The sequence below is a fragment of the Crinia signifera genome, chromosome 4 (assembly GCF_055691185.1).
Source record: "Crinia signifera chromosome 4, ASM5569118v1, whole genome shotgun sequence".
Lineage (NCBI taxonomy): Eukaryota > Metazoa > Chordata > Amphibia > Anura > Myobatrachidae > Crinia > Crinia signifera.
The window spans coordinates 108,552,623-108,840,980 of NC_139220.1; the positions used below are offsets into that span (position 1 = coordinate 108,552,623).

General features: G+C 44.7%; 3 protein-coding genes, 1 long non-coding RNA gene and 1 pseudogene across 11 annotated transcripts; 4 read left to right on the plus strand and 1 right to left on the minus strand.

The window, feature by feature from the left end:
* Positions 1-64,778: 64,778 nt before the first annotated feature.
* CDC25C (cell division cycle 25C) lies at positions 64,779-113,955 on the minus strand. The gene is made up of 16 exons (XM_083182171.1): positions 113,454-113,955; positions 109,062-109,292; positions 108,291-108,373; positions 105,396-105,441; positions 96,856-96,889; positions 94,911-94,985; positions 94,496-94,591; positions 91,513-91,650; positions 90,298-90,387; positions 78,622-78,804; positions 76,081-76,182; positions 75,065-75,127; positions 73,064-73,162; positions 69,741-69,874; positions 67,790-67,901; positions 64,779-65,921 (listed from the first exon to the last, which is right to left on the minus strand). Exons 2-16 carry the CDS (start codon positions 109,253-109,255, stop codon positions 65,781-65,783), a joined length of 1,590 nt encoding a protein of 529 aa, XP_083038297.1. The 5' UTR covers positions 109,256-109,292; positions 113,454-113,955; the 3' UTR covers positions 64,779-65,780.
* LOC146076297 (U2 spliceosomal RNA) lies at positions 68,636-68,771 on the plus strand (annotated as a pseudogene).
* Positions 113,956-114,045: 90 nt separating the features above from the next.
* LOC146074268 (oocyte-specific histone RNA stem-loop-binding protein 2-like) lies at positions 114,046-202,637 on the plus strand. 3 transcript variants are annotated; one of them, XM_083182174.1, is made up of 8 exons: positions 114,046-114,097; positions 141,026-141,160; positions 145,980-146,069; positions 146,142-146,231; positions 162,803-162,931; positions 167,054-167,188; positions 170,482-170,578; positions 202,257-202,637. In XM_083182174.1, exons 1-8 carry the CDS (start codon positions 114,090-114,092, stop codon positions 202,374-202,376), a joined length of 804 nt encoding a protein of 267 aa, XP_083038300.1. In that variant the 5' UTR covers positions 114,046-114,089; the 3' UTR covers positions 202,377-202,637. The 3 variants fall into 3 exon arrangements, with proteins under 3 accessions (XP_083038300.1, XP_083038299.1, XP_083038298.1); XM_083182173.1 differs by having other exon boundaries at positions 145,968-146,069; positions 162,806-162,931; positions 202,257-202,635; XM_083182172.1 differs by having other exon boundaries at positions 145,968-146,069; positions 202,257-202,634.
* LOC146072383 (uncharacterized) lies at positions 123,212-138,439 on the plus strand. Its single transcript, XR_014473102.1, has 4 exons — positions 123,212-123,581; positions 123,677-123,850; positions 123,934-124,028; positions 138,363-138,439. It is a non-coding gene; the product is annotated as an uncharacterized LOC146072383 (long non-coding RNA).
* Positions 202,638-247,572: 44,935 nt separating the features above from the next.
* Positions 247,573-263,685, plus strand: FAM53C (family with sequence similarity 53 member C). 6 transcript variants are annotated; one of them, XM_083182177.1, is made up of 5 exons: positions 247,573-247,741; positions 249,024-249,224; positions 251,415-251,472; positions 258,642-259,399; positions 261,269-263,685. In XM_083182177.1, the coding sequence occupies exons 2-5, from the start codon at positions 249,147-249,149 to the stop codon at positions 261,494-261,496; spliced, it is 1,122 nt and encodes a 373-aa protein (XP_083038303.1). In that variant the 5' UTR covers positions 247,573-247,741; positions 249,024-249,146; the 3' UTR covers positions 261,497-263,685. The 6 variants fall into 6 exon arrangements, with proteins under 6 accessions (XP_083038303.1, XP_083038305.1, XP_083038306.1 ...); XM_083182179.1 differs by lacking the exon at positions 247,573-247,741 and adding an exon at positions 247,817-247,938; XM_083182180.1 differs by lacking the exon at positions 247,573-247,741 and adding an exon at positions 247,825-247,897.
* The last annotated feature ends 24,673 nt before the right edge of the window (positions 263,686-288,358 follow it).

Genomic DNA, 288,358 nt, shown 5'->3' on the forward strand with positions numbered 1-288,358 from the left:
GCCAGCACCTAATAGCGGGGTGTCAGGCCGTCTGTATACACAGTGCAGAAGAGCAAGCACCCAACAGAGGGGTGTCAGGCTGTCTGTAAACACCATGCAGGAGAGCCAGCCCCTAATAGCGGGATGTCAGGTCGTCTGTATACACTGTGCAGGAGAGCCAGCACCCAATACCGGGGTGTCAAGCTGTCTCTATACACAGTGCAGGAGAGCCAGCACCCAATACCGGGTTGTCAGGCCGGCTATAACAATACTGTACAAACGACAGTCTTTAGCAAACATACAGATTTAATAAATATGCATGTGTGCCAGGAAGATATTATCGCGCGTCATTACCTGTTGTGGGTCAGCTGCTATTGCCGTCCCATCTTCAGTATATGCTGTAGTAAAAATGACCTCACAGAAGCCCAGAGATGTAGTTGGCTTGTCTGGTGACATCGCAATTCATTTGTGGAGAAGGCCCACCTGATAAAAGAAGAATGAGGCGCGATAATATGATCATGACATATATGCATATTTATTATTACTGGGTGCAGGAGAGCAGGCACCTTATATAATGGGTGTAAGGCCGTCTGTATACACAGTGCAGAAGAGCCAGCACCCAACAGAGGGGTGTCAGGCCGTCTGTAAACACCGTGCAGGAGAGCCAGCACCTAATAGCAGGGTGTAAGGCCGTCTGTATACACAGTGCAGAAGAGCCAGCACCCAACAGAGGGGTGTCAGGCCATCTGTAAACACCATGCAGGAGAGCCAGCTCCTAATAGCGGGGTGTCAGGCCGTCTGTATACACAGTGCAGAAAAGCAAGCACCCAACAGAGGGGTATCAGGCCGTCTGTAAACACCATGCAGGAGAGCCAGCACCTAATATCAGGGCGTAAGGCCGTCTGTATACACAGTGCAGAAGAGCCAGCACCCAACAGAGGGGTGTCAGGCCGTCTGTAAACACCATGCAGGAGAGCCAGCACCTAATACCGGGGTGTCAGGCCGTTTGTATACACAGTGCAGAAGAGCAAGCACCCAACAGAGGGGTGTCAGGCCGTCTGTAAACACCATGCAGGAGAGCCAGCACCTAATAGCGGGGAGTCAGGCCGTCTGTATACACAGTGCAGAAGAGCAAGCACCCAACAGAGGGGTGTCAGGCTGTCTGTAAACACCATGCAGGAGAGCCAGCCCCTAATAGCGGGATGTCAGGCCGTCTGTATACACTGTGCAGGAGAGCCAGCACCCAATACCGGGGTGTCAAGCTGTCTCTATACACAGTGCAGGAGAGCCAGCACCCAATACCGGGTTGTCAGGCCGGCTATAACAATACTGTACAAACGACAGTCTTTAGCAAACATACAGATTTAATAAATATGCATGTGTGCCAGGAAGATATTATCGCGCGTCATTACCTGTTGTGGGTCAGCTGCTATTGCCGTCCCATCTTCAGTATATGCTGTAGTAAAAATGACCTCACAGAAGCCCAGAGATGTAGTTGGCTTGTCTGATGACATCGCAATTCATTTGTGGAGAAGGCCCACTTGATAAAAGAAGAATGAGGCGCGATAATATGATCATGACATATATGCATATTTATTATTACTGGGTGCAGGAGAGCAGGCACCTTATATAATGGGTGTAAGGCCGTCTGTATACACAGTGCAGAAGAGCCAGCACCCAACAGAGGGGTGTCAGGCCGTCTGTAAACACCGTGCAGGAGAGCCAGCACCTAATAGCAGGGTGTAAGGCCGTCTGTATACACAGTGCAGAAGAGCAAGCACCCAAAAGAGGGGTGTCAGGCCGTCTGTAAACACCATGCAGGAGAGCCAGCACCTAATATCATGGTGTAAGGCCGTCTGTATACACAGTGCAGAAGAGCCAGCACCCAACAGAGGGGTGTCAGGCCGTCTGTAAACACCATGCAGGAGAGCCAGCACCTAATAGCGGGGTGTCAGGCCGTCTGTATACACAGTGCAGAAGAGCAAGCACCCAACAGAGGGGTGTCAGGCCGTCTGTAAACACCATGCAGGAGAGCCAGCACCTAATAGCGGGGTGTCAGGCCGTCTGTATCCACAGTGCAAAAGAGCCAGCACCCAACAGAGGGGTGTCAGGCCGTCTGTAAACACCATGCAGGAGAGCCAGCACCTAATAGCGGGGTGTCAGGCCGTCTGTATACACAGTGCAGAAGAGCAAGCACCCAACAGAGGGGTGTCATGCCGTCTGTAAACACCATGCAGGAGAGCCAGCACCTAATAGCGGGGTGTCAGGCCGTCTGTATACACAGTGCAGAAGAGCAAGCACCCAACAGAGGGGTGTCAGGCCGTCTGTAAACACCATGCAGGAGAGCCAGCACCTAATAGCGGGGTGTCAGGCCGTCTGTATACACAGTGCAGAAGAGCAAGCACCCAACAGAGGGGTGTCAGGCTGTCTGTAAACAATAAATATGCATGTGTGCCAGGAAGATATTATTGCGCGTCATTACCTGTTGTGGATCAGCGGCTATTGCCGTCCCGTCTTCAGTATATGCTGTAGTAAAAATGACCTCACAGAAGCCCAGAGATGTAGTTGGCCTGTCTGATGACATCGCAATTCATTTGTGGAGAAGGCCCACCTGATAAAAGAAGAATGAGGCGCGATAATATGATCATGACATATATGCATATTTATTATTACTGGGTGCAGGAGAGCAGGCACCTTATATAATGGGTGTTAGGCCGTCTGTATACACAGTGCAGAAGAGCCAGCACCCAACAGAGGGGTGTCAGGCCGTCTGTAAACACCGTGCAGGAGAGCCAGCACCTAATAGCAGGGTGTAAGGCCGTCTGTATACACAGTGCAGAAGAGCAAGCACCCAAAAGAGGGGTGTCAGGCCGTCTGTAAACACCATGCAGGAGAGCCAGCACCTAATATCATGGTGTAAGGCCGTCTGTATACACAGTGCAGAAGAGCCAGCACCCAACAGAGGGGTGTCAGGCCGTCTGTAAACACCATGCAGGAGAGCCAGCACCTAATAGCGGGTGTCAGGCCATCTGTATACAAAGTGCAGAAGAGCCAGCACCCAACAGAGGGGTGTCAGGCCGTCTGTAAACACCATGCAGGAGAGCCAGCACCTAATAGCGGGGTGTCAGGCCGTCTGTATACACAGTGCAGAAGAGCAAGCACCCAACAGAGGGGTGTCAGGCCGTCTGTAAACACCATGCAGGAGAGCCAACCCCTAATAGCGGGATGTCAGGCCGTCTGTATACACTGTGCAGGAGAGCCAGCACCCAATACCGGGGTGTCAAGCTGTCTCTATACACAGTGCAGGAGAGCCAGCACCCAATACCGGGTTGTCAGGCCGGCTATAACAATACTGTACAAACGACAGTCTTTAGCAAACATACAGATTTAATAAATATGCATGTGTGCCAGGAAGATATTATCGTGCGTCATTACCTGTTGTGGGTCAGCTGCTATTGCCGTCCCATCTTCAGTATATGCTGTAGTAAAAATGACCTCACAGAAGCCCAGAGATGTAGTTGGCTTGTCTGGTGACATCGCAATTCATTTGTGGAGAAGGCCCACCTGATAAAAGAAGAATGAGGCGCGATAATATGATCATGACATATATGCATATTTATTATTACTGGGAGCAGGAGAGCAGGCACCTTATATAATGGGTGTAAGGCCGTCTGTATACACAGTGCAGAAGAGCCAGCACCCAACAGAGGGGTGTCAGGCCGTCTGTAAACACCGTGCAGGAGAGCCAGCACCTAATAGCAGGGTGTAAGGCCGTCTGTATACACAGTGCAGAAGAGCCAGCACCCAACAGAGGGGTGTCAGGCCGTCTGTAAACACCATGCAGGAGAGCCAGCACCTAATAGCGGGGTGTCAGGCCGTCTGTATACACAGTGCAGAAGAGCAAGCACCCAACAGAGGGGTATCAGGCTGTCTGTAAACACCATGCAGGAGAGCCAGCACCTAATATCAGGGTGTAAGGCCGTCTGTATACACAGTGCAGAAGAGCAAGCACCCAACAGAGGGGTGTCAGGCTGTCTGTAAACACCATGCAGGAGAGCCAGCCCCTAATAGCGGGATGTCAGGCCGTCTGTATACACTGTGCAGGAGAGCCAGCACCCAATACCGGGGTGTCAAGCTGTCTCTATACACAGTGCAGGAGAGCCAGCACCCAATACCGGGTTGTCAGGCCGGCTATAACAATACTGTACAAACGACAGTCTTTAGCAAACATACAGATTAAATAAATATGCATGTGTGCCAGGAAGATATTATCGCGCGTCATTACCTGTTGTGGGTCAGCTGCTATTGCCGTCCCATCTTCAGTATATGCTGTAGTAAAAATGACCTCACAGAAGCCCAGAGATGTAGTTGGCTTGTCTGATGACATCGCAATTCATTTGTGGAGAAGGCCCACCTGATAAAAGAAGAATGAGGCGCGATAATATGATCATGACATATATGCATATTTATTATTACTGGGTGCAGGAGAGCAGGCACCTTATATAATGGGTGTAAGGCCATCTGTATACACAGTGCAGAAGAGCCAGCACCCAACAGTGGGGTGTCAGGCCGTCTGTAAACACCATGCAGGAGGGCCAGCACCTAATAGCGGGGTGTAAGGCCGTCTGTGTACACAGTGCAGAAGAGCCAGCACCCAACAGAGTGGTGTCAGGCCGTCTATAAACACCATGCAGGAGAGCCAGCACCTAATAGCGGGGTGTCAGGCCGTCTGTATACACAGTGCAGAAGAGCAAGCACCCAAAAGAGGGGTGTCAGGCCATCTGTAAACACCATGCAGGAGAGCCAGCACCTAATATCATGGTGTAAGGCCGTCTGTATACACAGTGCAGAAGAGCCAGCACCCAACAGAGGGGTGTCAGGCCGTCTGTAAACACCATGCAGGAGAGCCAGCACCTAATAGCGGGGTGTCAGGCCGTCTGTATACACAGTGCAGAAGAGCAAGCACCCAACAGAGGGGTGTCAGGCCGTCTGTAAACACCATGCAGGAGAGCCAGCACCTAATAGCGGGGTGTCAGGCCGTCTGTATACACAGTGCAGAAGAGCAAGCACCCAACAGAGGGGTGTCAGGCTGTCTGTAAACACCATGCAGGAGAGCCAGCCCCTAATAGCGGGATGTCAGGCCGTCTGTATACACTGTGCAGGAGAGCCAGCACCCAATACCGGGGTGTCAAGCTGTCTCTATACACAGTGCAGGAGATCCAGCACCCAATACCGGGTTGTCAGGCCGGCTATAACAATACTGTACAAACGACAGTCTTTAGCAAACATACAGATTTAATAAATATGCATGTGTGCCAGGAAGATATTATCACGCGTCATTACCTGTTGTGGGTCAGCTGCTATTGCCGTCCCATCTTCAGTATATGCTGTAGTAAAAATGACCTCACAGAAGCCCAGAGATGTAGTTGGCTTGTCTGGTGACATCGCAATTCATTTGTGGAGAAGGCCCACCTGATAAAATAAGAATGAGGCGCGATAATATGATCATGACATATATGCATATTTATTATTACTGGGTGCAGGAGAGCAGGCACCTTATATAATAGGTGTAAGGCCGTCTGTATACACAGTGCAGAAGAGCCAGCACCCAACAGAGGGGTGTCAGGCCATCTGTAAACACCGTGCAGGAGAGCCAGCACCTAATAGCAGGGTGTAAGGCCGTCTGTATACACAGTGCAGAAGAGCCAGCACCCAACAGAGGGGTGTCAGGCCGTCTGTAAACACCATGCAGGAGAGCCAGCACCTAATATCGGGGTGTAAGGCCGTCTGTATACACAGTGCAGAAGAGCCAGCACCCAACAGAGGGGTGTCAGGCCGTCTGTAAACACCATGCAGGAGAGCCAGCACCTAGTAGCGGGGTGTCAGGCCGTCTGTATACACAGTGCAGAAGAGCAAGCACCCAACAGAGGGGTGTCAGGCCGTCTGTAAACACCATGCAGGAGAGCCAGCACCTAATATCAGGGTGTAAGGCCGTCTGTATACACAGTGCAGAAGAGCCAGCACCCAACAAAGGGGTGACAGGCCGTCTGTAAACACCATGCAGGAGAGCCAGCACCTAATAGCGGGGTGTCAGGCCGTCTGTATACACAGTGCAGAAGAGCAAGCACCCAACAGAGGGGTGTCAGGCCGTCTGTAAACACCATGCAGGAGAGCCAGCACCTAATAGCGGGGTGTCAGGCCGTCTGTATACACAGTGCAGAAGAGCAAGCACCCAACAGAGGGGTGTCAGGCTGTCTGTAAACACCATGCAGGAGAGCCAGCCCCTAATAGCGGGATGTCAGGCCGTCTGTATACACTGTGCAGGAGAGCCAGCACCCAATACCGGGGTGTCAAGCTGTCTCTATACACAGTGCAGGAGAGCCAGCACCCAATACCGGGTTGTCAGGCCGGCTATAACAATACTGTACAAACAACAGTCTTTAGCAAACATACAGATTTAATAAATATGCATGTGTGCCAGGAAGATATTATCGCACGTCATTACCTGTTGTGGGTCAGCGGCTATTGCCGTCCCATCTTCAGTATATGCTGTAGTAAAAATGACCTCACAGAAGCCCAGAGATGTAGTTGGCCTGTCTGATGACATCGCAATTCATTTGTGGAGAAGGCCCACCTGATAAAAGAAGAATGAGGCGCGATAATATGATCATGACATATATGCATATTTATTATTACTGGGTGCAGGAGAGCAGGCACCTTATATAATGGGTGTAAGGCCGTCTGTATACACAGTGCAGAAGAGCCAGCACCCAACAGAGGGGTGTCAGGCCGTCTGTAAACACCGTGCAGGAGAGCCAGCACCTAATAGCAGGGTGTAAGGCCGTCTGTATACACAGTGCAGAAGAGCCAGCACCCAACAGAGGGGTGTCAGGCCGTCTGTAAACACCATGCAGGAGAGCCAGCACCTAATAGCGGGGAGTCAGGCCGTCTGTATACACAGTGCAAAAGAGCAAGCACCCAACAGAGGGGTGTCAGGCTGTCTGTAAACACCATGCAGGAGAGCCAGCCCCTAATAGCGGGATATCAGGCCGTCTGTATACACTGTGCAGGAGAGCCAGCACCCAATACCGGGGTGTCAAGCTGTCTCTATACACAGTGCAGGAGAGCCAGCACCCAATACCGGGTTGTCAGGCCGGCTATAACAATACTGTACAAACGACAGTCTTTAGCAAACATACAGAATTAATAAATATGCATGTGTGCCAGGAAGATATTATCGCGCGTCATTACCTGTTGTGGGTCAGCTGCTATTGCCGTCCCATCTTCAGTATATGCTGTAGTAAAAATGACCTCACAGAAGCCCAGAGATGTAGTTGGCTTGTCTGATGACATCGCAATTCATTTGTGGAGAAGGCCCACCTGATAAAAGAAGAATGAGGCGCGATAATATGATCATGACATATATGCATATTTATTATTACTGGGTGCAGGAGAGCAGGCACCTTATATAATGGGTGTAAGGCCGTCTGTATACACAGTGCAGAAGAGCCAGCACCCAACAGAGGGGTGTCAGGCCGTCTGTAAACACCGTGCAGGAGAGCCAGCACCTAATAGCAGGGTGTAAGGCCGTCTGTATACACAGTGCAGAAGAGCAAGCACCCAAAAGAGGGGTGTCAGGCCGTCTGTAAACACCATGCAGGAGAGCCAGCACCTAATAGCGGGGAGTCAGGCCGTCTGTATACACAGTGCAGAAGAGCCAGCACCCAACAGAGGGGTGTCAGGCCGTCTGTAAACACCGTGCAGGAGAGCCAGCACCTAATAGCAGGGTGTAAGGCCGTCTGTATACACAGTGCAGAAGAGCAAGCACCCAAAAGAGGGGTGTCAGGCCGTCTGTAAACACCATGCAGGAGAGCCAGCACCTAATAGCGGGGTGTCAGGCCGTCTGTATACACAGTGCAGAAGAGCAAGCACCCAACAGAGGGGTGTCAGGCCGTCTGTAAACACCATGCAGGAGAGCCAGCACCTAATAGCGGGGTGTCAGGCCGTCTGTATACACAGTGCAGAAGAGCAAGCACCCAACAGAGGGGTGTCAGGCTGTCTGTAAACACCATGCAGGAGAGCCAGCCCCTAATAGCGGGATGTCAGGTCGTCTGTATACACTGTGCAGGAGAGCCAGCACCCAATACCGGGGTGTCAAGCTGTCTCTATACACAGTGCAGGAGAGCCAGCACCCAATACCGGGTTGTCAGGCCGGCTATAACAATACTGTACAAACGACAGTCTTTAGCAAACATACAGATTTAATAAATATGCATGTGTGCCAGGAAGATATTATCGCGCGTCATTACCTGTTGTGGGTCAGCTGCTATTGCCGTCCCATCTTCAGTATATGCTGTAGTAAAAATGACCTCACAGAAGCCCAGAGATGTAGTTGGCTTGTCTGGTGACATCGCAATTCATTTGTGGAGAAGGCCCACCTGATAAAAGAAGAATGAGGCGCGATAATATGATCATGACATATATGCATATTTATTATTACTGGGTGCAGGAGAGCAGGCACCTTATATAATGGGTGTAAGGCCGTCTGTATACACAGTGCAGAAGAGCCAGCACCCAACAGAGGGGTGTCAGGCCGTCTGTAAACACCGTGCAGGAGAGCCAGCACCTAATAGCAGGGTGTAAGGCCGTCTGTATACACAGTGCAGAAGAGCCAGCACCCAACAGAGGGGTGTCAGGCCATCTGTAAACACCATGCAGGAGAGCCAGCTCCTAATAGCGGGGTGTCAGGCCGTCTGTATACACAGTGCAGAAAAGCAAGCACCCAACAGAGGGGTATCAGGCCGTCTGTAAACACCATGCAGGAGAGCCAGCACCTAATATCAGGGCGTAAGGCCGTCTGTATACACAGTGCAGAAGAGCCAGCACCCAACAGAGGGGTGTCAGGCCGTCTGTAAACACCATGCAGGAGAGCCAGCACCTAATACCGGGGTGTCAGGCCGTTTGTATACACAGTGCAGAAGAGCAAGCACCCAACAGAGGGGTGTCAGGCCGTCTGTAAACACCATGCAGGAGAGCCAGCACCTAATAGCGGGGAGTCAGGCCGTCTGTATACACAGTGCAGAAGAGCAAGCACCCAACAGAGGGGTGTCAGGCTGTCTGTAAACACCATGCAGGAGAGCCAGCCCCTAATAGCGGGATGTCAGGCCGTCTGTATACACTGTGCAGGAGAGCCAGCACCCAATACCGGGGTGTCAAGCTGTCTCTATACACAGTGCAGGAGAGCCAGCACCCAATACCGGGTTGTCAGGCCGGCTATAACAATACTGTACAAACGACAGTCTTTAGCAAACATACAGATTTAATAAATATGCATGTGTGCCAGGAAGATATTATCGCGCGTCATTACCTGTTGTGGGTCAGCTGCTATTGCCGTCCCATCTTCAGTATATGCTGTAGTAAAAATGACCTCACAGAAGCCCAGAGATGTAGTTGGCTTGTCTGATGACATCGCAATTCATTTGTGGAGAAGGCCCACTTGATAAAAGAAGAATGAGGCGCGATAATATGATCATGACATATATGCATATTTATTATTACTGGGTGCAGGAGAGCAGGCACCTTATATAATGGGTGTAAGGCCGTCTGTATACACAGTGCAGAAGAGCCAGCACCCAACAGAGGGGTGTCAGGCCGTCTGTAAACACCGTGCAGGAGAGCCAGCACCTAATAGCAGGGTGTAAGGCCGTCTGTATACACAGTGCAGAAGAGCAAGCACCCAAAAGAGGGGTGTCAGGCCGTCTGTAAACACCATGCAGGAGAGCCAGCACCTAATATCATGGTGTAAGGCCGTCTGTATACACAGTGCAGAAGAGCCAGCACCCAACAGAGGGGTGTCAGGCCGTCTGTAAACACCATGCAGGAGAGCCAGCACCTAATAGCGGGGTGTCAGGCCGTCTGTATACACAGTGCAGAAGAGCAAGCACCCAACAGAGGGGTGTCAGGCCGTCTGTAAACACCATGCAGGAGAGCCAGCACCTAATAGCGGGGTGTCAGGCCGTCTGTATCCACAGTGCAAAAGAGCCAGCACCCAACAGAGGGGTGTCAGGCCGTCTGTAAACACCATGCAGGAGAGCCAGCACCTAATAGCGGGGTGTCAGGCCGTCTGTATACACAGTGCAGAAGAGCAAGCACCCAACAGAGGGGTGTCATGCCGTCTGTAAACACCATGCAGGAGAGCCAGCACCTAATAGCGGGGTGTCAGGCCGTCTGTATACACAGTGCAGAAGAGCAAGCACCCAACAGAGGGGTGTCAGGCCGTCTGTAAACACCATGCAGGAGAGCCAGCACCTAATAGCGGGGTGTCAGGCCGTCTGTATACACAGTGCAGAAGAGCAAGCACCCAACAGAGGGGTGTCAGGCTGTCTGTAAACAATAAATATGCATGTGTGCCAGGAAGATATTATTGCGCGTCATTACCTGTTGTGGATCAGCGGCTATTGCCGTCCCGTCTTCAGTATATGCTGTAGTAAAAATGACCTCACAGAAGCCCAGAGATGTAGTTGGCCTGTCTGATGACATCGCAATTCATTTGTGGAGAAGGCCCACCTGATAAAAGAAGAATGAGGCGCGATAATATGATCATGACATATATGCATATTTATTATTACTGGGTGCAGGAGAGCAGGCACCTTATATAATGGGTGTTAGGCCGTCTGTATACACAGTGCAGAAGAGCCAGCACCCAACAGAGGGGTGTCAGGCCGTCTGTAAACACCGTGCAGGAGAGCCAGCACCTAATAGCAGGGTGTAAGGCCGTCTGTATACACAGTGCAGAAGAGCAAGCACCCAAAAGAGGGGTGTCAGGCCGTCTGTAAACACCATGCAGGAGAGCCAGCACCTAATATCATGGTGTAAGGCCGTCTGTATACACAGTGCAGAAGAGCCAGCACCCAACAGAGGGGTGTCAGGCCGTCTGTAAACACCATGCAGGAGAGCCAGCACCTAATAGCGGGTGTCAGGCCATCTGTATACAAAGTGCAGAAGAGCCAGCACCCAACAGAGGGGTGTCAGGCCGTCTGTAAACACCATGCAGGAGAGCCAGCACCTAATAGCGGGGTGTCAGGCCGTCTGTATACACAGTGCAGAAGAGCAAGCACCCAACAGAGGGGTGTCAGGCCGTCTGTAAACACCATGCAGGAGAGCCAACCCCTAATAGCGGGATGTCAGGCCGTCTGTATACACTGTGCAGGAGAGCCAGCACCCAATACCGGGGTGTCAAGCTGTCTCTATACACAGTGCAGGAGAGCCAGCACCCAATACCGGGTTGTCAGGCCGGCTATAACAATACTGTACAAACGACAGTCTTTAGCAAACATACAGATTTAATAAATATGCATGTGTGCCAGGAAGATATTATCGTGCGTCATTACCTGTTGTGGGTCAGCTGCTATTGCCGTCCCATCTTCAGTATATGCTGTAGTAAAAATGACCTCACAGAAGCCCAGAGATGTAGTTGGCTTGTCTGGTGACATCGCAATTCATTTGTGGAGAAGGCCCACCTGATAAAAGAAGAATGAGGCGCGATAATATGATCATGACATATATGCATATTTATTATTACTGGGAGCAGGAGAGCAGGCACCTTATATAATGGGTGTAAGGCCGTCTGTATACACAGTGCAGAAGAGCCAGCACCCAACAGAGGGGTGTCAGGCCGTCTGTAAACACCGTGCAGGAGAGCCAGCACCTAATAGCAGGGTGTAAGGCCGTCTGTATACACAGTGCAGAAGAGCCAGCACCCAACAGAGGGGTGTCAGGCCGTCTGTAAACACCATGCAGGAGAGCCAGCACCTAATAGCGGGGTGTCAGGCCGTCTGTATACACAGTGCAGAAGAGCAAGCACCCAACAGAGGGGTATCAGGCTGTCTGTAAACACCATGCAGGAGAGCCAGCACCTAATATCAGGGTGTAAGGCCGTCTGTATACACAGTGCAGAAGAGCAAGCACCCAACAGAGGGGTGTCAGGCTGTCTGTAAACACCATGCAGGAGAGCCAGCCCCTAATAGCGGGATGTCAGGCCGTCTGTATACACTGTGCAGGAGAGCCAGCACCCAATACCGGGGTGTCAAGCTGTCTCTATACACAGTGCAGGAGAGCCAGCACCCAATACCGGGTTGTCAGGCCGGCTATAACAATACTGTACAAACGACAGTCTTTAGCAAACATACAGATTAAATAAATATGCATGTGTGCCAGGAAGATATTATCGCGCGTCATTACCTGTTGTGGGTCAGCTGCTATTGCCGTCCCATCTTCAGTATATGCTGTAGTAAAAATGACCTCACAGAAGCCCAGAGATGTAGTTGGCTTGTCTGATGACATCGCAATTCATTTGTGGAGAAGGCCCACCTGATAAAAGAAGAATGAGGCGCGATAATATGATCATGACATATATGCATATTTATTATTACTGGGAGCAGGAGAGCAGGCACCTTATATAATGGGTGTAAGGCCGTCTGTATACACAGTGCAGAAGAGCCAGCACCCAACAGAGGGGTGTCAGGCCGTCTGTAAACACCGTGCAGGAGAGCCAGCACCTAATAGCGGGGTGTAAGGCCGTCTGTGTACACAGTGCAGAAGAGCCAGCACCCAACAGAGTGGTGTCAGGCCGTCTATAAACACCATGCAGGAGAGCCAGCACCTAATAGCGGGGTGTCAGGCCGTCTGTATACACAGTGCAGAAGAGCAAGCACCCAAAAGAGGGGTGTCAGGCCATCTGTAAACACCATGCAGGAGAGCCAGCACCTAATATCATGGTGTAAGGCCGTCTGTATACACAGTGCAGAAGAGCCAGCACCCAACAGAGGGGTGTCAGGCCGTCTGTAAACACCATGCAGGAGAGCCAGCACCTAATAGCGGGGTGTCAGGCCGTCTGTATACACAGTGCAGAAGAGCAAGCACCCAACAGAGGGGTGTCAGGCCGTCTGTAAACACCATGCAGGAGAGCCAGCACCTAATAGCGGGGTGTCAGGCCGTCTGTATACACAGTGCAGAAGAGCAAGCACCCAACAGAGGGGTGTCAGGCTGTCTGTAAACACCATGCAGGAGAGCCAGCCCCTAATAGCGGGATGTCAGGCCGTCTGTATACACTGTGCAGGAGAGCCAGCACCCAATACCGGGGTGTCAAGCTGTCTCTATACACAGTGCAGGAGATCCAGCACCCAATACCGGGTTGTCAGGCCGGCTATAACAATACTGTACAAACGACAGTCTTTAGCAAACATACAGATTTAATAAATATGCATGTGTGCCAGGAAGATATTATCACGCGTCATTACCTGTTGTGGGTCAGCTGCTATTGCCGTCCCATCTTCAGTATATGCTGTAGTAAAAATGACCTCACAGAAGCCCAGAGATGTAGTTGGCTTGTCTGGTGACATCGCAATTCATTTGTGGAGAAGGCCCACCTGATAAAATAAGAATGAGGCGCGATAATATGATCATGACATATATGCATATTTATTATTACTGGGTGCAGGAGAGCAGGCACCTTATATAATAGGTGTAAGGCCGTCTGTATACACAGTGCAGAAGAGCCAGCACCCAACAGAGGGGTGTCAGGCCATCTGTAAACACCGTGCAGGAGAGCCAGCACCTAATAGCAGGGTGTAAGGCCGTCTGTATACACAGTGCAGAAGAGCCAGCACCCAACAGAGGGGTGTCAGGCCGTCTGTAAACACCATGCAGGAGAGCCAGCACCTAATATCGGGGTGTAAGGCCGTCTGTATACACAGTGCAGAAGAGCCAGCACCCAACAGAGGGGTGTCAGGCCGTCTGTAAACACCATGCAGGAGAGCCAGCACCTAGTAGCGGGGTGTCAGGCCGTCTGTATACACAGTGCAGAAGAGCAAGCACCCAACAGAGGGGTGTCAGGCCGTCTGTAAACACCATGCAGGAGAGCCAGCACCTAATATCAGGGTGTAAGGCCGTCTGTATACACAGTGCAGAAGAGCCAGCACCCAACAAAGGGGTGACAGGCCGTCTGTAAACACCATGCAGGAGAGCCAGCACCTAATAGCGGGGTGTCAGGCCGTCTGTATACACAGTGCAGAAGAGCAAGCACCCAACAGAGGGGTGTCAGGCCGTCTGTAAACACCATGCAGGAGAGCCAGCACCTAATAGCGGGGTGTCAGGCCGTCTGTATACACAGTGCAGAAGAGCAAGCACCCAACAGAGGGGTGTCAGGCTGTCTGTAAACACCATGCAGGAGAGCCAGCCCCTAATAGCGGGATGTCAGGCCGTCTGTATACACTGTGCAGGAGAGCCAGCACCCAATACCGGGGTGTCAAGCTGTCTCTATACACAGTGCAGGAGAGCCAGCACCCAATACCGGGTTGTCAGGCCGGCTATAACAATACTGTACAAACAACAGTCTTTAGCAAACATACAGATTTAATAAATATGCATGTGTGCCAGGAAGATATTATCGCACGTCATTACCTGTTGTGGGTCAGCGGCTATTGCCGTCCCATCTTCAGTATATGCTGTAGTAAAAATGACCTCACAGAAGCCCAGAGATGTAGTTGGCCTGTCTGATGACATCGCAATTCATTTGTGGAGAAGGCCCACCTGATAAAAGAAGAATGAGGCGCGATAATATGATCATGACATATATGCATATTTATTATTACTGGGTGCAGGAGAGCAGGCACCTTATATAATGGGTGTAAGGCCGTCTGTATACACAGTGCAGAAGAGCCAGCACCCAACAGAGGGGTGTCAGGCCGTCTGTAAACACCGTGCAGGAGAGCCAGCACCTAATAGCAGGGTGTAAGGCCGTCTGTATACACAGTGCAGAAGAGCCAGCACCCAACAGAGGGGTGTCAGGCCGTCTGTAAACACCATGCAGGAGAGCCAGCACCTAATAGCGGGGAGTCAGGCCGTCTGTATACACAGTGCAAAAGAGCAAGCACCCAACAGAGGGGTGTCAGGCTGTCTGTAAACACCATGCAGGAGAGCCAGCCCCTAATAGCGGGATATCAGGCCGTCTGTATACACTGTGCAGGAGAGCCAGCACCCAATACCGGGGTGTCAAGCTGTCTCTATACACAGTGCAGGAGAGCCAGCACCCAATACCGGGTTGTCAGGCCGGCTATAACAATACTGTACAAACGACAGTCTTTAGCAAACATACAGAATTAATAAATATGCATGTGTGCCAGGAAGATATTATCGCGCGTCATTACCTGTTGTGGGTCAGCTGCTATTGCCGTCCCATCTTCAGTATATGCTGTAGTAAAAATGACCTCACAGAAGCCCAGAGATGTAGTTGGCTTGTCTGATGACATCGCAATTCATTTGTGGAGAAGGCCCACCTGATAAAAGAAGAATGAGGCGCGATAATATGATCATGACATATATGCATATTTATTATTACTGGGTGCAGGAGAGCAGGCACCTTATATAATGGGTGTAAGGCCGTCTGTATACACAGTGCAGAAGAGCCAGCACCCAACAGAGGGGTGTCAGGCCGTCTGTAAACACCGTGCAGGAGAGCCAGCACCTAATAGCAGGGTGTAAGGCCGTCTGTATACACAGTGCAGAAGAGCAAGCACCCAAAAGAGGGGTGTCAGGCCGTCTGTAAACACCATGCAGGAGAGCCAGCACCTAATAGCGGGGAGTCAGGCCGTCTGTATACACAGTGCAGAAGAGCCAGCACCCAACAGAGGGGTGTCAGGCCGTCTGTAAACACCGTGCAGGAGAGCCAGCACCTAATAGCAGGGTGTAAGGCCGTCTGTATACACAGTGCAGAAGAGCAAGCACCCAAAAGAGGGGTGTCAGGCCGTCTGTAAACACCATGCAGGAGAGCCAGCACCTAATAGCAGGGTGTAAGGCCGTCTGTATACACAGTGCAGAAGAGCCAGCACCCAACAAAGGGGTGTCAGGCCGTCTGTAAACACCATGCAGGAGAGCCAGCACCTAATAGCGGGGAGTCAGGCCGTCTGTATACACAGTGCAGAAGAGCCAGCACCCAACAGAGGGGTGTCAGGCCGTCTGTAAACACCATGCAGGAGAGCCAGCACCTAATAGCGGGGTGTCAGGCCGTCTGTATACACAGTGCAGAAGAGCAAGCACCCAACAGAGGGGTGTCAGGCCGTCTGTAAACACCATGCAGGAGAGCCAGCACCTAATAGCGGGGTGTCAGGCTGTCTGTATACACAGTGCAGAAGAGCAAGCACCCAACAGAGGGGTGTCAGGCCGTCTGTAAACACCATGCAGGAGAGCCAGCACCTAATAGCGGGGTGTCAGGCCGTCTGTATACACAGTGCAGAAGAGCAAGCACCCAAAAGAGGGGTGTCAGGCCGTCTGTAAACACCATGCAGGAGAGCCAGCACCTAATAGCGGGGTGTCAGGCCGTCTGTATACACAGTGCAGAAGAGCAAGCACCCAACAGAGGGGTGTCAGGCTGTCTGTAAACACCATGCAGGAGAGCCAGCCCCTAATAGCGGGATGTCAGGCCGTCTGTATACACTGTGCAGGAGAGCCAGCACCCAATACCGGGGTGTCAAGCTGTCTCTATACACAGTGCAGGAGAGCCAGCACCCAATACCGGGTTGTCAGGCCGGCTATAACAATACTGTACAAACGACAGTCTTTAGCAAACATACAGATTTAATAAATATGCATGTGTGCCAGGAAGATATTATCGCGCGTCATTACCTGTTGTGGGTCAGCTGCTATTGCCGTCCCATCTTCAGTATATGCTGTAGTAAAAATGACCTCACAGAAGCCCAGAGATGTAGTTGGCTTGTCTGGTGACATCGTAATTCATTTGTGGAGAAGGCCCACCTGATAAAATAAGAATGAGGCGCGATAATATGATCATGACATATATGCATATTTATTATTACTGGGTGCAGGAGAGCAGGCACCTTATATAATAGGTGTAAGGCCGTCTGTATACACAGTGCAGAAGAGCCAGCACCCAACAGAGGGGTGTCAGGCCATCTGTAAACACCGTGCAGGAGAGCCAGCACCTAATAGCAGGGTGTAAGGCCGTCTGTATACACAGTGCAGAAGAGCCAGCACCCAACAGAGGGGTGTCAGGCCGTCTGTAAACACCATGCAGGAGAGCCAGCACCTAATATCGGGGTGTAAGGCCGTCTGTATACACAGTGCAGAAGAGCCAGCACCCAACAGAGGGGTGTCAGGCCGTCTGTAAACACCATGCAGGAGAGCCAGCACCTAATAGCGGGGTGTCAGGCCGTCTGTATACACAGTGCAGAAGAGCAAGCACCCAACAGAGGGGTGTCAGGCCGTCTGTAAACACCATGCAGGAGAGCCAGCACCTAATATCAGGGTGTAAGGCCGTCTGTATACACAGTGCAGAAGAGCCAGCACCCAACAAAGGGGTGACAGGCCGTCTGTAAACACCATGCAGGAGAGCCAGCACCTAATAGCGGGGTGTCAGGCCGTCTGTATACACAGTGCAGAAGAGCAAGCACCCAAAAGAGGGGTGTCAGGCCGTCTGTAAACACCATGCAGGAGAGCCAGCAACTAATAGCGGGGTGTCAGGCCGTCTGTATACACAGTGCAGAAGAGCAAGCACCCAACAGAGGGGTGTCAGGCTGTCTGTAAACACCATGCAGGAGAGCCAGCCCCTAATAGCGGGATGTCAGGCCGTCTGTATACACTGTGCAGGAGAGCCAGCACCCAATACCGGGGTGTCAAGCTGTCTCTATACACAGTGCAGGAGAGCCAGCACCCAATACCGGGTTGTCAGGCCGGCTATAACAATACTGTACAAACGACAGTCTTTAGCAAACATACAGATTTAATAAATATGCATGTGTGCCAGGAAGATATTATCGCGCGTCATTACCTGTTGTGGGTCAGCTGCTATTGCCGTCCCATCTTCAGTATATGCTGTAGTAAAAATGAACTCACAGAAGCCCAGAGATGTAGTTGGCTTGTCTGGTGACATCGTAATTCATTTGTGGAGAAGGCCCACCTGATAAAATAAGAATGAGGCGCGATAATATGATCATGACATATATGCATATTTATTATTACTGGGTGCAGGAGAGCAGGCACCTTATATAATAGGTGTAAGGCCGTCTGTATACACAGTGCAGAAGAGCCAGCACCCAACAGAGGGGTGTCAGGCCATCTGTAAACACCGTGCAGGAGAGCCAGCACCTAATAGCAGGGTGTAAGGCCGTCTGTATACACACTGCAGAAGAGCCAGCACCCAACAGAGGGGTGTCAGGCCGTCTGTAAACACCATGCAGGAGAGCCAGCACCTAATATCGGGGTGTAAGGCCGTCTGTATACACAGTGCAGAAGAGCCAGCACCCAACAGAGGGGTGTCAGGCCGTCTGTAAACACCATGCAGGAGAGCCAGCACCTTATAGCGGGGTGTCAGGCCGTCTGTATACACAGTGCAGAAGAGCAAGCACCCAAAAGAGGGGTGTCAGGCCGTCTGTAAACACCATGCAGGAGAGCCAGCACCTAATATCAGGGTGTAAGGCCGTCTGTATACACAGTGCAGAAGAGCCAGCACCCAACAAAGGGGTGACAGGCCGTCTGTAAACACCATGCAGGAGAGCCAGCACCTAATAGCGGGGTGTCAGGCCGTCTGTATACACAGTGCAGAAGAGCAAGCACCCAACAGAGGGGTGTCAGGCCGTCTGTAAACACCATGCAGGAGAGCCAGCACCTAATAGCGGGGTGTCAGGCCGTCTGTATACACAGTGCAGAAGAGCAAGCACCCAACAGAGGGGTGTCAGGCTGTCTGTAAACACCATGCAGGAGAGCCAGCCCCTAATAGCGGGATGTCAGGCCGTCTGTATACACTGTGCAGGAGAGCCAGCACCCAATACCGGGGGTGTCATGCTGTCTCTATACACAGTGCAGGAGAGCCAGCACCCAATACCGGGTTGTCAGGCCGGCTATAACAATACTGTACAAACAACAGTCTTTAGCAAACATACAGATTTAATAAATATGCATGTGTGCCAGGAAGATATTATCGCGCGTCATTACCTGTTGTGGGTCAGCGGCTATTGCCGTCCCATCTTCAGTATATGCTGTAGTAAAAATGACCTCACAGAAGCCCAGAGATGTAGTTGGCCTGTCTGATGACATCGCAATTCATTTGTGGAGAAGGCCCACCTGATAAAATAAGAATGAGGCGCGATAATATGATCATGACATATATGCATATTTATTATTACTGGGTGCAGGAGAGCAGGCACCTTATATAATAGGTGTAAGGCCGTCTGTATACACAGTGCAGAAGAGCCAGCACCCAACAGAGGGGTGTCAGGCCATCTGTAAACACCGTGCAGGAGAGCCAGCACCTAATAGCAGGGTGTAAGGCCGTCTGTATACACAGTGCAGAAGAGCCAGCACCCAACAGAGGGGTGTCAGGCCGTCTGTAAACACCATGCAGGAGAGCCAGCACCTAATATCGGGGTGTAAGGCCGTCTGTATACACAGTGCAGAAGAGCCAGCACCCAACAGAGGGGTGTCAGGCCGTCTGTAAACACCATGCAGGAGAGCCAGCACCTAATAGCGGGGTGTCAGGCCGTCTGTATACACAGTGCAGAAGAGCAAGCACCCAACAGAGGGGTGTCAGGCCGTCTGTAAACACCATGCAGGAGAGCCAGCACCTAATAGCGGGGTGTCAGGCCGTCTGTATACACAGTGCAGAAGAGCAAGCACCCAACAGAGGGGTGTCAGGCTGTCTGTAAACACCATGCAGGAGAGCCAGCCCCTAATAGCGGGATGTCAGGCCGTCTGTATACACTGTGCAGGAGAGCCAGCACCCAATACCGGGGTGTCAAGCTGTCTCTATACACAGTGCAGGAGAGCCAGCACCCAATACCGGGTTGTCAGGCCGGCTATAACAATACTGTACAAACGACAGTCTTTAGCAAACATACAGATTTAATAAATATGCATGTGTGCCAGGAAGATATTATCGCGCGTCATTACCTGTTGTGGGTCAGCTGCTATTGCCGTCCCATCTTCAGTATATGCTGTAGTAAAAATGACCTCACAGAAGCCCAGAGATGTAGTTGGCTTGTCTGGTGACATCGTAATTCATTTGTGGAGAAGGCCCACCTGATAAAATAAGAATGAGGCGCGATAATATGATCATGACATATATGCATATTTATTATTACTGGGTGCAGGAGAGCAGGCACCTTATATAATAGGTGTAAGGCCGTCTGTATACACAGTGCAGAAGAGCCAGCACCCAACAGAGGGGTGTCAGGCCATCTGTAAACACCGTGCAGGAGAGCAAGCACCTAATAGCAGGGTGTAAGGCCGTCTGTATACACACTGCAGAAGAGCCAGCACCCAACAGAGGGGTGTCAGGCCGTCTGTAAACACCATGCAGGAGAGCCAGCACCTAATATCGGGGTGTAAGGCCGTCTGTATACACAGTGCAGAAGAGCCAGCACCCAACAGAGGGGTGTCAGGCCGTCTGTAAACACCATGCAGGAGAGCCAGCACCTAATAGCGGGGTGTCAGGCCGTCTGTATACACAGTGCAGAAGAGCAAGCACCCAACAGAGGGGTGTCAGGCCGTCTGTAAACACCATGCAGGAGAGCCAGCACCTAATATCAGGGTGTAAGGCCGTCTGTATACACAGTGCAGAAGAGCCAGCACCCAACAAAGGGGTGACAGGCCGTCTGTAAACACCATGCAGGAGAGCCAGCACCTAATAGCGGGGTGTCAGGCCGTCTGTATACACAGTGCAGAAGAGCAAGCACCCAACAGAGGGGTGTCAGGCCGTCTGTAAACACCATGCAGGAGAGCCAGCACCTAATAGCGGGGTGTCAGGCCGTCTGTATACACAGTGCAGAAGAGCCAGCACCCAACAGAGGGGTGTCAGGCCGTCTGTAAACACTGTGCAGGAGAGCCAGCACCTAATAGCAGGGTGTAAGGCCGTCTGTATACACAGTGCAGAAGAGCTAGCACCCAACAGAGGGGTGTCAAGCCGTCTGTAAACACCATGCAGGAGAGCCAGCACCTAATATCGGGGTGTAAGGCCGTCTGTATACACAGTGCAGAAGAGCCAGCACCCAACAGAGGGGTGTCAGGCCGTCTGTAAACACCATGCAGGAGAGCCAGCACCTAATAGCGGGGTGTCAGGCCGTCTGCATACACAGTGCAGAAGAGCAAGCACCCAACAGAGGGGTGTCAGGCCGTCTGTAAACACCATGCAGGAGAGCCAGCACCTAATATCAGGGTGTAAGGCCGTCTGTATACACAGTGCAGAAGAGCCAGCACCCAACAGAGGGGTGTCAGGCCGTCTGTAAACACCATGCAGGAGAGCCAGCACCTAATAGCAGGGTGTAAGGCCGTCTGTATACACAGTGCAGAAGAGCCAGCACCCAACAGAGGGGTGTCAGGCCGTCTGTAAACACCATGCAGGAGAGCCAGCACCTAATAGCGGGGAGTCAGGCCATCTGTATACACAGTGCAGAAGAGCAAGCACCCAACAGAGGGGTGTCAGGCTGTCTGTAAACACCATGCAGGAAAGCCAGCCCCTAATAGCGGGATATCAGGCCGTCTGTATACACTGTGCAGGAGAGCCAGCACCCAATACCGGGGTGTCAAGCTGTCTCTATACACAGTGCAGGAGAGCCAGCACCCAATACCAGGTTGTCAGGCCGGCTATAACAATACTGTACAAACGACAGTCTTTAGCAAACATACAGAATTAATAAATATGCATGTGTGCCAGGAAGATATTATCGCGCGTCATTACCTGTTGTGGGTCAGCTGCTATTGCCGTCCCATCTTCAGTATATGCTGTAGTAAAAATGACCTCACAGAAGCCCAGAGATGTAGTTGGCTTGTCTGATGACATCGCAATTCATTTGTGGAGAAGGCCCACCTGATAAAAGAAGAATGAGGCGCGATAATATGATCATGACATATATGCATATTTATTATTACTGGGTGCAGCAGAGCAGGCACCTTATATAATGGGTGTAAGGCCGTCTGTATACACAGTGCAGAAGAGCCAGCACCCAACAGAGGGGTGTCAGGCCGTCTGTAAACACCGTGCAGGAGAGCCAGCACCTAATAGCAGGGTGTAAGGCCGTCTGTATACACAGTGCAGAAGAGCAAGCACCCAAAAGAGGGGTGTCAGGCCGTCTGTAAACACCATGCAGGAGAGCCAGCACCTAATATCATGGTGTAAGGCCGTCTGTATACACAGTGCAGAAGAGCCAGCACCCAACAGAGGGGTGTCAGGCCGTCTGTAAACACCATGCAGGAGAGCCAGCACCTAATAGCGGGGTGTCAGGCCGTCTGTATACACAGTGCAGAAGAGCAAGCACCCAACAGAGGGGTGTCAGGCCGTCTGTAAACACCATGCAGGAGAGCCAGCACCTAATAGCGGGGTGTCAGGCCGTCTGTATACACAGTGCAGAAGAGCAAGCACCCAACAGAGGGGTGTCAGGCCGTCTGTAAACACTATGCAGGAGAGCCAGCACCTAATAGCGGGGTGTCAGGCCGTCTGTATACACAGTGCAGAAGAGCAAGCACCCAACAGAGGGGTGTCAGGCTGTCTGTAAACACCATGCAGGAGAGCCAGCCCCTAATAGCGGGATGTCAGGCCGTCTGTATACACTGTGCAGGAGAGCCAGCACCCAATACCGGGGTGTCAAGCTGTCTCTATACACAGTGCAGGAGAGCCAGTACCCAATACCGGGTTGTCAGGCCGGCTATAACAATACTGTACAAACGACAGTCTTTAGCAAACATACAGATTTAATAAATATGCATGTGTGCCAGGAAGATATTATCGCGCGTCATTACCTGTTGTGGGTCAGCTGCTATTGCCGTCCCATCTTCAGTATATGCTGTAGTAAAAACGACCTCACAGAAGCCCAGAGATGTAGTTGGCTTGTCTGGTGACATCGCAATTCATTTGTGGAGAAGGCCCACCTGATAAAAGAAGAATGAGGCGCGATAATATGATCATGACATATATGCATATTTATTATTACTGGGTGCAGGAGAGCAGGCACCTTATATAATAGGTGTAAGGCCGTCTGTATACATAGTGCAGAAGAGCCAGCACCCAACAGAGGGGTGTCAGGCCGTCTGTAAACACCGTGCAGGAGAGCCAGCACCTAATAGCGGGGTGTAAGGCCGTCTGTATACACAGTGCAGAAGAGCCAGCACCCAACAGAGGGGTGGTCAGGCCGTCTGTAAACACCATGCAGGAGAGCCAGCACCTAATATCGGGGTGTAAGGCCGTCTGTATACACAGTGCAGAAGAGCCAGCACCCAACAGAGGGGTGTCAGGCCGTCTATAAACACCATGCAGGAGAGCCAGCACCTAATAGCGGGGTGTCAGGCCGTCTGTATACACAGTGCAGAAGAGCAAGCACCCAACAGAGGGGTGTCAGGCCGTCTATAAACACCATGCAGGAGAGCCAGCACCTAATATCAGGGTGTAAGGCCGTCTGTATACACAGTGCAGAAGAGCCAGCACCCAACAGAGGGGTGACAGGCCGTCTGTAAACACCATGCAGGAGAGCCAGCACCTAATAGCGGGGTGTCAGGCCGTCTGTATACACAGTGCAGAAGAGCAAGCACCCAACAGAGGGGTGTCAGGCCGTCTGTAGACACCATGCAGGAGAGCCAGCACCTAATAGCGGGGTGTCAGGCCGTCTGTATACACAGTGCAGAAGAGCAAGCACCCAACAGAGGGGTGTCAGGCTGTCTGTAAACACCATACAGGAGAGCCAGCCCCTAATAGCGGGATGTCAGGCCGTCTGTATACACTGTGCAGGAGAGCCAGCACCCAATACCGGGGTGTCAAGCTGTCTCTATACACAGTGCAGGAGAGCCAGCACCCAATACCGGGTTGTCAGGCCGGCTATAACAATACTGTACAAACAACAGTCTTTAGCAAACATACAGATTTAATAAATATGCATGTGTGCCAGGAAGATATTATCGCGCGTCATTACCTGTTGTGGGTCAGCGGCTATTGCCGTCCCATCTTCAGTATATGCTGTAGTAAAAATGACCTCACAGAAGCCCAGAGATGTAGTTGGCCTGTCTGATGACATCGCAATTCATTTGTGGAGAAGGCCCACCTGATAAAAGAAGAATGAGGCGCGATAATATGATCATGACATATATGCATATTTATTATTACTGGGTGCAGGAGAGCAGGCACCTTATATAATGGGTGTAAGGCCGTCTGTATACACAGTGCAGAAGTGTCAGCACCCAACAGAGGGGTGTCAGGCCGTCTGTAAACACCGTGCAGGAGAGCCAGCACCTAATAGCAGGGTGTAAGGCCGTCTGTATACACAGTGCAGAAGAGCCAGCACCCAACAGAGGGGTGTCAGGCCATCTGTAAACACCATGCAGGAGAGCCAGCACCTAATAGCGGGGAGTAAGGCCGTCTGTATACACAGTGCAGAAGAGCGAGCACCCAACAGAGGGGTGTCAGGCCGTCTGTAAACACCGTGCAGGAGAGCCAGCACCTAAAACCCGGGTGTAAGGCCGTCTGTATACACAGTGCAGAAGAGCCAGCACCCAACAGAGGGGTGTCAGGCCGTCTATAAACACCATGCAGGAGAGCCAGCACCTAACAGCGGGGTGTCAGGCCGTCTGTATACACAGTGCAGAAGAGCAAGCACCCAAAAGAGGGGTGTCAGGCCGTCTGTAAACACCATGCAGGAGAGCCAGCACCTAATATCATGGTGTAAGGCCGTCTGAATACACAGTGCAGAAGAGCCAGCACCCAACAGAGGGGTGTCAGGCCGTCTGTAAACACCATGCAGGAGAGCTAGCACCTAATAGCGGGTGTCAGGCCGTCTGTATACAAAGTGCAGAAGAGCCAGCACCCAACAGAGGGGTGTCAGGCCGTCTGTAAACACCATGCAGGAGAGCCAGCACCTAATAGCGGGGTGTCAGGCCGTCTGTATACACAGTGCAGAAGAGCAAGCACCCAACAGAGGGGTGTCAGGCCGTCTGTAAACACCATGCAGGAGAGCCAGCCCCTAATAGCGGGATGTCAGGCCGTCTGTATACACTGTGCAGAAGAGCAAGCACCCAACAGAGGGGTGTCAGGCTGTCTGTAAACACCATGCAGGAGAGCCAGCCCCTAATAGTGGGATGTCAGGCCGTCTGTATACACTGTGCAGGAGAGCCAGCACCCAATACCGGGGTGTCAAGCTGTCTCTATGCACAGTGCAGGAGAGCCAGCACCCAATACCGGGTTGTCAGGCCGGCTATAACAATACTGTACAAACGACAGTCTTTAGCAAACATACAGATTTAATAAATATGCATGTGTGCCAGGAAGATATTATCGCGCGTCATTACCTGTTGTGGGTCAGCTGCTATTGCCGTCCCATCTTCAGTATATGCTGTAGTAAAAATGACCTCACAGAAGCCCAGAGATGTAGTTGGCTTGTCTGGTGACATCGCAATTCATTTGTGGAGAAGGCCCACCTGATAAAAGAAGAATGAGGCGCGATAATATGATCATGACATATATGCATATTTATTATTATTGGGTGCAGGAGAGCAGGCACCTTATATAATAGGTGTAAGGCCGTTTGTATACACAGTGCAGAAGAGCCAGCACCCAACAGAGGGGTGTCAGGCCGTCTGTAAACACCGTGCAGGAGAGCCAGCACCTAATAGCAGGGTGTTAGGCCGTCTGTATACACAGTGCAGAAGAGCCAGCACCCAACAGAGGGGTGTCAGGCCGTCTGTAAACACCATGCAGGAGAGCCAGCACCTAATATCGGGGTGTAAGGCCGTCTGTATACACAGTGCAGAAGAGCCAGCACCCAACAGAGGGGTGTCAGGCCGTCTGTAAACACCATGCAGGAGAGCCAGCACCTAATAGCGGGGTGTCAGGCCGTCTGTATACACAGTGCAGAAGATCCAGCACCCAACAGAGGGGTGTCAGGCCGTCTGTAAACACCATGCAGGAGAGCCAGCACCTAATATCAGGGTGTAAGGCCGTCTGTATACACAGTGCAGAAGAGCCAGCACCCAACAAAGGGGTGACAGGCCGTCTGTAAACACCATGCAGGAGAGCCAGCACCTAATAGCGGGGTGTCAGGCCGTCTGTATACACAGTGCAGAAGAGCAAGCACCCAACAGAGGGGTGTCAGGCCGTCTGTAAACACCATGCAGGAGAGCCAGCACCTAATAGCGGGGAGTCAGGCCGTCTGTATACACAGTGCAGAAGAGCAAGCACCCAACAGAGGGGTGTCAGGCTGTCTGTAAACACCATGCAGGAGAGCCAGCCCCTAATAGCGGGATGTCAGGCCGTCTGTATACACTGTGCAGGAGAGCCAGCACCCAATACCGGGGTGTCAAGCTGTCTCTATACACAGTGCAGGAGAGCCAGCACCCAATACCGGGTTGTCAGGCCGGCTATAACAATACTGTACAAATGACAGTCTTTAGCAAACATACAGATTTAATAAATATGCATGTGTGCCAGGAAGATATTATCGCGCGTCATTACCTGTTGTGGGTCAGCTGCTATTGCCGTCCCATCTTCAGTATATGCTGTAGTAAAAATGACCTCACAGAAGCCCAGAGATGTAGTTGGCTTGTCTGGTGACATTGCAATTCATTTGTGGAGAAGGCCCACCTGATAAAAGAAGAATGAGGCGCGATAATATGATCATGACATATATGCATATTTATTATTACTGGGTGCAGGAGAGCAGGCACCTTATATAATGGGTGTAAGGCCGTCTGTATACACAGTGCAGAAGAGCCAGCACCCAACAGAGGGGTGTCAGGCCGTCTGTAAACACCATGCAGGAGAGCCAGCACCTAATAGCAGGGTGTAAGGCCGTCTGTATACACAGTGCAGAAGAGCCAGCACCCAACAGAGGGGTGTCAGGCCGTCTGTAAACACCATGCAGGAGAGCCAGCACCTAATAGCGGGGAGTCAGGCCGTCTGTATACACAGTGCAGAAGAGCAAGCACCCAACAGAGGGGTGTCAGGCTGTCTGTAAACACCATGCAGGAGAGCCAGCACCTAATAGCGGGATATCAGGCCGTCTGTATACACTGTGCAGGAGAGCCAGCACCCAATACCGGGGTGTCAAGCTGTCTCTATACACAGTGCAGGAGAGCCAGCACCCAATACCGGGTTGTCAGGCCGGCTATAACAATACTGTACAAACGACAGTCTTTAGCAAACATACAGAATTAATAAATATGCATGTGTGCCAGGAAGATATTATCGCGCGTCATTACCTGTTGTGGGTCAGCTGCTATTGCCGTCCCATCTTCAGTATATGCTGTAGTAAAAATGACCTCACAGAAGCCCAGAGATGTAGTTGGCTTGTCTGATGACATCGCAATTCATTTGTGGAGAAGGCCTACCTGATAAAAGAAGAATGAGGCGCGATAATATGATCATGACATATATGCATATTTATTATTACTGGGTGCAGTAGAGCAGGCACCTTATATAATGGGTGTAAGGCCGTCTGTATACACAGTGCAGAAAAGCCAGCACCCAACAGAGGGGTGTCAGGCCGTCTGTAAACACCGTGCAGGAGAGCCAGCACCTAATAGCAGGGTGTAAGGCCATCTGTATACACAGTGCAGAAGAGCAAGCACCCAAAAGAGGGGTGTCAGGCCGTCTGTAAACACCATGCAGGAGAGCCAGCACCTAATATCATGGTGTAAGGCCGTCTGTATACACAGTGCAGAAGAGCCAGCACCCAACAGAGGGGTGTCAGGCCGTCTGTAAACACCATGCAGGAGAGCCAGCACCTAATAGCGGGGTGTAAGGCCGTCTGTATACACAGTGCAGAAGAGCCAGCACCCAACAGAGGGGTGTCAGGCCGTCTATAAACACCATGCAGGAGAGCCAGCACCTAATAGCGGGGTGTCAGGCCGTCTGTATACACAGTGCAGAAGAGCAAGCACCCAACAGAGGGGTGTCAGGCCGTCTGTAAACACCATGCAGGAGAGCCAGCACCTAATATCAGGGTGTAAGGCCGTCTGTATACACAGTGCAGAAGAGCCAGCACCCAACAGAGGGGTGACAGGCCGTCTGTAAACACCATGCAGGAGAGCCAGCACCTAATAGCGGGGTGTCAGGCCGTCTGTATACACAGTGCAGAAGAGCAAGCACCCAACAGAGGGGTGTCAGGCTGTCTGTAAACACCATGCAGGAGAGCCAGCCCCTAATAGTGGGATGTCAGGCCGTCTGTATACACTGTGCAGGAGAGCCAGCACCCAATACCGGGGTGTCAAGCTGTTTCTATACACAGTGCAGGAGAGCCAGCACCCAATACCGGGTTGTCAGGCCGGCTATAACAATACTGTACAAACGACAGTCTTTAGCAAACATAAAGATTTAATAAATATGCATGTGTGCCAGGAAGATATTATCGCGCGTCATTACCTGTTGTGGGTCAGCTGCTATTGCCGTCCCATCTTCAGTATATGCTGTAGTAAAAATGACCTCACAGAAGCCCAGAGATGTAGTTGGCTTGTCTGGTGACATCGCAATTCAGGGTGTAAGGCCGTCTGTATACACAGTGCAGAAGAGCCAGCACCCAACAAAGGGGTGACAGGCCGTCTGTAAACACCATGCAGGAGAGCCAGCACCTAATAGCGGGGTGTCAGGCCGTCTGTATACACAGTGCAGAAGAGCAAGCACCCAACAGAGGGGTGTCAGGCCGTCTGTAAACACCATGCAGGAGAGCCAGCACCTAATAGCGGGGTGTCAGGCCGTCTGTATACACAGTGCAGAAGAGCAAGCACCCAACAGAGGGGTGTCAGGCCATCTGTAAACACCATGCAGGAGAGCCAGCACCTAAAAGCGGGGTGTCAGGCCGTCTGTATACACAGTGCAGAAGAGCCAGCACCCAACAGAGGGGTGTCAGGCCGTCTGTAAACACCATGCAGGAGAGCCAGCACCTAACAGCGGGGTGTCAGGCCGTCTGTATACACAGTGCAGAAGAGCAAGCACCCAACAGAGGGGTGTCAGGCCGTCTGTAAACACCATGCAGGAGAGCCAGCACCTAATAGCGGGGTATCAGGCCGTCTGTATACACAGTGCAGAAGAGCAAGCACCCAACAGAGGGGTGTCATGCCGTCTGTAAACACCATGCAGGAGAGCCAGCACCTAATAGCGGGATGTCAGGCCGTCTCTATACACAGTGCAGGAGAGCCAGCACCCAATACCGGGTTGTCAGGCCGGCTATAACAATACTGTACAAACGACAGTCTTTAGCAAACATACAGATTTAATAAATATGCATGTGTGCCAGGAAGATATTATCGCGCATCATTACCTGTTGTGGGTCAGCTGCTATTGCCGTCCCATCTTCAGTATATGCTGTAGTAAAAATGACCTCACAGAAGCCCAGAGATGTAGTTGGCTTGTCTGGTGACATCGCAATTCATTTGTGGAGAAGGCCCACCTGATAAAAGAAGAATGAGGCGCGATAATATGATCATGACATATATGCATATTTATTATGACTGGGTGCAGGAGAGCAGGCACCTTATATAATAGGTGTAAGGCCGTCTGTATACACAGTGCAGAAGAGCCAGCACCCAACAGAGGGGTGTCAGGCCGTCTGTAAACACCGTGCAGGAGAGCCAGCACCTAATAGCAGGGTGTAAGGCCGTCTGTATACACAGTGCAGAAGAGCCAGCACCCAACAGAGGGGTGTCAGGCCGTCTGTAAACACCATGCAGGAGAGCCAGCACCTAATAGCGTGGTGTCAGGCTGTCTTTATACACAGTGCAGAAGAGCAAGCACCCAACAGAGGGGTGTCAGGCTGTCTGTAAACACCATGCAGGAGAGCCAGCCCCTAATAGCGGGATGTCAGGCCGTCTGTATACACTGTGCAGGAGAGCCAGCACCCAATACCGGGGTGTCAAGCTGTCTCTATACACAGTGCAGGAGAGCCAGCAACCAATACCGGGTTGTCAGGCCGGCTATAACAATACTGTACAAACAACAATCTTTAGCAAACATACAGATTTAATAAATATGCATGTGTGCCAGGAAGATATTATCGCGCGTCATTACCTGTTGTGGGTCAGCGGCTATTGCCGTCCCATCTTCAGTATATGCTGTAGTAAAAATGACCTCACAGAAGCCCAGAGATGTAGTTGGCCTGTCTGATGACATCGCAATTCATTTGTGGAGAAGGCCCACCTGATAAAAGAAGAATGAGGCGCGATAATATGATCATGACATATATGCATATTTCTTATTACTGGGTGCAGGAGAGCAGGCACCTTATATAATGGGTGTAAGGCCATCTGTATACACAGTGCAGAAGAGCCAGCACCCAACAGAGGGGTGTCAGGCCGTCTGTAAACACCATGCAGGAGAGCCAGCACCTAATAGCGGGGTGTAAGGCCATCTGTATACACAGTGCAGAAGAGCCAGCACCCAACAGAGGGGTGTCAGGCCGTCTGTAAACACCGTGCAGGAGAGCCAGCACCTAATAGCAGGGTGTAAGGCCGTCTGTATACACAGTGCAGAAGAGCCAGCACCCAACAGAGGGGTGTCAGGCCGTCTGTAAACACCATGCAGGAGAGCCAGCACCTAATAGCGGGGTGTCAGGCCGTCTGTATACACAGTGCAGAAGAGCAAGCACCCAAAGGAGGGGTGTCAGGCCGTCTGTAAACACCATGCAGGAGAGCCAGCACCTAATATCATGGTGTAAGGCCGTCTGTATACACAGTGCAGAAGAGCCAGCAACCAACAGAGGGGTGTCAGGCCGTCTGTAAACACCATGCAGGAGAGCCAGCACCTAATAGTGGGGTGCCAGGCCGTCTGTATACATAGTGCAGAAGAGCCAGCACCCAACAGAGGGGTGTCAGGCCGTCTGTAAACACCATGCAGGAGAGCCAGCACCTAATAGCGGGGTGTCAGGCTGTCTGTATACACAGTGCAGAAGAGCAAGCACCCAACAGAGGGGTGTCAGGCCGTCTGTAAACACCATGCAGGAGAGCCAGCACCTAATAGCGGGGTGTCAGGCCGTCTGTATACACAGTGCAGAAGAGCAAGCACCCAACAGAGGGGTGTCAGGCCGTCTGTAAACACCATGCAGGAGAGCCAGCATCTAATAGCGGGGTGTCAGGCTGTCTGTATACACAGTGCAGAAGAGCAAGCACCCAACAGAGGGGTGTCAGGCTGTCTGTAAACACCATGCAGGAGAGCCAGCCCCTAATAGCGGGATGTCAGGCCGTCTGTATACACTGTGCAGGAGAGCCAGCACCCAATACCGGGGTGTCAGGCTGTCTCTATACACAGTGCAGGAGAGCCAGCACCCAATACCGGGTTGTCAGGCCGGCTATAACAATACTGTACAAACAACAGTCTTTAGCAAACATACAGATTTAATAAATATGCATGGGTCATAGCAACATTACATGTGAAAAATAATACACATCTTAGTAAATTTCCTCTACAGAGTGTAGAAGACAGAATGTGGGTACATAAATGTATAAGGAGATTGTGGTTCAGGTAGTGCTCATCCAGAGGAAGGTCACGTGATCAGGGTGTTGATCACGATATGGGCTCTGCTGTGTCTCAGTTGGCATCAGGCCTCCTACTCTGCTGTACCTGGCACAGAAGAGTTCTGAGGAGACCCTGAAGAGCAGTGAGAGATCCAACAGTATGCAACGCAAAGTCCTTCCTGAGGGGGTTGCCGATGTCACTTACAGTATGTCACCCTCTGGTAAATGCAGCAGCAGCAATCAACACTGGTGGCTCCTGTACCTGCCACTTATTTTCCATTGCACCCATTAGCAGCTGAGAGCCCATCTAGCACACTGAACAAGTACACGTTCCACCCCACTCCCCCTTGGCACCTGTGGTCATTGGTTGCTGGACTCTAAAGAAAAATGTATTTTTCAGAGACATCCTTCATCTCCGGAGCAGCATCAACGGGCCACCACTGCGGTTCCTGTCTCCCATAAGGGGATACATATGCATGACTGGTGATGGGGATGCCGGTTAGTATACTGGCTCTGGCAACCCAATAGGGATTCAGTATGAAATCCCAGCGGTCGAAATACCGACGCTGCTCTCGGCACGCAGTGGGCCCGGTGCCTCGCTACGCTCGGCACACTATTTCAATCTCCCTCTATGGTGTTATGGACATTCATAGAGGGACAAAGTGCCAGCATTGCGGACCGCCGGGATTTTGACCGCATCCCTCCGATAGAGGGAATCCCAACAGCAGTCGGGTAAGTATACTTACTCTTCCCCCTGCACCCCTGCCCTAAACCTACCTCCACACCACCTAACCCTCCCCCACAGAGTAACTCTACCCATTAGTGCCTAACTTTCCTACCAGATAGCCTAACTTTCCTGCCCCTGCAACCTAACCCCCACCCCCTTCTAAGTGCCTAAACTTCTCACTCCTAGAAGCCTATCCCTAACCTTCAACCCTCCCCTGTAGCCTAACCTTAATAGTCTGTACACACCTTACAATATGCCTCCCGATGTTGACGATATAGTCAATATCGTGTCGGCATCGCATGCAGATCGATATCCTACCGTGTGTACACACCATAAGTCCCCAGCTAGTGCCTAAATTAAAACCCCATCTACCCAGGCATAGTTCTAACCCAGTCCACATACTTATACTTGGGATATATATATTCAGGTTGAGTATTCCTTATCCAAATATCCGTTATCCAAATTATTCCCAAAACCAGTTTCCAGGATGTAATTTTAAAAAATATTTTTTTTCTTCTAAAAGCACTACTTTTATAACTGGCACTACTGAGGCCATGATATGTAACTGGCACTACTGGGGACATGATATGTAACTGGCACTACTGGAGACATGATATGTAACTGGCACTACTGGGGACATGATATGTAACTGGCACAACTGAGGGCATGATATGTAACTGCCACTACTGGGGACATGATATGTAACTAGCGCTACTGAGGGCATGATATGATTTACCCTTCAGCAGGTCAGACCCGGGTCAGAGGCGGTGTAAATCCGACACGCCGTGTCCCTTTACACGGGACTTCTACCCAGGTCCTGACCTGGGTAGAACACGGCCAGGACCTGGGTAGAGGGCGGTGTAAATGGGTACGCCGGGTCATCCGATCCGGCTCCCATTTACATCAATGGCGGACGTCCAACCTGCGAACCGCAGCGTCCGCAGGTTGGACGGGGGGGGGGGGACACACTGCCTGTGCTGCTGTCTATTGTACTCTGCAGACAGCAGCGGCGGCAGGGGAGGAGGTGAATGGATGCCTGTGTGCGGCATCCATTCACCTCCCGGACGGCGGCTGGGGGGTGTATGGCGACTGGGGGCAGCCCAGCAGATTACCTTAGTGCTGTTTCCACAAGAAAAAAGATTTCTTGCAGACCGTGAAGTTGTAAGTGGACCAAATCACAGTCAGCAAGGACCCCAGCGCTAAAAATTTAGAAAGAGTTTGGTTTTTAAATATAACCAATAGGGGGCAGCTGCTGCAAATCACACCTGTGGGTTTGCCTGTACCCACAAAAGTAAAATAGTAAAAAGAGGGGGAAGGGGGGTTGGTGTGTATTGCGCTGCTGAACACAATTTTTAGAATATAATCTCCACAATGGAGGAATGACCAACGTGCAGTATCATTCTCTGCACGTTGGTCATTCCTCCATTCTGGAGATTATATTCTAAAAATTGTGTTCAGCAGCGCAATACACACCAACCCCCCTTCCCCCTACCTTAGTGCTGGGCTTGCCCCCAGCGCAGCGGTACGGGTCCCGGCGGCGGCGATGGGCGCTTGGAGATGATGTCATCTCCAAGCGCCGGCGGGAGGGGGCGCCGGTGTAAAATCAAAACGCTGGGTCGCACCCGGCTTGATCCTGGGTCTAAAAAGCCGGGTGCGACCCGGCGTTTTGGTGTAAAAGGGGTATAACTGGCACTACGGGAGACATGATATGTAACTGACACTACTGGGGACATGATATGTAACTGGCACTACTGGGGCCATGATATGTAACTGGCACTACCGGAGACATGATATGTAACTGACACTAAATATGTGCAAGAAAATGATTGCATGGCATTCAAATCCAGTATTTTGCAAGGAAAAACAAAGATTGTTTTGTTGGGGCACTCTTGGTTTACTTTAGAGCAGGGCTTAACAATTTTTTTTTTTAATCTAGGAGCCAGGATGAAATTGGAGGAGCCAGATAAACTAAGGGTGCCCATACACGGTGCGATGCTCTACAGCAGCCTGCGTTTTGAACTACTTCAAAAAGTACATGCTGCACATACTTTTTGTACCATGCGATGCAAAGGAGCGTGCATTATATGATAAGTGGGCCCATTTATCATATAATATTTGCAGCTATATCCCCAAAAACAGGTTAGCCTCAAACTTAATAGTATCACCCAAATGTATCAGGAGGGACCGCAGCAGGAATCTTCGATCCCTCCTGTCCTGGCGCCAGCCGCATCTCCCCTAGGTTTCTAAGGGAAAGCGATGCGGCCTGATGTTTCAAATCCAGGTCTCTGGGCTGCCACATGCCCTCTTGCATCTTAGTGTCACCCTTTGCCTTCTTCGTCGTAGTCTTCCCCGTGCCCTCTTGCGGCTTTCTCTCACCCATGCCCTCTTGTGTACTAGTGTTGCCCATGTCCCTTTGGGGGAAATTTACTAAGATGTGTATTCTACTTCACATGTGATGTTGCTATGGGCAACCAATCAGAATCTAGTGTTCCCGCTAGGCTGTTTTAGCAGGGCGCTGCGCCCTGCCCGATATTTTAAATGCAAAATGCGCCCTGACCCTCTGGCAGCGAACTATTAAAACAGCCTGCCTCTGTCCCCTCTGGTGTGACCAGGGAAACGCCGCTGTAGATAGCGATGCCCAGCACTTCCCTGGCAGTGTAGAGCCTTTGCTGTGGCCGAGCCAGCCCCATTCAGTGACGTTGGCGGCCAGGCCCACCCTTTTTTTTGATGGCGGCAGCCGGGCCCGCCCCTTTTCGTCATGGCGCGGCCGGGCACGCCCCTTTTGTGATGTTGGCGGCCTGGGACCGCCCAAAACAGTGACATCGGCAGGCCCGGTCCGCCCCCCCTTAGCTGCCCCCATGCAGCGGCGCCCTGCCTGCCCTAGTACCTAAAAGGAACACTAATAATCTACTTCTTATTTATTTAGCACCCTCTAGAAGACAGTAGACAGGATCTGATTGGTTGCCCATAGCAACATCACATGTGAAGTAGAATACGCATCTTAGTAAATTTCCCCCTTTATGTCACCCATGCCATATTGTGTTCTACTGTTACCCATACACTTATGTCCTAGTGTGTTTTTTGAGCAAGTGTAGTACATGCTCTCTTGCATCCTATTTATAGCCAATGCCCTGTTGTGTGTCTTAGTGTCAACTGTGCCCCCTTGTGCCTAGTGTCACCTGTGCCCCCTTGTGTCCTAGTGTCACCTGTGCCCCATGCCTTGATAAAGAGCCACAGCTCGAAACGCGTTGGAAGGAGGAAGGTGCCTTTCCATCTGAAAGTGTTTATGAGGTGATGGTTGGAGAGAAGGTAAGATCCCACTTCTGACATCTTGGTGTATTCCGGTATTACATCTCCTTACCTCCCTCACTACACCTCAGTAGTGAAAGACACACATTTTAGTTTAAAGATTTTTAGAATTTTTTTATTTTTTTTACTTAGGAGTGTGTTTAAAATTAAAATATATTTTTTTTATTATAAAAGAATTGCATACATTTTTATTCACCAAAGGAGGATATTTGAAAGAAACCTTTTGAGGAGTGTCACCATCTAATTCGCCGTGATTACGGGTACGCACACATCATCTAAAAGATACCATTATATGTGTCCTTTATGAAATTCTATTGTAAGTAAGGTACACCCCCTTGCTGACACTGGATGTTCTTATAATCATTTCGCGAAGAAATAGATCATTATATCGTTCTAATTTCCACATCTTATCTTTTCCTGTACCTACCTCTCTTGAGACAAACAATCAAGCAAAGAGTACCATCAACTAAAAGGATTTTCATGAAAAGATAAGTACAGACATACTCTTCTTTCAGCGCCATTTTTTCCGAAAACCCAACCCCCCTTCTTCCCCCACTGTCACCTGTGCCCCCTTGAGCCCTAGTGTAGCCTGTGCACCCTAGTGTCGCCTGTGCCCCCTTGTGTCACCTGTGTCCTCTTGTGTCTGGATCCCGGGCATCGGGCTGGAAGCTGTGCAGCCCCCGCTCATCCAGCAGCAAGGAAAAGACCCGCATCCCGACAAAGGAGTTCTGGCAGGGATGTTGGGGACGCTTGCTAAGCCCCTTATTTTGCTGCACTAAAGTGAGTATTTTGCAATCACTTCCAGGCGTCAGGGACTGCTGCCACTGGACTTCCCACGACCAGATTCTGCTTCCTCTGATCTGGTCGCCAGGAAGCAGAATCTGGTCGCCATGGCAACCTGGCACCCGGGATTTGTCGAGCCCTAGTTTAGGGTTCACAAATTTATCATGTTAAATTGCTCCTGTAATAGCGTTCAAAATATAACCTGTATGCTGTTTTCAGACCGCATAACTGGCTTTGACCCTGTATTTGAAAACATTTCCAAAAACGGATCTGTCAGGTAAAACCCCTTTCACACAGCATCTCTTAAACGGTATATTACCGTTTAAGTGCCGTTTTTTTGACACTGGCAGACCCATTTTTGGAAACTTTCCACATACAGGGTCAAAACCAGTGCGGTCTTCAGGGTTAACTTCCCTCCCCCCCATAGGGCTAACACACACACACCCACCCCAATGTGTTTAAGAAAACCCCCGTGCAGCCGGTACCTCCTGCGTTGCGGATCCCGGCTCCTGCTGCTTAGAAAAAAAGTGACTTTAGGAAAATGGCTGCCCCCATACGAAAAGTCACTTTTTTTTCATAAGCAGCAGGTACCGGCCGAATGGGGGGGGGGGGGGAGTTAGCCCTACGGGGGGTGTTTAGTGTAAAACACTGCCACATAGCGCAGGGTCCCTTTGGGGAATGTGAAATGAGCGGCGGGGTCCATGCGGCGCTAGTTCCCATCCGCCAAAGGGACCCCACCGCTCATTTCACATTCCCCAAAGGGACCCTGCGCTGTGTGGCAGCGGGGGCCACCTGCAGCCCCACCCCCGGACCGGACTTCCAAGGGACCCCCCTCCCCTGGTACCTTGGCAGCTCGGTCCCCCCCGACCAGTGTGGGGTCCTAAATACCGTTTCAGACCGCAAAAAAAAACGGGTCTGAAACGGGTAGGACTCTGCTTTTTACCGTTTCTAAAAACATTTTTTTAGGAAGGGTGAAATCACTCTGCACCTTTCAGACCACACAGATTACCGGTTAAAAATCGGCAAAATGCTCCGTGTCCCGGCACTTTGAAACAAAAACCCACAAAACATCGGTTTTGCTGTGCCATCGATGGAGAGAAACCATCTGGTTCTCCCCCATCCATGGCAAAAGTATTTGACATCGGCCATAAACCATCGATGATTTTAAATCATTGATGGTAGGGAGGCCATCGACTATCGTGATTCAAAATCATTGATGGTTTATGGCCAACATCAAATACTTTTGCCACCGAGCCACCGATGGGGGAGAACCAGATGTTTTACTTTCATCGATGGCACAGCAAAACTACCTTTTGCTTTTTTCCCCCAAACATGGTGGCGCCCCGCCCACATGTTCTGATTGGCCCACGGACCAATCAGTCAAACACAATGGATGACCATGAATACGTAAAAGTATCGATGGTCATCTATTGCATAGTTTAGCACTATCGATGGCCAGTTGCATTATTGCAATCGATTGTAACCATCGATGGCCATCCCTAATTGATGGTCGATGGCCATCTTCATCAGTAACTTCTATACATTTCAAACAAGTTTCTCGAAAAGCTCATCAGACACACTGAAAGTCAAGTATTAATTCAATAGAATTCCTGTATTCGTCTCACAATGGAGACATTTTCAATCTTTACAGCAAGGTTCAAGTACAGATAAGAGTAATAGCATAATAATAAGAACACACATAATAAGATCCAAACAATATAACTCAATTTATGCCCACCCTGCAAGTTATTATGCTCATTAGAGGAATTAAAATGAATTCGTTATAGACAAAATGTATTGGTATTATACAGACATCACACAAAATGTTTCTTTTTCTTAAACAGTAGAAAGAGCGCACAATATCCTTTCGTCTCGCCAGAGCTGTGGTGACATTAAGCCCACTCCTAGCACAGCCATCTGACATAACAATCGCAGGGTTGCCTACCCTCCCGGCCCCCAAAAAGGTGGACAACCCTCCGCTCCTCCTCCCTCCCCCCGGCGTTTAAATACCTTTTCTGCCGATCTCCGGAGGGGGCGAGGCTAAAGTGGCATCATTATGACGTTTAGCCCCGCCCCATCCGAGGAGATCGGCAAATTAAGGCACTTTCCTTCATGGGGGCAGGGCTTAATGATGTCACGTTTAAGCTCTGCCCCCCGAACTCCTGCTGAAAGTCTCCTCTCCGGGCTTCTCCCGGAGAGGAGCTTTCTAAAGTCGGCAACCCTGCATGACAAGCAAGCACAGTCAGATTTTAGTTGTTTCAGTACCTCTTCTTGTAGAGGTGAAGGACCAGGGCACCGTATTCTACTCTGCTCAGGGATCGCACTGTCAGTACTGCTAGGCTGCTGCTGCAGACTTTCTCTCTGCGCGCGGCTGTAACGGCTGTGTGTGTCACGTGCGGGAGCAGCCTGTGCGGCACAGAGAGTAGAGGATTTTTTTTTTTTTTGCATATTCTGTATGTTTTTGTGCGTCCCTCCCCCCTCCCGTGTGTGGCATGATAGTGACCTCAGGGGAGTAGGTCCCTGGTGCCGGTGTCTCATACCCTTTCCATAACACAAACCCCTGCTATAACCCTGCTTATATTAGTTTATAGGACAGGAGCATCAATAGGACAAGAAAAAAAATCCTCACATATATGTAGTCCAGACGGGCATGATGGTATTTGCAGTGCACCTCAGGATGCTTGTAGCTGGACAGAGGTGACGTGCTTGCAGGACAAGTATTACCTGTCAAATCCAATACGCAGTGTGTATGGAGATTCATGAATGAGGTGCCCCTGCCCCATCCACACGGAGCCTCCCTGCAATTCAAAACCGGAAGCTTCCATTACGTCACAATGGCCAGCAGAGAAAGGTAGAGAGCAAATCCCGGAAGCCTGCATTTCGACACAGCGGCCAGCAGAGGGCGATAGAGAGCTGCTTTCTCCTAATCTGCCCCTGCTCTCCCGGATGGGAGCGTGCACACTAGCTCCACAGTCAATGGTATCAGAGTTCGCTGCAAGTAGCCGTTCTGGTCCATATATAGGCCCTTATTCAGATCTGTGCGGCCGGAGCCGCACACGGTGCTCCGGCCGCACAAACCAATCCCCGCCCACGATACGGATCGCCACGGCCGTCCGTACACGGACGGCTGGCGATCCGCAAGAAAATGGTGGGGCGTACGCCTCCACCATGGTGGGAGCTGCCCCCTGCATTCGATGGTCGGCGACCATCGAAGGCAGGGCCGCACGCCCCACCAGGTCCCGCAAGCTGAGACCACACGGACAATCGTCCGTGTGATAGCTTGTATGGGGGCTGAGAGCTGACATCCGGCGACGTCAGCTTCCCGCCCCCATCACTGGCGTCATACCCTCATTAGCATGCATACGCCCCGCGTTTGCATGGGAACGCCCATGAAACGCGGGGCGTATGCATAGGGAAATGAGGGTATGAAGCCCCTCACGCCCCTATACGCCCCCTTTGCGGCGGACGAACTACGTCTGCGGCGAATTGGGCTGCACATGCGCAGATTGACCTCTGCGCATGTGCAGACTGAAAACATCGGCGGTATGGCCGCACGCGGGCCGTACCGCACGATTCAGAATAAGGGCCATAGAGAGATGGCTGGAGAGGTTGCATATAATTTATTGCAAATATGTTTGACATTTATTTTTGTTGACATGAAAAGTTCAACACAATTGCATACCTCCCAACTTTTACGTGGCGAAGCAGCACGAGCGCCCGAAAAGGGCGTGGCTTATGCAAATTAGGCCTCGATTTAAGCAAATGAGGGCCGCGCCCCCATTTTCGCCCACTGAGCCTCTGAATAAATGCGCACAGCATCTATTCTATTCTGTCAGATTGGGGGTAGGGGGGGTACTCCCATCTGCCCCCCCCAATCTGACAAGTGACACTGCTGGCCGCGGGAACGTCCCCAAAAAACGGGACGTTCCCACATTCAACATGGACAGTGCTGGAAAGATAGGGTGATGGTACTGTGGTCTGGATCAGGGCCGTCTTATCAGCAGCATTGGCCCCTAGGCAAAATGACTCTCTGGGCCCCCCGCCTTATAGCCAGCAGATTCAGAGGGCGGACGCGATACCGGGTGAGCATGGGGAGTGGGGTGTTTGCACAGGGAGCATTGATGAGCTAAAATGCAGACGGGGAAGGCAATGCAGTTAATGACCCCTACAACAGTACAGCCCAGCGGCAAGTTACTGCCTCACGGAGTTCCACACCTGGCTCAGAGCACAGGTAGCTCCATTCTCCCTCCACCTGGTCCCGACAGTTCCTTCTGCCCACCACATGGCATAGCTCCCTGCATCGGCAGCGCTGACCCCCTTCTAGCCAGCTCCCGGTGGTGGTAGCCTACTTCCCCTGACCCAGTAGCTCCATCCCAAACTCACCAGGCAGCTCTGTGAAGCTTGAGGTGTGTGAGGGCAGCTGGGGCTAGCGCTGCAGCGCTACATGCAGGGAACCTCTGGAGGTGATTGACAGCTTCCCCCTGCCGGGTAGAAGTCCAGGGACTGGGACCACCCACAAGCAGGACTGGATAGGGGGTGCATAGGGACTGTGGGCTGCGGCGACAGGTGCGGAGTGCACCACATTAATAGGGCCCTTGGAATCCTGGGGCCCTTGGGCAACTGCTCTTTGAGCCCAATGGAAAAGGGTGGGGGAGCTACATGGACTTTGCTGGGGGCGAAGCTACATGGACATGCTATCTTTGAAAACCCATGCAGTTCCTCTTCCCTGCCTGGGGTGTCCCTGTCTGCTGTAGTGCTTCTAGCACAGTGTGGTCTGTAAATCAGCACTGATATGCAAACCAGACCTGTGCTAGAAACACCACAGCAGACAGCGACACCCCAGGCAGGGAACAGGAACTGCATGGGTTTTCAAAGATAGCGGGTGCTAGAATGAACACTAGACTACTAATCTATTTATCTATTTATCTATCTCTGTGTCTCTGTCTACCTAGCTATGTGTCTGTTCAACTATCTATCTATCTATCTATCTATCTATCTATCTATCTATCTCTGTGTCTCTGTCTACCTAGCTATGTGTCTGTTCAACTATCTATCTATCTCTGTATCTCTGTCTACCTAGCTAAGTGTCTGTTCAACTATCTATCTATCTATCTCTGTGTCTCTGTCTACCTAGCTATGTGTCTGTTCAACTATCTATCTATCTCTGTGTCTCTGTCTACCTAGCTATGTGTCTGTTCAACTATCTATCTATCTATCTATCTATCTATCTGTGTCTCTGTCTACCTAGCTATGTGTCTGTTCAACTATCTATCTCTGTGTCTCTGTCTACCTAGCTATGTGTCTGTTCAACTATCTATCTATCTCTGTGTCTCTGTCTACCTAGCTATGTGTCTGTTCAACTATCTATCTATCTCTGTGTCTCTGTCTACCTAGCTATGTGTCTGTTCAACTATCTATCTATCTCTGTGTCTCTGTCTACCTAGCTATGTGTCTGTTCAACTATCTATCTCTGTGTCTCTGTCTACCTAGCTATGTGTCTGTTCAACTATCTATCTATCTCTGTGTCTCTGTCTACCTAGCTATGTGTCTGTTCAACTATCTATCTCTGTGTCTCTGTCTACCTAGCTATGTGTCTGTTCAACTATCTATCTATCTATCTGTGTCTCTGTCTACCTAGCTATGTGTCTGTTCAACTATCTATCTCTGTGTCTCTGTCTACCTAGCTATGTGTCTGTTCAACTATCTATCTATCTCTGTGTCTCTGTCTACCTAGCTATGTGTCTGTTCAACTATCTATCTATCTCTGTGTCTCTGTCTACCTAGCTATGTGTCTGTTCAACTATCTATCTATCTCTGTGTCTCTGTCTACCTAGCTATGTGTCTGTTCAACTATCTATCTATCTCTGTGTCTCTGTCTACCTAGCTATGTGTCTGTTCAACTACCTTCTGTCTTGTGTCTGCCTAGATAGATATAGATATAGAGATAGATAGAGATATATAGATAGATAGATAGATAGATAGATAGATAGATAGATAGATAGATAGATGGATATATAGATATATATATATATATATATATATAGATCTATATATATCTATCTATATAGAGAGATATATATATATATATATATATATATATATATATATATAGATATAGGTAAATCAGGCGTCACTCGGAGTCTTGAAGTAAATAAAGTGCTTTATTGCATATCAGGTGACCTACACCAGTGTTTCGAGCCCAGTGCTCGTCCTCAGGGTACCCTATATATATATATATATATATATAAACAGAGATTGGCTGGCACTCCTCCTCCAAATGATGATATTACCCCTGGTGCCCTTCCAAAAACAGCAAGATAGCAAGCGTGTTCGATACAGACCAGAGCCGGATGGCACTCAGTGGGATTTGCGTCGGAAATAAAAGACCACACTTTGGGTTAACTTCTGCCAACGTTTCAAATCTAATTTGATAGATTTTTCGTCAGGGACCTGACGAAAAATCTATCAAATTAGATTTGAAGCGTTGGCAGAAGTTAACCCAAAGTGTGGTCTTTTATTTCCGACGCAAATCCTACTGAGTGCCATCCGGCTCTGGTCTGTATATATATCTATATATCTATATAGATATATAGATATAGATATATATATACAGGTCCAGAATAACCCACCGTAGCGGGAATAAACGGCACTCACGGAGACTTGGTTAAATGCAAAAAAGTGTAATGAAAAAACACAGGTATGTGGGGGACGTTTCGGGGTATCAGCCCCGTCCTCAGCCCCAAACCTACAGCAATTAAATGCAGTGCAGACATACATTATATACTCCTATAGGGCCTTGAAAAAGCTGTTTTTGTATCAGCGAAACACTAGTGTCGGCTTGTAATGCCTGTCTGTAATGTTTGCTAGCCTAAAAATGTATATAATTACGATGTTGGTCTAATAGGGTGTCACTAAACCAACTGGGTGTTGATATATGACACCAAAGGTGAAGCAGGTAGCAAACACCTTATAGGTGTGTTTGGGCTGTTATATCAAACAATAAGGGGATAATTCAAATCCCGTTTAGCAGCAAAATATATCTACCTGGTGCGCCCACATTATAATCAGTCAAACCCCAGATACTATATATCTCCTATCTTCTGAGGTGGTTTTGTTTCTCCTCCTATTGTTCTACACTAAAATCTCAAAACACTTTTTCTCCTCCTCTGTGACTCCCAATACAATTAAAGACAAACTGCAATAAAGCAAGTCCAACCCAATATTCCTAACCACCAGCAGGTGGCACCAAAGGATAACCTATTAGAAATTTACATTGGGATAATACCCTGAGAACTGTTATAACACCATTTATATTGTATCTAGGGCACAGTTAGTTTGAGTGAGATAAGTGTTGTATATATTAGAGACAGTAGAAGCCACCTCAGGGGGTATATATATTTTTCTGATCTTAACACCACATCGTTTGGCTATTACCCAGCAAACATTTTTTCAGACAGGATTCAAGTGTAATTTTAACAACACTTTATTTCTTGTCTTTCTGAGCACATTGTGTGTATATGTTGGTATGTCCTAATTTTAACCTCTTTATTTTTCGCTGCATCCCCATATAAACCAGTTGTGGGATTATTAATAATAAAGAATTAAAAGTTATATTTTATGAATCTATTTTCTTAGTGCGTTCCCCCCAAAGCAGTCCCTTTTCTCTTTCTGTCCCAAAAATGCTACATGCCTGACTGCTGGGAACAGCACCCCCTTCAGTCTATATAAGAAAATTGGGGTTCCTTTCTCTAAAAAGATATTATAATTATTTGGTGTGCAGGCGTGCAACAGGCTTCCTGGTGGAGCCACAACGCCACACACATTATATACTCACCTGGACCCGGGACCCACGCCGACGCGCCCTCGACCTGCCTCCGTCCACCGGAAGTGACGCGCACTCAGCTTCCTGTCTGCGGCGCAAGTTACCGGTTGCCAGGCAACTGTCAGCTGTCCCGGATCCAATGTTCTCCGTGGCGCACATCAGCACCACCCCGAGATCTGGTTGCCAAAGGACCGGTCGACATGTCAGAGTGTCGACATGGCATTGGCGTCAGGGCATCATGAGCCAGCCAAAAGTGGCGTGTCTGAAAAACTAAAAACATGACATTACAATATAATAAAAACTAACACAAATACATGCATACAGAGAAATAAGATAACTGTACAGACCATAGAAGTAAAAAATACAACAATAAGAAGAGAAAGGCTTCAACCTAGAGAATTCCAATTGATCTTCTCATTGAGACCATTAGGAGAAATGGTGCCCAATCTGAAGATCCACTCTGACTCACGTAATAGTAATTTCTTGGACCTATTATCACCCCGTAAGGACTCACAGATATGGTCAATCATAAAATATTTAAGGTCAGAGATGGAATGACCACACTTCTTGAAATGGCGGGCCACCGGCTGGTCAACATCTCTGCCACGTAGTGACAGATTGATGGCCGACCGGTGGGCAGCCATTCTTTCCCTGAAAGTATGGTAAGTTTGTCCAACGTAGTAAAGCCCACAGGGACAAACGATGATATAAACCACGTGAGACATCCTACAGGTAAGAACCTGTCTGATGTCAAACATTTTAGACCTGTGAGGATGTTTGAAGCGTTTGCATACAATGAGATGCTTGCAGGTTTCACACGAAATGCAGCTATAGCAACCTAGTGCTTTTGTGTAGGTGTTAGGAGGTCTTGGGATGCCTCTGCCAGTGATGTCAGCCTTGACTAAGCGATCCCTCAGGTTTGGACCCCTACGGAACGCTGCAAGGGGTCTGACAGTTTTTAATCCAGATAAATCTGGGTCAGTTTTTACTATAGGCCAGAGAGCATTTGTGGCATGTCTGATCACTGCACTGGATGTAGAGAATGAACTCGACCAGGGCAAATCATTTCTGGACATTTGAAGGACCTCATGTTTTTGAGCTAACAGCATATCAAGATTGTACCCCCGAGCCAAGAATTTGGAAATAAGAAGATCCAACCGTGGTTCAACATCAGAATGATCACTGATGATACGGGCCACCCGCATCATTTGTGATCGTGGCAGACCACGCATAAGGGCTGGTGGATGGTGACTTGCCCCCAACAAAAATGTGTTCCTGTCTACATCTTTGAAAAAAGAGGATTTTGGTACTTACCGATAAATCCATTTCTCTGAGATCAGCAGGGACCACTGGAATCACATCGGGTATTAGAGCTGGGAATGCTGGGAGCTAGGCACTTCTTAATAATAATTAGGGGATACTGGCTCCTCCCCTCTAAGACCCACAATCCCCCAGTGAGGAAATTGGCCCACCAGAGGAAAGGGTTACAGAAAAACCATAACAACATAACCATACATACAACACGCATGTATCGGACCGGGCTGCAACAGCAACCACAACAGGCAGAATCCTACAGCCGGGCGGGTGTCCAGTGGTCCCTGCTGATCTCAGAGAAATGGATTTATCGGTAAGTACCAAAATCCTCTTTTCTCTGACATGCAGCAGGGACCACTGGAATCACATCGGGGAGGTTCCAAAGACCAAGCCCCGGGAGGGAGAGTGCTGGGGATTCTGTAGAACCAGACGACCAAAAGTTGAAGCCGAAGCTGCAAAAGTATCGAACTGGTAAAACTTGACAAACGTGTTCTGAGACGACCAAGTGGCCGCTCTGCATAGCTGAGAGATAGAAGCCCCTCTCTCAGCGGCCCACGACGTACTCACCGATCTGGTAGAGTGAGCCGTTAAGGAGACAGGAGGCACCTGTCCCGCATGAAGATAAGCACTACGGATCGTCCACTTGATCCATCGTGCAATTGTCTGTTTTGACGCAGGCCACCCCCTGCGGAATGCGTCATAGAGAACAAATAAGGAATCCGATTTGCGTATAGACCTGGTTCTCTTGACGTAAATCCGAAGCGCCCTGACCACGTCCAAGGAGGATTGCTCCGGCGATTCTCCTTGAAAGGCCGGAACCACGATAGGCTGGTTAATGTGGTATGAGGATACCACCTTCGGAAGGAACCCAGCCTGGGTACGCAGTTCTGCTCTGTCCTCGTGGAAAATTAGATACGGAGGCTTACAGGACAGAGCACTCAGCTCCGAAACCCGGCGAGCTGAGGCCAGGGCCAGTAAAAGTACTGTCTTCCAGCACAAGAACTTCAGATCCACCCTGTTCAGTGGCTCAAAGGTCTCAGACCTCAAGAAGGCTAGTACCAAGTCCAGATCCCAAGGGGCTGTGGGAGGCACGAAGGGAGGCTGTACTCGAAGAACCCCTTGAAAAAATGTCTGGACCTCAGGAATGAGGGCCAATCTTCTCTGAAAGAGAACAGACAAGGCTGAGACCTGGACCTTAAGAGAACCCAGTCTCAGACCCCCATCCAACCCCCTTTGTAAGAACAACAGAAGGCGGGACAATTTGAATACTCGGAATGGCCAGCCCCTAGACTCGCACCAACCCGCATATAAGCGCCATATTCTGTGATAATGCGCTGCTGAGGAGGGCTTCCGGGCCCTTAACATCGTAGGGATTACAGCTCTTGGAATTCCCCTCTCCCGCAAGACCTCGGTCTCAACAGCCACGCCGTCAAATGTAGCTGTGGTAGATTCTAATGAAAGAAGGGTCCTTGTAGGAGCAGATCTGGTCTGAGGGGCAACCGAACTGGCTCGTCTGCCAGTAACATCTGGATGTCTGAGAACCACGTCCTGCGAGGCCACCAGGGTGCTATGAGAATGGCCTGCACTGGATCCCTCTTGAGTCTCTTCAGTACCTGGCCCAGAAGTGGAAGTGGCGGGAACAGGTATACAAAGCTGAACTCCCACGGAGTTGACAGAGCGTCTGCCGCTATGGCCTGAGGGTCTCTTGTACGAGCCACGTATGCAGGTAGCTGGTGGTTCTTCCGAGACGCCATCAGGTCCACCTCGGGAACTCCCCACCTGTCGGTGAGCTCCCGAAACACCTCGGGGTTGAGAGACCACTCGCCTGGGTGAAGGTCCTCCCTGCTGAGGAAATCGGCCTCTAGATTTTCCCGACCTGGAAGGAACACTGCTAGCAGAACTACTCCTGACCGTTCTGCCCACTGAAGAACCTTCTTTACCTCCTTCATGGCCATGCTGCTCCTCGTGCCGCCCTGCCTGTTCACATAGGCGACTGCCGTGGCATTGTCCGACCTTATCTTTATGTGTTGACCCTGAAGGAACTCCTGAGCCTCCAACAGAGCGTTGTAAATGGCTCTGATCTCCAATACATTGATGGACAAGCGGCTCTCCTGCAGGTCCCACCTGCCCTGGAGGCAGAGATGAAGCACTACGGCACCCCAGCCGCGGAGACTTGCGTCCGTTGTCAACACAATCCAGTCCTGGACTGCAAACCGACGACCCTCTATTAGGTTCCTTCTGTGTCTCCACCACAGTAGTGAATGTCTTGCCTCGGCCGACAAGTGGATCCTTTTGTGCAGATTCAGGTGCGAGCCCGCACCCTTTCTGAGAAGGTCCAACTGAAACGGTCTTGAGTGGAAACGTCCCCACGTCAGAGCTGGGAAGGCTGCCACCATCTTCCCTAGCAGCTGAGTGCACAGATGGAGACTGATCCTCTGTGGAAGTAAGATCCTCTGCACTAGGTGCAAGATAGCCTGGATCTTGTCTTCCGGCAGGAAGATTCTCAGAGACTCCGTGTCTAGCCAAAGGCCTAGGAACAAGATCCTCCTGGATGGAATTAAAGAGGATTTCTTGAAATTCATTATCCACCCCAGGCTGGTGAGCGTCTGAGTAGTTAACCTGGCCTGACTCTCCAGTAACTCCCTCGTTGGAGCCTTGATTAGGAGATCGTCGAGATAGGGGATTATTGTCACCCCCTGACATCTGAGGTATGCGACGGCTACTGATAGAGTCTTGGTGAATACTCTGGGCGCTGACGATAATCCGAAGGGCAGAGCCCTGAACTGAAAATGATCCCGACCGATGGCAAAACGAAGAAAGGCCTGGTGAGAGATCCAAATCGGGATGTGTAGGTAAGCATCCTTGATATCCAATGATATCATGTACTCCCCTGGTTCCAAAGAAGCAATCACTGAGTGGATTGATTCCATCTTGAATGGCTGATAAGAGACTAACAGATTCAAAGGCTTCAGGTTGAGAATGGGCCTGACTGACCCATCCGGCTTGGGGACTACAAAGAGGGTTGAGTAGAACCCTGTGTTCCTCTGAGCTGCTGGGACCGGCATGATGACCTGAGCCTCCAGCAAGATCCGAATGGCCTCTAGCAGGCTCGTTCTCTTTTCCTGAGATGTTGGCAGAGCCGTTGTGAAGAACCGTACTGGAGGAGTGGAATCGAACTGAATTCGGTACCCCTCTGAAACCACCCTGCGAACCCAAGGATCCTCCGAAAGGGAGAACCATTGGGTTCCGAAGGCCAACAGGCGGGCACCTACCGGTAAACTGTTGACGGAAGCTGGTAAACCGTCATGCCACCGCCTTCTGCTGGGGTTTAGGTTCCTGGACTCTTGGAGCAGCCTGAGGACGGGCTCTGGCTCTGGAACCTCTGGAGGACTGGAAACCTCTTCCTCTGCCCCGAAAGGGGCGCTGAGTCTGAAAGGACTGAAAAGACGGACCTGTGAACTGTCTTCTAGGAGGAGGAGGAGCTGCCGACGGTAAAAATGCCGAATTCCCTCCCGTCGCCTGTGAGATCCATTTATCTAATTCAGGCCCGAAAAGGATGTCCCCGGAAAAGGGAAGACCCTCCACAGCCCTTTTAGATTCCGCGTCCGCCTGCCAAGAGCGAAGCCAAAGGGCCCGCCGTGCAGAAATGGCGCTAGCTGAAATTCTAGAAGAGATCAAGGATACATCCTTAGCCGCCTCTCCTAAGAACATAGCAGACTCCTTAACATGTTCAGCCAAGCAGCGAATCTCATCTATAGGCATACCTGTTTCCAATCCTTCAATGATTAGCTCCGCCCATTTAACATTTGCCCTATTTACCCAGGCCGAGACTATAGCCGGTCTGAGTTGAGTCCCTGCTGCTACATAAATGGCCTTGAGAGTAGCCTCCATCTTTCTATCTGAGGGATCTTTCAAGGCCGAAGCCCCCGGGACTGGCAGAGTTGTCTTCTTGGATAGACGGGAAACTGAGGTGTCCACCGGAGGTGGAGTCTCCCACTTGCTTAGGGCGGCTGGCTCAAAGGGATACAGAGAAGGAAAACGTTTGGGAATCTGAAACCGTTTGTCCGGATTCCTCCATGCAGCCAGAAGCTGATCCTGATTTGGACAAGGAAAGACCACTGATGTCTTCTGAATCCCGCCAAACAGATCAAACTCCTGCGGTTCTGGTCTGGGATCCTCCGGTAACCGAAGCACTTCCTTAACCGCCATAATAAGAGCCTCTATCCCTAAAGGAGTAGGCTCTCCCTCAGGAATGGCATCCTGAACCTCCTCCCATTCACCATCCTCCATTTCATGAAATGGGTCCTGTTCCTCCTCTAAATCATCCTCCACAATAATAGCCTGATAAGGTCGCTTATTGCTGGATGCAGAAGGCCTCTCTGGTCTGGTCATGGAGTTAGCTAACCCCTCCACCGACCTTGCTAAAGCTGTAGCCCAAGATGGCTCCGCTCTGCGAGCCAGCGCCAATTCAGAAGTGAGTTTTGACATAGAACCCACTAAGGTTGTGGCCCACTGGGGCGCCTGAGACCCCGCCAGTGATGCAGATTCAGCACCTGAACATGACTGACAGACGGTGGCATTACCTTCAGCTGTGTATTGAGAAAACTTTGCTGTACAGACAGTACAAGCGAAAACCTTCTGAGAGGCTTTGGACTTGCCCGTCATGATCCCTGCTCGCCCGGTCCAATACAGCGCGCGATACAGGATCTTGCAAACACACACACACTGAGTACAGATACACCTCTCACAAGCCAAAAACCCCCGGGTTCCGTGAGACCTGGAGGAGAATGAGCCCTATTACACCAATACCAATACAGCGCAAAACACTGTGTCAGTAATAAAACTTTCAGAGCCTTCTAAGCTGCAGTCACCTGTGAACAGGAAAGAGTCAGCCTTACTGTGTATCTGCGTAATGGCCGCGCCATGCCCACCTCCGTTTTACAGCGTGTCCCCTCTCCCTCCTAACTAGCCAGCCTGTGGCGTCCTGACAGCGTCCAGCGGCACCCGCTTGCTAGCGCTCACTCTGTGCAATACCCCCGGCACTTAGTTCTGTCGCGTGGCATAGAACACAGGTACGCGCCGTTTGCAAGATGGCGGCGCCTCACTCGCTGCCGAGACCCGCGCACAGCGCGGCTGACAGGGAAGCAGGGGACGGCGTGTGGAAAGTGCGCTCAGCGCCTTACTCACCACCGGAGGCTTCTCCTTCGTGACTGGCGTCCCCTTTGCTGGAGGGGCGGCAGGAGCACGGAACCCGTGCAGGCAGGCACCTTTAGCGAGGTCCTGACTGACGACCTGGAACTCCAGGGGCGCTGAATGCCCGGACCCACACCTTTCAATAGGTGGGGAAGGGATTCTATCAAGTGAAAAATGTAAAATCTATTATATAGCCAAAGCTAGAAAAAAATGTGCAGGAGCAGAAAAAACTGTGACCTAACTCCCTGGCACAATTTTCTCACTGGGGGATTGTGGGTCTTAGAGGGGAGGAGCCAGTATCCCCTAATTATTATTAAGAAGTGCCTAGCTCCCAGCATTCCCAGCTCTAATACCCGATGTGATTCCAGTGGTCCCTGCTGCATGTCAGAGAAAGACATCTGTTTTAATTTTGTTATTGGTGATAGACACCGCAACATCCAAAAAATGTGCCGTGACATCACTGTAAGTGGCCGTATACTTAATGGTGGAGGAGCCAAGGTTGATGTCATGTAGCAAATGCACAAGAGCCTCCTCTCCACCCGTCCACAGGATGAAAATATCATCGATGTAACGGGTGAACAGGAGTAGGTGGTCTCTAATCGCAGGATTAGAGAAAAACCTGACCTCTTCCTCAAAAAACATGAAAATTTTAGCATAAGAGGGGGCCACAGGGGATCCCATGGCACACCCTCTTAGCTGTAGGTAGTACCCACCATCGAACAAAAAATAATTTCTCTGTAAAGTAAGAGACAGTAACTCAACAAAAAGCTTGTGATCAAAGATCGAAGGATCCAAGAATTGACTGATGAATCTTTGTACTGCCTCCAACCCACCACTATGTGGGATGGAGGTGTACAAACTGCATACATCAAGGCATACCATAATGGTACCCTCGGGTACCTCATCCACCTGCCCCAATAGCTGTAAAAAAGTGGTGGTGTCTTTAAGAAAGGATGGTTTGAGATGTAGCAGTGGTTGTAATAAGTGATCCAGTAGTTGAGATACAGTCTGATACAGAGTCACGGGCCGATATAATGGGCCTTCCTGGTGTCACTAAAGGGTCCTTGTGCACTTTAGGCAAGGAGTAAAGCACAGGAACGACTGGGTGCTCCCTGTACAACACTGATTTAAGTTTAGAGGAAATAATCCCATTGGTAACGGCTTTCGACAGAATGTACAAAAGTTCCTGTTGGTATTGTGCGGTTGGATTTGAATGCAATTTCTTATAAACCAAAGCATCAGATAATTGATTCTGTAATTCTTGACGATACCTGCAATTTATACTCAGTTTTTGCACTACCTCTATCCAAGTACAATTATCTGCAAGTTACTGAGTTGATTATTGGCATTATGGAACCTCAGAATCCCACATCCAGTGTATATATAGATACAGAAGTACCAACACACTCGCCATTCCTAGGAATGGGGTGCAAACAGCACCCACATCCCAGGGTGGGGTGCGGTGGCCTGTGACCACACACTCTAGTAAATACAAACACAGGGGGCCCAGCACTCACTACAACAAACTAACTCACCTTAACATTCAAATAATCAATAAATAAATAATGGGGTTTTAGTTCATGAATTGATCAATGCATTTAAGCTTGCAGCCCATCGCCAAGGGACCCCATTTCACTGCAAGTCCTACACTAGCAACTGGTTTTCTTGGGAACCTGGTACCTGCTTACACATCATAGCTATATATATATAGATATATATATATAGATATAGATCAGAGTTTGTGCGGCACGTATGGAGAAAGTTTGGCAATATGCCCTGGTGCCTTCCTTGTGGAAGATATATATTTTCAGAAAATCCCAGTTGCAGTGATACCACTAGCGGTGATGTCACTCTTGGAATAAAGCAGGCGGCACTCAGGAGTCTGTGTCCAGTCAAAGATATATTGAAAATTGCATAATGTGACAACATTTCAAGGCCCCATCTGGCCTTTTCATCAGGTCATATACATAGCAGTGTAGACAAAATTTCACGTTATTATTTTTGTCTACACTGCTATGTATATATAAAAAAAATATATATATATATATATATATATATATATATATATATGGCGGTATTCAATGAGGGTGATTCGCCGGGTTTTTATGGCGATTTTGTGCTGTAAGGCGAATTTCTGACTAAAACGGTGAATCACCCTATTCAATGTCCAGATGGCGAATACATTTCAAGGTTTTTTTCGCCATGATTCACCGAGTAGCAATCGCTATCTTTTTATGGTGAAGTGGAAAGTGAACTTTTAAAATAAAGTGTTTTGTTTTTTGGTGTAAAAAAATCAGGAATTGTATTCTGAGATGGGGCATGCTATTTTATTCATGTGCTGTAAGCACATGAATATATATTTAATTTTTAAAAAGTAGTTATTTATTTTTTACACAGACCAGCCAGCAGGGGGCCGGAGCCGAGCCGCTCATTAGATATTCATATATTCACTTCACCCGATCATTACATATGCATGATCGGGTGTAGTGAATATATCCAGTCCCCTGCTGGCACCCCCGGGGGGCAGCCTGTGCTGCCTGGCACCCGGGGAGCCCACCTCCCCCCCACAAACATTCTGGGGCAGGCAGGGAGACTTCCATCTCCCTGCCTGCCACCGTCCTCAGGCTCCCTGCGGCGTCCGCCGCAGGAGCTCAAATTCGCCGGTCAGGGGCAGCGAGCCCCTGACTCGTTGAATACCGGAGCCGGCGAGGTTCCGGAACGAAGCGAGCAGTAGCGAATGTGCAGCGAATCCTAAACAGGATTCGCTGCACATCGCCAGTATTCACATTGAATACTGCCCATAGTCTAAGCTGCGGTGGTTCAGGCCCCCCTTGTCTATATTAGCCAGCTCAAAATGGGGCAGCCAGTCCGATGGCGGAGGAGAAGTAGAGCTCCAGAAGACCAAGTCCCAGGAAGCAGTGCCCATGCAAAAGAAGAACACAGATGAAGAGGCTAAAGTCCTGGGAAGTAGCAGCCATGCAAAAGAGCTTAAAAGGCAGCTGCCCCAGGTGAAAACTCTGCAGAAGCCCCTTTATTTGGGGGGGGGGTCCCCCACCTGGTCTCACTAGTTAGAGTGGGTAATGCTTTGGCCACGGCACCCCATCAAGTAGGTCCCCTGGCTATGGCATTACACACCCTACTAGTAGAGCCTGGTGATGCTCCCCAAAATACGGGGGACACATATTCCTTTTGTCACCCGTATTTTGGAAACCAGGACCAGTCCAAGAGCCCACATTATTACATTTTTATTTTACAGACAAAGAAAATGACACTCCCCCAGGCTTTATTCCAACCCATTATTTCCATTTGAAGACTTTTTTTATTCCCACTGTGAGATTTGAAATCTCTAATGCTGAATCTCCCATTATGAATCTCTGGGACAAATCTCTCAGTGTGTAGTGCCCTTAAGGGAAGCAGTATGAAATCCCGGCGGTTGGGATCCCGGCGTTCAAAATCCCGACGCCGGAATCCCGACCGCCGAAATCCCGGCAAGGGGGGAATGTGAATCGTCCCCCCTTGCGGGATCGCTGCGCTCGCCACGCAGTGGGCCCGGTGCCTCGCTACGCTCGGCACACTAATTTATTCTCCCTCCAGGGGTGTCGTGGACACCCACGGAGGGAGAAAGTGTCGGGATTTCAGCGGTCGGGATTCTGAACGCCAGTAAGGTAATGCCACAGCCAGGGGACACATATCAGTCCCTGTGGCTGTAGCATTTACCCCCTAAACTAGTCATCCCTGGATTCGGTGCCTGGGGCAGTGGGACATCCTCAATATAGGGGGTCCCCCTTCCCTCCGGGGAACCCTGGGGCCAGTGGGTAGCTGTTTTGCTTCAAAATGTGGTTGTTTAACCCTGGATGCCTTACTAACTAGCGTGTCCCGTGCTAGTTTTAAAAACCACACGGGACCTTTACATATTTTGTCCCCCATATTTTACAGCGCCAGGGAGAGGGAGCCCTGTGATGTCAGACATCCGGAGCAGGAGACCCAGCACCGGAGAGAGAGCGTGCCCGGAAATGCAGATGGAGGAAATCTTACTATGCCAGAGAGAAGGAGCAGAAGGCTTGGGGCCCTGCAATGCAGGCGGTACATAATCCACTTGCATTGCGAGGGACAGAGCCCCCACTTTAATAATATTCTGTGTTAATGCAAGTTTATGCAGGAATTAAATCATGTCACCTGAAATGAGATAACCCAAAATATGCATTTAAGCGTCACATATACATAAAGCAAAAGAGGGATGCAAAAATAAATGTAACCAATGTCAAAATTCACATAATTTAACATTCATTCATTATATGCCATATCCATGCGGCGCTAGTTCCCATCCGCCAAAGGGACCCCGCCGCTCATTTCACATTCCCCAAAGGGACCCTGCGCTGTGTGGCAGCTGGGGACACCTGCAGCCCCACGTCTGAACCGGACCGAGCTGCCAAGGGACCCACCTCCCCTAGTACCTTGGCAGCTCGGTCCCCCCGACCAGTATGGGGTCCTAAATACCGTTTCAGACCGCAAAAATAAACGGGTCTGAAACGGGTAGGACTCTGCTTTTTACCGATTCCAAAAACCTTTTTTAAGAAATGGTGAAATCACTCTGCACCTTTCAGACCGCACAGATTACCATTTTAAAACAGTTAAAAATCTGCAAAATAATTATTTTTTTTAGTGTGGTCTGAAAGGGACATTACTTACATCAATTTAAAAATGAAACACTTAATTAAGCATGTATCTATATAGACAAACAAACATAAAATAGACAATAGACCAGTGGTTCCCAAACTTTTTGAATCATGGCACCCTAAAGTATCAGAATATTTTTCACGGCACCCCTTGGCCAAAAGTTGGTTACTAATTTCAGGAAATATATTAAATTAGTTGTGATTTAAATGTTTTCCTTAGGTCCATTTATGTGGTGAGAAACATGATTCACATATTCTTAACTGGAAGCCACAAGCACTGATTTTGCCTATTTCATTGGCCATAAATAACTTGAATTGGTTCTGGACCACCAACCTGAGGCACCCCTGCAAGTGCTCCATGGCACCCCAGGGAGCCTAGGCACACAGTTTGGGAACCACTGCAATAGACAAAATAAACAGGCAGCCATCCAGTTGGACAATTGTAATGGTTCTGCTCAAGTCTTAATTTTTTTTATTTATATATATATATATATATATTTATATATATATATATATATATATATATATATATATATATATATATACATATACACATATGGATAGAATTAAATTACTTTGGCTCGTTTTGGCTGGAATTGCCCGAGAACCTGCCTTTGACATTATCAGTAGGGATGGCCATCGTTGCCATTGCCATCGTTGGTTGCCATCGATGGCAACAGTGCAACTCGCCATCGATAGTGTTAAACTATGCAATGGATGTTCATCAATAGTTTTTCCCATCAAGGGTCAACCAAATTTTTGATTGATTGCCCAACACAGGGGCGGGTCTTTACCGGTGTCAGAGGGCGGAGATATGCTCCGTGTCCCGGCACTTTGAAACAAAAACCCACAAAACATCGGTTTTGCTGTGCCATCGATGGAGAGAAACCATCTGGTTCTCCCCCATCCATGGCAAAAGTATTTGACATCGGCCATAAACCATCGATGATTTTAAATCATTGATGGTAGGGAGGCCATTGACTATCGTGATTCAAAATCATTGATGGTTTATGGCCAACATCAAATACTTTTGCCACCGATGGGGGAGAACCAGATGGTTTCCCTTCATCGATGGCACAGCAAAATTACCTTTTGCATTTTTCCCCCAAAGTGTCGGGGCACAGAGCATAGCCCCGCCCCTAACATGGTGGCGCCCCGCCCACATGTTCTGATTGGCCCACGGACCAATCAGTCAAACACAATGGATGACCATGAATACGTAAAAGTATCGATGGTCATCTATTGCATAGTTTAGCACTATCGATGGCAACCATCGATGGCCATCCCTAATTGATGGTCGTTGGCCATCTTCATCAGTAACTTCTATACATTTCAAACAAGTTTCTCAAAAAGCTCATCAGACACACTGAAAGTCAAGTATTAATTCAATAGAATTCCTTTATTCGTCTCACAATGGAGACATTTTCAATCTTTACAGCAAGGTTCAAGTACAGATAAGAGTAACAGCATAATAATAAGAACACACATAATAAGATAAGATCCAAACAATATAACTCAATTTCTGCCCACCCTGCAAGTTATTATGCTCATTAGAGGAATTAAAATGAATTCGTTATAGACAAAATGTATTGGTATTATACAGACATCACACGAAATGTTTCTTTTTCTTAAACAGTAGAAAGAGCGCACAATATCCTTTCGTCTCGCCAGAGCTGTGGTGACATTAAGCCCACTCCTAGCACAGCCATCTGACATAACAATCGCAGGGTTGCCTACCCTCCCGGCCCCCAGAAAGGTGGACAACCCTCCGCTCCTCCTCCCTCCCCCCGGCGTTTAAATACCTTTTCTGCCGATCTCCGGAGGGGGCGAGGCTAAAGTGGCATCATCATGTCGTTTAGCCCCGCCCCATCCGAGGAGATCGGCAAATTAGTTAAGGCACTTTCCTTCATGGGGGCAGGGCTTAATGATGTCACGTTTAAGCTCTGCCCCCCGAACTCCTGCTGAAAGTCTCAGCTTTCTAAAGTCGGCAACCCTGCATAACAAGCAAGCACAGTCAGATTTTAGTTGTTTCAGTACCTCTTCTTGTAGAGGTGAAGGACCAGGGCACCGTATTCTACTCTGCTCAGGGATCGCACTGTCAGTACTGCTAGGCTGCTGCTGCTGCAGACTTTCTCTCTGCGCGCGGCTGTAACGGCTGTTTGTGTCACGTGGGGGAGCAGCCTGTGCGGCACAGAGAGTAGAGGATTTTTTTTTTTTGCATATTCTGTATGTTTTTGTGCGTGCGTCCCTCCCCCCTCCCGTGTGTGGCATGATGGTGACCTCATGGAGTGTGACCTCAGGGGAGTAGGCGCCTGGTGCCGGTGTCTCATACCCTTTCCATAACACAAACCCCTGCTATAACCCTGCTTATATTAGTTTATAGGACAAGAAAAAATCCTCACATATATGTAGTCCAGACGGGCATGATGGTATTTGCAGTGTACCTCAGGATGCTTGTAGCTGGACAGAGGTGACGTGCTTGCAGGACAAGTATTACCTGTCAAATCCAATACGCAGTGTGTATGGAGATTCATGAATGATGTGCCCCTGCCCCATCCACACGGAGCCTCCCTGCAATTCAAAACCGGAAGCTTCCATTACGTCACAATGGCCAGCAGACGAAGGTAGAGAGCAAATCCCGGAAGCCTGCATTTCGACACAGCGGCCAGCAGAGGGCGATAGAGAGCTGCTTTCTCCTAATCTGCCCCTGCTCTCCCGGATGGGAGCGTGCATGCACACTAGCTCCACAGTCAATGGTATCAGAGTTCGCTGCAAGTAGCCGTTCTGGTCCATATATAGAGAGATGGCTGGAGAGGTTGCATATAATTGATTGCAAATTTGTTTGACATTTATTTTTGTTGACATGAGAAGTTCAACACAATTGCATACCTCCCAACTTTTAGGCCGGTTTCACACACTCCGGCTCCTGCCGGACGGTGAACTCCCGCACGGCCAGGGAGCCGTGCCGCACACATTAGTAGTGATTGGACACTATTGTGTCCATTCACACGGGACGGCCACGGCCCGGCCGCACGGCAGCAGCCGGATCCCGCCACTGGAAGGGACGGCTGCCGGGCTGTGGCCATCCCCTCCATGATAAACTGTGTGCGGCACGGCTCCCAGGCTGTGCGGGATTTCACCGTCCGGCAGGAGCCGGAGTGTGTGAAACCTGCCTTACGTGGCGAAGCCGCACGTGCTCCCCGAAAAGGGCGTGGGTTATGCAAATTAGGGCTTGAATTAAGCAAACGAGGGCCGCGCCCCCGTTTTCGGCCACTGAGCCTCTGAATAGATGCACACAGCATGTATTCTGTCAGATTGGGGGTAGGGGGTACTCCCAACTGCCCCCCGAATCTGACAAGTGACACTGCTGGCTGCGGGAACGTCCCCAAAAACTGCGACATTCCCGCATTCATCATGGGCAGTGCTGGAAAGATAGCGTGATGTTACTGTGGTCTGGATCAGGGCCGTCTTATCAGCAGCATAGGCCCCTAGGCAAAATGACTCTCTGGGCCCCCTGCCTTCTAGCCAGCAGGTCCAGAGGGCGGACACGATACCGGGTGAGCATGGGGAGTGGGGTGTTTGCACAGGGAGCATTGATGAGCTAAAATGCAGACGGGGAAGGCAATGCAGTTAATGACCCCCACAACAGTACAGTACAGCCCAGCGGCAAGTGACTGCCTCACGGAGTTCCGCACCTGGCTCCGAGCACAGGTAGCTCCATTCTTCCTCCACCCGGTCCCGACAGTTCCTTCTGCCCACCACATGGTATGGCTCCCTGCATCGGCAGCACTGAGCCCCTTCTAGCCAGCTCCCGTTGGTGGTAGCCTACTTCCCCTGACCCAGTAGCTCCATCCCAAACTCACCAGGCAGCTCTGTGAAGCTTGAGGTGTGTGAGGGCAGCTGGGGCTAGCGCTGCAGCGCTACATGCAGGGAACCTCTGGAGGTGATTGACAGCTTCCCCCTGCCGGGTAGAAGTCCAGGGGCTGAGACCACCCACAAGCAGGACTGAGTAGGGGGTGCATAGGGACTGTGGGCTGCGGCGACAGGTGCGGAGTGCACCACATTAATAGGGCCCTTGGAATCCTGGGGCCCTTGGGCAACTGCTCTTTGAGCCCAATGGAAAAGGGTGGGGGAGCTACATGGACTTTGCTGGGGGCGAAGCTACATGGATATGTAGTGTTTAGTCTAGCACCTGCTATCTTTGAAAACCCATGCAGTTCCTCTTCCCTGCCTGGGGTGTCCCTGTCTGCTGTAGTGCTTCTAGCACAGTGTGGTCTGTAAATCAGCACTGATATGCAAACCAGACCTGTGCTAGAAACACCACAGCAGACAGCGACCCCCCAGGCAGGGAACAGGAACTGCATGGGTTTTCAAAGATAGCGGGTGCTAGAATGAACACTAGACTACTAATCTATTTATCTATCTCAGTCTACCTAGCTATGTGTCTGTTCAACTATCTTCTATCTATGTGTCTGTCGTGTCTGTCGTGTCTGTCGTGTCTGTCGTGTCTGTCGTGTCTGTCGTGTCTGTCGTGTCTGTCGTGTCTGTCGTGTCTGTCGTGTCTGTCGTGTCTGTCGTGTCTGTCGTGTCTGTCGTGTCTGTCGTGTCTGTCGTGTCTGTCGTGTCTGTCGTGTCTGTCGTGTCTGTCGTGTCTGTCGTGTCTGTCGTGTCTGTCGTGTGTGTGTGTGTGTGTGGATAGATAGATAGATAGATCAGAGTTTGTGCGGCACGTATGGAGAAAGTTTGGCAATATGCCCTGGTGCATTCCTTGTGGAAGATATATATTTTCAGAAAATCCCAGTTGCAGTGATACCACTAGCGGTGATGGATTCAGTATGAAATCCCGGCGATCAAAATCCCGACGCCGGAATCCCGACAAGGGGGGGGGGGACATGGATCGCCCCCCCTTGCGGGCCCGGTGGCTCGCTACGCTAATTTATTCTCCCTCCAGGGGTGTCGTGGACACCCACAGAGGGAGAAAGTGTCGGGATTTCGGCGGTCGGGATTCTGAACGTCGGGATCCCGACCGCCGGGATTTAAACTGCATCCAGTGGTGATGTCACTCTTGGAATAAAGCAGGCGGTACTCAGGAGTCTGTGTTCAGTCAAAGATATATTGAAAATTGCATAATGTGACAACGTTTCAAGGCCCCATCTGGCCTTTTCATCAGGTCATATACATAGCAGTGTAGACAAAATTTAATGTTATTATTTTTGTCTACACTGCTATGTATATGACCTGATGAAAAGGCCAGATGGGGCCTTGAAATGTTGTCACATTATGCAATTTTCAATATATCTTTGACTGAACACAGACTCCTGAGTGCTGCCTGCTTTATTGCAAGAGTGACATCACCGCTAGTGGTATCACTGCAACTGGGATTTTCTGAAGAAAAAATACATTTTTGTGTGTGTGTGTGTGTGTGTGTGTGTGTGTGTGTGTGTGTGTGTGTGTGTGTGTGGTCTCAGCTGCGGTGGTTCCGGTCCCCCTTGTCCATTGGCGCAGCGGAGAAAAAATAAAAATGGCCATTGCCAGCCAATCACGACTTGCCACGTCATTGCCCCACCCCCTAGAGCTGGCTATATTAGCCAGCTCAAAACGGGGCAGCCAGTCCGATGGCGGAGGAGAAGTAGAGCTCCAGAAGACCAAGTCCCAGGAAGCAGTGGCCATGCAAAAGAGCTGAAAGGCCATCACCACCAGGTGAAGAACACAGATGAAGAGGCTAAAGTCCTGGGAAGCAGCAGCCATGCAAAAGAGCTTAAAAGGCAGCTGCCCCAGGTGAAAACTCTGCAGAAGCCCCTTTATTTGGGGGGGGGGTGTCCCCCTCCTGGTCTGACTAGTTAGTGGGCAATGCTTTGGCCACGGGACCCCATCAAGTAGGTCCCCTGGCTATGGCATTACACACCCTACTAGTAGAGCCTGGTGCTGCTCCCCAAAATACGGGGGACCCATATTCCTTTTGCCACCCGTATTTTGGAAACCAGGACCAGTCCCAGAATCCACATGATTACATTTTTATTTTACAGACAAAGAAGATGACACTCCCCCAGGCTTTATTCCAACCCATTATTTCCATTTGAAGACTTTTTTTATTCCCACTGTGAGATTTGAAATCTCTCATGCTGAATCTCCCATTATGAATCTCTGGGAAAAAAATCTCTCAGTGTGTAGGGCCCTTAAGGGGATTGGGTTTTTGGATTCCGGACAAGGTAAAGCCCGTCAATGGTGGGGAAAGTCAAGTGAGGACTTCCCCACTGTGTGGTGGGATTCAGCCTGAGTAGCCCGATACCAACTATCTTAACAATGAATCCCCAGTATGGGAAACAGATTTAAAGGTTGGTGGTGCTCACAAGTCCAGTGTAAACACATAAAACAAAGGGAGAGAAACGAAGACTCTTTTTTGTGGGGCACTCTTTAGGTCCATACACAATATGCGACTAAGGACAGGGATGATCACCATCATCGCTTGGGGGAAGGCCGCTCAGTGCATACACCTTAAGTGGCTTTCCCCCTGCCCGGGGCCACCAGCGGGGAGAGGACGGCTTTGCATAGCTCAGCGCTATGCAAAGCCATCATCAAAGCCGCTCATCTGCTTGTATTAACAGCAGATGGACAGCTTTCTTGGCGATGCTGCTGGAGTGTGCAGCAACGCTTATCGCCAGCGCATACACACTGGGCGGCTTCGAGCTCAAAGATGCTGTTTTGCGCGACTTTCAGCTAAAAGTCACCCAGTGTGTATGGGCATTTAATGATTTAATGTAAGACAATACAGCAAAATACATTTTTAAACCAAGTTTAAAATCCAGTATTGCAGTGAGCCTGTTTATACCCAATAAAACATGAGGGTAACAATTACTTTGAATAGTAAATATTTATTTGCATATTCTGTTGCCAAACATTATCTTAAGCCCCATACACAGATGGAGCCACCTGCCATTCCTCTCCATCTGAACGGGGCCCACGCACGTCAGAGACGCTCGCATGCCCCATTCTCAACAATGGTCGCGTGAGAGTCTATGTTCGCCAGCGCTACCCATTCACCAGATATGAGCAGACGGCACACTGAACAATATCGCTCAAAAAAGGGACTTTTGATCAATATCTTTCACAATAGCACCTAGTGTTTACACTAAATAACATTAATGCGTCACGCCAATGACAATTTTGCTTTACAGTCACATAACCTGTTTGTTCAGCGGCTCCCAGTGACATCACTGAATGATAGAGGCAGCAGATATCAAACATTGTTTACGCGTAATATCGCAGCCAATATTGTAAATTATATCGGCTGTGGCCCCCGTCATTTAGTGTGTATGGGGCTTTAGATGAATTTACTTATTTTGTCCAATCAACAGTTTCCTAAATGTTTAAGCTGTCATACAAACACATTAGCGGAGAGTTTAGGCATTATGGGGCAAAGAATTGCAGTACTTTGCAAGGCACTCTATTAACAGTAGATTTTAAAAATACCCTGCAACAACTATAGTACTGCAGAAATCTATAAGGGCCACAGGACTGATAACCAGGGCACTTCAGGGTCCTGGAGATTCTGATATGTAGGAAGCTTGCAGGTGAAACAAGCAGCCAGCAGCCCAGTACTCTAAAGGCAAAATTTACTAAGATCGGATGGGTACAAATGAGGCAATCTCGGCCAGAAAATCGTGGATGAACACACAAGTACGAAGCAATAGACCATCAGCCAAACTCTGCAGGACTTTCCATAGGCACAAGGACAACATGGACATTTCCAATCATTTGTTTGAGCAAATTCTGCAATAATTTGGCTCAAAATACATGTCATCTAGACCAGTGGTTCCCAACTTCAGTCCTCAAGTACCCTCGACATTTCAAATTTTTCAGGTCTCCACACACACTCACATATGAAATAATTAGCTCCACCTTTGATCTTTTAAAATGTGTCAGTGAATAATGAGTGCACATGCCAGGTGACATGGAAAACGTGCACTGTTGAGAGTACTTGAGGACCGAGGTTGGTAACCAATGATCTAGACCACCTTTTGGCAGGCGAGTTTGCAGAAGCATGCACAGCTCAGTCAGATCTGTATGTTAAAATAAAAGAAAGTGTTGGGGGAGGAACCAACAACATAAACTGTGTGGTCGTCCCTCCTAAGCATAAGCAGTCCCAGGTGCTGGTTCCAAAAATAGAGGGGAGAAAAAGGCATAGGGATTTCCCATATTTAAAGAACCAGCACCTGCTCTTGGACCAGTCCTGGTTCCACAAATATGGGAGAAACAAAAAAAATAAATAAATAGGAGTCCCTCCATATTATTGAAAATGGCACCAGGCTCCACTAGCCACTAAGGTAATGCCACAGCCAGGGGACACATATCAGTCCCTGTGGCTGTAGCATTTACCCCCTAAACTAGTCATCCCTGGCTGCGGTGCCTGGGGCAGTGGGACATCCTCAATATAGGGGGTCCCCCTTCCCTCCGGGGAACCCTGGGGCCAGTGGGTAGCTGTTTTGCTTCAAAATGTGGTTGTTAAACCCTGGATGTCTTACTAACTAGCGTGTCCCGTGCTAGTTTTAAAAACCACACGGGACCTTTACATATTTTGTCCCCCATATTTTACAGCGCCAGGGAGAGGGAGCCCTGTGATGTCAGACATCCGGAGCAGGAGACCCAGCACCGGAGAGAGAGCGTGCCAAGAAATGCAGATGGAGGAAATCTTACTATGCCAGAGAGAAGGAGCAGAAGGCTTGGGGCCCTGCAATGCAGGCAGTACATAATCCACTTGCATCGCGAGGGATAGAGCCCCCACATTAATAATATTCTGTGTTAATGCAAGTTTATACAGGAATTAAATCATGTCACCTGAAATGAGATAACCCAAAATATGCATTTAAGTGTCACATATACATAAAGCAAAAGAGGGATGCAAAAATAAATGTAACCAATGTCAAAATTCACATAATTTAACATTCATTCATTATATGCCATATCCATTGTCATGCCGCCCCAAATAGCCCATGTAGATATTTTCAAGACAGGAGAATATTTGGGGAAATGCTCTGAGATTATACTTCTAATTATTTAGTTAGTCTCTTGTCTGGATTTTATTACAAAATATATATATATATATATATATATATATATATATATATATATATATATATATATATATATATATATATATATTCTTACAAAAATATATACTGTAAAATAAAAATCATGCTACATCTTTAAAAAAATAAAAATAAAAAAAGATTCACAATGTTGCCGGAAATTTTTTTTTATATATATATATATATATATATATATATATATATATATATATATATATATATATATATATATATATATATATATATATATATATATATATATATATATATATATATATATATATATATATATATATATATATATGCGGCGGCACTCGTAAATAAAACACAGCAGGCAATTTGTTTCTGACGTTTCGAGACCTCTAGGTCCCTTTATAACAGGGACCTTGAGGTCTCGAAACGTCAGGAACAAATTGCCTGCTGTGTTTTATTTCCGAGTGCCGCCGCTCCCACATCCGTCTGTATATCTGACAGCCTGTCAGCTTGGAGGGCACCGGATTGATTGTTGACTCCCTAGGTGGGAGCATTGTTGCTGCAATTGGTGTGGAGTGCCGTCCCAGGACATTCTATATGTATATAGAGATATCAAAATAGTGTTCATTAAGCTTTAGCATGTAATATTTTCTAAAGTACGTAGTCATTCAATCTACAGCGTCTAGGTTGACAGTCAATTGGTTGACACAGTCAAAAGGTCATTTTTACAGTCATATGTCAACAGGCGGTATTCCATACCCTACCATCCACTGCAGCGTGGTGGGAGAATATAATAGTGTGCCGGGCGCAGCGAGGTACTGTGCCAGAAGCATGGCAAGCATAGCGTGCCATGCAGTACACTTAGACAGTGTCTATTTCCTAACCTATGTTGACATAGACACCAAAAAAACATGAAACACTCATGTCAACCTTTTCCAAGTCGGACCTTTGACTGTAAGACCTAGACATTGTAGATATAAAATACCATAACGGTTTTCTAAATATTCTAACCCACGTGATGCAATACAGCCAATTGTCAGCCCTCTTATTTCTGAATGGAAATTCACTTCATTAATTTCCTATAAGTATGCAATATTAAAGGTTGTAGTCTGCGTATAAGCTCCTTATGATTTCAAATACCACTTGCAGGCCTCCAGCACAAGGCTTGTACCAAACGCATTTCATACACAAAATGTATTCAGTTTCTGATCAAGGATATGGTCAATTCATGAACCAACACGAACCACACATATGCATTCTCCATACTTTTTTTTTGTCTTTCGTTCATAGTTCATTCAACTGAAATTATTTCACAGTGACAAACAATATATATGTGGCAGTCCTCCTGGTTGCATTGTAAACTAATGTACACACTGCAGGAGGTTCATGTCCAAATCATTATTCGGTTCAGATATCAGCCAAATGCCACACTACAGCTTCATTAGCCTGGCAATCTGATCCCTTCTCTTGCGATCTCCTGCCCACGATTTGCTCTTTGTGCGACATTTCAGTAGTTCTTCACGGTAATCCTGGTGATGCATTGGACAGTAGCTCTGAGGCTCACACAACCCCTGCAAGAGAGCATATATCAGATGCAAGAATATAAAGAAAGGTATTGTGGGCAGGATAAATGATGCTAAATGAGTGCATTTTCTCCATATATTAGATGACGCATGGCACGTCCAGCTGCAAAGTATCCCTGTTCACAATGGCTTTGGCAATCCTGTCCCTAATGGAATAGCTCTAGACCAGTGGTTCCCAAACTGTGTGCCTAGCCACCCTGGGGTACCACCTCGGGCTGGTGGTCCAGAACCAATTATAATTAATTATGGTCAAAATAATGGGAACAACCAGGTTCTGGTGGCTGCCAATCATAATATATGTGGTCAAACAGAAGTGAATCCTGTCACTCACCACATAATTATATTTAAGTATCAATTAACTTGATATTTTTTACATTTCTCAATAAAGAAACATTTGGCCTAGCAGTTCAAAAAAGTTTGGGAACCACTGCTCTAGGCTTTAAATCTATCATTTTTGGGGTGCTATATATTTGAATCATTTCAATATAATTGCAGAAAAGAAAAATGCAATACACCAATGTAATCCATACTATGGACCTAATTCAGACATGATCGCAAAGCAGATTTTTTTTCTCAAATGGACAAAGCCATACTGCACTGCAGGTGGGGCAGATGTAACATGTGCAGAGTGTATTAGATTTGGGTGCGTTTCAAACAGAAATCTAAATTGCAGTGCAAGAAGCCAGTATTTGTTCTCATCTCTCATCTGCCCCACCTGCAGTGCACATGGCTTTATGATCAAGTCTGAATTAGGCCCAATATATTAACAACATAATCTGTTTAATGTTTTGTCTCAGGTTACACAACCTGTTCGAGAGACTGAATAGACCTGCACAACTTCATACTCCTGAAATTAAATGTTGACCAAACTCAGATGTGTTCTCATCAATGTTCCCTCTAATTTTACGAAGGCTGTGTGCGGCTAAAGATTTTGTCTGTGCAACTTTGGAATGAAATTTACATTTTTGTGCATCACATATATAACTGGAAAATGACGTTCAGCATTTGTGTTAACTTTACTTCAAAATGACATTAAACATTTAAACATTCAAACATTCAAAACACAGCACACAATGTAGTTAATGAGTGAAACACATTAATTTAGTCCACAACTGCAACAAGGGACCACTGCTGCTTTGTGCGCTCAGTTGTAATGTCTGTGCGCACACTCGTCAAGGTGTGTGTGAGCGCACGTGCGCACAGCTTAGAGGGAACACTGGTTCTCATGCATCTTTGCTACAGTCACACCAAACCGCTGCTCTTGGCACCAAAATTGTGAGAACTTTCTTGCGTGGGGCATCATTCTTACAATGCAATTATGATACACGCAATTGTTTGATATGGACACTTTTATATCTGTGAAACGGAGCAGCAGCTGTCTTCCAGTTCAAGTTCTGTTCACTACACAAACTCAGACACCCACAATATACAAATGTCATATCAATTTAATCAGCACAGTCTCAGGGGGATATTCAATCCCCCCCAGCCATTCCCAAAGGGGAGATGGCTGCGGGGCCCTATTCAATGCTGTCTTCCTCGACAGCAATGAGCAGGGGATTTCGGCAGAACGGGCTCAACTTCAAGCAGTCGGGCTCGTTCTGCCGACAACGGCTGGGAATTGATGAACTCCCAGCCGCTTCTTGTGGCCACACCCCCTTCTCGACCTGCGACAGGCGGGACATTGAATCCCGCTTTCAAAATCTCAGTCGAACAGACCGAGAACGGGACATTGAATATCCTCCTCAGGATGCATCCTATTTAAAATATTGCATACAAAGACGTCAGACATTAGCAGAGCTCGTACTGCATGGTTTATTGAGCACACAGCTGTAACCCCGAGATATCTGCATCCTTACTCTGTATTCCGGGAAAAAGTCTTTATATCCCCCTTTGAGTATGTACATTTCTGGGTAATAAAGGCTTGGATATTCATTCCTGGCTCGATCTTCCTCTCTTAAGCAACGACACCTTTAATGTAAGATACAAAAGCCCAAAACAAAAACACATGTAACAAATTGTAGAAACTATATAAAAGTGTGTGTTCTGGTCTTTGTCGGTCATTACACAAAATAAGCTAGGGATACAGATACCACAATATAGAACACACACATTTAATAAAGCACAATACAAAAGTACACTCAAGATTTTGATTAAAAATTGACCCCTTAGTTGCCAAGAACAAGCAGGACTTTAGCACTGCAGGGGGTTCCAATGCGGGTCAGGGACTTAAGTACCGCCCCATTCTCCTGGACCTGTAAGGGGTCAGTTGCTTGATTTTTCAAACTTTAAAAAGTTCTCCATCTCCCCCCATAGGTGAAATATTGGTAATGGTCTGGTGATCAGCATACACTATCAATCTGTACTGCAGAAATACTAGTCAAGGTGGCAAACAGGGAGGATATTAACATGCAGAAAGACATCCATTGTGATACTTGCTCACTATTACACCAATATCTGAGAAATGTGAGTCTCCTCTTAAATGCTGTTCCCCCTTTTGTAGGTATTGTTTGCTGACCATCAGACACTACCACCTTATACAAACTCATCTTGGCAAATTAACAAAATAAAAAAAGCTATGTTTCTCATTCTGAATGAGGTGGTTTCAGCACAGATACCAATAAAACAAATGTTGTGTAGAAAAAAAAAAAAAAGAAAACTGTGAAGTCCATTATAAAATGGGATTTGGTATGTATCCCAACATCACCGCTTCTTGGCCTTTTGGCTAAGATCAAGTGTAGTATCTGTTCTCATCAGTGGGTATGGACTAGCCCCTGGCGGAAGAATAAAGAAAGGCTGGACTGAGTAACTGCTCTAATGGGTAGAGGTGTGGGACCCCCTCATGCCTGGGAGCAGGGAAAAGTCTGGCTGAGTACCTTCACCCCTGCCAGATGGTGGGACAGATCTAGCGCCGTAATTCCACTGAAAATTGAAGGGGAGAAACACTGGGCCCAGTAGGTGGCTCTCCTGATGGGGTTTGTAGCCCCTGAAGGATGGAGACAGCGAAAGGCTCAGTTTAGTATCCATTCCCAAGGAGCAAAGAAACGCTGGGACTGAGAAGATAGTTCCCATTCCAGAGGTTCATAGCCTCGGTAAGAACGGAGAAACTGACTGGCTGGTTGCCTGGAGCCTGAGAATGCACTGGGCCCACATGGAAACTCAGGGGCGCCTGAACTTGTACACCATGCACTAGTATGGCACTTGCACTGCACACTCTCCCTTTAGGTTAGCACTTCACATCCCTTACCCTGGGCCTTTTGGATGGGGTAGGACAATATTTCACACCCCCACCCCAGCCTTCTGGCTGGGGTCTCTTATTTATTTCTCTTCCTTCTTCACGTTCGTCAATTTCCATGTTTTCTGTAGTGTCACTTTTTTTGGGCTGTGTGTATGACCCTTGTGGGCTATCCACTCCCCAATGTACCAACGCTTCCATCCTTTTGGGGAGAGCTGCGGTCCCCCGAGGGCAACTCCGAGCCGCAAGGCGGAGGAAAGCCTACCGAGTGTCTCTCCAAACTTCGGTGCGGAGCAGCCACCATCCTAACCCTTCTAGTGGTTGAGGAAAGTGGGTCTCTCTAAGCTTCAGCGAAGAGGACCCACCGATCCCTTTTTTCCCCTCTTCGGTCTTATGGCTGAGAGGGGTTAGGGGAGTAACGGGCCCTTCTCCTTTCGGAGAGGGTCCGTAAGTACTATGGCCCCCTATGCACGATTTAGGTCACTGCACTGGGGTGTTGAGAGCACACATTAAAAAAAAAAAGTGTCCAAACATCACATATTAACTTAAGAAATACAGAGAAAGCTTGTACTTACATCTTTGGTCCTCTTTCAGAGGAGAATTCACAGTGAAACACCAATACAATACGTTTTTGCTCTACTGAAGGAACCAAAGGAGACTTAAGAAAAAAAGCCAACACCTCTTCTGGCCGATCAAGGTTTAATGCACCCTGTGGAGGATTACAACAACCATTAAATACATAACAACTTGTAGGTTTATTAAATCAATAAATACATACAATACAAAAAAAAAAAAAACACAGCATTGTAACTACTCCCATAATTAATCTCTCTCTATTTCTATCTCGAGTCTCTGCATTCTGTCATCACAAGTTTACCTGTCCTATTAGAAGCAATGAACCTAACAATTACCTCTTTAGTTACCTCCAATGTTTATAATCACCGAATGTGCTTTTCTCTAAGCATATGCTATAATGTACCAACTATTTTGACAAAGATCATAATTTTAGCCAGAAAAGATCACTTAAACTAGGGGCATCCTAACTATGGCCCAAAGTACATGCGATAGCCGCCTCTGTGCAAACTGCTCAATGCACACAGAGTGGCACACTGAACGTAGCTCTGGCAAAGGGTTGTTCTTGGGGACAGGGCATCTTTCATCATTGGTCCTCAATTCCCAGCATGCTCTGCAATTTTAGATGGACTCTCCCTCAGATAGGAGTCAGCACAATTCCACAGCTTCTATCTGCAGTCAGCATCTCACAATAACCTGGTTTCAATGAGAAAACAGCTGTGCAGCATATATTGAATTAGGGGCACTGATGTCTGGCCTACAGATAAATCCACGTACATCTAGGCTCTTATGTTAAACAGCACATCTAGTTGACTAGCAATGGGCATCTATTTTTCGACTTTTTCTTTAACATGCTGCAAAACTGAGCAAAGAGGATGCAGGAGCAGCTTCTGCCTATTACTATGATATTCAGCATGCCTATATTCTGTGAGCACGTAGGGCTGTATCTGCATAACATATGCTAAGTTACAGTGTTTAACTGGAAAACACTAACATTACAATTTCTTATACAGATGGCGTCATATGCTGCATGCCCGCATTCAGTGTATCAGAAGAAGCTTCCTGTGCATTCTATTTGCACAGCACTACAGGGACGCATCATTTATAATGCGACTTGCATTACATGGAGGATAGATGTATGTAAACCCATATGAATTCATTGGTTGTGATGCTGTAGGGAAGCATATTAATTCGGAGCCCATATACAGTATATGACCTATACTGAATGATGTCCCTACTGTCTCCCCCATTCTAAATTTGGTGCACAGGTATTTGACAACTCCATTATTCACATTAAGGGCCTGATTCAGAGTTGGCTGGAAGAGGCACAAAACAAATCTGGATGCAGTAAGCATGGAGTGTTGCGGACAGTGGCCGTGCCCAGAAATGCACAGCCACTCACACAGGGCCAGCAACAGAATTTTTGGAGGCCCATACACTGATATCTGGCCCCCCCCCACACCCCCACACCCTCAAACGCTATCAACCCCCTTTATGTTGGAACATAAACTGGACGCACTGCGGCCTGCGTTTTTTTTACCACTGACCCCCTGGGCTTGGGCTCTATCACACTGGCACACTCCCTTACCCTGCGACCTGCGCTCTGTACTGTAACACCAATGCGCTCCCTTACCCTGTGCTCTCACACCCATGCACTCCCTTACCCTGTGGCCTGCGTTCTATCACACTGATGTGCTCCCTCAGCCCGTGGACTGTGTTCTATCATACTGATGCACTCTCTCAGCACCCAGCCCACGCTCTATCACACTAACACACTCCCTCACCATGCAGCATGTGTTCTATAACACACTGATGCACTCTTACCCTGTGGCCTTCGCTCTACCACACTAATGCGCTCCCTCAGCCCATGGCCTGCACTCCATCACCCTGCGCTCTATTACACTGATGCGCTCCCTCAGCCCATGGCCTGTGCTCTATCACACCGATCCCGGGATTGGCCACCCTAGATATGACTGGATGGAGCACCATCTACAGATGTAGCGCCGCTCGTTCAGTGCTGGGGCGCGCCAGACCACCCCCACAGGCAAGCTGACGCGTCCTAGTTTCCTGTTGGCGGGGGACGGGACCCTGTCCGTCTCTGCATCAAGGCAGCAGGGACCCGGGGGAGCTCCCAGACACACGCACATCCCCTTCTGGCAGCTGGTGAACCCAGCAGTTGTTAATGGCCATGGTTTAAAATGCTCCTAAGCCGTGCAAATCTCCCCCTGCGCTTTTTGTACAACACAACCTGGACAAGTGAATTTGTGTAAGAAACGCATTAACCTTGAGAGAAGCACAGTGGAAGGAGGGCTGCGAGTATTTTTGATGTGGGGGGGTGGACTCACATCATTGCCCTCTCCCAGCTCTCCATAGAATTGTGACTACACTAGCAGCACACTGCCATGCCTGGCTCTCTCTGCAGAGAGATGAGCTCCAAGCATCTCCTTGCCTAGTCTTTCCCTCCTTACCTATACCATTGAGGATCCAGGGGGGGGCTTTTACACATAAGTTGGGGACTCTTCTCCAACTGTGCAGTAGAATCACAGCAGCCAGCAGGGCAGGACTTGGAGGCAGCACAGTGCGGAACACAGAGCGTGGTGGATGCCGCACATGTGCAGTAAGGTCCGTGCAGTGCAGCCAGGAGACCGCCGACTCAGCCTGCAAGTGCTAAGTGGCTGTCCTGCAGCTGTACGCAGCGGACACTGAGTGGTGACCGACATCAGCCAGAGAGACCCGGGGGCAGTGCACACAGAAGTGAGTCGGATGGATGCAGGCAGCCAGCACACAGACACAGGCTACAGACTGCCGTGGAAGCAGGGGTAACGCAGACGGGCCCTGGCCGGGGTCTGGGGCCATTCTGATTGCTGGGGCCCGTCAGACATGTCCCCCTTGACACACTTTGTCACCGGCCCTACTCACACAAGAGTCTATGCTGCGCCCAGAGATGCACAGCCACTCTCCATGTTCAGGTGGAGAAACTGCTTCCGCCATAGGGTGCTGGTGCAAGTTTCCATGGGGTGTCCAAGACTGATTTGCAATAAAGAAAATGGCCACAGTATTAGAGCAGTGGTTCCCAATCCTGGTCCTCAAGTACCCCCAACAGTGCACGTTTTCCAGCTCTCCACACAGAATCACAGGTGACATAATTAGCTCCACCCGTGGATCTTTTAAAATGTGTCTGAATAATGAATGCACCTGCTGGGTGACTTGGAAAATGTGCACTGTTGGGGGTACATGAGGACCAGGGTTGGGAACCACTGCATTAGAGTAAAACAAAACACCAAACCAACTGCAGACAGGCAATATCTGACCTACAGCCCCTCACCTTGATGTGGCCTCCATCATACTCATAAGGATAGCGGCAGTCGATGATGTAAAATTTCTCCACAAGACTATTGAACTCGCCATGAATTAGAGCAGCCAGCTGAGGTCAAAACAAATAAACATTACACTGGAGACCATACCTAAAGCAGTCACAGATCCCATACACTGGTAGCGCTAGTGGTGCATGTACACTAGACCATGTGTGCTGTGAAAAATATTGGTGACTAATTTCCCTTGAACTTCCCAGGGCAAACTATATTGTGCATACACACTGAACAGCATGATGACCGACAAACAATCTAACTAGAGTCTATAGCTTTTTGTGAAAGACATCCAAAATTGAACTGCATGCAAAGACGACAAGAAACCTCGATGAGCGCACAACGTTTGTTTGCTCATTCATGCACAATGGCCGATATTTTTAAAGATTTCATGCAGAGGGCCCAAAATGTATGATATATATCTCAAAATATCGCCCAGTGTGAATGCACCTTAACTCATGCTTGTACAAGCATGCATCTGTCCCTATAAGGCAGAAATGCAGGCCATACATCTCAAGCCCGATTCCCCATTCTGCCAATATCTGATTAGTCAGGGAAGTGTCAAAAACACAGCATGTTATAAATCCCAGGTTTGACAATCCTGATTATTGATTAGATTTTTATTTCAGGCATCAGGAGAATGGGGAAATGACCTAACACTCCCCTAATGTATTGCAAAAGATCCAGGGGTAGAAACTTGCAAAAATATAGAGAAACGCACCAATGAGCAAAATATAAACACTTTTACTTGTTTTATGCTCACATACATAGGGGTTTAAGATCATATGCTTGCCAGCCACATGAAAATTCCGATCTCTGCACAAGATAATCCACGGCACATGCAGGAAAGGAAGCCGCTCAGCCGCCATCCAAGGACCACAGACTCAGCGCTCACCACTCACTGGACACCGGTGAATCCTCCACGTGGAGGATTCACCGGTGGACAAAGGACGTCTCCACGTCGGACCAAGTAAGCCATGCCCAATGCGTTTCGTCACTGGGAAGGACCCACCCCTGACTAAGTCCTTCCCAGTGACGAAAGGCGCTGGGCTGGGCGTGGCTTACTTGGTCCGACGTGGAGACGTCCTTTGTCCACCGGTGAATCCTGCACGTGCGGCTGTGTCCGGTGAGCGCTGAGTCCGTGGTCCTTGGTCGGCGGCTGAGCGGCTTCCTTTCCTGCATGTGCAGTGGATCATCTTGTGCAGAGATCGGAATTTTCATGTGGCTGGCAAGCATATGATTTTAAACCCCTATGTATGTGAGCATAAATCAAGTAAAAGTGTTGTTTATATTTGGCTCATTGGTGCGTTTCTCTCTATCTTTTTGCAAGTGTCTACACCTGTAGCTGTTTTGAAAAAAGCCTATAAATGCTGAAACGTCAACATACGCCAGCAGTCGTTTGTCTGATTTTTTTTCTAACTCCCAAGTGCCACAGATTACGAAGAGCGCACACACATTAATTATACACACATACATACACTCAGGACCAAGGCACAGAAGCAGAGGAGAATGGAGACTCTTTTCCATATTTTAAAGGTTAACTTTAATGTTCAATTCTTAAAATAAGGAATTTATTTTACATCTTACTGTAAGTCAGTAGGAAAGTATTAATCATGTTATCGATAAGCATTTTTAAAATATAGTCAAAAAAGTCCTGTGGCAGGTTTTGCTTCTGGAATGGGAACACATTGAAGTGGCCAAAATGGATTGGATTTCAAAATCCTAGTGAATGGCCAATGCAGCAGGTTCTTGTTGGACTTCTAAGGGGCTTTCTAGTGTTGAAGAATGACACACGCACTAAGAAAGAATCCCATCTACACTATAAGCATTTTAATGGCTCCACTTATTGGGCTAGTCATGGCCTTCTACTCAGCCACATTAATGTAACAGTTATTAAAGTTTTATCTACTGGAGGCGCGCGCACACACACCCAACCCATTTTTTGTAAAGAGTGTACTTACAGTCTCAGCTGTAATGTAGCGGAGATCTTGATGGCGTCCAGTCACAGTAGGCAAAGCATAAATCTGCAGGAGAAAAAGTGTCACAGTAACTGTAAAGGAAAACATTTTCACCCACTATCAAACTCAGAGTTGAATAAGCACCTGCATGCCGGGTGTATCATGCGTGTTAAAGTTCCAGAGACAAGTAAAGGCTTAACAGAAAAAGGATGCATAGGAGCATATTACATACATCTGCACTATATATGTGTGTGTGTATATATATACATACATACATATACACACACACATACATATATATATATATATACACATACACACACACACACACACACACACACATATATACACACACACACACACACACACACACACACTTGACAGAAGATGGAAGGAGATAAACAAAGACTAGGAATCAATGTTATATACGTGGAACAGTACAACCACATACTGCAACATGACTGTAAGACAAGCAGTTACATTATATATACAGCTAACAATATTGCTGTAATTGGAGACAGCAAACAGTTATACCCCTTTTTCACTGCCGCAATAACCCGGGTTATTACCGGGTTAACCAGGGTAATGGGCTCTGTAGAAAAAGGCCTCAAATATAAGTTATCCAGGTCCAGGGACCCAGGGAATCCAACCCAGGTAGCTAGAATGGTTAGACCTAGGAAGGACTGTGGTAAGCCTGCAATGTAATCGGGTGACCCAGGCATGATATATGTATAGGGAGAGCCAGCACCTCCAAATGCAAGCAGAGGGACGAGGACTGCACGTGTGTACAGTATAAATGGTGCCAACCCAGGAATAAGTGTAAACTGGGTCAGAACCGGTACACAGTTGGAAAATTTGTTATAAATGTAAGCTAAAATAAAATACACCAGCACAGAGCATCCAATGTGTATTACTGCACCATTGTCAGGGTCTTTACTTAACATCTTTTAAATAAAACTGCTGTTTAATGCAAACTTAGCTTTCTCTATAGATACAGAAACATAGACATAAAGACTCACCTTTGTAAAGTCCCCGATTAGCTGTCTGTGACTATAATCCTCATCCAGAGCTTTAGTAATATCCACATCACATAAGGAAAGGGTCTTCTTCAGAGTAGTACACTATAGCAGGTAGCAAAAATGAATGGGAAATTAGGAATAACAAAGCTAAAACTGACAGTAGGTATGAAAAAATTGAAGCAAATAAACCACTGAAATCCATTTCTTAGAGCTGAATGCAAACTGTGCACTGTACAATTCAGTCCAGTACAATGTGAGCGGATTCGGCATTTAGAGTAACCGGCACAAGTGGACCCTATGCCTGGATAGGTGCAATAGGATCTAGCAAGCACAAGCGGAAAACCCTCAAAGGTAGATTGACTGAAGCTTCTACAAAAATTAGTGGTGATGCTGTCGCCCACAATAACCAATAAGATGCTAGCTAAAAATGTGTCTACTGCATCCTAGAAAAGTATAGACACACCTGATTGGTTGCTATGGGCAATGCCACTGCTTTTAATTCGGGAAGCTTTAGTAAATCTACTCCTATGTGTGCGCATATGCAAGTGCATTACACCTGCTGTAGACATGGCTGCAAAGCCCAATAAGCATTCTCACTTCTCCTTGCGTCTCGGTGTATTAATGATGTGAGGGTAATAAAGTGCTATGGCCATACGTATTACTACTCCTACTGTACGTCAGGGGTCAGGGTGTTATCCCAGTGTAACTGTGGCAGCCAGGATCAGACAGGGCCCCGTCACACTACTATTAGGGATGTCTACAGTGTTTTTTTTAGGCATCATACCCCCTTGGGAATTCTGCCCCTGCACACCTGGAATAAAGTTGTATATTGTACCACCACACTGCCTGTACTCCCATTCTATAAGCTCCGGCGTTATCATTATATGGCCACATATCTAGACTGTGTTTTTCCAGTTAAATTAAGTTTCTAATGACGGAGAAAGGAAAATCAACTCAAAATTCCATCTAAAAACTGTAGTGGATTTAGATCATACATGCAAATCGTCACTGATATAGAAAACTCCCTGATATACCGTAAAAAAGACCGATTCATTAACATCAAGGTCAACAACCTTCTGCATACCTTTGGGTCTCTTTGCCGTCTTAAAAAATTAATGTGATTATTAGAGCGAATGCCACTAACCAATGGTCCCAGCTTACGATGAAGAGAGCTTGAAGGAAATGGTTAGAGGGAATAAACCTCTGTGTCATCACTGCTCCTGCGACCAGCTAATTACCTCTGCGGCACCGCAAGCAGAGGTTTCGTTTCATCAGCGACCATCTCTGGTCGCTGATGAAGAGGAGACACTGGGCAATATACTGCTAGCAATATATTGCTGAGCAATATATCTCCCCCCGTGTGTACGGGGCTCAAGAGACAGAAACCATTACTCCAGTTACTCAATTATATACATGGTCAATGTTTCTGCCCCTATCAGTGTTGCTTATATAGTTTAAACATAGGTTAAAATCCCCAAACCATCTTGCAAGTGCTATTTCCTGCATCCCCCACAAACATGCATTTACGATTTCCATCCATGCGAGAATTGACATAACTGCAGCATTGCAAATGCTTTTGCTCCATTACTGGCTAATATAACTCATCATTGGTGGGTAGTGGTGCCAGTAATATATACATGTATATATTACTGGCTAATAACTAGAACATTAGTGGCCAATGTATGCTCCGTGTGGAGCAAAGAGGGAACAGGGTGCACGCTGGCTTTGTGGCCAGGCGGGTGAGCAGGAGTATGGAGTAAGGGGAGCAGTGCGGGCGAGTGGGGCGGTTGGCCAGCGTGGTGAGTATGATCTGGAGCAGTGGGAGGGAGATGGGTGGTCAGCCGGGCTAAAAGTGTCTGGTCTCTCGTCTCATGCTGCATACACACCTAGTGACGATGACTAAAAAAAAAAAAAGCCATCATCACTAGATGTACTAGTAAAACTAGTCGTCGGCACACCTCACTGGCGATGATGCGGAAGCGTGCATTGTAGTTAGCCGGCCATAGCATACACACTAGGCGACTTTCAGTTGAAAAATCGGGCAAAACTGTTATTTTGAGAGATTTTCAGCTGAAAAGATTCTAGTGTGTATGGGCCTCTAGTCACATTGCATTAGGACTTAAGGGGTGTACACACGGGGAGATTTTGACTAATGGACAGTTTTGACTAAACAATTTTGGGAGAGATTTTGGCTAGATGCACTGAAGATTTTGACTAAGCGATTTTGTCTAAGTAATGATAGTCTATGATCTAGTCAAAATTTACTTGCCTGCACAGTCAATTTATGCTATGCAATTTCTGCTAGACAATATTGACTAAGCAGGAAAAAAATAGGGAGATTTTGACTAGCCTTCTAGGAGATTTTGACTATTTAGTAAAAATCTCCTGTTAAAAGTTCTCCGTGTGTACACCCCTTTTCAGCAAAAAAAAAAAAAGATGCCCAAAGCTAGGTTTTATCAAAGTGGGTAACAGAGTGGGGCAGATGTGCTATACCAGAGAGAAAAAGTAACATATGCACAGAGTTAATGAATATTAACTCACCCGTCTTCTTGGCTGACTGTTCTCTCCTGCATGAGGCTGGAAGGGGCTAGTTGTACTGCGCCTTCTTTTCACTCTAACAGGAGTGTCTTCATTTTGGGGCCTTACTGGTCTCTTCAACATGGGCCGGTCAAGCTTCTCTGGCATAGACGGTGATCGGTATAAGCGACTTCGGTTCATAGACACCTACACAAGGGAAGGGTAAAAAAGAAAAAGAGGATATATATATATTTTTACACACCTAGAAACCTATATAATTTAGTATTTTGTCAGTCATTTGCCAGGTCAATAGCTATTGTGCTTACCACCCCACCACCAACCTCTGTTCACATTCATTCCTCCCTTTCCCAATACACATCATGCTTTACACATTTCCAGCTTTCTCACCACAGAACTAAAGCCTATCTTTCAGGGTAAACCCATGGACAGTCTGACAGTCCTGATATATGTGCGAGAATGGTAGACGGGGGCTGTCTCTCTGCTGGAGTCTGCTGCCATAGAGTAAGTGCCATACGCCTGCTCTGCAACTATCAGTTTGTCTTAAAATGGCATTTTCTGTATCCGATCAGGCAGCTCTTTTGCAGCAGTGTATGTATTATGGCTGTGCATTTGCAATAATATAGGCATGCTGGCCTCAGTTAGCCCTCATTAGAGCTTCAGATAAGATGGACTATTAACATTTTCATGAACATGCACCCTTGCCGTTTGATCTATATCCATGGTTCTCAAACTCTGTCCTCAGGACCCCACACAGTTTACGTTTTCCAGGTCACCCGACAGGTGCACTCATTACTGACTGACATTTTAAAAGATCCACAGGTGGAGCTAATTATTTCACTTGATTCTTTGAAGAGACCTGCAAAACATGCCGTGTGGGGTCCTGAGGAACCTGTGATCTATGTAATGTGTTTAAGGAAGAGGGGAAAGACTCTCTCTTTGTCGGGGCACTCTTTTTCAAAAAATTAATTTCTTTAAGACAGTTCAAGACAGTATTACGGGTTTAACATCAGGAAGACACAAAGGATCCCAAGAAAATGTTAATTGTTAGAAAGGTTTTTAGTGATACATTACTTGCGTGTGTATGTGACAAGATTTAAAAGAATTGCTTTAATGGTTATTCATTAAAAATAAGCACTAGACATAGACAAAAGAGTGACACAACCAAAAACAGATACATATAACATATAACATAAAATGATAGCTGAGCTCGTATTGGAAAAGACACTCAGGTAAATGGGGCCAATAGCGGTATGTTCCTCGTGGAACAGTTGGTCCCAAAAGTGGGAAATATCAAAAGTTCCCACGGGGGTCTCGGTCCCCAAATGGAATGCTCTTCCAAGTTTATCGACTCAAGTATCGGTGGTTTTGATAGGGATCAGAAATAATCGCTAGAAGAAATCAATCAATACACCAATATACAATTTCTCAGATGTGAGGTAGCAGTATATTTTATCTATCCAGGTATTACGCCCTCCGAATATCTGCAGTGACGACACACTGCACAGTTATAGGTAACCTGTGTCGACTCTGCTCTGGCACATTGTATGGATATCACTAATTGCGTGCAAAACCAAAAAACTGCTGCGTTAGATCCCTATCACTTGTCATTCAACATACATCTGTATGGTATAGAGATAATGTACTTTTGTAAATGATGCAGGTAATTACGTCAAATAGTACAGTAAAAATCAATCACACATTTGATAGAAAAAAGCGAAAATATAGCTTATATATGCAAAGGTAGCACTGTCTCCTCTCCCCCTAAGAAGTGAGTTGTAGAAGAAAGATGGAATAAAAAGAGTAGGGAAAGGAGAAAGTAGGGAGTCGAAAAGTATGGAAAAAGCTGGAAAAGATGAAAAAGAGAAAGAAGGCTAGAGAGGATGAGAAGGGGTCTTGGTACCTCAGAGGTGACAATTCACCAACTTTATATACCTATAGCAGGCTAGAGATGATGAGTTCTCGCAGTGAGGTCTCCCTCATCTGTTACTTGTCACCACTCTGCATGCCAGCTGCCATCCATGATAGATGGGCCTTCTAGGTATTGTGGAAAGTCAAGGACCTGCGCTCTCTGATATAATCCCACAGGACTGCTGCTGCCCAGCTCTATATACCTATGGCCAAAAGGGGGTCCACCGGTTTCCTCAGTAGGGTCTCCCCCCTCTGTGTACTCAGGTTATACCTCAGATTGGTCGGCTTCCTGTAGCATGTGTTGCCACGGGGCTTTTGAGGTATTGCGGGTGAGCGAGTCCTGGTTATAGGGATTGCAGGGAGAGAGGACCAATGGGAGAGAGAATGAGGGTAGGAGAGAAGGGTGAAAATTGAGAGTAAGGGGAAGCTGCTGTCACAGGTAAATAATTTCTTATCCCCAAGGGTGGGTGCTTCCCTGGAGAGCAGTTGTGGTGCCCAGGGCTGAATAGCGCTGCTATTCCCCAATTATGGATAATTATATCGCAGAGTGACAGGCAGCCTCTTGTATTTGCTGTTTGTCGTTTTGGAAATAAATATATAATAAACGTGAGTGCAGGGGACCTGAGAAGGAAAAAAAAAGACAAGAGGAAAAAAGAGAAAGAAAAAGAAAAAGCAAGTGGGAGAAAGAAGGAGTGAGGGAGACAGCGAATACCTCTGATTTCACCCCGGGGATCAAGTCCTTGATCTCCACCGGGTTTGCCGCTGTATGAGGCGGTGCGCAATCCCTGCTGTCTCTTCCGCTTGGCGTATGTGTGTCTCACGGAGCCGCCGTCAATCAGCGTCTGTGGTGTATGCTCCGGACCTGCCGTCGGTCGGAGACTGTCAGCCGGGGAAGCCCTCAGCAGGGTGCATGAGTGTGCAGTTGACAGGAGGCACTGAAAGGGTGTACCGAAGTTTCCTATGTCCTGTCAGGCAGCCTGTTTCTCGCATCAGCGGAGCCTACGGATATGGGTGACAGGAGTATCTTAAGCAGACGATCGTTTCGCCACGGAGGCTCTCACACACATTGAGAAAGCCTCCGTGGCGAAACGATCGTCTGCTAAAGATACGCTGATTTACAGCAATTAGGAGACACTGGCTGACCTTCCCAGTGACTCCTGTCACCCATATCCGTAGGCTCCGCTGATGCGAGAAACAGGCTGCCTGACAGGACATAGGAAACTTCGGTACACCCTTTCAGTGCCTCCTGTCAACTGCACACTCATGCACCCTGCTGAGGGCTTCCCCGGCTGACAGTCTCCGACCGACGGCAGGTCCGGAGCATACACCACAGACGCTGATTGACGGCGGCTCCGTGAGACACACATACGCCAAGCGGAAGAGACAGCAGGGATTGCGCACCGCCTCATACAGCGGCAAACCCGGTGGAGATCAAGGACTTGATCCCCGGGGTGAAATCAGAGGTATTCGCTGTCTCCCTCACTCCTTCTTTCTCCCACTTGCTTTTTCTTTTTCTTTCTCTTTTTTCCTCTTGTCTTTTTTTTTCCTTCTCAGGTCCCCTGCACTCACGTTTATTATATATTTATTTCCAAAACGACAAACAGCAAATACAAGAGGCTGCCTGTCACTCTGCGATATAATTATCCATAATTGGGGAATAGCAGCGCTATTCAGCCCTGGGCACCACAACTGCTCTCCAGGGAAGCACCCACCCTTGGGGATAAGAAATTATTTACCTGTGACAGCAGCTTCCCCTTACTCTCAATTTTCACCCTTCTCTCCTACCCTCATTCTCTCTCCCATTGGTCCGCTCTCCCTGCAATCCCTATAACCAGGACTCGCTCACCCGCAATACCTCAAAAGCCCCGTGGCAACACATGCTACAGGAAGCCGACCAATCTGAGGTATAACCTGAGTACACAGAGGGGGGAGACCCTACTGAGGAAACCGGTGGACCCCCTTTTGGCCATAGGTATATAGAGCTGGGCAGCAGCAGTCCTGTGGGATTATATCAGAGAGCGCAGGTCCTTGACTTCCCACAATACCTAGAAGGCCCATCTATCATGGATGGCAGCTGGCATGCAGAGTGGTGACAAGTAACAGATGAGGGAGACCTCACTGCGAGAACTCATCATCTCTAGCCTGCTATAGGTATATAAAGTTGGTGAATTGTCACCTCTGAGGTACCAAGACCCCTTCTCATCCTCTCTAGCCTTCTTTCTCTTTTTCATCTTTTCCAGCTTTTTTCATACTTTTCGACTCCCTACTTTCTCCTTTCCCTACTCTTTTTATTCCATCTTTCTTCTACAACTCACTTCTTAGGGGGAGAGGAGACAGTGCTACCTTTGCATATATAAGCTATATTTTCGCTTTTTTCTATCAAATGTGTGATTGATTTTTACTGTACTATTTGACGTAATTACCTGCATCATTTACAAAAGTACATTATCTCTATACCATACAGATGTATGTTGAATGACAAGTGATAGGGATCTAACGCAGCAGTTTTTTGGTTTTGCACGCAATTAGTGATATCCATACAATGTGCCAGAGCAGAGTCGACACAGGTTACCTATAACTGTGCAGTGTGTCGTCACTGCAGATATTCGGAGGGCGTAATACCTGGATAGATAAAATATACTGCTACCTCACATCTGAGAAATTGTATATTGGTGTATTGATTGATTTCTTCTAGCGATTATTTCTGATCCCTATCAAAACCACCGATACTTGAGTCGATAAACTTGGAAGAGCATTCCATTTGGGGACCGAGACCCCCGTGGGAACTTTTGGTATTTCCCACTTTTGGGACCAACTGTTCCACGAGGAACATACCGCTATTGGCCCCATTTACCTGAGTGTCTTTTCCAATACGAGCTCAGCTATCATTTTATGTTATATGTTATATGTATCTGTTTTTGGTTGTGTCACTCTTTTGTCTATGTCTAGTGCTTATTTTTAATGAATAACCATTAAAGCAATTCTTTTAAATCTTGTCACATACACACACAAGTAATGTATCACTAAAAACCTTTCTAACAATTAACATTTTCTTGGGATCCTTTGTGTCTTCCTGATGTTAAACCCGTAATACTGTCTTGAACTGTCTTAAAGAAATTAATTTTTTGAAAAAGAGTGCCCCGACAAAGAGAGAGTCTTTCCCCTCTTCCTTAAACATACTTCTCATACTCTCTAGGGAGCACCTCCACAATCTCTATTTTGTGAAAGGACGCTAGAACTACTAGCCCTAAATACTATATCTTTACTGTGGATACCTGATACCTTTTGCTAGAATTTTCTCTACATTAACCTGTGCACTGGTCCATACCCACGCATCCCCCTCCCCTAAAAAAAGGGATTTTTGTAAGAACTTACCGTTCGAATCCCTTTCTCTGATATGGTCCTGGTGACACAGCTCAACACTGGGATGTAGGAGGGTCCGAAGGAGCCAGGCACCTATCCTAAAGCTTTAGAGGGTAGGCTCCTCCCCTACTGCATCCCTGGACTCTTCAGTTCAACTTTCAAAGCCACTGGAATACATTAACTCAGTACAAACACCTGCACATTATCTGCACATTTTATAACAGAAACTGTTAACTTCTAACCATTTTAACATGAACATCATGAAATTCTGGCATACTTACTGAGCGTAAGGGAGGGATCGCTGTGTCACCAGGACCATATCAGAGAAAGGGATTCGAACGGTAAGTTCTTACAAAAATCCCTTTTTCTCTTTCAATGGTCCTGGTGACACAGCTCAACACTGGGACGTTCCAGAGCCGGTCCTTTGGGAGGGTACGCTCAGGTCTGCAGCTCTCAGCACTGCTCGCCCGAATGATGCGTCCTCCGACGCGAACTCATGGAATCTATAGAATTTGGCAAATGTGTGAACAGATGACCAAGTGGCAGCTCTGCAAACCTGCTCTGCTGTGGCCCCATGTCGAACCGCCCAAGAGGTGGCAACTGACCTGGTGGTATGCGCATTTATTTTGGCCGGTACTGGTCTACCCACTTTGGTGTAAGCAAAGGCTATCATAGACCGCAACCACCTAGCAATAGTCTGCTTAGATGCAGGCCAACCAATTTTGTGTACGTCATACAATACCAACAATGTGTCAGTCTTCCTGACACTCTTCACTCTGTCCACATATATGCGTAAGGCACGCACAACATCCAAAGTTCTCAATTTGTCCCTTTTCTTAGAACCCTCTGGGGGTTGAAACACAGGTAGAACAATCTCCTGATTTAAATGGAAGGTAGATACCACCTTCGGTAAAAACTGAGGCACTGTTCTTAAAACAGCCCTGTCATCATGAAAAATTAAGAAGGGAGATTTACATGATAAAGCTCCCAACTCTGAAACTCTTTTAGCAGATGCTACTGCTAACAAAAATACTAGCTTCCACGTAAGAAACTTAAAGTCAGCCGACCTTAAAGGTTCAAAAGGTGCCTTTTGAAGGCATTCCAAAACCAGTGATAGATCCCAAGGAGCTACTGGTTGCTTGTATGGAGGCTTCAACCTGGATACTCCTTGTAAAAAAGTTTGAATTTCCGGCAAAATGGCTATCTTTTTCTGGAAATAGATGGACAAGGCCGAGATCTGCACCTTCAGTGACTGAAGGCTTAGGCCCGATGAAAAACCATCTTGTAAGAATTCCATCATTCTTGATAGCTTAAAATGAGATGTATGAGCCTTTCTTCTCTCACACCATCGAATGTAAGTCTTCCAGACTCTATAATAATTTGCCGAAGATACAGCTTTTCTGGCCTTTATCATCGTCTGTACTACTGCGTCAGAAAACCCTTTTCTTTTTAAAATGATGGTTTCAATAGCCAGGCCGTCAAAATCAATCGATCTGAATCCAGGTGATTGAATGGGCCTTGTCTTAGAAGGTCTGGTCTCAGAGGTAGACGCCATGAGTCCACAGACAACCTCTGAAGCCTCGAGTACCAGGATCTCCTTGGCCAATCTGGGGCCACTAAGATCACTGGAACCTTCTGCCCTTGTATTTTCTTTAGAAGTCTCGGTAACATTGGTACAGGTGGGAATGCATAAAGGAGATCTCCCTGCCAGTGAATAGTCATGGCATCCACTGCCTCCGCTAGTGGATCCCTTGTTCTGGCATAGAACCTGGGCACTTGACGGTTGATCCTGGATGCCATCAGGTCCACATCCGGAGTTCCCCACCTCGAAGTGATTTGGTGAAACACCTGAGGGTGTAAGCTCCATTCCCCTTCCTTGAGCTCCTCCCTGCTCAGGAAGTCGGCTTCTATATTCTCTATCCCCGGGATGAATATAGCCGATACAGCTGGAACATTCTGTTCCGCCCATAGGAAGATTCTGGACACCTCCCACATGGCCAATCTGCTGCGTGTACCTCCCTGGTGATTCAGATACGCCACAGCTGTGGCATTGTCGGTCTGAATCCTCAAAGGGAGGTTCTGTAACCTGTCTCCCGCCAAGGAAATCACTTTCCAGACAGCTCTCAGCTCCAAGATGTTGATTGGTAACGCTGATTCCTCTGCCGTCCACAGGCCCTGAAGCCTGAGATCCAGGACTACTGCCCCCCAGCCCCTGAGACTGGCGTCGGTAGTTACTATCAACCAGTCCCAGGTCTGTAATGACCGACCCCACTGAAGTGAATCTATTTCTGTCCACCACTTCAAGGATTCTCGGGTGTCCGAAGACAGCACTATCATCTCGGATTTCATGGTCAAAGAGTTTCCTGACCAGGCTGACAAGATGTTCCATTGGAACCTCCGAGAGTGGAACCTGGCAAATTGAAGCGTCTCGAATGACGCCACCATCTTCCCCAGAAGCTTGAGGCACCTCCATACTGAAATGCTCTGAGCCCTGAGAATCTCCTGGACTAGGGTGACCAGATCCCTGGCCTTTACCTCCGTGAGGAATACCCGATGAAGATGGGTGTCTAGTATGACTCCCAGGAATTGGAGCCTTTGCGACGGTACCAACTGAGATTTTTGCAAATTTAAAATCCAGCCGTGAGCCTGCAAAAAACTGATGGCCTCTGCCAAATGACTCTGCAGCAAGACTGCTGACTCTGCTTTGAACAGGAGATCGTCCAAATAGGGTATGACTGTGATTCCCCTGAGCCTCAGCACCGCCGCCATTACTGACATTATCTTTGTGAATACCCTTGGCGCGGTTGCTAGCCCAAAGGGTAACGCCCGGAATTGTAAATGCAGGTCTCCTATGGCAAACCTCAATAAGGTCTGATGCTCCGGGTGTATAGGAACGTGCAAATATGCGTCCTGGACATCCATGGACGCCAAAAATTCTCCCTGGTCCAGACTCAGGAGTACTGACCGTAGGGACTCCATTTTGAAATGGTCTACCCATAAATGAACATTTAGGGATTTCAAATTTAGTATTGGTCTGAAAGACCCGTCTGGTTTGGGCACCAGGAACAGCGTGGAGTAAAAGCCTTTCTTCCACTCTGCCCTGGGGACTGGTGTAACCACCCCTTTCTCCAAAAGGGAGTGAGCTGCTCTCACAAGAGCTGTACGAAGCCGTGCCTCCTTTGGTAAGGATGTGGGGATGAACCTCTTCGGAGGCGGCCCTCTGTAAGGGATTTTGTAACCCTGTGTTATAATATCTAACACCCAGGCATCCTGGCCTAAAGCAGTCCAAGCGTCCCTGAAGAGTGTGAGACGCCCCCCCACTTTTGTCACTGTCGGGCGAAGCCCCTGACAGTCATGCAGAGGGTTTATCCTCTCCCTTTGTGGCTGGCTTCTTGTGAAAAGAGCCAAATTTTGACTTCTGTGTCTTGCCTCTAGAGGACTGAAACCTTCCCCTGAAAGACTGTCCTCGAAAGGACGCACCACCTCTAGGGGAGGGCCGAAAGGACGGCTTAAAAGCAGAAAATCTTGACATCTGCTTTGCTGAGGAGGCCGGCAGGAATGTACTTTTGCCGCCCGTGGCCTGTTTTATAATCTCCTCTAGCTCGGTACCAAAGAGTACCTTTCCTTTGAAGGCTAATGTTTCCAGAGCCTTCTTGGACTCATTGTCTGCTTCCCAGGCTTTAAGCCAAAGCACTCTCCTGGCATTAATGGAGACTGTGGACACTCTGGTAGCCATTTTAATAGCTTCCTCCTCTGCTTCCACTGCATATTCTGCTGCTGCCTTAATCTTTTCTGCAAGCAGTAATGCACCAGGGTCAGCCTGCAGCACGGTGCATAATTCACCAGCCCACTCTATCATGGCCTTAGAGACCCAGGCTGAAGCAATAAGGGGCCGTAAGGTAAACCCCACCCCTTCAAAGAAAGCTTTGAGGTTTCCCTCCAGCTTTTTATCCACAGAATCTTTGAAAGCTGCACCGCCCTGTACTGGTAATACAGTAGCCTTGGACAAACGTGCCACTGAAGCATCCACCACTGGGACCTTTTCCCAGAGCTCCGCATGAGACTCTGGCATGGGGTACAGACTAAGGAATCGCTTAGGCATCTGAAGCCTCTTATCAGGAGTTTTCCAAGCTCCTTCTAATAATTCCTGTAACCCCTCATCTGAAGGAAAAGTAACAGCCTCCTTCCGCTGTCGCTTAAAAACACCCTTAACAGGAGTCTTATCCTCCACAGTCAGCTTTAAAGCCTGCTTCACAGCTACAATGAGATCCTCTATACCAGCAGCAGAGTTCTCTTCCAAATCATCACCCTGATCCCAGGGGATGTCATTATACTCTCCTTCCTCTTCATCTACCACAGTAGTTAAAGCATAAGACCTTCTAGGGGTCCCTGCCACATCATCCATTTTGTCCAGCATTTCACTGAACCTGTTAATCCCTTTTGCAGTATCCTGCATCACCTGAATCAGTGCAGGATCTGCCTGGGTAAGAGGCAAGGAGCCAGACGACTGCTGAGATGATGGCATAGGTCTCTGTGATTCTACCAGCCCATCACTCTGCCTGTCCAAAAGCTGCACCAAAGCGTTTACTGACCTGCCTAGGGCCCTGGCCCACGCAGGTTCCATATGCTCTGCCCTATGGGGATCGCTGCCCATGGGTCTCACATCAGCGCAAGTAATACATAAGCCCCCCTTGGCCATCTGCTCAGGGACAAACTTTTGTGTGCAAACATTGCACGCGCTCAGTGCATTAAGGGCTCCCTCCCCCAAAACCACAGCCTGATGCTCAGACATGATGCAAGTGATAATTGTATATCTAACAGTATACACAGTGCAAACAATTGTACAAGCGCTTATACAAAGTCAATGCACCCAGTCACTTAGCTGTCTGTAGGTTTCTCTGCGGGGAAGCGATGCCCAGGAAATCCAAGTCACTCTGCCAGGATCAATTCGCCAGCTCAGCTCCGCTGCAAGCGTTCTGAAAGGCGCCAAAGTCAGAGTGAAGGAAGAGACCAAAGTCCCTGCTGCTGCGGGGTCCGTGACCTTTTGGCGCCAACCACCCCCAGCTAGCCGCTCCTTAGGTAGGATTTCCTTGTTCCAGTGTCTCCCCCTCAAATGGGGACCACTTGGAACATGCCTGTCACAGCGCTGCTGTCCTCTCAGTCAGGAGCTCAGCGTGTAAGCTCCGCATAAAATGGCCGCCGCCATCACGGAGCGCCTGTCCCCCATGATCCCCACCTAACTGTGGAGCCGGTTTCAGGCAGCTCCGGAGCCCAGGCAGCCTCTTAATAGAGGCTATGAGCGCAGCACAGGGAGACCAGACAGCGTCTACCCTGTGCACAGATAGCTGACAGGACGCGCTTCTGTCAGCTCCTGCTGCGCTAGCAGTGTGAGGATTCACTATGAAAATCCTCACACTGTGCCTACCTAGCTAGGGTAATAGTTAATAAAATAATAAAAATCCCCTAACTGCTCTAATTCTTCGGCTGCTCCTGCAGCCCTTTAGAATAGCACCCACTCCAGTGGGCACCTAACACGAACTGAAGAGTCCAGGGATGCAGTAGGGGAGGAGCCTACCCTCTAAAGCTTTAGGATAGGTGCCTGGCTCCTTCGGACCCTCCTACATCCCAGTGTTGAGCTGTGTCACCAGGACCATTGAAAGAGAAAAGTGATCTATGTAATGTATCTTCATGAACATAAGAACAGAAAGGAAATAAGGGGGTGGTCCTCATTACTATACACACACACACGTATGTCTCTTGCAGCATCTTGACAATTATATTGCCTTGCATCCAATGGACCTTATTCTGGTCCACACGCAACGCTGGGAATTTCTCAGCGTTGCATGTGGACCAAACTCCACCTGCAGTGCCCCCCCCTCCAGGGAGAAATCATTCGATGGTAGGCGACCATCAAATGATTTCTCCAGCGCTCGCAGATTATAGACAGCACTATGGGGTCTACGATCTGCGAGCACCCTGTGCAGGAAGCAGGCAGGCAGCTGAGAACTGCACCCGCATCACCGGCCAATTACCGTGGGAACGCCCATGAAACACTGGGCGTTCTCATGGGCTCTGCCAGGTGCGAGCGGTACGGTGAAAATGTAGTTCACCGTGCCTGCTTGCACCCTGCATCTGCACATGTGCAGAAATGTGCCTGAACAGACATAAAATATTGGTCTCCCATGCCAACGCGCGGGAGACCGAAACAATTAGAATAAGTGCCAATAACATAGTTTCAAAAAAAATTATTGTAAAATGAACAAACGGGTTATTAAACAACTCACAATTAAATTACACACAGTATATTAACAAACATTCTTTAATATACGTAACAATGTATCTTTTAGTAATGAGATAACACAGAAACCAGTTGTGGGGGAAGATAGAGAGGACACTTGTTTTACTTACATTACTGGCCTCCACCTCTTGATTCAGAAAAGGTCCAGACAGTAAGGCAGCCATAGAGGAGGACAAATTAGCAGCTGCTGTGGATGTATTCTAGAAAGCAAATATGAATTTTGTTAAAACATAGCATTTCATTATAAAAGGACACTTTTGAAGAACATCTGAAACTAAACACTTTCAAGGCTGAAGCATGAATAGAAGATGCACCATGAATATGAAATGCAAGATTCAATATGGCCCTCTACTGTGCAGCAGTTCCTTCTCTGGTCAGCAAAAACAGCCAACATTGTATTTGAAGGTTATCACATAACTGCAAGTGGATTAAAGATAGAAATATTGATATTAGTTTAAGTTAATTGGGATTGAGAGACAAGTATCTAGATTGAATGAGTTTCCTAGAAATACTGATCGGTGTAAGACAGTCAGGAGTTCTCTGCACAATACGGGCCTGACCAATTTTGGATGTCTTTTATACAAAAGACCTCCTGCAACATTTGACTATCTTTATATGGTCATTCTGTACAAAGACGCAATAGTAGAGACATGTGTAAAAAAAAAAAAACATAATAATTATATATATATTTTATTATTATTATTATTTTAACTATGGAATGTGTCTGCAGAGGTTGACTGACCAGAAGCTGGCATTTGCGGCTGGACATGGGCTGGTTATTTGAGAGAGTGTCTGAAAAAACGCATGCGTGCCCAGGTGTTTTATGGGAGGGTCTGAAGTCAGCCTGAGCAGTGCCTCAGACTTACATTTGCACACTGAGAAATCAGAGGATTCGCAAATTGCGTATGAATTTGCAGGTGAATAGTGACCGGCAATAATTTTGCAATTCATTCGCAGACTTAAACTGGGTGGTTCTCCTGTCTGTCTGGGCGTCAGCTATCTACCCGCAGTCATCAGCAATTTTGCAGATGACTAATAAGGTTTGAATCAGGCCCTAAGTAAGATTATATTGTCAGCAGACGAAGCAGGTGCATCTATACTGGTAAATACAAAAAATTGCAGTGTAGATTGGTAGCTCTGAAAGCCGGAGTCTCCATAAATGTTAATAAGAATAACAGTCTGGGCCAATTTATCAAGTTACGTGTGCATTAGTTAAGTCAGGTTAGAACATGTGATAGTCTTAGCAATCAGTTACTGTAGACTCTTAGCTGGGATGGCCTCTTATCCACCATTATAAATAGATCCCAAAGTCTCCTCATCCTTACCTCTTCTTCATCCATAGTGAAAAATTCAGTGAACCCATCAAGGTTTCCCATTTTGTCCTCATCAACACAACCTGGACCAGTGGTTATAGGGGAACCTAGGATATGAATTTCTGAGTCTTCCTCTGTAGCAGGGTCACCCTGCCAAAAAAAAAAATCATCTTGCTCAGCTTCCAGTCACACCTACATCTCGCATCAATAGCTTTAAAGGGGTGTACACATAGTTCGATTTTGATTCAATTTTGCTTATAGAAGCAAAATCTAATGGTTTTCAAGATGCATTCCTGTTTCCTTTATATCGAAGAGAAAGAGAGACTGTGCAGGCAAGGAAATATCGAATTCGATCCAGTGAATCAAGTGTGTACACTGCCTTGAATGCACATCGAATTGGGGAAATCTAATCAAAAGTAAAAAAAAAAAAAAAAAAAAAATATCGATGCATGCATGTGTACACACCTTAGATATCTCCAGTTAATTTAGTGAGTGCAGAGCCCCTACAATTTATATTTAAACAATGTGGTCACAAGCCATAGGGCACCCCAAAATTAGCAAAGGTGAGCGCCGATGTTTAATAGGCTTGCAAGACCCTTCGCCAATGGAACTAGGCATTCAGTTGTTCTACTGTTCTATCAGTGCCCATTGGTGCATCCAACACTAGTGGAACCCAGGAAGTCCTCCAACCACGTACAACTGGGTGAAGGATATAGGTCTCCTAGAATCCCAGTGATTGCTAACCAGCGACTCCTGGTATCTGCTCTGCGTAGGATGTGAGCATTAACAGGTTTCATTCCATACAGCAGGAACTTTAAGACTATGGACCTGAATCTGACTTGGGAATAAGTAAGAAAAAGCAAGTAACTACCTGGACAAACCATGTTGCAATGCAACGGGTGCAATTAAACACTTTTGCATGTAACCCACAAATGCTGGATAATTTTATTTTTACACAGCAGTTTTGATTTGAGTTAAGAGACTCCCCTCTCACATTACATGTGCCCACCTGCAATGCAGCAGGGTTTTACAATTGTGCAGTTACCTGCTCTTAATCAGGCCATATTTACACACAATATGCATATATTTTATTTTACTCCATCACAGTGAGCGCCTTATGGAAGAAACTACACTTTTAAAGCTGCATACGTAATATAATATTCAACACATTATGTAGCAAACTAGTATCAGTATTAGGCTACACAATGGCAAGCAAAAAAGTTTGGTTAAATTTATCTGGCTAAGGTGTTCGCTAAGGCAGTTTGTGACCAAAACTATTGTACAGATTATCCAAAAAGCTCGGAATGAGAAGAATTTTGGATAACGGATTATTCCGTATGTTGGAATATTTTTATATTTCAATGAGGTATCTTGCATTTATGTTGTACAAACACATCAAATACACACAAATATATTATTTGTGCATGAAACAAAAGTTCGTGTCCTATCTCAGGCACTGAATTTGATTGCTAAGCAACAATTTACTGTCACATATTTAGTGCCAGATACAGATGTCCCCCAGTAGTGCCAGATACAGATGTCCCCCAGTAGTGCTTTCACCCCCCTCCAAAAAAAAATAAAAAAATATTGCATTCTGGAAACCATGGATAAGGGTAACAAAACCTGTATTACATATACACCAAATATTCCCAACCTCAGTCCACAATTCACATTAACACAATGCACATTTTATCCCAGATATCCCAGCCTCATGATTAAGGGGGGTATTCAATCACCGGCGACCATCTCTCCACGGGGGGAGATGGCTGCCGGGCCCTATTCAATGCGGTCTTCCTCGACAGCTTTGAGCAGGGTATCTCGGCAGAACGAGCCCGACTTCACAAGCTGTCTCGTTCTGTCGAGAACGGCCGGGAAGTGATGAGCTGCCGGCTGCAGCTCGCCTCTTCCCGGCCGCAACTCGCAGCCACGCCCCCTTTTTGTCCCACTGCAGGTGGGACATTGAATCCCGCCTGCATGTTCTCGGTCAAGCTGACCACGACAGTCGTGACCTCCAGATTGAATACCCCCCTAAGTGAACTGCGCTCAAACACTAATTTACTAATGAATGTTGGATGAATCAGTAACATTCATGACCGAACTTAGGGAATTTTAAGCTTTGAGACTAAATATATTTAAATGTATCCATAATTGTTTGCAGAGAACAGTCAACCTATGAACAATATCTATATTTGTCAATATCTATTTAATATGTTTTTGTTCTAATTTACCAGCCAGTAATTATATGTGTATAGTTTGGAGAAATATCCACTTTCTTTTTTATGGAATAATAAAAAAAAAAAAAAAAAAAAAAAAAAGGGATGGTCTTCTAATTTTGACTGGCTCAAATTAGGTTAATTTTATGCAGCACTCATAGCGCAGTCTATACTTCTTGTTCCCGTGCTCAGACATGGCTAGCACTAAAACCTGGACTGCTATACCCCTTTCACATCAAATACTGGGTCGCACCGAGGATTTGGACACAGGTCCATCCGAGTAGCGACCTGGCATTTGAAAGAGGAAGCTCCCTGCAGCAACCTAGCAATAAGAATGACTGCTGATGTCATCGGATGCTGCCTCCTCCCTATAGATCACAGCAACCTGGGTCTGACCTCAACTCGTTTTTTAACCTGGGATGGTTTGCCGGGTTGATGGACCCTGGATTTTTCAAAATACCCTTTGACACTGCACAGTGAGCCAGTAACAACCTGGGTGGGACCCGGATTATTTGTGCGGTGTAAAAATAAAAAGGGGTATTCGTGTGCCTTGGGGACTGAGGTTGGAAATGCCTGACATATAGATCAGGGTAATCAAAGGTATTCTCCAATGAAAATATGTCCTCTTCTGTCTGCACTGCTCAATTCTACTTAAAAAGAAAAAAAAAAGCCACATATCACAACAAAAGACTATGAAAACAGTTAAAATATCCTAATCTCAGATGTGGAACAAATTCTAAATAGCTTTCATTCCAGGAAAGTTTTAATTCCGTTACACTCACCTTGGCTCCAAATGTTGGAGAATATTGTAGATCAGCCAATTCCTGGAGAAGCAGCATAGAGCATGGAGTACCAGAATTCCTAACTTGACCATTTTCCTGTGACAAAAAAATATATTTTAAATTGAGTAGTACTTTTATGAAGCACTTGCTACCAAACTTGTTTGGAAGGACTATTCAAATGCTCTTGCATATGATGTATAGCTTGAACAATGATCATACTTGATCCGAAAAAAAATTGATAGGTTTATTGAAATACCCTGGTACCACATCCATCCTTGAAAAATAAAATAAATATAAAAAAAAAAAAAAAAAAAGAAGGACACAAAGACTTGGTGTAAAAAAGCATTTTACACCAGGTCACTAGTGTGTAAAAGTTCCAGATGATTCCAGATCATAAAATAATGAATATACTCACATTCTCCTTATTACTAGTTTTGTTGGGACCTGCAGAATACTTCTTAAAACTTGGTGTGCTGCAGAGAAGCAGTGGCTAAATATACAAAGAGAGGAGATACAGGTCCTGAGTAGAAAATCATACTGAGATGTCCATCGGTACATGGCTGCCAGTTTAATTGCATCATTGACCTCAGTAAACAATGTTGCTAGTTAGACGAGGACGAAGTTACTGGTCAAGACACGGCCATGTCTGTCTAGCCACACAGCTACCTTCCTGTAATACCCACTTAAAAGTCACTTCCCTGCTCCAAAGTATTTGGATCCCATGTGTTATTGCAGCTGAGGGCTGCTTATGAGAGATTATGATGCATGTGAAGCATAAACTGGTGAGTCCATTATCTGATGTAGAAAGTGGTAAGTGGATATTTACTAAAGCTTCTAAAAATGAAAAAAAGTGATGTTGCCAATAGCAACCAGACGGTATATCATTTTCTAGGATGCAATAGATAAATGACCTATTGGTTACTATGGACAACATCACCTCATTTCATTTTAGAAGCTTTAGTAAATTAATCCCCTAATCTTTAAAGTTAACAGAACTTGTAAAAAAAAAAAAAAAAACTGAAAAAGCTATTTGAAAATACACATATTTGAATAAAAGTATTTTTTTTTTATTTTAGGAGCCATTTTTCCTTGTCAATAAGTTTTTTTTCCCTAAAGTTAAAAACACAGTACTACTGCCAGTGATAGCTTTTTATGCTCTGTGTGCCAACATCTTTGGGAGATATATCTGCTAAAAATGCCAGTGTCACTCACATTTGTTATAGAACTTCAAATAAAAAATGTTACGCAAAAGAAGATTATATCTCCTATATAAAGGTAAACACTACAGGTCATTATGATGAATAAAAATGCAGCGATAAATTGCCGTGTGCGCGCCACCTTGTTCAGCCTCCTAATGGTCCCAGGAATATGCTACTGCGACCAGTTGTTTCCCTCTGTGGCTCCCCTGGCAGAGTCCCCTTTTCATCAGCGACCATCTCTGGTCGCTGTTGAAAAGGAGACACTGAGCAATATATTGCACCGTGTGTACACAGCTTAAGGATTTTAACAGTTTAATCTAATAAATTCATAAAATATTTACATTTTTTTATATTTATTTTGGTACTTGTTTCCTAGCACGGCGCCCATCGCATTGTAGACCATAAGCCATACAATTTTATAATCGTATACCATCGCATTGTATGCCATATACAATGGTATACGATTTAAAATTGTATAAACACCCTAATGGGTGTTTTCAATGTTAAATGGGTCCCCTATAAGATTATTAATTGTATAAGCACTGTAACGGGTGCTTACAATGTTAAAAGCACCCCCACTATCAACACCAACCCAAAGCGTGGCCAGCGAAGCGAGCCGGCGGTACACGTCCTCTGACCTTTTCATACCCCCACCATCCACATCGGCGTGGAACTGATTGTAGATAGTGTGGTGAGCGCAGCGAGCCCGAAGCGTGGCGAGCTCAGCGAGGGGACGCGGAATACATGTAAAGTAATACTCGTCCGCTCGCCACACTTCGGGCTCCGTGGCTCGCTGCATTCACCACACTATACAGAATAAACTCCACGCCGACATGGATAGTGGGGGTATGAAAAGGTTGGAGGACGTGTACCACCGCCACTCGCCATGCTTCAGGTTGGCGTTGATAGTGGGGGTGGCGTGGGGGTGCATTTAACATTGTAAGCACCCATTAGGGTGCTTATACAATTAAAAAAATCATATAGGGTGCTTAAATCGCATCGCATGCGGCTATATGGCATGCAATGCGATACAATGCATACGATGCCATACGACAGAAAATCGGGGGTGCCGTGCTAGGAAACAAGTACCTTTATTTTATCCCATTATACAGCAAGACCGCCTGCTATATCGTTTCTACAAAATATTAAAGGCACACTAACCAGTACAGGATGTCTCTTTTCTTTAGGACACTTTCTGTTAGAAAAAAAAAAGAAACAGTACTGTATAATCAAAAGGTCACCTGGTAAGCACATGCACCATACAAAATGAGTAAATAATTTTTGCCATACTCAAAGGCCACACAATGACAAAGGCAAGGTGTATAAAGTGTTACATACTGAGAAGTTGCAGAAGGGTTTTCACATTTACAGTATAGTACAATTATCTTTCCAGTATATATATTTTTTTGGTACTTGTTTCCTAGCACGGCACCCACGATATTAAGTCGTACGACATATAATCGCATCACATGCCATACACCTGATGCGATTTAAAATTGTATAAGCCCCCTAATGGGGCTTACAATGTTAAATGCACCCCTACTATGAACGCCAACCCGAAGCGTGGCAAGCGCAGCGAGCCCGCGAGGGGCGGTGGTACACATCCTCCGACCTTTTCATACCCCCACTATCCACGTTGGGGTGGAGTTGATTTTATATAGTTTGGCGAGCACAGCGAGCCCGAAGCGTGGCGAGCGCACGCGTATTACTTTACATGTATTTCGCGTGCGGGCTCAGGGCTCAGTGGCTCGCTGCACTCGCCACAATATATAAACCCAGCTCCACACAGACGTGGATAGCGGGGGTATGAAAAGGTCGGATGACACGTACCGCTGTGCTCGCCACGCTTCGGGTTGGCGTTGATAGTGGGGGTGCTTTTAACATATAGGGGGCACATTTAACATTGAAAACACCCACTAGGGTGCTTATACAATTTTAAAATCGCATACCATTGTATATGCAATACAATGCGATGGTATACAATTTAAAACTGTATACCATCGGCTGCCATCGCGTAATATCGCATATCGTCGTATGCCTTGTGGTCTGTGATGCGATGGGCGCCGTGCTAGGAAACAAGTAACTTTTTGTTTTTTAATTGATGGACTGCATTTTTCAATAAAAAAAAAATAAATAAAATATATATATATATATATATCAGAGTGCGCCCCTAATGTAAATTCCACCACCAGAAAACAACTAGAGTATCAATGATAATTCTAGCACAAAAATCACAGTTTTTGATTTAATACAATATTTATTAAAAACTTGTAGTTTTCATCCGTGCAGTATAATTCATACAGAAACATGGAAATACACCCAACGCGTTTCGTCGATACGACTTCCTCAGGGGTAAAATTTCCGTATGTTGGTGGGTAGTGAGAATAATCACTCCCGGTATGTAAACCTTCTATAAAAAATGGATCCTATGCGGATAGTTAATAATGCTCGGCTGCATCCAAATTCAGTCAGATAACGTTTAAGGGTCCTAGGAGATGAAAAATGAGGACTCCTCTGGGCAAGAGACACAGCGCTCCAATAATGAACCAGCTGCATTATTGGAGCGCTGTGTCTCTTGCCCAGAGGAGTCCTCATTTTTCATCTCCTAGGACCCTTAAACGTTATCTGACTGAATTTGGATGCAGCCGAGCATTATTAACTATCCGCATAGGATCCATTTTTTATAGAAGGTTTACATACCGGGAGTGATTATTCTCACTACCCACCAACATACGGAAATTTTACCCCTGAGGAAGTCGTATCGACGAAACGCGTTGGGTGTATTTCCATGTTCCATGTTTCTGTATGAATTATACTGCACGGATGAAAACTACAAGTTTTTAATAAATATTGTATTAAATCAAAAACTGTGATTTTTGTGCTAGAATTATCATTGATACTCTAGTTGTTTTCTGGTGGTGGAATTTACATTAGGGGCGCACTCTGTTTCTTCTTTTTCTCCATTTCTTCCACTTCCCCCACTAACAGGGGGGACTAAGAGCTGCTGCCCCGACAGATTAATCCTAGCGCATTGAAAGGGTATTACTTCTTTTTCTATATATATATATATATATATCTATATATATATATATATATCTATATATATCTATATATATATATATATCTATATATCTATATATATATCTATATATATCTATATATATATATATATATCTATATATATATCTATATATATCTATATATATATATATATATATATATATATATCTATATCTATATATATATATATATATATATATATATATATATATATATATATATATATATATATATATATATATATATATATATATATATATATACATATACACATACAAGTCTGGTTGTCCGGCACTCTCGTCGAAAGGTTAGTGCGTTGGTGCCTTCCTCAGTGGGGTTTATATAGCGTTATTCCCTGGGTACTGCTACTCCAAAGAATCAGGCGGCACTCGGTTTAGTAGTAAATCAAAGTAGATATATTGTGCAAAGTTCACATATTAAGCCATCAACGTTTCAAGACCGGATCGGTCTTTTCATCAGGATGCGTGAAATAAAGTGCTGTAGTGCTAGGAAAGAAACAAAGAAAGAACAGAGCTGTGAGCTCTCTTACCTATAAGTAGCTGCGTGTTGAACTGTCTAAGGGAGCCGGCGTGTGTGAGGTCTGCTTAGGAGAGCTCACAGCTCTGTTCTTTCTTTGTTTCTTTCCTAGCACTACAGCACTTTATTTCACGCATCCTGATGAAAAGACCGATCCGGTCTTGAAACGTTGATGGCTTAATATGTGAACTTTGCACAATATATCTACTTTGATTTACTACTAAACCGAGTGCCGCCTGATTCTTTGGAGTAGCAGTACCCAGGGAATAACGCTATATATATATATATATATATATATATATATATATATATATATATATATATATATATATATATATATATATATATATATATATATATATATATATATATATAGTGTTTGTGGGAACGCACACTTATCAGACCACCAGATGAGTGCAAAATCAAAAAAAATTCAATATAATCTGATACTGCAGACACCCATTCAGATGTCCCCAATAGGACCAGCACCTCTTTCAAAAATGAGCAAGTTCATTCAAAATGACAATTCCATTTATTGGGAAATAAAAATCAGCCAGTATACTCATCCACAGACGGGCAGCAGATCGACATGTATCATGGATCAAAGCAGCAACATATTAGCTGTGGACAGATCAGTCCCCTGACGGACCGTTTCGGCACCAATGCGCCTTTCTCAAAGGGTATCACTTTATCAAAGTACATACAGGCTATATATCAGAAATGGATGTAGCCATAACTTTCCCAAACAGAGGGGTGCGCTGGACGCCAGGCTCAGGTGTACGGACGCCGCATCCCGATCTCACTTCCGCCCAATGTTACAGCGTCACTTCCGGCACAGACGCTCCGGAGTGGAACTGAATACAGAGGGTTTGGAGGAGCGGGGAGCGGTTGCACCGCTACACCTGTTGCCGGCATTGTTTTAGACGCGGCACCATCACTATGGGAACAGTATAGGTCACGTGACAGAATATACCAAATATACGAATAATGCACAAAAATGTAAATCAAATAAACGGATGTCACTAAGGTATAGGAACAGCGATACCACCTCATACATGAACTATGTATTTATAATAAGTATTAATAGGTACAAGACACATTATGCAGCAAGTATGTCTATATAAGCCTAATGGTGGATACAGAGATCACTTCATTCCTATACCAAGCGACATCGTAAAGAAAACATACAGAAAATTAAAAGAATAAAAGGAAACCTATACAGAAAACACAACTAAGCACCAAGAGATACACACAATATAAGTGTTCATGTAAATGTGAAAATTACATATAAATATATCAGGCCATAATGGTCCAAAATAAGGACCCAATAACTCCACCAGATCCACACCACACAATAATATCATATAAAGATAGACATATTAAATTCCTCATTGAGTCCCTGAGGGGCAAGAGACTGTAAATCATAAATCCATTGGCTCTCACGTTGTAGGAGCCTTTTATGTCGATCCCCCCCTCTCCTCAGCGGGGGAATGTGATCAATCGGCATAAATTTAAATTCATTCATCCGATGGCCACAATTCGCATAGTGTCTGGCAACAGGGGGGGTGGTCTTATCCACTTTCACTAAGGCTTTCTTCACTGAGGAACGGTGGGCCCCAATTCTCTCTTTCAGTGTTCGCACCGTTTTGCCCACATATACTTTGTGGCATGGGCATACCACAATATATACAACATACTTCGTGTCGCAATCCATGCGGTGTTTTAAAGTATATGTACGTCCATTAAGTTGGTGCTGCCAGCTGCTGCCCGTCATAATGTACTGGCAATTTACGCATCCAGAGCATCTGAATGATCCTTTCTTAGTACTTAGCCAAGTACTTGCTCTGTCCAATCCAGGACTAATGTCAGAGTAGACAACATGCTGCTTAATATTTTGACTTCGTTTATAGCAGAACAGGGGCGGTCTACAACATGAGTCCTTTAGTACTGGGTCAGTACTCAAGATATGCCAGTGGGTCATAATGGCAGAACGTACTTTTCCAGACGTAATAGAATACGTATTTGAGAAAACCAATCTGTCCATTTTTCCATCCTTACTGGACACCTTTTTCAACAATTCCTCCCTGTTTAAGGCCAGACACTTAGATTTAGCATCTTGGATCTCTTTATTTCCATATCCCCTTTCGGAGAAACATTTGCTCATTCCCTCAAGGGTACCCTCCAGCTCCTCACGCTGAGAGGTAATTCTTACTGCCCTCAATAACTGGGCATAAGGAAGTCCTTTTTTCAAAGGTTGGGGGTGAAAACTCGTCGCTAGAAGCAAACTGTTCTTATCCGTAGGCTTCTTAAACAGTTTTGTAACAAATTTCCCCTCCATAATAGATACTGCAACGTCTAAAAAATTAATAGTCTCACGACTAAATGTGTGTGTGAACCTGATGGAGCCCGGGAGGGAATTGAGCAGCAAGACAAAGTCATCAAGGAGAGCCTCACCACCCGTCCAAACAAAAAACAAATCATCGATGTAACGAACGTACATCGAAATAAAGCGTGAAAAATTAGGATCCGACATAATGAACTTTTCCTCAAAATCATACATAAACAGGTTCGCATACGATGGGGCCATGTTTGACCCCATCGCAGTCCCCTTAAGCTGTAAATAAAAACCATTATCAAAAAGAAAATAATTTTTATGTAAAATGATATCAATGAGTAAAAGCAAAAATTCCACAGCCGGACCGGAGTAGTGAGGACTCCCACAGACGACCCGTCTCACTGCTGCAACCCCCTCCTCATGGCCAATGTTGGTATATAAACTGGTGACGTCCATCGTCACCAGTATACTACCAGAGAGTGGTCCACCAAATTCTGAGAGTTTGTTCAAGAAGTGAGTGGTATCCCGCAACCAGTATGGGGTATTTTGGACTACTGATTGGAGGTGGTAATCCACAAACTGCGAAATGGGTTGACAGAGTGAGCCTATGGAGGAGATTATGGGTCTCCCAGGGGGCGACACCATAGATTTGTGAATCTTTGGTAGAATATAGATGAGGGGTATCATTATGTCGGATCCTAATTTTTCACGCTTTATTTCGATGTACGTTCGTTACATCGATGATTTGTTTTTTGTTTGGACGGGTGGTGAGGCTCTCCTTGATGACTTTGTCTTGCTGCTCAATTCCCTCCCGGGCTCCATCAGGTTCACACACACATTTAGTCGTGAGACTATTAATTTTTTAGACGTTGCAGTATCTATTATGGAGGGGAAATTTGTTACAAAACTGTTTAAGAAGCCTACGGATAAGAACAGTTTGCTTCTAGCGACGAGTTTTCACCCCCAACCTTTGAAAAAAGGACTTCCTTATGCCCAGTTATTGAGGGCAGTAAGAATTACCTCTCAGCGTGAGGAGCTGGAGGGTACCCTTGAGGGAATGAGCAAATGTTTCTCCGAAAGGGGATATGGAAATAAAGAGATCCAAGATGCTAAATCTAAGTGTCTGGCCTTAAACAGGGAGGAATTGTTGAAAAAGGTGTCCAGTAAGGATGGAAAAATGGACAGATTGGTTTTCTCAAATACGTATTCTATTACGTCTGGAAAAGTACGTTCTGCCATTATGACCCACTGGCATATCTTGAGTACTGACCCAGTACTAAAGGACTCATGTTGTAGACCGCCCCTGTTCTGCTATAAACGAAGTCAAAATATTAAGCAGCATGTTGTCTACTCTGACATTAGTCCTGGATTGGACAGAGCAAGTACTTGGCTAAGTACTAAGAAAGGATCATTCAGATGCTCTGGATGCGTAAATTGCCAGTACATTATGACGGGCAGCAGCTGGCAGCACCAACTTAATGGACGTACATATACTTTAAAACACCGCATGGATTGCGACACGAAGTATGTTGTATATATTGTGGTATGCCCATGCCACAAAGTATATGTGGGCAAAACGGTGCGAACACTGAAAGAGAGAATTGGGGCCCACCGTTCCTCAGTGAAGAAAGCCTTAGTGAAAGTGGATAAGACCACCCCCCCTGTTGCCAGACACTATGCGAATTGTGGCCATCGGATGAATGAATTTAAATTTATGCCGATTGATCACAACCCCCCGCTGAGGAGAGGGGGGGATCGACATAAAAGGCTCCTACAACGTGAGAGCCAATGGATTTATGATTTACAGTCTCTTGCCCCTCAGGGACTCAATGAGGAATTTAATATGTCTATCTTTATATGATATTATTGTGTGGTGTGGATCTGGTGGAGTTATTGGGTCCTTATTTTGGACCATTATGGCCTGATATATTTATATGTAATTTTCACATTTACATGAACACTTATATTGTGTGTATCTCTTGGTGCTTAGTTGTGTTTTCTGTATAGGTTTCCTTTTATTCTTTTAATTTTCTGTATGTTTTCTTTACGATGTCGCTTGGTATAGGAATGAAGTGATCTCTGTATCCACCATTAGGCTTATATAGACATACTTGCTGCATAATGTGTCTTGTACCTATTAATACTTATTATAAATACATAGTTCATGTATGAGGTGGTATCGCTGTTCCTATACCTTAGTGACATCCGTTTATTTGATTTACATTTTTGTGCATTATTCGTATATTTGGTATATTCTGTCACGTGACCTATACTGTTCCCATAGTGATGGTGCCGCGTCTGAGACAATGCCGGCAACAGGTGTAGCGGTGCAACCGCTCCCCGCTCCTCCAAACCCTCTGTATTCAGTTCCACTCCGGAGCGTCTGTGCCGGAAGTGACGCTGTAACATTGGGCGGAAGTGAGATCGGGATGCGGCGTCCGTACACCTGAGCCTGGCGTCCAGCGCACCCCTCTGTTTGGGTAAGTTATGGCTACATCCATTTCTGATATATAGCCTGTATGTACTTTGATAAAGTGATACCCTTTGAGAAAGGCGCATTGGCGCCGAAACGGTCCGTCAGGGGACTGATCTGTCCACAGCTAATATGTTGCTGCTTTGATCCATGATACATGTCGATCTGCTGCCCGTCTGTGGATGAGTATACTGGCTGATTTTTATTTCCCAATAAATGGAATTGTCATTTTGAATGAACTTGCTCATTTTTGAAAGAGGTGCTGGTCCTATTGGGGACATCTGAATGGGTGTCTGCAGTATCAGATATATATATATATATATATATATATATATATATATATATATATATATATATATATATATATATATATATATATATATATATATATATATATATATATAATTATTCATACACACACTCTTTTGGGAAAGACTCCTTCTGAATATCTGAATGAGATTCGGAAGCTGTCAAAGGCCAAATATAGTATTATATCAGGGGTTCTCAAACTATTTTGGTCTGGTACCCTATCAGACAATACCAATAATTATAGGACCCCAGAAAGCTACCGCAGATTAGCCACCACACGTGTGGTAGCATTGCGGAGGCACAAAATAGAAGTGAAGTGACCACTAATTCAATCAGCAGGGCTGCTGTGCCAATGCTTCAGTGACTTGCATAGTCGCCGTGGCATTGACACGGGGGGGTGGCAGGAGGAGTTTGCATGGAGACAGTGGAAACAAAGTGTTTCCAACCCACGAAAACGCAAATGCATCCACCCCGTTCTCGTACCCGGACGATGCAAATATAGGTCAGTCAAGACTTATATTGGTGAACAGGGGAAAAATAATTCAGTGGTCGGTGACCATCGAATCATTTCGCACGCGTACACTACCCCCTGTGAATGTATGTTTATGCATTCGCAAAGCCGCAGGGATGTTCAGACAGAGGTGGGCGGCGTTAGATGGCTTTTTTTGCTGGTTAGCGAGTCAACCAGAATCACCCCCCAGATACACTCCGCAAACTGTAATTAGGGTACTTGTTTAGTTTCACGGCAGCAGCATGGCCGTGCGTCTGAGTCAACTTGCTACGCTATCTAAAATCAACTCCATGCCAACGTGGATAGTGGAGGTATGAACTATCCACGTTGGCATGGAGTTTATTTAGTTTATTTTAGAAAGTTTGAAGGAACGCCAAACCCGGAAGTAGCGCGCAGCCATGCTGCTGCTGTGAAACTAAACAAGTACCGTAATAAATTAAACACAGCAATAGCCCTAAAGTTGTGTCACTACTTACAAGTCATCATGCTGGACACACTCTGATTTTGGGGAGACCACATTACCTGCATAAAAAAATAAAAATACATGTAAATATATAACAGGAAATTTAAGTTAAAAAAGGGAAAGGCTATTTAGACAGTCAGTTTAAATATAAGATCCCCAAGTAGAATGGGTAATCCATCAAAATATTAGTTCTCCATAAATTAGAATGAAAAATATATTACAGTTGGCGTATCCCTTATAAAAAATGCTTGGGACCGGAAGCATTTTTTAAAACATGAATTATTTCATGTTTCGATATATCTTTATATTTCTTTGAGGTATTTTGAGGACGGGACCCGTGTGTGAAACTAAGAAATACACAAATATATTGTATTTGTGCATGAAATAATGTTTGTGTACTATCTGGTCCTCCAACTCCTTGCCTCATGCCCTGATCATCTCTGCCTGCTTACATACTGCTATCAAGCCACTTGCTTGCACCTCCTGTAATCTGTCTGTCTGTCTGTCTTCCCTTCCTACTAGATTGTAAGATACTCAGAGAAGTGCCCTCTTCCCTCCTGTTGTCAAAGCCCTCTTACTCTTCACATTTCACTTACAGCTCTCCCATACTCAAACACTTCGTCCACATACTCATCTCCATCTTTGGCCACCAGCCCCTAGTAGTACACTGATCACGTCTTCACTACTTATAGCCAAGCTGTAAGGTGTATTGAATTGTGGTGCTCTTTTTACCTGTACTCTATTTTTGTTATTTGTTAAGCTTTGCCTCCATGTACTATTCCTTTGTACAGTGCTGTAAAATACTTGTGGTACCATATAAATAATAATAATAATAATAAATAATAATGCCAGTCATTTGCACCGTCAGGGGAGGGAAGGGGGCTGGTGTAAGGGAACACCCAAAGTTTTATGGGCATCCCCATTCAAATGTTGGGAGTTCCCCTTGCGAACACAGGTGGGTCGATGCCTGCTCAGGTGGGCATCTGCAGTCACATGACGTCAGCGCCCACCCTGAATTTGCCCATCTTCATCGGAAATAAAAGTCAGTTACGGATGGGGGGGGGGGGGGTGGAATCATTAGACGGTCTGCAACTATCAAATGCTTTTTCACCCGTGTAGCCACATGTGAGAGGATGTGCAAGCATACACATCACCTTGCATGCAAATGCAGAGGTTCGTTTGTCATTCACCTGTTCACTAGGCTGCAAACATACGCAGCCTAGCGAAAAGGTCTGAACAAGGCCCTATGTTTGCAGGGGTAGAAAAAAATGTAATGCTGCAATTTACAATCACAAGCTTTACCATGGTTGCTGGCAGTTTGCAATGTAATGGTCTATTCTGTAAAATTCCAGAGTACTGTATATACTGTATCTTGTGCTCTTTTTCTCATTAGTTCTGTATGAGTTACAATTTCTTTCAGCTTATCATGTGTAAGCCATCCTGAGGTCCTTAGTTCAGGAAATACTGGACCACATCAATATCTAATACTATCTCAGGAGTGTGACTAAGGGGATTATTCTGGTCAATCCACCAGACCCAGCCCACCCCTCGCACCACGGTTTTGTCCTTCTGCCTGCGAGTGGATGTTTAACAATCATCCATTTGCAAGATATGGGGAACCACCCACATCATCAAATGATGTCAAAGGTGCAAGCATATAAGTGACTCATAATAAAATATAGTATGTGGGGGGGGGTCACTTATGGACATCCTTTTCCAAGAACAGAGTCAGGGCCATGTCAACAGGATGCGGTCATTTGGTCTACAGCATGATGGTAGACAGTCATTAGGTCGACATGGGAAAATGTCGAAAGGTCATTAGTTCGACAGTCAAAAGGTCGACATGGGGGTTTTTCACTGTTTCTTGTGCTCTTCGATCCCAACCCATTTTAACGTATGGACACACTGGGCTGTTACCCTGGGCACCTCTCTGATTGTCTGAATGGCTGCCTACATGACATCTGTAAGTTAACATTCAGTGTCATTTATGTTTTCTTATTAGATACACTCCCCAGCAATGTGACCCCACAATATTACTGTGTGCACGTCCCTGAGAATTATTGTAAGCCACCTATATGGTATGTGTGAGGAAAATATGTGAGGATGGTGGCTGCAAGGTGTCAGTATTGCAACGGTTTCCCCGGCACTTCGCAGCCATCACTGTGAAAGGAGCTGCTGCATAGGAGGTTAGAGCCAGGTCCAAGCTTCCCTTGTAGTTGATTAACCGGTACTTATGTAGTATCTGGGCTGCCGATTTCTAAATCGGGTCGGATCGGGAGATCGCATCGCATCGCATGCGACCATGCGATTCGATGCGATGACCCGATTTTTCCATAGGAATCAATGTTAAAATGGACTGAGTCCATTTTAACATGGAATTCAATGGGAAAAATGGGTCCTTTTCATACCCCTACTATCCAAGTGGGCATGGAGTTGGATATAAACCTGTGGCGAGCGTAGCGAGCCACCGAGCCCGAAGCGTGGCGAGCGAAGCGAGCCCCGCGAGGGGACGAATACCGTCCCCTCGCGGGGCTCGCTTCGCTCGCCTCGCTACGCTCGCCACAGGTTTATATCCAACTCCATGCCCACTTGGATAGTAGGGGTATGAAAAGGACCCATTTTTCCATAGGAATCATTTTAACATTGATTCCTATGGAAAAATCGGGTCATCGCATCCGATATCGGATGCGATGCGATGCGATATCGCATCGCATCGCATCTGATTGTATGCCTTAACTTAAGGCATACAATCAAAAAATCGGCAGCCCAGATACTACATAAGTACCGATTAACCTTATCAATGGCCTAACTTCCCCTACTGTACGTAAACGTGAGAGCTTTAGAGAAGCATTACAACAATTAAAAAAGGTTTTGTTTTACTAGTCTTACATGTGTAGATTCAATTTACCTGCTAAAGGAGACACAAAAGCTTGCAATCCAGCTTCATCCTCACTCAAATTGGATAAATCCAAGCAACGTTTAGGGGTCTCACTGCATTAAATAAAGGTAAAAGAATGGACAACCAAGGGTCAATATTCAAAATTAGAATATGCAATTACAATTGTTTCAGGTATTACTTATGCAATAAGTGACAAGAGTTATCTTACTAATCCCAGTAAGGACAATAAAGATAGCACAAATGAATAATGACAACTTTTTTTTTTTTTTTTACACGTGCATCAAACTTTCCCAATAACCCATAAAACAAAGAAAAAAGGTTCAGAGCATAACTTTAAAGATTGCCAAGTATGCCAGATTTCTTGTGTTCATGTAGATATACTGCTCAAATGTCATAGCTGCTGGCAATCCGTGTTCAACCATACAATTATTTTAAAAATAATGGGAAAAAACCCCAGGACTGCATTACATTCATCTATTGGCTAAAATAGAGGGTGAATCCAAAGTCGCAGTACACCCTTTTGTTTCAAAAGTTGTGCAGGAAATGGGAAAACTTGAATACTTCAGTAAGGTATGGGTGAAGCATGCTATCTTTTAGGGTATGTACCGAACATGGGCGCCATTTCAGTTTTCCCATTTCCTGCAGTTTTTGAAACATAAGGGTGTACTGCTACTTTTGAATCACCCTGTATTATGAAATATATTACGGAATCTCAGATCCAGTTTTTAAATAATCTCTGCAATAAAAAATTGCATATGTAAACAATTCTTGCATATTTACCCATTGAACGTGCATAGGTTACTAAAGCCCATAGCGAGGTCAGTTACTGGAGTTAACGGTTGATCTGGTGAGAAAATAACAGAAGCATCTCGATCCCTCAGTAGGTTAAGCACCATTCGACAGTTTGTACGGAAGTTAAGATTTGAAGAGGATTTTGGTGGGACATCTGATGACTTGGAATGACTCTCTGCCATTTCTTCTATCTTCAACACGTTCCCGTGACTTGGAAGGCTAGAGAACAAAGATTTCCACATGGTGGTCAAAACATACATCAGTCATCTATGATATACACACACAAAAAAATCTCAGGAGACTGCTGGACAAATTTACTACCAACATTAAATATTCTGGTAACTCAGGTTTACCTTACATGGGTGCAGATTTCTTTCTTAATTTTGGGAAAAGTCAGAAAACCAAAATGAACAGCTGCTGCTTTGTGATCATGTGATACACATGGCCAAAATTGCAGAGTCTCGGATGGGGACGGACACGGGACTGGAGCAGGGGGAACACCCAGCGGCTTATGGGTGTCCCCATGAAAACAATGGGCTTTCCCCTGGGAGCGCAGGCTGTCTGATGCCTGCTTGGGGCAGGGCAGCTGGCGTCACATGACATCAGCGCCCGCCCACTTGTCTTCCATCTCAGTCTGAAATACAAAATTCCTTTTTACCTTCAAAGAAACGGCTAAGGTGCATTAAGTCAAGGACATCACGCATGATAAACTGTTTCTTCCCAGTGGCAATTATCGATTTTAATCAAAATTGTTAATTTGTGCTTTTCTGTGACTCAGAATGTAATTTCGTTGTTTTACAATTTTTATGTTGTGTCACAATAACAAACTATTATCTAATCTTAAATAAAAGTTCAGACTGACTTATTTCCAAAGAGGAGAAAAATTCTTCGATGGTCGGCGACCAACAAATGATTTCTCTCCCCTTTGGCCGCATGCGAGGAGACGAGTTCTAGTACACATCCCAACAGTCTGAATCCAGGGCTGCTTTTTCCCTGCTCCACAGTAATTCGACAGGAAGATTTCCAAGTTCTGCCTGTCCACTGTCGAAAATGAGGTATGTTGGAGAAAATGGCCATGGATTCGACAATCCACGGCCATTTTTGACAAAACAGACCTGATGGGTTTAAAGTCAGATGTTTTGTCGGGTTCTTGGAAACGGCAGCATTGAACAGACGGCAGCATTGAACAGACGGCCGCCGCCATTTCCCGTCATAAATAGCACAAGGGATTGCATATACCCCACAATATACGCCAACAAATGTGGGATCTCTGCTGACAGGGGCTTGTCCAATCAGCAAAGACCTGATGCATGCCAGCAGAGATTCCATGTGTGCTGGCATGCATCAGGTCCCTCATCCAATCAGCTGATACCGGACATGTGGGATCTCTGCTGACAGGGGCTGACCCAATCAGCCAAGACCTGATCTACACCAACACAGCAGACCTTGTCCCATTCACTCAGTTGATCTACACCACAGGTCTTCAACCTGTGGCCCTCCAGATGTTGTGGAACTACATTTCCCAGCATGCCCTGACAGTTTTGGCATGCTCTTATAGGAAAAAATGTGGCAATGCATGCTGGAACATGTAGTTTCACAACATCTGGAGGGCCATAGGTTGAAGACCCATGATCTACACCTAGACAATAGGTCAGATCTCAGCGGATAATGACTTGTCCGATAATAGATAGATAGATAGATAGATAGATAGATAGATAGATAGATAGATAGATAGATAGATAGATAGATAGATAGATAGATAGATAGATAGATATATATATATCAATCAGCGGCTGGGTGCCCTCCACAATAGTATATAGCAGCAAGTTTCCCAAATAAATGAGGAACAGGAGGCGGCACTCTCAGTAAAGTGCAAAAAAAGTTTGTATTCAACACAACAAATAGAAAAAAAATACACAAAACTAGTGCATACAAACTTCAGCCTAAGATATAGATATAGATATAGATATAGATATATATATAAAATCTCTCAACAAAGCGGACTATGGTTATTACAAACAGCAGTGACCTGATGGCTATAAACATAAATCACTGGTGATTAGATTTCCCCTGGACAGCAAAGACCTGAGATACGTGAGTATATTTTTAATAAGGAGTGGGATTGCAAAGATCATCATGGGCTTTGGCGGTCACTTTATACGGCATTAGGAATAATGGCTGCCTTTGTCTTGATTGATATTTATTCATTTTTCTTATTGTCTGGCCGCTCAGAGGGGTAATAGAGGTGGGGGGGGGGGGGGGAAGTAATGGTCCTAACTTTTCACACAAATGATTACATGGGGGGGGGGGTACTAAGATGTGAATTAGAGTTCACATGTGATGTTGCTATGGGCAACCAATCAGATCCTGTCTACTATCTGCTAGACTCGGGTGCTAAATAAATAAGAATTAGATTCTGATTGGTTACCCATAACAACATCACATGTGAAGTCTAATTCACATTTTAGTACATTTCCCCCAGGGAGACTAATCTGAATGTCTCTCACAACTCAGTAAAACACTCCTCTCTAGTTAAGGGCTCGCTTGGCACAATCTCAGGATTTGCTGAGCTACGTGCATCTCAAGAAATGTTATTTCTTCAAATAAACAGACTTAAGCAGATCAGAAAACCAACTAACTTGAATATCCCCTTAACTGGTAAATCAGTTTAAGCCGTTCCCAGTGAAATCGACCATTATTATTTTCAGACAGGAATGTATGTAGGCCTCCTCTGAACTGATAATTACAGCATCATTGTAGAACACGCAGATGTATTTTACAAGCATCCATACACATAAAAAATAAGTTTAAAAGAAAAAAAGAATTCTTGTTGCTCAATTCATATAAAATTTTCTGTTATTATGTAATCCACATCTCTAATACCCCTTTCACATCGCACTTTTAAAACGGTAAATTGCCGTTTTTTTCCCTTTTTAAAACGTTTAAGCCTGCACTGTGAATGCACCACAGCCGATTTACCGTTTAAAGTTAACTGGCATTTAGAACCGTGTAAAAAGCAGAGTCCTACACGATTCCTTGCCGTTTTTTGTGCAATGTGAATGTGTACAATGCAATGCATTCACAGTGCAGGCTTAAACGTTTTAAAAAAGGGAAAAAAAAAACGGCAATTTACCGTTTTAAAAGTGCGATGTGAAAGGGGTATAAACCGGTATTTAAAACGGTAATCTGCGGCAATGTTAAGGCTCTGACCCGTTTTAATTACCGTTTTAAATACCGGTTTTTAAAACGTGTCGGCGATGTGAAAGTGGTATAATACTAGATATTGTAAAAAATGTTGTTTGTTTTATGTTGTTTTTGAAATACAATTAAAAAAAAATCCCACTTTTTTTTAATGCAAGTGAAAGTCACTCACATTGCGACTGGGTGCGATTACCACCATGGCCCTAACTGTGCGGAGTTTGTATATTCTCCCTGTACTTGCGTGGGTTTCCTCCAAGTACTCCGGTTTCACCCCACAATCCAAAAATATACTGGTAGACTAACTGGCTTCCAACAAATGAACCCTAAAACGTCTGTGTGTGTGTGTGTGTACACATGTGGTAGGAAATATAGATTGTAAGCTCCACTGGGGCAGGGACTGATGTGAACATTCAAATATTCCCTGTAAAGAGCTGCGGAATATGTGTGTGCTATATAATTTGCTAAGAACTAATTTTTTTTTTTTACTAAAATGCGAGCTCTATTGAAGATCTGATGTTGCTATCTATTATCTTCTAGGTGTATCCGATTGGTTGCTTTTGACATCATCCCATCTTCACTAAAACTCCCTTCTTATTAAATAAACCCCTAAAAGCAGTAGTTCAAACTTTTTTGAATCCCAGCACCCTGGAGTATCAGTTTTTTCACAACACCCAATGGCCAAAAATTTACAAAATAATAAATGCACCCTTATACAAGGTTTCTATTCCCTGCAAATAACTTTTAAATACACAACTTAAGGTACATACAGGGGGCAATTTCAGCCCCTTTTCTAAGCATTCTGACTAGAGCACTTACAAAAAAGAAGCACGGAACGCTCTATGTGTAGTCAATACCAATGCGCAGTCCCACTTTCCCTATCGCGGAGCTTTGCCTATTCTAAAAATAGGCAAAGCACCACTCAGCATAAACAATCAGCGGGTGAACTGTGATGTGTGCTGAGCATTTGTGCTGCAGCATATCATTAAACTAAAAGCTGGGGTCGCCCCAGGGTTTTACTTTACCTTTAGAACACTACTAGGACATAGACTTCAGACTAAGGAAAAAGCCTGCAGTAACCTACTAAAGACTGTATTGGATGCTGCTACATTTCTATAGAATTGATTGGGAACTGCAAATAACAAGTATTAGATTAATACATTAATTTGTTCTTATACATACCTAGGAATGTCTCAACACAAGGCATAAGGCAATGTATCCCACGTCAGACGAAAAGGAACAGGATCAGTCTTCTAAGAGTAACATAGGGGTAGGGAAGTAACGCATATTAATAAATAGTATTGTTCTTAAGTGTGGGCATGGTCCCCTCCTAACCCAGGAAGATGACCCTGACCTCCCATGGGCAAGGTGCAGCTCAGCATGTACTAGAGCACACACCACATACACTGGCAGCAGCCGCAAGCGCAGCTCCCAGCAAACTCAATGAGCATAGCAGAAGGAAGGAAGACGGAACATAGTCATACAGGAATTGAATCCTCCGCCCTTGTTACTGACCAATGACAGGTCAGCATCCGGGTCAAACCACTGTCGTTGGCCAATGGAGTTAAACATTAAAGAAAAGACTTGTCCAGATTCGATAACATTTTAAAACGACCTCTCCGTTAACGCTCCGTCTAATAGCCAGCGCCGCCTGTGATTGGCTCTGGATTTGCACGCACGTCGCTTGTCTCTGGCCGTAACCACATCCCCTCACCACGTTGTTGTACGAGCAGGCCACGCCCAGGGGATCACCGGCGGGGATTTTAAAGAGCGGGGAGGGGGCGGGTGGGAACCGTGGGATCAGCTGTTCTTTGCGCCATGCAGCGGTAATGAGGGAATGGCTGGGGCGGCACAATTGTCTGTAGTTGTCCCAGCAGTTAACAAAGTACTCTTGGCTAGAAGTCTATGTATCAATCATAAGAACTATCCAATCTGTTTGTCTTTTTAGAGTTTGCCAGTTAATACTTACTGCATACCTCCCAACATGAGCCTCTCCAGGAGGGACACATTGCTCTGCTCCTGGACTTCCCTCTTAATGCATGATTACCTTCATCTGTGTTGAACATGTTAATTTGTTTGAAAGTTTGTTGTACAAAGGTGCTGGCAATCACACATTAACAGGGAAGTACAGGAACAGAGCAATGTGTCCCTCCTGGAGAGGCTCATGTTGGGAGGTATGCTTACTGGCTGCTATGGGAAAACACCTATTTATTTTTCTAGAGAAGTCTTGTAAAACATTTGCTCTCCTGCTTTTGTAAAACTACACCTCCCGGTATGCCCTTCCACAGTTTTAGCGTTCCCTATAAACTAAGTTATGGTAGGGCATGCTGAGATTTGTGGTTCACTTCAGTTTCTGAGCTGCAGAAACCAGGCCTGCTCTAGGGCTGTGGATCATAGGTTTGTGTTGAAAACATATCTTCGGTATAAGCAGGATCTGAAATCTTTCTAGTTTTTGTGGGTATAGAGGGATGCAATACTTGTCATATGGCTGAGATTGTGTGTTCTAATTATGCCTGCATGTGTTTTAATGAATATATCTTCTTATCGTCATTTTGCCCGTTGTGTATCCTGGTCTGCTCCTGCTTATTTAAATGGTGTTTAATGGTTTGCACAACCCTTTTTGATACGATACTACTCTTCATATATGTCTTTCTTGTGGTGTTTTTTTTTTTTTTTTTTTTTTTTTACTGTAAGCTCAGCAATCCTCATCCTGTGTGCTGCTGCACAAGTATAACAGTAGTAACGTGACCAGTGGTAAAAGCTCTGTGCTCACTGGGCGGTATGGCCACATATCGCCCAATGTGTATGCTGCACATTATCCCTAGCGATACCATACATGTTAATGAGGACACAACAGTGTCCAATACGTCCTTTAACATTATGCCAGTGTGTACGGGTTACCTGAATGATGGGGATGTCTGATTTCCTGTTGCTTTAGTGTGTACCCGTCTTAAGGCCATTTATGTGTACTCCCAGTTGCAAATGGGCATTTATCCGTGTTGTGCTAGTAAGGTGTACCATGAAGCACAGTACGCCATACTGAACATTTTACAGCCATTGACTACACTCAAGTGATGTGCATTGCACCTTATTTTTGCCTTGCTCTTATCATGGGGGTTTGGATCAGTTGGTCACCAGCAAGTTGTTAGACAGTCATTAGGTCAATATTGGTAAGGTTAACAGTAAAAAAAAAAAAAAATCAACATGGGTTTTTTTTTCCCCCTTATGTCCACAGTCAACATAAACACTAAAATGTACCACCGCGTCCCCTCGCATGGCTCGCTGCGTTTGCCATATTTCGGGCACTATTCTATTCTCCCACCACGCCCTAGTGGATGGTAGGGCATGAAATGTCCCATGTTGACCTACTTGGTGTTGACCCAATGACCGTATCACCATCATTGTACCTGCCTTGGCCCAAAGAGGAGACTGCTTTTCACTTTTTATGTGGTGATCTTGGCTGGTCTCATCAGAAGCTCTGGGCACAACTTACAGAGCCTTTCAGTCTGCTGTTAGGTTTTTAGGCAATTTTTGCAGCTTGGCTTGCCTTTTATGTAAGTAGAGCATTAGTCCAATATTAAGTAAGTCAGATCATCAATCCGATTAAATAGCGTTTATCATTCACCTTTAAATCTACACCTAGTGCATTATCGCTGCTATGTAGGTTACGTATAGCTGCAACAAGGTTTATTTTTTTGTTTCTTTTATCATCTAATTGGTTTATCTCTTCATAAAGAATCTCTCCCTGGAGCCCACACTGGCCTTAGCAATTACAGATGCCAGATGGATCGTAAACAATCCCAGTAGGTGTTTTCCATCTAAAAGTTAATTTAGGTGCTTCAAGCCCTGGTGTATAGAGCACTTAGGGCCTTATTTTGGTTCATTCTTTCTGACAAAATCCTTCTTAGATGGACAAAACCATGTGCACTGCAGGGGGGGGCAGATGTAACATGTGCAGAGAGAATTAGATTTGGGTGAGTAATTTTGTTTCTGTGCAGGGAAAATACTGGCTGCTTTATTTTTACACTGCAATATAGATCTCACTTTGAAGTAAAACCCCACCCAAATCTAATTCTCTCTGCACAAGTAACACCTGCCCCACCTGCAGTGCACATGGTTTTGCCCATCTAAGAAGGATTTTGTCAAAGAATGAACCAAAATAAGGCCCTTAGAGCCCTTAATAATTGCGTGAGCAGGCTCCTTCGATTATGGCTAAATATTGTTGGTGCACGATGCACTTTGCACCAGCGATTTCTAGTCAAAAGAGAATAGAGGTTTTAATTAAAAATAAAAATAAATGTAAAGACTGAATTGTTTGCAATTTTCAGTCAAAATCATTGGTTGCTGATGAAAACGAATGCTGAGAAATATATTGCTGAGCGATATTATGCCAACATTGCTGAGCAACCAAATTGCACCATCTTTACACACCTTTAGAGGTGGCGAGTATGGTAAGAGGATGTGGTCACTATGTATGGTTTTGTTTTGTGAGCTTGCATTCCAGAAAAGTGATTTCATAAACCTTCATACATACATACATACGTAAACAATTGGATATTGATGTGCTTTTGCTCCATTGTACGTACGTGTGTGTGTGTGACTATCAACACCGCATTGTTGATCATTATTCACACAACCGCGCAAAAAGTGCAGAGCACAGCCCTATCCAATTGTTTGCTCATATTAACCAATACCATCGAACCGGTTCTCCTGATAAACACAGCTACCGGCTCAGTGCGCAGATAACTACCCTCCACTCTTTGCTTCATTCATAAAACCTGTAATAGACTGTCACCCGTATATCGCTAGTTAAAAAAGCATTAACTGAGCATATAATGTCCATTTCTTTCTTCTACGATCCCATGGCAGCCTTCACATTGGGATTTCATCCCTCTTCCTTGTAATTAGACAGGTTACTTTTTTCCCAGGGACCTCCCCTTCCTGTATAAATCCCTGCTCCTCCCAGACCCTGGTGTCTTTTTTTTCCTGTCTCCTTGTGTAGTTAGAGGCAGGAGAGGTTACTTTATTTTTGGGCTCACTTCATAGATACAGGGATCACTTGGGGAATAGCAGCATGGAAGTGTGGCTCTTGTTAGAGTACTGTCCATGTGATCTATACGGGAGCACGAGGTTTTGGTAAGTGACCTTAAAAGATACCTGGCGGCTGCAGGATGCGGCGTTCTGTTAGCTGCGGTGTGTGTAAGGACTACACTGACGAGGATTCATAGCGCCGGAGGTTATTTCCATCCGGCGCGAGGTATCAGAGCCCAAACAGTGACGCGCTTCCATTTGTACATGGCAAAACACTATGTGTACAGCCTAAGGAAGATACTAGAGCAAGCAGTGACGGTCACACTAAGATGCTAAAAGACTCGATGGACTGGATGAAACAGTCCTTTGTTTCAAAAAAGGAATATATGGAACAGCAGGGGTCTAAAAGGTCTAGAGACCAGGCAGGACTTTCATATGATGATCCTAATACCTCTAATGACCCAGACCAAATACAGGTTTCCTCTGCTGAGCCTGGTGAAATTAAAGAGGATACTAGAGTATTTAATTTTGATACAGTTGAGGTCATTTTGAAGAATATATATAAAACCATGAATTCTAAGGATCCAGTGACACCCGTAGAAGGTGCGGATGTGTTTGAGGATAGATCGAAGAAAAGCAGATCTTTACCTGTGCACCATGTTATTAAAGACGTCATTAATAAGGAGTGGACAAATGTAGAGAAGAAACAGGGTAAATTGTTCCGAGTGGATCGGATGTATGCCATTAAAGATGATGAGTTTGTTAAATGGTGTGGCTTACCAAGAATAGATGCAGCTGTGGCGGAAGTTACATCACGTACCACCTTACCTTTGGAGGACGGGGCCTCCTTTAAAGATCCAATGGATCGGAGAATGGAGAATTCACTAAGGAAATTGCATTTCTCCACAGCAGTATCTCTGAAAGCTGGAGTATCAATGGCGTCAGTGTCTAGAGCTCTAAGAATGTGGTGCACTACACTTCATAATGATATTGAAGAGAAGATCTCTAGACAATACCTGTTTAAAAATTTAGAGATTATTCAAAAGTCGGTTGAGTTCTTATGTGAGGCCTCATTGGACGTTACAACGTTTGCAGCCAGAGCAATGTCAGCAGGTGTAGCCACAAGAAGAGCGCTGTGGCTAAGGCCCTGGTCCGCTGACTCCAATTCAAAGAACCGATTGGTATCATTACCATTTGAAGGAGCCTTTTTATTTGGAACCAAATTAGATGCTCTAATTCATAGATTTACTGGAGGCAAATCCCTGAAGTTACCCCAGGATAAGAAGAATCGCTTTCAATATCCTGCAAGCTCCAGACAAGCATTCAGAGAAGCTAAATCGTATAGGCCGGGTAGGCCATATAATCAAAGAGGGACATTTGCCTCCTCGCGTCAGTCCTTTAGACAAAACTTTCGAAGAAGTGGTAGACAATGACGTTCAGCCGTTTCCCCCAGTAGGAGTCCGTCTATTGCAGTTCTCCAGCAGATGGGGGAATTCAGTTCAGGACGAATGGGTACAGAACATAGTTGCTGAAGGTTATCGACTGGAGTTTGTTCAAATACCTATCAGAGACTATTTTATGGAGTCAAGAGATCCAAAGTCGATATTAGAAAACAAAGAGCTGAAGAAAATCATAGTCAATCTACTACTAATCAAGGCGATAGAACCTGTCCCATCAAATCAAAGGACGGAGGGGGTTTTATTCCAATCTTTTTCTTGTGAGCGAGTACGGGTGGCTTCAGGACAATAATGGACCTGAGGCGTCTGAATCCGTTGCTGGAGGTAAGAAAGTTCCGCATGGAAACTATGAAAACAATTACAGCAGGAAGAAGAGGAGACTTTATGGTGTCTCTGGACTTGAAAGACGCCTATTATCATGTTCCAATTCACCACAAGTACAGAAGATTTCTCAGGTTTTCAATAAAAGGAAAGCACTACCAATTCACGTGCCTGCCTTTCGGATTAGCCTCATCCCTGAGAGTATTCACAAAGGTATTGATAACAGTGGTGGCGAATCTCAGGAAAAAGGGGATTCATTTATGGCCTTATTCTTATAGCGGCCTCATCCAAGCAGACTCTGAAGGAACATCTCCAGATAGTTATGGAATATCTGCAGTCTCACGGTTGGCTAGTGAACCTAGGAAAGAGCCAGTTAAATCCAACACAAAGAATAAAGTTTCTTGGAGTGATGATAGACTCTATGAAGTTCAACATTTCACTGTCAGAGGAGAGATGTATGAAGATAAAAGACCTAGCCATCTCATTGTCAAGAAGAAAAGTGGTGATTCTGAGAGATTGGGTGAAACTTCTGGGAATGATGTCATCCACGATTGGGATAGTTCCATGGGCCCAATGGAATATGAGAGAATTGCAGTGGGCAGTTCTTCTGTACCTAAAAAGAAGATGGGCAAAGACGGAAAAGATATCTCTTTCAGACAAAGCAAAGAAGTCTGTCATGGTGAATCAAGCCAACCTTAAGGGACAGGGTGACATCATTACAGGTCCCCTGGTTCTTAGTCATCACAACCGACGCAAGTCAGTCGGGTTGGGGAACTCACTGCGAAGGAGAGACGGTACAAGGTCTGTGGACAAAGAAAGAGTCTAAATTCGTCCAATTGGCGGGAGGCCGAGGCAGTCTGGAGAGAAATCTGAGCTTTGTCTCCAAGAATCAAGAAATCAGATTTAAGAATCTTTTCGGACAATACTTCAGTCGTGGCGTACCTAAATCATGAGGGGGGTACGAAGAGCAAGTCCCTCATGACTGTAGTCTCAAGGATACTATCATGGGCAGAAGAGAAATTCCCTAACAGCCATATTCATGCCAGGGAAACAGAATATTCTGGCAGATTTCCTCAGTCGCAATCAAATCCTTCCAGGCGAGTGGGAATTGAATGGAGAAGTCTTCAGGGAACTGACCAGTCGTTTTGGGGTTCCAGAAGTAGACCTTATGGCAATCCACTTGAACAAAAAGGTAGAGAAATTCTTCTCTAGATATTATCTTCCCCAGACATCAGCGGCAGATGCCTTCAGTCCAATGGACATTTCATCTAGGGTATGTTTTTCCTCCAGTCCCACTTATTTACAAGGTCTTGAAGAAGATAATAGAAGTAATAATAATTCTTCCCTTTTGGCCTTGAAGAGCTTGGTTTACAACAATTCAGAGATTGGCCGTTCAAGGTCCTTGGACCCTACCAATAATACCGACTCTATTGAAGCAAGATCAAGTATTCCACCCAGACCCAGCTACACTAGCTTTGACGGCCTGGAAATTGAGAGGAACTCCTTGAAACAAAACGAGTTTACTACAGCGTATGGCGCGCCTTTATCAATTGGAGGGGAATATCAGAGTCAATGCATATGGTATCAACGGCAGAGGTGTTAGTTTCTTTGTAAGGGGTTCTCCGATGGTCTGGCCAATTCTACATTTGAAGGTGCAGATTTCAGCCTTAAGCGTTTTGTTGGAAAGGAAACTCTCAGAAGAACAACTGATAATAAGATTCTGTAATGTAATCAAGAGATTGAGACCTCCAATTAGATCATTAGTAGCTTCATGGGATTTGAATTTAGTTCTTACAGCCTTGATGAAATCCCCCTTTGAGCCTTTGTCAGAGACTTCGCTAAAGTATTTAACCTGGAAGACAGTGTTTTTAGTTGCAATAACATCGGCAAGAAGAGTCAGTGAATTACAAGCCCTTTGGCCTGAAGAACCCTACTTGAAAATACTTCCAAGTAGAATAATTTTGAGAACAAATCCACATTTCATTCCCAAGGTCATTTCTGAATTTCACCTCAATCAAGAGATTTCGTTACCCTCATTTTATCCTGATCCAAAAGATGAAGAGGAAGAGTCATTACACAAGTTGGATGTGGTAAGAGGTATTACCATTTATCTACAGAGAATGGAAGAGGTCAGAAAATCGAAAAGCCTATTCATCATTCCAGAAGGAGCTAGAAAAGGGCTTAAACCTACCAAGCAGACCATTGCAAGGTGGTTAAGGGAAGTTCTATCATTTACGTATAAATTGGAAGGAAGAGAAGTTCCGGCAATCGTTACGGCACACTCCACTAGGGCTACTGCAATGTCTTGGGCCTTGAAGGCGAAGGCATCAATCAAAGAGCTGTGTGATGCTGCCACTTGGTCCTCAATTCATACCTTTTTCAAGGCATTATGAGCTAGATCTATCCAGAACCCAGTTTGGGCGTCAAGTTCTGCAGAGTGTGTTTGAGAATTAAATCTTACAGAGCATGCATTGTGTCCCTCCCTTACTTATTATGGCTTTGGTATTTCCCAATGTGAAGGCTGCCATGGGATCGTAGAAGAAAATGTTGTTTTATACTCACAGATAATTCCTTTTCTTCTTAGAGACCATGGCAGCCATTATTTGCCCTCCCTTTTGTGTTTTTTTCCCAGGTTTATGGAAGGAGACACTCGAAAAGACACCAGGGTCTGGGAGGAGCAGGGATTTATACAGGAAGGGGAGGTCCTTGTGAAAAAAGTAACCTGTCTAATTACAAGGAAGAGGGATGAAATCCCAATGTGAAGGCTGCCATGTTCTCTAAGAAGAAAAGGAATTATCGGTGAGTATAATCCGACATTTTTTCTTGAATTTTCTTGCTCAAGCTGCCATTGAGTAACATACTGCGAGAAACATAGAAATGTTATATTCAAATTGACATCACTTGATGGCAGATACAAACTCTAGTTTAACTTATGCATTAATAATTGGAATGACTGCCATGGACTATTGGATAATTAAGTTTCCCTTTTTATGTTAGATTAAATGAAAGATCACCACTTGGATGGTTTATAATGCAGATTTCCTCTAGTGCTGTACGAAGGGTCTAAAATATGATTCTGGATGCACAAAAACTGTTCTAGTTACAAAGTGAACATTAATTGTTTTTCTAAGTATTCGCCAAAAAAGTCTGCAAACTTGCATGTGCACAAACCACTTGTTAAAGCAGCTGGAACAGTCTGAAATAGGTATGTATTCTAAATGTTGTATTAGCTAATGGTGATCAGACGTCTTGCACTTGATTTGTGGGGACATGAAGTTGCTGGGTCTGAACTGTATTGTAGATGACCGAGCTCCTAGATGCATTTAAGGGCCATAAAAGCCACAACCTGGGCCTGTGGGCAGGTATATTGTCATGATTTTGAATTCACTAACAAATGTTAGTATTTGGATGGTGCCTAGAAATGGCTTGCAACACTAGTTACAAGCATTAGTCCCCAGTGTGTGGTGCATTAGGTCGACGTTGGGTTTTTAACTTTTGGGTCCAGAATGCCGACACAGTTGACATGGACACTATTGCTGCGCTCGCCATGTTTCAGGCTTGGTGCCTCGCAACACTCTGCACACTATTATATTCTCCCACCACACCCTAGTGGATGGTAGAGCATGAAATACCACCTCTTGGCTCAAAAATAAAATAAAAACCCATGTCGACCTAATGACCCTGTCGACTTTCAGTGGTCGATCTAAATGCACAGCGACCTAGTGACCATATACTGTTCCCAATGACAGTGCACTGTTGTACAGTAGCTACATGACCAGTCTTGGCCACCAAACAGCCACCATCTGCATGGTCATGCTGCACCCACATCAGAACTTCAGTTGCGTTCCACCTCGAACTGGGGTATACTTGTTGACCATTTAGTTTTGTGGTTGAAACTGTAGATGCAGAATTCATCGGCGCTGATTATTTCAGACCGTTTGAGCAACTGTATGTTGTGACACCAAGTCACCTGAGCCTTTCATCCAATGGGGAACCTGGTGTGTAGAAACCTAACCCTTACCGAGCTTTTCTTGTAGTATCAAGTGAAGGGATTACAAGATGCTGTTCTCCTTCTATAACTGGGCCTTGGCACTGTGGAGTCCACCTCGATTCTGGCCAGCAATGTCATCTGTGATGGTGGACTAACTCACTGAAATTCTGCAGACCACTAAAACACAATGGTTGAGATTGGTGCAACCTCAACAAAAGCAGCTCTCATTTGTCCAACTGTCCTTGTAGTCGTAGAAGATCATGGATCTGAGCTCCAAAACAAGTTTGTAAAGGATGTGAACCTTTGACTTTTTTACTGGTTGAAATTTCTGCATATATATGGTTCTCTTAGTGGCCCCATCAGTAACATTAAGGTGGTGATAAAAAATCAGAAAAACACCAATGTTCTAATAAGATGTTATTTACATTATTTATAGAAATTGAGCTGTTTGTAGAAATTTATTTTGCGGATACCCACACGCACCGTACCCATTCTTCAGCTGAACATCTGGTATGTAACCCTTGTAGTGCTATAATTAGGGATATATATTTTGGTGATACATATCCAGTATATATGATACAACATACTTGTGGCCCACTTTTTAGATACTGTGAATCAGACTTGGTGGATCAGGCCATCTTCATTGCACATATCTCGACGACAGTTCTTTATTAATGGAATGATCCCTTAAATTCAGGATTTCATGTGCCTGCACCCTTAATAAGGGCATAAAGAAGGATATATCGTGTACTTTTTGACCCCAATTGGGGAAGCTTTGGGTACGTAACTAATTGATTGTATATATTTTTTTAATTTTTATACAATATGTTAAAGGATCATATATCACGTGGTTCCTCTATAGATACTTGGAATTTGCCCCACTGAGGGGAAGGTTATTACAGCCTGCAAACCCTGATGGTGTTACACGCGAGTTTAAGCGTTTGAAATCACACCTAGGTATGTGTCTTACACTCCTCCGACTATATACAATTGTTGTAACCAAATCTTTCTACAATGTTTTTGTATGACACTGTATAATATCATTCATATAAAAAAAAATTTGTTTCATCCATGCATTTTCTGAATTTCTGTCTTTTCTTATGTGCTCATCCTCTTTTCCTTTGTATGGACAAACATGTCCGATTGCCAATAATGGTTTTTAGAACAAAATACCTTTTTTATAAAATATTATAGGTTTTTTAATTCTATGTACTTTTCTTAAAATAAGATATGTCAATATCAGTATGTAATATGCTATTATTGTCTTTACCACGAACAGTGTAAACCCCTGATGAAGTCTTTTTCAAGACGAAATGCGTCGGGTTATTGATTTCGTTTTTCCGAAAAGGATACAATGTCCAGATGTGGTCTTTGAAACAAAAATAAAGCATTCTGGTTTTATGATTATACATTGTATTGGGTTATTGTACTGTATATGATTACAAACTGGTGGAAGTTCCATTTGGTGGTATAAGCGCTCTCTCTATATTTTCTGTTTTCCATATATGGTTCTGTGCCTGACCTTTTCACAAGGCAGAGATTACAGTCCTGATTGTGTCTACTCCTACCTATGCAATGCACATCTGAAAATGTATTGCACACCCCTTAGTTTTTTGTTTTTTTTTGGTATTTAATATCAGTAAAAACCTGTTCTGTGTTTTCTACTGTAAAGCAGTTTTCTATTTAGGCTTAGTGATGTTCTATGTAATGCTACAGGCTGCAAAGAGGGCTAAGGCTGGCCATCTGGAGAACACCTGTCTACTACCTTTGCAAGCAGATGTGGTTGTAAAAATCCAATGCATGTAGTCTGTAGTAGGGACTTCAAACCCATTGTGTAACACCGTAGTTTGGACATAGTCATTTAGGAAAGCAAGATGAAGTCCAAACCCCAAAAGAGAGATGCTTGCGGTAAGTCCTTAAGTAACACACCCACACACCCTCTTCGCTTAGAAAATGAATCTACATTGCTCTGTTTGTGGTGGCCATAGCCATGCGCAGGCGATTAAGATCCTGCATGCAGGATAAATCTAGTCAGATCGCTAGTCATGGCTAGTGTTCTCACCGGAGAATGCTGGTCCTGACAGATCGCTCAGCACAATCGCCCTGTGTGTAGGCCCCATTAGAATTGAGAGGGAAAGTTCAAATTCAGAGTAGATTAAGGAACTAATTGATTGGTTTCAAATTACTCTTATGCAAAAAAGATTTATTTTGAAACCGGTTACTTCACAAACCTGCTTATAGAAGATAGATGTTGGAAACGGGTTGATATTCAAGGGAGAATATCAGGAAAGAAACTCCCGGGTGGGGCACTGCCTTCTATAATATAAACGTATCAGTCTAAAATATCAACTTTATTAATACTAAAATTGATCCTGTTAATGGATCAAGAGACGAACATGAGACGAGGACATACAGATAACATGAATAGAAAAAATTGAGAAAAGATCGTGAAAATATGATATCTGGGTCTGAAAATGGGCTAAATGCCTCTGTTCAATATGGCTGTAATATCAGCGTATTCCTGTAAAGGATTATTTCAGACTAAGCACGTCTTCAATCAACCATATTGGTTATCATAAGCACATATCTAATAAATGCGTAACAAATGGCACACTGTCTGGCAGTACAACTTATTGTTATCTTAATTACTTTCTAATGGTCGAAAACTGTGTATAATCTCACTCTAATTGGACTGCAAGATCCAAGAGAAATTGAGAATTGTGGTGAAGTACCTGGGTTGAAAATGCTCGCCTAGTGGCTGCTGCCTGTGCATATGATGGCAACCGGACAACTGCACAGTTGAGCGGACTCTGCGAGCGTCACAGGTACAGGAGTTAAGACAAAAAGGAGGTTTCTGCTGTCTCCAGGGGTGACCAACCTGGCCCTGTTATACAGTGACAGCGCAGAGTCAGGTAATGGGTCCCCTGGGGATGAGAGAACCCCGACTATGGGAGATGCCAGAAAAGAAGAGCAATTTCACTTTAATCCCAGGTATACGCTACTGTCCAGTGTGTACGCATGTAGACGTAGTGAACAATGGTTGAGCGGTATATCTGGGTAGTGAATTGCAGAAGGAAGCACAGGGTGCACTCTGGTATTGTTCCTAGTGGGTCGCTGCTATACCGTGCAAAGGTAGTAAAAAAGGAGGAGATTTCAGAAAATGCACAATCTGTACTTCACATAAGACTGAATATCTTGCTCTAATTGGCCGCAAGCCCAAGAAAGAAATGGGCTAACAAAAATTGATACAACTCCCAGTCAGATGGATATCTATGATAGAATATACACAATGGTTTAGAATGCAGTCCTGGTCTGTAGTCTTGTGTCGGCACACACTATGTGTCGACCTTACCCAAATACACTATATTCAATGTTGAAATTTTTGATGAATGGAGGGAACAAGTCCCACGTATGTGACAGGGTGAGAATATATATGAAGGAAAGAATCCCCTATAAATACGGAGTCACACTTTAAAACCTTAAGTCAATCAATACATTCAAATATAGCATAAACTGGTATAGGCAGGGTGACAGGGTGGGGTAATTGGAGAGAGAAATCCTCCATGCAATACAGGTTCACAATTTAGTGCATACAACTCCCAATCAGATGGATATCTATGATGGAATATACACAATGGTTTAGATTGCAGTCCTGGTCTGTAGTCTTGTGTCGGCACACACTGTGTCGACCTTACCCAAATACACTATATTCAATGTTGAAATTTTTTTAAATGGAGGGAACAAGTCCCACGTGTGTGACAGGGTGAAAATATATATATGAAGGAAAGAATCCCCTATAAATACGGAGTCACACTTTAAAACCTAAGGTCAATCAATACATTTAAATATAGCATCAGCTGGTATAGGCAGGGTGACAGGGTGTGGTAATTGGAGAGAGAAATCCTCCATGCAATACAGGTTCACAATTTAGTGCATACAACTCCCAGTCAGATGGATATCTATGATGGAATATACACAATAGTTTAGAATGAAGTCCTGGTCTGTAGTCTTGTGTTGGCACACACTATGTGTCGACCTTACCCAAATACACTATGTTCAATGTTGACATTTTTTAAATGGAGGGAACAAGTCCCACGTATGTGACAGGGTGAAAATATATATGAAGGAAAGAATCCCCTATAAATACGGAGTCACACTTTAAAACCTAAGGTAGATCAATACATTTAAATATGGCATCAACTGGTATAGGCAGGGTGACAGGGTGAGGTAATTGCAGAAAGAAATCCTCCATGCAATACGGGTTCACAATTTAGTGCCTAGGTGAATCAACATGTGATATCAATAAATATAGGTAGGGGGTTGTATTGCCATAACCCTGTAATTCCAACCATTAAAAAGCAGATAATGACAGTATTGCCCTGAGGGCTGTTGGTAACTCACGGACACCGGTTCCCGGGTGCAGCGCTGGGAATATCGCGCTGTCAGGGCAGTAGTAGTAGCCAAGTAGATATGTGTGAAGCGTGCAGGGTCCCGCTTGTACACAGCGGGGTCCTAGGACACCGAGACGTACGTTTCACGTAGGAAGCTTTCTCACCGATTGAGAAAGCTTCCTACGTGAAACGTACGTCTCGGTGTCCTAGGACCCCGCTGTGTACAAGCGGGACCCTGCACGCTTCACACATATCTACTTGGCTACTACTACTGCCCTGACAGCGCGATATTCCCAGCGCTGCACCCGGGAACCGGTGTCCGTGAGTTACCAACAGCCCTCAGGGCAATACTGTCATTATCTGCTTTTTAATGGTTGGAATTACAGGGTTATGGCAATACAACCCCCTACCTATATTTATTGATATCACATGTTGATTCACCTAGGCACTAAATTGTGAACCCGTATTGCATGGAGGATTTCTTTCTGCAATTACCTCACCCTGTCACCCTGCCTATACCAGTTGATGCCATATTTAAATGTATTGATCTACCTTAGGTTTTAAAGTGTGACTCCGTATTTATAGGGGATTCTTTCCTTCATATATATATTTTCACCCTGTCACACACGTGGGACTTGTTCCCTCCATTTAAAAAAATTTCAACATTGAATATAGTGTATTTGGGTAAGGTCGACACATAGTGTGTGCCGACACAAGACTACAGACCAGGACTGCAATCTAAACCATTGTGTATATTCCATCATAGATATCCATCTGATTGGGAGTTGTATGCACTAAATTGTGAACCTGTATTGCATGGAGGATTTCTCTCTCCAATTACCCCACCCTGTCACCCTGCCTATACCAGTTGATGCTATATTTGAATGTATTGATTGACCTTAGGTTTTAAAGTGTGACTCCGTATTTATAGGGGATTTTTTCCTTCATATATATTTTTTCCTTCATATATATTTTCACCCTGTCACATACGTGGGACTTGTTCCCTCCACTCATCAAAAATTTTCAACATTGAATATAGTGTATTTGGGTAAGGTCGACACATAGTGTGTGCCGACACAAGACTACAGACCAGGACTGCACTCTAAACCATAGTGTATATTCCACCATACATATCCATCTGACTGGGAGTTGCATGCACTAAATTGTGAACCTGTATTGCATGGAGGATTTCTCTCTCCAATTACCCCACCCTGTCACCCTGCCTATACCAGTTTATGCTATATTTGAATGTATTGATTGACTTAAGGTTTTAAAGTGTGACTCCGTATTTATAGGGGATTCTTTCCTTCATATATATTCTCACCCTGTCACATACGTGGGACTTGTTCCCTCCATTCATCAAAAATTTCAACATTGAATATAGTGTATTTGGGTAAGGTCGACACATAGTGTGTGCCGACACAAGACTACAGACCAGGACTGCATTCTAAACCATTGTGTATATTCTATCATAGATATCCATCTGACTGGGAGTTGTATCAATTTTTGTTAGCCCATTTCTTTCTTGGGCTTGCGGCCAATTAGAGCAAGATATTCAGTCTTATGTGAAGTACAGATTGTGCATTTTCTGAAATCTCCTCCTTTTTTACTACCTTTGCACGGTATAGCAGCGACCCACTAGGAACAATACCAGAGTGCACCCTGTGCTTCCTTCTGCAATTCACTACCCAGATATACCGCTCAACCATTGTTCACTACGTCTACATGCGTACACACTGGACAGTAGCGTATACCTGGGATTAAAGTGAAATTGCTCTTCTTTTCTGGCATCTCCCATAGTCGGGGTTCTCTCATCCCCAGGGGACCCATTACCTGACTCTGCGCTGTCACTGTATAACAGGGCCAGGTTGGTCACCCCTGGAGACAGCAGAAACCTCCTTTTTGTCTTAACTCCTGTACCTGTGACGCTCGCAGAGTCCGCTCAACTGTGCAGTTGTCCGGTTGCCATCATATGCACAGGCAGCAGCCACTAGGCGAGCATTTTCAACCCAGGTACTTCACCACAATTCTCAATTTCTCTTGGATCTTGCAGTCCAATTAGAGTGAGATTATACACAGTTTTCGACCATTAGAAAGTAATTAAGATAACAATAAGTTGTACTGCCAGACAGTGTGCCATTTGTTACGCATTTATTAGATATGTGCTTATGATAACCAATATGGTTGATTGAAGACGTGCTTAGTCTGAAATAATCCTTTACAGGAATACGCTGATATTACAGCCATATTGAACAGAGGCATTTAGCCCATTTTCAGACCCAGATATCATATTTTCACGATCTTTTCTCAATTTTTTCTATTCATGTTATCTGTATGTCCTCGTCTCATGTTCGTCTCTTGATCCATTAACAGGATCAATTTTAGTATTAATAAAGTTGATATTTTAGACTGATACGTTTATATTATAGAAGGCAGTGCCCCACCCGGGAGTTTCTTTCCTGATATTCTCCCTTGAATATCAACCCGTTTCCAATTGTACTTACCATACTCCCCGGGAGCACCTCCACAACGAGATTATAACATAATTTACTCACTCACATGTTGACTGGAGTTTAACCTTCTTACCTGCTAGCAAATTAGTCCTGTGCACCTGGCCCCCATCCCCTCCCCCTTTCCCCATTTTTCCAGAAGATAGATGTTCTCATTCAGAATGGGTTTAGTTGGTACTTGTGTATTTGCAGGGCGCCCAATTTACATACGTACGGCGCCATAGGAAAATTGCATTGCATGCAGTTTTGCAGTGCAATGCGATTATTTTTTTTTTTTTTTTTTCATTGTATAAGCACCGATGTGATGGTACTTCATTTGAAAAGCACCCATGCACACCATGGCGAGTGGACATGGTTCTGTGTCCTCCCGACCTTTTCATACCCCCACTATCCACGCCGGCATGGAGTTTATTTTATAAATTGTGGCGAGCGCAGCGGAATACATGTAAAGTAATCGGCGTTCCCTCGCTGCACTTGCCACGCGGCTCGCTATGTTCACCACACTTTATAAAATCAACTCCACGCCGACATGGCTAGTGGGGGTATGAATAGGACGAGAGAATGCGTAACCGCATACGCTCGCCACGATTCGAGGTGCCGTGGATAGTTAGGGTGTGCTAAATCGTATGCTACTTTGCATGTGATCCGCGGCCAGGGTGCAGTGAATAAACTAGTGAGATCGCACGGAAAACACGTGCGATGCGATTTCACTTCCCAGAATAGTCCACTAAGCAAATGGCTTAGTGGGCGCCTTGCTAATACACAGGTACAGTTTATTTTTTTTTTAACAATCCTGTTTTTATTGAGAATCTTAGAAATGCACAAATATTGGCCCATAATAGTGCAAATTAAAAAATAGCAATAAAATAGAAAAATACTGAAGATATACAGTTCAGGTTCGTGCAGAACAATAATCAAGGGTCTTTCATATGTAATTTAATATATCATGAGCAAATAAAATGAGTAGTAAAAGAGTAATGAAGTAGATAAGAAATGGTGAGGGGAGGGCCTAGAAGGGAAGGAGATCACTGTGTGTGTGTATATACACTACTATAAAGATAAAGATGATGTATGTGATCGATAATCAGGTGTCTCTTTACTCCATCTGGCAGAGCTGGCTAACCTGTAAAGTCAAATGAGGGTGATTTCATGAATGAAGCCAGGTCTTCTATTAACATATAATTATTTATCCTGTGAAACCACCGAGAGACAGGAGGGCAAATTGTCTATTGATAAAAGACCATCTAGAATTACATCGAAGGGATTTTATCGTTGTGGCCAATGTACCATGTGTAAATCTTGTACCACTGTTAATAAGGTCTCTGAGTATAAGTCAAATGTCACCAACAAATCATATGCTATCAGAGACTTTATCACATGTGGGTCTGTTAATGTTATATATTTATTGGAATGTAACTGTGGATACCAATATGTTGGCCGTACAGGCCGGATGTTGAAAGAAAGATTAGGAGAGCATGTTCGTAATGTAAAAAAGGGATACGAACTGCACAGTGTTTCTATGCATTTTAAAGAAAAGCACTCCTGTAACATCAAACAGTTAAAATCCTTCTGCGGCATTAAGTTATGCAATAAAAATTGGAGAAAACGTAATGCAGAAAGTGACCTTGCCAAATTAGAGATGAGAACCATTTTTGAGCTTAAAACTTTAACACCGAGAGGCTTAAACCTTGATTTTGAATACAAATGGTTTTTATAGATATATATATAAATTTGTATTAATTATGTTTTTTATCTCCTCTTCTCTTTTATGCCTGTCTTTTTAATGCATATGCATTTTATGAGATGATTTTAGCATTTATACCAATATTTGTATTTTTATATTTATGTATCATATTTATTTATTGATGTACAGGTTGAGTATCCCTTATCCAAAATGCTCGGGACCAGGAGAATTTTGGATAACGGATTATTCCGTATTTCGGAATATTTTAATATTTCAATGATGTATTTTGAAGTATCTTGCATTTATGCTGTATAAACACATAATATACACACAAATATATTTTATTACCACATAAAATACACACAAATATATTTTAATTGTTCAAAAAACAAGGTTTCAAAACGTGAAACAAAATGTGTGTACTATCTCAGATATTGAATTTGAATGCCAAGCAATCATTGTCTTGCACATATATAGTGCCAGTTACATATCATGTCCTCAGTGATGCTGTTACAAATGTCCCCAGTGAGTTTTTAGCAAAAAAAAAAAAAAAATTTCACTTTCTGGAATGTCCGTATTTCGGAATAATTCGGATACGGGATACTCGACCTGTATAATTATACCCACACTGGATGTATGACATTCTTTTAAAATATTCTGTACCTCTAGCTTGCAACATTGTAACATAGGGAGTACTAAATTGTATCAGCATACATTGCGTTAATTGAAGCCAGGCTTTAGGTTTTCTCGCATTGGACAGAAGGGAGCCATGTGAGAGTGAAATCTCCTATAATAAGAGGCCCAGGAGATACAACGGCAGATCTTGAAGAAGGAACACCAGTTCCGAAACGCGTTGATTGATTGCCGGGGCTGACCTTTTCACTGAAGTCAGTCAGCACGTAAGGAGGACGGGAGACTCGCTTCTGGATCAGCGTGACAGCGGGTGCGTCTGCAGCGCTACACTGCCGGAAGATCTACACTATCCTGAAGCTCCGTGTCCTGTCTGTTTACCTTACTTTTACAAGTGTCTGTGAAGTTTTATCGTCTGTGAAATAAATTGCTGTTGGAAGCACCAGAGTCCTTTCCTGACGAGGCTAAAGAACCTGCTTAGTGAACGCGTGACTGAACGCATAAGTAAGTGTCAGTGTCTCTGATTGATGTGTGCTGTTGAATTCTGCTGAGGGGGATAAAGAAACCGTTATGTGCAAGCGAGACAGAACTTTGAAGTAAGTGTCTGTCCACTTGCAAGATTACAGTGGCTGGTTTTGGACTGTCCCTCCGCATGTCCATAGGATTACTGTAGGTGACTGGGCACCCACACCTAGTTATCCAAAGGAAACCCATTTCATCCCTAAAAGCGCCAGTGGCTTCCCCTCCTTTTGTTGTTTCTATATGTCTATTTCTGGAGTGTGATGGTCTCCGGGGGATCCACAGGCTGCAGATTATTATATTAATCACCTTGATCTTGCGCCAGTTTGCATTAACTTTGTTGTTTAGATACAAATTGTCTATCGCCAATAGCAGTGTATAGTCGCTCTTGCAGCATTCATCAAACAGCGAAGACATTGAATGCACCTGTGAAGTCTGGTCTGGATAATTCTGAAAATATTGCTTAAACTTTCATTTGAAGTCACTGGGGATGATTGAAGAAACATCCATGTACGCACCAGAAATCCATTTGCCTAACAAAGCTGTAATAACACTGTAACTGCATCAGAACACAAGCGAATATCATTTGTTTTAGAACGCATATGTTCACTTACAAATATAGAAATGCAGTTTGGTTCATAAAGTTAATACTGCCATAGCTAGACTCTGCTAGGACTACAATTGCACTTAAAGGGTGTCCTTCTGGTGATCTGTCAGGATATCAGACTTAGGGGCCCATTTATCAAACCATATTTGCGGCTAAAACCCGTTTTTGGGGTTTAGCTGCAAATATTAAGTATCCCCCAAATGTATCAAAGGGGGATCAGAGATTTCTGCTGCGATCCCCCCCTGCACTGCCGCCGGACGCAACCCCCATAGGTTTCTATGGGTGATGCGAAGCTGCCCGATGTATTAACATCGGGCAGCATGGCTTCGCATCCCTGGGCTATCGCCATTCTGGGATGGCGATAGCCCATTGTAGCCTATGGCTGCGGGATTGCACTGCCGAGCGGGGCAGAGGGGTCAGCGCATGAGCAGACCCCCCGGCTTCTGGGTCAGGGCTACGCAGGGACAGGCTCCTTTCGGAGCTTTGTCCCTGCGTCCTTATGATACATCCAGGCGGTATTTAACAATACCGCAATGCGATGTCACCGCGCCGGCATCGCTCTATGTTGATAAATGCGCCCCCTAGAGTAAAACTGTAATTATGGTATTTTATTATGTGATCAGGACTTTGTTCCTTCTATTTACCCTTCCTTGTGCCTTCCTGAACTCTAACCGGCATTGCGGAGCCTGACACAGCAGGTGGGCAGCAGGGCATTGACCGCTGTAGAATGGAGTGCTAGACCTGATGCTTGTACCCACCAGTCAGGAAGCTGGGCAAACTCCACTGATGTTTCAAGCACCGTGGGAATTCAGAAGGTCTTAAAATCACTTGCACTGGCCAGCTCCTCATGTTGGTCACTGTCCTGGGCTAAGAGGTCATACTCAGCCTAGGTATCTTGTGGAACGCATCATCTGCCCTTGGTGGGCCCAACTATACTCCTGTGTGGAGTGTCCGGTGCTGTGTGGACTTTATACAGGTTGCCTGCACTATCATGGCTGTGTGAAATACGTGATAGGGTTGCGGTGGGAATCCCTGTGGAATTCGGAGGACTAATCTGCTGTGTGGATAAGCGATAGTTTTGCTCTGTGGAATTGGTTTGGCACTGTGACGCGACTGCCTGGATATTGTTTCTATGCTACATTTTGCCTCTTGTTTCTGTTTATTATCTATTTGTGTGTGCTGTGGACAATAAACCGTTATTCTGGTTTCATCTGCTGAGTCTCTGAATGATTGGGGAACCCGGTATCCTCACAATCTCATAGGACGATAAGGGATGTATATGGAAGGAATCTCAACATATACATATAGGAGGGAATCTCAACAGTGTCAGATAAATATACTTGCCCTCCTGTAGATGCTTTCAAAAAGCATTTCTTCAGGAACCACACTTTAATGTAGTCATGACCTCTGTAGCCAGAGCTACGAACATCCACTGCAAGTCTTATCAAGACTAATGTATTGTACTTGGCTGGGTGAAAAACATATTTTATTTTTTGTACACCATTGCAGCATCAGCGAAGCCTATGACATTACTTGTAGTACTAGAATAGACTTCTGGTGATGCCCAGTTTAAATATACCATGGCTAATCTTCCATTTGAATGCCTACAGGTATTTTACTTGAAGAGAAATGAGACTGCATGACACTGAAGTCTTCCATTTATACCAAAGGGCTAACAGACTTTACATAAGTAGTTGAAAGAGACAATAAGTGGTACTTGTTTCCTAGCACGGCCACAACGATCATGATCGTGGGCATCGTTAGGAAAAATCAGGGGCATCGCGGCCATCGCATGCACTAAAAAATCGGGTGCGATGGTACCGATGCGATGCCTGCGATTTCCCCATAGGGAACAATGTTAAATGCCTCAATTTAGCCGCGATGCCCCCGATTTCCCATAGGAATCAATGTTAAATGGCTCAATTTACCCAAATCATCATAGGGAACAATGGTAAATGGGCCAGAAAGCCCAATAAACACCCCTGAACAGTGAAATGTCCCCCCAAAAGTAGTTGACGCCACCCCACGATCAACGCGAACCCGAAGCGTGGCGAGCGGCGGTGGTACGCGTCCTCCGACCTTTTCATACCCCCACTATCCACGTCGGCGTGGAGTATAGAATAGTGTGGCGAGCGCAGCGAGCCACCGAGCCCGAAGCGTGGCGAGCGCACGCGGATACCTGTGAAGCCCGCGAAGGGACGCGTTTACCTGTGAAGGTATCTGCGTCCCCTCGCGGGGCTCGCCACGCTTCGGGTTCGGTGGCTCGCTGCGCTCGCCACACTATTCTATTCTCAACTCCACGCCGATGTGGATAGTGGGGGTATGGAAAGGTCGGAGGATGCATACCGCCGCCCCTCGCGGGCTCGCTGCGCTCGCCACGCTTCGGGTTCGCGTTGATCGTGGGGTGGCGTCAACTACTTTTGTGGGGACATTTCACTGTTCAGGGGTGTTTTGGGGGGTTTCTGGCCCATTTACCATTGTTCCCTATGATGATTTTGTGAAATTGAGGCATTTAACATTGTTTCCTATGGGAAATCGAGGGCATCGCGGCTAAATTGAGGCATTTAACATTGTTCCCTATGGGGAAATCGGGGGCATCGCGTCTGGACCATTTAAGCCTTTTTTAGCCGCATACGACGCGACCGACGTGATTTTGACTTTTTTTAATGCATTTCAATGGGAAAATCGGGGGCGTCGGTCGCGTCGCAGACCACTAAAAATGACACCCGATGGCCGCGATTGTGGCCGTGCTAGGAAACAAGTACCCAATAAGCTATTAAGATGGAAGACTGTCACAATTCTTCTTTTTTGTAAGCCTTTGAGATTCAAGAGGAAAGCCATAATCTAAAGCTATGTACACACACTTCGTTTTGCTTTTAAATTCGATTTTTCTATTAGATCTTTCCATTCGATTTGGCATTAGATCTGTACTTTTGCATTCGATATCGAATTCAATATACATTCATGGTACATTGTACACATTCGATTTACTAAATCAAATTCGATATTTCTTTGGCTGCACAGTAGATTTTTCTGTTCAATTTTGTGAAACCGGAAGTGTGCATCGAATGTAGATCGAAAGTGACACAAAAACCATTTGATTTTGTTTAGGATTCGATTCGATTTTGCTTCTATGCACAAACTTGAATTGAAAATCGGGAAAAACCGATGCATGTGTACAGGGCTTTACTCTCGCTCTAAAATTGTCAATCCTCTGTATACCAATAGGACTGGAGGAAGAAACGTGTTATCTAACATGAATGAGATTTGGAAATAATAAAGGTTATGGGATAAAAGTTCATCCAATTTCTAAAGGAAATTACTTTGTAGAGTTAGGAGTCCATTTGGTTCGACAGGATTTGAAACCTTTTTTTTTTTTTTTTTTTTTTACACAAGTTCCCTTTATAGATCAGGGCAAGCAGTTTTTGTTCTAGACTATTACTTCCCTCCTTTCTCATGAATTTTTTGTAAATGTAAGGTGGCTTCACATGCAACTGATGAATTGCATGCTTTCCTATACTTACTAGTACTATAGAGCTCATGAGTTGCTGGCTTTGGTACTTCACACCCGCCACCAGTTGCATAGCAATAACAATGGCTTTTGTTTGTACATTTAGTGGTTACATGACCTTATTGTCAACTGAACACTTATCTGTAGAAATGTATTTCTATTGGGCCCTGTGAATCTAAAAGTAAGGAGGGATTAGACTCCTTGCCAGAGATGGCTTCACCACCTGTGCTCCTGTGTTTTTTTTTATCAGTGTATTAAAATGTCTGTTCTTTCTATGGGTGAAACTTATCAAGCTTTGAGGAGAACTAATGTACCAGCCAGTTCAATCTGCCATTTTACAGGCTGTGTTTTGAAAAAGGACAAATAGATTGGAACTTTCTCTCTCCATCTTTTTCTTGTGTTTTGGGTTTTTGTTTTGTATTTTTACATTTGACTCTGTGCCTTTGCCCTGACTCTTGGCAAATGTATGGAGGTACTGGTTTCCTAGCAGGGCGCCCACTAAGCTATTTGCTTAGTGGGCTATTCTGCATAGTGAAATCGCATCACATGGCTTTTTGTGCCTTGCGATGCGATCTCAGTAGTTAATTTATTCACTGCACCCTGAGTGAAATCGCATCGCATGGCCCTTTTTTGTGGCGTGAGATGTGATCTCAGTAGTTCATATGGTAGAACACCACCACTCTCCACGTCACTCCGAAGCGTGGCGAGCGCAGCAGAACGCGTCCTCTGAACTATCCACGTCGGTATGGAGTTGATTTTATATAGTGTGGCGAGCGTACGCGGATTACTTTACATGTATTCTGCGTCCCCTCGCGGGGCTCACCGCGCTTCCGGCTCGGCGGCTCGCTATGCTCGCCACACTATATAAAATCAACTCCACACCGACGTGGATAGTGGGGGTATGAAAAGGTCAGAGGACACTCAAACGCTTCGGGGTGACGTGGAGGGTGGTGGGGTTTTACCATATTAACTACTGAGATCGCATCTTACGCCACAAAAAGCCATGTGATACGATGTGCGGTGCAATTTCACTACGTTAGCGTACGTAGGAAATCTGGGCGCCCTGCTAGGAAACGAGTACAGTATGGATTTTTCTGTTAACTTATTATGTCGTTTCTAATGGAACTGTTAAGTTCATTTAACGTGCTTTTATAGGCATAATCTCCTGCTGCTGAACCTCCTGTCTGAGTAATTTGTGTTCTTTGTTATGATGTATTCTGGGTATATGCTGGTAAAAATCTCACTTAAGGAACTTGAATGGAGAGAGCGCTAAATTACCAGCCAATAGAATGTCACTTTTCAGGCTAAGGGGGGGAAGGGGGGCACTAAAGTCTGGGCTGATATGGAGATGGTGTGTTTACAGGTAGTATGCTTTGAGAATCTTTTTATACTTCTATGTTTGGAAGGGAACCTAAACTATTTTTTTTTTTTTTTTACAGCTTGCTAAAGATAAATTGACATTTCATAACAACCATCTTTTCTAAATTAATGGCAATATAAATTTTCAGACTTCCCAACCACAATTCAAAAGATTTTTTAGAGGAAAAATGGAAGATACTCAGAACTACAGTGGAAAAATAGCCGTTCCTTACATTAAGTCAGGGGACATGGCCTTCTATGTACCTTGGTTTCTAATGATTAACATTGAATATACTGGTTTTACTATAGAGACTAATGAAGTACTGTATTGACCAGCAAAAGCTAATGTTTAGTATGATGTATGAAGCATCTGTGGATGCCTGTGACCAGTAAACCCAGGAGGTTGCCACGTTATTGTGAAATGTACTGGTCTCCTGTTATCACAGGGCAAATACATCTACAGAATTTTGCCACCATCCTAGCGCTTTGCAATCACACACTATCCAATATTCGTTTTTGAATGTCATTACAGCTTATATAATATTGGCTTCTGGGATTGTAGCTTTCCAGATATTAATTTATGTGTAATATTCCCTCATAACTTGGTTTATCATGTCTTTCTGCTTCTGAGATTTCCCCATTCCATGCTACAAGGGTGTGTATTTATTTATTTATTTATTTATTTATTTATTTATTTATTTATTGTGCATGAGCTTTAAAAAAGAACACTAAAGAATCTTGGTTGGAGAAATAGGACAATATCAGGTTGCACTTCCTCATTGCTGGCTCTTAATACGAAGTGTAATAGTGCCAAGTGTTTATAACATAACCTTTTAAAGCTACTTTAAACAAGAATCCAGGACTTGTTCACAGTACCACTGTTTCTTAAATAAAATTCCTAAAGTGCCACAAAAGCAGTTTGTTCATCAAAGGGCTGGAAAGTGGTACAATAAGTTTCAGGCAACAGTGAAGCAAGTTTAAGGCTCCATTTCAGAAAATGGAGTTGAGGCATTTGGTCACATTAATGGTGTTCTCCATGCTGAGAAATACAGGCAGGTACTTATCAATCACGCAAAACTATCATGGAGGTGTTTGGACCCAAATGTATTCTGCAGCAGGACAATGACCCCGAAGCATAAGTCAATGTCGTTAAGAACTAACTTTAACCTAAAGAACGAGTCCTGGAAGTGATGCTATGGCCCCCACAGAGCCCTGATCTCAATATTATCGAGTCTGTCTGGGATTGCATGAAAAACAGGACCTTGCAACAGCATCTGCCACTGGAAGTTGTAGTGCAGGTCCCTGTCCAGGGGGTCGCTATAACCACTCTTGAATGGCCGCTATTGCCAGGGAGGCAAACTATGCAAAGTTATTGTGGAAATATGGCTACCTCATATCCCCCTTAGAATTGGGGAATAGAGGGATCACTATCCCTAAGCAATACACTTCAACAGTCTTCACCGCATATCTCCTTAATCTAAAAACACATGACATTTACTGTGTTTTTCCTACCTCTGGTTGTAGTGAATGGTTTTCAGGAGAGCACCTCCTTGTCCTGGTGAGCACTTCTAATGAAAGCAATGCCAAACCCATCGTGACCCAAACAACAGCCAGACCCCAGTTTGTGTGTGTGGTTTTGATTTTTGTGTCCATTTAAAAAAATAGGCTGCTTCCCCCAATTAGTGTCCCGTGCTCTGTCATGGCTCGCCATGCTTCGGTTCAGGTGCCTCACTGCGCCTGGCAAAATTTCACTGTTACCAATCAAAGTCTGTGTGGATGGTAAAATATAAAGTATAATGTCTAGGTCAACAGTCACTCGCTTGACCATTAATGGTCAACAGTGACTAGGTCGGCACCCAAGAATGGTTGACATGCCCTAGGTCCACATTGACAAAAGGTTGACAGAAGCTTAAGGTGGATATAGTCGACATGAGTAAGGTTGACATGAGTTTTTCACTCAAAGATGGTTTTTCATACTTTTACTATCCAAGTAGGCATAGATGACTTTATTCTAGTTCACTCTTTCTGACAAAATCCTTCTTAGATGGACAAAACCATGTGCACTGCAGGTGGGGCAGATGTAAAATGTGCAGAGAGAATTAGATTTGTGTGAGTTATTTTGTTTCTGTGCAGGGAAAATACTGGCTGCTTTATTTTTACACTGCAATATAGGTCTCCCTTTTAAGTAAAACCCCCACCCAAATCTAATGATCTGTGCACAAGTAACATCTGCCCCACCTGCAGTGCACATGGTTTTGTCCATCTAAGAAGTAATTTGACAGAAAGAGTGAACCAAAATAATCCCCAGAGTGAAAATATAATAGTGTGCAGTGAGGCACTGTGCCCACAGCATGGCTAACCTTGCAGTACACCTTTTTACGGGGTCCATGTTGACGGAGACCAAAAAAAGTGACTCGTGTTGACCTAGGGTATGTCTACCATTAGTGGTAGACCATTATACTGTCAACCTAGACATTGTCTATCATCTATACCGTAACCTTGAATAATGGGCTATTTTACCCATAGCACAGGAAACTGTTGTGTGATGTCCATGCTTCAATGATCAATAATATCAATATCCCACTGTGGGTCTGTCTATCTTGCATAGGATGAATGTTTTTGCACTTGCCTAATACTGAGCTTAATAAAAGACCTTCATTCTAATGGAATTATTGTATTGCACTGGTGATCATAGTATGATCTGTAGGGTTTAAGTATAATGTTTGTTTGTTCTTATTTATAGGCTAGATTCTCATCTTACAGTATGTATGCCACCTGTGACCCATCATGACCCAAAACTGCATGAGCTAACCATGTCTTCTCTTCCTGAACCATGGATGTTAATAAATAATATCACTTCCATGCAAGACTTATTTGGGTAAGTATGTTTTGAAATTAATAACATTTAAAAAATGTGGCTTGACGATATTGTACAACTGTGTTTGAACAGAATTCTTTATCTTAAGGTGTGTACACACACACTACAACAATTTCTGCCAATATTGGTCGGATGTGCACTCCCAAGGATCTTTTGCTAAATCTTCTGATCTTAAGGTGCCCACACACTAGAACGATTTTTGGGCCGATTGGCCGATTTTCGATAAATCGGCCGATTTATCGGCCGATATGTACCGATAATCGGTCGAAAATCGGCCGATGCTCGCTCCCGTGGATCTTTTGCTAAATCTTCTGATCTTACGTGCTGCACAAAAGATCAGAAGATTTAACAAAAGATCCATAGGAACGCACACGGGATCTTAAGAAAAATCTTTGGTAAAGATGTGCACTTGCCTGAAATCTTTTGTACAGATCAGACAAAAGATTTGAAGGCTAATTTATGCGCACATCTTATGATCGCAGATCTTTCTAGTGTGTGGGCACCTTTACATGCTGAATGAAAGATGAGAATATTTAGCAAAAGATCCATAGAAATGCACATGGGATCTTAAGAGAAATCTTTGGTAAAGATCTGCGCTTGCCTTCCAAAAAAGTTATGTGGACTGTATAGAGGTGATATATAAGGGGGTTGAATAGCTTATGGAAGTTATGTGGGAAATATGTTAACTCACTTCTTCAGGCAAGCTTTTTCAAGGAAATCCTCATGGTTTGTGGACTCGTGGAAAGTCCTAACTGCATGGAGAGCATTTCAGTCTGTGCAGTCTAAAAACAATTCTGTAACCGTGTATGAGTGCAAGTAAAAAGTGTAGATGAGAGCATATAAGTAAAGCTGGGAGGTATTTTGAGATAAGCAAATATATGTATGTGGATAGCTTGTAGAATTGTTCTATATTTCAGTAAAATACAGGTGACCAAGTGGCAGAGCAGAGAAGCAGGTGTTGAGTGTTTTACAAGGAAGATCAGCCACGTAGCTGCACTCCAAAATAGATTGTAGGGGAAAAGTGTTTTTTTGTGGGGAAGACCAGTGAAGAGACTACTGCAATACTCCATGCAGCACATAGGCCCTTATTCAGATCTGATTGCAGTACAAATTTGTTCTCAAAATGGGCAAAACCATGTGCACTGCAGGTGGGGCAGATGTAACCTGTGCAGAGAGAGTTAGATTTGTGTGAGTTATTTTGTTTCTGTGCAGGGTAAATACTTACTGCATTATGTTTTGACTGCAATTTAGCTTTCAGTTCCAACACACTCCACCCAAATTTAGCTCTCTGCACATGTTACATCTGCCCCACCTGCAGTGCACATGGTTTTGCTCATTTTGAGAACAAATTTGTACTGCGATCAGATCTGAATAAGGGCCATAATGTGTATTAATTTGATTATTATGAGGGCATATTTTCAATTTTTTTTTTTTTTTTTTAGATGTAGTAACCTGGCTTTAGAAGTTTAGATAAACTTTCATATATTTTTATTTGTTTTGCTTCTGTACTTGGGTTTGACAGGCATAAAGCTCACGAATGAGTTTTAAATATTGCCAATCATTTCCCACACTAACTGAAATTCTCATCTTGCCTGTATGAGGTAACTTGTGGGACTAGGCTTATATTATTTATTGTGGGACTAGGCTTATATTATTTTGCCTGCACAGCACCTGCTGGTCAGCCCAAGGACAGCCTTTTGTGTTGGCTGAGTGTACCCAATACTTCTGATAATTTGGAATCCCTTAAGTAAGTGATATTCATAATTGACAAAAGCCAGGGCATTTATTGCAGGAATACAGTTTTAACAGAAGTTTTTTTAGCCATGGCACACTAAGGCAGGTATTCAATGCTTGCTCTGGGGAGCTGCAGCGAATCCTGTGTAGGATTCGCTGCACTTTCTCCCCACTTCTCCCTGTAGGGAGATTTGCCGGGCAGCCGCCCGTTCTCCCAATTCAACGCCTCAGGGGCTCTCTGCCCCTGGCGGCGAATTTTAACCCCCCCGGCGAATGCCGCCGGGGAGCTGGGGGACGGCTGCAGGCAGGGAGATGGAAGCCTCCCTGCCTGCGCCGGACACCGGGGGTGAAGGAGGGCTGTGGGGGACAGAGGGAGAGCCCCCAGAGCTGGCAGGGGGCTGTGTTAGGGAGCCGCTACACACTGGTCCCGATCTTGCATGTGTAATGATCGGGACGAGTGTGCAGTGAATATATGAATATTAATGAGTGGCTCCCGGCTTGGCCCCCTGCTGGTGAATGTGTAAAAAATATATATATATATATATATATATATATATACAGATATAGATTTTTTTTACACCAAAATAAAAATAAAAAAAAGCTTTATTTTCAAAGATCACATTCCAGTTCTCCAGAAAAAGATGACGAATGTAAAATGGAGAATCCGGGGAAAATCACTGGAGAAAGCAGTTCTCCACTTGAGCATTGAATATACTCTCGGCAAATTCCACTAAAAACCCCATTGAAAACCACTGGCGAATCGCGGAGAATCACAAACAGAGAATCGCCAGACATTCGCTCTTCATTTACGGAGAATTGTGTCCATTGAATAGGGCGAATTGTTTTTCCAGTGAGAAAATTCCCTGTAAACCCGGGGAATTGACTGATTCCCCAGAAAATATGAAGAATCAGAGGCATTGAATACTGGCCTAAGTGGGGATACCATGCAGGCAACACTCCTATTTTTAAACTGCACCCAGATTTTGCCACAGAAGCGCATAGTGATAATGTCGGTATACAGTAGGTCATACCTTTAAACAATTAACCAGCGTTTGATTCCACACAAGATTTTCCCTCAGAGTTTATCAGCCATAAAAGGACTGAAAAACAATAAGAGATATGATTTTGTGCTTACAACAAGTCTTAATCAAATGGAATCCATATATTTAGAAAGCAGTAATAATTGGTTGGCGGTCAGACACATTACGGCTTCCATCAAACAAAAAGACTTTGCTAGGGGCACTCTTATTCCTTTATGGCCACATATATTTGAAACATAATTGTATTGCTATATAATCCTGGTGAAAGGTAATTCTAATATTTCGACAGACTTTATCACCTGTCAGACAAGGGTGTAACTAGAACTTTGAGTCCTATCAATTAATGTTGAATGGGCCATAACCCCTCCTGTCTTGTCCTTTTAATCCAGTCAGAGGCGTAACTAGATATTCGTGGGCCCCATAGCAAAAGTTTGTAAGGGCCCCTATATATCAACTGATGGTGATAAATGTATGCAAAACATATTAGTTTGACAGCAAAGATGGGCCCCCTTCAGCTCTGGGCCCCATAGCAGCTGCACCCCTTGCACCTATGGTAGTTACGCCCCTGAATCCAGTGGTTCTCAACCTCTGTCCTCACGTACCCCAACAGTGTGTGTGTTTTCCATGCCTCCACACAGAATCACAAGTGAAATAACATAATTAGCTCCACATGTGGATCTTTTAAAAATGTCAGTGAGCAATCTGCTGGGTGACCTGGAAAACCTGAACTGTTGGGGGTACCTGAGGACCAAGGTTGAGAACCACTGCCTTAATCTATCTATTCTGTGATGGCCTTGATTTACTGCTCAGTGTCAAATTCCCCCAAAACCACACACGGAACTGCTGGATTGCACACCCTGTACATTGCCGTGGGATTGTCTGCTGCACCTTGGGCAAGGCTCTATAGCAGTTGCATCCATTGCACACTCTATAGCAGGAGTGTGGGATCTTCGGCCCTCTAGCTGTTTAACTCCATCCTAGCATGCCCTGCAACAGTTTTTGGAGTATTTAATCTGGGATTCCGACTGTTGAGCAGAATGAAAACGGCCTATGTTCCAACTGTCTGGTGTCAGTCTGAGGTTTGTCAGAAACTGCCTTCAATGCTGCTAGAAATGGCAGCATTGACTAGGCAGGGGATGCGATTTTCCCTGTCGGAAATTACAGCCGGCATTGAATACCCCCCATAGCATGGGCAAATATCCCAGTATGCCCTGCTACAGTTTTGATGTCTAGTTCAACAGCTGGGGGACAAAAGGTTCCTCATCCCTGCTCTCTTTCTGTTACTGTCAGACATCTATTTTAATATCTTAGAATTACCTTTCACCAGGTCAAAATGGCAATACAGTTTTATATTTAATTTCAGATATTTGGGGTATATGTATGAATGTATGAATGTATTAGAAACCATCCTAATTCTATTGGAGATAATACTAAAGCTTGTTAAAATGAAAAGAGATTATGTTGTTGCCCTTATCAACCAATTCGGTTTTAGTACATTTATCCTTGGCCACAGGTTAATTAGGGGTTCAGTCCAATTTAATTTAACAATCTGTGCTTAGCTTTATTTGTATTCGAAAATACACACCTTTCCTGGGGTTTTAAACACAGAGCACCGAAACCTAGGGCAAATATATCTGCCCTCAATCATGATTGCAGAGCTTTTAATACACTGATGCGGGTCTGTGGACCGTACTGATTCTGGAGCAATTCTGACAGCTTAACATTTATGAATTGCCTTTCCTAACCCTTACCTGAGAGATCTAGGGGCCTTAAACTTAACTAAAATGATTGGTTAATAAAGAACTTCATGTGACTTTGGGTTATAACTAAGGTCTATGCACAAGGGTTGTATATACACTTACCACAAAAATTAGAACTGATTAAGTTGTTGGTTTAGCAAAATAGTACAGTGTTTCTGTTTTTTTCTGAACGTACGACTCCATGTGCTTGTAGATTTGTCTATTTTGCCTTTGGCTGTGGTATCTTGGTGCAATACATGTGTCCTATTGATTAAATTGTTTACAATAAATCAGTATTTCACCCAGAATCCCTTCAAGATCTCGCTTCCTTAGTGCGCCTGGGTTGCTATTGGAAGATGATGTATATCAAGATGCAATTTCCTCACAAACCACAAGGTAAGTAATATATGAATAGGGACCTAAACTCTAAGTAACAATCAGTAATACATATTTTGTTAAATATTGTAGGCTCATGTTCCCGGATTGCACCAATCCTCCGCAGCAGAGCTGTTCTGTGACTGGGGTCAGTGTGGGGGTTAATACAAATTTGGATTTCAGGTTTGTATCCCTGGACTCCCATTTAAATGTTGGTTTAAAATAAAGTAGGTACAGTATATTATACATTTTGACTTTTATAGAGTGGCTTATTGGCTATTATAGAGTGTAGAGGTGTCAATTAGGGGATAATGGGGCAGATGTTTTAAGCCTGGTGAAGAGATAAAGTGGAAGGAGATAATGCACCAGCCAATCAACTGTGTTTGAAATATGACAGTTGGAAGTTGATTGGCTGTTGCGTTATCTCCTTCCACTTTATCTCCATTTTATCTCTTCACCAGGCTTAATACATCTGCCCCAATGTGTATTACTTAATGCAAAATGGCTAACTTATTGCAATCAAACATTTATGTTCTCTTCCTCTGACCATAACTTTAGCTAGCTATTTGGTTTGGATTCTATTGAGCAATGACTGTGTATGTGAGGTTGTGTGTAGATATCCCCTCCCCCTCTTTCTTTCAGGGGAAAATGTTTACATTTCAGTGAGCCTCCCCAAAAATGTGTTTGCCATATTGAAAAAGAATTGTTTATCTATTGTTCAACAATAGAAGTCTTACATTTGCATTGGTGGTATTTTTAGGCTTTCCACTCCTGTGCAGGCTATCTTAATTTCTTCCCTTGTACTTTGAAATCAAATCTCAGCAAAATCAAAATACTAATGGTGAAGTTTATATAATTCGGGAGTGAGATTCAATGAGTTTGCGTTACGTTTTTTTCCCCCCTGTACAGCAGCTGTATACAGCAGGGTTTACCACCTTCTCACCTGGCACACAAGTCATGGCCTCCTCACACAGGAGTTTGTTTAAAATGCCAGAACGCCTAAGGACATGGCAGACCCCTGCCAAGTTGCCTGTAACCTTTAAAGATAAACCACATTGACATGGAATTGGAAAATATTAAGAATATAAATTGGGGGTTCTCCAGGCAATAATGGTACAGAGAATAAAGGATCTGGAGAAGAAAGAATCGGAGAGTCCAGGTAAAGGAGACCAAACTGAATTGGATGGTTGCCCTGTAAAACTCCCAGCAGCCTATTGGGAGAACAAAACAGAAGAATAAAAATGGAAGTTCCACAGAAGCAAAAGTCTCTACCAATTCCCTCACACTCCCATTCCAGACATTTTATAGCTATGCTTGTATTTAAATTGTAAAAAACATGCTTTATATCTGAATTGTATCTACTGTAAAACCTCCTCGAAGACCAGTAACATCACACTGCCAAGATGTCAGAGCTTTTTGTAAAGTATTTGATGCTTGTTTATTCCTGATTGTCTACTACAATTAATAGATTCTAACTTTTTTTTTCTAACGGTCATCTCCCCTTGCGGTCTTGCTGCGCTTAGTGTACTGGTCCCCCCTATTCATTCTACAGGGCACCTGCAGTGTTTACTATAGTGCTAGTTACCATGACGTTACAACATAACAGTAATGTCTACTCTGGCATCTGTGTGTGCCCAATTGGACCAATTTTTATTAAAGAGAGAAAAGGGTAGGACATACAATGATATCTAACACAGCTTGTCAGTCGGGAGCAGGATTGTACAAAATAGGTAGAAGGTAAAAACTGATACGTTTCCAGACTCTAGCATGCGGTCTTGCAGATCTTCCACTTCGAAGCCGTTAGAGCTGGGAGTTAAGTCCTGCTCTATTACATAACCATGCCCTAATAACTCAACAGCAAAATACTATCAATTGGTAGAAGAAAAGAGAGAACACAGATATAATTACAATTAAGGAAAAATAGGAAATAAAAAAAAAAAAATTTGGAGGAATAGGACAAAACAGACACAATAGGGGAGTGTACATACGTGGGGGGACATATAACAGGGGGTTAATCCGAGTATCGGGTCCCTAATCTTCACAGAGACTAGGTCCGTTTTTAAGATATATATATACTAGTTATGGTGAGTTTAGGTAGGACAAATCCACTTGGTCACTGAGACCTAAGGGTTGACCGCTCTTTTCCCGAAATTCTCCCCATCGGAACCATTTCATGTGCACGGAGGAAGGGGAAGAGGAGTATTTACAACCTGCAGTTTCAAAAACGTAGTGTTTATGTACTGCATTAGTGATATTTTGTATCGTGGGCACCAAGGGGGATTTCCACATTCGTCCGATAGCCGCTTTAGTTGCTATTAGAATGTGTCCCAATATATATCTATCACAACTAGGCACTGGGAATGGGAGCTGATGTAATAAAGCAGCCAGGGGGTCTTCCGGGATAGAGACACCCAAGACTTCGTCTATCAGGGAAAATACCTCTCTCCACAGTGATCTTAAGTTCGCACATCCCCAGAAGATATGTACTAGCGATCCAACACATCCACAACCCCTCCAGCAAAGATTAGATACGGAAGGCCAGATGGCATTGAGTCGGCTGGGGGTAAAATACGCTCTGCTACATAGTTTATAGTACATTTCACAATGATGCGCGCATTTAGAGATTTTAAAACAGGTCCTGTAGATGCCATCCCAGACTGATTCAGGGAGTTCACGAGCTAAGTCTTTTTCCCAGCCAATCTGTGACCCCAACTTCCCTCCCCTGCCCAGGAGTACTGTGTATTTGTACCATCTGGAGATACCTCCCTTGTGGTTGGGAGACGATAGGAGGAGGGACAGAGCAGGTGGAAAGCGAGGGGCTTGTCTCCCCGTATATTCCGACAACCAGTGTCGTATCTGCAAGTATTTAAAAAAGTCGTGCTTAGGGACGTTGAATTGCGTCTGTACTTGGGAGAAGGAGAAGAGGGCGTTTATGTCGTAGATGTCTTTCAAGCACTTAATTCCTCCCTCCGTCCAAGTCTCCAGTCGAAGGTCAGGGATCAGGTTGCTAAACGAGCTAATGGGGAGACAGGGGGCTGGTAACAATATATCTGGGTCAATCTCAACAACCTCTTGCCAGGCGCGCAAAGTGGCTCTAATCGATATCCCCGGGCCTGTCCATGAGGGGATCGCCTTGGCTGGTAGGAAGAAGAGCTCGGGGAGTGTGAAGTTCTTCAGGAAGGCTCTTTCAATACAGACCCATGGCTTGGGACTAGATTCAACAAACCAGTCGCGAGCCTGACTCAGAATACAGGCCGCTTGGTATCGCTCAAGATCTGGGTACGCAACACCACCTGTGTCCTTTGGTAGCACCAATGTGCGCCTGGCAATCCGAGGCCTTGCTCCCTTCCAGATGAAACTAGAGAATAATCTATTGATCCTAAGGGTTAGTTTCCTAGGGGTAGGTCTAGGTATGGCTCTAAACAAATATAAAAGCTTGGGAAGCAGCGTCATTTTGGCTGCCGCTACCCTGCCTAGCCAGGAAATTTCATGTAGTAGCCAGTCCTTTGTAAGCTTCTCTAGCGAGCTTAGAAGAGGGGTGTAATTGCATTCGATGATGTCGGATTCCCTGGCTAACTGAACACCAAGGTATTTAATAGCTTGTGTTTGCCAGGCGTATCTATACTCGTCTTTAAGCCGCGCTAAAATCTCAAGAGGGATATGTATCGGGAAAGCTTCAGTCTTGGTCGTGTTAAGTTTGTAGTACGAAATTTTTGTGTAGTGGTCCAAGATGTTATGCAGGACAGGGAGGGAGGATGTGGGGTTCGTGATGCATAACAAGATGTCGTCCGCGAATAGGCTGATTTTATGGGAAAGTCCCCCAATTGTCGGTCCCTCTACTCCCTGGTTCCTCCTGATTGTCTCAGCCAGGGGTTCTATTGCTAAAGCGAAGATAAGGGGCGACAGGGGGCAGCCCTGCCTAGTCCCGTTTGAGATATCAAAAGGTGCCGAGAGGGTGCCATTGGTGAATACCCTTGCCGCTGGATTAGAGTAAAGAGACATAATGGAGCCCAGAAACCTTCCCTGAAATCCAAATGAGTCTAGGACTGAGTTGAGGTATCCCCAGTGTAGCCTGTCAAAGGCTTTTTCTGCGTCCAGGGACAGCACCAACAGGGGCTGTCCCTGGTAGTCACAGTGTTCCATAACATTAAATACCCTGCGGGTATTGTCTGGCGCCTGCCTCCCTGGGACAAACCCCACCTGATCTGCCGCTATTAGTGAGGGGAGTAAGGGACATAGGCGATTAGCTATTAATTTGGCATAGATTTTTAAATCAACATTTAGGAGCGCAATCGGGCGATAGTTAGCTACTAGGGCCGGTGACTTACCCGGTTTGGGAATGGTGACGATTTGTGCCTCCAACATCTCCCTGGGAAAGGCATGGGAGGATGATGCCTCGTTGAAGACCCGTAGTAGTACCGGGGCTAGCTCGGGCTTATATTTTTTATAGAAGTTGGAGGGGTAACCATCAGGGCCCGGGGCTTTATCTTGAGGGAGATCCTCAATTACTTTCTCTATCTCCCGGAGGGACCAGGGGGCATCCAGGAGGAGACATGTATCAGGACTCAATTTAGGTAAGTTCAATGTATTCAGAAAGGCCTGAATATCAGACTCCGCTGGTTGGGGAGTTTCAGCATCCAATTTTAAATTATATAGCTGAGTGTAATACTCGGCAAATAGGTTGGCTATCTCGCTCGGGTCGGAAACCCTGGCCCCTCCAGGAGCCGAGAGGTACTGGATCCGGGCCTTCGCCCTTTTCCCTCTCAGTTTACGGGCTAAGAGTCTTCCTGCTTTATTACTAAAGACGTAGAATCTTTGATTTAGGCGAGCTAGGTTGCGCTGCACTTCCTGAAGATAAAAACCGTTCACCTCCTCTCTAGCTGATAATAGCTGTTTATAAATTGATTTATTAAGAGGACTTAGCTTATGTTCCTCCTCTAGTCCCGCCAGTTTCCTCTCAGCTGTGTCTAGATTAATTTTATGAGCTCTTTTAATCCTGGCAGCTGCTTGGATTATTGAGCCTCGGATTACAGCTTTTAACGAGCACCAGTGGTTGAACGTGTTGGTGTCATCAGGGGAATTGTTGTCCAGGTAAGATGTGATATCTTGCTGGATTGAGTGGTAAACCCCTGGCTGAGACAAGATGAACCTACCCATCCTCCAGGGGCCGGGAATCGGATTACGTGCGTCTATGTCCCAGTCAATAAGGAGCGGGGAGTGGTCAGACCAAGACATGGGCAGAATCCTGATGTCTGATATTGATGCTAGCGTCAGTCTGTCCGTCAGTAGCAAGTCAATCCTAGAATATGAGGCGTGGGGGTGGGAATAGAAGGTGTAGTCTCTCTCCCTCGGGTGTTTGACCCGCCATGCGTCGTAAAGATCAAATTCTCCCAATATCTGTCCAAGGCCCGTAGGGGACCTGACACTGGGAAGTCTTGGTCTGCCAGGGGAGATTCTAGGTACATTGGATCTGTCGACTACCGGGTCAACCACTAAATTAAAGTCGCCTAGCATCAGGATGGCGCCCTTTGCGTTTCGTTGGACAGCTGCGCAGACTTTCCTGCAGAATTGTAGTTGTCTGGAGTTAGGGGCGTAGCATGACACCAAGGTGACGTCCTTACCCTCCAAAGACCCCACTAGAATAAGGAACCTTCCCTCTGGGTCAGAGATTTGAGACTTTAAGATGAATGGGCAGGACTGTGAAAATAAAATAGCTACTCCAGCCTTTTTGGTCTGGGCATTCGCCATATAGCAAGAGGGGTAGCGGCTATCAGAGAATCGGGGGGGGTCAGAACTCTTGAAGTGGGTTTCTTGAATGGCCACTATACTCGCCCTCTTTTTATGGAAGAAGGATAGAGCTACTCTGCGCTTTTGGGGGGAGTTTAGGCCCTTTACATTTAATGTAATAATTTTAACCATAACTCACAGAGAGATATAGCGTAACGACCAGATTAGGGATGTCGAAGAAGGGCGTTGTTTTGGATACCCAGATTGGACAATGTAAGGGGGGTGGGCCAGAGACAGGGGGGGGACACACACAAGGAGAATCTAAGGAACAGAAATAAGACATAGACAACTGAAATAAAGAGGCTCTCAAGAGAGCCCAAGTGAGGCGCCAAAGTAGTAACACCTCACGCATGTGGGAAGGGGGGTAGCAACAAGCTGCCCCCGCTCCCCTCAGGGGGATTTATCTATAGGTATATGTCTAACATTGTGAATATTCAAGGCTAACAAATTTGCAGTGCTAGAGGGATCCCGCGCGGCCAGACCTGTGACCCGAGCAGCATACAGTACTAGCTGACAGGGGCATGGGGCTGGTATCCTATGGCCTGATTCGCTTAGCCCGCTTAATCACGGGGTGAGCAAAACAGGCATGTGGTCCGCCGCCGGGGATCCCCCCGGGCCCAAGGTACAACCTAACCTCTAAACAATTAGAGTGTATAAGCAAGAGGAAGAGAGAGGTTAAAGGAAGAGAAAAGATAACACTACATTTCAACTTTTATACAAGAACCTGGAACTGTAGTACAAAGTCCACTGCTGGACCACCATCTGGAGTTCTAGTTGTGTTTCTCGGCCACCGACCAGTCCGGCTGGAGTCGGTGGGAAGGAGAAGGGGCATTGGGACAATCTGAAATATTCCATCTCGCAAGCAGTTTCTGGCCCTCCTCCACACTCGAGATGACAATTGTAGAGCCTTCTCTGGACACAAGGAGTTTAGTCGGAAATCCCCATCTGTATGGGACAGAGGCCCTACGCAGGGCTGATGTGATCGGAAGGAGGGAGCGTCTCTTAGCCAATGTGAACTGGGAGAGGTCTCCAAATAGTTGTAGGGATCCTAGGGTAACAGCGGTATCCGAAGAGGGTCTGGCCGCCTTTAAGAGGGCCTCCTTGATGTGGTAGAAGTGGACCCTCAACAATATGTCCCTTGGGGCACCCTCCGGGGCGGATCTGGATCTTGGCAGACGATGAATTCGGTCTAATAGCAGATCTTGAGAGGAGGCAGAAGGAAGTAATTTTTTGAATATGTCAATTGCGAAGTCGTGGAGGCTGCTGTTGGAGATGGACTCCGGGACCCCCCTCAATTTTAAGTTGTTTCTGCGGGAGCGATCTTCCAAATCTGCGACCTTCTCCCTCAGGGCTGACACCTCCTCCTCCATGGTATCATGAGAGACGATTAGGGCGTTGTGGGATTCAACCATCTCTCCCATCTTGGTTTCTAGATGACCAGTGCGTTCGCCCAAGTCGTCAATGGATTTTTGGCACGTCTGAAACATGGAGCGAAATTCGGAGGCAACCTCATCCTTAAATTGGTGGAACAGAAGTCTCAGTGTGCCCACCGTCAAGGCCTCTGAGTCGTCTAACCGCGGTTGGGTAGAGAGCAGTTGTGGTGGGGAGGGGTCCGGAAGGGCCACCCGTTGGGGCGTCTCGGTTGCGGACTGAGACTGTGGGGCCAGCAAGTCTCCTCCAGAGGGGCGTTTGGGGGAGGGTTTGAAGAAAGGGACCTGGGGGACTGATCCCACCGCCTTATGTTTTTTAGGAGGCATGGTGCTGAGAGGCGCTTAGATATGAGTAATGTCAGTTAGGGGGGCTCGTTGTAGATAGATGTTTAGGTTGTTAGCGGAGCACTCATAGAGTGTCAGACAAGGGGTGCATTGAATTCCCAAGGGGAGCAGGGGGATGCCAGACGTGTCACATTAGGCCTGGCGGTTACATATTATTCGGGTAGAATGAGAAGGAGTTCTGGGGGCTCCAAATCAGGCCCGGCCGGGCCACTCCTCTGTTTATTTATTTGCTAATTTGTGGATGACTTCCCCAAGGGGTGATGGAGGGGGGGGGGGGCAGGTGAGAAGGCCCCTGCTGTGATGTGTTCGGCAGGTGGAGGGGCTCTAAGGGCCAGGTGGTAAGGCTCTGGGAGCCTGAGGCTCAGTAACGGCACCGCGCTGCTGCAGCAGCTTCCGGCGCACTATCAGTCCCAGCGAGTCCTCCGACCGTCGGGGCCCCTCGCTGGGGAGGAATCTGAGCAGGTGAGGTAAGAGTGCTGAGAGTATGAGGGGGACGCCGTTGTCCAGCCCTCCTCTCGTCGGGACCCCCGCTCTGCCGCCGCGCCGCGCAGCTAGCGGCCGCCGGCGCATTATCGCGCCCAGCACTCCCCCGACCCGCCTTGCGTGTATCGTGGCCGGGGCACTCACCGGGGTGTTCCTGGATTCAGGCGGCGAGACTGCGAGTTGGGGTTGGTTCCTCTCTTCCGCCGGCGTCCCCTCCGTGCAGCTCCAAGGGGCTCTCTCGCTATGGAGCTTTTCGTCCGGCTCAGCTCCAAACTCAAGGTCCTGGTTCAGGTAAGGACCCAAGGCCGCAATCTGCAAAAGCCGTTATAACGGCTTCCCGACTCCGCGGCCTCAGGGGATGGGTATGGGGTGGTTCAGGTGGGGCTGGGGAACCAGGGGGGGTGATTTATTAGTTGGACTGTCGATGCCTTTAAAGGAATTTGGGGAAAACGGCCCGGAGCTCAGTGAAGGTGCTTCTAGCTCAAATGGCCGCCAAGCCACGCCTGCTGGACCAATTTTTGAATTGCCGCCATAAAGGTTTGGGACCACATTAGCCTTACTCTATATTAGCGAAGTCAGTCATAATTTGTTATGGTTAAAGGCCAAACCAAAGCTCTTGGTTGCTAATGATAACTTTTAACTATCAGTAGCCCAACGCTATACTACTAGTTAACTAAGAAAGAGGCTTCTGGAAGCCTGTGGTCAATAAATTCAATGTATAGTGGATAATAGCTTATCTAGAAAAGCTGGAGACCGGCAGCTTATGAACACACCAGTATCCCTGTTGGATAAGTGCCAGCCCTTTTTTCCCAAGACTAGTTAACTAAAACCAAGTATGACTGGTAGGCGCAACAACCCTTTTTTATTTTTTTTTCCAATGTATACATATTTTTTTTTATTTTTATTTTTTTTAAGACCTGTGGGTGTCGTGAAAAAAAAAAAATCTTAATCTTTAGGGCAAGGGGATTTGAAAAAGTTTGGTAACCACTTGAATATTTAAAAATGTCAGTTTCCTGTTGAATTTAGTTTGTAAGCTTGTGAGCAGGGCCCTCCTACCTCCAGCTTGACAATTCCCAGCCGTTCTCTGCAGAATGTGCCCGACTGCTTGAAATGTCGGGCACATTCTGCCGAGATCCCTGTTCAATGCTGTCAGGAAAGACAGCATTGAATAGGGCCTCACTGCTATTTCCCCCATTGGGAATAGCGGTGTGAGATTGAATACCCCCTTAGTCTGTCATAAATCATATTGCAACTGTATTTCTCGGAATTTGTTTTCTTTTTCTACAAGTTTTAAATGATTTTTATTTATATGGGACAATGGGCTGATGGTTAAGGTGAAAAAATAGATCTCCATGACTATGGACACACCCACACAGCACTTGTCACAGCTCCAACCCTTCTCAGTATGGGCCCTTTTGAAATGTTCTGCACCAGGCCCAAAAGGCCTTTATTCCGGCCCTTCTAAAACCTGGTATTTGTGGGAGACACGTCTGCACCCAGTGCTAACCAACCAATCCTTTTTGGGTGTGGTATGGGGCTCCAACAGTAAGGATCCCAACCTTGGGATACCAACGACGACCTTTGGGTGCAAGGTAGTCGGAACATCATCCGGCACTCTCCTTTTCATATTTAAATAAGTTAATAAGCAGCTGCGTCAATATTTTATGTTTTCAGAAATTAGTTTAATAGGGTGAACTCAGTGAGGGGATGTTTTCTATAAAGAATGTCTTCTCCCAAGCATTAATACAGTAATCTAGATGAATTGCTATAGCAGCCGTAATTTACGTTTTACAATGCAATGGATGTTTCTAATACATGGAGACCGATGTAATGAAGTCCAAGTTTGGCTGTGTCGGGTGCTGGATAAACTTGGATTTTGTTTTTACTTTTTTTTTTTATTAAAGGGACAGTCCTTTACAAGGCAAAACCATGCCATGTATGATATACCCTTTTATTTAAAAAAAAAAAAAAAATAAGTATGCTGGTATCCCGCATAGACATAGCAGTGTGACTTCATTACATCCATCCCAAACTGTAGTTCTTTTTGTTTTTACACACCATAGGACTTAAAGGTGCATACACACTGTCTATATTCTGAACCGTATCGCTCAGAATAGCCAAAACTATTTTGTTCATATTGCTCAGTTGGTATGCTATGCACAATGCCAGTCATTACCGTACTAAAACACCCAACCCCTGTAGGAAAACATGGTTAGCGGGAGCTGTGTTACTCATCACCACCAGCATCAGCGCATGCACTTTACTATGCCGGCATCCTGCCGGGTTCCCTTGGCCACAATGGCCCATTGTATGGGGCTTTGGTTGGGCTATAAGGACTTTGTCACAAATGGTATTAGGTTTATAACAACTGTAAGGGAGAAAACTTTATTTCAATAACTATGCAATAAAAATCTGGTAGCTGTTAATCTTATTCATTTACATGTAATAAATGTAGCAGTGTTTTGATGTGATGTGTGTGGTTGGTTTTTTTTTTTTTTTTGTCCTTTTTAAAACTGCAAACCATGCCAACACTCCATACAAGGTTTTAGCATGGCCAAACTGTAGCAGGGATGATCCACAACAGCTTGAGTGCTAAAAGTTCCCCATCCCTGCTCTAGAAGATGCTTGGCTACATAAGTATAATCTGGTTGCTTGAAGGCAACATCTCACACTTCTAAAATCTTTCGCCTTAGGTAAATATTGGTATCTGAAATCTGCTTCTATGGGGTAAATTTACTAACTAAACACTTATCAGTAGACTTTCACCACAACAAGGTACTCTATCGACGCCCTCTGCAATCAGCAGCAAATATATAATTCTATAGATTGTTTAAGGGAGGAACACCCCATGTGGTCTAAATCCACCTCTAAAGGTGCCCACACACTAGAAAAATCTTAAGATTTCCCTTGAACGCCCCATCTGCCCAACACAAAATATTTTGTTCAAAAGAGTACCTTTTGACAAAAGATTTATCTTAAGATTTCAGAAAAATTATAATAATGGGCTAGGCTATGTAGAAGGTAATGGGCTGGGCTATGTAGAAGGTATTGACAGCTCAGTGCACATTCTGCTCTGTCACAATGAACCTGCTTTGTATGATGTCCAAGAATGTCCATTTCTGGAGCTCTCCACAGTGCCACAGATATGCCCCCGCAGTGCCAAACATATGCCCCCACAGTGCCACAGATATGCCCCCAGTGCCACAGATATACAGATATGCCCCCACAGTGCCACAGATATTCCCCCAATGCCAAACATATGACCCCCACAGTGCCACAGATATGCCCTCCTGTGCTCAGTCCCCACTGTGTCTCCTGCCGGGTCCCACAACTGCCTTCCCTGCTACCTCTCTTGCCGGGGCACACGCCGCTTCACCTGGCGCTTCTCCTGCTCGGTCCCCACCGGCTCTGGCACGTGTCGGGCTGTCAGCTGCCAGGGGAACACAGCTTCCAGCTTTACATGCCGCGTCCAAGCCACGCCCCCAACACATGACCAGAAATTGGTCAGAAGATTTGCATATCTTCCCTGCAGCAGGGAAGATGAGCCGCCGCCGCAGAAGACACATGGGGACGCGCATCGGAAGGTAAGTAATACTGAACGATGTGCACACACAAATCGAACGATTAATCGTCCAAACGAGCAAAAACAATGAAATCGGACGATTAATCGTTCTAGTGTGTGGGCACCTTAATACCTTTTAATCTCTTCCATTTCACTACAATAAACATTATCCAATCAGGTCAGAGTAAATTACATTTTAATTGTCTTTCTTAATCTTGTGTTGGTTACAAGCTGGGTCACTTTGTTCCTCAACAGCCAACAAAGTTCCTTGGAGAGCAAATTGCAATGGGATTTTTTTTTTTTCCAAAAGCAGTTACAAGAAAATGTCCTTGCATTAGCCAATTTGGTTAGACCTATCCACCCAAAAACCTCTCTGTGAGGGAAAAGTCTAGAATAGGGGAAGGTGAGGTCGTCTACCACATGTAATTATAACAGAACAACAGATGCAAGCATGGCAGTTTGAGGAGCCCATCTATAAACACAGGTCAAGCATGGACCGGAAAGGAGGTTTCTTTCAGATTTAATAGATGTTCGAGAGAACTAAGCAGTGGAGCATGCAATGATGTAAAAACCTAATGCGGATATGGTTCACATCTGCTTACTAAAAGCCCTGGACTCTCAGTCCAACCAGATTTTAGTCTGACCAATTCTCCACCCAGATCTAACCTGTGTATGGCATGGAGATTGAGTGGTGTTGAGTAATATATGGTTAACGTTTAATGACGTTTACACTACCGTTAAAAAGTTTGGAGTCACCCCGACAATTTTGTGTTTCACATGAAAACTGACTTCTCAACGGAGTTGCAAAATGAATAAAACATGTCGACAATGGCAAGGTTGGAAATTATGATTTTTATTTGAAATAATTTTGCCCTTCAAACTTTTCTTTAGTCATAGAATGCTCCTTGTGCAGCAATTACAGCATTGCAGAACTTTGGCATTCTAGCTGTTAATTTGTTGAAGAAAGTTCACCCCATGGTTCCTGAAGCACCTCCTACATGTTGGATTGGCTTGATGGGCACTTCTTGCATACTATATGGTCAAGCTGTTCCCACAGCAGCTCAATAGGGTTGATATCTAGTGACTGCGATGGCCACTGCATTACAGACAGACTACCAGCTGCCTGCTTCTTCCCTAAATAGTTCTTGCATAATTTGGAGGTGGGCTTTAGATCATTGTCCTGTTAGAGAAGGAAATTGGCTCCAATCAAGCGCTGTCCACAGGGTATGGCATGGCATTGCAAAATGGAGTGATAGCCTTCCTTATTCAAAATCCCTCTTACCTTGTACAAATCTCCAACTTTACCAGCACCAAAGCAGCCCCAGACCATCACATTACCTCCACCATGCTTGACAAATGGCATCAGGCACTCGTCCAGCATCTCTTCATTTGTTCTGTTTCTCACAAATGTTCTTCTGTGTGCTCTTAACACCTCAAGCTTCGATTCATCTGTCCATAACACTTTATTCCGATGTATCTCTATCAAAAGTCTGTGTGTTCTTTTGGCCATATTCATATTTTCCTCTTTATAGTCCAGGCTCCGATATGGATCTTTCTTTGCCACTCTGCCTAGAAGGCCAGCATCCCCAAGTCATTTCTTCACTGTAGACGTTGACACTGGTATTTATTGGGTACCATTAATGAAGCTGCCAGTTGTGGATCTGTGAGGTGTCTATTTCTCAGGCTAGAGACTCTAATGTACTTGTCTTCCTGCTCAGTTGTGCACCAGGGTCTCACACTCATTCTACTCTGGTTAAAGTCTGTTTGTGCTGTTCTCTGCAGGGAATAGTGTGCATTAGTTGTAGGAAATTGTCACAGCGGGTGTTTGAGGATCCGTCTCAGTACAGACTGCACAGGGGGCGTTTGTAACCTGGCTGGAAGGATGTAAGACCTATGCATATATCCCGACCGTGAGTTTGGCTAAACTCCTTGGCGAAGGCGTGGAGCCTAGCTGCCCAGCGGTCTTCGCCAGGGACCCCCACAAGGTAGTTTGGACTTCGCTGTGTCCAGACAGCAGGTCACGGCCCTTCGCCAGAAGTACTCACAGGACGCTGGGTGTAACTGATACTGGTTGTAGGTTGAGGCACAAAACTGGTTGTGGGTCGAGACACTGGAACTGGACGTGGATTGAGGCAGGAGAAGGAAGAACTGAAATAGCCACCTGGGCGAATAACTTCGGGAGCGAACTGGAACACAAAGGGGTGACTTGGCTTTAATAACGAAAACTGAAGGCAGGGTGACTCATGATGCCGAATTGGCGCAGATAACTTGAACTGGGAATAACGTAACTGGAGATCGCCAACCTGGCTTCAGGTTGAACGGGACCAGGGGTAGCAGAGTATACAGGAGCAGGGCTAGAACGAGAGCACTGGAGGTCTGGAGAGCTGCAGCTTCTGGCTATAGCTTCAGAGCTGAGTGCATGCAACTTAGAAGTTGCACAGGCACTCAGCAGCTGCTGGGATTTATGATCCCAGCAGCACAGGGATAGGGTAATTCTGAGCCCCACCTTTGTCATCCGCTGACGTCATCAAGATGGCGGCACCAAGCTGCCGGAGCGGGCACGGCTGGACCCCCTGCAGCTGCCAGGATCGGAGGGAGCGGCGCCACAGCTCCCGCCTGCCGATGGGCGGACCGTGACAGAAATATTCAGGTTCTTGGCAATTTCTGGCATGGAATAGCCTTCATTTCGAAGGACAAGAATGGTCTGTCAAGTTTTCACATGAAAATGTGTTTTTTTTCTGCCCATATTAACCCTTTGTTACATGATTGTATTTTATTTTTATATTTTCATGCTTGTGTATTGTACGGACAAGGAAAAAGAATGAAAAAAGCAAATAGTCCACAACATGAAACAGTTGACTGTCGGAGTTTCAAGTGTTTTTTATACTGATATGTTGCGTATCTAGCAAATTTGCAACAGTATGCAATGACAGGTTAAGAGTATAATTAAACCCACAAATGTTATGCTCCAAGGAAGGCCATTTTGAAAACTTCTCTGTTGTGCAAGCCCATTTTTAGCTGTACTAAATTGCAAAAGGGTTTTGTAATAATCCATTAGTCCTCCATCACGATTAGCAAATACAATGTACCATTAGAACACTAGAGTGATGGTTGATGGGCCTCTATACACATATGTAGATCAGGGTCGTCTTAACATTGTCGGGGGCCCCATGGCAGAACATTAGCCCCCCCGGCTTGCTCACTGTGATCCCCGGCTTGCGTTTCCCACTCTCTGGCTTTGTGGTGCCTCCCCCTTCCTCTCCCTGGCTGCCACCATCCTAGCTGCCTTTCCTGGGCAGGGGTGCAGGAAGACTAGCGGGTATGGGCAGCGAGTGCCGGATCAATGAGTGGCCAACCAGCGCTCTGGCTGCTGTGTAAGGGCTGCTCCCAGAACTCCATGGCCACAGCCGCAGGGGGGGAGCAGCTCACACCAGGTGGGGGCACCAACACAGGACAGCCGCTGCTGCACTGCAGCAGGGTCCGGCCAGTGGCGTCTGGGAGCCTGTAGCGCTACTTGCTTTTGCTTGATTTTGAAAAGACTGGCCAATTAGCATCCAGTCAGTTTCCAAAATCAGCTGCCCGTTAAATAGTGCAGCGCTACAAGCTTCCAGGTGCCCGCCGCAGTAGCTCCCCAGGCCAGTGCCGTCTTCCCCATTGGGGTGGGCCCCTAGAATCCTTGTGCCCCAGGGCAAGTGCCCATTATGCCCAATGGGAAAGATGGTACTGATGTAGATATTCTTTTAATTAACCAGACATTTGCAGCTAGTACAGGTTGAGTATCCCTTATCTGAAATGCTCGGGACCACGAGCCTTCCGGATAGGGGATTTTTTCGGTTTTTAGAATATTTTTTTTTTAGGCTTACTTACCTGTCCCCTGATGGTGTCCAGTGGTCCCTCGGCGTCCACAGCAGGCCTCCGGCATCTTCTCTGGGTCTCCAGCGGTCCCAGGAATGCATTGGTGGGTGACGTCACCGGCACACGGGACTTGGTAAGTATGAAAAGAGGGTTAGGGGGGTAAAAAAAATAATTTGAATTATTCCAAAAACCACGGTTTTTGGAATATTTCGGGTAATTGGATGCATGGATACGGGATACTCAACCTGTATAGTTATTTACCACATTAACCATTTTTATACAGGTTGAGTATAAACCAGCAGGGACCAGCAGAATTTTGGATAATGGATTATTCCGTATTTCGGAAAATATTTCAATGATGTATTTTGAAGTATCTTGCATTTATGCTGTATAAACACATCAACCACATGAAATGCACACAAATATATTTTATTTGTTCAAAAAACAAGGTTTCAAAACATGAAACAAAATTTGTGTACTATCTCAGGCACTGAATTTGAATGCCAAGCAATCCTTTTCTTGTACATATATAGTGCCAGTTACATATCATTTCCTCAGTAGTGCTGTTACAGATGTCCCCAGTAATTTTTTTTTATTTTTTTTTTAAGCAAAAAAATATTTTTTTTTTTCCACTTTCTGGAATGTATGGTTTTTGGAATAATTCAGATAACAGATATTCGGATACGGGATACTCAACCTGTAGTGTATTTATGATTAATTTAATGTGATCTTCATTGAAAAAAAGTGCTTTTCTTTAAAAAAAATTTATAATAATAATAATAAGGATATATCTAAGTGACCCCAATTTTTGAAAAATTAATATGTCTAAATTCTGTTATAAGTGAAAAAATTGTAAATATTATCTGAGGCTTATTAAAGTATAAAAAATATTCAATCCCGTAATATACAGGTGCTAGTGTTTGTACATGTATCTTGCTGATTCGAACAAGAAAAGTCATATTTTTTTTTTCCTCATTTCAAATTTGCTGTTTGACATGAAGGTTTAAGATTAAACTGCTTGTAGACATTTTATTAGAACATGATGGGACAGCTTCTCTAGATTGAAGTATAAGTAAAGTTACCAATTGCAGTAGTAGTGTTGTGACTGTTTTGCCGATGAGACACTTGTCTACTAGGTTTTGTGTAATAGCTGGTTTCTGTTAAACCTTTTTTATTTTATATTTTTGTGCAAATGAAGTTATGAATGGTGTTTATTTTTTTTTTGTGTTTTTTTTTTTTACTTCATATTCAAAATTAATGTGAACCAATTTCCTTGTAAACTGTTTCTCAAGAAGTGCCTGCACATCCCCAGACTCAAGTAAAATAGAGACTGACGAAGCCATTCTGCAGAGGAGGCAGAAGCAAATAGACTATGGCAAGAACACCACTGGTTATCGGTGCTATCGTCGGCAGATTCCCAAGTAAGAATGCTCCCCTACCTTAAATACAGTGTGCTTTATAAGGTTTGTTGCCATACTTAAGGTACTTTCATAGCTTTTAAGAGCTAATGTTACTGATTTTAAATTAAAGTACCAGTGCTGTTACTTTTTTCTACAACACGGCACCCCAAAAAATGTACCCCCCCCCCCCCCCCCCCATTTTTCCACTAGAAGACATTAGGCCCATGCCCTCGTTGGGAAAGTGCATGACAAATTTCAGTGTTATAGGTTATGTGTCCCTTTTATAGGGTTTGTTAGATACGCGTACCATGTAGTAGAATTAAACAGGTGTATCACATTTTCTTTACTTCGTGGCTCCTCCGGTGTGTCTCGCAAGAGGTGTCACACTTGTTTGTAATGGAGATATGCAAAGAAGAAAGGCGGTATCAGTAAGATACAAAATTGGTGGTGAGGTGATGTATATTTAGTGCTCTACTGCCACCATGTGGTTAAAAGGTATAGCAGGTGCAATAAAAGAAAATATGTGGATAAATATGGCACTGACTCACATTAGATAAGGGTCCATATATAGATGAAGTATTCTTCATAGAATTTCAGGACTTATACCTTTTTTTGAAATTGGACAAGAAGAAATAATCCGCACAGTCTAATGATATACAATATTATAATATACCGCTATTCCCTATAAATTGTATGTTGCCGTGCATCCAGGCTTGATATATGTAGGGAGGTGCTACCCAGGAATTAATATAATCATATGGCAGAAAAAAAAAGAATACCTACAAGGACTACTCAGAGCTGACGATCTTGGATTATTCAGCAATCGGTATGTTTTATTTAGTGTCCCAAGAAAAATATTATTGAAATTTTTACTTTTATTTGCAAGTTTAAAAAGCTGCGAAATATATTAAAAACATTGTGAAAAAAAGTGCATGAAAAGTGACAATAAATTTAAAATAGAGCTGACCGTTGTGTGTGTTATTATTGTAGTCCAGTGACTATCATGCGTCTGTGTGTTAATAATTAATACAGTATGTGTTCTGTTTTAACTGTTATTCACCACACTAATATGATATGGCACTATCTGAGAGAATTCCCAGTGTATTGTAGCTTTGCTATTAAGTTGTAGTCATATGTAAAAATTCTACTGCAACTATGTTGCTTTAATTAGCTACAATATAATGCTCGGTGGAAATAAAGTTCATGTGTAGTGCAAATATTTAGCATGTATATTTTAAATGGCATGGATTATTTAACCCCTGTTGGATCACATGCCATTAGCAATATGATGTGAATTTACAATCAGATAATCCTAGCAATAGATTGTGAATCTGTACAGTTATATCAAATTTCAGTACTTGTGTATTATCATGGCGCCCATCGCATTGCATACCATAAGGCTTAATATGGTATGCGATGAGATGCGATGGGACCCGATCTTATACAATTTAAAATTGTATACCATTGTATATGGCATACAATGAGATGAGAGGATACGATTTTAAATTGTATAAGCACACTAATGGGTGCTTTCAATGTCAATTGGCCCCCCTATAAGATTTTTAATTGTATAAGCACCCTAATGGGTGCTTACAATGTTAAATGCACCCCCACGCCACCCCCACTATGAACGCCAACCCGAAGCGTGGCGAGCGCAGCGAGCCTGCGAGGGGCGGCGGTACGCGTCCTCTGACCTTTTTTTATACCCCCACTATCCATGCCGATGTGGAGTTGATTTTATATAGTGTGGCGAGCCACCGAGCCCTAAGCGTGGCGAGCGAACGTGTAATACATGTAAAGTTAAACGCTGCCCCTCACGGGGCTCGCCGCGCTTCGGGCTCTCTGCGCTCGCCGCAATATATAAAATCAACTCCACGCCGACATGGATAGTGGGGGTATTGAAAAGGTCGGAGGACGCGTACCGCCGCCCCTCACGGGCTCGCCACGCTTCGGGTTGGTGTTGATAGTGGGGGTAGCGTGGGGGTGCATTTAACATTGTAAGCACCCATTAGGGTGCTTATACAATTCAAAATCTTATAGGGGGGCCAATTAACATTGAAAGCACCCATTAGTGTGCGTATACAATTTAAAATCGTATCATCTCATCTCATCGTATGCCATATACAATGGTATAAAATCTTAAATTGTATAAGATGCCATAAGATGCCATAAGATGGAAATCGTGGGCGCCGTGCTAGGAAACAAGTACCCAAATTTCTTAACATTGGTACCAGTTAAATGACTGTCATTGCTATATTTTATCTGAACATGCATCAGTCTAACAGAGTAAATAGATTCACCGGTGGATTAATATGATTATTACTGACACATACACAGTGTCTCTCTGCATATGGAGACACTGAATAGCTGTTTGAACCCCCGTGTGTATGATAGTATGCGGCGGTACCACGCCGGGTTTTTACAATTGCTTGTGTATTTGCTTGATAGACTGCAATGTCACGCCAGGCTAATGACACAGAGCGATTAAGTTATAAGCTTAATGCTAACACACAGAACATACGGTCGACACTAAAGGGTAGGACGGGTCACACTAGCCATGTGCACCGTGTCCTCTCGGACTTAGCCTGGCTAAAAGTTAAATTTCAATAATTTTCTTGGGACACTAAATAAACATACAGATTGCTGAATAATCCAAAATCATCAGCTCTGAGTGCCCCTTGTAGGAATTCTTTTTTCTGCCACCTTATTTTAAAAGCAAGCACAGTGCTCCCAAAAAGGAAAGACTTTATAGTGTAGTAACTCTTTAAATTTATTTTATTAAACATACACATAAAAGATTGATGCGTACAATTTCAAAATAACAATAAAAGTTTATCTGGTGGTTGCTGTCATCAACCATGGAGATGTAAGTAGTTCTGCCCAAAGCGTTTCATCCTGTCTTACATTGTAGGACTTCCTCAGGGGTTAAGTCCTGAGGAAGTCCTACGATGTAAGAAAGGACACCTTATTTTCTTGGATGCCATGCCTCATGATTCAACCCCACAACTTGTTGCTTTCTAATTAAACACCCTACTCATTGAGTCAATTGATCCTGCATAAAAAAAAACTGATATTTTCAAACTATATGAAGCTACTTGTACTTTGTGTAAAAAAATGTAACAAGTGCCACCAATGTTTCCATCTACACTGCACAGCTGTTTGCGGTGGCACGCTCCATACTACACGAGTTATGTCCCTGACAGATATATATATATATATATATATATATCCATCTTACCAGTGTACATGTGTCTAATATATTGATTAGTGGGAAAACCCAGGCTTGGCTTAACTAGAAGTACATTAGTAGTGTCTCTAGTTAATATTGAGCTTAAAACTGCATTCAATTATTGATTCTGCAATAAATGGCTGCCTTAACTTTCTCTAGTCAAATGGTTACATTTCAACGTTTAAATGGTGAAGATATTTTAAGTCTCCAGTGCCAGATTGAAAAATACATACTATATCTATCTATATATATATTGTGATATCCCTTTTTCATTATCATTTTTATGTTAAATTAGTAATCCGCAGTGCCCAATTGCACACTTGGCACATGCCTGGTATTAACAGAGCAGTCACCCAGATATATAATCTTCTTAATGCTGTCCAGCAATGGTGACAGCCCAGGATCAGAATCTGCTTGATGGGAAGGTATAGTAGAGGGTACTTCCAGCAGGAACTGAGGCCCTTATTCTCGTTCACTCTTTCTGACATAATATTTCTTAGATGGACAAAACCATGTGCACTGCAGGTGAGGCAGGTGTTACTTGTGCAGAGATAATTAGATTTGGGTGGGGTTTTACACCTGCCTCACCTGCAGTGCACATGGTTTTGTCCATCTAAGAAATATTTTGTCAAGAGTGAACTAGAATAAGGGCCTCAGTTCCTGCTGGAGCCTGCTGAAAAATAGCCCTGGACACCGCTATGTATATACAGAGCCTATCGCAGCTCTGCAGGTGTGCTTACTTATCCTGGCCCCCGGCCCACCATGTATCGAAGGTGTTGAACCTGGCTCTCATGGGCAGCTGTATGTGATGGAGATCTGATTGCAGTAGTAATCCGGAAATCTAAAAGGGTGGCAGCTCTTTTAGAGCAGAATCATGTACACTTACAGACCCATATGCGTTTTTATTTACATAGATATGAAAGGGAACCAGGAATTCACCCTCGCAGCCCCAACAAGTATAAAAAGTACAGCCGACGGTCTTGGGACATGCAAATCAAACTCTGGAGGCGTGCGCTCCATGCTTGGGATCCACCTGGGACACCATTTGAGTAAGGGTTTCCTTGTTTCTTAGTCAGTATGTCGGAGGTTTGTAGCTATCTCTCTGTAATCTTTGACCCTATAATAATTGAACATTATCCAACCGTTATGCATGTGTGTATGTATGTATGTATATATGTATGTATGTATGTATATGTGTATATATATATATATATGTATATGTGTGTGTGTGTATATATATATATATATATATGTAGTGTCCCGAAACGGCGTAGACTATTGCAAATATATTTTTTCATCACTAGTCCTGAAGTATGCTTAATCATTATCTCGATCTATCTCACACATACACACAATGAGCGCATTGAAACCTTGCCCACCATATATTGGGCCTGTGAAGTTTAATTATCAAGCTGTCTGGAGTGCTGCACTCCCCCCCTCTCTCCGTGTGATTATTTTTTGTGTGTGTGTATGTATATATATATATGTGTATGTGTGTGTGTGTGTGTGTGTGTGTGTGTGTGTGTGTGTATATATGTATATATATATATATATATATATATCTCAATGACCCGGCACTGTGCAAGTTAGAAGATACTTGATCCGGTGCCCCCACTTCCAAACAGGGATAGATAGCAGACAGCAATTGCGTGGCACTCTGGATACTTTTTCTCATAAATAAACGGCAGTTTATTTATGAGAAAAAGTATCCAGAGTGCCACGCAATTGCTGTCTGCTATATATATATATATATATATATATATATATATATATATATATATATATATATATATATATATATATATATATATATATATATATATATATATATTGTGGACAGTAAACAGGCGACAGGCGGCACTCCAAGGATTTTTTCAAAATTTGTATTCAAGATGACACGACACCAACGTTTCAGGGCCCGAACGCCGCCTTTGTCAAGGTGGTAAGAAAAACAGTGATTTTTCTTACCACCTTGACAAAGGGGCGTTCGGGCCCCGAAACGCTGGTGTCGTATCATCTTGAATACAAATTTTGAAAAAATCCTTGAAATGCCGCCTGTTTACTGTCTACAATACCCTGATCACATGGAGGGCACCAAAGGTCATCACCTAGAGGGGAGAGTGCCGGACCGCATGCTAGACTGTGTGTGTGTGTGTGTGTGTGTATATATAGATAGATAGATAGATAGATCCGTTTGTATTTCTCCCCTTGAGGAGAAAATAAATCTGCACACCACAATAGGATGAGTTTTCAAAACATTTATGAAAGTCTCTTAAGTGAGAGGTCAGTTCAACACATGGCAATATATTGCATGAAAAAAAGCTGGGTTACTTATCCTAACCGGGTTGGTGACAAAAAGCCCGTGGATGCCCATACTGGTCCCTTCACCATAATAGCTCGACAGGCTGTTTCGGTGGAACAACCACCTTCATCAAGAGCAAGTGCTCTTGATGAAGGTGGTTGTTCCACCGAAACAGCCTGTCGAGCTATTATGGTGAAGGAACCAGTATGGGCATCCACTGGCTTTTTGTCACCAACCCGGTTAGGATAAGGATAAGTAACCCAGCTTTTTTTCATGCAATATATTGCCATGTGTTGAACTGACCTCTCACTTAAGAGACTTTCATAAATGTTTTGAAAACTCATCCTATTGTGGTGTGCAGATTTATTTTCTCCTAAATGGGAGAAATACAAACGGATATAATTAATTTATATGGGATCTAGCACCCACCCACTATCTATGTAAGTGGTGTGCGGTTTTTCTATTGCCATTTGTGTGTGTGTGTATAGATGGATAGATCTATTCGTTTGTTATATAGCGTAGCATATTCCGTTGTGCTTTACAATAGGAGACTGTGATAAAACAAATTGGGTATTTACAGGCAGTCAAAGGTATGAGGGCCCTGCTCGCAAGCTTACAATCTATATACATATATGTGTATATACCTCGTGGGTTACGGTATTGATGATAAACAATGTCTAGGCCGGCATGGACAGTGTAAGTGTACCGCATTTATCGCATAGCTCTCTGCGCTTGCCATGCTTTGTGTATGGTGCCACGCTATACTCCGCAAGCTATTATAATTTCACTCTGTACCCACTTGGATAGTAAAGTATGAAAAATATATTTTAAATAAACCTGAAACTCATGCCGAACTTAATCTTGTGTCGACCTTATGTCAATGTCAACCTAGAGTATGTTGACCATTCTTAGGTGCTGACCTAGTTATTGTTGACCCAGCCTTGGGCTCGGTATATGGTCATAAGGTCGATGTAACAAGGTTGAGTTGACATGGGGTCGACCTAATGACTTTACCTTCCTGTTGTCGACCCTATGATCCATACTCCTAGGCTCTTTGAGCCAGTGCTGGGTACATTAATACAGGGGACAAACTGTTTAGGGGTCCCCTGTATTTCTATAGCAGCCCTGGGAAATTCCCTGCCAAATTCAGCAGTATGAAAAATGGGGAATGAGACGACTGCCATATAACTCATGGCCACATACGGCCAAGTTCTATCGAGGGTCTACTCTCGAATTTGGCTGAAGTTGTTCAGCCAAAAAAAAAAAAAAAACCTGCAAGATGGCAGATCCCTGAAGTATTTAAGATCAAATAGGTGCATCTGCCACCATGATCCCTTAGATGAAGTACAAAATGTCCTGCTCCTGGACTTCCCTATTAATTAATTAAGGGTTGCGGTTACTTTGGGGTTGAAGTGCCTTCCTTCTCGATTAACTAACTCAAATCATGTTACCGTTATCCTAAATTAAGACGGAAGTCCTGGTACAGAGCATTTTATATGTGATTAGAATGGGGTCATGTTGGGGTGCTGGTAATGTTTTTTCAGAGTGTTAAAAGATGGTGTCCATGGAGAAGGCTGCTCTAATTGTTAAAGTCTGTAAATGTTAGACTACATTCCCTACATTTTGTCAGTTCTGTCATGTCGGAATGACAAAGTCTAAATATCGTCTAGTCTGTATGCTTCAAATTGCTGATAATGGGGGCACCCATAGTCAGGGACATTCTCTTAGGGCGTTTTCTCTTTATTTCAATAAAAAGTTAACATGCTAAATTTACTTTGTAGTTTGTATTCTGAAACCACAACTCCATGAACTTTTTTAATGTCATTTTCCAGTGGGTATTATAAAAATATTGATAAAAGACAATAATATGTGTGCGCTATATAAGAAACTGTAAATAAATATATTTACTGCACAAAGGAATCAGATGTGAATATTGTTGTGTGTCTTCATTTCTGAGTGTGTTTAATAAGGACATGTATGCATTCTGATAATACTTTTTGAATTATATTGCTCTTGTAACCATATACATCTTGTCCTCAGGAAAGAAAGTGCGTATGACCCGACACACAGTTTGTTTGAATCCTGTTTTGATGATGATACCTTTCAAGACTTGGAGGATGAACTGTTAGCCCTTCAGGTATACCATGCCCTATGGACTAAACTATTTAAAAATGGGTATTCAAAGTTAGAAGAATGTAGTTTAGGCCCTAAGAGGGGAAATCCTCACCGATTCACCAGAATGGCAAGGTTTGACAAAAAATGCAGTGAGCCCACTGCATATAGTGGCGAGCCATTTTGACGGCCGCACTCGCCATTTCCACCTCGCTGAAAAGAACCAGCAAGGTGGAAACAATAAGTGAGGGGAGGGGGGGTTGGGTTGAATAATGACCGCGAGCTATCGGCACTGCTCGCCGTCATAGCTCTCCTAAAGGGCATTAAATATACCTATGTATAGTGTCCACATGAACTCTCAGATATATGTGCATGTAATTCTGGCTGTTATACTAGCCAGTACCTCCCCATAACTTTAACAGCTGCAGCCGGTGCACATACTAATAAATACAATGTCCAGGTAAGGCCATTGTAGCAGAATTAGCATTAAGTGGCAATTGTGTCCAATTAAGAATCCTATGAGGAGGTAATTTAGCCACCCCCATAATAGACCTCACCTCCATGGGTGCTTTTTCCAGAAGTTTTCCATGCTGATTTTCTTCTACGATCCCCATGGCAGCCATGACAGTGGGATATTCCCCTCCTCCTACCAGATTAGACAGGACTTTTTTCAGGGACCGCCCACCTTGGGTATAATAGCTCACACCTCCCTTCCCTCTGTGTCTTTTTCTCCTGTCTCCGTCTAGATAGGACAGGCAGGGCGCTATTTTGCTTTTAAACAGGGCTACCTCTTGTTCAGTATGACTGATTGGGATGGCTTCCCGGGAAGAAGGATAAATTGCGGAGGAGTGGGGCCTTTCAGATACCTGCCTCCAGCAATTACACTTAGGTAAAATACTGTGCTTAGCGCCAGTTATTTACTGAGACCCAGCAGCAGGCATTACATTCTAGCCCACGGACAGCGAGGGTATAATGGCAGTATTACCTGGTCAGAGCTGGAGGCCGGTGGGTAAAAGCTGTGCGTTTCCACCAGGTCGCACGGATGGAGGTGCTCTGCTGAGTGCCGGCGCCGCAAGCTGCCGGATGCTGAGACGCGAGGGGCGGAAGTGCGCGTAGACGTCACTTCCGCCGGCGTTGCACACAGAGTGCGCCACGAAAAGGTGTCCCCGGAAACAGAGACCCAATAATTTAGTTCCACTCACCGGGATTTCGGTATAGAAAGTTTTGCTCTGGCGGCACATGGAAGGTTAAATCATTAACCTTATATAAACGGATGTTGGTTACAGGCTGCAGGGTGTTACAGCAGCAGAACCATGGAGGAAAGCCAGGAGCAAACACCTTCTTCCCATCAGCCAGATATTGCCCCTTTGAGGTAAGCCCTTAGGTTTTTGGGCATTAGAATTTTTTTTTATATTTATGATACTAGTTAGGTTTCTTATTTTATTTCAGTGTGCCTAAATCACCTGCTCATAAGAAAAGGACGGCTAAGAAGAAGTTTCTTACTTGCACTTGCATGAGTTGTGATAAAGCATTTGCCAGTTCTGATAAAAGGACTTTATGTGAAGATTGTGACAAAACTCCACAGCCTAAAGTGGACAAGTCAGATCAATCAGACGTACTTAAGACGCTAATGGATTGGATGCTGAAGTCTTTTGTGTCTAAAGAAGAGTTCTTGCAATCTCAGAAAATCAAAAGATCTCGGGAACAAGCTGAGCTGTTAGCAGAAGGAAATGGTTCTTCGGAGGAGATAGAACCATTAGAAGCAGATTACATTGAAGAAGGAGAGATAGAGGAAGATGTGAGGTCTTTCAATCTAGAGTTGGTGGAAAGTGTGTTGAAAAACATTTACAAGTCAATGAATTATCCAGAAGTTTCAGATACTACAGTAGATCCACTTTTCAAAGACAGATCTAAGAAAGGAAGAACATTCCCTGTTCACAAGGTAGTCCGTGAAATCAATAAAGAGTGGGTCAACACGGATAAAAGGATGGGCGGATGGGCGAGAGTGGATAAAATGTACCCATTCAAGGACGAAGATTTCCTAAAGTGGTGTCTAGTACCCAAGGTTGATGCAGCGGTGGCAGAGCTGACTTCAAGAACGACCATACCGTTGGAAGATGGGGCGGCGTTTAAAGACGCTATGGAGAGGAAGATTGAGAATTCTCTTAGAAAATTGCACCAAACCTCGGCACTATCGCTTAAATCTAGCGTTGCTATCGCATCAGTAGCAAAAGCAATGAGACTATGGTCGTCTGAATTGCATACGTACATAAGTGAAAAGATTTCCAAGCAATACCTATTAAGAAATTTACAGATCATACAAAAGGCTATTGAATACTTATGTGAGGCCTCTCTGGATGCGGTATCGTTCTCCGCTAAAGCTATGGCACCAGGGGTGACGGCTAGGAGGGCACTCTGGCTTAAACCTTGGAGTGCGGATGCCAACTCCAAAAATCGTCTGACTGCACTACCCTTCGAAGGTGGGTTCTTGTTTGGCTCGAAATTGGATTCAATGATCCAGAGAATTTCGGGTGGTAAATCCGTGAGACTACCCCAGGATAGGAGAAATAGGTTCCCCATTCCTACATCCAGCAGGCAAGCATACAGAGATGCAAAGAGCTATCGACCTGGACGTCCGTATTCCCGTAGGGGGAACCCGAATATGACTCGCCAGTCCTTTCGGCAGCAATATCGGAGAGTTTCCAAATTATGACGGTGGTTCGGTGGTGAGAGTAGGAGCCCGGCTACTACAGTTTTCAGAGACTTGGAAAACATCGATTACGGACAGATGGGTCATCAATATTGTAGAAAGTGGCTACCGAATAGAGTTTTTGAAAAGACCTTGGAAAAACAAATTTGCCAAGTCAAGAATTCCAGTGAAGAAACTGGAAAAGCAGACTCTCACCATGAAGATTCAACAGCTTCTGCAGATCGGAGCAATAGAACATGTCCCGGAAGACCAAGTACGTCTGGGGTATTATTCAAACCTGTTTTTAGTAGAGAAGAGTACGGGAGGTTTCAGGACCATCCTGGACCTGAGAGAATTAAATGTCTTTATCAGGAAGATAAGATTCAAGATGGAAACTATAAGTTCTATCCTTATGGGTCTCAGACAAGGAGATCGACTGGCGTCTATAGACCTAAGGGACGCCTATTATCACGTTCCGGTGGCGCAAGAGGACAAGAAGTTTCTCAGATTCTCACTTCTGGACCAGCATGATCAGTTCACCTGCCTTCCTTTCGGGCTCAAGACATCGCCAAGGGTGTTCACAAAAGTCTTGGTGACACTTATTGCAGAGCTAAGGAAGCAAGGGATTCAAGTCTGGCCATACCTAGACGATTTGTTGCTGGCAGGAAGATCGGTGAAGGAGGTTCAACTAAGTGTCAAGACCACTATAGAATTCCTGCAAAAACATGGTTGGGTGATCAACCAAGAAAAGAGTCAGCTGCTGCCAACCCAGACGATCAAGTTCCTGGGTGTTCTTATAGACACAGTGAGGTTCTCAGTGAGTTTGTCAGTAGACCGCTGTCTGAAGATACAAAATCTGGCGCAGTTGTTGCTAATGGAGGGAAAATGCTCTCTGAAGACGGGGCTGCAGCTTCTAGGTATGATGGCGTCTTGTATCCATATTATCCCCTGGGCCCAGTGGTACATGAGGAAACTACAGTGGCAATTACTCCCATACATGAAGAACCAAACCCACGAGGGGTTTCAGATAGTGCTGAATGCCAAGATGAAGAATTCATTAAGATGGTGGAGGTCTGGCTTAAGGACAAGAAGCTCCAGTCTGATGAATCCAGAATTTATGGTGATGACGACCGATGCAAGTCTCCAAGGTTGGGGCGCTCATCTCGGGGAAAGCTCGGTACAAGGGTCTTGGACCGCAGAAGAAAGTGCAAGGTCATCGAACGTCAGAGAATTACTGGCCGTTTGCTAGGCAATCTGTTGCCTACAAGACAGAATCCAGAATGCCAACCTAAGAATTATGTCAGACAATATGACAGTGGTGGCACAAGGAGTTTACCAGTACTAAGAGTGATGGAGAAGATCATGTCTTGGGCAGTAAGCAATCTGCAATCAATCTCGGCTGTGTATATTCCGGTTCCAGAAAATACGGTAGCAGACTTCCTGAGTCGCAAGAGAATTCTACCAGGAGAATAGGAGTTGGACACGGAAACTTTCAGTCGGATAGTAGCCAGATTTGGCGAACCGGAGATAGATCTGATGGCATCGTTCTCCAACAAGAAGGTGAGCAGATTCTGTTCTAAATCCTTTCATCCACAAGCCGCGGCACTGGACACATTCTCAGTGAAGTGGGAGTTCACTCTAGGGCAGGGCTGGGCAATTGCGGCCCTCCAGATGTTGAGGAACTACACATCCCAGGATGCTTTGCATTAGTTTTGCTATGTGGCCATGCTGAAACTGATGCAAGGCATGCTGGGATGTGTAGTTCCTCAACATCTGGAGGGCCACAATTGCCCAGCCCTGCTCTAGGGTATGTCTTTCCACCATTCCCCATGATCAACAGGGTTCTCAAGAAGATCAGGGAGGACCAAGTGGAGGTACTGATAGTCCTACCATTCTGGCCAAGAAGAGCCTGGTTTACGTCAGTGATGAAAATGGCGGTGCAACCACCTTGGGTGTTGCCAGTGACACCAGACCTGTTAAAACAGGGACCAATACGTCATCCAGAGCCAGAGAGCTTCTCGCTAAGGGTATGGCGATTGAACGGGCGACTTTTAAGGCATCATAACTTGTCTGAACAAGTGACCGAATTGCTGTTGAAAGCGAGGAAAGAAGGCTCCTCCCTGATATATTACAAAACATGGAATAGATTCATTTCATGGGGGAAATTCGAGAGCGAGTTTGCCGATATCCCTACGTCCAAGGTCTTACAATTCCCATATGAAGGATTTGAATTGGGACTGGCAGTGGCTACTATTAAATCACAGATTTCTGCACTCAGTGTACTGTTAGACAGAAGGCTAGCTGAAGAAAAGCTAGTGAAGAAGTTCTGTAGAGCGATCAAGGTAATACGGCCTCCAAGAAAATCGTTAGTGGCTCCTTGGGATCTGAATTTAGTGCTAAAAGCACTAATACAACAGCCGTTTGAACCCTTGGAAGATACATCGGTTAAATACCTAACATGGAAGGTATTATTTCTGGTAGCTGTAACATCAGCTAGGAGAGTGAGTGAAATTCAGGCTCTCTGGATTAAAGAGCCGTATTTAGTGATCTTTCCGGACAGAGTCGTTCTAAGAACTCACCCAGATTTCATGCCGAAAGTCATATCAGCGTTCCATTTGAATCAGGAGATATCTCTACCTAGTTTTTTCCCTGATCCGATAGATGAAGAACAGAAAGCCTATCATACGCTGGACCTGGTGAGAGCAGTTTCAGTGTATCTGAATCGTACCAAGGATTGGAGAAAGTCTGACCACTTGTTCATTATCCCTGAGGGACCAAGAAAGGGGTCAAGGGCCATAAAACAAACCATTTCAAGATGGATACGAGAAGTGATCGTATTCGCTTACAAGAATGAAGACAAAATACCACCTCCAATCATCAAGGCACATTCAACCAGGGCAGTCGCCACATCGTGGGCTAGAAGGGCCAAGGCATTAGTCACTGAAATCTGTCAAGCCGCTACTTGGTCATCAGTCCATACCTTTACTAACTATTATGCCTTGAATGTGTCTACAGCCCACTTTGGGAATCATGTAATCAAAGAGGCCTTGTCCATAAAATAAGTCTCTGGAATAAATTACTATTGCATTCATATTTGGCTCCCTCCCATTTATTATACAGCTTGGGGTATGTCCCACTGTCATGGCTGCCATGGGGATCGTAGAAGAAATATGCGAATTATACTCACCGATAATTCCTTTTCTTCCTAGAGATCCCATGGCAGCCACTTGTTTCCGGCCCTTTGTGTTAGATTTTTTTCAGGGACGTTGGTGCGGAGACACTCGAAAGACACAGAGGGAAGGGAGGTGTGAGCTATTATACCCAAGGTGGGCGGTCCCTGAAAAAAGTCCTGTCTAATCTGGTAGGAGGAGGGGAATATCCCACTGTCATGGCTGCCATGGGATCTCTAGGAAGAAAAGGAATTATCGGTGAGTATAATTCGCATATTTTTTATTCCAATCCAACCCTACCTAGGTGTGACACTCTCTAAGCTTAAATAAAAAATCAAAATGGTTGAAAACATGAACAATGTTTCTGTGCATTTCAGTCATTGGGTGGTATTCAATGCCTGCGGCGAGGGTGGCTTGTTTTCTGCGAGGAACGCCAAAAACAAGCCATCCTCACATCTAACTCCCTTGCCCACCTTTCACCCTATTCTTTGTTCGGGTTTATCTGCGAGAATTCCCCCAGAACATAGAATATGGTGAGTGTCTAATGTAGCGAGCCCGCTGCATATAACGGCGACCCTCGCGATTTTGACGGCCACAAAAATGTTAATTTTTATACAATAAAATCCATCTTCAGAAATGAGACTGCTCACCTGCGGCACCCATGGATGATGATCCTCAGTGTATCTCCTGTATGTCCAGGAACTTAGAACAATTACCATTGGTATTAATGCAATGATCTCTGGAAGTTGAAATAGCAGGGTATTTAGGTGCCAACTAGTTGAAAAAAATAGGAACGCAAGAGGAAAAGACTCTCTTTTTTTTTTTTTTTTTTTTTGGGGCACTCTTGGATAGTGATTACAAGCTGTAATCTGTTAAGACATTGATAGGCATATATATTCAAATATCAACAGTAAGTTGTATGTCAAGTGTTACGACACAAGCTTGAGAATGGTATGGATTGTTGCACCGCCTTTCAGAGAAAACTCTGAAGTGGGGACAGTGTCAATTGGATGGGGTTAGCTGGTATAGGTGCTAGTAACACATGGGAGAGTGGGGTGGATTATTCCATCCCAGAGTGTGGTTGTATTAAAAATGAGCTTTTATTGAATCTTTCTAAAATTAGCACTAGACAAAAACATTTTTTAGGCGTTCACACACAAACATAAAACATATATAGAATCACACTGATTTATCGGTGCCCTGTGGGCATAGGTTCCCCTCGTTCAGCAACACAAACTGTCTGCCTAGAAGCAGTAAGTATACATTTCTGATAGACAAATATGGTTCCAAAGCAGCTCTCAGAGTGTATCAAGTCTAAAGCCTGCTGGAATAAATAATCATACAAGTTGTAGTTCTAGCCAGACAATGTATCCAAAAGGTAACAGTTCCCTTGCAGATTGTATCTGCCTGTGGGTATTGCTTATATCTGTTCTGAACAAGAGGAAATATAGGCTTAAGATAGCCTTACTATTATGTTGCCAAAAAGAATGAAATATATTAAATAAATTCCAAAATTCAGGTATATAACTTATTCATCATATTTTCAACAGTGTACTTGTCGTCAAACCAAAAGTCAAATGAACAATTTCAATAAGAGTCAGTACTGTTTTATGTCAGCAGTTACAATCTAAACATTTTCATCTGCACTTTTGACATACTTGAATTCTGTACAGGTTAACAGTACTGTTTTTGCTAGTAGTTACAGTATAAGCATAAACATAAACATCTGTACTCTTGACATAATTGAATTCTGTACACGTTTAGTAGTAGTGTATTAGCCGTAGGGCCAGCAGCCTTCACTTATGGATATATGTGTGAGGTAAGTGTCACTTACTCACATGAATCAAATGAGCAATTACAGTAGGAGTTAGTGCTGTTTTTGCTGGCAGCTACAGTTTCACTGCGGATGTCAGTGTGAAGTGAGTTTCACCTTCTCATATGAATAAACCCGCTGTTACTGTATCCATAATACTGCTGGTGTGCACAAATCTTATGTTTCAATTGCAGGTAAGTGGAATTTCGTGCAAAAAAAGCTCCCGCGGTATGGTTGGATAGGGAATGGGAAGATGGGGATGAGGGGGTGGGGGGTTGGCGGGAGAAGAGGGGGGGGGGGGAAGGGGGGAGAGAAAAAAGGGGAGAGAACAAGTAGGGATTAGGGATCTGACTGTGCCCACTGGGCATGGGTAATCCCACCGACTTTATATACCCGTGACAATGGCGGGATTGTCTGGTTTGAGGCTGGAAAGTCCCCTTTCCCCTCTGGCAGGCTGCCCTTTTTCCAATTGTCGGCTGCCACCGGGTAACGGTGGGCTTTTGTGGGTATTGTGGGGGAGGAACCCTGCTATGAAGTCAGTGAAATAGGAAAGGTCTGTGTTACCCTTGAGTGTAAAAGCGGCTGCTGCCCTGCTTTATATACCTATCGCTCGGGGTGGATTATTGTATCAGAGTAGGAGAGGTCACCCGTCTCCTATAATACCTTCTGACGCCCCAAGCTAGTTGCCATCACTTTAGTTGGTGGACTTTACAGGTATGGCGGGTGAGCAGGCTTTGTTAGACACTAAGAGGGATTTATTGCACAGATCAGTTAGTGGGGTACTGCTGTCAGGTTTATGTGCCAAATTCCCCCTGGGTAGACTGAGTCCAGCACAGGGTGGGTCAATGGTTTTAAAGGCCTGATGAGTGATCCCAGAAAGGCAAGATAACGTAAGAGGGAAGATTTTTAGTGCCGTCCTAGGTGTGCTACTGTCCTCCACATGTATGAGATTATACAGTGGTGGAGGGTGAGCGGCACCTGTCAGGCAGAGCGAGTGTCAGTGGGGAGAGTTAGAGGTACTGGGGAGGGAGATGGAGGGTGAAAGGATCGAGAGGGGAGGGAGAGCCGGACAAGGTAGGAGGGCTGGGGGATGCGGGAGAGCCGGTACCTGTATTTGCACGCCGTGTGCTGGGCGGTACCGTAGCCGTCCCGTGGAGAAGGCTGCTGGGAGCGGTCCGTGCACTCGATATCTCAGAGGCCGTCAAGTGGAGAAAGTTGTAATCGCTGGAGCTGCTGCGGCTGATGCGGCTGAAACAGGGAGGCGCACAATGTCGGCGTCGCTCCCTGGGAAAAAAAAACAACGATCGTTTCACCTATTCGGCTTCTTCAGGGTTCAGGAGCGCTCACAGCAGCCTTCTGCACGGGACGGCTACGGTACCGCCCAGCACACGGCGTGCAAATACAGGTACCGGCTCTCCCGCATCCCCCAGCCCTCCTACCTTGTGCCGCTCACCCTCCACCACTGTATAATCTCATACATGTGGAGGACAGTAGCACACCTAGGACGGCACTAAAAATCTTCCCTCTTACGTTATCTTGCCTTTCTGGGATCACTCATCAGGCCTTTAAAACCATTGACCCACCCTGCGCTGGACTCAGTCTACCCAGGGGGAATTTGGCACATAAACCTGACAGCAGTACCCCACTAACTGATCTGTGCAGTAAATCCCTCTTAGTGTCTAACAAAGCCCGCTCACCCGCCATACCTGTAAAGTCCACCAACTAAAGTGATGGCAACTAGCTTGGGGCGTCAGAAGGTATTATAGGAGACGGGTGACCTCTCCTACTCTGATACAATATTCCACCCCGAGCGATAGGTATATAAAGCAGGGCAGCAGCCGCTTTTACACTCAAGGGTAACACAGACCTTTCCTATTTCACTGACTCCATAGCAGGGTTCCTTCCCCACAATACCCACAAAAGCCCACCGTTACCCGGTGGCAGCCGACAATTGGAAAAGGGCAGCCTGCCAGAGGGGAAAGGGGACTTTCCAGCCTCAAACCAGACAATCCCGCCATTGTCACGGGTATATAAAGTCGGTGGGATTACCCATGCCCAGTGGGCACAGTCAGATCCCTAATCCCTACTTGTTCTCTCCCCTTTTTTCTCTCCCCCCCCCCCCCTCTTCTCCCTCCAAACCCCCACCCCCTCATCCCCATCTTCCCATTCCCTATCCAACCATACCGCGGGAGCTTTTTTTGCACGAAATTCCACTTACCTGCAATTGAAACATAAGATTTGTGCACACCAGCAGTATTATGGATACAGTAACAGCGGGTTTATTCATATGAGAAGGTGAAACTCACTTCACACTGACATCCGCAGTGAAACTGTAGCTGCCAGCAAAAACAGCACTAACTCCTACTGTAATTGCTCATTTGATTCATGTGAGTAAGTGACACTTACCTCACACATATATCCGTAAGTGAAGGCTGCTGGCCCTACGGCTAATACACTACTACTAAACGTGTACAGAATTCAATTATGTCAAGAGTACAGATGTTTATGTTTATGCTTATACTGTAACTACTAGCAAAAACAGTACTGTTAACCTGTACAGAATTCAAGTATGTCAAAAGTGCAGATGAAAATGTTTAGATTGTAACTGCTGACATAAAACAGTACTGACTCTTATTGAAATTGTTCATTTGACTTTTGGTTTGACGACAAGTACACTGTTGAAAATATGTTGAATAAGTTATATACCTGAATTTTGGAATTTATTTAATATATTTCATTCTTTTTGGCAACATAATAGTAAGGCTATCTTAAGCCTATATTTCCTCTTGTTCAGAACAAATATAAGCAATACCCACAGGCAGATACAATCTGCAAGGGAACTGTTACCTTTTGGATACATTGTCTGGCTAGAACTACAACTTGTATGATTATTTATTCCAGCAGGCTTTAGACTTGATACACTCTGAGAGCTGCTTTGGAACCATATTTGTCTATCAGAAATGTATACTTACTGCTTCTAGGCAGACAGTTTGTGTTGCTGAACGAGGGGAACCTATGCCCACAGGGCACCGATAAATCAGTGTGATTCTATATATGTTTTATGTTTGTGTGTGAACGCCTAAAAAATGTTTTTGTCTAGTGCTAATTTTAGAAAGATTCAATAAAAGCTCATTTTTAATACAACCACACTCTGGGATGGAATAATCCACCCCACTCTCCCATGTGTTACTAGCACCTATACCAGCTAACCCCATCCAATTGACACTGTCCCCACTTCAGAGTTTTCTCTGAAAGGCGGTGCAACAATCCATACCATTCTCAAGCTTGTGTCATAACACTTGACATACAACTTACTGTTGATATTTGAATATATATGCCTATCAATGTCTTAACAGATTACAGCTTGAAATCACTATCCAAGAGTGCCCCAAAAAAAGAGAGAGTCTTTTCCTCTTGCGTTCCCATATACAATTACTCTCTAGGGTGCACCTCCACGCTACTTACCTTGCGAGACCCTGTTTTACAGGCCTCCCAGACCATTTTCGAATTGTGGATCATCTGAATTAACCTATATCATTTATACTGACCTTTGTTTACCTGTGCACTGATCCATCTCCCATTTCCCTTCTCCCGTCATAAATAGTTGAAAAACATGACTGATTTGCAGTTCCATGTGTTTTTGGCGAAATTGTGGCCATTTTCGACTGTTAGTCATTTTCTGCTGATGCATTTTTGATAAAAAAAAAAGAGAAACTGCATCGGTGCAAAATTATTAAAAACTGTCTAAAAAAGGCTGCAATTGAATACTAAAATCCATCTGATTTTTTATATATTTATTTGGTAGCCGAATCAAATGGAGTTAATTGAATACCTGCTATAATCTAATCTATTAAACATACTAGAGCAAAACCCTAATGCCAAGTGTGTGTGTGTGTGTGTGTGCGCGCGCATTAATGGATGAGCAAATCTCCTATAGAAAACATTTAGTATAAACCAAAGTAACACTCCATTTCACATAAAAAAGTATAGGAGATGCTTATTTAGACTCTTGGGTTTAATTACATACAGTCTTACAATCTAAGTGGCTTTACTTTAAAGCAGTTGTAATAGAGGACTTCTCTAAGTGCCTAACCAGATCCATACCAATATGCTCAAAGGGAACCTGTATCAATGGTAGTGGGATGAGAGAGGCCTGGTATGTGTGTTTAGGGCAGGTTCTTTGGCAAATGGGAAAGGCCTGGCAATATTTTTTTCGCAGCTGATTGAACCTAAGCCAGACTTTCCTAGGTTTTGTTATGGCCCAGGTGCCTCTTCAGGCAATTATTCTTAATCACAATGTAGGGCTACTCCAGAACCCCATTTACCTCAGCCACTGCCTTTTAAAGGCATGTTCTAGAGTAGCATTAACTTGGAAAACATGCAAAATCCTGGAACTAAAATGGTCTCTGGGTTGGTGACTAGTCCGGAATGTGTTTAGCATGTATGTTCCCCCAGGAGTAGCAGTAGTTTGTATTTGTATGCACATGTCCTTTTAACCCAGGTGGTTCCTTGTCTTATTGCTTACAGCAGGCATGTCCAAACTGTGGCCCTCCAACTGTTGGGAAACTACACATCCCAGCATACCTTGCCATAGTTTCAGCATTCCCTAATAGAAAAACTGTGGCAAGGTATAATGAGTCTTGTAGTTTCACAACAGCTGGAGGGCCATAGTTTGGACATGCCGGTCCTAAAGTAACGAGCATTTTCCCACAACAGGGGTGTCGAACTTGTTCTCCCTGTGGTATATCCTTTAAAACCCAAGACCTGGCCAGTCGGACATGATCCAAGATCACCTCCTGGAACAATGGGAAGTCATCCCAAGATGGCAGCTTTGGAGCTATCATTGCCACAGTCCATACAATCTGGCCCTTGAGGGTGATTGGCTGGAGGATCCTTGTGTATTCCTCTGACTTATACAGTGGATGGTAGGGCATAAAATACTGCCTGTCGGCTCAAAAAAACAGTGAAAAACCCCATGTCGACATTGTCTACCTAGACCCATGTCGACATTGTTGCCTGTTGACCTAGTTACTGTAGACCCAATGACAATATCCCCTTGGCACAGTCAGGCACTCCATTCAAATGTGTCCAGGTTCGACACTTTCAAAGCATGTTATCCGGCCCCTGGTTCACCTCTTCGTCCCCAGGGTTTTTTAATCGGGTCTGGGAAATTCCTGGCCAACCCTGATTTTTGACTTGGCATAAATAAAGCTGGGCCAGTTGCTGCAATATTCTGAAACTCTTCAGCAGCATGGCGAGTTCTTGAGGGGTTAGGGCCTGCCTGCATTATCTACCTTTGCAGTGGTGCCTTACCAGCAACTCCACCATCCTTTTGTGGGGCGTTCTCGTCTGACTTTAACCACTTTTTTTTTTTTTTTTATTAAAGTGGCGTATTGCATTCAGAACCATGTCTCTTTGGAGTAATCCCACTATTGGAAGTGCTAAGCCATGGAATAAAGAAAAAGATGAACAGCGCACTAGTGATGAGAATCGATATAACAAATTTATTTAAGACAATGCGTAATGAAAATAAAAAACAATTAATAAAAATGCATAGATTAAAAAGGGTTGAAATAATTTGCACACTTGATAGCGGATGGGTGAATGATGAGGGGGTCCCCCTACAGTTGAGAAGAATGTTGGAGAGTCCGTTCCTATATTCCCCTGGACAAAATTGTAGATGTCATATTTACCACCCTTGATGAATTTAGGGATGTCCTCGTCCGAGTGTCCACGGGTTGGCCCAAGATGGCACAAATTACCGACGGTGGAATGATGGCAAGATGCTCGGGTGCTCCCAAAAGGATAGATGGTAGACGGTGAATTACCGGGTGTTGTCCTTAAGCTGGAGACAAGAGGAAACAATGTCCCAGGGTGTGGTATTTGTAAATCCAGGGGATGGTCGGGCTGCAATCCAGAGGTTTTAATGGCAAATGAGAGGGGGGGTTCCCCAGTAGCTCCCTGATGCGTTTCGCCACTCCTGGTGGCTTTATCAAAGGTGGGTAGCTAGGTCTGTCCATGTTGGTCTTATATACCCCATAGTATAGGTCACATGGCACGTTAGCCGCAGGTGTGGTGCAAATACTCACAATAAAATAACATATAAATTAAAGGTTTGAACAGGAGGCAAAACCTGGAATAAATAGATCTTTCTTTTAATGCATCTTGGTAGACAAAAGGATAATAATAAATAAGTGCTGAGCCATGCCTAGTAAGACATGTTCGTATACACTGGTTAAATATACTTCTCCATCCAGACTTCTAGTGGTCATTAGCCTTGGAGGTCTTTTTTGAAGCAGGCGAAATAGGCTCTATGTCAGTCAGTTGACATATTCCAAAGCTTGTCCACAAAAAAAACAATTTCAATGTATTTGATGGCTTACTATCCTCCATTTATATGGTCCAACAAGAGGGTGAGAATTAAATTGTGCACTGTGATGCTGGCACACATTTTTTAGGACCTGGCTCTACCTATGTTTAGAGGGGATTACCTGGTGGCACAGTTGGCTCACATGGTATAGTGGAATACTGAGGGCACTGATATGTCTTTACCAGTTTTGTTAATTTCTGGGGCACTACCTGGTCTTTCGCCTCTGGGACTATTGCTCCGTAGCAATGTGACTGATTTAAAATACCAAGATTAAGACAGGCTATACTTGTTTGAAAATGGGTTGGGATTAAGATACACCCCTAGATGGCACTAAGGGATTTGGAACTTTCTGGTATGCAGCTGTGTGAGATAAATTAAACCGGTTTTCCGTAGGACAGTTGTATACGGAGGGAGTAAACAACTGCAAATTATTTAGAGATTCCCAATACATCTTTCTTTAGATACTTGCAATTAAGGCATACATTGCGCACCACTACCAACAAATTCAGTTGTTTGTGTTTCATAGGGTGTATATTACCTCTGAGCGTCAGATGTGAATGTGAGGTAGGAGTGGCTCTAGATGCCTGAAATGTAGCTCTGCAAGTGGCACCTTTTGGCACCTGCTGAGGTCCTCTCCGGCTGTTGCTTCATTTTGGGATGCGGTTATAAAACGAATAGCTTCTATGGAAGTTCCTGTGCAGGCCTTTACCCCCCAGGTGTGCTTGCTGGCTGCTTTCAAGGAAGCCATATTAGACAACTGTACACAGAGTTATATAATCTATTCATGCTATCAAAGGTCTGGATCGGATGGCCCATTTCTGGATAGCTTGGGAGGGCCCCACCACAGAGGTATGTATCAAATTGCTTAGCGAGGTGGCTGGTCACGAGAAATTCACATACGTCTAGTCTCGTAGAGCGGAGAGTAAATATCATAAAATCTGGGCTAAATGGCTGGAATCTCCCTTTATCATACCACTGGGAATTCTTTACACGCACATTTGAGTTCTGTTCTATATGTAGAGTTTGTTAAGGTGCATTAGGTGGTGTACAATCTTGGGGGGGCGTGACCACGGCAGGACGTGAGTGAGAGTGTACGCCTGCCCTCTCCCTTGCACACCACGCTAATGGTGCCTGTCCCTATGCTTTGAGATAGGCTCCAGCGAGCGCTGCTTTACCCGTTTCAAACAGCTGATTCCGGCTGCCGTCTGCAGGAGACCCTGGTGCCTTGTATCGCGGCTGGCGGAAGTGTGAGAGAGCTCCGGCGGCGTGACGCAAGGCGTGGGGGCTTGAGAGAGTGCCCGAGGGGGTGCCGGTCCACGGAGGGACAGCCACAACGCCGGCGTGTGCGGCAGGAGATTGCGGTGGCAGACGCAATAACTGCCGAGGACGGCTGGCGGCAGTATCTAGCGGGCCCTGCTTTCCCGGAAACTGCGGGTGTGAGACGCAGTGACCCGGGACTGCCCTTCCCGGCAACTACTAGCTGGACGGGGGGCACACGCTTAATAAGCCAGTTGGAGAGCCCAGCGGTGCGGAGAGTTTCCCCTGCAAGAGGCGGAGGATTGCCCTGTGACGCACGGAGGTACATGAGGGTCCTCGAGAGAAGACAGAGGTAACCAGCTGCATAGAGTGGCCAGAGTGAACTATCTTTATTACAAGCGGTCCCCTCCCCGGCCCTGGGTGTGAGGCAGGTTGCCGGGAAAAGGTCCAGATTGGAATTGACTGCTGACCTGAGGTACTGGAAAGGCCCTTGCCTGGTTCTTACAGCGGGGCAGCTACCAATAATTTGGTCTGGGGGCGCATTGTGTGCAAAAAACCCTTGCAAAAATATACATAAAACACTAAAAAGGGCAAGACAGGACACATAGTATATCCTCTGCCCACTTTCTAGTTGAATCCGGGGGTATAACTACTCCATAACCCGGGACTTTTTTTTCTCCTCTGTCTTTGAACTTCTGTAGCAGTAGAGAAGTGTAGTGCCTAAAGACTCTGCTGCATAACCCGGCTGGGAGAAGTAGTGGGGCTGGCCCGCTGATTAAACGGCCAGGGACAGACAACTTCAGGTGTCATTCTGTTTCCTCCTCGCTTGGGTGTGTGCTGCTTTGATCATGGGGAAAACCGGCCAGACAGCGGCCGCGGCTCGGCTGGAGAAATACGCCAGGTCGCAGGCGGGCAATAGTACACAGTCCAGTACCCCATTATCTACCCCCACTAAAGAAAGTAAAAATCCGGGGGCATCTGAAGTAACACTACAACAGCTGCTCGAGGCGATTAATACATGTGAGACCCGTCTTCTCGAGCAGATGAATAAAGTACAGTCTGATATCTCTCTGCTTAGGAATGATGCTCAATTACTGCGGGAGAGAGTCACGGAGGCCGAGACCAGAATTTCAGCAGTGGAAGATCTGGTTGGCCCACTACAATCCCAGGTTAAAACCTTGAGTGGCCAAATGACTGAAATTCGTTACAAAATGTCGGACATGGAAGGTCGCCTGAGACGGAAGGTACTTCTTTACTTTCACGGCGCCACTCTAGATAGGACAGATAGGATACTAGATAGGATACGATTTGTATGCGATTTGACATAAGATATCGCATAAGATATAGGATAGGACAGATAGGATACTAGATAGGATACGATTTGTATGCGATTTGACATAAGATATCGCATAAGATATAGGATAAGATTTACTATCCATTTCATTACCCCACTATCCACTAGGGCGTGGAGTGAGAATAGAATAGTGTGGCGAGCGCAGCGAGCCACCGAGCCCGAAGCGTGGCGAGCGCAGCGAGCCCCGCGAGGGGACACGGATGTTGTTTGAAAGCAAGTCCCCAATATCGCATGCCATTTGCATGCAATTCCATAAAATACATTCCGTGTCCCCTCGCGGGGCTCGCTGCGCTCGCCACGCTTCGGGCTCGGTGGCTCGCTGCGCTCGCCACACTATTCTATTCTCACTCCACGCCCTAGTGGATAGTGGGGTAATGAAATGGATAGTAAATCTTATCCTATATCTTATGCGATATCTTATGTCAAATCGCATACAAATCGTATCCTATCCTATCTGTCCTATCTGTCCTATCTGTCCTATCTGTCCTATCTGTCCTATCTGTCCTATCTAGTGGCGCCGTGAAAGTAAAGAAGTACCAGACGGAATAATATCCGTTTTATCGGCTTTGAAGAAAGGTGTGAGGGAAATACCCCGGAAAATTTTTTGCAAGACTGGCTGATCCTGATATTTGGAGACAAGGCTTTCTCTGCTCAGTTTGTAATTGAGAGAGCTCACCGTATCCCTGGTCGGGCCCCTCCTCCGGGAGGACCACCCCGGACTCTGATCGCGAAGTTCTTAAACTTTAAAGATCGGGACACTGTTTTAAGGCTGGCTAGAGACAAGGCAGAATTTGCCCATAACGGCAGCAGGATTTCTGCCTTCCCGGATTTCCCCTTAGAAGTCCAGAAGGACCGTGCAAAATTTCGGGAAATAAAAATCCGTCTCAGGGAGTTGGAATTGAAATATTCTATGCTCTATCCATCAAAACTGAGAGTGGTGGTGGATGGGGCTACGAAATTTTTTTTCACTCCCGGGGAGGCAGCTAGTTGGCTGGATGCCACTTACCCCGGAAGGAAACAGGTTTTGGCAAATTAAAAACGTGTTCCGGTACCGATAGAAGCCTTGAGGCTATAGTGGCAGGCTCAGGTCTGGGTACTCGGCTGAAATGTATTGGGCCCTGAGTAAGGGCCGTTTATATTGTGTGATATTTTGCCTCTAGTATCGGATGTGGTGAGGGGATCATTTAAGGGGAACAGGTGGGGGAAACTGAGCTATTAATTTTTGTTATGTGTATTTCTTTTTAATGTTTCTGTTTTGGCTCTTTTTCTCCATAAAGGTGGTGTACAATCTTATGTCCCTGTGCCCATATCTATTGGGGTGTGGTATGGGGCTCCGACAGTCGGGATCCCGACAGTCATTAGCCCGACGTCGGGATCCTGACTGCCTGTACTCAGACAGGAAACAAGAAAGAAGTGGCAGAGCGCAATTCTATACAATTGAATCTGCTGCTGTCTCTGATAAGGGGACACCCCAGCCCCTTAAACAACAGAAAAATAGAAGGAAAATTTCAGAGGCAGCGCTAATTAAAAGAGACAGTTTAAAATGTAATAATTACACAATTTATACAATTGTCACTCAGATACCGGCCGGTACTTCAATATAAAACAAATATAAATGAATAAAGCAAAAATAAGCAATAAAATTTGTTAGTGGCTTGCTGCAGTGATCACTATATCCACTTTCTCACTCTCCAGCTTTAAGTATTATTCACTTCTATGTGTAAATTAGTATGCGGATGGACAGTTAGCTCTCTCACAGCTTAGTCCAGGTTAGTAGGTTAGATGGCATGCATGCTATTAATATTAGAAAAATGCTCAGTCATTTGAGAAAATATGAAAAAATGGATAGTGCTCAATTGAGTTATAACCTGCCAGCCCAGAGGCTCAGTCGCTCGATCAGACTGTGGGGGATTTTTCGGCTGTTGATTCCTTGCTGGTGTGCAAAACAGCTCCTAGGATTATATCCACAGAGTGGTGTGCGGTCTCGGAGGCGAATTGTAGGCAGGAAGGCACAATGATGCAGCGGTCGGCACCTGAACTCCTTAACGCGTATCTCGGCCTTTCACAATCGGCCGCTTCATCAGAAGGACGTAGATGTAGTGCGCCCCCGGCGCCTGGTTTATATGGCGTCCTGAGCTCTGTGTGCGCTTGCGCTGTTTATCCCAGCCAAGCCTCGTTTTCGTTTGGACGCCCCAAGCGTCTGGTTTGCATTTCATTTTACACTCACGTCTCGTTTTCATATATAGGGAGGCACACATTGGTGGATTCTTTTGTGTATCACGTGTGCGTATCATTTTACACTCACGCCTCGTTTTCATATACCGTATATGAAGGCTCACATTGGTGGATTTTGTGTCGCGTGTGCCGCTGCTATTCTGCACACTGTATTCATTGTATAGAACATTCAATTTTCAGTCCGTTTTAAACAATTCAAATGAATATATATACGGAGAGGACTTTCTTTTATTTTCCTAAGTACCACAGACTGTGGTATAGTTAAAAGCACACTAACATAATCACAAAAAAAGACATTATATATACACACATATACATTACATCTACTACAATAAAATTATCATTTTTAACATAGGAATGTCGCCATTTCTAGTGACTATTACATAATATTTACACTAATTAATTCATAATCGATTTATATATGCTAAGCAGAGTATAATTGTAATTCATATCTTTAGCCCGAATACTACCTATAAGGCATATTATTAATTTGCTAATTTGTTATCAATTTTAGCTCTTTATTTTTATTATTTTTATTGTTATTAAAAAAGGTTTTACACAATGAGGTTTTGTTTAAATGCTTCCACATCTATCATTGTTCAATGTCTCATAATTTGTTATTTATTTTATCCATTACAGGATAGATAGAAGAGAGGAATAATACACATATGTATAAAAATACAAAAAATACATAGAACAATGGCTAGACAATGAATAAATAAGTATATAGAGAAAATATAAAAAGTACAATCCATAGGGTCTATATATGGAGGAATTGTATATTCATATGCACTCATGTACATATGTAGATATGAAAAAGGGAAACTGGAAAGAAATAGGGGGAAAAGGGAAAAATAAATAAATAAAAATAAAAAAGGGGGGGGGGGAGGGAGAGGTAATTGCATATGTATTCGGAGATAGAGACTTGAATTTTAGAGGACAAATATGTTGAGGGGAAAGAAGAAAGAGTTGGTCATATATGTTGTTAACCAACTTATATAGGACTCGATTCTAATTAGAATCTGTTTTAAAGGTCAGTATAAAACAAGTGGACATTATCATATACACCACTTGTTGTCAGTTTTGTTATTAACATCGGTTCTTATATCATACGATGAAGGCAGACAGAGAGGGAGGTCAATTTAATATACTACACCATGTATCAAGAAAATCTTCAAACACTATACACTATATATTATTAACAGTCATTCAGGCCCTTAGGTGTTAATGTGGCTAGTCTAAAGATCCAATATGCCTCCCTACAGCCTAGATTCCCAAACCTATCTCCTCCTCTTATGGGTTTCTTTATTTGTTCTATAGCTTTTATTTGAATTTTATTAACACAATTTTCTTGACATGAGGAGATGTGTTTGGAAAGGGGATGCGTACGGATACACCCCAGGATGTACTCAAACAGCATGGCAAGCGCAAAAAAGCCCCTTGTGGGCTCGCTGCACTCGCCATGCTGCGGGCACGGTTCTATTCTAATCTCCCTCTATGCGGGTCGTGGACCCCCATGAGGGAAAATAGCGTGTGGCCATCGGGCACCCGGCTGTCGGCGTTTTGACAGTCGGATCCCGACGTCAGGTAAATGACTGTCGGGAACCCGTCTGGCACCCATCTATTGATAGAACAATGCCCTTGTGATCAGTACACTGCTTTAAAATAGATGAAACTTTATACTGTTGCTCATATGTGAGCAATAAGCATGATTCAAGAGACCAGTAACTACTTGATATATTCAATGTAACACTCTGGGAGAATTTTACTAAGATCGAATGGGTACAAATGCATGTATTCGTACCCATTCGATATAAAATATGGCTGGTAAATTAGCACCAGCTAATTTACTATCCTCTGAATTCTCGTGTATGAAGGAATACACCATCTATAGAACTCTGCCGTATATTGCAATAGAGTTCTATCTGATGGACAAATTTACTATTGTTTGTACTGCTGAATTTGGCCGATAATTCAGTAGAAAATACGACTGGAAAATACTCTTAGTTTTCCAGGCATATTTGGCTTTATCGGTGATCTTGACCAGCTAGGGTGCTCATGTTTTGGCTGGAGGTCCTTATGTTAAAAGTTTCCCCCAGCTGTGGCATGACATTGCTGGCTGTTTGAGCATGGGGCTGGTCTCCTGAAATTCTCCATGTTTTGGGAACCAAGATCTGTACAATGCTGGCAGGTTGTACGTATTTGACTGCCGGTAAACTCTGCTGCCAAATACAAATCCGGAGAATACGGCAGCTTTGTAAAATTGCTGTATTCTCAGTTTGTATTTTCGGCTGATTACGGATGATCCCCGTTGTACCCATTCGTACACGGGATCGGCTGTAATGGGTCTCCTTAGTAACCTTCCCATCTGTATAGAAGCTTTTTTTTTTTTTTTTTTATGTGTCTGTTTGTTCAACTGTATGGCTCATATTCCATTTGGCCGGCGGGGGGGTTAAATGGTGGGGATCTCAGAAAACAAGTGATCCTTGTTGTTTTAACTAGAGATGAGCGGGTCCGGATTCCCGAGATCGACAGATCCGAATATCGGGGATCCGGGCCAGATCCGAGCCGGCTCGGGAGTTCCCGCCTTAATTCCGGACCAATAACGAGGCCGAACGTCATCATTGCGCTGTCGGATTCTCGCGGGATCTTATAAAAGACGCACGCGCGCCCCGCCATCTTCACTCCAATCTTGGAGAGGGAAGAGGGTGGTTGGGAAGCTCCGTGCTGTGCTCTGTGCCATGTGCTCCGTGACCTGACCTGTGCCCTCACTGCCCTGTGCTGTGCTCCGTGCCATGTGCTCCATGCTGTGCTGTGCTCCGTGACCTGCCCTGTGCTGTGCTCCGTGCCATGTGCTCCGTGCTGTGCTGTGCTCCGTGACCTGCCCTCACTGCCCTGTGTTGTAGACTTGAGAGTCAGTGACTGTTTATAGGCCTGAGCCCTGTAGTGTGATTTAACTAACTAGGTGCTGCAGTGCTCACATGCAGGGGCTGCAGTGTCCACTGTCCTGTGGCCCGTGCCCTGTTGTGATTTATTTAGCCCTAAGCCCTGTGTTGTGATTTATTTAGCCCTGAACCCTGTGTTTTTTGTGATTTAACTAACTAACTCAGTGCTGCAGTGCTCACACGCAGGGGCTGCAGTGCTGCTGAGTAGTACACTGTGTACAGGGGCTGCAGTAATACAAGGGGCTGTGTCCAGTGTGACGGCCTATATCTTATCCATTGTCCAGTGTCACGAGTCACTCACGACATATATCCTGTGTCCTGTCCTGTGTGACAACTGACGACATATTCTGTGTCCAGTGTGACCACATATATCCAGTGGCCAGTGTGACGACAATATATCCTGTGTCCAGTGTCACAAGTCACAACATATATCCTGTGTCCAGTGTGACATGTAATGTGTGCCGGCATATATCCTGTGTCCAGCGTGACATATATCCAGTGTCCAGTGTGACGACATATATCCTGTGTCCAGCGTGACGACATATATCCTGTGTCCAGTGTGACGACATGTATCCAGTGGCCAGTGTGACGACAATATATCCTGTGTCCAGTGTCACAAGTCACAACATATATCCTGTGTCCAGCGTGACATATATCCATTGTCCAGTGTGACGACATATATCCTGTGTCCAGTGTGACGACATATATCCAGTGGCCAGTGTGACGACATATATCCAGTGGCCAGTGTGACGACAATATATCCTGTGTCCAGTGTCACAAGTCACAACATATATTCTGTGTCCAGCGTGACGACATATATCCTGTGTCCAGTGTGACGACATATATCCAGTGGCCAGTGTGACAACATATATCCTGTGTCCACTGTGACAACATATATCCTGTGTCCAGTGTGACGACATATATCCAGTGGCCAGTGTGACGACATATATCCAGTGGCCAGTGTGACGACAATATATCCTGTGTCCAGTATCACAAGTCACAACATATATCCTGTGTCCAGCGTGACATATATCCTGTGTCCAGTGTGACGACATATATCCTGTGTCCAGTGTGATGACATATATCCTGTGTCCAGTGTGACAACATATATCCTGTGTCCACTGTGACGACATATATCCATTGTCCAGTGTGACGACATATATCCAGTGTCCAGTTTGACGACATATATCCAGTGTCCACTGTGACGACATATATCCAGTGTCCACTGTGACGACATATATCCAGTGTCCAGTGTGACGACATATATCCTGTGTCCAGTGTGACGACATATATCCTGTGTCCAGTGTGACGACATATATCCAGTGGCCAGTGTGACATCTTAACCATTGTGTGACGGCATATATCCAGTGTCCAGCGTGACATATATCCATTGTCCAGTGTACAGGAGCTGTGTCCAGAGGCTGTGTCCAGTGTGACGGCTGTGTCCATTGTCCAGGGGCTGTGTCCAGTGTGACGGCTGTGTCCAGTGTACAGGAGCTGTGTCCATTGTCCAGGGGCTGTGTCCAGGGGCAGTGTCCAGTGTCTAAGGGGCTGTGTCCAGTGTGACAGGCTGTGTCCAGTGTAAAGTAATAAATAAAATAAAAACACATTTTTGGAGGATGATGGAGGAGGAAATAGTGGGAGTGCTGAAGCTGCTACCACCAGTCATGACAAGGCTGATACCTCTTTGTATTTGCTGTTTGGAGCATTTCTCTTTTTTTGGGATAGTTTATTAAACTGCCACCCTGTCTGCCCCTGCAGTGCCGCTCTGCCAGGTTGGAAGTGTAAGGTCCACATGTATGTGATGCCCACTGCTGTCGCTTAGCTTAGTCATCCAGCTACCTCGGTATACCCTTTTGGCCCAACTACAGTAAATGAAAACAATTTTGTAAGCTGTGAAGTGATCAAAATTGACTAGAAATTAGTGGAAACTAATGTTATTGAGGTTAATAATACTTTAGGGGCAAAAACAGGCCCAAATTCTGTTATTTTAGCCATTTTTAGCATTTTTTCATAAAAATCCAGATCCAAAACCAAAACTCACAAGGGTGGTTTTGCCAAAACCAATCCAGATCCAAAACACGAAGGGAGATCCAGATCCAAAACCAAAACCCGAAAAAGTGGCCGCCGCACATCTCTAGTTTTAACCCTGGGGGAACTGTGACAGCAAGGATTCCCGCAAACAGCGAGTTTCGCTGCTAATGCATGGAGCCCACTGCATTTAGCCGTGAGTCTCACTGTTTCTGCGGCAAAATATGCCAATTCCCCTTGCTCCAAAAATTAGCGAGGGGGAATTGGCGTATGCAGGGGGTCAGTTGAATACTGACTGGGCGAGCGGTCACAGCGAGCATGCAGCACTGCTCTCTCTCACCTCTTGCCCACCGGTATTGAATACGGCACTATGACTTTTCATATATAAAATTAATGAAATGCCTGGTTTCTTTGTAGCGCATGGCCTCTTTTTTTTTTTTTTTCTTCACAAATAAATTTAAATAAATTATAGTATACACTTATTGTGTATGGTGGGGGTCCTAACATTTTGATTATTCCCTTCCTAATAGATTGTAAGCTCCTCAGTGCAGGGCTCTCTTCCCTCTGGTTTTCAAAGCCACCTTGTCAGAAACTGCGGTGCGCGGTCGCATCTGCGTCTGCTTTTCTTACCTGCTCACTGGTGTGTCTTGCGGCGCAGGCCCCTGTCCTGTGACGTCCCCGGATACTCTCCATGGTAGGATCTGAGTGGCATTACACTTAACTCTTGCCAGCGTTCTACGCTGGTCCCGGGCCGGGCCCACGCCACATGGGTGCTGCCATGACACCTGCAATCACATGACTCTGTTGTCCAATGACTTCCCTGTGACCGTGCTGCTCTGACCTGTGCACTAACCCATGTGACCAGAGGTGTGCACAGGTACTTCCTGGACTTAATTGCTGCTGCAGCTTACAGCCAATCACAGGCCAGCAGGGGGGATATAGCTGAGGCCTCTGGCCCATTTTCCCTGCCTTGAACAACTTGTCTGGTTCCTGTGTATTTCCAGTCCTCAGCGTTCCAAGGCGACAGGATCCTGTTCAGAGTCCCTGTGGTAACCCTGTGCAAAACCCTGTGCAATCTGCTGCTATCATCTGCTATTATGCTCCCTGGCTCTCTTCACCTGCCAGGTTACCTTGCTTGCTGTCTACCATCTCCAGCTCCCAAGGGAAGAGGATAGAGTACTACCGCATCCCTCAGCAGAGTTTGCTCAGCAGAGTTTGCTATTTCCCTTAAAGGGCCATACCATCTGCAACTCCCAAGTCGACAATGGTGTCAACTCTGCAAGCCGGTTCCAAAGCCATAAACTTCCATTTAGACTCAACAGCTGTGTCGACTCCCAGGCCGTCAACTCCCGTGTCAACCCCCCCATGTTGTCAACAAGCTCCTGTCAACTCCCAGGTCATCAAGGCCCCTCCGGCTCCCAGGCCATCGACTTCACTCTGGCTCCCAGGCCGTCTACAGTACTGTGTCGACTCCAAGACTATCAACACTCCCTCTGGCTCCCAGGCCGTAAACAATCTGTGCCAGCTCCCAGGCTGTCGACTACTCATTGGCCTCCCAGGCCAGAGCAGACTGAGGTTCCACGTTCCAAGCTCACTGCCACTTATCACTTTCCATCTCCTGTGACTGGCCAGTTAGCTGTGGGGAACTCAGGTCAGAGGGCCGCGACCTCGCCCCCAAACGCAGCGGAGTCCAAACCTCCTTGCGGGGGTCCCTGGTGAAAACAGTCGGTGGTCTTAGACTCCGTGCCTCTGACCAGAGTCTCATCAACTCCCCCACCTAGCTGTGGCCGCAGTGTCAGTGTTGCTCCTCTGAACTGTCCATTTCTAAAGCCTACCATGTTCCAGTTCCCAGCATCCACCACTGGCCCATTGCTGCCACAGCCGGGAACACCAGAGACCGGAGATACTAGACTTTTTATTACTTGCCAAACAGCCAACATAATATATGCAAATGAATGCTTTTGTGGACTTTTTTTACATAGGAAGGACCACGAGAACTTTTAAAACCCGCATAGGAGAACATTTCAGAAACATAAAAAAAGGATTACAAACACATTTGTCAAATCATTTTAAAGAAACCCACAACTGTTCAATAAAACAAATCCGCAGATTCCTCGGTATAAAGAAAATAATTCCTACATGGAAAGATTGAAATGTGGAGAGCAACTTAGCAAAAGCTGAGAGGAAATTAATATATGACCTTAAAACTCTAGCCCCACATGGTCTAAACCAAGACTTCGAGCTGAAATGGTTCTTATAAAGAAACTGACCTGACGAATTGTATCATCACCATTTTCTATTTTCATGCCACCTCACTCCCTAAAATATATCATCACCACCCTATAGATAGATCTTACCTCCTAAAATATATATGTATTTTTCCATTTATGTTGTCCAATTTATTGAAAATTCTCCCCTTCTTTCGAGGACACAATAACAAATAACATCTTGAAAAGCTCTAAGTTCAAAGAAAGAAAGAAACTTCCGAATGAACATTTGTTAATGGACTGTACACAGAAAATATCAAATAGCGGAGATCTTCAACTATATATTTCCCGGCAATATGGACAAACAACTTCCGGTCATGCGGGAGGAGAGCTGGGGACAGAGCGACTTCCGACAAAGTGTAGCACCATGAGGGAGAAAACATCCGTCAGCCGAGAACAACCCAGCTTTCGGCCGACGTCACAGAACTAGCCCGATCACGTGGGGAGGAGAGACGGAGACCACGTGACTTCTGGGCAAAACAAAACACCACGAGGGAGAAACTATGCGTCAGCCGGGAACAACCCGACTTCCGGCTGACTTCACACATTAGCCCGATCACGTGCGGCAGATCAGCGCACACGGAATATAAGAACTCCAGGACATAAAACCTTAGAAATTGAGTATCGTTTAAGGTTTAAAAGCCACAGTTATATGTATACTGATATTATGTTTTATAAGAAGTCTTTTAGCCATTTAAAAAATGGAGTACCTAGACCCGGAAGTCCATAAGGAGAAGGGTATATAAAGCCATCTGGAAAGTAGTCACTCCCACCTTGAAAAGGGACACACTGTCCCAAAACTTGTTGGTCTGAGGAAGCTGACTACTTTTATTCCTTGATTTTAAGGAAGGATTCAGGGTAAGATCTGCGTGTGGCCTGTCATCACCAGCACTGGACCTTGTCCGGATCAAGCCCAGTGGCGGGAGATTTCTACCACTGCTGCAACACTGCCCTAATCTGACCAGTTTATATGGTATTTTATACCCATTTTGTATTTTTAAAAATAAATACTTTTTACAAGAACCTGGAAAAAGATACCTTTTTAAATGCCTGGATAACAACAACGCACCGTGAGTATGGGTACGACACCTATTTTAAAGATACCTTTATAAGTGCAATCAGATTTTTGTGTAAGTGAGGTACGCACTTTCAGCATACATACCTTTTTACCAAAAGGAAACCGGCAGATATACACATTTTTGTTTTGTCATCATTTGTTTTATTCACATATGCTGAAACTTGGAGAATTGAAGTTCGTATAGTAGCAACAAAAGAACGACTTATCAACAGAATCACATTAAAAAGAAGTATCATCTTTACATTATTACACTGGGTGTCCATAACAGGGAAGCGCTAAATTGGGTTCACCGCCCCCCACTTGTTTTCCATATTAGCAAAAAGCCTTGAAGGTTATGCTTGAAAGGTTTACCCATAAGCAGCACCCCTATGGAGCGCACGAGAAATACTCTAAAAACAAATTATATTACCTCTTCTCTTAACTTTTCACTTACAGCTCTTCCATACTTCCTTCAGCGACCATCTTTGTCCGTATACACCTCTCAATCCTAGTAGTATGTTGGTCTTGTCCTTACTACTTACATCTAAGCTGTACTGTGTATTGCATTGTGGCACACTTAATTTTTTTTTTTTTAACCTGTACTTTTGTCTTATTTACTTACTGTAATGTTAAGTTTTGTGTACCTGTACTGTTCCTTTTGTATGGCGCTGCGAAACACTTGTGGAGCATTCTAAATAAAACATATAATAATGAGGAACAGAATGAGATGGACGTTTATGTTGAACTTAAGTCTTCTCCATGTAGTTGCCCTGCAGAGCCACACATTTCTGCCAGTATTTCTTAAACTGTGTACACTTGGTGTGATTGTGCTATTTATTTTGACTAGGTAGTCAAAATCGATGGCAAATATCCCATAGCCCATATCCAATCCCGATGTGTGGCATTGGAATCAAAAGTAGAAATAGACTGTGCAGCACATTCTATTGCTACTACAGTATGTCAGAACGAGGGCCATGCTTCATTGCTCCCCCCCCTTCCCCTCCTGGTGGCCACAGATATCAAAACGATAACAGTGGCCACTGATTCGGCCCATGTGTAAACACCATTAGCCTTCACAAATCACATACCGTATATGCCGGCGTATAAGACGACTCGGCGTATAAGACGACCCCCCAACATTTCCACTCAAAATACAGAGTTTGTTATATACTCGCCGTAAAAGACTACCCGCTCTTCCGCACACCTTCCACAGACTGCTGCTAGTGACATGGAGTCAGGGAGACAGGGAGGGGACCAGTATTATAGTACCGTACCATATATTAACCCCTTGAGTGGTGGGTTTTGCTGGGGCAGGACAAACCTATCAGGGCAGGTTTGTCCTGCCCCAGCAAAACCCACCACATAAAGTTTTAATACCCCCTCATGCCGCTGTTCTCCCCCCCAGGCATAAAATATATTGTAGGGTAGCTCTCCTCGGACCCCCCCTTCTTATGCATACGGTACCTTGAAATAAGAGTATCCAGGTATGCCAGCGCTGCTCCTTCCGTTCTGCCTAACTGCCGGTCACATTGAGCATTGAAGTCGGCGGCAGGCTCGGGTGTTTTCGGCGGGGCTCGGGGGGACTCGTGTGCCTGAGCGCTCCCGAGCCCCGCCGAAAATATCCGAGCCTGCCGCCGACGTCAGATTGCGCATTTGATGTCGGCGGCAGGCTCGGGTGTTTTCGGCGGGGCTCGGGGGGACTCGTGTGCCTGAGCGCTCCCGAGTCCCCCCGAGCCCCGCCGAAAACACCCGAGCCTGCCACCGACATCAAATGCGCAATCTGACAGGCCGTTAGGCTGAAGAAAACGCAGCTGCAGACAAATACCGTACTTTTATTATTAAGGTACGGTACCTATGCATAAGAAGGGGGGGGGGCTGAGGAGAGGTACCCTTTAGTGAATATATGCCGTACCCGGCATATAAGGCGACATCACGCCGTGCACCCGGCGTATAAGACGACCCCCCACTAGAGGGAACATTTTTATGGGCTAAAAAGTCGTCTTATACGCCGGAATATACGGTAATTACAGAAGTCCTGTTATTACTTGAACTACTGTTCCACTTCCAGAATTTAATAATTTGTTTTGCCTAACTGCCTATTGTATACTTTCTCTTCCTTGAGGTGAAGTGTTGCTGGCTGTGAGATCAAGTAAATAGGGGAATGGTGTAAAATTCCATAGGCACACCTGTCAACTTCCACAGCAAATGTTTGGGCAATATGTACATCTGCATGGTCAGCTAGGAGACGGATGCCTTTGCTCAAACCACTACGTTTTTATTTCACAACATCTTTCAGCTTCTTTAGAAGGGGCAGTAATAAGCAATGGTGATGGTCTAACCGTTTGGAAAGGAAATCTGGTAAGATTATGCCAAAACAATTGCTAAAAATGTATTGCTTTTGTGCCCCTTTAGCATTTTAGAGAGGGAGAAGGGTTTGTACTTGCTTATTTCTTTGGTCTCATAGGGCCTTATTCTAGTTCACGCTTTCTGACAAAATTCTTCTTAGATGGACAAAACCATATGCACTGCAGGGGGGCAGATGTAAAATGTGCAGAGAGAATTAGATTTTGGTGAGTTATTTTGTTTCTGTGCAGGGTAAATACTGGCTGCTTTATTTTTACACTGCAATTTATATCTCACTTTGAAGTAAAACCCCACCCAAATCTAATTCTCTCTGCACATTTTACATCTGCCCCACCTGTAGTGCACATGGTTTTATCCATCTAAGAAGGATTTTGTCAGAAAGAATTAGAATAAGGCCCATAGTTACATAGTTACATAGTTACATAGTTACATAGTAGGTAAGGCTGTAAAAAGACTTGCGTCCATCTAGTTCCACCTGGTATAGATATCCATTGCTGATTTGGTAGGTTCTGGTATTTTACAGACAAATTATATTTCTTATTTGTACCCATGGATGTTTTTCTCCAGTAAATGTTTGTCCAACTTTGCCTTGAACGCATTTAATGAGCCAGCCGTTACCACCTCTCTGGGAAGAGAGTTCCAGAGTTTGACTGTTCTGACCGTAAAAAAATTCTTTCTACTAGCTGAATGAAATCTTTTTTTCTTCTAATCTATACTCATGCCTCTATACTCATGCCCTTGTGTCCTAGATTCCTTTCTAGTAGAAAAGAGGGTGTGTGACAGTTCCTTATATTGGCCCTTGATATACTTGTACATGTTGAGCATGTCCCCCCTTAAACGTCTCTTTTCTAATGTAAATAGTCCCAAATTGCTTAATCTCTCCTCGTAGCTTAAATTCTCCATTCCCCTAATAAGCTTTGTTGCTCGCCTTTGGACTTTTTCTAATTCTATGATGTCCTTTTTATAGTGTGGGGCCCAGAACTGTACTCCGTACTCTAGGTGAGGTCTCACCAATGCTTTATATAGTGGCATAATTACCCTTGAGTCCCTAGTTTCCATTCCCCTCTTAATACATGCCAGAATTTTGTTGGCCTTTTTTGTAGCTACATTACAATGGGCACTACATCCTAGTTTGCTGTCTATTTGGACTCCTAGATCCTTTTCAAGTATGGAATTACCCAGTTCCTCTCCGCTAAGGTTGTAACTTGCACACTGGTTGTGTCTCCCAAGGTGCATAACCTTATATTTATCTACATTGAACCTCATCTTCCATTTTTTTGCCAACTCATCTAGAATTGCAAGATCATTTTGAAGCATGGTGACATCTTCTGATGATTTGATGACTTTGCTAAGTTTTGTATCGTCCACAAAGATGGATACATTGCCGAGTAACCCTATCCCAATATCGTTAATAAAAATGTTATACAAAATGGGCCCCAAAACCGAACCCTGGGGCACTCCACTTAGTACCGGTATCATATCTGATACGCCACCATTCACATAAATGCTGGGTCTCCATAAAATTAGACCCAGCATTCATCCATCCTAGTCATGAAATTCAACAAAATACTCCATTTTGCTGCAACAGAGTCAACATCGCCTGTGAAAGTTCACATCAAGTTTGCTTGTGAAGTGGGGTCAGCAATCTAGGAACCCATTATCGGGACACTTTAGAGCTGTGCAGTTACTCATGCATACCTTCCATAAATAAGAGCAATTTATTTCATGATCACTTCAATAGATAGTCTTCTGTTGACGAGGATAAGAGCCTTCACTTTTTAAACCATGTCAAGGTCATCATTAGGCTCATATTAGAGGGACTTGTGTCTGTAATAAAAGTTCCTTACCACAGTATTATATGATGACCTTGCATCGCCATAAACCACCACAATTTCTTCATGGATTTGGCAGGTGCTGTTATCCTTCAAATTGAGGAACTTAACACTTCAAATTTGGCCATCTATCGGCTCCTCAAATATGAAACGAGTTGACATAAGTAGCTGTAATTAAGGTTTGATGGTGGATTTATTTTGTTCAAATTTACATCTGGATATTTCAATAACTTTATGGTCATAATTAGTAGGTAACTTTAGTATGCATTGATAATGATTATAACTTATGGTATTATTTGTCTTCTTTTTTTCCCTACAGATTTCTGATGTGGATATTGTGGGCTGCTCTCCCGAAGACCCGAACCAGAGTTACTATAATTGGTTACAGTATGGTGACCATATAGGTGCTTATAGTTATCCATATTGGTTAGGGCAATAGTTTTTGTTCTCTACTGAAGAATAAACTAGTCTTTGAAGGTGATCCTTCTACCTCAAATGTATAGTCACAGATTATTTTTGTTTGTGTACACATACCACACAATACATTGTGTTGTACAAGTCCTCATAATATGTCTTGCAAAAAGTTTATTTTGTATATAAAAAAAAAGTAAGTATGCCGTTTTGGTGCATCTGTAAACATAATTTCACATTTATTGCTAAAGCCGCAACCACTTGTTAATAAAAGTAACATGTTTGGAGTGGCACTGCTGTTCCATAAATAACTTATGACTATCTTGTAGGTTTATTGCTTGAAATATAAATATATGTGTGTGTGTGTGTATATGTATGTGTGTGTGTGTGTGTGTATATATATATATATATGTATATGTGTGTGTATATGTGTGTGTGTGTGTGTGTGTGTATATATATATATATGTGTATATATATATATGTGTGTATATATATATATATATATATATATATATATATTATTATTTTTTACTTTATAATGTAGGTGTTTATATACAGGGTTTTTTTTCCTTCAGATGAAATAAATTACAATTATTAACTGGCTTACAGTAATTCAGTGTTAATGCTGAAATTTATGTTGCATTTCCTTACATTTTATGGCAAATAGTGGTAATTGTTCTATTCTTTAGTGTTTCGCTAATGTGAGTGTGCAGCTTGTTCACCTAACTGGGCCAGACCTGGGACTGAACCATGTTCACTGTGGCTGTGACCAGGATTATTCCTAAGGTGGAGTTGATTACACTGCACCCTGGTGCAGTAGTACTGTGAGTCTCTGCAGCAGCATTCAATGACCCCACCCCTGGATCAGTGTTAGTGTGACAGGAACCAGGACATAGTGTCTCCGTGTATGCTGTAAATGGTAGCCTGGTCTAATGACATGGCTTACCCATTTACACTGCCCCTTAACCTGGGTTCTTCCTAGGACCAACCCTGCAAGCTAGCTGTGTTGGATTCCTAGGTCATTAGACTCAGCTTCACCGTTTCCACTGAGCTGCATCCCAGTGGTGTGCTGTGAGTTCAGTGGCTGGTGAGGCACTCTGCTAGGCTCCTGCAAACCCCCCCCCCCCCCCACACGGGCTTTTGGAACCAACCACGGCTCCCAAAATAAGGGGGACAAAGTGAGTGGGGTCCCCTGTATTTTAGGAACCAGCATCGGGGCCTTAAGCAGGCCTGGTTCCCAAAATACAGGAAACAAATTGAATTGGGGTCCCCTGTAATTTAGGGACAAGCACAGGGCTCCACTAGCAAGTTGTGCAATACTATAGCCAGGGAGCATGATTGCTGGGGTCCTGTGGCCAAAACATTACCCACCCTAACAAGTCATCCCAGGCCTGGACTTGAGGAGGTAGTGACCTCCCAAATAAAGGGGTCCCTCCTCTCCAGGGCCTCCCAGGCCTGGGCTGAAGCCCAGGGCTATCCCCTGCACCCCTGGGCGGTGGGTATGGGGTTGATAGCTGGTTTAAAAATGTAATATTGTGCTTTACAGTAGAACTACAGGTCCCAACAAGCCTGCCCCACATGCTTGTACTTGGGAGAACTAAAGGTACAAACATGTGTGGTATAAAAGGCCCTATAGCCACTATAGTGGTACCTATAGCCACCCTTTAAAGTAAATATTAAAATAAAAACACAAACACAAATCTTTCTTCCCCCAGGGTGAACCCACCCCCAACCCCCTTCCCTGGGCTTCTGCGGCGTCTTCACCCAGAGGGCGTTGGACTTTTTAAGCTCTTCTGCCTGGCAGCTGCCTCACCAGGGTTTAGGCATCTTCATCTGTGTTCTTCACCTGCAGGGCGGTGGACTTTTAAGCTATATTTTGCATGACCACAGCCTCCCAGGACTTCAGCTTCTTCAGGAGCTCTTCTCTGCCCCTCCTTCACCTTTGGACTGCCTGCCCCCTGTCTCGCGCTGGCTAGTGTAGCCAGCTCAAAGGTGTGGGGTAATGACGTGGTGAGCCGTGGTTTGCTGACTGCAGACATTTTGAAATTCAATTTTTTTTTTTATATATTTTTTACAGTTTTAACACCCACTATGGTAACAGGTACTGACACTGAGCAGAAGTGAGAGGCAGCAGATATAGGCTGCCAAGGTGTGACAGACTGATCTGCTGTCCTATCACATCTGACTCCGTGACAGGTGCATCCATTGTATGTGGCTGAAGCAGGTCCCGGTCACTGAGGCAGATGAGTAGGTGCCACTTCCCCATTGTTTTTCAATGGGCTTTACAGTCTTTTTCCTGCTGCTGACAGTTGTCAGTCAACTGTCCCATCTCATAAATTAAAAAAAAAAAACATAAATACAAAATATATTTATTACACAGTATATGTGTTTATAAATTTCATCTTTTGTCATTTTTATCCCATTTATGACAGCTGATACACTGCCTCCCCTGACAGCACGGCCTTGCTGCAACCTGGGATATCATGGCCATAAGCCATCTTTTACTGACACTGGAATGTGGTTGCAGTCATTTTCAGGGTGTTTGGGACTTTGTAATTGTATAAGAAAGCATAGGAGTTATTAGCTTTTATCTACAGCTAGCAGTGATGTGAATTCTAACATACAGGCATACTACTATTGTGCCAGGCATATGTTGTTGGCGCAGAAGTGCTTTCTTAATATTATTTTGGGTAAATTAGCATTTATTACGATGTACAAATTGTAGTCTGATTTAGACCATTGCTTTATGTTATTCCTAGATAATATGAGATGCTTCTCATGCGCTGGTTTCTGTGGAATTTATTACTAGCCTTGTAGTAGATATTTGGAGGGGGGTGATTTCAAGGATTCAGCACACAGCTAATTAATTAGGGTATAGACTTGTGTGTATTTATTTCCTAAAGTTCTTCATACTTGTCTGAAAAATCTGGTGAAAAGTGTCCACTTTGGATGGGTTTGACATCTGACCCAATGCACATTGGATCGGAGATTGGACCTGCTTGGAGGTTTGACCTCCAACATGGACAGCCTCTCAGCAGTGAGGCATGTGAAGCTCCCGGGTGGTTCAAGGGAATTCGTATGTGACTTATCCCTCCGAGAAGTTGCATAAGTGTATGGGTTTTTTTTTTATTGTTCTTACTTTTAGAACATCGGGTAGACAGGTGTACCTGAATTTTTGCTATGATACAATTGTTTGGATAAACTGCTTTTTGGCCTACTGCCAATTCAAACACCTGGTCCTCACAAGGAAATGAAACATATTAGAACTTAATCAAGCAAGTATGTAGTCTTTCCCCTACAGTTCCCTTTATTCCATCTTGGATGCTCTTTCCAAGCTGAACCTCTGTGACCTGGCTGCAACTAAAGCACCCTCTCTGCCCTACTTTCCATGGGAGCTGGACACAATGCCCAAATCTCTTACGGTCCAGTTGAATTTGGAACATAAAAACATCACTAACCTAAACTTTAACTCCAATATGCTAAACCCAAATCTATCCCTAACTAACTCTATCTTAACTCTAATTGCTAAAACCAATGAATTACCCTATCACTTTCTAACCATTAAACCAAGTGAATAGTCTTCACTAAAGAACAGACTGGCTATGCCATATATCTCTTATCTGCATTCAAATTCTATGTTTCTCCATTCCGCCTGGGAAACCTCCACTCCACCTGTAACCTTCTAATATGACTTGAGAAATTGTCAAGCAAGTGCAATAGATTGTACGGTATGTTCTGTTTTTAAATATGTTTTTGCGAAAGCATGAGAGTACAGTTGCAACATTCTTTGCAGGTTATTTCGTTTGTTTTCTTCACTTTGCTTCCAGAGCTTAATGGCTCTTTCAACTATATTGGTTCATGTTAGATGTAAGTCATCCTAGGCTAACGATCAGGGTTTGAAATTGTCTTAAACTGTTGCTGAGCATCATTGTTTTTGCAAGAATCGAGTGAGAATCATGATATATATCTTTGGTAATCTGATAGAGGCGATTATAATTGGTCACACTTTTTTTAACTGGGCAGTGCTTTTTGCTTTTGATGTGGGGAGGAAAGTGTTCACCCCTCACATTCTTGTTGTGTATTGGTTGATTCCAGCAAAAGTATTACCCAGGGGCTTTATGGGATTTAGAGAGCAGATCTCTTGTGCCACTTACTAGGGATTTCCATCAGGCCATGAAACTATCTAAGTTGAGCCATCACTGCTCTGTACCCTTCGCTAAGGGAAAAAATCACTGACAGACTTCCATCGGTGGTAGAGAACTACCTGATCTGTAGTAAATTGGTGGTAAATCGAACATGAACTATCGATTTGCTTGGTGAATAACTACATTGCACTCAGTCTGCTGCACAAGTGAGTGAGTAACTTCAAAGTTATCTCTATTACAGGAAGGCAGCTGTGCTAGTTATTTTTCTCACTGTCACATCAATAGTTGGGTCTCATTGAACACAATTCTAGACTAAAAGTATTACAAATTTTATAAAATTTAAATCACAATACCAATGATAAATAAACTACCACATCCCATCGCTAACCCTAATAGTGATCTCCTTTCTCAATCGCTACCCCCAGACAGTTTACACCCCCAACAGAAAATAAGTACTAAAGGTATTGAAAAAAAAAAATATATATATATATATATATATATATATATATATATATATATATATATATATAAGAGAGATACAGTCCACAGTAACCGGCACTCCCTCAGCGTCAATCCAAGAATTCTTTACCCGGTGCGTCCCTGTTAGGAACTCGTCCTTTTGTATAGGGTGTAGGCAGAAAGGTGGCACTCACAAATGTTGTGCCTAGGGGCGGCCTGACCCCTAAATTCGCCCCTGGGTACAGCAGTACCTTATTGGCCTGTGGCCCCTGTATGTTGGTGGGCAATACGATTGCTCACCCGCACACAGGACGAAAGATCAAGATTAGGTACCCGGTTACCTGTACTACCCGGTTCGTGATCTATGTTCTGTCTTGCTTATGTGGACTTTTTTACGTGGGTAAGACAGAATGCCAGTTCAAAGAACGGATGGCCAACCACCGCTCGGCCATTCGTCACTCACTTAATTCGGGCGACCGTGATCAACCTGTGGCCCGACATTGTGAATTAAAAGGACATAGCATAGCCAGCATCAGGTCAAAAATCATTGACCATATTGCCGCCCCCAAAAGAGGAGGGAACAGGGGTAGGATGCTCTTACAGGCAGAATCATTTTTTGTGAACACCAAAATTAAGGGTGCTCCTCCTGTAAACGATGAATTCCCTCTATTTAATTATCTAAAAATTTAAGAAAACATATATAATAACTAGAGACAGGATTATATGCATTTGCATATTTGCATATGCATTTGCATATTTTGCCCATTCTCACTGGTTATTGCATATTTTATCTAAAATCTATTGATGGTGCATATTTTAGGCCCTGCCCTCTTCCCACCCGCGAGTCACAGCACTGCTTTGCCCTGTAGCTGCTGGCCAGGTAGTGATAGAGTGTGCAGCCTGGGGCAATATGTGCGCAGAGTGGGGAACCTTGGATGTATGCTATGTCTGACACTGCTCTAGGCTGCCAATCCATTTTGATAAAAGTCAGTCAGAGCAGATGCCATTACGAAGCTCCTGAACCTTTGCCTGCCCCTGGCCTGGGACTTTACACCAAGAGGCAGATTCTGCAGCAGAGGAGGTGGGCGGAAGGGTTGTGACATCACGCGGCGCAGAGGAAATGCCGTGTCACAGTGAGTATGTGGCGCAGGGAGGAAGCCTTCCACTGCGCCGCCCTCACACGCTATGCTGACATTTGATCCATCTGCGCTTGGAGATGAGGGTCCGTGTAGTTGATGCAAGAAGAGCTTTGGATGCTGCAGCAGCCAGGAAGAAAAAAAAGTCCTGTATATAGCACTAGACAGCTGCAGATGCTGTGGGCCTAATGGGCCTATTTTGAGGTTTATTTGCAACTAATTGTATGCTGATTTTGAAATAAATATGTTAAAAATTACTTTTTTTTATTATTTAATGTAGCATATTTTAACACTTTCCATGCATATTTTAAGTATTTTTCATGCATATTTGCATGCATATTTCAAGCTTTTTTTGTTGCATATAATCCTGTCTCTAATAATAACATATGAGTTACAAATCAATGTGGTTATCAGTATCAGCCAGAGGTAAAATTAATTGAAATCAAATGGATCTGATATTATGTTGCAGCATATACATTTTTTTAATAATATATTTTTTTATAATAGCTTAACACTACATTTTTTACTCATCACATATTTTTTGCACGTATCAGTAATGTTTTACTGTCTTATTGGGCTGTCATGTACATTGTATATTTCAAGCTCAGGTTTATGCACTTTGTATTTATAATGTTATGTTTCTGATTTTTTTTTAGAAACCTGTGGAAGCCAGAGCAAGGCTTGGATGCCAGCGTCTGACACGCAGCAGCGGGGGTGCGGGATGACGTCATGGCGGTGCGCCGACGATGAGGAAGCGCTGAGCCTAGCGTCACCCACAGCGCTGAGAGACGTGTGGTGTTAGGCATGGAGCCAGACCCTGGGGGAACACAGGTCAGTAGAATGTACACTAATGAATGTTGGGGTGGGTTTCCTGTCTGTATTTAAAACGGTTGTTTGCCACTTGTACTTTGATCCCTGAGGACGGGCAGATTGTACCCAAAACATGTCGAAGGACTTGTACTAGCAATAAAATTGCTTTTTTCAAATGGCTAAATCCGTGAGTGCCACCTTTCGCGCCAGTGAATATGAGACTCGGGGCAGAGGACGCTCTAGGGGTAATTCTAGAAAACAGTTTATCCCTTTAGCGGTGCGCACCCGAGCACAGCGAGCCGGAGACGGGGACCCTGTCGCAGAGGGGGGCAGTGGAGGCGCAACGGCAGCTCGAAAGCCGCCCAGCAACAAGAGGTGATCTTCAACCTATCTTCCACCCCTCTGACCGCTAGCGAAGAATCACTGCTACATAAAGGTCTGAGTTTTGTCCCGACCACCCGGTTTGACCCTTTCACCTGGAAAGTAGAGACTTTTAAACTGCACCGCCAACTTAAATTGCAAGAACACTTTGGCAAGAAAGACTGTCCAGCTATCGCGGACCCTTTACCACCGGAACTTTACAAACTGGCCCCTAAATCTAACTTTGACCCCCAATCCTTCAATGCCTCCATTAAGTCGTTTGTACGGCTGGTTGAGGCATCCATCAATCCTTTGGAGGAGGCAGCCACCATGAGACACTCTAACTTGAACAAAGATGAATATCATGCATTAAAATCACTTAGCAGCAGACATGATATCGTTATTCGAGCCGCTGACAAAGGCGGCTCGATTTTTATTCAAGATGTGGTGGCGTATAGATCAGAGATCGAGCGCCAGTTAGCCGATATTTCTACTTACCAGTTGCTGAACACTGATCCAACCAACCTGTTTAAAAAGGAGCTGGATGGGTACTTGTCCATTGCTGCCGACACTGGTGTAATTTCCAACCACATCAAAAAAATTCTCACTTGTGATTTTCCCCGGAGGCCACTTTTATATACCCTCCCTAAAATACATAAAAGTCTGGTCAAACCCCCTGGCAGACCCATCATCTCTGCCAGGGGGTCCATCTTTCAACCAGTGTCGGCCTATCTGGACATCTACCTTCAGCCGGTCATTCAGGAGTCAAAATTTTACCTGCAGGACACCACTGCACTTTTACTTGCTTTAGATCATGGGTCCTCAAACTGCGGCCCTCCAGATGTTGTTAAACTACAATTCCCAGCATGCCTTGCTACAGTTTTAACACTCCCTTATAGGAAAACTGTGGCAAGGCATGCTGGGATTTGTAGTTTCACCACATCTGGAGGGCCGCAGTTTGAGGACCCATGCTTTAGATGGTCTAGGTGACATTCCATCTGGTTGTGTGTTATGCAGTATAGATGTAACTTCACTCTACACTTGCATACCCCATACCCAGGGTATAGCTGCTACCAAACGCCTGATTTCCAACAGCCCTAAATATCTTGGTCCCAATGTGGGATTTTTTTGTGATTTATTGGAGCTAGTTTTAACCAAAAATGATTTTTTCTTTAATGGACAATTCTTTTTACAGCGATCGGGCTGTGCGATGGGGTCCTCTGTGGCCCCATCGTACGCGAATGCCTTTATGATGGCGGTTGAGAACAACATTTTCTTTTCAGATCCGGTCATCTCCAATAATGTATTTTATTATGCGAGATATATAGATGACATGATACTGTTGTGGAACGGATCTGTGTCGGCCTTTGAGAACCTTATTGACCGACAGAATCAAAGTGATAGTCCTGTCAAGTTGACATGCGCACATTCATTCAGTCAGATTGACTTTTTGGATGTGCGCATCAGTCTTATTGATGGTCAGCTTAAAACATCTTTATTCACAAAACCAACGGATAGAAATATGCTGTTATCCCCCAGGTAGTTTTCATCCCGCCTCAGTCACTAAGGGGTTACCGTATTCCCAAATGCTGCGGGTTCGCAGAATCTGCAGCAGTGATGAAGATTTGCATATTCAGCTGGACCAGATGGTTCATAAATTTCTTGAGAGAGGTTATGATTATGATCAACTAATACTCACCAAGAAACGTGTTTTAGCTCTCCCTAAAAGTAAAACTCTCAAACGCAAATCACATAAAACCTCAGCTGATATTTTGGCCAAATAGATTTAACACAGCTAGTTCAAAAGCTAATACTGCGGTCAGGACATACTGGCCCATTGTCACCACTGACAAAGAATTGCCCAGCTTGCGTAACAAAAAACTAGTTACTAGCTACTCTAGAGGTAAAAACCTACGTGACCTGTTGGTGCATAGTGATATTACCAACTTTACCAAACAAAGTAACACATCCTTCCTTGGCAGTCCCAAACTTGGATTTGTCAAATGTACAGGGTGTGTAACGTGCAGCTATATGTGGGTTGGGGACAACATCAAACACCCCCACAGTAATGTCACTTTTCCCATTAAATTTAGACTGACTTGTTCCACCATGTACGTTGTCTATGTAATAGTTTGTCCTTGCGGCAAGTATTACATAGGCAAGACTGACTGTCAGTTCAAAACTCGTATGGCCCAGCATCGCATGGCAATTCGCACAGCTGTCCTTAAAGGGACAAGCGAACAGCCAGTGGCGAGACATTACGCTGTGATGGGACATTCCCCCACAGCGTTCAAACATTGCATTATCGATCATGTCCCTCCTTCCATTAGAGGCGGAGACCAGGGGCTGGCTGGCAACTTTTAGCCTGGGGGGCAATTCTAGAGCACTGGCCCATAAGTAGCGCATAAGTGGCCCATAAGTAGCGCATTGTTAAATGCAGGTTTTTAATTAATTAATATAATTTATTATACAGAGGGAGCAGCCAGTGGTGCCATGGCATTACTTTTATATTATACAGGGGGAGCAGCCTGTGGTGTCATGGCATTATTATTATACAGAGGGAGCAGCCTGTGGTGTCATTGCATTATTATTATACAGGGGGAGCAGCCTGTGGTGTCATGGCATTATTATTATGCAGAGGGAGCAGCCTGTGGTGTCATGGCATAATGCCATGACACCACAGGCTGCTTCCCCTGTACAATAATAATGACACCACAGGTTGCTCCCCCTGTATAATATAAAAGTAATGCCATGACACCACAGGCTGCTCCCCCTGTACAATAATAATTATGACACCACAGGTTGCTCTCCCTGTATAATATAAAAGTAATGCCATGACACCACTGGCTGCTCCCTCTGTATAATAATAATGCAATGACACCACATGCTGCTCCTGCTGTATAATAATAATGCAATGACACCACAGGCTGCTCCCGCTGTATAATAATAATGCAATGACACCACAGGCTACTCCCACTGTATAATATAACAATAGTAATACCATGACACAAATTATTATACAGGGGGAGCAGCCTGTGGTGTCATTGCATTATTATTATTATACAGAGGGAGCAGCCTGTGGTGTCATTGCATTATTATTATACAGGGGGAGCAGCCTGTGGTGTCATTGCATTATTATTATACAGAGGGAGCAGCCTGTGGTGTCATGGCATAATGCCATGACACCACAGGCTGCTCCCCCTGTACAATAATAATTATGACACCACAGGCTGCTCCCCCTGTATAATAATAATGCAATGCCATGACACAACAGGCTGCTCCCTCTGTATAATAATAATGCAATTACACCACAGGCTGCTCCCGCTGTATAATAATAATGCAATGACACCACAGGCTGCTCCGCTGTATAGTAATAATGCAAAGACACCACAGGCTGCTCCCGCTGTATAATATAACAATTGTAATGCCATGACACAAATTATTATACAGGGGGAGCAGCCTGTGGCGTCATTGCATTATTATTATACAGAGGGAGCAGCCTGTGGTGTCATGGCATTACTTTTATATTATACAGGGGGAGCAGCCTGTGGTGTCATGGCATTATTATTATACAGAGGGAGCAGCCTGTGGTGTCATTGCATTATTATTATACAGGGGGAGCAGCCTGTGGTGTCATTGCATTATTATTATACAGAGGGAGCAGCCTGTGGTGTCATGGCATTACTTTTAGATTATACAGGGGGAGCAGCCTGTGGTGTCATGGCATTATTATTATACAGAGGGAGCAGCCTGTGGTGTCATTGCATTATTATTATACAGGGGGAGCAGCCTGTGGTGTCATTGCATTATTATTATACAGAGGGAGCAGCCTGTGGTGTCATGGCATTACTTTTATATTATACAGGGGGAGCAGCCTGTGGTGTCATGGCATTATTATTATACAGAGGGAGCAGCCTGTGGTGTCATGGCATAATGCCATGACACCACAGGCTGCTCCCCATGTACAATAATAATGACACCACAGGTTGTTCCCACTGTATAATATAAAAGTAATGCCATGACACCACAGGCTGCTCCCCCTGTACAATAATAATTATGACACCACAGGTTGCTCTCCCTGTATAATGTAAAAGTAATGCCATGACACCACTGGCTGCTCCCTCTGTATAATAATAATGCAATGACACCACATGCTGCTCCTGCTGTATAATAATAATGCAATGACACCACAGGCTGCTCCCGCTGTATAATAATAATGCAATGACACCACAGGCTACTCCCACTGTATAATATAACAATAGTAATACCATGACACAAATTATTATACAGGGGGAGCAGCCTGTGGTGTCATTGCATTATTATTATACAGGGGGAGCAGCCTGTGGTGTCATTGCATTATTTTTTTTTTTTTTTTTGAAATATATTTATTGGGTTTTACAATTTCAAATAAAACATATAACATTGCATGATGAAGTGCACTTTTACAGCATCTTTGTTAGTTTGGACATTTTCAGCAATATAAACAGACAAGCAGTAACTGATTTTTTATATATCTTGGGTTGACAGCATTAACTTGGGTATTTCACTGGTAATGGTATTACGAGCCCTTTTTCCAAACTTTATGGATGTCTTTCATCTTTCGGTATAAATAGTGGGGTTCCATAGGAGTTTGGAAATGGCTCTGGTGGTTTTCCACCTTTATCTTGCTGTCGATTGTCAATATTGCTTTCCTATATCACTTACATCATTTGAAACTTTGTAATTGTAGTTTTAGAGAAGAGGGGGGTGAGGGTAGATGAGGGATAGTTATGGGGGGGTGGGGGGGGGGGAAGAGGTTAGGGGGGTCTTCTGTTCCTTTAGCGTCTATTACGGGTCTTCTGAATCCTAATTTATATAAACAGTGCATACAATAGACATTCCAACCATCACAATTCTTTCCATTATCACTAGAATAGGTTTTGCTTTATTCTACATCTTTCTGTAGTGGGCCCCATCTTTCGTGTAGCTTTGTCAGTTGTGTGGACTGTATTTGTGAGTTATATAATTCGTAATTCATCATTCTGGTTAGAAATTGAATTAATGAGTCAATTGAAGGGGTCGTTTTACTGAGCCAGTGTTTCATTATAAGTTTTTTCCCTGCCGTAACTATCAATGTCATAAGGGGGATGTATTTGCTGCTTTGTTGATTCAGTTCCCATATGTCAAAATTAGCGAAAAGGATAGGATATGGGTGTAACGTTGCATTTGTGTTTAATATTGCAGAGATATAATTTATCACTTTATGCCAGAATTTCTTTATTTTTCCACAGGACCAGATATTATGATAGAAGGTCGCCGGTGTCAAGCCACATTTCATGCAGGCTCCAGACTCTTCAGGAACAAAATGTTTCCTTTGGGCTGGGGATATGTATGCTCTCTGCAATATTTTTATGTGTGTTTCTTGAAGTAGGGCAGACCTTAGAATACGTATTGTTGATTCATAGTATTTAAAGATTATGTCGCATGTATCCAATAAAGGCATATCTCCAAGCCATTGTCTCCTTGTTTGTTCTGTTGCTTTTGGTGCGCTTAGTGCCATGAGTTCTGTGTATAATGTTTTAATTTTATAATTTGATTTTTCAAATCTGGTTATATGTTTTTGTAGTGTGTTTGTTTGTGAGTTTGTCTGCAGTGAATCTGATAATGTTGCTGCATAGTGTGATAGTTGAATGAGAGGAAAAATGCTATGTATGCTAAGGCTATATTTAGATCTCAGCTGCGTTGAGTTAAGTTGTTTGCCCCCGGGGTCAAAGACCTGAGTTACCATTCTCAGACCTTTGTTGAGGATGTGTTTAAAAGCTGGGTTTTCTATCCCTGGGGTGAATTTGGGGTTTCCCCAAATAGGTAGCCACCTGGATATGTGTGTGGGTATTTGTAGGGATTTGCATATGGCATGCCATGCCCTGTAGGTCTCCTTAAATAGTAGGTGGTTGGATATATGTTTCGGTATTTGGGGTCCTGGTGTGTGCAGAAGGGCTCCTGGGGAGAAGGGATGGAAGAGGGCACAGTCCAGTTGATATACAGTAAATTTATTGGATTCCAGGAGCCAGTCCATAGCGTATCTGGAATGCAGTGCCCTGGAATATTGTAGGAGGTTAAGAATGCCCAAACCTCCTAGTGCCTTGGGCATTTGTAGTTTGGTCATGGCTATCCTTGGTTTTCCTGATTTCCATATAAATTTAGTGCACATTTTTAATAGTCGTTGAGTATCTTGGGAAGTTAGTTTGAGGGGTAGTAATTGTAATATGTATTGTAGCCTTGGCAGGATGATTGTTTTAACTATCTCTATTCTACCCATCATTGACAGCGGGAGATCGTGCCATACCTCTAGGGTTCGCTGTGCTTTTTGAATGGCTGGGGTTATGTTAAGTTTATATAATGTGTCTGGTATATGGGGGATCTGAATTCCCAGATATTTAATTTGGGTTTGTTTTATCTTAATCGTATTTAGGTCTGGATTTTGTGTAAAGTTGGGCTTGGCTCCTCTTAACAACAGAAGCTCTGATTTTGATACATTTATTTTGTATCCCGAGAAACTCCCGAATTGTTTTATTATCTGCATGGCAATTGGTATCGAATGCTCTGGGTGTGATATGAAAAGTAGCATGTCATCTGCGAATAATGCCACTCGCAGATCTATTCCTCTTATATTAATTCCTTGGTATAGAGGTGAGTCACGTAAAGTCACTGCAAGCGGTTCCAATGCCAGTGCAAACAATAATGGGGACATAGGGCATCCCTGCCTCGTTCCTCTCATAATTGGGAATGGGTCTGATATGCTGCCATTGCATAATATCCTTGATGAGGAATCCTTGTATAGCGTCCCGAGCCAATCCACAAAGATTTTTGGGAAGCCAAACTCCCCCAGCGTGTGGAATAAGTGGTCCCAGTGCACCATGTCAAATGCCTTTTCGGCGTCTAATGATAATATTGCTTTAGTTGAGTTTGACACGGTGCACTGGGAGTCACAAACTGCCGCCAAGACTCGTCTAATGTTAGTCACTGGTTGTCTCTCCATCACAAAGCCTGTTTGATCCTCGTGGACTAGCTCCGGAACCACCATTTTAAGTCTCCCTGCTAGGATCTTAGTGAGTAGCTTATAGTCTATGTTTAGGAGCGATATCGGCCTATATGAGGCTGGGTCTGACAATTCTCTGCCTGGTTTTGGAAGGACTCTAATATTGGCCAGGTTGAAGTGTGCTGGTGGTGATGTGGCTTTCAGTATGGAGTTAAATACTCTTGTTAAGCAGGGGGTGATTTTGTTTTGTATTAATTTATAGTATTCTGAGGTAAGACCGTCTGGTCCTGGTGCTTTATTTGGTTTTAGTGAGGCAATTGCCTCTTGTATTTCTTCTTGGGTAATATCTGCTATTAGGGCTTTTGCTCGCTCTTCGGATAGTTTGGGTAGGTGTAAATTGTCCCAAAATTGTTTCTTTTGGGGCGTGTCTGTGTTAGGATTGGAATATAGTGTTTGATAGAATTTGTGTAATTCCTGGGCGATTTCGTTGTTTGACTTTGTCAGTATGCCGTTTGCTTTCTTTAAGGGATGAATTACAGCAGGGGCTCTTTGGCCTTGTAGCAGATTAGTGAGTAATTTGCTTGATTTGTTACCAAACTGGTTAAATCGTGCCTCTCTTTTAAAAGAGTACCAGGATTCTAGCTGTGCTATTAGGTTTTCATGTTTGGTGCGGGCTTTATTATATTGAGCTTTTATTGTGGGTGTGGGTGTTACTTTAAATTGTTGGAAGGCTTCAGTGAGGTGGCGTTGGGATTCTACATAATCTCGTGTAAGTCCTCGTTTTTGTGAGGATGAGTAAGATATGATTTCCCCTCTTATTGTGGCCTTTGATGCCTGCCAGAACAGGACTGGGTCTGTTTCTAATGTCTCTTTGTTATCATTATAGTAATGCTCCCATACTGTTTTAATTTTTTCCTTTAGTTTTGGGGAGGTAGACAATGAGGATGGGCATCTCCAGGCTATGTATGTGGACTGTTCTCGGGACAGTTTAATTGTGGTTCTCACTACTGCGTGATCTGAAATGGTGATGGGCTCTATTTCTGCTTCCTCTACCTGTGGGAGAAATGTGTGTGAGACTAGTAGGTAATCTATCCTTGATAGTTGGCCCGTGGAGGCAGATAGACAGGTGTAATCTTTTTCTGTGGGGTGTAATACCCTCCATAGGTCTATTAATTGTAGTTGTAAGGCTAGTGCCTGTACTCCAAATTTTGGTAATTTACTCCTGTTTTTATTTTCTATTTGCCTGTCCATGGTTAGAGATGACACTAGATTGAAATCTCCGCCAAGTATCATTGGTGTGTTTAGATGTGGTGTGAGTAGGGATATTATTTTTAGAAAGAATGGCTTGGAGTACACATTGGGTGCGTATATCGTCATACATATAAATGATTGGGAACCTTGTTCCATACGACATTTCAGGTAACGACCCATCGGGTCTGCCACTACCTCAGAAACTGTGATGGCTAAGCTAGACTTGACTAGTATTGCTAGGCCTCTTGCTTTAGATGAGTAAGGGGCTGCTGCTGCTAATTTCCAGCCCATCATGGCTAATTTACGTGTTTCCGGTTCTGTGAGGTGGGTTTCCTGTAACAGGACTATGTCAAGTTTTAGTTTGTTTAAATACACCAATACATTTTTACGTTTTTTTGGGGGAGTTGATTCCCCCAATATTCCAGCTACCTATTCTCAATGTCATTCTTAATTAGTGTGTGTTTTATGGATATCTCTGTGATGTTGGTATCTTGATGTTCTAAGTTTCTTACTTTCTTTTGGATGTGATTTTGTTTCAGTACCCATTTTCTATTTAACCCTTGGGTTTTGGGGGAAGAAGGAGTAGGGAAGTCCGAGGGAAAGGTGGGGAGGAGGGGGAGTAGTAAATAAAACATAGTAAACTTCCGATATATAGTATATCGGCAATCAAACATTGCGTTTAGTTTCTATAGGAGGAGATCAGCTCCTAGAGCCAACCGCCCCACTGTACTGTATAAATTAACTTTAAAGACAGTATACTTAAACATAAACATAAACACTGGCGACTTTTAGGGGTTCAGCCTATTGTTCGCGTCACCATAATCTCTGATAAGAGATATATATTGCACATTAACATTATAACTTATCAACTTTGTATTAAGGTATACGATACTTGTGTTTCTTCTGCCTTATTCTGCCTCTGATGAACAGTTTCTTGTCCTGACGGACGGGTGTTCATGTGCTAAATTTTTGGGTCTGTCTCTCATAAACTGGAGTTCTATGAGTGAGCATTAATAGGGCAGAAAAAGCATATAGAGAGACAAAAACAAAACAGAAAAATAACGAGAAATATGTATAGAAAAATAGAAAGAAAAAGAACAACAAGTTCCTATGTTAATCTCCCTGTGTTCCTTGGCTTGAGATTTGTGAGGCAAGGGGTCCCTCTTGTGGCGGAAATAAAAGTCACTTCTTGGCAAGTTCCTTAAGAGAGTTTCTCTCACACATATTTTCCTTTAATCACAGTCTGACATGCGGTTTGGGTTATTTTGTGCGTAATTGGATTCCTTCAGGTATTCCTCAGCATCTTTGACATTCAAAAAGTCTTTATGCGTGGCTCCTTCGAAAACTCTGAGTCTGGCTGGGTATAATAAAGCAAATTTCCTATTTTCTCGTATTAGTGCAGAGCATACTGGGGAGAAATCCTTTCTCGCCTTACTTAATTCTGCTGAGTAATCTTGGAACAACAGGATTTTATTCCCCTCCCAATTTATATCCTTTAATTTTCGTGAGGCTGACCAGAACAATTCTTTATGCAGGTAATTCAGCGTTTTGAATATCACTGCGCGCGGCCGTGCCCCTTCTTGCTGCCTCTGGGGTCCCAATCTATGCGCTCTTTCAATCACTAAGTCCTCACACCTGTCACTGATTTTGAGCATAGAGGGTAGTGTTATTTTGATAAAGTCATATAACTCCTGACCTTTAACCCCTTCAGGCAGTCCTACTATTCGCAGATTATTCCGTCTGGACCTATTTTCAAGGTCTTGGACCTTGTTTTGCAGGTATTGTATGGTTTTAGTATGCTCTGCTGTAATTTGTTTGGTCTCACAGAGATCCCCAAATATCTCCCCCACTTTTTGTTCAGTGTGCAGGATTTTTGCTTGCATTTTTGCCAGCTGCCTGTTGATATCTGCAGTCTGGGCTTGTAATAGGGGTTTCACTGCCAATCTCATTGCTTCTACTAGCCCTCCGTATAGTACTGGGGCTTGGGGGTCTGGGGTGTCAGCTATGTTGTGTGCTGGTGGGGTCTCTGGACCGGTGCGTACCTGCAGTTCATCAGCGGTGTCTTCATCTGAGGCATACGTGCTGTGCGCTGGGGATGCTGGCTGTGATGCGCTGGGAGCCGGCGCCATTTTGGACGCGCGGTCTCCTCTGCTTCTGTCCCGTCGCGATCTTGATTTGGAGCCTGGCATCTCCGTTCTTGTGCGGCTGGTCAGCGGTGCCGTCTGCTGTGTTTGCGGAGGTATGCTGCTGTCTTTTTGGAGGCACTGAGCCTTGATTTAGGTGTGCTGGGGCGGTTGTTTGAGCGGAGCGAGCTCTCCTAGCTGCTGCTCATTCAGCCGCCGGAACCGGAAGTCCATTGCATTATTATTATACAGGGGGAGCAGCCTGTAGTGTCATTGCATTATTATTATACAGAGGGAGCAGCCTGTGGTGTCATGGCATAATGCCATGACACCACAGGCTGCTCCCCCTGTACAATAATAATTATGACACCACAGGTTGCTCCCCCTGTATAATATAAAAGTAATGCCATGACACAACAGGCTGCTCCCTCTGTATAATAATAATGCAATGACACCACAGGCTGCTCCCGCTGTATAATAATAATGCAAAGACACCACAGGCTGCTCCCGCTTTATAATATAACAATTGTAATGCCATGACACAAATGTCCCCCCCACCACGGGACAATGGCGGCCCCGGGCGGGACGCGGGAACGTCCCCGAATATCGGGACGTTCCCGCGGAAATCGTGACAGTTGGGAGGTATGGCCTGTGGTGTCATTGCATTATTATTAATATACATGAAACAGCACAGCAGATATGTCGTTTTAGATCATGTTAACTTACTACTGTCCTGTGTTTTATCCTCGACCAGGCTCCTCCTGTCCTGCTGCGGCTCCACAAATTTCTGTTCCCCTCTCTGCGGCCTCCTGAAGCGTCCCCCACGAGTTGTTCTGCGGGCGGCCCCAGCCTTCCTCCAGTCTCTGAGTGCAGACGCGTGGGTGGGAGGTGTCAACGTCATGACGTCCCCACCGTACCCAGTGTCTGCCGACTGCCACTGGGGATAAGAGGGAACAGGCTGCCGGCCGGAGCCCTCCTCCACGTAGCCGTGGAGGCCGGCGGCCATGTTCTTGTGGCCGCAGACATCATTTAAAAAACCACAGGAACATGGCCGCCGGCAGTGAAAAAAAAAAAACGGCAATGCGGCCTCGGAAACGGCCGCGGCGGCGCGGCCCGCAGCACACCTGCCAGAGCGGCCTGGGGGCCAGATGGCACCCTGCCCCCCGGCCCAGCCCGCCCCTGGTGGAGACAGATCAAAGCTTTTATTACAGCGTGAGGCAGAGTGGATTTTTAGGTTGGGGACATTAAGTCCTCAGGGTCTTAATGAAACTCTTGGTTTGCATTGCTTTTTATGATTCATTATTTGCACCTTATTCCCTTGAGCTAAAATAACTTGATAACATGTACGAGATGATTATAGTTTATATATAAACAAGCAGCCACAGTTTGGCATACATTTGAATATGTTTTTCCATTACTATATCTCTCCATACTCTAGCACATTGTTCATGTTGTGCTTCTTTGTTGCAGTCAATAAAGTTTTTTTTTTTTTTGTACTGGTGTAGGAGCACAGTGATGATGTCATCGCCTGGGGCGGAGTTGAGTCTGCAGCATGGCTCTGACAGCATCACTTGGTGAAGGTTGTGCACATAAATGGTGAGTTAATTTTCATTTTCTTGTATGCCCTGATGAAAATAAGATAAACTTATTGAAACATTGGTTTAAGAGCGCCTGAGGCTGTGTCCTTCTTTCAAGTTCCTGAGTGCCGCCGGACATTGTATATATATATCTATATATATATATATATATATCTATATATATATATATATATATATATATATATATATATATATATATATCTATCTATATATATATATATCTATATATCTATCTCTATATATATATATATCTATCTCTATATATATATATATCTATCTCTATATATATATATATATATCTCTATATATATATATATCTCTATATATATATATATATATATATATATATCTCTATATATATATATATATATATATATATATATCTCTATCTATATATATATATATATATATATATATATATATCTCTATATATATATATATATATATCAGATAATCCACACACAAACGTGCGGAAGCGGAGCACTCTCCGAAATCACAAATCAGCCTTGTGATAAAAAGCAAATCGGTATTTTAATCCAACTGGTTCAACAAGGTTATATACATCTCAGGTATGTATGCTCCGACTTTTCGGTCCCAACATGGACCTTTATCAAGGAGCCTACAACATACAAATGATAAGTACAATAAGTGCATGTTCTGCTGAAAAGAAAAGGCAAGCATTTAAACAGGTGACAAAACATAGTTAAGTTTTTCATTAAAGCATCTAGCAGTCAGCGGCGCAGGAACAACCTGGATAAGGACGGGGTCAGCCAGCCAATCTGACTGCCCTCCGGTCCAGCTATTTATACTGGACAGCGCCACAGACACGAGTCTGTGTAGCGCTATGGGACTTCCGGCCACTGGAACGCATCGCTTCCGGGTTAGCCGGAGCTGTGCGTGATTCTAGGTTAAAGTGTCTATCTACATGGTTATTTCATGAGCTATGGGGTTATTGATACTGCAAGGCAGTCAATACAAATTATTAAAGGGATAGCAAACCATGTTACGTTTAAATAAACACCACCCCCACCAAAAAGAACCCCCCTCACTACCGCACACCACCCCACCCACCCCAACCTGTCCCACTGTACAAAGCAAAATTCATGCTATATTGGATATGAATACACACCGTGAGGGCTGCACCTACTGGTGACCTAGACCAGGCACATATGCCTGGCAGCTCACGGCTTTTGCAATAAAATTAAAATAGTATTAAAATAAAAATATAAGTATATAAAAATACATAAAAACTAATTTTGTTCTTTATAAATAATTAAGCATCTCCAAGACTCACCCGTATCCATTAAGACTGCAATATAATAAGAATAAACTCCTATAAAAACAATATAAGCAGACACTAACCATAAATGACTGCTACACTTTAATCACACACTAATTAAACCACTTGTCACTCCCCTATGTGACAATACTACTCGTAGCCCGTCACATTACCAGTATCACTTTAGTGTATTTACCCCACCAACTACCTTAATTGCATTGGATAATTGCATTATCCCATTACCCTATCAAGCCCTTATCACTTCAAATATCCTGGTAATTACAGGCATCACAGTCCAGCTATATACCACTTTTATTTAAACATAACATGGTTTGCTATCCCTTTAATAATTTGTATTGACTGCCTTGCAGTATCAATAACCCCATAGCTCATGAAATAAGCCATGTAGATAGACACTTTTAACCTAGAATCACACACAGCTCCGGCTAACCAAGAAGCGATGCGTTCCAGCGGCCGGCTCCCGGCCGCCGAACATCCGGTTTCGCCAGAAGTCCCATAGCGCTACACAGACTCGTGTCTGTGGCGCTGTCCATCTCTAAGCTCCTTGCAGATGGTATAAATAGCTGGACTGGAGGGCAGTCGGATCAGGGCAGGCTGGCTGACCCTGTCCTTATCCAGGTTGTTCCTGCGCCGCTGACTGCTAGATGCTTTAATGAAAAACGTAACTATGTTTTGTCACCTGTTTAAATGCTTGCCTTTTCTTTTCAGCAGAACATGCACTTATTGTACTTATCATTTGCATGTTTTAGGCTCCTTGATAAAGGCCCATGTTGGGAACGAAACGTCGGAGCATACATACCTGAGATGTATATAACCTTGTTGAACCAGTTGGATTAAAATACAGATTTGCTTTTTATCACAAGGCTGATTTGTGATTTAGGAGAGTGCTCTGCTTCCGCACGTTTGTGTGTGGATTATCTGGACTATTTTTGGGTACATGCAGTTGCATGCACCCTTGCTAGGCACCCTGCTGTTGTTTTGATTGGGTGAGAGTGCGGTATTTCCACATATATATATATATATATATATATATATATATATATATATATATATATATATATATATATATATATATATTTTCACAAATGGAGAATTTCATATATCCTCACTGACATTGTGTCATTGTATCAGGCTTCTTGATAAATCTGAACAATAGATAGTGTGGGATTGATTTTGGGCTAGATGCACCAAGCTTCAAAAGTGAACAAATGGAGAGTGATAAACAGCCAGCCAAGTAGCTCCTACATGCCATGTCACAGACTGTGTTTGAATAATGTCAGGTAGGAGCTGATTGGTTGGTTGGTTGTTTATCACTCTCCATTTTATCACTTTTGAAGCTTAGTGCATTTGGCCAAAGGATCTTAATAAAGTCCAAATAAATAACCGCATTCTTACAAGAGTGCCCCAGAAAAGATTTTAGTCTTCACTGCCTTTAGCACTTATTTTCTGTAGTTACCCGTAACTTCAAACTGGAAGCAGAACCAACCATAAATTTGTTTATAACTAAGCCTCTACACCATGGGTCTTCAAACTGCGGCCCTCCAGATGTTGTGAAACTACATGTTCCAAGATGCATTGCCACATTTTTTCCTACAAGATCATGCCAAAACTGTCAGGGCATGCTGGGACATGTAGTTCCACAACATCTGGAGGGCCGCAGTTTGAAGACCCATGCTCTAGACAGTACGTATCTTATGTTGGCCTAATTTATTAAATTTGTTATGCTAGGCTGTGCAGTTCCTTTTCTTCCCTTTGTCTAAAAGTTTACACCCACCATCTGTCACGTGTCCTGCTCTATTCTTAATATGAAAGTTTTAGCCTATTCAACGATGCTATGTACAACATTTCATTGTTCTAGTTGTCCCCATAGACCATCTGTCCCTTTAAAAATTACTGAATGCCCCAAATGACTTTTTAATTTGATTTGTTTCCTGAAAATGTAAATGCTATGAATCCTTTTGGTAAAAAAGCTCTATATAAACAAACATTTTTATGCAGTAAGGAAAAATTACAATAAGCTGTCATTGGCTAGTTTCACAGAAGTTGGGAGAAGGCTTAGAAGAGTGAAGCATAATGCTGTTGTCCCCCAGGGTTACCAGCCAGCACATTACATACACCATAACATGTATGTTTATATGTGCTAAGCACCACCCCACACTATGTGGTCTGAGGCTCAAAACTCTTCCTGCACATGTACAGAACTGGTTTTGTGATTTTGCTCGCAGCCCTTGTCAGCCACAGCATGACTGACCTGCTGTGGCAAGGTGGAGCAAGGGAGGCACCTGCCACTGCTCTTAAAAGCAGGGGGGGGCGGGGTGTCTAAAGGCCGCTTGTTTGAAGCAGATTATATGCATCCCGCGTGTATGGATCCACTAGCCAGCCTGAGTAAGCTTCTGTTTACACAAGCTGACTAGTGCCTGAAGCCATTGCGAATGGTGATTGATGGTGATCCAAGGCTTCATCCACATACGCATCACTCCAATCTCACAAATTCGTACAAGCAGTGTCTATCTCTTACAGATGTTCTGTTTGAATGTTAATGACCCGGAATTGCACCCAAGCATGAAATGGGCCCTTATTTAAGTACTATTACAGGATTTCAGCATCTATCCAAATACTACTGTACATTTTATTGATTTTTTGTATTTGTTTTAAATACTTAATGGTATAATTCAATCCAAATGCTATCCCTCTTACAGCCTTTTCATTGGGCTCTGCTCTGGGGCTTCAGTTTCTGCATTGATTTTATCAGTGTGTACTATTGCTGTGTACACACTAGTACAATCTGCATAAGATCCAGATGCGATTACAATTTAGACTATCTGCATACAATTTACACTATCTGCATTCAATTAAGACTATATAGTGCAGATCTGCACTATATAGACAGGGCAGCCAAGACTTTCTGGTTAAGATATGGGAGCGCGCATCTTGAACGCATCTGGATCGCTTGGGATAAAACCCATACAATCTGCATGAGATCCAGATAAGATTTTGACTATATAGTCAAAATCTTATCTAGATCTTATGCAGATTGTATCAGTGTGTACACAGCATATGACAGATCTAACAGCAGATGGTTATGGTATATTAGATCTACTAAGTCTAAAGGCCCCCATACATTAGTCCGACTTGTCCTAAGGACAAGTCGGACCTGATTTCACCCTGCAGCTCCCCGGGAGGGGGACACACGATTAGGAACTTGATGTGCCAAGGTTTGCATATGATAAATCGCATGGATTTATCATATGCGGTCCCCGGGGAGCTGCAGGAGGAGGGAGCCGTGCGGGGGGGATGACAGCGGGCGGGGGATGCCGGCTATAGAGAGCCGAGCAGGGGGAGGCTGCATAGGGAGCCGGGCAGGAGGAGGGTGACAGCGGGAGCAGCGCGCTGGGCAGGGAGGATGACGCTGGCTGCCGGGCAGTTGCGGGAGCCGGGAGGAACACAGATAACTTGAAAAAAAAAAAAAGCCCATACAGAATGACTAGCAAGCCAATGATTGTCTGAGACCTCTCTCTCGGACGGGGTGTCTGCAAGTGCGATTTAGGCCGATTTTACGGCCTGATTCATCCGAATCGGGTGAAATCGTGCCCAAATCGCATAGTGTATGGGGGCCTTAGGTCTACAGCAAGGCTGTGCAATAGGCGGCTCTCCAGCTGTTGATGAACTACACATCCCAGCATGCCTTTCATCAGTTTAAACATGGCCAAATAGCAACACTAAGGCAAAGCATGCTGGGATGTGTAGTTCATTAACAGCTGGAGGGCTGCTTATTGCCCAGCACTGGTCTACAGTCATATAGTCGACAGTCAAAAGGTCGTCGGGGTGAAAAAGTTGACAGGGTCAAAAGGTGAACATGAGCTTTTCATGTTTTTTGGGTGTCTGTCGACATAGAAGATGTCCATGCTGACCTAAGTGTATCGCGTCCCCTCGCATGGCTCAATATGCTTGCCATGCTTCAGGCTATTATATTCTCGCTCCATGCTGTAGTGCAGGCATTCCCAACCACGGTCCTCAAGGCACACCAACAGTGCAGGTTTTGTAGATATCCAGGCTTGAGCACAGGTGACTTAATTAGTATCTGATGGATTCTGATTAAACCATCTGTGCTGCAGCCTGGATATCGCTAAAACCTGCACTGTTGGTGTGCCTTGAGGACCGTGGTTGGGAATGCCTGCAGTAGTGTATGGTAAGATATGAAATACCACCTGTCAGCACATGTGGGCTCAAAATTTTGTTAAAAATTATTCATGTCGACCTTTTCCATGTTGACCTTTTGACTGTCGACCAGCAGTGGTCAACCTTATGACAAGTTCGAAACTGGACCCCCTCCAATTTGCTTATCGGCCGAATCGTTCTGTAGAGAACAACAACATGCTCCAACACTAAGGCAACCCTGGCACCTACGCAATGGTCCTATTTGTCGAATTTAGCTCCTCCTTCAACACCATCATTTGGAGCTCCCTCCACCCCAAACTACTCCACCTCGGGGTCCCAGAGCCCACCTGCTCCTGGATCACAGACTTCCTCACTGACAGGACCCAGGCGGTCAAAGTGGGGGATACCACTTCAAAGAACAGGTCCATCAGTACGGGTGCACCCTAGGGCTGTGTCCTTTCACCACTGCTATTCTCCCTATATACAAACGAGTGCGCATCCAGTACACAGTTGGTCAAGATCATCAAGTTTGCAGCTGACACAACTGTTATTGGACTCATCAAACGGAGACGAATCGGCCTACAGGAGGGAAGTGGCTCGGCTCACCCAGTGGTGCACAAACAATTAGCTAGAGCTCAACCCGCAGAAAACAGTAGAGATGGTGACTGACTTCAGGAAAAAGGCACGCAGTACCCCACCACTAATGATCCAGGACAAGGAGGTGGCGACTGTGGAAAGCTACAAATTCCTAGGGACTACGATCACAAGAGACCTGAAATGGGAAGCAAACACATCGTTCTCGTTGGAAAAGCGCAGCAGAGGCTATACTTCCTCCGCCAACTGAAGAAGTTTGGAATCCCCCAGAAACTACTTTGCCTATTCTATTCGGCAATAGTCAAGTCTGTTCTGTGCTCCTCATTACTGATTTGGCACGGTTCTGCTAGCGCAAAGGACAAATGCAGACTTCAGAGAGTAGTCAAAACTGCTGAAGGGATAATTGAAGCCAGCCTCCCCTCTCCATAAAATCTACACTTCAAGGGCTAGAAAACGGGCTAGGATGATAGTCAAGGATCACTCACACCCAGGCCATGGACTGTTTAACCTACTCCCGTCCAGAAAGAGATTCAGGGCCATCCCTTTAAAGACAAATAGAACTTTGAAAGGATTCTTCACGCAAGCGGTAACACTGCTTAACTGCTGCTGTTCATCCCCCCGACTAAAATGTGTCCTACAGTAATTGAAGCCCCCCCCCCCCCAAACCATTGGCTGCTGTTCTAGTGTTCCGAAGTCAAATTCCGAGTGTACATTGTATACCTGGTCAATAAAGATGATTCTGATTGTGATGACTGTTGACCTAGAGTCAATCTATCAAGAGTGCGGATACCCAGCAGATACCTCCTGAATGTATGTATGCAGGTGTTGTGCAATAGATAGAGGAAATATCTGCTGTGGTTCCCATATGCGATTGCAAGAGCAGCCCCCACAGGTTTTTATGGAGGTTACTATGTTCTAAGACTCACCAAGTTTGGCCCCATAAGCTAAAGCAATCTTAAAATGGCGATAGTCTAAAAGCTACAATGACTATCACATAATTTACATTATTATTTACAATATTCATTGAGAACTTCAATATTCATTGAGAACTTGGTTACACAACTGCTGGCTAGAAAGTTGCTGGAATCAGACATCTGTGTGGCCTGTTTGCTCAAGTAAGTGGCCTTTTTCAGTACATTTAAAACCTATATAATTTCCATACAAATATATCACTCTTGTTGTGGCCTAAGTTTAATATTTACACTTTTTTTCCTTTATTCTTATAGTTCTATGCAAGGTGTTAGCCTCCATCTCCCTATTATATTGGTAAGTGTGTAAAGTTTACTTTAAAATAACATTAATCACTGACAAATCACTCAAGTGACGTTGAAGCTTGAAACGTTTTTTTTTTTTTTATTTACATTTTTATTGAAACACAATTCAGTATAATCCTGTACAGTATGCATTAATAAACGTTTGAAATATAATGTACAGAATTGAAACCGGTTTATGGGATAAGTTTGTTTTGTAAATGCACATCTGATATAATGACTTATAATGATGTTACCATTTAAGGCAGTGGTTCTCAACCTCTGTCATTAAGGACCCCCAACAGTGCACGGTTTCCAGGTCACCCGACAGGTGCATTCATTATTCACTGACACATTTTAAAAGATCACAGGTGGAGCTAGGTATTTAACCTGTGATTTTGTGTGGAGACCTGGAAAATGTGCACATTTGGGGGTCCTTGATCCACTGATTTTAAGGTCTTGCTCGACATGATTGATGACGTTTATACTGTATTGCTTTTTGTATAAGAAAGTTGCCATACAGTACTTGACCCCTTTTTAACCCCTTCCCGACATTTGACGTACATTTACGTCATGGTCGGGAAGCACTTCCCGACACATGGCGTAAATGTACGTCATGGATTTAAACTGTCACCGCGTCTATAGACGCGGTGACAGTTTCAACATGTCTGCTGTCCCTGACAGCAGACATGTCCGTGCATGCCCCGGGGGGGCTGCGATGCCGCCCCCCCGTCGGCGATCGCTGTGATTGGCTGTTCAGTGTGAACAGCCATTCACAGCGTTTTCCTGTGTCACCGGCGAATAACGTTCGCCGGTGACACGGGATCAGAGGTGATTGGTGCTGTAAAGTACAGCACCAATCACCGCGGGGTGTAAGGGTGACACTGGTGTCACCCCACCTCACCCCGCCCGCCCCCAAAGGCCGTGATTGGTCCGTCGGACCGACGGACCAATCACAGCCAAGGAGGGAGATTTAAACTAACGGTGACTGCACTGCAGACGCCATTCCGGTCTGGAAAGCGTGCAGTGCGGTCACCGTACCCCCCTGCCGCCATACTGACCAGAAATACTTGCTGCAATACTTACCTGATCGCTGCTGATTGCTGATTGCTTCCTGGATCCTGTGCTTTAATTGTGCCATACTGTGATATTGTGCTGCTGCACTGTATTAGTATTAGCTAGATAGATAGAGAGATAGATAGAGATAGATAGAGAGAGAGAGATAGAGAGAGATAGAAAGAGAGAGATAGAGAGAGATAGAGAGAGATAGAGAGAGAGATAGTGTCAGAGAGTGCTATATTTTGTGCTGCTGCAGTGTGATATAGTTATAGATAGAGAGAGAGAGATAGAGAGAGAGAGATAGAGAGAGAGGCCTACTGACAGAGTGCTATATTTTGTGCTGCTGCAGTGTGATAGTTATAGAGAGATAGAGAGAGATAGAGAGAGAGAGATAGAGAGAGATAGTGACAGATTGTGCTATATATTTTTTATATAACTGACTGCTGCCCCCTCCTTTTGTGCTGATCAGTATAAATTAACTGATCAGTAACTTTTTGGGGGCGCAGGTTTTTTTTTATATATAGATATACCTGTGAGTGCTGCTGCTGCAGTGTCATAGAGTGTTAGATAGTGTTAGATAGTGAGAGATAGAGAGAGATAGTGATAGAGAGTGCTAAATTTTGTGTCTGCTGTCCCCGCCTTTTGTGCTGATCACTATATCTGAGGTGATCAGCAACTTTTTTGGGGGTACAGAGGTTTTTTTTTTTTTATATATACCTGTCAGTTGCACCAAAGGTTGTGCACCTGCTGCACCTCACTGGTAATCAGTGTCGCATCACTGATCACCTTTTTTTTTGTGTGTGTGCTGTGGGGTATTTTTTTAATTTTTTTTTTTACACACACTGTGATTTTGTGGGTGTCCTGTGGCCGCTGTGCGCTGATCAGTGACGTACATCACTGATCATCTTTTTCGGCACAGGGTTGATCTATTTTTATTTTTTTTTTGATCAAATTCCTGTTGCCTTTGAGCGCTGTTCAGTGACAGACGTTACTGACCAACATCTGTGCTCAATTTTTGGCGCAGGACCTTTTTTTTTTTTAACCCCTTCCTTTTTTTTTTTTTTAACCCCTTCAATTTTTTTTTTTTTTAACCCCTTCATTTTTTTTTTTTTTATTGGTATAAAGCATTTTTTTTTTTTTCTGCACCACATACACACTACACACTACATACCCCCCGGATTGAAATAAAGTTTGTGCCCCCCCCTACACTATACACGTGTTGAAACATTTCACTACCGGTAACACAAAAATAAAAATGGCATCCCAAATGTCCTCCCAAATGTCCTCCCAAATGTCCTCCCAATCATCCAGGAGAATGTATTCAGTGGAGGAGGCATATGCCATGCTTGCTTCTGACTCTGACACAGGCAGTGATGCAAGCGGGGAATTTGAAGGATTTGCCTTAAGCTCCTCTTCCTCCTCTGCTGATGAGGGACCCCCTCAAAGACGCCCCCGTAGATCAGCTGAGATTCCCCCCCCAATAATTGATCTAGTATGGACCCCACCACCAGACAATTTTGAGCCCCAGGTTCCTGAGTTTTTGGCCATGCCAGGAATCCAATTTGATTCCACAGGTCTCAGAGAAATTGACTTTTTCAAATTATTTTTCTCTGATGATTTTATAAATTTAATGGTGGACCAAACTAATTTATATGCCCAGCAGTTTATTGCTCAAAACCCCACGTCATCATTTGCTAGGTGGACCCCTGTAGATGCAGTAGAGATGATGACGTTTTGGGGTCTGGTGTTTCATATGGGCATAGTAAAAAAGCCAGAAATTAGGCAATATTGGAGTACAGATGTTCTGTACAGTACTCCATTTTACCGTATGGCCATGCCCCGGACTCGATTTGAGACAATTCTTAAATTTATACATTACACCGATAATGCACAGTGCCCACCCAGAGATGATCCCACCTTTGACCGGCTATTCAAAGTCAGGCCGGTCATTGATCATTTCAGTGCCAAATTTGAAGAGGTGTACATCCCTGAAAAATTTATTTGTATCGACGAGTCCCTTATACATTTTAAAGGAAGGGTTAAATTCCGCCAGTACCTTCCCAGTAAGAGGGCAAGGTATGGCATAAAAATGTATAAGCTGTGTGAAAGCACCTCAGGGTACACCCACAGGTTTAGGGTTTATGAAGGGAAGGATTCAAGAATTCAACCGCCAGAATGCCCCCCCTCCCTCGTAGGTGTTAGTGGGAAAATTGTCTGGGATTTAGTGCACCCCTTCCTGGATAAAGGTTATCACCTCTATGTGGATAACTTTTACACCAGCATCCCCCTGTTTAAGGCCCTTGGTTCAAGAGGTACAGCAGCTTGCGGTACTGTGCGCAAGAACCAAAGAGGCCTCCCAAAAACGCACATTGCCCAAGTAATGAGAAGGGGTGAAAGCAGGGGAATATGCACCGAAAATATGTTGTTGGTCAAATATAAGGACAAGAGGGATGTCCTTATACTGACAACAATTCACGGAGACAGTACCACCTCCGTCCCTGTACGAGGTACCAGTACCCACACCTCCAAACCTAATTGTATCCTGGATTACAATAGGTACATGGGCGGAGTGGATCTTTCAGATCAGGTACTGAAGCCGTACAGTGCCCTGCGGAAAACAAAAATCTGGTACAAGAAGGTGGCCGTGTATATCATCCAGATGGCACTGTATAACGCTTACGTGCTATTCCGTTCTACCGGCCAGAGGGGGACATTTATGCACTTTCAAGAGGAAGTCATAAAGGGCCTAATATTTGGGAACCAGCAGGCAGAGGGCCCCAGTACTTCTAGTACTGGCCCCCGTATTGTACCAGGGCAGCATTTTCCTGATGAAATCCCCTCCACTGGAAAAAAGGGCAGGACACAAAAAAGGTGCAAAGTTTGCTATAAAAAGGGAATAAGAAAGCAAACTATTTTCCAGTGTGACACTTGCCCCGACAAACCCGGCCTATGTATAAAGGAGTGTTTTAAAATATACCACACATCTATGGAATATTAGGTTCATCATTTCACCGTGCTTCGGGGGTCTTGCTAATGCCACATAGCACCCACCATTCATTCCACCAGAATCTGAGCCGCAAAATCCAAAAATCACTCCTTCCCTTCTGAGTCCTGCCATGCACCCAACTGGTATTTTTTGGTCACATGTGAGGCATTGCCGTACTCGGGAGATATTGGGGCACAGATTTTGGGGTGCTTTTTCTCCTTCATTCCTTGTGAAAATGAAAAATTTTGAGCCAGAACTGCATTTTTGTGTAAAAAAATGTAATTTTTCATGTTCACTGCCCAGTTTTATCAAAATTGGTGAAACCCCTGGGGGTTTGAAATGTACACTATACCCCTAGATGAATTCCCTGAGGGGTGTAGTTTGCAAAATGGGGTCACTTGTGGGGGGGGTCCACTGTATTGGTGCTTGGGGGGTCTTGCTAATGCGACATAGCACCCACCATCATTCCACCAGAATTTGTGCTGCAAACTCCAAATATCACTCCTTCCCTTCTGAGTCCTGCCACTTTTTGGTCACACATGAGGCATTGCCGTACTCGGGAGAAATTGGGGCACAGATTTTGGGGTGCTTTTTCTCCTTCATACCTTCTGAAAATGAAATATTTTGAGCCAGAACTGCATTTTTGTGTAAAAAAATGTAATTTTTCATTTTCACTGCCCACTTGTATCAAAATTGGTGAAACCCCTGGGGGTTTGAAATGTACACTATACCCCTAGATGAATTCCCTGAGGGGTGTAGTTTGCAAAATGGGGTGACTTGTGGGGGGGTTCCACTGTATTGGTGCAACATAGCACCCACCATTCATTCCACCAGAATCTGTGCTGCAAAATCCAAAAATCACTCCTTCCCTTCTGAGTCCTGCCATGCACCCAACTGGTATTTTTTGGTCACATGTGAGGCATTGCCGTACTCGGGAGAAATTGGGGCACAGATTTTGGGGTGCTTTTTCTCCTTCATACCTTCTGAAAATGAAAAATTTTGAGCCAGAACTGCATTTTTGTGTAAAAAATGTAATTTTTCTTTTTCACTGCCCACTTGTATCAAAATTGGTGAAACCCCTGGGGGTTTTAAATGTACACTATACCCCTAGATGAATTCCCTGAGGGGTGTAGTTTGCAAAATGGGGTGACTTGTGGGGGGGTTCCACTGTATTGGTGCTTGGGGGGTCTTGCTAATGCGACATAGCACCCACCAAAATTCCACCAGAATCTGAGCTGCAAAATCCAAAAATCACTCCTTCCCTTTTGAGTCCTGCCATGCACCCAACTGGTATTTTTTGGTCACATGTGAGGCATTGCCGTACTCGGGAGAAATTGGGGCACAGATTTTGGGGTGCTTTTTCTCCTTCATATCTTCTGAAAATGAAAAATTTTGAGCCAGAACTGCATTTTTGTGTAAAAAATGTAATTTTTCATGTTCACTGCCCACTTGTATCAAAATTGGTGAAACCCCTGGGGGTTTTAAATGTACACTATACCCCTAGATGAATTCCCTGAGGGGTGTAGTTTGCAAAATGGGGTGACTTGTGGGGGGGTTCCACTGTATTGGTGCTTGGGGGGTCTTGCTAATGCGACATAGCACCCACCAAAATTCCACCAGAATCTGAGCCGCAAAATCCAAAAATCACTCCTTCCGTTCTGAGTCCTGCCATGCACCCAACTGGTATTTTTTGGTCACATGTGAGGCATTGCCGTACTCGGGAGAAATTGGGGCACAGATTTTGGGGTGCTTTTTCTCCTTCATACCTTCTGAAAATGAAAAATTTTGAGCCAGAACTGCATTTTTGTGTAAAAAAATGTAATTTTTCATTTTCACTGCCCACTTGTATCAAAATTGGTGAAACCCCTGGGGGTTTGAAATGTACACTATACCCCTAGATGAATTCCCTGAGGGGTGTAGTTTGCAAAACGGGGTGACTTGTGGGGGGGTTCCACTGTATTGGTGCTTGGGGGGTCTTGCTAATGCGACATAGCACCCACCAAAATTCCACCAGAATCTGAGCTGCAAAATCCAAAAATCACTCCTTCCCTTTTGAGTCCTGCCATGCACCCAACTGGTATTTTTTGGTCACATGTGAGGCATTGCCGTACTCGGGAGAAATTGGGGCACAGATTTTGGGGTGCTTTTTCTCCTTCATATCTTCTGAAAATGAAAAATTTTGAGCCAGAACTGCATTTTTGTGTAAAAAATGTAATTTTTCATGTTCACTGCCCACTTGTATCAAAATTGGTGAAACCCCTGGGGGTTTTAAATGTACACTATACCCCTAGATGAATTCCCTGAGGGGTGTAGTTTGCAAAATGGGGTGACTTGTGGGGGGGTTCCACTGTATTGGTGCTTGGGGGGTCTTGCTAATGCGACATAGCACCCACCAAAATTCCACCAGAATCTGAGCCGCAAAATCCAAAAATCACTCCTTCCGTTCTGAGTCCTGCCATGCACCCAACTGGTATTTTTTGGTCACATGTGAGGCATTGCCGTACTCGGAAGAAATTGGGGCACATATTTTGGGGTGCTTTTTCTCCTTCATACCTTCTGAAAATGAAAAATTGTGAGCCAGAACTGCATTTTTGTGTAAAAAAATGTAATTTTTCATTTTCACTGCCCACTTGTATCAAAATTGGTGAAACCCCTGGGGGTTTGAAATGTACACTATACCCCTAGATGAATTCCCTGAGGGGTGTAGTTTGCAAAATGGGGTGACTTGTGGGGGGGTTCCACTGTATTGGTGCAACATAGCACCCACCATTCATTCCACCAGAATCTGTGCTGCAAAATCCAAAAATCACTCCTTCCCTTCTGAGTCCTGCCATGCACCCAACTGGTATTTTTTGGTCACATGTGAGGCATTGCCGTACTCGGGAGAAATTGGGGCACAGATTTTGGGGTGCTTTTTCTCCTTCATACCTTCTGAAAATGAAAAATTTTGAGCCAGAACTGCATTTTTGTGTAAAAAAATGTAATTTTTCATTTTCACTGCCCACTTGTATCAAAATTGGTGAAACCCCTGGGGGTTTGAAATGTACACTATACCCCTAGATGAATTCCCTGAGGGGTGTAGTTTTCAAAATGGGGTGACTTGTGGGGGGGTTCCACTGTATTGGTGCTTGGGGGGTCTTGCTAATGCGACATAGCACCCACCAAAATTCCACCAGAATCTGAGCTGCAAAATCCAAAAATCACTCCTTCCCTTTTGAGTCCTGCCATGCACCCAACTGGTATTTTTTGGTCACATGTGAGGCATTGCCGTACTCGGGAGAAATTGGGGCACAGATTTTGGGGTGCTTTGTCTCCTTCATACCTTCTGAAAATGACAAATTTGGAGCCAGAACTGCATTTTTGTGTAAAAAAAATAATTTTTCATTTTCACTGCCCAGTTGTACCACAATTGGTGAAACCCCTGCGGGTTTGAAATGTACACTATACCCCTAGATGAATTCCCTGAGGGGTGTAGTTTGCAAAATGGGGTCACTTGTGGGGGGGTTCCTAACTTTTAGCATGTTATGGTGCCTAGAAACCTACATGGTGCCTAAAAAATAATCTCATAAAAAGGAGGCTCCAAAATCAAGTAGGTGCTCCTTCTATTATGAAGCCTGTGGTTTGGTCACCGTGCACACTAGGGCCACATATAGGATATTTATGAAAACAAAAGAATTGGGGGAATCAATTTTTAGTCACATTTCTCTAGTAAAATGTACTGTGTTCCTTAGAAAAATGTATTAAAATTGCAAATCTGCAAAAAAAAAGAAATTTTGAAATTTCACCTACACTTTGTTTTAATTCCTGTGAAACACCTAAAGGGTTAACAAACTTCCAAAATGCTGTTTTGAATACTGTGAGGGGTGCAGTTTTTGAAATGGCATCATTTATGGGGGTGTCTCACATACAAGTCCCTCAAAGTCACATCAGAACTGAACTGGTCCCTAAAAAAATCAGTGTTTGAAATTTTCTTGAAAAATTGAGAATTTGCTATTCATATTGTAAGCCTCCTAGTGTCCAAAAAAATTAAAAGGAAGTTGAAATAATGATGTCAACATAAAGTAGACATATGGTCTATGTTAGTTATTCACTATTTTGAGTGGTAAGATTATTTGTCTCACAAGCAGAAAATTTAACATTTTGCAAATCGCTAAATTTTCCATTTTTTCACGATATTTTGGTATTTTTCACAAAAAAACACAGACCGTATCGACGAAAATTTACCACTAACTTGAAGTACAATGTGTCACGAAAAAACAATCTCAAAATCACTGGGATAAGTAAAAGCAAAAAAAAGTTATCCCCACTTAAGTGAGACATGTCAGATTTGAAAAAAATGGCTCTGTCAGGAACGCAAAAACTAGCTCTGTCAGGAAGGGGTTAATGTTGTCTTTAACCAGATTGTAAATGTGAAATTTAGCTCAAGTTTGGTCATTAATTGCTGATTGTCATCTTTGTCCAAGAATAGCATGCGACCGGTCAGGCATGTGTCCAGTGGTGTAACTGTAATGGGTACAGAGTGCATGGTGACATAAGCCCCTTAGAACCAGGGGGGCACAGATCACGCACACTCCAGAGTCTATGGCCAGACACCCACTAGAGCAATGTGTCCAAGACGATATGACATGCTTCAGGACCTTGCATCATGCAGTTCACACATTTGCTTGATGCAAGGAACAACTACATGATGTACAGTGCCCTGTTCTGTTCAGCAGCATTATTATTTTTATAAGACGCCACAAAGGATCCACAGCAGCAGGGAGTGGCGGGACTAAGGAGGTTATTCTGGTTGACATGCAGCACTGTGAAGTTCGCAGCGCTACGTGTATTTTTAAACCTGCCCACCATTCGCATTGCCACCTACCCCCTTTCGCACGTTGAATTTGCCTGCACGCCTGCAAATGGATGTTTTGCATAAACCTCCATTCGCAGCCTAGAGGGCGAGGACCACATCATTTGATGGTCGCCGACCATCGAATGATGGGGAGCGTACACCCAAAACTAAAGGTGCCCATACACGGTCCGTTTAACGGATCCTTATGGGACTTAAATATTATACATTGCATCGCATGCCTTGTGCATGCAGTGTGCATGCAATGCGATCCGATGCGATGTGTAGCTAGTACAAAATATGTGCAGCACATACTTTTTGTACCGTACTAAGTGATGCGCGGGAGCGCGCATCACATAGTACAGAACAGAGCCGCCGCAAAACGGAGGAGCATGTATAGGCTCCTTAAGACTCTCTCAGGTGTCTTAGCATTGCATTTGTCCTGTACGAGGACAAGTGGGGCAGCTGACATCCGGTTATGTCAGCTACCTGACCCTGGCACCCGCGTCATCGGGGTATTACAATGAGAACGCCCAGCTTTTTCACAGGAATCCCCATGACACGCTAGGTGTTCCCATGGGCCCGCAGTCCCACTCCCCCTGTTGTGTGCGAGCGCCCGGCAAACACTCTCTGTGACCACTCACAGCGCGTGCACATGCGCAGAAGAAAAGCATCACGCTCCTGTGCAAATTTGCATGGGAGCGTATCAACCAGAATAAGGCCCACTGTGTGATCTTCTTAATGGAGGCACTTGTAAGGTGTATTTTTTTTTTATTAAGGTGATTCCAAAAATACTCATATAGGTAGTTCCTCCTGCAAAATAATTTAATATAATCCACGTGCAAGCTTGTAGGAGAGAGGAGGTGGACAAAGTGTATTTGGTAAGGAAGATGAGCTGAGCTGCAGCATTGAGTCTTGTTAGAGGTGTTCCCCCATCCTGAACCTTCTGTGAGGGGATTCTAACGGCGGCCTGTCCTTAGTCTCTGGGATTTGATCAATAACCTGTGTTCTTTTACTGCTAGCAGGAGAATAATCAAATCAACACACACACTCTGGAGTGTCAAAGAGATGTTCTGCCGTTTAATAGCCTAAAGCTTACATATATTCATTTTCTTATCTATTACACAATGGGTTTCACACATATAATTGCATTCCATAACATAAATCTCTTCTTGCCTATACACAATTCACTAATTGTCACACCCCAGCTTGTTCACATCACTACTGAGCTTTGGTTCCCACACATCTCCTGGGCGTACAGCCAGAAACACAGATAAACGTTGTGCCCCTTATAAAAGATTTACGAGTCTCCTTCAGGAAACAAAACTCTAAACTAAGCTATAGAAATAATGAGAAACACAATACATTACATATATGATGCATACAAAATGGCGTATATGGAGCTACATAAGAATAACCAGCAATCTGCCTCTCTCAGTCCCTTCTATTGATTCTATTTAGGGACAATATACGTTATTTGCCCTGAGCCTCTCTGCCAATCAGACCAGGCGATGCCCTGATTAAGTACGTTCTATTCCCATGGGCCCACCCTGAGCACATGGAAGGCAACATGCCGTCCCGCACGGACAGAGAGTTCAGGTCGCTGTCACATGGACCACTAAACAGGTTCTTGTTCTCTTTCCAGGTAGATTGCTTTCACAGCTTTATCCATGGCTTCAGCATCATCATACTGACAACGGATCAAACAAATGTTGTGATGATCATTGTTTTTGTCAACTTTCTTTTTCTGTGCTTTCTTATTGTGTTTTTTAATTTTCTTGGCAGTACATGCAAAACAATACAAACAAAGCTTGATTAATACATAGAAAAGCAGAATTACGCATATAATTTTTGCTAACCATGAAAGTATTCCCATAAACCATCCTCCTATACCCTTATACCAATTGGATGGGTTTAACCAACTGAACCAACTATCCTCAGCGAATAACCGATTACCCTTGTGCTGTTCTGCAAATTCCTCTTTAAGAGTTTTGACCATATCTAGATGCTGTTCAATGGCTTCGTCTATGGAGTCAGACTGATTGAGGTAATTACAGCAAACTTCTGCCACTATCAGGCACAAACCCCCCTCCTTGGCGGTAAGGTAGTCTAGTACCATACGGTTAGCCCTAACTTCTCGTTTAACCATTTTTATATCCTCCAGGACTAGGTCAAAAGTATCATCATATATCCTGGTTATATTGTCCAGTAATTTGGCTAGGTCACTAACTTGTCTGTCATTGAAAGCGGTTCCTGCGGTCCCTATAGTAAATACGTTTCCTATAGTTACCCCTACCATTGTACCCAAACCAGTATTAAACAGGGAGTGGTAAGATTTATGATGATTGCCTCTTTCCCTGAATTCTCTCATTTAATCTGTTCGGGAGCTTTGCTTCCATGGCGTCTTTTACCCCTAGTTTTTCTATTATTTTTGTAGCTGGGACTACTCTGGCTATGGTACGCTAACACAGTTGAGATACACATTAACTTCCACCAGGGCAGATGGTCTGGCCTGAGGTGCGTTATCATTTTGACAACTTAACTTTGCGTGGGTAGGTGATCTGGTTCGTGTTCAACTGTAGGAGGAGTGTATCCACGTCTCTTTTCCAAACACTTTCACTGAGGTTGGGGTCGTCAGCAACACTTGGAACGGACCATCATATCTTGGTTCCAGTGAAGATCTCACGTCTCTTAACATAGACCCAATCTCCAATCTTTAGTGCATGGGGTTCTGGGCTTTGGTTACTTAAAAAAACAAAACTTGAGAATGCAAATCCGTTAAATATTCATTTAAAGACTTCACATATGCTGTCATGTTCCCATGCTTAAACTGTAATTCTTGGGGAAAATAACATCCTGTCTTTAGTTTAACTCTAAATAGGATCTCATATCCTGGAGTTGTTCTTATTGCAAATAAGGCCAGGGGTAAGCATTCTACCCATGTTTTGGCAGTCTCTTGTATGGCTTTTTGGACTTTTAGTCTCTCGATTTGGGCACTGACCTGTAGGCCTGTATAATATTCTGCATTATTTCTCCTGTGTAATGACTACCTCTGTCTGATTCTATTACTTCTGGTACCCCATATCTGCAACTACTTCAGCTATTTTTGGCTGTGGTCAGGGCATTTGCTTTAGCTACTGGCCAAGCCTCAGGCCATCTGCTGAAGATATCTGTGCAAGTTAGGGCGTACTCATACGTGCCACATTTAGGCGTGTGAATGTAGTCTATTTGGAGTCTTTGGAAAGGGAAATATGCTTTTGGCATGTGTCCCATGCTTGTCCTGGTTCGTCTTCCTGGGTTGTTTTCTGCGCATATCCAGCATTGGTCTGTGTAGTTCTTAGCTGCCACATAGAAGCCTGGAGCCAGCCAATATTCTTGAACTGTCTTAGTCATCTGTTCTTTGCCTTTATGGTCTGGTCCATGGGCTACTTGAATCATAGGTGCATATAGTGTTTTTGGCAGGCACCATTTTCCTTCCTTTTTCCAAAGACCCACACAGGATTGCTGGGCTCCCATCTTCTCCCATACTTTGTGTTCTGTCTTTGCTTGTTCTTGTAGTCTGATAAGTATCTTCATATTAATTTCTGCCTTTGTCTCTTGGACATATATTCTAGCTGTTTTTTTCTCCTTTACAGCTGCTTTCTTTGCTTGTTCATCTGCAAAAGCATTCCCTTTTACTTCTTCTGTGTCTTCCTTGGTGTGTGCCTTTGTCTTTATGACTGCCATTTGCTTTGGTAATCGTAAGGCTCTGGTCAATCTCTGGATCAGTTCTCCATTCTTGATGGGTTTTCCTGTTGCAGTAAGGAAATTTCTTCTTTTCCATATAGATGCATAGTCGTGTGCCACACCCCAGGCATAACGTGAATCCGTGTAGATATTCACTGACTGTCCTTCAGCCATCTCCAAGGCTCTTGTCAGAGCTGTTAGTTCTGCTGCTTGGGCTGAGGTACCGGCTGGGAGTGGTTCTGCTTCCATGACATCATTTGTGGATACCACTGCATATCCTTCATATCGGTGTTCATCCACATAATAACTGGATCCATTGGTGTCAAATAAAAAAAAATCTGTATTATTTAATTGTTTTTTCTTCAATTTTCCAATCAGGTTGCACTTCTTGTTTCATCATGGATACACAGTCATGTATTATAGGTCTCGAGGTATCTTCCTCCTCTTCCACTTTTGAGGTATGTGTATCTTCTTCTACTCTCCCTTCTATTGGACCATCAGGTTCATAATCAATAGGTAGTAGAGTGGCAATACTTTGCATCGCTTGATAGTCACATTGCTTGCAGATAGCAAGGCTACTTCATACTTGGTGAGTCTGGCAGAACTCAAATGCCGTGTAGAAGCTTGTTGCAGTATTTCTGTCACTGCATGTAGAACTTGAATGATGAGGGTGTGATCTAGAACGACATCAGCACATTTTTCCTTTAGTATTGCAGCTGGCTTGTTTGATCTGTTCAACTGCTTCCACCTGGGCTTGTCTTTCCTCATCAGATTGGGTTGCTGTTCTCTTGGTTGCATCATAGAGGGGTTGCATGAGGGCTGAAGCTCCCAGTATCCAGTCTCTTACATACGAAGTTAAACCTAGAAATGCCCTTTTCTTTCTTAAGGTGTCTGGGAATGGGGCATCTAGGATTGCTTTTACTCGCTCTGTGGTAAGATGCCTGGTAATCTGTGAGATGCAGTGTCCAAGGAATATGACTTTTTCTTGTGCATATTGTAACTTGTGCTGAGTTACCCTGCAATCTTCTTCCGATAGGAATATGAGTAGTGCTACTGTTTCTTCCTTGCACTTTTTCTTGGTTGTTGTGGCTTTGAGTAGATCATCCACATACTGTAACAATTGGTTTCATGGGGGTATAGAGGTCCCCCTTTCTTCAGTATCGTAGACGGCCTCTGTAAATTCTTCCATCTTCTTCACTTGCGTACCCAGAGCTTGATTTTGTGCCTTGCTTAGAGGATACTGGCATATTGCTACTGGTACGGTATTCGGCTTGATGATCAGCTGTACATTCATCTTCGCTACATTGTTCTTCCCTTTTGCCCATACCTTGTCTGGAACTCCTAGATGTGACAAAGATTCAAATGCTGTCTTCTCTGCTGATTCTTGCAAGAGGAATATCTGGACAGCTGCTTGTATCTTGTTGTATTCTTGGGGTTTCAATGCAGTTTGAATTACAATCTTGTCCCCGCGATACAGTATGCTTGCTTGTAGTTTTTGCATTAGATCTGCTCCCAACAGGTTCACTGGGCATGTAGGTGAGACTAGGAATTCTGCTGGTACTTCTTATGGGTGACCTTGCAACTGAATATTCATCTTCTTTGTCTTGTTCAGGTAAACTTCTTCTTGAGCTGTTACTGGTCTGTTTGTAATGAGGGAAGGTGGAATATCCTTTTTCCTGATCACTGTTTTGCTCGCCCCAGTATCGAGTAAACCAGAGATCTCTTCTCCCCCTGGTAGAGTGATGTTCACAAAACCTTCTATTGCTTTGCTTTTGTGAGGGGAGTGCATAAATGTTCTTGACTGGGGCGCCCAAACTTCAGTCTGAGCTTGTTGGTCCTGTATTTTTGGGGCCATTTCTTCTCTTCTCCATGTAGGACTTGTATTGCTTACAGTGACGTTTCATGTGACCGGATTTCTGTTACCAGAAGCACTTTCCAGAGGATGAACTCACAATATTTCTTCTTTCCCTCTGTGCTACATACTTTTGGTGCTTCGGTCACAATGACTACTTGTTTTGGACTTGCTCCTTTCCTCTCCTTTTCCTTTTTCTTGGGCTTCCAGAGCTTCCATTGTGTCCATTAGTTGGTCTGTAGGCTGGTGTGCTGGCGATGCATCTTTGGTTACGATTGTAACACCATCTCTTGAGTCTTTGGATGAACTGGGTCCCACTGTCTTCAGTTTCTCTAACTTCTGCTGCTACTTCCACAATTTGACCATGGTAATCTGTTGCTGCAGCTGCTTCTGTATTTTCTATGTCCCGTAGATCTGACATTAAGAGCTTACTTTTACATATTTGGGCCACATCCGCCCAGGCTGCTGTGTGTAGGTCAGACATTGTTTCCATATACACACTAAATTGAAAAGGGCTTTTGTATGGGTCAGGACAATCTTTTATGATTGCTGTGGCTTCCATGACAGAAAAGGGTGTGTATTGTTCTCTTCTTAGAAAGGGTGGTTGATTATCTTGTCTTGCTCTTGGGTTTACATAAGCATACATGCAAACTGGGTATAATTGCAAAGTTCCTTCTTTGGTTTCAGTATAAAAAAACCTTCCTTGCCCCTGGGGTATTATGTGGCTGCAATCTGGTCAACATGCGAGGGACAGGAGAACCACATGATGGGCAAATATTTTCTTCACTGTCCATTATGCTTGTGCGGTCGGGGCTAGTCATAATAACTGGGTATCTTAGTGGGGGTCCTTCTGCCACTAAAATCTCTGGGTGTCCAATCTCCTCAATTACTGGTTCATATGGAGGTGGATTTCTGTGGTTCTGTGGTGGGGCAGGATTATTCTGTATATGGGGGGTTGTGGTCGCTAGACACACTGTCATATGTGAATCATCTTTATTCTGCTTTTTCTTATTATCTTCTTCTCATTTCTCACTGGCCAATACCCATGTGTGCCATGTCTGTTTTTCCTTTCTGTCTTATTACAATATTACATTGCCGGAAGTTTTTCCATTTCTTTGAATCAAATTGTCCTTCGGGAGGAAATTTTCCATTTTTGAAAATGTTCCTTATTCCTGTACTTCATGTGGACCTACCTCTTCTCTCATTATGTCTACAAGGGTGTGTCCACCCTTGGTATTAGAAGTTCCCATTTTGCCTTTTCTCAACTTATTAATACGATTTTATTTGTATTTAATTTTAAAAAATGTATTTAAAATAAACAAATAATAATCCTAGTACCACTTTTCAGTACTGTATCAATTATTGAAAAATGGGTTGCTGTCACTACAGTTTACTTCTTTCCTGCTGATTATATGATACCTATAATCATTTTATGCCTTCCGCTTCACAGTCTTCCTACTAACTGATCAGCTATACATAATGAGTAGAGTATGGACAAAAGATTCTGCCTGGTTCGTCTCTTTTTATTATCTCCTTTCTTCTCTTAATGACACATGCTCTTATGCCGTATATGGGGTATTGGTGACCATTTACTTTCTTAAAACCAGTTACATCTTTTTCTGTTCTGGTTATAAATATACAATTTTCTTCTCCCCTGCCTGTCACAAACCACTTCAAACTACCATCACATCAATTACAACTATCTGAACTTTGAGATCTCAAAAAAGCTATCAAGATCTATTACATCACACATTTATCATTTTGAATTTGCCTCTATGGGGCAGATGTATTAAGCCTGGAGAAGAGATAAACTGGAGATAAAGTGGAGATAACTTGGAAGAGATAACGCACCAGCCAATCAGCTGTGTTTGAAATATGACAGTTGGGATCTGATTGGCTGGTGCGTTATCTCCTTCCACTTTATCTCCAGTTTATCTCTTCACCAGGCTTAATACATCTGCCCCTATCTTTGTAAACATAAAACACAAATACAATCTACTGTATGGCAACAATTATCACTATAACAAATGGTACAATCAGACAATATTCAACATTTTCCCTTATAACATTTTCCCTGAGACAAGGAGGCAGGACAATATGAGAAGCGCTTGAATCAGAGAGAGAAATAAGTATTCTGGCAGAGATATCAAGACACGTCAAGTAACAATTGGCGAAAATCGCTTATCAATTTGTTACTTACCGCGGTTTGATGTTTGTTGGGATCTCTGGTCAGATACTGGTCATTCCTCCGTCCAATTTCTTGGCTTTCCCGGGGGTTTCGGCACCATGTAATGTTAGAGGTGTTCCCCCATCCTGAACCTTCTGTGAGGGGATTCTAACGACGGCCTGTCCTTAGTCTCCGGGATTTGATCAATAACCTGTGTTCTTTTACTGCTAGCAGGAGAATAATCAAATCAACACACACACTCTGGAGTGTCAAAGAGATGTTCTGCCGTTTAATAGCCTAAAGCTTACATATATTCATTTTCTTATCTATTACACAATGGGTTGCACACATATAATTGCATTCCATAACATAAATCTCTTCTTGCCTATACACAATTCACTAATTGTCACACCCCAGCTTGTTCATATCACTACTGAGCTTTGTTTCCCCCACATCTCCTGGGCGTACAGCCAGAAACACAGATAAACGTTGTGCCCCTTATAAAAGATTTACGAGTCTCCTTCAGGAAACAAAACTCTAAACTAAGCTATAGAAATAATGAGAAACACAATACATTACATATATGATGCATACAAAATGGCGTATATGGAGCTACATAGAATAACCAGCAATCTGCCTCTCTCAGTCTAGATTGAAGGGAGGGCAGAGGAGATTGCAGTAGTCCAGTCTGGAGATGAACAGTGAGTGGATAAGGGTCTTAGTAGCATCCTGAGTGAGAGAGGATCTGATCCTGGAAATATTTTTGAGATGGAAGATACCAGGTTTGTGAGAGGTGCTCATTGGGTGGCTTGAAGGAGAGGGAGTCAAGGATTGCTCCAAGACATTGCATTTGGGATCTAATAGTAGTGGGAAAGTAGTGTAATCAATAGATAATGTGATTATGACAGGTGGGTTGCTGAAGCACAGATTGCTCAGCACACATCACTGGCACACATGCAATGTGTGTGAGCAATCTGTGCGGAGAAGTGTTCTCACAAGAGATCTGACTCAAGTCAAGATCTAGGCAGGCAATAGCGACGCACATCGCCATCTTGGGGGGGGGGGGGAAACACAGGTAAATGTGTGCTTAATTTCTAAGCGCTCTAGTCATTTTGATTAGAAATAGCCCTGAAATTGCCACATGTGTACTGACCTTTGCACATGTGCGTAAGAAAGCACAGGGATATCCTAAAAGATAGTAGAGAGACATTTTGAGACACGAGTGATAAGAGCAGGAGAGAGGTCAGGGGAGGAAAAGTAGTTTTAAGCATCATCAGCATAGAGATATTGGATGTCCTATAGAGCTAATGAGTTCACCTAAAGAGGATGTATATAGAGATAAAAGGTGAGTCCCAAGAACTGAACCTTGTGGGACATGTACAGTTAGTGGGGGTGAGGGGGTGGAGACATAAAAGGAGACCGTAAAATAATGGTCAGAGTGGTTGGAGGACAGCCAAGGGTGCGCATATCAATAACTATCTAGAATGTAAGCTCTCACAAGCAGGGCCCTTTCTCCTCATGTGCTTTTCTTTAAATATATCTCTACCACCATTGTAATTGCATCAGTATCCTGTCCCCTACTGCAACTGTCTTTACTATTGGCTTGTCCTAATTTGCCTTGTACTGTAATTTCATTTCTTGTTTTTGGCTCATCTATCTATTGCCAGGCGCTGTGGGACCCTTGTGGCGCTATATAAATAAACAACGATGATAATAATAATAATACACACTGGCCGATATACACAAAAATGTTGTAATGTCTGGATGTTCTCATGCATATTGTTGAAAATATTGTCAAATTTGTACGCACCATTACAATTAGAGCATACATTTAACTGAAAACATTTAAAAGCTCTGAATTCATAAGAGATCTTGTGTGACTGGAAATTGCTGAATTTCTGTAGCGTACTAATTATTTAAGTTTGCGTACATGTTTAATTACTACTTTTTTTCCACTATCAACACAAGTTACCCCTTAAATGTGATGTATTCACGTTTTTAGGATGCAAAGTAAAATGAATGCAGCACTCCTTACAAATCAAATACTTCACCTTTCTCTGGTCCAATGATGCCAGAGATAATCTGTCACACTCACATATGTATTACTGCAAAGCAGCAGGGACCCTGCAGCAGGTCAGAGATGCAGTAGGCACATGCCCTCACTGAAGTAGACCCCGTGTGGGAATGTATGTTAAACAGTGCACTGCATCATCACCCTCATCACCACCACCAATGAGGCGCACAGCTGCAGCACACCCACCAGGCGCTGACATGCAGCAGCAGGAGGGATAGATATAGATGCAGCAGCAGCAGCTGTGTATGTCGGAGACTACACTTCCCAGCAGCCCTGCCTCCATCCCTCCCTCCACACGGCACATACACGAGCTATGGGGGTGTGTTTGTGGTAGTCTATGTGTCCGAATGAGCCCCGCTCCCCGTGTAGCCGGTGATATGAGCCAGTGACCGCACCGGCACCGCGCTGGACGCCGCTGATCACGCCGCCCTGGTGACCGCGCTCCTGCCTGTGCCCGGCGCCCGGTAGTAGCCCTGTCGTGTGCCCCGTCTATGAGGTACGATGGTCTGTCCCGCACTAGGGACCAGGGCGGCTGATTGGTCTGTAGGGGGAGAATCCTAGGACTCCGGCTTGTCTCTTCTCCGGAGCAGCCGCCTGAGCTCTTCTCCGCGGGGAGTACAGTCGGGATCCTGTCTTCCGAGGCTAATCCGCGGTACGGGGGTCGGGTTTATGCGCCGCCGGTGCCCGGCCTCGGTATGCCACTGCCCGGTAGTCCCCTCCTTTAAAGTGGATTGGTCCAGACGGTATTTAAGGGCGCTGCAGGGCCGCTGGTGGCTCAGAGCTGCTTTGGGTCGTTGGGAGGGTCGTCTTCGGGGCGGCAGGTAACGGCATATCAGGTGGGGGCGGCGAAGACAAGGTGAAGGGGAGGCCGGAGAAAGGGGGAGGCCGCGGCGAGGCGATCCATCTAGGATGCGGCCCGGGGAAGGAGCCGGCCAGGCCATCTCCTGAGGAGGGAGATAAACAAGCCTTTAACTCTTTATGCTCCAGAACCAGCGCTGCAGTCACTGGGGGGCCTGTCACTGCTGTCCTCAGCACAGCATCCTAATCATGCACAGGCAGAAGATGTCACTGGGCAGATAGGCCGGCACTACATTGGCTCGGAGGTGGTAAGAGATGCTCTTCCCCCATCCTCCTTCAAATGCAGCCTCCCCATGTCATGGTACTAGAGCATCAATCTCTACATCCAGTGTCTGCAGTCAGGAGGAATGATGCTCTCTAGGGTGCATGCTATCTGGTTGTGCTAGTAAGATTTGCAAGCCACACTCCATTCATAGGGATCGTGTTTTCATTCAGCCATTCTAGACGTGGGCTGGTTTAGGGCCCAGAGCATGTTAATCTCAACCACACACATAAGGTCAACATGTCTGCCTATGTATCATTTGTAATAAAATTGCCCTCACTCGAAAGTCTTGGCATAGTGTATTAGGAGAGCAGATAGTAACACTTCAACTTGGGTGAAACCACAAATCAGTCTGGTGGTGCTTAATGCAGAACAGTTGTTTTTAGTATGCAGGGCGCATGTTTGACGAGGCCTGTATTACAATATATTGTTCAAAATGTACTAACCTGAGAAAAAGGCGACCGGATATGTTAATGGTAGCTTTATTTGTTGGTTGTTTGGATTGCTTATGGTGGTTAGACTCAATCAATGACATTGTGCTGAATATTTGTGTTTTGTGCTATTCCTTTATTTGATACTTTATGTACATTGTTTGTTTTTATCTTGTATGTTTCGATTGTTTAATGCAGGGTTGAATGCCTTTGTTTGTCTAATGCAGGATGGAATTATGGGGTCCAACTGAAATTACACTTGTTGGGCCCAGTCAAGACTGGCACTGTGATTGCCATCATGTCTAATAATTGTTACTGAGAAGACTAATGAGAAGCCAGACCTAAGCATCATGATCTCCATGATTACAGAACAATTACAAAAACAAAGTCTGGAGGACCTGAAATGCAAATCGTTCAGTATAAGTCTGGTAAGACCTTGTCTGGTGAATTATGTCTATTTCTGCGTTTATAGGCTACAGTTTTGAGCTTTATGTACAATATGTCAAAAGGCCTGAAAAACTCAAAATAATGTGGGAATATTGTTGCTTTCAGGAGCCCGTCTGTGAGGTCTAACAGGGTTTTCTAAGGATCTCCACATGTGTGATTCTTGACTTCTGTAGTGATTTGTTTATGCATTTGAGCTACCTTGATCTTGTCATTGATCAAATATTATTCAAAATAGTAATTCTCTGTACTTAAACACAGAGAATTTGGAAATCGCAATTTATGTAGTTTAAAGGTTTTTATTTACAATATGATTTTTGGTTAAAACAATACTGGTTCTACTGGAACTTCTGTTCACAAGAGCTTTCTCTACTGTATATTCTTTTGTTTATGAAAGTATGATAAATTTTATGAAAGACCACATGTTCTAAACTTCCACCAACCCATGGTTGGTTATCCAGTGTCCTATAAAAAAGTTGGTACTTATGTATTATCGGGACTCCCATGTTAAATGCATGCCATTTTTTCATACCCCCACTATCCAACTACGCATGGAGTTGATTTTATATAGTGTGGCGAGCTCAGCGAGCCACCGTGCCCGAAGCGTGGTGAGTGCAGCGAGGGGACGCGGTCTCATAAGAAAAACGGGAGTCCAGATATTACATAAGTACCAAAAAGTTTGCACCCAAGAGGGCTTTGGAACTCCCCACAAACAGTCGTTTGGTGTCTTGTTAGTTGATGATGTCACATGAGCAGATTTTAGTATTTGGGCAACATTTCTAGATCCTTAAACTAAATCACTGTGGGGCAGATTTATTAAGCTTGGTGAAGTGATAGTGTCTGATTTTTATCACCGGCCAATCAGATCCTAACTGAAGTTACAGGCTTGGTTTGAAAAATGACAGGTAGGAGCTGATTGGCCAGTGATAAAAACCAGACACTTCATCATTTCACCAAGCTTAATAAATCTACACCTCAGTGCTAAGTGAATGTTGTAGGGTATATGTTTTATCCCCAGGATCAATTCAGTGTGTCATACAGAGGTCTGTAAAGGCCACTATCTGCTAGAGCAGTGGTTCCCAACCTTTTTTCTCTCCCGTACCTCTTGATTCGGCTTTTCATTGATGAGTACCCCCTCCTCTCAATTTAAAATATAGACAGTACTTATGAGTGGAGAGGAAGTGAGCGGTATCCTATCCTTATGCATGTCCTTATATTAAGGAGTAGCGGACAGGAATCGTGCCCTTCCGTGTCTGGCCGCTGGTTGTGTATTGTCTCCAGGGTTCACACTAACACCTGTAGGATTAATGGCGCTGCTTCTTCTACTTGTGTCAGTGCAGGGCAGATGATCGCTGATGTCTGAGGGCAGCATGGGTAGCTCCCATTGGATTGCTGGTCAGGCAAAAGCACAATGAGACGCTGAAGACAGAACCATAAGTGACACAATATGGTTCTTCTCCATAGCAATGGGTCTTCTTCTGCCATCAAAAGACCTTTTCATCTTCCGCCATTACCAATATTATTTTCAAGTACCCCCAACTGGTCTGCAAAGTACCCCCAGGGGAACTAGTACCCCAGGTTGGGAACCACTGCGCTAGAGCAAGGTATTCAATCCAGTCCTCGCATGTGATACCCTGCGATCACACCCGGCAGCTGCCGGGAGACCGGATCGCATAAGATACATTATATGTGGTCCTTTTACATACAATTTATTTTATGCGATGCTAGCAGGGGTTACGGGCTGCAAAAATATTCATGGCAACCTGTAAGATATGTTATGTGAGGCACATGGATGCATGCCTCACATTATAAGCACAGGTAAATGACATGCAAGGTGTCACTTGTTGATATCTATCGGAATCACATAAAGTGGCTATATCGCACTAGCGGATGGGGGCCATAAGAATGTATTTGTGTATTTCATAAGGATGGATTCGATTCCCCATTATTTAACTACAGTAACCATGGCATAATTTATTCCATTTTCTTTTTACCATTCAGCCCAGGTTTTTGTGTTCAAGCGATGTTAAAAAGTAGCACCCAGTTATTCACTTACTGTTAAAAGGCAACACGTATGCATTTCTGGCTATGCACCATAAACTATGCTGCTTGTAGTGTAATTGCAGAAAGATAAACTGTCCTGCACCTTACTCCTCTTATTCTCTCTCTCTCAGCCACTGCCTAATCATCCAGACCCAGAGGGGTGCAGCAGTCCATACCATTTTGTGACAGGTAAATGAATGTCTCTCAGATGAAATGTAGCAGCTACAGTGTACACATTACTCATTTGCATCAAAATTTCCATGGATTATATTTTTAATTGAGGAAAAAAGTGGTCAAATTGGTGCCTCTTTTCCCTTGGATTTAAAAAAAAAAAAAAAAATTCTGCACCACTCGGCTGTATATAGCTCTTAAGGTGTCCATAGGCGGTCCGTTCCCGGACCCTCCGTTCTGTACTATGAGATGCGCACTCCCGCGCATCTCTTCGTACGGTACAAGACGTATGTGCTGCACATACTTTTGTACTAACTGTTCATCACATCACAATGCATGCACAATGCATGCAATGCGATGTGATGTGTACTATTTAAGTCCCGAACGGATCCGATGAATGGACTATCTATGGGCACCTTTACTCTTATTTTTAAACTGCAAGGGATGAAGATGGTTGTATTATTTTAGACCTGATTTGGCTATTCTGATTAATGACGGGAAGGTAGATAATTTATGTTTAGCCAGTATTGCTTTATATTTGCAATACTATTGCTAGCAATACAGTGTACATGGAATTTGTAATAAAAACTTTTTGTGCTAGCAGTGAATGCATAATAACTGTTTTTCACTTTGAATCTGGTTTGTCTTGGTTCATAGGTGAGTGCACCTATTTGAAATCACATGGCTATTAAAGATCTTTCCCTTATGTAAAAACAAAATGCAAGACTTTTAAGTAAATGTTATTAAATATTCTTAATATTGGTATAGTACAAGTAATTAGCACTTTACAATTTGTATCAAACATTGTACTAAACGAGACTGAATATTAACAGACAGATGAGAGCAAGAGGGCTCTACTTAGTCTATGGACAAATGTAAGTTGTAAAAGTACTTTGTGAGCTAGAAGAGTGGGTTTGGACAGAAACCACAAAAAAGCTCTGTACCCAGAAATCGGAGCAGGTATTGACCGTAAGGTGCCCATACACATGTGTGTGTTGTGCGTTTTGAACTTCATTTGTGCCGTGCGATTTTGGAACTTGTAAGGAGATGTGATGCGATCTACTGTACTGTGCGGATGCGATGCGATTTTAGCCTCTTTTTTTTTTTTTATGTATATATATAATATAGTTGCCTAATGGACATCGCATCGCATGTACTACAAAACTGATGCGATGTAGCACAACAAGTGCTGCCTGCAGATACTTTTTGTACTATACAATATTGTACCTGTGGGGACGCGCATCGCATCCCCGCAGGTACACAGTGCGATTTTAACCAACTTTAAAAGTTCAAAGCGCATGTTTAAAATTGCAACGTGTATGGGCACCTTAAGAGGAAAAGCACAGAATAGGTGGGTTTATATGGGTATTTTGAGACCGGTGAAGAGAGCAATTGATGCAGTTCTGATAATGGCTTTGCAGGTTAGGAAAAAATAATTTTATTTAATTTTTGTAAAATACAGGCAGCCAATATAGGGACTCAAAAACAGAGCACCGAAAAATCTGCTGCAGCATTCAAAATAATTTGATGGTTTGGAAGACTGTTTAGGGAAAGACCAGATATGAATAGTCTCTGCAATAATTAGAGAGTGTGTCTGAAACATTTTGGGTGCATCTTGGATGTGGGGAACAAAAATGTGGGTACACACTGGAGCGGTGCGTACACCGCTAATATGTCAGACATGCGGAACCTGGAAAATACAGTATATTGAATGATGTAATGGAAGTCTGAGAGACGTATCGCTCCTCCCTTAATTACACGTGCCGCAGTTTTTTATCAATATCGTTGGGATGTGCAGCATCAAATTGGCATACACACAAGTCGATTTGGCATTCCGTTTAATCTGGAAATTACATATTGTGCCAACATTGTATCCAACATGTTGACAGCTAAACTTAGGGGTAGGGTTCGTTTATGTCTTGTCTACAAAAATAAAGCTGTTGGAATGTTATTAGTCTGTTTTAGAAAGATTGCTTTTGAGGCGATAAGAGCACATGCAATCAAACTGCTAGTAAAGCAGCCCATACACGCTGCGATGCCTGGCTGTGCGTTCTGTGCTTTGAGGTGCGCGCTCCCGCGGCACCTCATCGCACAGTACAAAAAGTATGTGCTTGTACATACTTTTTGTACTTAGTTCTCATCACATTGCATCGCATTGCATGCACATGCAATGTGATGTGATGCGTGCTATTTAAGCCCACAACGCACGCCCGTATCGAGGTGTGTATGGGCAGCTTAAAGCTTTCAATAGCTTACCGAACGCTCATTGTGGGAGATCCAGAGTGGATAGGAAAATGTGGTTATAATGATTATACTAAAATCCAAATGAGCTTCTTAGTTTTGTGGCACAAGTGGTATAAAGAGAAGAGAACTGAGCCTTGTAGTACTCATACTGTTGAGGAATGAAGAGGAAGTGATCACCGAAAGACTACTAATACAAGTAGGATGAGGAGAACTAGGGGATTTATTGTTAGTAGAAAGGAGAATAAGAAGACTTTCATAATAGGAGTTATGCCAATATGCTTCATTAATGATGGAAATATAGATCGCCATAGAGAGTACAGTTAAGGCTGGTATGAGAACAGGGATTGTTTTGGGGGGAGAGGCACTAGAATAGGAAGATGAGTTTTTAAATTTCATCTTCAATTGTGACAAGAAGTGGAATAGGCCTATTATTTTTTTTTTTACCAATGTCGTCTGAGAAGTGGGAAGTAAGATCTTGGTCACTGATGGCAGTTAAATGATTTGGTGTAGAAGGGTTAAAAAAGAGAAATTAATTCTATTGAAAAGATATTTGGGGCTAGAAGTCTAGGCAGACATGTAGGCGAGTTGTCTTCCCACCAACTTCTGTGAGTAGGGTATATTGTAAGAATTGGTGTCTGTTAGAATTGGTGTCTGTTCTTTTACAAACCTACAGCCCTCTATCTCTACATGTGTCCCCAACACTCCTGTGACACTTTAATAAAATAGTTAAGTAATAAATAGAAGTACCCAGAAAGTGTGGTAAACAAAACTATTCAGGACCATCTGGATTTGTAACCACAACAGATGTACTTTTAAGAGAGCAATTAGGGCAATTGCTATCTCGGACTGATTTAATGAGTTGCCTTTTCTGCATTTCTAGCATGGGATATGGGTCATATACCATGCAAGGTGAATATGTCTACTGTATCTGCTGTCTATTAACAGTAGCACGGAGGTCTACTTGCAGCCAAATAGGTGCAACTGGGAGGTAATGGGGCTTTCACGCCTAGCATATGTTTTGCAGTGGACGTGTTGACTGATTTTTGCGGCTGATAAATAATGTTGGCGCAGCCACATAGATGCTGCTGATTGTAAATAAAGGCAGAAATCTGCAACAATTTTGAAGCACGCAGTTTGCCTGCTTTACCTGTATGTCTAAATCAGTCTTTGTTTAAGTACTGCATTGATCGGTCACTTAACTTATTAATACCCCTTTTACATCACCGCAAAAACTCAGGTCAGCAGTGGGTCAGATCCAGGTCAGCGGTGGTGTAAATGAGTCATGCCGTGTCCCTTTTACACGGGACTTCTACCCCAGGTCCTGACCTAGGTTGAACACGGCTAGGACCTGGGTAGAGGGCAGTGTAAACTGGTACGCCGGGTCATCTGACCTGGCTCCCATTTACATCAATGGGGGGAATCCCAACCTGCGGACCACAGCGTCCGCAGGTTGGACGGTGGACACACACAGCCTCCACTGCTGTCTGATGTACTCTGCAGACAACAGCGGAGGAGGTGAATGGATACCTGTGTGCTGCATCCATTCACCTCCCGTATGAGGGCTAGGGGGGTCCATGGGGCTGGGGGCAGCCCAGCAGCTTACCTTGGTGCTGGGCTTGCCCCCAGCACAGCATTTGGCGGTCCCAGCGCTTGGAGATGAAGTAATCTCACCCGGGTTGACGCTGGGTCCAAAAACCGGGGTGTGACCTCTCGCTTTGGTGTAAGAGGGGTATAAGCTGGGTACGCACTGGACGACCTGTTTAAATGAATTTGCCAATTCCTACAGGTGACGAAATCTATTACCAGTTATTTATGTAGCACACGCATTCCGCAGCTTTTTTTTTACAGAAATTATTTGAATATTCACCCCAGTCCCTTCTCCAGTGGAGCTTACAATCTATATCCTTACCACATACTCACGCACTCCAATCTACATTTACAATCCTCTCAGTTAATTTTAAGTTTTTGGCTTTACCAATCTGTCTGGAAAGTCCTCACAGCTGGGCAGGTTTTTAAATTTGTTGGCCCATTTGTGATGTAAATGTCAGCAATACTTGTGTCTGCTTAATGGGTAGGTTAGCGGGTTGACTGTACACACAGCCATATTTACTACCGTATCTGCATTGGGCTGCGCTGCAGGGCTGACTTGCTATGTCATTAAATGTTGTTAAGACCTATATGGTGAGAGAATCCGAAAGTGAGAGATTTGGTAAGAAATCAGTTATTTTTAAAGCGGCAATCATTTACACTGCAAAATCAAACTGGTTTTGCAGTGTAAATGATTGCCACTTTAAACAAACTGGAGATTTCTTACCAAATCTGTCACTTTCTTATTCTCTCCCCCTATTACATTTCACCCATTGAGTGTACACTCATGCTGATGTACATATGATATTGTGTACCGAGCTTTAGGTTTCCATATAGCCTTATCTATAACCTTAAGTGGGAGATCAGTAGGATTTATTAACTTCACAATGACTGTAATGTAATGAGCAGTAGAGAATGCTAATGTTAAAGTAATTTGACTGTCGGCACTATAAATTTAAATATAATGGTAAAGTTCTAGTGCGTACCAGATTACAATGCTTTTAAGTAATATTAATACAGTGTGTGCATATTAAGCCAGATTCAGATGTGTTTGGAGGTGTGGCACATAGTGCAAAGTACAGATGTTCAGTTTTTTTGTACCATACTGCGTGTGTACACTTTGTACCCCACATCCAATCTCTGGCCTTTTATCTCCCAGAGTGCAACTAAACTTATCCAAACACTAGTCCTCTCACTGCTCGATTACTGCAATGTCCTCCTCACTGGCCTCTCTCGCTCCCAACTGGCTCCTCTCCAATCTGTCCTTAACTCCGCAGCCAGGCTTGTCTTCCTCTCCTGCCACTTTCCTCCAAATCTGCACTGGCTCCCATTCCCCCTACAAAATCCTCTTCAAACTTCTCACACTCACATACATGGCCATTGCTCCATATATCTCCAACCTCATCTCCATTCATACTCCCTCCCACCCTCTATGGTCGGCCGATGACTGTCACCTCTCCTCCACCCTGATCACTGCTTCCCATGCTAGGACTTTACCCGTGCCACATTCCTTCAGTGGAACGTACTCTCTTGCTACATTACTCTCCCTGACCTTGCAAAGCTTCAAACAGACACTGAAAACACCTTTTCATCAAATCGTACCCTTCCGCTGCATAACCTAGTCCTGAGGCTGGTCCTCTGACTCTCTGCCTCATACCTTGCCTCAAACCTTGACTATCTCTGCCTACTTACATCCTGCCATCAAGTCACCTCCCACTTGCTTGCACCTCATGTAATCTCTTCCCTTCCTACTAGATTGTAAGCTCCTCAAAGCAGGGCCCTCTTCCCTCCTGTTGTCAAAGCCCTCTTCTATTTACATTTCACTTACAGCTCTCACATACTCAAACACTCAGCGACCATCTTCGTATGCATCCTCCTCTCCATCTTTGGCCACCATCCCTGGTAGTACACTAATCACGTCCTCGCTACTTACATCTAAGCTGTACTGTGGTGCTCATTTTACCTGCACTCTATTTTTTTTATTTATTGTTAAGTTTTGTCTCCCTGTGCTGTTTCCCCTGCAAAACTAAAAATATAATAATGTGCTGTACAGGTTCTGTGACATTGGATGCACAACAGCTGCAGACTCTGACTGACAGCCTACTGCAGTTTGGGGGCAGGAGGCATGTCTTTGTTTTGAAGTGGTTCCCCCTCCCAATTTTTTTTTTTTTTTTCAAAAGTGGAACATTTTTTTATTTTTAACTGTTAGTGGTTATTTTCTAGGTCAGTGGTCAGGGAACTCGGTCCTCATTACCCCACGCAGTGCATGTTTTGCAGGTCTCCTCACAGAATCACATGTGAAATAATTAACTCCACCTGTGGACCTTATAATATGTGTCTGCGAGTTATTAGTACACCTGTGCACCTGCTGGGTTACCAGCAAAACATGCACTGTGTGGGGTAATGAGGACCGAGTTCCCTGACCAATGTTCTAGGTGATCATAAGATAACAACAAAGGGTCCTTATTTTAAAATTGAAACTCCCTTCTTTCATATGGGGGTAACCCTATATTTACATGGCTATGTTTGGACACTTAATGCCTTTGCACTCCTATTCGCAAAATGTCTTTTTTTTATGTTGCACAGTGTAATATTGGGCCAAATGCATTAAGTCCTAACAAGTAATAAAGTGGAGAGTGATAAAGAACAGCCAATCAGCTCCTCACTGCTGTGTTATACTCCCCCCCCCCCTCCCCCCCAATCCTTGGAACGTGTGATTTTTTTTTTATTTTTATTTTTTTTGTAGTGCAAGGTGTAATGTCTGGTGACCGTTTCCCTCTGCCACCTAATTCCCCGCCCTCCGCCCATTATTCAGAGCCAGGGCCGGTTGTAGAGTTTTTGGCTCACCCCTGCAAACTATAATGCTTTTCTGTTAGAATTAATGTGTAGGACCAAGCTGGAGGATTAACTAGTTTCACCTCCCCATTACAGGTGGTGGAACTCTGTTCCCCACACACACTTTTACCCCTGCTTGTGATCATGCTGATCACCACGCATATATTTGTAAATGCCTGCTGAGTGGTTTAAAATGTGAAGGAAAACCCTGTTTTCTAAAATATGGTAACCCCTATATTACATGGTGGGGAAGACCCCCTTCGACACTAATTCATTCTGGTAAATAAAGTAATTAACACTTCAAAAAATATGGTTTTAGGAGCTCTTGTTAGCATTCATATTATGAGGCTTAGCATGTATTCTTTTGGAGTATATAGTAACTTTTCATTAGTTGCCTTATGTTCATGTTGCCTTATGTGTGTATTTCCTCTGTAATCTGCATTACTTGGTCTATCATCCATTCCGTGTTGTACAATATAACACAATCTTTTTTTTTTTCTTTTTTTTTTTATAAATAATAGAAGAACGCTCCTGGGGACTTCTCAGTCACTGTCCAAGAATTGAACTTGAAGATGGAATTAGACTTGGTTGCCACCATCACTCAAGCCTGAGTCTTCACTTCCCTGTTTTGAGCAGGGAGAGTTCTCCGAATCGCAGAAGCCCATCCCAAACACCTGAGGCAGGGAGCTCTGCTGCACCTCCAGCCCCTCCTACCAAGAGGCACTGCCGCTCCTTATCAGTGCCAGAGGACCTATCACGTTGGAGGCCTATCTGGCGGCCCAGTGGCTCTAAAGTTTGGACTCCTGTTAAGAGGAGATGTAACAGTGGTGGGGTTGGGGCAGTGCTGGGAGTGCAGACTCAAAGTTCATCCCAAGGGGTCTCCAGTCTCAGGTTCCAAAATGACCCCAGTGCCTCTTTTCGCTGCATCCAAGCAAACAGCCCTCCCTTCTTCAGCCTGGCTTTGTGCCGGGAATCGCCAGGTCCCTATACCCTTTCCCCGACTACTATATTCTGGGACAACACTGAAGGGCCAAGCTGCTTTCCATTGCAGCGTCGATTTTCCCTCTCTCCTGTACTCTTCAAAGAAACAGGACGGTTGCTCCCTTCAGCCAGCAGTTCTCCACCTTCCACGCCAGAGCTGGTCCGGCGACAGCAATGTATGCCTCGTAGCCAATCGCAGCCCTGTGATCTTGACACCAGGAAATGTGGAATTAAACGCCGGCATGAGGAAGATACACGATGGCATCGTCCTTCTTTGGACTTTTACAAGATGAACCAGGTGATAATCTCAATCTTCGATACTTTAGGATTCCACACTTTGCCCTTAGCACACTTTAAAGCTGCTAATTGTCCCCAAAATGGGGACGTTTAAAAGCCCTTCAAATACAAGACAATACATAAAAATACATAACCTCCATGCTGAAAATGTTCTATATAAATCACCATGTAATAGTTTATAAATTCCATATCGATATACTAATAGTTTAAGAATGTACTCTTCGGGTGTGGTATATTAGCCCGACAGTCATTAGTCAGACATCGGAATCCCGACTGCACAGCGTGGGGAGCGCAATGAAGCCCCTTGCGGGCTCGCCACGCTGCGGGCACCTATTTTATTCTCCCTCTATGGGGGTCGTGGACCCCCACGAGGGATCAGTCGGGATTCCGACGTCGGAGGAATGACTGTCGGAATCCCGACTGTCGGGGAGCCGTCCGGCACCCGTACTCTTCCTGCGCACCTGCCGTGTTGTCTGGAAACTGTCAGTTATGTGCAGCCACCCACTAAGTAGGGCTGCTACTGGGTATCTACTCCTAATTGGGTGAACAGGAGTAAAACTTTCCACCCAGCAAAACTGTGCCGGATTACAACCAGGCACATCAACTAGTTTATTTTTAATTGTTTAATTAGTTAGCTCACTGAAATAGACAGAATGGCCAAAAAAGAGGGATAAAATGCCAGAAAGGGAATTGTACACGAAGAGGAGTAAACAAAATAAGTATTCAATAAATGGAAACAAGTAGGGCTATCCTCCCATCACACATGGGTCAGACAGGGATGTTGGATGCAGAAAACGAGTGAGTACTTTCGTAAGAAGCAACACTTGGGTAAATATATGGCCCCTGTAATTGAGAAAGTAGATTTAATACTTTCTATCTACACAAATATGATTTTAAGGCAAAGGGATATGGTGGTTGGGGGCTCTTTCAGTTTTTGGCAGTAAGACTTCTAGCAAGGACTGCGGTCTCTCGCAAGTCATGAGACCGCAGTATGAAAGCTTTACAAATATTAGGAGCAGTGGGGAAGATGTATTCAGCCCGGTGAAGTGATAAAGTGGAAGTTGAGAACGCTGCAGCCAATCTGCTCCTAAGGAGTATACACACTAGGCGATTGCGTGCTCAGCGATCTTACTAGATATTTAGAGCATGCACTAAATATCTGAGCTGGTGATGCGTGGGACCGGGCATCGCCATCTCAATGTGTCATACACACTGGGCAATGTGTGCTTAATTTTTAAGCAATCGAGATGTATAACTTAGAATATTAGACAAAATTGTCCCATGTGTGACCCTTCACTGTCAGCATCTGGCTGGTTTTGAAAAATGACAGGTGCTGATTGGCTGCTGCATCATCACTTTCCACTTTATCACCACCTCATCACTTTACCAGACTTATTACATCTTCCCAAGGGTATATAAAGACCAAGAACAGTAGATATTTTGATATGGAGGATTTGAGTAGATGGGTCAGAAGTGTGTGAAGGATAAGGCCGATACACTCATCATGAGACCAGTTCTCCCTGAAGGCCACAGCTCCTCCAGGGTGAAACAGAAGGAAATATTTGGAGAGCTGGATAGGGGTACAGTACCTAAATTCCATATTTTTAGTGTCTAAAAGAACCTTTTGTGTTATCCTTTTAATGCAGATTGGAACTCTTTGTTTTATAGTTAATAGCTAATGTACCTTTCATGCTCACATTGCATTTACATATATGTATCTTGAAATCTCATATATGCTAATGAGCCAGGTGATTGGTTAGACATTGCTTTATGGACTACATCCTTTCCCCAACCCCCCTTTTCTGTCTTGCAAATGTATATGGTCAATGTTTACTGTAACTGTTTCACTAATGGCTTGTATTATTTGCAGAATGCTGGTGCTATGTGTTTCTTGGACAACTGTGAGGAAGGCAGCTCTTCTCCATTTATGGCTTGTCACGGGGAGTCTCCTTGCACTTCTGGAAGCCCTGTCACCACTTGCACATTGGCACTTAGGGAAGAAGATATGGTTAGGAGGGATCACTCGTCCTGTTCCCAGGCAATGCTCTTCCAGCAAGATTTCGCAGACCTGGATTTAAATCTAATTGAAGAGAATTAGCTCTCAGGAAACATCATAGTGCAAATGGAGTGCTTATCGGGATGTGGACCTATAAGTGAGGGTGTCTGGGTGTTGGCTGTGGGCCACCGCCAGGGAACTTGCACCAAGCTCATTTCACTCCATGACAGACTGGAATTGTGCAGGGGGAGGAGCCAAATGTTTCAATCTTCTGAAGGGGTAGTCTGGGCAGGGTCATCTTTACCCCAACTACATGTCTCCTTTCCTAGTTAATACATCTGAATTTGGGATCTCCCATTACTGAGTGACAAAGCTACATAAAGGGTGCTGCGGGATTGCTTTATTTTTATATTGATGGTTTTTGAAAGGATGTTCTGCATTGCCCCAAGGGTATCACATGCAGATATAGGCTTGTGATTTAATTCTTGTTTAAAGGTGACTTTTGGGGGGGGTGGGGAGGGTAAATAAGTAAATCAACAAGGTGGCAAATCTGGTTGTGCACAAAGGCGTATGCCTTGTTCTCAAAATGCCCCAAGACATACGCCCAGAGCATCACAGCAGGGGAACCCAATTCTGTGTGTTCAACAATGAACACCCTTGTTTTTGTTTTGTTTTTTGTTTTCCAATGCATCCAGAAAAAAAGCTGACGACAGAACAAAAATGTTTCAATTGTAGTAGATGTATTTGTACCTTTTATTATTATTATTATTATTTTTTTTTTGGATGAATATTCGCCTGTGGCAAATATTCACCAAGCATAATGAATTTGTTCTTTAAAATTGCTGGCCAGTTAAAAGGGAGCTTCCAGGTCACCCTGAATCTGTTGTCTACACTGCCATCCAAGTCTTGCTACCTTAGACAGTTATCATACATTTGTCCTGCACATCCCAAATCCTCTTGTATCTCACCATCTTATATCCCTTTCACATTTCCCAGAGTCCTATTTTGGAGCGTGTAAATGAAACTATTGGTATACTTTTGTCACAGCTGCTTAAGCCCCTAAGACACAGTTGTATGGAATCTTTTATCGACAGTGGCAGTCAGGCTGTTGTGTAATATTTGCTCTATATGTTGCAGGCTTATATGAGCAATGTAAACATTTAATCTACAACAAGCATTGTAGTATTTTCTCAAATAAGGACTGAAAACAGCCCTTTTGATTCTGCAGTTCCATAAAACTGTTGATGTGGTTCTACCACAGTAGTATTCTTTGCATTCATTTTTAAAAGTGGTCCAGTTTTCATTCACCCCGCCAATGAGAAAGGAAAAGATTGGGAGGTGATATATCACATTTCAAAATAAGCAACTCATAATTTTTTAATTGTGCAGTCTTTCTTTTTAGCATGACTTTACCAAAAACATCAGATAGCTGATGTTCTTTCATTCCATGCTTCTTCCATCCAGATCCACAACATTGGATGTGAAATGTTCTTTACCCCTCATGTGGGAGCCTCGTGGCTGTGTAATATCTGTGGTCAGCGTTTTCACAGCAAAAGCATTTTGAAGGTTTCCTACCAGACAAGGAAATTTTATTATGTAGTGCAGTGTCAGCACGTCACAGCTGAAAAACTCAGTTTTTTCTGGATGTGTGAAAAGGTGTGTTGTATAATGGCAGTATTCTTTAAGGATTTTGGGGATGTTTTTTTTTTTGTAGGGAGATAAAGGAATTTTAAAGTTGGTGTTCTAAGTAACTATCTCCCAATGAACTACACATGAAGATCATTACTCTGATTTGAGTTTTAGAAGAGGAAAATTAGAGGGGATTTGGATGACAAGAAGACTGTTCTCAATCAAAACTAATGTGAATTCTCCCTTATGCCGAGTTTTTGCTAGTGGTGGGAGGTTACAGTACGGAGCCCCATTTCAAATAAGAAATTTTACTGTCATATTTCTCACACCATTTTCATTTAGAACACAGCCTGCTGTTGTATTACATTGTGATCAAAGATAAATGACAAACCTCTTGCTGTTGTGTTGTGTAATGCTACAGGGACCTGTAATGCATATTAAATCAGAGCATTGCAAAGCCCGAAGGGCTCAGCCGTGAGTGACTGCATATTCTACAACGAATGGGAGAACTTGAAAGCAAAAAAGGCAATAACAGAAGAAACAAATCCAATTAGCAAATCAAAGATGTATCAAACTTGATGGCCTGTCATCAGTATTTCATGGTGTAGTCCCTCTATTTTATTTAAATGACTATATTCTACAATAAATTTAAATTGATGTAATTTATTGTCCCTTTTCCACTTATCTTATGGGAGAAAGTAGGTTATTTTATCAGCCGGTGTAAGAATATCCGGCCCTCCCACTCCTGGAATCTGAAAGGGAAACTTTTTTTTAATTTTATTTTGTAGCTTGGAACAGCCCAGTTATCATTACTCCAGGTTGTTTTTTTTTTTAGATTTGTTTTAGGACAGGGGTGGCAAAACCTGTTCTCAAGATCTACCATCAGTTCATATTTATCAGGAAAACTGTGGATCTATAGTAGGAATGAATGCAGCACGTTTGAAAATGTGACCGTAATGACTACAGCTGTGCACCAGCTAGGTGATTTGGAAAACATGGCCTGTTTGTAGCTCTCGAGAATCCGTTTAGCCACCGCTGTATAGGAGATGAAATCTATAGCTAAATTTTTCTGAGCTAATGTGACTAGATGCCCAGCGATACTCGGCCACAAAACATGGGTTTTGTCAAGCAAAGGTGGCACTGGTTGTTTAGTATTCTATTAAAGGGGGAAGTATTGTTGATTGGGGGGAAAAAACATGCTGTGTTATAAGGGTACAACCATAGTGTGGCATTTCATAGTTCAAAAGTTAAATATCTAATTCTTAAACTATTTTTTAAATGCAGTTTGTAGATATCAATTGTGCCAGCAACAAGATGCAAACTCCAGCCACTAATTGATTTACTCTTTTTTTTTTTTTTTTATGTGAAATATGTTTTAACTTAAGTCTTTTTTAATTTATTTATTTTTATTCCCTGCACCTCGCACTTGCTCTGTTCATTCAGCAAGCCATTGCTGCTTATCCACAGGATTTCTGCTTGTGGTTTTTTTTTCTCTTCCCCATAAGGCCTTGCTGAAAAGAAAGCGGTTTCCAAAAGTTTGGTTGAAAGTACATTTATGCCTATTTAATAGTGGTGAATGGAAAATTATAATCTCTCCAGTATACTGTATAGGTGGTACTCTTGGCACCTTTAAATAAGGTCACTTGTCCAGCATTTCAGTTGGTATAATACTTCATTCACACCAGAAGCAAATTGCCGGGTTAAGGCTTTTCAACCCAGGGAATTTGCTGAAAAACCCAGGTTTTTGTTTGTTTGGTGTTAAAGGGTCAACCTGGGTCTTAAATTTGGGGTCACCAACCCTGCTCTTAACCAGGCTAGGCGACCCAGGATTTAAGACCCAGGTTGACCCTTTAACACCAATAAAAAAACCTGTGTTTTTCGGCAAGTTCCCGGGTTAAAAAGCTTTAACCTGGTAATTTTGCTTCTGGTGTGAGTATAGGCGGTACTCACAGGACCTTTTAAATAAGGTCACTTGTCCAGCATTTTAGTCAATGACTATGTCTATCAAGAGTATAATACGCCATTCATTGAAAAGCTTCAACCCGGTAAATTGCTTCTTTTGTGAATTCGGGTCAGACTGCACCTGGCAAAATGACCCGGCACTCAAAAATGCTGGGTTATTGCCAGCTTGGCGGTATGAAAGGGGTATTAGTGAAAGATACAGGTATATATATATATATATATATAGGTTACCCTTTGAGGAAGGTGCGTGTGCGCCGAAACGGCCCGTCAGGGTACATGCTTGGCTCTTTGGCTGTGCTGTCATGCTGCTTCAATATGGAATAAGCTGCCTATGCCTGTTGTACAGATGAGTACCTTCTTCATGTTCTATTAAATATTGCTTTTGACTATTTATTGGATGTGCTGGTCCTATCTTTTGCATTTTCAATGCAATTGGAGATTGACTATTTTGAATACATGACCTGGCACTCCCCACCATCCTAAAGCTAGTGTGCGTCTCCCATCTGTAACCTATATATATATATATATATATATATATATATATATATATATATATATATATATATATATATATCCAGTCATTGGTGTAAGGCCAAGCAAAATAGCAGTTTATTCAAACAGTGGTATATTGCAGCATATTGACATTTTGGTCACCACACCAATTCCTTCCCCATTGGTGGTCATATTTATAAATTGCATCTACTTTATTTACCCAATAGCAGTGTAGCTGGTAACAGTCATCTATTTTTAAACCCTTAACATGTGTGGGGTGATCAAATGCACAATTGTGCATCCTTGGAATAAATGAACATTGAGGTAAACATTCATGTTTGTCTACAATGAAATGGGAAACTTCCCAATATTCTCTAAAAGTTTGCCTCCCATATTAACTACTAAGCAATCTTTTACTTAAGTTGACCTATTCTCTGAACAAAGTGGAGGCTTCTGTGATCTGAATTAATATTCCGCTTGTGTTAACTAGTAACCAGTGATCTCATGGTCATCAGGTACTTTGTCAGCAGTTCTTAATGAATTGTTGCCTCATCTGTCTTTAGGCAACCGCTCAACTTTAAATCCCTATTTCAACTGAGAAACTCTTATTTACAGTATTTGTGCAGCAGTTTATAAGCTTATTCGCATGGATCTCCATTCAAAAGACTTAGTATTCCAAACCAGATTAACTATCACATTCTATAGGTACAATGTTACCATAATAGTATTGTAAATGTAACTGTATCTTCCTATTTTTATATTTCAAATGTCTGTTTTATTTATATATAGTTTTTTTTTTTGTGTGTGAGTTTAAAGGTCAAAAATACGAAATCAGTGGGATTACATATGTAATAGATGCAGCGCAAAGGTTTGGGTTTTCTCTGTCGATGATAATGATGCTCAATTGCAGCCAAGGTTTCACTAAGAATTAAGTGGGACAATTCTTTTATTTTTAAAAATGCAAATTATTACAAAAAAAACAAACATTCATACTGGAGGGAACATAAGCTTTTTTTTTTTTTTTTTTTTTTGTCTGAAGCCAAAGTGGTGGTCTATTAAAGGGTCTATCATGCACTGGTAAGTTATTTGAGACCTATTCTTTCAGCTCTTCAGAAAATACAGTAAATTGATCACTTTTTCAGAATGCATTTCAAATTCATCTTATGTGTATATTAAGAGCTCTCTGTACATGTCCCTAATGTGATTTTCCTTCAAATTATTGGCCTAGATATAATAAGGAATAAAAACATGAACTGAGAAACTGTAGAGTATTGTTGCTTTATAATAAAATGTTCATTGTAAAATCGGGGCACTTCGCTGCCCCCCACTGTTTTACAGAAATAAATATTGAAGTTCACTTTAGTTGATATTTCGTTTTGTTAAGATCTGTTAGTTGACCAGTATTGTTCACATCTGGATAAGACCTATGTGTCTTCAATTTATGCTTTTTATTCTGCAAATTATAATTTTGTGAGCGGTCCATCAACAAAGGCGATAAACACTTTGATTTCTGATAATACACTCTTCTGCAAACATAAATGCAAGAAAGGATATGCCCTATTTTATTTGTTTATATGTGTATTTAAAAGTTTAAAAAAAAGACAAATTGTTAGTACTCTCAATTGAGCATGCATCTCCTATGTTTTACCATGGGCTGGTGTGTAGAGGGTCCCAGACAAGGTCATATGTCTACCAAGTTTCCAATAGGGCCTCCTAAGCAATTGAGCACAGGCCGTTGTCTGGTGTGAATGGGGTGAGTGGGGTGAGATTCCATTTTCAGTGCAGTGTGTGTGTGTGTATGTAATGAATATTCTAATGGTAAGGGGGCACTAAAATGTGGCTTGTCTGAACTGGGCACTGTAATGTTACATGTAACTGTAGGCCCTGCAATGTTGCACAGTATAAACAGTTAGTGCTGCAGTGTGGCATAATGTGAACTGGGGCCTTACAATGTGGCATAATGTAAATTTGGGCACTGTGTGGTATAATGTATACGGTCAGCAGTATAATGGGGCATATTGTGAAATACAGCACTACTGTGGTTCATAAAATAAACAACTGCTATGGAGAGAGGTGTCTCACTATGGCCCAGATGTACTAAGCCTTGAAAAGTAAATAAAGGGGAGCGCAATCATATACAAGCAACAAGCTTTAGCCGTTTTTCAAACACAGCCTGTAACATGACAGTTGGGAGCTGTTTGGTAATGTATCACTCTCCACGTTATCACTTTTTAAGGCTTAGTACATATGGCCCTAGAAGTGTTGGGTCAGGGGCACCTTTTTTTAAAATGGTGCTGAGGGACCCTCAAAATTCTGACTATAACGTGAGACCTTACATTAGACACGTATTTGCTACCTGCTGTTCACTTTTATAAGCTTCATTAATTCCCTGCCAGATTTTGTTTTTATTAACCCATTGCCATTTCTGTTTGTGGATATTTACTTTATTTTAATCCTTTTTATTATATTTTTGTGAATAAGGGGAATGTAAAATAAAGAATGGTAGGGGAACGCTATATTTTATGCATTTTCTTTGGAGTGAAGCACTTATAGCGAAACACCTTATTAAAACCTTTCTTTCCTCTACCTCCCCATGGCAGCTGCACTATGGGTTTTCCCCCTCATTAGGTAGATCTGGAAAGGAAAAAAAGACACAACACTGCCCCTATATAAGGACCGCCCCTACAGAGGCTCAGTGTCTTTTTTTCCTTTCCAGGTAGAGGAGGCTTACCCCACACTGCTGCTACCTTCCCCGCTGCCTAGTGCAGTCAGGGGTTTAGGCAATGGAAGGCTACCCGCTACCCAGAGTAGTTGGGACACCTGTCTGGTAAACCCCACCGCTAATGTGGCTGGGGGTTATGGATGTCAATTCCCGCAAGAGATACCTGCAGGCTTGCCTGGAACGCGGTATCCTCAAACAGGGAGCGAGCGCCATCATGTGCGGCGTTCCCCTCTCCAAACTCCGGAGCAGGAGGCGCTGGGGACGAGGTCAGGCGCGGCGTCTGACGTCAGTGAGGATAAGAGGGCGCGCGCGCGCGCAAGGAGACGCTTATGGGGCGTCTAACGTCATCAAGGAGCGCCAGGCTGTGCATCGCTGCAGAAAGGGACGCCAGCACTTAAAAGGGCGCCGCAGCTGACAGGGAACGCTGCTGAGAATCCCTGTAACCAGACGGACACCGGGTAAGGCTCCACTGTTAGCTTGCTAACGGAGCGCTATACTGCACTTACTATCTGGCGATTACTGATTACTATATCTGTGCTACAGTGTTTTATGCAGTTATGGAGGATGATAAAAAGCAGCAAGCAAAATCGGAGTAAGCCAGGAGGAAAATGCAAGTAGATTCATGTAAATGGACAGCCATTTAAGGGAAGACTTATGTGCTTACAGGTCAGAATCAAGCAAGGAGAAAATGGAGTTTAAACAAAAGCAAAAAAAACTACATGTGGCCAAATGCTCGGTGTGTGATGCTACCCTGCCAGATAAATGCAAGGGCACGGTGTGTGATAACTGTAGAAAAGCCCCCATAATGAGGCCGGAGCAAATGGCGGACTTGGTCGCCATGCTAAAAACCTCCCTAGCAGACACCTTTGTGACAAAGGAGGATCTGAAGAAGGGGTCACATAAAAGACCCAGGGAACCAACTTCCGAGGACTCTGACCCAGGGAAAGGCCTCGCCATTGACCCTCAGGAAGAAGTGGAAGAAGGGGAGGTGACACAAGAGAGAATGGAGCTGGATTTTAATCCAGATCTCCTTAATAACTTACTTATCCTAATAAACAAATCTCTCAGCATTGAGGATCCACAAGAGGAAGGGAAGTTACAAGACCTCCTTTTCAAGGATAAAAAGAAAAAACCCAAGTCTTTTCCCCTATCTAAACCACTACTAGACATAGTGGAAGAGGAGTGGGCTAACCCAGACAAGAAAATAGCTGTGCCAATTAGGGTTAATAAAATGTACCCCTTCAAAACGGAGCAAGTAAAGAAGTGGGAGACGGCTCCCAAAGTGGACTCAGCCATTGCCAGGTTGGCAAGGAAAACCACTCTGCCTCTTGAAGACGCCAATGCGTTTAAAGACGCAATGGAAAGAAAGATGGAGATGAGCCTGCGTAAGCAGCACATTACGTCCGGGGCTTCCATAAAATCATCCTCGGCGATAGCAGTGACCTCGAGGGTATTGAGATCCTGGTGCCAGGACCTGGAGTCCGACTTACTGGACGGAGTGAAAAGGTCAGAACTCCTTAAAATTATACAGAACGTGCAAATTGCCGTCGAATTTATCTGTGATGCATCATTAGATGCGGTCAGACTGGCAGCCAGATCAAACGCAAGTACTGCAGTAACCAGGAGGGCACTGTGGCTCAAATCATGGTCGGCGGATGCCCAGTCCAAAAACAAACTGGTTGCACTCCCGTTCCAAGGTGATTACTTATTCGGGAAGAACTTGGACGACATCATCTCAAAAACCTCGGGGGGAAAGTCGGTGTGGCTTCCTCAGGACAGAGGGTTTAAGAAAACACCAAATAGATCGCAAAGATCCCAGTTCCAAGATTTCAAGGAGGCAAGAACATACAGGCCAGGCAGAGGGTACAGAAGACCCTGGTCCGGCGGAAGAAGCTCCTTTCGTGGCCAAAGGGGCAGAGACGGAAGGTTTGGATACAGACAAACACAATGACGCCAAGCAAAAGGTAGGGGGCAGACTGAAGAAATTTCATTCAGTTTGGGCCCAATCTACAAAAGACAAGTGGGTGATGGAAGCAGTATCACTAGGATACAAAATAGAATTTGTACAAGACCCTGGAGTATGGCTGGAAGACTCACCCATACCAAAAGACAGGGAAGAAAGGCTGGCACTAAAGCAAAGCCTGAAAAACATGATAGCACAAGGAGTAGTGGTGGAGGTCCCCAAAGGACAAGAGATGATAGGATGGCAATCGAGGTTTTTCGTGGTCAAAAAACAATCGGGAGGATTCAGGACTATACTGGACCTGAGAAGACTGAATGCATACGTAGTGGCAAAAAAATTCAAGATGGAGTCTCTCAGGACGATACTCCCAGATATAAAGAGAAACGCGTTCTTGACTACTATAGACCTCAGAGACGCCTATCTCCACATACCCATCTATCCAGGACATCAGAAATTCTTAAGATTCCGTATATCAGGCGTAACCTACCAGTTCACGGCTCTGCCATTCGGCCTGTCAACCTCCCCAAGGACATTCACCAAAATCCTAGTAGTACTGGTAGCGAAGCTAAGAGAGGAAGGCGTCACAGTATGGGCATACTTGGACGACCTGTTGGTGATGGCACGGTCAGAGGAGCAAGCAGTAAACCACACTCACAGAGTTATGGACTTTCTGCAAGAGCATGGCTGGATTATAAACTTAGACAAAAGCCAGCTTCAGCCCACGACAGCGGTAAAATACCTGGGGGTCATTATAGACTCAAGAACAATGAAGGCAATACTAACTCGGGAGAGAATAACAAAGATAAAACAAGAGATAAACTACTTCTTGGTAAGAAGAACAGTCAGCTCTGCAGACTGCCTAAAACTACTGGGCCTAATGTCGGCAGCGTCAGACGCTGTAAATTGGGCAAGGCTTCACACAAGAGGCATACAAAACTGCTTTCTGTCTCAGTGGGACGGGGACAGCAAGCGGACCACACAAAGAATTATAATATCAAAAGGAGCCAAACAAGATCTGCTCTGGTGGATGACCAGAGGAAGACTAGGACAAGGGAAGTCTTTCACCACAGGACAGCAAGTGTTACTGACAACCGATGCCAGCATGTCAGGCTGGGGGGCAGTATGCGAAGGGGCAGCTGCCCAAGGAGAGTGGTCAAGACAAGAAAGTACACTTCATTCGAACATCAGAGAAATGAATGCAGTGAGGGAGGCGTGTCGGCACTTCCAACAACAACTGTACCAGAGAGACATAATGATCAGGACAGACAACGCGGTTGTAGTAGCATACCTCAACAAGCAGGGAGGTACAAGGAGCAGACCGATGATGGCAGCAGCAATACTGGTGCTGAACTGGGCGGAAGCCTGGACGAGCAGCCTCTCAGCAGTATTCATAGCGGGACGAAAGAACCAGCAAGTAGATGCCCTAAGCAGGAGGCAGATAAAGCCAGGGGAGTGGGAATTATCCCAAGGAATATTCGAAGAGATAGCTATGAGATGGGGGTATCCAAAGATAGATCTCATGGCGACCAGAGACAACAGGAAGGTGGAGAAGTTCGTATCCAGACACTGGGAAAAAGGAGCCTGGAACACGGACGCACTGACGTGTCACTGGGAGCAAGGCCTGATGTACGTTTTCCCACCCTTTCCTGTCATATCAAGGATACTGAACAAAATTCAGAGGGAAAAGGCAACGGTAATAATCGTCGTGCCCACATGGCCAAGGAGAGCCTGGTTCCAGAAACTGATCAGGATGGCAGTAGCAGGGCCATGGAAACTGCCAGACCAAGAAGATCTACTATGGCAGGGAAGATATACACAGCGCCAACCCAGAGATTGGAACCTAGCGGCATGGTTACTGAAACCAGAACCCTGGTAAACAAGGGCTTCTCAGCTAAAGTGGTAAGAACTCTGTTAAAGGCCAGGAAAAGCTCAACATCAGGCACATATTACAGAATATGGAAAACATACACACAATTCTGTTTAACCCAGAAGAAAAATCACAGAGCCATACCAACAGTACTGGACTTCCTCCAGTCCGGCTTAGACAAAAAGCTATCTGTTAGTACACTAAAAGTCCAGGTGTCCGCACTGGGCGCCATACTAGACAGAAAAATTGCAGAGGACAAGTATGTACAAAGATTCATACAAGCATCCAAGAGGATAAGGCCAGAATTCCGTAGCCCAACTACACCATGGGACCTAAATCTAGTGCTAAATGCGTTAACCGAGAGCCCCTTCGAGCCTCTGGAAGAGGTACCAGTTAAATGGTTAACAACCAAAGTAGCGTTTTTGGTGGCAGTAACATCCACAAGAAGGGTGTCGGAGCTGCAGGCCCTTTGGGCAGAAGAGCCGTTCCTGAACTTTTACGAAAACAAAGTAGTCCTAAGGACAAATCCTCACTTCCTGCCCAAGGTAGTTTCATCTTTTCACATCAACCAAGAGATAGTACTACCGTCCTTTTGCGCAAAACCAGCTAATGAGAAAGAGCGAAGACTACACAAACTAGATGTTAAAAGAGCGCTAACCATTTACTTACAAAGGGTTGAGAACTGGAGGAAAACAAAAAGGCTCTTCATTGTGACAGAAGGCAAGAATAAAGGACTCGGAGCCTCAAAAGCAACCATCGCTAGATGGATCAAAACATGTATAGCAGAAGCATACAAGCTGAACAACAAGGAGGTCCCACAAAGCCTAAAAGCTCATTCCACTAGAGCAGTAGGGTCTTCCTGGGCCAGGAAGGGAGCAGCATCTCTAGAGGAACTATGTAAAGCAGCCTGCTGGGCATCAGCCCACACCTTCTCTAGACACTACAGTTTGGATATCGAGTCCTCCAGTGATGCGAAACTGGGCAGGAAGATACTGAGCGCAGTAATATAAAAAAAAAAAAAAAAAAAAAAAATAAGGGGATGAATGTTAATTCAGAGGGACATACATGTAGGTGACTACAACCTACTTGGTATAAGGTATGACTTTCTTATTCGGCCCCACCCAAAATTTTTATTCTACACTGCTATGGTATTACCCATAGTGCAGCTGCCATGGGGAGGTAGAGGAAAGTACGGATTCTTACCCGTTAATACGCTTTCCTCTACTCCACCATGGCAGCATTATTCCCTCCCTTGGGATATATGACGCAATATATGATGTTAATTTAAGTTATTTGTATAAAGAGTGCATACTCGCTGATAATTAAGACACTGAGCCTCTGTAGGGGCGGTCCTTATATAGGGGCAGTGTTGTGTCTTTTTTTCCTTTCCAGATCTACCTAATGAGGGGGAAAACCCATAGTGCAGCTGCCATGGTGGAGTAGAGGAAAGCGTATTAACGGGTAAGAATCCGTACTATCTGGCTGATACACTTTGACATCTTTACGCAATCAAACTTAAGGTTGCACTATTTCTCAGACTCAAACTGAAAGTCAAAGTTCCTTTCACATTTTCTATGCATGGAAGAGTTATGAATTCATAGGAGCATACCAGAGTAAAGCATCAGGTGCGGACCCTAAGTGGCAATAAACCCAGTGACTAATTCAAAGGGATTAATATCAAGTTAATAGCTGTAGACACGTAAACTTGGTGGGCTGCATAGCTGTTCACTGGGACAGAGGCACAACATGGAGAGTGGCATAGTCATGCAGATTTAGCTGCTTTTAAGTACTTTATTTTCCAAATCAAAATTGAAAAAATATTTGTGTCACATTACACCACAAAGTGCATATTATGCCATAAATACAGTACTATTAAATGTTGTTTATAGAACGTTCCATATGTACTATAAGAAGCTAAAAGGCTTCCTTACTCAAGGTTGTGTTTATGGGGGAAATTTACTAAAGGAAATTTGTAAAAAATAGGTGTATTTGTATCCAGAAATACACTTATTTTTGACATTTACTATCCCGAAAATACGGCTATTCGTATTGATAGCACATCAATACGAATACGAATTGCCGTAGTTTCGGGATAGTAAATGTCAAAAATAAGTGTATTTCTGGATGCAAATACACCTATTTTTACACCTATTTTTTACAAATTTCCTTTAGTAAATTTCCCCCAATATGTTGGTTTGGCAGACCCGTTTTGAACTATACATTGTTTAAGGCTCACAGACCATAGTAGAAATGTACACTGCTCCCCTCATCTACCTGCACCTGATATTTTTAATTAGCAAATGTGCTATATACACTATACAACCATTGTAAGGTCCATACATAATCATATTCATAGGTTTAATTTCCTACACTCTTCATATAAAAAAAGCCTACAGCTCTAGAATGCTTTCAAGGTTATCCTTAAAATATGCACCTCTCCCGACATAAAGAGGGCCTTTTACCTAGGACTTATATGTAGACTACACAATTGTATATTAAAATTCCATTAGTTTAAAATGTTTAAAAATGTTATTCATTTTCTAATATTAAGGTGCCCACACACTAGAAAGATCTGCAATCTTCAGATGTGTGCATAAATTAGCCTTGAAATCTAGTCCATCCTGGACAAAAGATTTCAGGCAGGCGCACAGCTTCACCAAAGACTTAAGATCCCATGTGCATTTCTATGGATCTTTTTGCTAAATCTTCTGATCTTTCATGCAGCACGTAAGATTAGAAGATTTCACAAAAGATCCGTGGGAGCTTGCATCCGATTGAGATCGGACGATTTGCAATAAAAATAAATGGCCGGTCGGTCGGAAATCGTCCGATTGGCAAAAAAAAAATCATTTGAGTGTGTGTGGGCAACTTAACTCTTAATTGAATTCTCTGAGCAGCTCACTGCTGTCCTCTTTCAATACAATGTAGGCTAAACTGTGGCGTGCATTCAAAATAAATGCATTCTTTCACCTATACTGACATTAACTTAAATACTTATTAGTCCTGAATATACACATTCAGAAAATTAAAATATCCATACTTTAAAGTAACACTTATAAGAAGCCTCTTTATTTGGGGTCTAGTTGTCAAGTCTTATGTAGCCTAAGATCGATTATTATTGTAATTTTTTTTGGTACTTGTGTAATAGCACTGCGCCTGTTATGTAGTTATTGTAGCGTCCCTGTCAGAATCAGCGTAGTATTTGCGTGGTTAGTGTAGTCAGTCAGAAGTAGCGTTGTGTTTCCGCGGCCAGCTTAGTCAGTCAGCGTTACGCAGTTACCGTGGTCATTCAGAGGTAAAGGTGAAGTGATTGCATTATTTCTGACACTGTTAAATAAGAATGGCTGCAGAACCTCTCAGCATGTTTAACCTGCTGCAGATAGAGGAGTCAGCAGCACCATTTGCTGCCAATGACATAAACCTGTGTTAATGGACACCCAATGAGCTTGAGTATGAAGGAGTGCATATGGCGCTGCCACATTAAAACCTGCTAAGATAAGACTCCGTGCGGCACATTGGTTTTTGGGGTGTCATATCCCATTTCTTACCCTCATCCGTTTTATTTATTCATGGGCAGAGGAGCTCACAAGCATATCGTATTGTGCGCGACAACTAAAGTTGTAGAACAAAATCACCGTGCTGTACAATAACCTTATGCGGGAGGCCTGCACAGTGGACTTAATCTCGCTGTTCCAACGCGGATTGGCGGTCTGGGAAAAATAGTTGAGTTGGACGAGAGTCTGTTTGTACAGAGAAAACGTCATGATTGATGCGTGCTGCCTCAACAGTGGCTGTTTGGAGGCATATCCATAGACACCGGTGATTGTTTTATAACGCCTGTGGACAGACGTGACGGCAGCACCCTGATGTCCACCATCAACAAATATATAGAACTAGGGAAGACTATATACTTTGATTGCTGGCGTGCATATAACACTCAACAGCTGGAGCAGGCAGGGTACCACGATGCACGGGTAAACCACCGCTATAATTTTGTTTATCCGGAGACTGGGGTTCATACCCAAAACATTGAACGTCTTTGGGGATCTTGTTAGTGGCGTAACAAACGTCAAAGGGGCACTGCACGCCAAAATCTGGACTCCTATCTCCAGGAATTAATTTGGAGCAGAAAAGATTTTCCAGCGGATTCTACATGCCCTAGCTCTGCTCCCAAAGGCTAACAAAGCAGACGACACAACTGCGTCAACTTCAGCTGCAGTTTCCGTGAATGCAGAAGCTGAAGAATAACGGTTTTATTATTTTATTTGGTCTTTTTATTTCATCTTATTGTACTTTTTTAAATGTTTTTTTTTTTTTTTGTTCTTCACTAAAATCCAGTTACCTATTAACACATGTTGTCATTACTGTCACAGATGTATCATATGGCAGGTGTGAATGTGTTCCTGAAACACCCCCACTATCCACATCATCCCGAAGCGTGGCGAGGGGCCGCGTTACGCGTCCCCTGACCTGTCCGGCATGGAGTTGATTTTATAAAGTGTGGCGAACACAGCGGATTACTTTACATGTATTCTGCGTCCCCTCGCGGGGCTCTCTGCGCTCGCCACGCTTCGGGCTCGGCGACTTGCTGAGCTCAGCACACACTTTATAAGATCATCTCCATGCCGACGTGGATAGTGGGGGTATGAACAGGTCGGGGGGACACGTAACGTGTCCCCCCGACCTGTTCATACCCCCACTATCCACGTCGGCATGGAGATGATCTTATAAAGTGTGTGCTGAGCTCAGCAAGTCGCCGAGCCCGAAGCGGGGCTCACTGCGCTCGCCACATTTCTGGGTGGCGTGGATAGTGGGGATTTTAAAAGGAGGCATTTGTCAGTATGTTACATGGAGCACTGGCAAATGCCTCCTTTATTGTGCATAAGACGCACTTGCGCCCGCTTTGTACACGAGACGCACGTGCTACCGAACCCCCTAACCCTGTCTCCCTGAAGCGGTCACGGGCAGCCCTCTGATTGGCTGAGCTCGCATCCGATCACATAAGTGTATGGGCAGCATAACTATCATTGTGTTGGTACAGATTTAATACAGTATATGTAAACCTAGGCACACTGAGATATGGCATGTACAAGGTGCCATTCCCGAAATTGCTTGATGTTGCTCCATGCAACAATTTTTTCATGAGCTCTGTAGTTTCGGTACTTGTGGATTATCACGGCTCCCATCGCATGCCATCGCATGCCATATATAGTGGCATGCGATGGCATGCGATGCGATTTTTACCGGTTTTTGCAGTTTTTAGTCAAAATCGTATGCAATCGCATACGATTTTGCACTGAAAAGCATCCAAATGCATTGGAATTAGTATTAAACATGTTCAATGGCCCCCAAATGGCATTTTTGAGGCTTCACAGGTATCCGCGTCCCCTCACGGGCTTCACAGGTGTCCCCGTGCCACGCTGCGCTCGCCACACTTTCTATTCTCAACTCCACGCCGATGTGGATAGTGGGGGTATGAAAAGGTCGTAGGACACGTACCGCCGCCCCTCGCGCTTTGGGTTTGCGTTGATAGTTGGGGTGGTACACCCTCAAAAATGCCATTTGGGGGCCATTGAACATGTTTAATACTAATTCCAATGCATTTGGATGCTTTTTAGTGCAAAATCGTATGCGATCGCATGCGATGCGATTTTTTCGCATACGATGGCCATCGTGGGAGCCGTGATACTCCACAAGTACCGTAGTTTCTTGCAGCTTTGTCAGAATGGCTTTGCAATGCTGCCGTGCAGAGTTGTGATTAAGGGGACCAATCAAAAGCTGTCATTGGAGAAGATGATTCTGACAAAATTGGGTTTGTTCCTGCTACTCTACCAGGTTCTTCTGCTATTTATCCACTGCACTTGGGCCTGTTCAATGGCCGGAGAATTTAATAAAGGCAGTTTAGAGAAGTTATCTTCAACTACATTTTTTTGATAAAGAAAACGGATTGTTCTTATTGCATATTAACAAAGTAACTTAGTTTTAGGGTCCCAAATGCTGCATTTTTATACCAACCACATATATGATGCGGATATATGTAAAATTAAATTTTCGTTAATTTGAGAAAACCTGTGCTTCCTTTACTATAAATTATTAAATTTACAGTTCTATTAGGCTTATTTGGATCACCTTATATTCCTGTTACATATATGTATTAAGTGAAATGTGTAGCTGGATTTTCACCCTTTTCATTCAGTATTACATGATTTATAGAAATTGCTAATTTTGAATGCATTGAAGCAGAAAATCTATTCAAATTTTGACATCCCCCCCCTGTAAACATTTAGTATTTGCCCATCAGCCATAATACATTTGTTTTTATGCATCCAGAAGTTCCAATCTTTATCCCCACCATCAATTTTTTTTTTTTTTTTATTAAGGAACATGGCCATTCTGATATTTATGTCTTATTCATCCATATAGGTTTTAAACTTTTGGCTTGTCTGGCAGTATTCATGTTCCCTATTTTGAGGGAAGGTAGTACTGTGGAACTTGCTAGATTGCCAAGTGGTATGGCTAGATAAAGCTACAGATAGATATACAGGACAGTACAGATGGTGTAATGGTTAGCATTATTGCCTCACAGCACTGAGGTCATGGGATTGATTTCCACCATGGCTCTAACTGTGCAAAGTTTGTATATTCTCCCCATGCTTGCGTGGGTTTCCTCCGGGTACTCCGGTGGCCTCCCACAATCCAAAAATATACTGGTAGGTAAATTGGGTTCCAACAAATTAACCCTAGAATGTCTGTGTGTGCGTGTACATGTGGTAGGGAATATAGACTGTAAGCTCCACTGGGGCAGGGACTGATGTGAATGTTCAAATATTCTCTGTAAAGCGCTGCGCAATATGTATGCGCTGTATATGAAACTGATAATAAATAAATATACAGTCAGGTCCATAAATATTGGGACATCGACACAATTCTCATATTTTGGGCTTTATACAGCACCACAATCGATTTGAAACAAAATGTACCTTATTTGGAGACTTTCAGCTTTAATTTGAGGGTATTTACATCCAAATCAAGTAAATCAGGAATTACAACTGTTTCTATATGTGCCTCCCACTTTTTAAGGGACCAAAAGTAATGGGACAATCCACTCAAAAGCTATTTATTCGACAGGTGTGGTTTATTCCCTCATTATTTCATAAATTAAGCAGGTAAAAGGTCTGGAGTTGATTCCAGGTGTGACATTTTCATTTGGAATCTGTTGCTGTCGACTCTCAATATGAGACCCAAAGAGCTGTCACTACTAGTGAAGCAAGTCATCATTAGGCTGAAAAAGCAAAACAAACCCATCAGAGAGAGAGCAGAAACATTAGGCGTATTTGGAACATTCTTAAAATGAAAGAACACACTGGAGAGTTCAGCAACACCAAAACACCCGGAAGACAACGGTAAACAACTCTGATGGATGACCGAAGAATTACTTCCCTGGTGAAGAAAAACCCCTTCACAACAGTTGGCCAGATCAAGAACACTCTCCAGGAGGTAGGTGCATGTATGTCAAAGTCAACAATCAAGAGAAGACTTCACAAGAGTGAATATAGAGGGTTCACCACCAGATGTAAACCATTGATTAGCCTCAAACAGGAAGACTAGATTTGAGTTTGCCAATCAACATCTAAACAAGCCTTTACAGTTCTGGAACAACATCCTATGGACTTGTACCAGAGTGATAGAAGTATGGGCATGTATGGCTGCCAATTGAAATGGTTCCCTTGTATTTATTGATAATGTGACTGCTGACAAAAGCATCAGGATGAATTCTGAAGTGTTTTGTGCAATATTATCTTCTCATATTCAGTGCAATGCTTCCGAACTCATTGGATGGTGCTCCACAGAGCAGATGGACAGTGACCCAAAGCATACTGCAAAAGCAACCAAATAATTTTTTAAGGTAAATAAGTGGAATATTATGCAATGGTCAAGTCATCGCCTAACCTGAATCTGATTGAGCATGCATTCACTTGATGAAGACAAAACTGAAGGGTAAATGCCCCAAGAACAAGAAGGAACTGAAGACATTTGCAGTAGAGGCCAGACAGAGCATCACCAGAGATGAAACCCAGCGTCTGGTGAGGTCTATGTGTTCCAGACTTGAGGCAGTAATTGACTGTAAAGGATTTGCAACAAAGTATTAAAAAGTTAAAGTTTGATATAGGATTGTTTAGTTTGTCCTGTAAAGGCCCATACAGCGATTTGGCCCCGATTCTGGAGGATTGGCCCGAGAAATCGGGTGAAATTGGCCAAATTGCGTAGGGTATGACATCTGATCTGATCCGATGCATGGTCCTGTGCACTTCGGATCAGATCCGGATGTCGGACGGTCTGCACATAAGATAAATCATGTGCAGCCATCTGGGGGAGCGGCAGGAGCAGGCTGGGAGTGAGGACTGGTCCGGGGGAGCAGCACAAGATGTAGTGGCAGGCAGGGAGCGGGGACCGCAGATGCAGAGCAGAGACCGGGGGCGCAGCAGGAGAATAGAAATAAATTCAGCGGCCGCCCAGTCTTTTGAATAGGATGGTTTCTATTCTCCCGCTGCTCTGCGGTCCCCACGGCAAGCGGGAGACTAGAAACCATCCTATTCAAAATACTGCACAGTGGTCCCCGTTCCCTGCCTGCCGCTACATCTCGTGCCGCTCCCTGGACTAGTCCCCACTCCTAGCCTGCTCCTGCTGCTCCCCCCTCGGACCGGTCCCCACTCCCATAGACCGCTAGCTCTCCTGCAGCTCACTGGATTTTTGCATGTGATAAATCGCATCCGATTTATCACATGTAAAAAATGGCACATCAAGTGCCAAATCTTATCACGCTCCCCAGGGAAAGCTCATGGGAAATCGGGGCTGACTTGTCCTTAGGACAAGTTGCCCTAGTGTATGGGGGCCTTTATTTTGGTCTCTTAAAAAGTTGAAGGCACATATAGAAACTGTTGTTATTCCTACACTGTTCACCTGATTTGGACATTAATACCCTCAAATTAAAGTTAAAAGTCTGCAGTTTAGTTCATTTCAAAATCCATTGTGGGGGTGTATAGAGCCCAAAGTATGAGAATCGTGTCGATTTCCCAAATTTTATAGACCTGATTGTAGATGATAGATTAAATAATATAATGTGTGAGTGGTGCAGATAGCTCTCTCTGACCTCTAACTCTTAAGGCCCCCATACTCAATGCGATTTGGGCATGATTTCACCCAATTTGGATGAATCAGAACGTGAAATTGGCCTAAATCTCACATATAGGGGAGGGGTCGGGGGGGGGGAAGCCGCAGCCATCGGCATGCCAGCGGGAGCAGAGGGGCAGCACAGGGAACTGGGCAGGAGAAGCAAGTGCCAGCGGCAGGAGCACAGGATTTTGAAAAAAAAAGAAAAGCCAATACAAATGAATGGGAAGCCAGCAGGCGGCGGAGACCTGAGACCTCTCCCAGCCAATCAGCGGTTGGCTGAGAGAGGTTTCAGGTCTCTGCAGCCTGCAGCTCCCCGGGAACTGGGAATCGCATGCGATTTATCACATGCACAACTTGGCACATCAAGTGCCAAATCATGTGTGACCCTCTCAGGTCTAGTGGTAGACCTCTTGCGCCTTCAGTGTTTAAAACCATGTATAGGAAACACATTCTTAAAAGCATCCTTATATGCGTACCAGATATGAATTTCAACTTGTAGGGCAGTGGTTCCCAAACTGTGCGCTTAGGCTCCCTGGGGTGCCTCTGAGCACTTGCAGGGGTGCTTCAGGTTGGCGGTCCAGAACCAATTCAAATTAGACAAAATCAGTGCTTGTGGCTTACAGTTATAGAATATGTGGGTAAACAGAAGTGAATAATGTTCCTCACTGCATAACTGGACCTACAACTTATTTAATTAAAAAACAAAAAAATCTGCAATGTTCCATAACAAACTGTTGGCCTAGGGGTGCTGTGAAAAATATTGTTTTACTGTAGGTTGCCATCATTCAAAAAGTTTAGGAACCACGGTCGTAGGGATTTATTTTTCCTAAAACGTCCTCATTAGATCCCAGCTCATAAAGGTAATATAACCCATGTTTAACTAATTGTGGAGGAGTGTGGCAACAAGGTTTACTATGTAAAGTGACTTAGTGCTCCTAAACACACAAAAATACCAAAGATGAAAGTGAATTAAGTGGCTGTGAGCTTTTTCAGTAAAACTGACTTTTACTGCCACCTTGTGGCTATGTAGTGATATAGTTATGTTTGCAACCAAGTCACAACACACTGATCACTAGGGTTGCCACCAGGGCCGGTGCTAGGGTGTTCGGCGCCCCCCTGCAAACTATAAATTTGCGCCCTCCCATACTTGCACAGGCGCAGGCACAGTAGGAAGCAGGCGAACAGGGCGGGAGAACCGCCAGCAGAGAGCACAGCTCCAGCGCCCGGTGACATTCCGGCGCCCGGAGCTTGTGCTCTACCAGCTCCGCCCTAGCTACACCTCTGATACCTCCCCCCCCCCCGCGCAGCCATTTCTCCTCTCAACCAAAGGAGGGGATGTGTTACGAATCCAGCAGGAGAAATCATTTGATGGTTGCTGACCATCTAATAATTTCTCCTGCCTTCGCAAATATAAGTCAGTGGAGCCTGACCTATATTTGAGAGCACCAGGACAAAGACAGGGCAGGCGGCTGACGTCATGTGACTTCATTCCGCCTGCATTCCCATGAAATATATATATATATTTTTTTTTTTTATGTATGTGTTATATGTTGTATGTCATGTATTGTCTATGAATTATATGAAGTGCACTTCGAATATTATGAAATATATATATATATATATTTTTTTTTTTATTAAAATAATTTACTTCATATAAATTGTTGTAATCATTGGACTGGGTATAGCTGCGCCTCTTAAATGTAGCGATTTATCATCGCTATCACTCCTGAGTGCAGCTTGTTACAGAGGCTCACAAAACCTCTGATAAGGGGCTGCAGCTATTACCAGGAATAGTGAAAGGGTTGCCACCAATTTTAGAACTAGCGCTACTGTGTGACTGTAGTGTCACCCCTTTCTTCCTTTTTGTAACTAGACAAAGACTCTGAGCCCATGAGTTGTCGCCCACCCTGCTTATCCTGGTTCCTGTGTTTATTTTATTTTTAAATGGTGGGTGTCATGGTTCCAGCGGGAGATAGCAGGCCGAAGGGGAGCGCTGCAGCGTTTAACCCACTTACTGGGTCCTGCCGGCTCTGCCCATCCCTCCTGTGCCCCCATCACACAAATCTCCCCTGTGCCCCCTCCTACATTCCTCCTGTGACCCCCATCACAAAAATCCCTCTTGTGCCCCCATCACACGTCCCTTCTGTGCCCCATCACACACATCCTTCCTATGCCCCATCACACACATACCTACTGTACCACCTTATCACAAATAATCCTCTAGTACCCCCATCACACATCCCTCCTGTGCCTCATCACACATCCCTTCTGTGCCCCATCACACACATCCTTCCTATGCCCCATCACACACATACCTACTGTACCACCTTATCACAAATAATCCTCTAGTGCCCCATCACACGTACCTTCTGTGCCCCCATCACACATCCCTTCTGTGCCCCATCACACACATCCTTCCTATGCCCCATCACACACATACCTACTGTACCACCTTATCACAGATAATCCTCTAGTGCCCCATCACACGTCCCTTCTGTGCCCCATCACACACATCCTTCCTATGCCCCATCACACACATACCTACTGTACCACCTTATCACAGATAATCCTCCTGTGCCCCCATCACACATCCCTTCTGTGCCCCATCACACACATCCTTCCTATGCCCCATCACACACATACCTACTGTACCACCTTATCACAAATAATCCTCTAGTACCCCCATCACACATCCCTCCTGTGCCCCCATCACACATCCCTTCTGTGCCCCCATCACACACATCCTTCCTATGCCCCATCACACACATACCTACTGTACCAACTTATCACAAATAATCCTCTAGTGCCCCATCACACGTACCTTCTGTGCCCCCATCACACATCCCTTCTGTGCCCCATCACACACATCCTTCCTATGCCCCATCACACACATACCTACTGTACCACCTTATCACAGATAATCCTCTAGTGCCCCCATCACACGTCCCTTCTGTGCCCCATCACACACATCCTTCCTATGCCCCATCACACACATACCTACTGTACCACCTTATCACAGATAATCCTCCTGTGCCCCCATCACACGTCCCTTCTGTGCCCCATCACACACATCCTTCCTATGCCCCATCACACACATACCTACTGTACCACCTTATCACAAATAATCCTCCTGTGCCCCCATCACACGTCCCTTCTGTACCCCATCACACACATCCTTCCTATGCCCCATCACACACATACCTACTGTACCACCTTATCACAAATAATCCTCTAGTGCCCCATCACACATCCCTCCTCCTGAGCCCCCCCCCCCATCACTCCCATACCTCCTGTGTCTGTGCCCCAACGAAACACAACCTGGTGTACTAGTATCTTACCTGACACAGGAGGACAGAAAGAAATGGAGTGACAGAGCCTCCAGATGTCGATAGGGACACCCCTCTGCCCCTCCAGATGTACATCAGCTAGCCTGTGGTCCCTGCAGAAGTTCTCTATCACTCCTCCTGTGCTTAACTCAACACTCAACTAATTCAGTCTGTGGCAGACTAGATAATCAATCTAAAAGCCTCTCGGCAATGCAAGCTGTGCTGTAGGATTTTAGATTGATTACACAGCCTGACACAGATACGTTGAGAGGACTCACGACGGAGAGGCACTGCACTGGCAGTGCTCAGGGATGTGGAAGAGGACAGAGCAGGCGCTGCCCGCTCTTCATGCTGCAGATGCCGCTGCCTGTCATAGTCAGACAGGCGCAGGCTGTGGCAGCCGACAGCAGCAGCAGTCCAGCATTGTAGCAGAGCAGGGAGAGCGGAGCGCCTATCCAGCACTGCGCCTCCCTGCTTTGCAGGACTTGCTGAGTGGGTAGCGCCGGCCCTGGTTGCCACCTCTCCCGTTTTTTCCGGGAATCTCCCAATTTTGGTGGCAACCCTCCAGGAGACTTTTTCAGTCTCCCGGATTCTGGGATTCTCCCGGAATCCGGTTGTCTGAAGAAGCCTCCTGCCCTATTTGCCTCCTCTCCCGTCCCTATCTATCCTGTTAACATACAGCGCCTGCCAGGACTGCCTCCGCAGCCTGACAGACGCACTCGCGAGATGATGATGTCATCATCTCGCGAGTATTAGCCTGTAAGTCCGCGACTCCGCCGGCGCCGCCTGCTACCTCCTGCTGAGGTGTCATCTCAAGTGCCAGTGGGTGAGTGAGTTGAATGGGCACTTTCTCCCCGCCAGCTGCCCCCCCCACCTCCGGCCTGCCAGCGCTGGCCACCCCTCCGGCCTACCTGCGCTGCCCACTCACCCCTCCGGTATGCCAGCACTGCCTGCCCACAGCCCACCCCTCCGGCCTGCCAGCGCTACCCACGCCTCCGACCTGCCAGTGTCAGCGGTTCCCATCCCTCCGGCCTGCCAGCGCTGCCCACCCTCGGCCAGCCAGCTCCAACCCTCTCTGCCTGCCACCTGCCCTACCCCCCCACCTGCCAGCACTGCCCAATCCCTGCGTTATCTGGCACTGTGTGGGGCATTTGTGTTATCAGGTAAAGCGATCCATCAATAATGACATACATGAATATAATAAATGTAACAATAGGCATTTTTATACATGTCTGTATTAAACACCGCACCCACTTTTGAATAGACAACGCCCTCTTTTGAATAGACCACACCCACTTTTGAATAGACAACGCCCCCTTTTCCGAAGGCGTGCGCATTAATATTATAGTAGGCATCTCCAGGAATTGATGAAGAGTGAGGTGGCAACCCTACTGATCTCCCTGGGATCAAAACTAGTAATATGACCATAAAAACCTCAAAAGCTTTATGTGTGTGATATTTACTGGGATTGACTCCTCATTTGAACCTGACCAGAAATCCTTTAAAACCAGAAATACTTCCAACAGGAAACAATAGGATATAGTGTGATATTGTTTCTTACTCTTTTTTTGGTACTTGTTTCCTAGCACGGCGCCCACGATTTTTATCTTACTGCATCTTATACATCTCATCGCATCGCATACAATATAGTGGCATGTGATGCTATGCAATTTTTTAATTGTACAAGCACCCAGATGGGTGCTTACAATGTTAAATGCACCCCCATTGTCAATGCCACCTGCACTATCAACGCCAACCCGAAGCGTGGCGAGCCCGCGAGGGGCGGCGGTACGTGTCCTCCGACCTTTTCATAACCCCACTATCCACGTTGGCGTGGAGTTGATTTTAGACAGTGTGGCGAGCGCAGCGAGCCACCGAGCCCGAAGCGCGGTGAGCGCACGCGGATGACTTAACATGTATTCCGCGGGGCTCGCTGTGCTCGCCACGCTTTGGGCTCGGTGGCTCGCTGCGCTCGCCACACTCTAAAATCGACTCCACGCCTGCGTGGATAGTGGGGGTATGAAAACGTCGGAGGACGCATACCACCGCCGCTCGCCACGCTTTGGGTTGGCTTTGATAGTGGAGGTGGCGTGGACAATGGGGGTGCATTTTACATTGTAAGCACCCATCAGGGTTGTACACTTAAAAATCGCATTTGCCATTCAAGTCAATAATACAGTAATGTAACGTAGAATATTTATCCATATTTTCTTAATATACACAAACCGAGAAACCAATAATTATTCAAATATTACATTGGTGTTGAGATTTTTTTTTCTCACTAAGCATAACTTATTTGCCAATTTTATTAACAAGAGAACAAGGGAGAGAAAAGAGAACAAAGAACAGGATAAGGGGGGGAGGGAGTTGAGGAGATGTTTCACATTTATTAACCCTTTGTCAAAATAGGTGTAAAAAGTGCCAATTCTTTAACCCTTTGAGTGCCAACATTGCTGTGAGTTCCTAACAATGGGGCAGATGTATCATAGCAGCGCTTATCGCGCCGCTATGATACTTCCTGCTTCGCCTCAATAGCGAGGCGAAGCAGGAAGGGACATCGACAAGATGTATTAACATCTTGTCTGCCGAAGTGGGGGAGCGCTAACTCCCCCCTTCGGCGATGTCCCTTTCTGGAGATAGCGCATCAGTTAATACTGATGCGCTATCTCCTGTCCCCCGGCCGGCCGCACTGGGCATGCGCGGGATCTCGCTGTTCACGCGAGATCCCCAGCGCAGCCCACAGCTGACAGTAGGGACAGCGCTGTCCCTGCTGTTTAGATAGGGCTTCGCCAGCCTGAGGCTGGCGAAGCCAAATCCGGCTTCATGCGGAACGGTCAGCGCCCCTGTCCATTATCGCATCCCGGCCGCATCATACATGGGGGAGAAGCGGTATCAGTGCACATAACGTGCGCTGATACCCCTTCTCCCCCATAACGACACATCATACATCTGCCCCAATATCTGTTAAAAATGCCAGCACTGCTCACAGCAACTGTTCTTTTTTGGGGGGTGCAATATTTAACTAAACTTCAATTAACTGACTTGGCTTTATTTGTATTTATTTATTTATTTATACTAAAAGTACAGTCTCTGTGATTGAGCACGCAGGCATTTTTAAGCGGGTATTTGGAGGATCGCACACAGCAACGTTGGCACTCAAAGGGTTAAACAACACTGAACCAAAAATTATCAAAATGGACTCATACAAGGAAATGAAAGTGTCGATGATAAATTACGTCAGGGATAGAGAGGTAGCTGCCGAATGTATTTAACCCCTTTTCCTAATATGAGACTTCCTCAGCAGCCAATAATTAGAAAAATAAATTTAGAAAAATATGGATATTTGCAACGTTTCAATATTTTATTAGATCATCAACAGGGCATAAGCTGTTACAAAAATACAGCCTTCTATCCCCACCCGACTCAGGTTACTTCAGTGGCGCCCAGAAGCCAGTGTGCGCCTACAATCAATGATATCTGTCCCTGGTCTTCAATACACCTGTACATACAATTAAAACCAACAGTAAACTTCCGGTTCCGGTCCCGATGTAGGCGGCTGCGGCTAGCGAGACCTCCGCTGCATCCCCGTCGCCAACCGCCCCCCTGCTCCCCCCGAGCACCAGAGAAACCCTCCACCTGACTCCGGAGCCAGCCGAGAAGTCCCCGCCGTGCAGAGTGCCGCGCGATCGCGGCCATCACTCACTACGAGACGCCGCGGCGAGCTGCGGCCTGTGTCGGGACACACCACGCTGGGCACCGGACACAACGCGTGCACCAGGCCCCAACACCACACAGGTACACTCAGCGCCCGGAGCCCCTCGCCAGCAAC

Coding starts and splice junctions, on each gene's coding strand:
- CDC25C (XM_083182171.1), bottom strand. CDS start 109,255: ATGGCAGAGAGTCATTCCAAGTCATCAGATGTCCCACCAAAATCCTCT. Junction 96,890..105,395: donor TGTGTCCAGCATGATGACTT/GTAAGTAGTGAC, acceptor TTTTTCTAACAG/AAAGTGTCCTAAAGAAAAGA. Junction 69,875..73,063: donor ATGATGGAGGCCACATCAAG/GTGAGGGGCTGT, acceptor AATCCTCCACAG/GGTGCATTAAACCTTGATCG.
- LOC146074268 (XM_083182172.1), top strand. Junction 146,232..162,802: donor AATACAAATTTGGATTTCAG/GTTTGTATCCCT, acceptor CTGTTTCTCAAG/AAGTGCCTGCACATCCCCAG. Junction 170,579..202,256: donor ATGAACTGTTAGCCCTTCAG/GTATACCATGCC, acceptor TTTTCCCTACAG/ATTTCTGATGTGGATATTGT.
- FAM53C (XM_083182177.1), top strand. CDS start 249,147: ATGATCTCCATGATTACAGAACAATTACAAAAACAAAGTCTGGAGGAC. Junction 249,225..251,414: donor AATCGTTCAGTATAAGTCTG/GTAAGACCTTGT, acceptor TCTCTCTCTCAG/CCACTGCCTAATCATCCAGA. Junction 259,400..261,268: donor ACTTTTACAAGATGAACCAG/GTGATAATCTCA, acceptor TATTATTTGCAG/AATGCTGGTGCTATGTGTTT.